The sequence below is a fragment of the Sapajus apella genome, unplaced genomic scaffold (assembly GCF_009761245.1).
Source record: "Sapajus apella isolate SASKATOON/1434 unplaced genomic scaffold, GSC_monkey_1.0 scaffold11, whole genome shotgun sequence".
Lineage (NCBI taxonomy): Eukaryota > Metazoa > Chordata > Mammalia > Primates > Cebidae > Sapajus > Sapajus apella.
Genome location: NW_022436951.1, coordinates 25,320,044 through 25,608,401, shown reverse-complemented (window position 1 = coordinate 25,608,401; position 288,358 = coordinate 25,320,044). Strand labels below are relative to the sequence as shown.

At 42.1% G+C, this 288,358-nt stretch overlaps 2 protein-coding genes and 2 pseudogenes across 5 annotated transcripts; 1 reads left to right on the top strand and 3 right to left on the bottom strand.

The window, feature by feature from the left end:
- Positions 1-45,095: 45,095 nt before the first annotated feature.
- On the bottom strand, positions 45,096-45,640 carry LOC116552348 (annotated as a pseudogene). Its single transcript, XR_004269341.1, has one exon. The product of XR_004269341.1 is annotated as a 40S ribosomal protein S13 pseudogene (transcript).
- A 50,898-nt stretch (positions 45,641-96,538) lies between these two features.
- LOC116552347 lies at positions 96,539-96,819 on the top strand (annotated as a pseudogene). Its single transcript, XR_004269340.1, has one exon. The product of XR_004269340.1 is annotated as a 40S ribosomal protein S29 pseudogene (transcript).
- A 2,791-nt stretch (positions 96,820-99,610) lies between these two features.
- On the bottom strand, positions 99,611-113,576 carry ZNF622 (zinc finger protein 622). The gene is made up of 6 exons (XM_032279070.1): positions 112,749-113,576; positions 111,171-111,431; positions 110,803-110,965; positions 106,267-106,379; positions 101,101-101,244; positions 99,611-99,874 (listed from the first exon to the last, which is right to left on the bottom strand). The coding sequence occupies exons 1-6, from the start codon at positions 113,368-113,370 to the stop codon at positions 99,747-99,749; spliced, it is 1,431 nt and encodes a 476-aa protein (XP_032134961.1). The 5' UTR covers positions 113,371-113,576; the 3' UTR covers positions 99,611-99,746.
- Positions 113,577-121,157: 7,581 nt separating this feature from the next.
- On the bottom strand, positions 121,158-262,175 carry RETREG1 (reticulophagy regulator 1). Of its 2 annotated transcripts, XM_032279068.1 has the most exons (9): positions 261,746-262,175; positions 216,937-217,043; positions 210,102-210,132; positions 131,131-131,257; positions 128,825-128,909; positions 126,791-126,928; positions 125,920-125,984; positions 125,543-125,669; positions 121,158-123,306 (listed from the first exon to the last, which is right to left on the bottom strand). In XM_032279068.1, the coding sequence occupies exons 1-9, from the start codon at positions 262,054-262,056 to the stop codon at positions 122,813-122,815; spliced, it is 1,485 nt and encodes a 494-aa protein (XP_032134959.1). In that variant the 5' UTR covers positions 262,057-262,175; the 3' UTR covers positions 121,158-122,812. The 2 variants fall into 2 exon arrangements, with proteins under 2 accessions (XP_032134959.1, XP_032134960.1); XM_032279069.1 differs by lacking the exons at positions 210,102-210,132; positions 216,937-217,043; positions 261,746-262,175 and adding an exon at positions 159,172-160,172.
- Positions 262,176-288,358: the final 26,183 nt, after the last annotated feature.

Sequence of the window (288,358 nt, the reverse complement as noted above, 5' to 3'; positions counted from 1 at the left end):
GTACCAGCTTATGATACAAATTCTCAAGGGGGAGTCCTTGTCTTCTCCTGCCAGTACTAACTTAAGAATAAAAGTTTCCTTCTGTTTCTTTCTGTATTGTGTGTGGATCTTCTGTGTCCCAGATTTATTGAGGGGGAGCTTCAGCTGGATTCCCCATAGTGATTGTTTTTATCTCTCTTAGTGGTATATCTTATAATCAATGACTTTTTAAATTAGATAAAATAAGATACATCAGAATGTCAACAGTGGTTACCTAAGTTGTTTGTTTTTCTTTTTGCTTATTTTGTTTCCAAAGTTTTCTGCACAAAGAGACACAAATTTGTATTTTTAAAGGTAAATTTTTTTAATGAATAAGCCAGTATATTGTAATTTTGAAATGACCAACTGATGTAGCTGGATTGTACCCTTGTAATAAAAGACATAAACAAGAGAAAAACATAGAAATTTATTTATATTTTTTGGATTTTTATAGAAATTTATCTAACACAAGTTTCACATGACATTGGAGCCTTCGTAAAGAAGTGAAGACCAGAAGAAACCGTTAACCCTGAATTGTTGTTTGTTTGTTTGTTTTTGAGACGGAGCCTTGCTCTGTTGCCCAGGCTGGAGTGCAGTGACACGATCTTGGCTCACTGCAACTTCGGCCTCGCAGGTTCAAGTGATTCTCCTGCCTCCGTATCATGAATAGAGGGGATTACAGGTGTGCTTCACCACACCCAGCTAATTTTTGTATTTGTAGTAGACACGGAGTTTCACCATGTTGTTCAGGCTGGTCTCGAACTCCTGACCTCATAATCCACCTGCCTCGACCTCCCAAAGTGCTGGGATTACAGACATGAGCCATAGTGCCTTGCCCAACCCTGAATGTTTTTTTGTTTTGGGTTTTTTGTTTGTTTGTTTGTTTTTGTTTTTTTGAGACGGAGTTTTGCTCCTGTTGCCCAGGCTGGAGTGCAATGGCGGGATCTTGGCTCACCACAACCTCTGCCTCCCAGGTTCAAGTGATCCTCCTGCCTCAGCCTCCGGAATAGCTGGGATTACGCACTATCACGCCTGGCTAATTTTGTATTTTTAGTAGAGATGGGGCTTCTCCATGTTGGTCAGGCTGGTCACGAGCTCCTGACCTCAGGTGATCCACCCACCTGGCTCTCCCAAAGTGCTGGGATTATAGGTGTGAGTCACTGCACCCAGCCAACCCTAAGTGTTTTCATACTAGGTTGGATAAAGAGCAGAAAGTTGTGGGATAATATGATAGGACAAACAGGGGTACAAACTAAGAGGGGTAAACTAGGGGAGACTGAGCAAGTCCTGTTTATTCAGATTCTTGCCAGCCTCCCTCCTTCTTCAGAGATTAGAATGCTTTGCTTCTCTGGGTATAGAGAGGGACACCTCTCACACGTGGTCTTCTCAACCTAAAATAAGTAACAACGACTAACTTTCCAAAGCAAAGAGTTTATTTGGGAATGGGGGGATTGCAATCTGGACTATGTGTGTCATGACAGATGATAGGCGCATCCATGTTGGGGAAAGGGGAAGCTTTTAAAGACAAAAAGAAGTCCGTGTAGGCTGTTTTGAAATAAAGACCATTGCTTATAGCGGCTGGTTGCAGAAATTAACATTAGCTCATGGGTGGAAACAACAATTGTTAGGCAAATATCTGTACCAAGTATCCTGAGATTTTACGGAATTTCTTGCATAGGTCCCATCACAGGCGTGGGTATGCGAGGGCTCTTCCTTCACAGCCTCCCAGCTCCCTTTAGTTAGGATTTGACATTAGTGACTCTGTCTCGATACTGATAACTTTCACAATCTTATGACCTGCTCAGGGTAAGATCAGAGAGTCCTTCCTACACCTGCTTTTTATCAGATTTCTTCAGCTTAAAATATGCAATATGCCAAAGCACCGTATTTGGGATAGCATGTCTTGAATTTCAGCAGAATCATAAACATAGTAATAACTAGTCTGTTCCCTGAAGAGGCTGTATATCCAAAGCAGCCCCCAGATGAGAAAGGAGCTGAGAAACCAAAGAATGAGGCAGACAAATTCAGTTTGTTGGTAAAGAGTGTCTTATTGGGGGAATTTACAGACAAAAATGTGGCCTTAGACAGCTGCAAGACAGATAGACCTCCACTCTTGTTACTCCCAGACCACAGGGAAAGGGAATACATGCTGTGTGGGAGACAATTAAGAGCAACTTTCCAAAATAGGCAAGAGTACTATATGAGTCATAGTCTATAATTTGTGCATACATCAGGGATGCTTTGATCTACAGGCAGTATTTATAGTGAGTACATGTTCTTACATTAAGGACAGTAAATAAAGTAGGAATTGGGAAGCATTCACAGATTAATCAGAAGTCATCACTGTAGATTAGCATCCAAGATGGAGTCACTTTTTTCTCTACACACACACACACACACACACACATACACACACACACACACACACACACACACATAGGTATTCATATCAAAAAAGAATTATTTGCTATGTGCATAAGTATTATAAATCAAGTAAGTATATGCACATAAAAAATTATATATGCTATATACCCATAACTTACACATTGTACTGGTATTTTATAGTTTTGTTAATATATGTTAATATATATGTAGACTTTTTAATTTTTCTTGGGAGTTATTCCATTAGATAAAAAGTAGTGGATGTGAAAATTAAAAGAAACTCCCAGGCTTCAAGAGGTACTGTTTTATTTGAGGAAGTAAGAAGAGACCATCGTTTGATTTCTTTATAGGCTTCATGAGCTCCTAAGTAATATTTACCTACCTAAGAATCTCAACAACATTCCAGAGTGGCAGAACTGCCTGAATTCCACAACCTCTACAGTCCCTTGTCCATTGCTGATCATACACACACACACACACACACACACACACACACACACACACATAGGTTTTTAATAGGCCATTATTGTTCAGTGTATTCCTCCTTCAGCACTCTGAATCCCAGAAGTTGTCACATGTACTTCTGAAGAACTCTTGATGTTTAGCAGCTGGTGGACATTTGAGCACCATCAGTGACTGGGGCAGGAAGACACTGAAGCGGTTTTTAACACACACATGTAAGGAAAATCATAAAGCAAAGGAGGGGGACAGGAGCACTGTGGTGTGGTGATAACAAGAAATGTATATTTCATCCTCATCCTCAGTTTCTGGCACAGAGTTCTAAATTCTTGAAATTTCCTGGGTAGATAGAGGTGATAGAAACATGTTTCATTATTCATAATAAGCCCCTTTCACTTGTACCTGTTTATGCTAATGAGATGACTCTTGACAGAGCCCCTAATAGCTTCAGAATGAGGGAAAAGAAAGAAAGTCCCAGACTTCAAGAGGTACTAGTTTATTTGAGGAAGTAAGAAGAGGTCGCCAGAGTAACAAATCATGTGATCAAAAATAATCACCGGAGCACCATTTGAACTAGAAGAACTTTCAGAGGCACCCCTGATCTCCAGGGAAAAGAAAAGATGCTCCATTTGAGTTAATCATCAGCAGTCAATTATTTAATAACTCATGCCTATATAATAGAACCTCCCTGAAAACCCTAAACAATGGGATTTGAGCAGCTTCCAGGCTGGTAAACACATAAACATGCCAGGAGGGTGGGGCACCCTAACTCCATGGGGACAGAAGCTTCTGTGCTTAGGACTCTTTTGGATATCACCCTATTACCACTTCATCTGATTATTTATTTTTATCCTTTATTTAAAAATCTCTATAATAAACCTATAGTAGTGATAAAGGGTTTTCTCATGAGCTGTTATGACAAATTATTGAAACTGAGGAGTGAGTTGTGGGAACCCCTGGTTTGTAGGCAAATCACAGAGAAGTGTGGGTAACCTAGAGACCCACTACTTGCAATTGGCATGTTGGGGCAGCCTCATGGGATTGCATCCTTAAACGTTGGCATTTGCACAAACTCCAAGTAGTCAGAATTGAATTAAATTGTAGAACACCTTATTAGTACACACAAAAAATTAGAAAATTACTTGTTGTAAAAAAACCTGTACATTTGGTGTCAGAAGTATGAGTATAGAAAAAAGTTTTATTTCAGTAACAAACTCCTATCTATAGGTTCAGGTAGGCAACATAACATCCATAAGGAATAAAGAGAAGTAGCTGTTCAGTTCCAGTCAGTGTTTGCAATTAATAATTAATAAACAATTCAGTCCATGTTTCCAGATTATTTTAACCTCCAAGATAATTTTTATGTAAAATTTCCTGATTCTGGCCAGGCGCAGTGGCTCATGCCTGTAATCCCAGCACTTTGGGAGGCCGAGGTAGGTGGATCAAGGCGTCAGGAGTTCAAGACCAGCCTAGCCAAGATGGTGAAATGCAATCTCTGCTAAAAGCACAAAAAATTAGCTGGGCATGGTGGCGGATGCCTGTAGTCCCAGCTACTCAGAAGGCTAGGCAAAGAATTGCTTGAATCAAGGAGGCAGAGGTTGCAGTGAGCCAAGATCGCACCACTGCACTCCAGCCTGGGCAACAGAGCAAGTCTCTGTCTCAAAAAAGAAAAAAATTTCCTAGTCTTAAGATATTATCTCAATTTCTGAAAAGGTAATGGTTGGAAGTTTGAACTAAGCATATTTGTCAATCAAATACAACATATCACGACTTCTGGATTTGCATGTTTGAAAGAAGGGAGAAGCCATCAGTGAAAAAAAAAGCTGCCTTCAATAAACTGAACTTTGAAGACAGTAAAGAGATAAATTTCAGGGTAGATGCAATAGCAAAATTCTGTGGGAACAATGGAATGGATAACTTATTTCTGAAGGAGTCAGAAAAATAATCACTTGAGCACCATTTGAACTAGATCTTGGAAAAGGAATAGGAATTTCTCATATGAGGAATGAGGAAAGGATGCCTCAGATAAAGCTAAGGTAAAAAGAATATATTAGTTTACTAGGGTCAGTATACAAAACTAAAAAAAAAACACACATAGACCAATGGAACAGAATAGAGAGCCTAGAAATAAAGCCACATGCCTACAACCATCTGATCTTCAACATAGTCAACAAAACCAAACAATAGGGAATGGACTCCATATTCAATAAATGATGCTGAGCTAATTCACTAGCCATATGCAGAAGATTGAAACTGGGTCTCCTCCTTATACCATATACAAGAATCAACTCAAGATGGATTAAAGACTTAAATGTAAAACCTAAAACTATAAAAACTCTGGAAGATAACCTAGGAAATACCATTCAGGACATAGGCCCTGGCAAAAATTTTATGACAAAGACTCCAATAGCAATTGCAACAAAAACGAAAACTGATAAATAGGACCTAATTAAACTAAAGAGCTTCTGAACAAAAAAGAATCTATCAACAGAGTAAACAGACAACATACAGAATGGGAGAAAATATATGCAACCTATGCATCCAACAAAGGTCTAATATTCAGAAGCCATAAGGAACTTAAACAAGTTTACAAGCAAATAACCCCATTAAAAAATGGGCAAATTACATAAACAACAATTTTCAAAAGAAAACATACATGCAGCCCACAGCATTTTAAAACATGCTCAACATCAATAATCATCAGAGAAATGCAAATTTAAACTGCATTGAAATGCTATCTCACACAAGTTAGAATAGCTAAACTGCTGTTTTTAAAACCATCAGATCTCATGATACCCATTTACTATCACAAGAACTCCAAGACAAATACCCACCCCCATGATCAATCATCTCCCACTGGGTCCCTCCCACAACATGTGGGAATTATGAGAGCTATGAGATGAGATTTGGGTGGGGACACAGAGCCAAACCATATCAGAGGGACTCCTCCCTAACTCATTCATCACATAAAAAGAACTAAAGACAAAAACCACATAATTATCTCAATAGATGCAGCAAAGGCCTTAAATAAAATTCAACATTCCTTTATGTTAAAAACTATCAATAAACAAGGTTTGAAGGAACATACCTTAAAATAATAAGAGCCATATATGACAAACCCACAGCTAATATAACACTGAATGAGCAAAAGTGGAAGCATTCCCACTGAAAACTGGCATAAGACAAGGATGTCCTCTCTCATCACTCCTATTTGACATAGTGTTGGAAGTTCTGACCAGGGCAATTAGGCAAGAGAAAAAAATAAAAGATATTCAAATAGAAAGAGAGTAAGTCAAATTATCTTTGCAGATGACATAATCCTATATCTAGAAAGCCCCATCATCTCAGCCCAAAAGCTTCTCAAGCTGATAAGCAACTTCAGCAAAGTCTCAGGATACAAAATCAATGTGCAAAAATTGCTAGCATTCCTATACTCCAACAAAAGGCAAGCAGAAAGCCAAATTATGAATGAACTTCCATTTGCAATTGCTACTAAAAGAATAAAATACGTAGGAATACAACTAACAAGGGAATTGAAGGACATCCTCAAGAAAATCAGAAGACATTTCTCAAGGAAATCAGAGAGAATACAAACAAATGGCAAAATATTTTATGCTCATGGTTAGAAAAAATCAATATCCTGAAAATGGCCATACTGCTGAAAGCAATTTATAGATTCAATGCTATTCCCATTAAACTACCATTGGCATTCTGCACAGAATTAGAAATAATGATTTTAAAATTTAAATGAAACAAAAAAAATAGCCCAAATATCTAAGAGAATCCTAACCCAAAAAAAAAAAAAAAAAAGCTGGAAGAATCATGCCACCCAACTTCAAACTATACTACAAGGCTAGAGTAACCAAAACAGCATGGTACTGGTACAAAAACAGACACATATACCCTTGGAACAGAATAGATAACTCAGATATAAGATCACACACCTACAACCATCTGATTTTAGACAAGCCTGACAAAAATAAGCAATGGGGAAATGATTCCCTATGTAATAAATGGTGCTGGGAGAACCAGCCATATGCATAAAATTACAACTGGACCCCTTCCTTACACCTTACACAAAAATTAACGCAAGACGCATTAAAGACTTAAATGTAAAAAACCCTAGAAGAAAATCCAAGCAATATCATTCAGGATATAGGAACAGGCAAAGCTTTCATGACAAAAACACCAAAAGCAATTGCAACAAAGGGAAATTTGACAAATGGGATCTAATTAAACAAACAAAAAAACTATCAACAGAGTAAGCAGACAAACTACAGAATGGAAGAAAATTTTTGCAATCTATTTATCTGACAAAGTTCTGATATCCAGAGGCTACAAGGAACTTAAACAAATTTATGAGAAAAAATAAATCTGGAGTTGGAGAGGGGAAGAAGGCCAAAAGGAAGCTTCTCCAGAGTGCAGCTACCACCGAGTGAGACAGAATCAGAGCAATATCCGCATCTCTGAGTGAGGTACCAGTTTTGTTTTAAAGGGACTGGTTGAACAGTGAGATTAACCCCAAAAAACAGGCAGTGAAAGCAGCCCAAAGGCGTCCAGCCAAGGCAAGGCAGGGCACTGACCCACCTGGAAAGTGTATCAGGCATGGAGGATGGGTGGGGCATCACTTCTTCGGTTCTCTGAATCAGATGAAGCAATTCACTCCAAGACTTCAGCAACACAGAGACCAGGAAAATGCCGCCTTGCTGAGAACCACCTGGGGTCGCAGCCCCAGGCGACAGCCCAGGCCAGCAGCTTCGGCCAGACCAGTGACTTGTTACCTCAGACCAGGGTGGAGATTTGGACTAATACTGAGAAAGCTTGTGAAAAGGAACTGCCTGTCCTACAGAAGGGAGAGTTGAAAACAGGGAGGGGGATACACCAGACAGGCCCCTCCCCACCAAGATCATGAAACTGGAGTCCCTCTCCCGTGAAGTTATCACATCATCCACCCAGGAACAGCGGGCTCAGCAGAGGGAAAAAGCCTGCCATTGGGAAGGCAGGGCTAACCCCACCAGTACGGAAATCAGGCCAAGAATAAACAGCTGTCTGGCTGAGACTGAGGCAGCCCAACAGCATCTCCACAGGCAGACAACGGACAGACTGTCTCAAGTGGCACACTGACACCTGTGTTTAAAAAAAAAAAAAAAAAAAAAAAAGCCTCATACAGGAGAAACTTTAACAGAAAGGACATCCACTCAGAGAAGATGGGAAGAAACCAGCACAAAAAGGATGAAAACATCAATATCCAGAATGCCTCCCCTCCCCAGAGAGATCACAACAACTCACCAGCATGGCAACAAAACAGGTCAGGAAATGATTTTGATGAGCTGACAGAAGCAGACTTCAGAAAATGGGTAATAACAAACTTCTCTGAGCTAAAAGAACATGTTTTAACCCAATGCAAAGAAACTAAGAACCTTGAAAAAGGGTTAAATGAAATGCTAACTAGAATAACCAGGCAAGAAAAGAACATAAACGACTAGATGGAGCTAAAAAACACAGCACAAGAACTTCATGAAGCATGCACAAGTATCAATAGCCAAGTCAATCAAGGAGAAGAAAGAATATCAAAGATCGAAGATCAACTCAATGAAATAAAAAGAGAAGGCAAGAAAATAGAAAAAAGAGTGAAAAGAAATAAACAAAGCCTCCAAGAAATATGGGATTATGTAAAAAGACCTAATTTATGCTTGATCGGTGTACCTGAAGAGGACAGGGAAAATGAATCCAAGCTGGAAAACATTCCTCAAAATATTATCCAGGAGAACTTCCCCAACATAGCAAAGCAAGCCAACATTCAAATACAGGAAACACAAAGAACACCACAGAGATACTCTTCAAGAATAGCAACCCCAAGGAACATAATCATCAGATTCACCAGGGTTGAAATGAAGGAAAAAATGTTAAGAGCAGCCAGAGAGAAAGTTCAGGTCCCCCGCAAAGGAAAGCCCATCAGACTCACAGGAGATCTCTTGGCAGAAACCCTACAAGCCAGAAGAGATTGAGGACCAATATTCAACATCCTTAAAGAAAAGAACTTTCAACCCAGAATCTCATATCCAGCCAAACTAAGCTTCATAAATGAAGGAGAAATAAAATCCTTTATGGACAAGCAATTACTGAGAGATTTCGTCACCACCAGGCCTGCCCTACAAGAGCTCCTGAAGGAAGCATTAAACACAGAAAAAAACATCCAGTATCAGCCACTGCAAACATGAACCAAATGGTAAAGACCAACAACACAATGAGGAAACTGCATTGACCAATGGGCAAAGCAAACAACCAGTAATAAAATCGCAGGATCAAATTCACACATAACAATATTAACATTAAATGTAAATGGCCTAAATGCCCCAATCAAAAGACACAGACTGGCAAACTGGGTAAAAAGTCAAAACCCATTGGAATGCTGTATTCAGGAAACCCATCTCACATGCAGAGACACACATAGACTCAAAATAAAGGGATGGAAGAAGATCCACCAAGCAAATGGAGAGCAAAAAAAAAAAAACAGGGGTTGCAATTTTAGTCTCTGATAAAATCTACTTTAAACCAACAAAGATCAGAAGAAACAAAGAAGGGCACCACATAATGGTGAAAGGATCAATACAACAGAAGAGCTAACTATCCTAAATATATATGCACCCAATACACGAGCACCCAGGTACATAAAGCAGGTTCTTAATGACCTACAAAGAGACTTAGACTCCCACGCAATAATAGTGGAAGACTTTAACACTCCACTGTCAACATTAGACAGATCAATGAGACTGAAAATCAACAAGGATATACAGGAATTGAATGCAGAATTGGAACAAGCAGATCTAATAGACATCTAGAGAACTCTCCACCCCACAGCCACAGAATATACATTCTTCTCAGCACCACATCACACTTACTCTAAAACTGACCACATAATTGGAAGTAAATCATTCCTCAGAAAATGAAAAAACCAGAAATCATAACAAACAGTCTCTCAGACCACAGTGCAATCAAGTTAGGCCTCAGGATTAAAAAACTAACTGAAAACCACTCAACTTCATGGAAACTGAACAAATGACTCCTGAATGTTGACTGAATAAACAATGAAATGAAGGTAGAAATAAAGATGTTCTTTGAAACCAATGAGAATGAGGACACAACATACCAGAATCTCTGGGACACATTTAAATTAGAGGCAAATGTACAGCAATAAATGCCCACATGAGAAATGATTAAAGATCTAAAATCGACATCCTATCATCAAAATTAAAAGAGCTAGAGGATCAAGATCAAAAAACTCAAAAGCTAGCAGAAGACAAGAAATAACTAAGATCAGAGCAGAAATGAAGGAGACAGAGACACAAAAAAAACCCTTCAAAAAAAGTAATAAATCCAGGAGCTGGTTTTTTTAAAAAGATCAACCAAATAGACCACTAGCCAGATTAATAAAAAAGAAAAGAGAGAAGAATCAAATAGATGCAATAAAAAACAATAAAGGGGATATCACCAGTAATCCCACAGAAATACAAACTACAATCAGAGATTACTACAAACAACTCTATGCACATAAACGAGTAAACCTGGAAGAAATGGATAAATTCATGGACACTTGCACCCTACCAAAACTAAACCAGGAAGAAGTTGAAACTGTGAATAGACCAATAACAAGGGTTGAAGTTGAGGCAGCAATTAACAACCTACCAACCAAAAAAAGTCCAAGTCCAGACGGGTTCACAGCCAAATTCTACCAGACCTACAAAGAGGAGCTGGTACCAATCATTCTGAAACTATTCCAAACAACACAAAAGGAGAGAATCCTGTCCAACTCATTTTATGAGAACAACATCATCCTGATACCTAAACCCAGCAGAGACTCAACAAGAAAAGAAAACTTCAGGCCAATATCCATGATGAACATAGATGCAAAAATCTTCAATAAAATTCTGGCAAACTGATTGCAACAGTACATCTAAAAGCTTATCCATCATGATCAAGTAGGCTTCATCCGAGGGATGCAAGTCAGGTTCAACATACGCAAGTCCGTAAACATAATCTACCACATAAATAGAACCAAAGAAAAAAACCACATGATTATCTCAATAGATGCAGAGAAGGCCTTTGACAAAATTCAGCAGCGCTTTATGCTAAAAACTATCTATAAAATAGGTATCAATGGAATGTATCACAAAATAATAAAAGCTATTTATGACAAACCCACTGCCAATATCATACTGAATGGGCAAAAACTGGAAGCATTCCCTTTGAAATCTGGCACTAGACAAGGATGCCCTCTCTCTCCACTCTTATTCAATATAGTATTGGAAGTTTTAGCCAGAGAAATCAGGCAAGAAAAAGAAATAAAGTCTATTCAGTTAGGAAAGGAGGCATTCAAATTGTCTCTATTTGCAGGCAACATGATTTATATTTACAAGACCCTATCGTCTCAGCCTAAACTCTCCTTAAGCTTATAAGCAAATTCAGCAAAGTCTCAGGATACAAAATCAATGTGCAGAAATCACAAGCATCCCTATACACCAATAACAGACAGAGAGCCAAATCAAGAGTGATCTCCCATTCACAATTGCTAGAAGAAGAATAAAACACCTAGGAATACAACTAACAAAGGAGGTAAAAGGCCATTTCAAGGAAAACTACAAACCACTGCTCAAGGAAATAAGAGAAGACAAAAACAGATGGAAAAACATTCCATGCTCATGGTTAAGAAGAATCAATATTGTGAAAATAGCCATACTGCCCAAAGTAATTTGTAGATTTAATACTATCCCCATCAAACTACCAATGACCTTCTTCACAGAACTGGAAAAAAACACTTTAAACTTCATATGGAACCAAAAAAGCCTACATAGCCAAGACAATCCTAAGCAAAAAGAACAAAGCTGGCGGCATCATGCTGCCGGACTTCAAGCTATACTACAAGGCAACAGTAATCAAAACAGCATGGTATTGGTATCAAAACGTAGATCAATGGAAGAGAATAGAGGCCTCTGGAGCAATACCACACACCTACAATCATCTAATCTTTGACAAACCTGACAAAAACAAGCAATGGGGAAAGGATCCCTTGTTTAATAAATAGTGTTTGGAAAATTGGCTAGCAATGTGCAGAAAGCAGAAACTGGATCTCTTCCTGACATCTTACACTAAATAACTCCAGATGAATTAAGGACTTAAAAATAAGACCTAACACCATAAAAACCCTAGAAGAAAACCTACGCAAAACCATTCAGGACATAGGCATAGGCAAGGACTGCATGTCTAAAACACCAACAGCAATGGCAACAAAAGCTGAAATAGACAAATGGGAGCTAATTAAACTTCAGAGCTTCTGTACAGCAAAAGAAATAATCATTAGAGCAAACTGGCAACCAACACAATGGGAAAAAAATTTTGCAATCTCCCCATCTGACAAAGGGCTAATATCCAGAATCTACAAAGAACTTAAACAGAGTTACAAGAAAAAAACAAACCCATCCAAAGTGAGCAAAGGATATGAACAGACACTTTTCAAAAGAAGACATATATGAAGCCAACAAACATGTGAAAAAATACTCATCATCACTGGTCATTAGAGAAATGCAAATCAGAACCACATTGAGATGCCATCTTACACCAGTTAGAATGGTGATCATTAAAAAATCTGGACACAACAGATGCTGAGGAGGATGTGTAGAAATAGGATCACTTTTACACTGTTGAAGGGAGTGTAAATTAGTTCAAACATCATAGAAGACAGTGTGGCAATTCCTCAAGGACCTAGAAATAGAAATTCCATTTGATCCAGCAATCCCATTACTGGGCATATACCCAAAAGACTATAAATCGTTCTATTATAAAGACACATGCACACGCATGTTCATCATGGCACTGTTTACAATATCAAAGACCTGGAACCAACTCAAATGCCCATCAATGATAGACTGGACAAAGAAAATGTAGCACACATACACCATGGAATACTATGCAGCCATAAAAAACGATGAGTTTGTGTCCTTTGTAGGGACATGGTTGAACCTGGAAACCATCATTCTCAGCAAGCTGACACAAGAACAGAAAATCAAACACCACATGCTCTCACTCATAGGAAGGTGTTAAACAATAAGAACACTTGGACACAAAGAGGGGAGCATCACACACTGGGGTCCATTGCGGGGGACTATGGGAGGGATAGTGGGAGGGAAGGTTGGGGCGGGATAGCATGGGGAGAAATGTCAGGTATAGGTGATGAGGGGATGGTGGCAACAAACCACCTTGCCATGAATGTACCTATGCAACAATCTTGCATGATCTGCACATGTACCCCAGAATCTAAAGTACAATTTTAAAAATCCAATTAAAAAGTCGGCAAAGGACATGAACAGACACTTCTCAAAAGCAGGCATTCATGTGGCCAACAAACATGAAAAAAAGCTTGCCACGGATCATTAGATAAATGCAAATCAAAACCACAGTGAGATACCATCTCACACCAGTCAGAATGGTGATAATTAAAAAGTTAAGAAAGCAACAGATGCTGACAATGTTGCAGAGAAAAAGGAACGCTTTGACACTGTTGGTGGGAGTGTAAATTAGTTCAAGCATTGTGGAAGACAGTGTGACAATTCCTCACAAATCTAGAGGTAGAAATGCCATTTGACACAGAAATCGCATTACCGGATATATACCCAAAGGAATATAATTATTCTATTATAAAGATACATGTTCATGTATGTTCACTGCAGCACTATTCACAACAGCAGACACAGAATCAACACAAATGTTCATCAATGATAGGCCAGGTAAATGAATTGTGGTACGTATATACACCATGGAATAAAAGGAGCAAGACCATATCCTTTTGTAAGGACCTTATTGGATCTGGAAGCCATTATCTTCAGCAAAATAATGCAGGTACAGAAAACCAAACACTGCATATTCTCACTTATAAGTGGAAGCAGAATGATGAGAACACATAGGCACATTGAGGGGAACAACACACACTGGGACTTGTGATTGTGGGGGTTGTGGGAAAGACAGCATCAGGAAGAATAGCTGATGGATGCTGGGCTTAATACCTAGTTGATGGGTTGATCTGTGTGGCAAACCACCATGGCACACATTTACCAATGCAACAAACCTGCTCATCCTGCACATGTACCCCAGAGCTTAAAAAGTGAAGGAAAAAAAAGATATGGGAGCAGCACACACACAAGCCTTATTTGGGTGCCACTTTGACAGATTTCCAGAAAGGACAAGTCCCTCATAGCATGTGACTATCCAGAGGCTATAGTGCAAGGGCCATTAGGAGTTGGGGTGATGAAACTCCCAGGGAAGAGGGCAATTGGAGAGAAGATTTACACATCTAGGTGACACCAGTCTAGCAGTCTAGCAGGGGGTCTCTGAGTCAGAGAGCTCCAGAGGGCAGCAAGCAACTGTGTGGGATCTTTATAACCCCAGGATTTATCTTGTGTATGACTAGTAGATGGTGGGCAGAGTTTCAAGGGGTGTGCAAAGCAAGCAGGTTTCAATTAACTAAAAATATGCATATTGGGGTTATGTGTAAAACTATTGGATGTAACAGTTTGCGTTTGCTATTGGTAGGCTTTTGAGCTAACAGGTCTCAGCCTTCTGTGAGCTGTGAACTGGTAGACAGCCCTGGGGTCCATATACAGAGGCCATCTTTGGTTCACTTATGTAACTTCCTTGCACAACCTCTTTTTGAGACAGTCTCTGTCACCTAGGCTGGAGTACAGTGGCGTGATCTCCACTCACTACAACTTCCATCTCCTGGGTTCAAGCAATTGTCCCTCCTCAGCCTCCCGGGTAGCTGGGACAACAAGCACGTGCCACCACACCTGGCTAATTTTTGTATTTTTAATAGAGACGGGTTTCACCATATTGTCCAGGCTGGTCTCAAACTCCTGACCTCGTGATCCACCCACCTCAGCCTCCCAAAGTGCTGGGGTTACAGGCGTGAGCCACCACACCCGGCCCTTTGTACATCCTCTTTCTGCATGGAGGTACTATGCCTGCTCGTCCACATCTCATCTCTGGCAGCTCTCAGGTTCTGGCCATCTCCATGTGGCAGGCCCAGCCCATTCACTTCTTGTCTTCATTCATTGTCTCTCCAAGGGTTTCAGACCAAACTAGGGTTGTGTTGCTCAGACTTTAATTTCATCTCCGATGGTCATGTCCTACCTGGGCTCCTTTCTTATCCTTGTGCTTTCTCTGTTCCCTGGCTGGTTTCTTACACTCTGGCTCTCTCCTGCTTCACTTCTTTTTTGTTGCCTTTGCAACAGTTATCTCAATTTTATTCATTATCTGCACTCTCCCCTTTTCTCCACTAGATTGCGAGCCAAAGGAAAACACACACCTCACCAGCTTTGCTCAGCTCTGGATATCCAATGCCTGGAACAGTGCCTGACTCATTATAGGTGAACACATGTTGAATGAATGAATGGATGAATGAATGATCTACCTCATGGCCATGTAGTGTAAACGTCTGAGGAATGAAGTATACAGTTTTTTCAAAGCCACTTATTTAAAGCAATAATAATCATGTGTAAGTTCCAGGAAGTTTGTTTTAAACCACAAATTGATTATTGAAGTCTTTTTGTCCCTACATTTAAATACCTAATTCTCCTGCAGGATCACTTTATGATTAGCTTTGGTTCGGAGAGGTCAAAGGAGTTGTTTATAGCAGTCACTATCCAAGAGCAATGGTCATATTATGAATGTTGATGAATGACCAATTTTTTGACATACGACTTTAAAGATGGGAAAACATTGCTCATATTTCATTTATCAAACAAATGCTTTTTAAATTGACAATTTTATTGAGGTATAATTGATATACAAAAAGTTGTACACATGTCTTAGTTCATTCGTGCTGCTATAACAAAACACCTGAGACTGGGCAACTTAGAAATAACAGAAATTTATTTCACACAGTTCTGGAGTCTGAAAAGTCCAAGATCAAAATGTCAACAGGTTTAGTGTGTGATGAGGCCTGCTTTCTGTTTCCAAGATAATTCCTTGAATGCTAATTTCTCTGGAGGGGGCTAACCATGTGTCCTTAAACGGCAGAACGGACTGAAGGGGTGAACTTGCCCCACTGAGTTCTTTTGTAAGGCACTAATCCCATCCATGAGGGCAGAGCCCTCGTGGTCTAACCACCTCCTAAAAGGCCCATGTCATAATCGCATTGCATTGGGGAATAAGTTTCTACATGCACTTTGGAGGTGATATGAGCATTCATACCATAGCAACATGTTTATTATATATAACTTGATGAGTTTAGACATATCTCGTACACCTGTGAAACCAATCACTCTTTGGCAAAATATTCTTTGGAAAATACTCTTCTCACTAGCTCTATTGTAAACAAGCATATACTAGAGCAAATGGACATGTGAGAAACTTGAGTTGCAATAGAGGGAACAGGAGTAAGGTTTCCAATGAATCGCCAGGTATTCAGTGGAACAATCTTTTATGGCATTCGTGTTTATACGTATTTGCATTGGGGCTTTTCAGTGTAATTTAGTATAATCACCTCCACTAGCTTCTTATCAGAAACAACATTCATCATTTCATTAATTCCAATAAAAAGTTTCTGTTGCTGAGCAGAAGCTCCTTAGTTTAATTAGATCCCATTTGTCAATTGTGGCTTTTGTTGCAATTTTGGTGTTTTAGTCATGAAGTCTTTGCCCATGCCTATGTCCTGGGTGGTATTGCCTAGGTTTTCTTCTAGAGTTTTTATGGTTTTAGGTTTTACACTTAAGTCTTTAATCCATCTTGAGCTAATTTTTATATAAGGTGTAAGGAAGGAGTCCAGTTTCTGTTTTCTGCATATAGCTAGCCAGTTTTCCCATGACCATTTATTAAATAGGGAGTCCTTTTCCTATTGGTTGTTTTTGTCAGGTTTGTCAAAGATTAGATGGTTGTAGATGTGTGGTGTTATTTCTGAGGCCTCTGTTCTGTTGCATTTGTCTATATATATATATCTGTTTTGTACCATTACCATGCTGTTTTGATTACAGTAGCCTTATAGTATAGCTCAAAGTCAGGTAACATGATGCCTTCAACTTTGTTTTTTTTTTTTTTTTTTTTTTGTTTAGGATTCTCTTGGCTATATGGGTTCTTTTTTGGTTCCATATGAAATTTAAAGTAGTTTTGTTCTAGTTTGTGAAGAAAGTCAATGGTAGCTTCAAAGAAATAGCATTGAATCTATAGATTACTTTGGGCAGTATGGTCATTTTCACAATATTGATTCTTCCTATCCATGAGTATGGATCGTTTTTCCATTTGTTTGTGTCCTTTCCGATTTCCTTGAACAGTGGTTTGTAGTTCTCCTTGAGGAGGTCTTTCACTTCCCTTGTAAGCTGTATTTCTAAGTATTTTATTTTCTTTGTAGCAATTGTGAATGGAGTTCACAATTATCTCTATGCTTGTCTTTTATTGGTGTATAGGAATGCTTGTGATTTTAGCACATTGATTTTGTATCCTGAGACTTTGCTGAAGTTGTTTTTATCAGCTTAAGGAGTTTTGGGGCTGAGATGATGGGGTTTTCTAAACATGCAATCATGTCATCTGCAAACAGAGACAATTTGACTTCCTCCCTTCCTATTTGAATATCTTTTATTTCTTTCTCTTGCCTGATTGCCCTGGCCAGAACTTCCAATACTATGTTGAATAGGAGTAGTGAGAGAGGACATCCTTGTTTTGTGCAAGTTTGCAAAGGGAATGCTTCCTGCTTTTGCCCATTCAGTATGATATTGGCTATGTGTTTGTCATAAATAGCTCTTATTTTGAGATATGTTGCATCAATACCATGTCTATTGAATGTTTTTAGCATGAAGCGCTGTTGAATTTTATTTAAGGCCTTTTCTGCATCTATTGAGATAATCATGTGGTTTTTCCATGGGTTCTGTTTATGTGATGGATTATGCTTATTAGTTTGTATATGTTGAACTGGCCTTGCATCCCAGGGATGAAGCTGACTTGGTCATGGTGGATAAGCTTTTGGATGTGCTGTGGGATTCAGTTTGCCAGTACATTATTGAGGATTTTTGCATCAATGTTCATCAGGAATATTGGCCTGAATTTTTCTTTTTTTGTTGTGTCCTGGCCAAGTTTTGGAATCAGGATTATGCTGGCCTAATAATATCAGTTAGGGAGGAATCTCTCTTTTTCTATTGTTAGGAATAGTTTCAGAAGGAATAGTGTCAGCTCCTCTTTGTACCTCTGGTAGAATTTGGCTGTGAATCTGTCTGATCCTGGGCTTTTTTTTGGTTGATAGGCTATTAATTACTGCCTCAATATCATCATAGTAAACAGGCAACCTATAGAATAGGAGAAAATTTTTGCAATCTATCCATCTAATGAAGGGTTAATATCTAGACTCTGCAAGAAACTTAAACAAATTTATAAGAAAAAATAAAAAACAACCTCATCAAAAAGCGGGCAAAGAATATAGACACTTCTCAAAAGAAGACATTTATCTGGCCAAAAAAACATGAAAAAAAGCTCATCATCACTGGTCATTACAGAAATCCATATCAAAACCACAATGAGATACCATCTCACCGCAGTTAAAATGGTGATCATTAAAAAGTCCAGAAACAACAGATGCTGGCAAGGATGTGGAGAAATAGGAACACTTTTACACTGTTGGTGGGATTTAAACGAGTTCAACTATTGTGGAAGACAGTGTGGCAATTCCTCAAAGATCTAGAACTAGAAATATCATTTCACCCAGCAATCCCCTTACTGGACATATGCTCAAAGGATTATAAATCATTCTACTATAAAGACATATGCACATGTATGTTTACTTCAGCACTATTTACAATAGCAAAGATCTGGAACCATCCCAAATGCCCATCAATGATAGGCTGGACAAAGAAAATGTGGCACATATATACCATGGAATACTATGCAATCATAAAAAAGAATGAGTTTATCTCCTTTGCAAGGACATGGATGAAGCTGGAAACGATCATTCTTAGCAAACTAACACAGGAACAGACAACCAAACACCACATGTTCTCACTCATAAGTGGGAGTTGAACAATGAGAGTACATGGACACAGGGAGGGGAACATCACACACTGGGGCCTGTTGGGAGGGTGGGGGATAAGAGAAACGAGAGCATTAGGACAAACACCTAATGCATGTGTGGCTTAAAACCTAGATGACAAGTTGATAGGTGCAGCAAACTACCATGGCACACGTATAGCTATGTAACAAACTTGTACATTCAGTACATGTATCCCAGATCTTAAAGTAAAATTTAAAAAAAAAAGACATACTAAATTAAAAAAAAAAGTTGGTATTGCAATTGTTTTATTATTCTAGCATAGAAGAGTAAGCAAAGTATGGTTTCCCAGCCTCACTTAAAGCCCCAAGGGTTTAATAGATTGAAAACTCACCATTTCAGCCATACTAATAATAGCTTATTCCTGTCGAGTTCTTACTATATGCTTGCCTCTTTACCTAAATTGTATCTTTTAATTCTAAAAACACTTCTATAAAGTAGCTACTAATATTACTTTCAAATGACTTGGAAAGAGTAAAATATCATGTGTGTGTGTGTGTGTGTGTGTGCGCGCGCACGCGCGCGCGTGCGTGCGTGCATGCATGTCTGTTGATCTAAATTCAAATCAGGCAATCCAACTCACAGCCTACTTAATCATGACACTAGTCATATAAATGATCACTCTAGATTTGCACTGTTCAAATTCAGTAGCTACTAACTTCATGTAGCTATGAAGCATTTCTGTGAATTAAAATGTGTCCAATACACACAGAATTATAAAGACATAATATGGCTAAGTTAAATAAAGTAGGCTATATTATTAAAGTCAATCTCATATGTATTCTTTTTATTTTTAATGTGGCCACTAGAAAATTTTAAATTACACATAGGGTTCACATTGTATTTCTATAAGACAGCACATCAATGGATTCATTCAACAAATATTTATCAAATGCTTACTAGGTGGTTGGTACACAATAGTGTATTAGTCTGTTTTCACATTCCAAAAATGAAATACCTGAGACTGGGCAATTTATTTATTTATTTATTTATTTATTTATTTATTTATTTATAAGTGCTTTAATTGGCTCACAGTTCTGCATGGTTTATAGGAAGCATGGAAGCATCTGCTTCTGGGGAGGCCTCAGGGAGCTTTTACTCATGACGGAAAACAATGCAGGAGCCAGAATCTTACATGGCAGAAACAGGACCAAAAGGGGGCTGGGGGGGTACCACACATTTTTAATCAACCAGATCTCATGATGTCTCACTCACCCTATGCGGTACTAAAGGTTATGGTACTCACCTATTCATGAGAAACCATCCCCATGATCCAGTCACCTCCCACCAGGCCTCACTTCCAACCTTGGGGATTACAATTCAATGAGATTTGGGCAGGGACACCGATCCAAACCACACCAAATAGTTAATGAAAAAAGCAAAATGTCTTCTGTGAAGAAGCCTGTATTTTATAGCGGAGATAAAAATAAGCAGGTTGAATGAGTAAAAGAAATAGTCTGGGAGATAATGATAGTGGTCAAGGAAAGAAAAGAAAGTAGGCAAAAGGAATATTTAGTTGATGATTAAGAAGGGTTTGTGGTAAGAGAATGCTGTTTGTGTACAACCTGAAGGAATCTAAAGAGCAAGCCATGTAAATATCAGAAGGAAAAGTAAATGGGGAAAAAAAGGAAAGAGTAAGTGCAAAGGCACTGAGGCAAAAGAATGCCCACTGACTTGAAAGAACAGAGCTAATACAACAAGAGGAGAAAAACTAGGGGAGAGAAGTAGGGGGAGATGTGATGAAGGGAGGTGACGAAGGGGTACTCTGTAGTCACAAGAAAGGGTTTTTATTTTTACTCTGAGTGAGACAAGAAGGCTTAGGATGACTTTTAACAATGAAGTGCCATGACATGACCTACATTTTAACAGGATACTTCTGGTTGCCAGGCTGAGAATAGACTCAAGTAGGCAACAGTTAGGAGGCTCTTACAACAATCCAAGGACAAGACGATAGTGACATTAGAGTGGTGATATGTGGCCAGATTCTCTGTATAATTTGAAGGTAGAGAGACCCACCAGGATTTACCCTGGATCAGATTCATGTCTTGAGACTGCAGGGTGTGTGATCTTAGCACCTGGGCTGGTGGAATGATACTAACTGAAAACAGAAAGACTGCAGCAGAACCGTTTGGATAAAGGGAACATTTCTGGAATGTTTAGTTCCCTCTGAATAGAGAGTAGGGTCTTGAAAAACTTTCATATAAATGAAATAAAAAATGAGAAAATTTCCCTATGACCAAGTTGGCACTGAATAGGGCCAGTAAGGCAATTTTCCCAAGTACAGAGAAGCAGTGTAGGAAAACCAGGAGTTTGGTTTGAGACAAGTTAAGTTGGAGATGGTTATCAGATATCCAGCTGAGGTGCTAAAATAGATGGCTGAACATAGAAGTTTACGATCCACCAGATACAAATTTAGGTGACATAAGCATACCAATAGATCATGAGTTATTGACATGGGTTAAATTTATGAACCCATGGGATATTTAAATGGTGTGGGAACTCAGATGGGGAAATAAATTACATCTTTATCTTTATTAAGCACTAACTGAAATTAAGCATACCCTTCCTTTGTGACACTAGGCACAATTCCCATAGCATTAGAAAAGTTGTGACTTTGGCACCGATAGAAATCACAGATTTTTTCATATTACATGATGGTTGCAATAATTTCTTGAAATATCATTTATGCTCATTATGAATTCAAAATTACCATGGCTATTTAGACCTCTACTAGATCTCGTTATTTAATGTGTTGATAAGCACATGTATTATTATTGAACTTTTTAAGAACTATTTGGATATAAATACTCAATGTAATTGGTTTCCTTTAAAATCCTATAAATTGTATTTTATTTTAAAATGTTACTCTGAGAAGGGAGTTCATAGGTTTTACCAGTCTGCCAAGGGAGTTCATAATATAGAAAAGGTCATGCACCCCTGAGAGAGGCGACATTTTAAACCACTGTTACCAAAACACCAAGGATTTTGTCTAGGTCCTGTTGCTCACCGCACAGAAAGCCAATCACTGAGGCAACAAGCATTGCCAGGAAAGAAGGCTTTATTTGGGTGCTGCAGCTGAGAAGATGAAAGATCAGTCTCAAATTTATCTCTGCAGCCAACTAAAATTAAAGATTTATAAAACAGGGAAGAAATGTAATTATGCATGTGAAAACAGGAATTAGGGAAGGATAAGGAAGAGGAACTGGTCAACAGAAAGCAGGTTTTTGGCTAGGCGATCATGATGGGTAAGGGTTCTGGCATCTTATTGTTATTCAGAAAAGTAAGGGAGAGTAGAAATGTGTAAATGGTGTTTATTTTTAAGGTAGTTCAGTTGAATCAATAATTAGAGTTGTTTTCAGATCTTTTCCTTTGGGTAATGAGGAAAACTGTGATATGGGTTCAAAGTTCTAATGTTCAAGACAGAGTGGCATTGTCCTTCAGGAAATTATATTGATTAGAATTGCTCCAAAATGTTCTAGTCATGTCTACTATTTTTAAAATTGAATGACCTTCACTTGGATTAAGTAGTAATTAAAGAGGTGAGACTCTCTAGCGGTTTTTTATTCTAACCCTTTTATCACTGTTGGGCCTTCATTGTGTGTATTTGAAAACAAAATGTGTACTGGTTTGACGATTCTAATGGTGGATGTTACCTCATCAGTTGTCAGTCAACAACTCTTTCTCCTTTCTCCTAATTCCTGTCTTCCTACACGTGCTTACATCATCTGATCTATAAACTTCTAGTTTTATAGTCAGTTGAGGAGTTGGATTTCAGACTCATCTCCTGTTCTCAGCTGCAGCACCCAGATAAAATATTCTTCACTGGCAATACTTGTTGTCTCAGTGAATGACTTCCTTTGTGGCAAGCAATGGGACCTAGACTGAACCCTGGTGTTTCGATAACACTATGAGACGTAGGAAATTGCCTAAATGGTGAGTATAAGTAGAAAAGCTGAATACCAGAACTGAGCCTGAGGGAACTTCAATATTCAGAGATAGAAGGTGAAGAGCTGAAAAGGAGGCCTGAAAAGGAGGGAACAAGGCAAATGGGGTATCCTAGAAACCAAGTGAAGAATGTGTTACAAGAGGAGAGAGAAATCAACTGTGCCAAATACTGAAGGTCAAGTTATATAACCCCCAGAAAGGACCACTGGACTTAACCAATGTTGATGTCATTGATATTCTTGGTAGGAGTTATCTGGGTGCTTTCCTAGGAGTGAAAATCTGGCTGAAGGCACTCAACTGGAGGAGTAAAATTGGAGATGGATAGTGTAGACAAAGCAGTCAAAAAGTTTTGTTGTAATGCAGAGTCAAGAAATGAGGAAATCACTGGAAGATGAAATAGGATCAAAGAGGTTTCTTCTTCTTATCCAATAATGGAAAAATAGAAGCAGCTTGTACTGATGGATATGATTGGCAGAAATTGCCCATGTATTAGAGAAGGATTAAAATTGTTCAGCATTGTTGTTGGATAGCAATGGCTAGGCTGTTCATGGAGAGTTTGTTCACCCTTGATAAGGGTGACAGAAGTAAGATCACATGGACACAGACATAGGTAAGTGGGTAGGTATAATGATGGGAGCTTATGGAAGTTCCTTTCTGGTTTTTCAAATTTTTTCCTAAAATCGGGAAAAGGAAATCAGCTGAGATTTGGAGGTCTGAGAAGGAAGGAAAAAGAATGAAACTGTCCTCTGGAGAGACAGAGGGTGATGATCTCAGAAAACAGAGTGATTGCCAAGCAGCAGGCATGGGCTGATTTGACGTTCATAAATGTGATGTCAGAGTGAGAACTATGCTCATCACTGAGTGTTTTCCAATCAGTTCAGGAAGCCCAGGAAATTCCACGAATCCAAACAAGGCAGGGGATTTGACTATATAAGCAAAGAAGAGATTTTAATGATTGACCCTGGAAGTTAAGGATCAAAGTCCTTACCTTTAAGAAGTGAGGACATGAGAGAAGTAAGGGACAGTGAAATGATGTTAGGACTCTTGTGGGTAGCAGAGCTGTTGAATTTTCAAAATCAGGATACTGGCTGGGGGTGGTGGCTCATGCCTATACTCGCAGCACTTTGGGAGACTGAGACGGGCAGATCATAGCCGGGTATGGTAGTGGGTGCCTGTAATCCCAGTTACTTAGGAGGCTGTGGCAGGCGAATGAACCCGGGAGGTGGAGGTTGCAGTCAGCTGAGATCACACCACTGCACTCCAGCCTGGACAACAGAGCAAGACTTGGTCTCAAAAGAAAAAAAAAAATTAAGAGACTAGAGGAAAGAGTTCTAAAGGTAGGAGGTGGGAGAGATGCAGAGTTTGTAGTGATCAAATGACAAAGAAGGAGTGAGGGTCTGAGATGGAGGAGGACAAGTTCGTTAGCAGGTGAAACTAAAGGAACTGCAAGGATACATAGGTATTGAAATCCCCAAGAATTAAGACAGTAGAATCAAAGAGAGTAAGCCAGGAGCTAAAATCTTTAAGAACGGAGAAAAAGTGATGGCTGTGATGAGGAGAGGGACATAGCTAACTGCCCCAAGAGGACAATGGTTGAGTTGGTTCAGTTGCTGCATATACAGTCAGAGATAGAGTGGATGACATGTGCCAAACTCAACCACATAATTTAGCCACACAGCAGCCAGCTGTTCCCTCTGCATAAACTTGGTCTCAGGATTGATACAACCTGAATCCATCCAGTTTTCTTTCCTGTGGCATATCTGCACAGAGAGCCGCCTGTAAAATTCTGACCACTAAAAGTGGATTATGATGTTGCCTTTTATTTGGTGGACAAACACACAAATTCACAGAGTAAAATGAACAGCTAGCTCATTTGTTAGTGGTTGGGAATGAGCATAGCCTTTCCCAAAACCCTGTGACATATTTCACAAGCCAAATCTTCAAATGCTTGATAATGGTTGGGAGAAAGTGTTATTTTAATTATTTTCATATGAAACATTTTCAAAGCCTCCTCATGAAACCATTTTTTTATATCCTTTAATTATTCATCTCTTTGTTCCAGTGATAAGCTTTGCCAGGGCAAGCCCATGCCAATGTTCTCATCTACCGCTTCTCCCTCCAAGTTTGGAATATCCGTTACTCATGCCCTGAAATGGCCACACTTACCAAAATTAATGGTCAATGGAACAGGAGTTCTATTCAAAATCAGGAAGCAATTAAATTTCATATGGCAAACAATTCAGAGTTATTTTTTAAACACATTCTCAAGAGATAAAGAGTAGATGTTTTATTTAGAAAAGTCCATCATGTTCTCTCTCCAAGGTCTTTGCACACATTGTTTGGTCTGCCTGGAGGCTTCTCTCCTCAGACATCTGCTCAGCTCATTTCTTACTTCATTTGGGTCACTAATCAAATGTTGTCAGCAGAGAGGCCTGTCCTGGCAAACCTGCAATGCCCCTCTTACTTAATGCTCCTACAGCCTATTTAACTGCTTTGTTGAATTTTTTTATCGTTCCTTTGTCTGCTTTGGTCACTAGTGAACACTCAATGCCTAGAGCCCTGGATCTGGCACAAAGTAGGCACTCAGTAAACATTTACTGAATGAGAGAACAGGTGAGCGCATGACGGAACAAATGAATACAAAACATCTCATTCTGGGGAGAGAACAAATTTTAAGGAATATTTTCAGTTCATAACAAGAAAACAATCATTTAAAAAATATTTTCTGCAAGCTTGTCATTAAAATGCAGTAATAGTCACAGAAGGGGCTGAAATAAAACTTTCTGTTTAAAAAAGAATCCCACTTAGCTAGGAAAACTAAAAGAAATGAGAGTCCAGAGGATAATTTTATTTGAAAGGTAAGTACTTGAAAACAAGTCTTGTGTTGGAAGTGTTTCATCAAGCACACGGCATGCTTGACAAAGCAGTTTCATTAGTGTGATTTATGTAATAACGGGTTTGAGCGTGTCAAGATACACACATCTTAAACATAACAACTACACAAAAACATACCCATGTATCCTTCTTGTCTGGTTCTGAGAAATAGGTAAGTCCCGCTTCTGGTTGATCATCACACTGATATTTATGGGAATTACTGTGTTAAGTTCCATGAGGCTTTCCCTGCCAAAGGATCAATTTAATGTTCTGCCCTAAGGAACATCAGTCGTCTGAATAGTTTCCTCCTTATAGATTCAGGTAATGTGAGACAGCATTTTCAGATATTCCTGGCAGAATTCCAACCCAATATTCACGAATTCATTGATTTGGTTGGGGGCATGAGGAAGGATGTTGAGGTGGAGTAGGGGGAGGGGTGGACACAGAGGCCAAAGTGAAAAAGCTGACTACTTCTTCCATTTGTTGTGCAGACCTAGAAATAAACTAGAACTCCAGCTCCATTTCAGAAATTGCACTACTTCCCTAATGCTTATTTTCCATTTTACCTTTCAGAGGACGGCACTCTGCTAGCTTTGTGATATTAATATGCATAGACATTTCTCTGTCTATTCATTTCTAAACATGCATTACATATAATTCACTCAATCCCAAGATATTGCTCCATTCTTTTATACCAGGTCTTTGGGCCTCTACTTGGGCAGAAATCAAAAAATGCTCTTTTGGAATTATTTCATTTAGCTTGGGCAACCTAAAAGGTACATTTCATAAAAGTCAAAAGGAAAATAATATTCACCTCTATTCAAGATATCATAACCAACCAGCTACCTGAGTTACCATTTGTACTCTTTCATTAAGATTTCTATTTATCAAAAGACTTACAACTTGTTTTCAGGATTTTAATCCATGTCTTTGACACACAGCCCTGTGGTGGACTCCTGGACCTTACCCAAGTAATGGAGGCGCTAAATGCACAATTTTAATCTAATAGAACTTGAAGTTGACTTTCTTCTCTCTCAAATACAGTCCACAATCTTCCAAGAATAAGAGCCTTAGAAGAAAAAGAAGGCAAAATATGTGTCCAGCATTTCAGATATCTTGCTCTACATGCTGGGAGACGCATCTTCTGTACTTTGAAAGTGGCCAGTAGCTTTCATTCATCAATTCATTCACTCATTCACACTTCATTCATTAAGCCTTTTTGTAAGTCCCTACAATGATATGGGAGTGTACTAGGTGCTGAAACAGTACAATCATCAGGAATGAGTCCCTGCCTTGTCTTCACCAATGCCCTCTCACCCTGGGAGGCTGTCTCTCTTCTTTATCATGTACAGAAACCGAGTGTTTCATATTCACCTAGTCAATGTGTCAAAAAGGAGTAATCAGCCAACTTTAAGAAGCAAACGTTTCTTCAGGCTTATTTTGCAAGTGAATGCGTAATAGCCACTTGAGGAGGATGCTGTCTTTATTTTCTAGGATATGTCAGGATGTCTACAGAAGATGATCACTGAATATATTCAAAGATCCTTGATGGACTAATTTCATTATACTACACTGGACCCAGGAAATGGTGCTTCTCAAAAGGATCAGATCAGATATACTATGGCATCTGATGTTTTCTTTACCTTCCTCCATGAATAATTTATCCAAAACCATTCTCAAACTCTGAACAACACAAATACAGAATGAATTATTAACACAAGCTTCCCCAACCTAATCATTTTCTCTTCCTTTTTGACTTTATCTCCCTCGCCCCTCTCATCATGACTCAGTAGAAAAGTCTCTATTCTGTCAAACAGCTGTGCACTCAAAATATTTATGTCTCGTTCCTTTATCTGTGAAGGGAAGGGTTGGATTAAATGATTTTATAGCCTGTCAGCTCTCACAGTTTATCTTTTTTTATATCAAGCTTTAGGAGTACAAGAGGATTTTCCCCCCAGTGAAATTCAGCTGCTTCTCTGAATGAGGATTTGAGAAATCTTCATCGAGCATTAGATCAATGAGGAGACCAATGCTTAGAACAGAAGAGTAAGTTTTCCACTGATTGGCAGCATAATAATGTACCCAAGTAATTGGTAGCATTTGCTCAAAACTGGAAGAAGACAAAGAGAAAAGCAGGTAGAATATGAAAATTACAGTTTTCTCATCAGTTAATTCTGAGAATTAACTGATGAGAAAGATCATGGAAAGAACTGGAAGAAGATTCTTCCAGTTCCTCCCTGTTTTCCCATGTCATCTCCCAGCACACTGCCAGCCTTCTCCTTTTATGTCACAAGTTCTAATCTAGTTGGTGTGCTTTGCCTTTATTTCCTTCTTGCCATTTTCCATCTTCATCATTGCTCTCTCCTCCCCACCCCATCCCCATTCTTCTTTTCCTTTGTGCTACCAACCAATAGCTATTTTTCCCATCTACTATGGATCTGAAAGACAGTGGAGAAAGAAAGACACAAAGAGGTGGGCATTGTCTTTTGGAAACAGAGAAATCACTCCCTGAGAGCAGGGAGTAATTCTCCTTATTCCTGGTACAAGAACATCTCATTGAGGTGACGTGCATTGTAGGGTCTTGTGGGCATAAAATGAAACCTGATATCAATGTGGATGGCCTTAGCACACCTGGTAACAGGTGAGCAGTCTAGCAGGGTGGGTGCCCTGAGGGAGCCAGGAGTCCAGGACTTGGCAGTGGCTGCTGTGAAGTCAGCAATCCATCAAAGCAACAGGAGGAGGAGGGACAGGGAAAGGTGGAGAGAGATGGAGAGAGCAAGAGAGGCATGCAAGGGGAAGAGAGAGAGGATATGTGTTGAGTTTCAATAGTATTTGCCTCTAACTCAGCACATCTCACCCAGAATTACTTGGCTGGGTCAGAGGGTAAATATCAGATTTCAAAGATCTTTCAGCACCATTAAAAAAAATCTATATCCACAAAAAGCATGCGGACAGCAGATGAATTCTGAACTCTCACTATGACTTTTGTCGGTATCCCGAGATTAAAAGCCCAAGTCCCACCTAGTTTGTTTCTGCCCCAACAGCTTCATCAGACATATACAGTAGGGCTTCCACCCCCAGCAGTAAGGGGCAATGGATGCTTCCAGTGAAAAAAAACTAAATATGGATGAACATAAAGGCATATAGACACTATAAATGGATTTGACTTTCCCTGTGGAAAGAAAAGAAAACAAGAAACAAAATATCCTGGAATGTGATGATGATTATGGTGTTTTGAGGGACAAGAACTCTTCGGTGAGAGGCAGAGAGAGGGTCACTGTAAGTGCAGGTGGCCCTCATCATTTCCTCTTAAGAATCCATCAAGGAGAGAAGCACTATTGGTCCCTGTATCCCAACCGTGGCTGCAGGATGGAAGATATGATTCTTCTTTGAATGCATATAGACACTGTAAACTAAAAATAAAATCCTAAGCTTCCTCCAACAACCGACTGGACAGATTCCCTTATAGCTAAGGGGACCCCAGAGAAACCTTAAAAACTGAGCTTCCAGCCACAACTCGACAGGTCAGACACACCTCACCACATTCCCTCCCTTTGGTGGTTTAGACTCAAGAACTGGCCAGCATTAATGTTAAAATACAGATCATAAGATGGACAGAACACACTCCGCGGCAATGAGATACCAAATGATAAACAGGACCTAAGACCATGCCAGGCAAGGGTTAAATCACACACCCCTACACTTAAACAAGCTGTATTCTAACTGCCATGGGTTTTTCTTCTTCCTTAGCAGCTAAACAAGCAATGGCCTGAGATAAGCAATATTAAAACAATTAGCAGCTCACTCACTGCCAGGCGCTAACTCCCTCCCCTCTATTCCTCCAGCCATAACTACAGCCTTGATCAGACAACACTCTGATTTCAGTCACTTTCTTCTGATAAGAAGGCCACTGGACATGGACTGAATGTGACAGGTTTTTAGAGGCTGAGCACCTGAATGCCTTTGTGTTCTGAAAAGGCCTTTTGACAAATACAGCCTAACTGTAATATGTTTAAATGTTAAGTCTCCACCCAAAAGTAAACATAGGTCATATGTTACATGCCTGTTTAGTACATACGCATCAGGAGATCCTACATGAATATTCATAACTCCCCCTGTAACCTGTTGCGTATGTATACTTAGCTAACCCGTTCAGCTTAAATTCCTGTCTTGCCCGTTTCCCTCAAAGTACCTGCTTTTAGACTTTGAACGGAGGCTATGCTTCCTAGCCGGTCAGAATGTCTACCTTGCAGGCTGTAACCCTTTATAAGAAATAAAGTCTCCTTTCCAAATGTACAGACTGTATGATTTTTAAGTTGACAACACATATATAGACTCGTGTAAAGTGCCTAGTACTGTAATGGCAAAGGACAGACACCTGGCCAAGTGGGTCAGGGAAAGCTTTGAAGGGGAAGCTGAGTTTAAATGATCAGGTGGAAGGAACGTGGGAAAAGACACAGAGACATAGAACAAAAGGGTAAACTTGAAAATCTGCAAGTTTTTAATGTTGCTAGGGCAGAGTTTTTGAACCTTGGCTTCGCATTACAAGTTGCTCAGGGGATGTTGCTGGGGAGTAGCTCAAGCAACCCCCAGATGAGTCATATCAGGGTCTCCAGTGGTGCTGCCCAGCCACCAAGTGCCACCATCTTATGGTCATAGCTGGGGCACGGGGACCAAGGGTTCTCTCCTGCACTTAGGGAGGGACTCCTGTCTGCATCTCATTGAAGACTTCTTGTCCCTCACCAACACCAGCATCATCAAGTTCCAAGATATTTTGTTTCTTGTTTATTTTCTCCCCACAGGGCAAGTCAAGCCAGATCCCACTGAAAGTGTAACTTTCTAAGTGAGCAAAAGGGAGAAAAATATTAATTGATTATGAAATAAATTCTGCTTTGGTATTGAAAAGGATTCTTAGGAGCCAAAAAAGAATATCAGCAACACTTTCTAATTGATGCCTATAAAGACCCTGTACATAAGCCCCAAACAATATCAACTGGTGAAAAAAAGTCTACAAATTAGTAGTTTAACAGTTGTATCAGCCATTTATGACTTTTATCAATCTTTTTAGAGTATTCTGTTAGATCCTTCATGGAAAGACAAAATATGCTTTCTTGTCATGAAGTTCCTCAAATCTAGGATTAAAAGGTCTAATTTCAAATTTGCCACTAGCAAACAACCCACGGCAAGGCCAGGCGTGGAAGGTCACACCTATAATCCCAGCACTTTGAGAGGCCAAGGCAGGCAGATCACGAGGTCAAGAGATTGAGATCGTCCTGGCCACCATGGTGAAATCCCATCTCCACTAAAAGTACAAAAAATTAGCTGGGCATGGTGGCGTGCACCTGTAGTCCCAGCTAGTCGGGAGGCAGAAGCAGGAGAATCACTTAAATCCAAGAGGCAGAGGTTGTAGTGAGCTGAGATCATGCCACTTCACTCCAGCCTGGCGACAGGAGTGAAACTCCATCTCAAAAAAAGAGAAGAAAAGAAAAGAAAACATCCCACTGCATTGTGAAGATATACTAACAATGAGTGTAACTCATCCAGTCAGGTATCCAAATACACATATTTAAGAGCAATCAATATACAGCCATTGATATCACATCTCTCAGCAACCAACTATCCAGTTTCCAAAAATCAGGACTTTCACCACCAAAATCAGGAAAGTCTGGACAAACGAAGATAGGCTGTCCCCTCCATTTCATGAGCTGTTCCTGCTCCATTCTTGGAAAAAGCGAAAAAAGAAAAAAAAAAAAAACTGGAATCTCACCTCCAGTTTGTTTCCTGGCTTTCTCCCCAGTTGATGTTAGGGGCAGTTGACTTGTGCAATTGCTGGCCACTGCTGATTGCTGATACACAGCACACTCCAACACATTTGGGATGTTTGTGAGGTGTGGCTGATGTCATGGTAAGGAGAACCGTGGGTTGGTGGTTCTTCAACATTAACTCAAAGATTTTAATACAAAGTCTCCAATGGGCAGTTTCAAATGGCCTCTCTGTAGGGCTGGGGTTTGTTCTTTGCTCTCTTGAATCCCTGAAGACAAGAAACCTGAAGCGGGGATGACTTTGATCATCCACTGGCCTGTACCACGGCCATGTGCTTTTCTGCAAGCAGCCTCTTCCCCTCTTACTTCAGGGTGATTGGCCTCTATGTCCCATGCTTTTAGGAAGGTATAACCCTTCTCAGTGCTTGTCCTCCCTTGACATTATCACCATTCATACCTATCATGATCTGTGTTACCTGGAGCTGGAGATGCTGAGAAAAATGCCTTTCACACAGTATGAAAAGGCTTGGAAGTATGGTCAGTGCCTAAGCCCTGCTGGAATCTTCCAAGAACCAAAAGTAGTCCATACATAGTCAGCCTCCATGATCCCCAAAACCTACAGGTGTGGAGATCTGTAAGGCATGCCTTTAATCCCGTGTCCGGCGAAGGAACACAAAGGGAAAAGGCTGCTTTATCAGCTCACATTGAAGCATTTCAGCAAGTTTTCACTTACTCCCATGATGTTGGCATTACTCAAAAATGTTTAGAATTAAGCACATGTTTTGGGGCAGTCATCAAAACCAATCATTCGGGACCCAGCAGGAAACAAATGGCATACTCAAACCAGTGCATTGGAAGAGCTTAGCAAAGGGTCTGTTCACAAGGATGTGGGTAGAGTTTACAGAAAGCAACAAGGGACAATGTTGTATCACTCTAAGACCTAAAATGGGCAAGGGGAGGAACCAGTTATGAGATTCCTGAAAGGAAGTGATGAGGGTCACCTGCCAGGAGCGGTGACGTAAGTAAGAGGATACAGCAGACCTGTGGCAACCTGGTAGACAGAGAGAGAGCTAAAGGAATAAATGCCTGCGCCTCCTTCACCTCCCACCCTTCAGTCTCCTAGCAACGCCTGCACTCCTGTTGGTCAAAGCAACCCAGAGGCCAGAGGACAAGAGACCCATTGATCAGCCCATGTAGATCACCTTTTGGAGTGCAGAGAAGGGTAGAGTGGTCTTGGAAGGCAAAGAGATCTGCACTGTTACTCTTATTCCTGTTATCACAATGTCTGGGCGCACTGGAAAATTTCTAGATGGAATATAAGAGTCAATCTAGTCCAATCCTTTTAACTAAAATGTAAGCTCAAGGAGGGCGAGCATTTTTGTCTAGTTTTGTTCATTATTGGGATAATGCCTTATACGTAACAGGTGCTCAATAAATGTTTGTGGAATGAATGGTTACAATCACATCACTAGTACCAACTGTGAGTAAAAGCCAAATTTCCCAGCTTTCAGTCCTGCACTTCTGCCTTTATGTTTTTTGTGACCATAGCATAGATTTTGAGCAGATTTCCCACCATTGCGGAAGGATTTGTGTGGACCTGTTTATGCTGTTTGCCCCAATTTCCTCTGAGACAGCAATAGGCCTCTCTTATTTTTTTATTTATGCTTTCTCAAACTTCTTGTCCAATGGCCTCTGTGCAACCAATTCCCAGATGTTTCTCCCTAGCTCTTAAGTTTCTTGAGAGCATCAGCGCCTGAACTTACTCTCCAGTGCAACTGTCCTCAGCCCTGGTGGCACATTGCACTCACTGTAGCTTTTACAAAATACCAGCACCCTGGCTGCACCCCAGAACTACTGATTTAATAGGTTAGAGTGGGGCCTGGGCATCCGCATTTTTTAACAATTTAGGAAATTCTAATGTTTCCCAGAGTTAAGAAACACTGTTTTAGTCTCCTCAACTCTACATGTTCAAAATGGAACTCCCACAATTCAGGGATTTTTTTCCCTAATTTTCCTGTTTCTGTTATAAATCCACTACTTCCCAGGAGCCCATAACCAAAACCTTGGAGTTGTCCTTGCCTTCTTCTCCCACCTTCCTGTAGGCAATTGTTTACCAAGTCATGAAACTTCAACCTCACATGATTTGTCCAATCATTTCCCCATCTTGCTTTTCCACTGCTGGCCCTGAATTTGGATCAGTGGCAGCACAGAGCGGACATTCTCTCATCCTCTAGAAGTGCCCAGCCTCCATCCTGTGCATATGGAGATTCTGAAGGGTTGTGGCCAGTGTCCACTCCACCCCCAATCATAGTTCAACAACATTTATTCCATCATCAGCAACCTTGCAAGCAGATATTATCATCCCCATTTTATTTAAAAGCTTTCAGCCTGAAATGTGGTAAAATCAAGACAGTTTTATTACCAAGGTGATAGAATCATAGGTAATTTTTTTCTTTTATCTTTTCTCCTTATTAAGGTTAAATGATTGTTCATAGAAAAAGAATAGACTCAGTAGGAAACTCAAGGACATATCCGGTCCATCACAGAATTGTAGATCAAATATCAAGACCATAGAGGAGAAATTTTGAATGACAACCCCCAGACTTCAAATAGAAAACCCCAGGAATATTGTCAGCCATAGACTCTAAGCTGTCACCTTTGCCAAGATAGCAATCAACTTATTGAGGTTAGGAGATCTTTCTAGATATCTACCTTCACAGTGACACCCAAGGTCCGACATGACTCATCTCCACCAATCCCTTCACCTTCACACCCTCCTGTCTCCCACCCCAGCCGCATCAGCTTCTTGCTGTTTTGCCTAATATTCCTCTCCTCCCCTGAGCAAGGGTATTTGTCCTAGGAGCTGCTTCTACCTGGTGGACTCTTCCTCCAAGCATCCTCAAATTTCTGACCTCCTCAGTCCTGGCTCCAATGAGACCCTCTCAATAATACCTTCCCTGATAGCTCTATCTGAAACTTAAACTATCCCCCACTCCTCCATCCTTTCCTTTCATTTCCCTCTAGAACACTTACCACCATCTAACATCAACAAAATCGCAGCAAACCCTTCTGGAAGGCTCACTACATGCTGGACCTGTTCTAAGATCTTTGCATGCACTATTTCATTTAACCTTCACAGCAGCGTCACAGAGTGGGTCACCTGTTGATCCCATTTAACAGATGAGGAAACTCAGCCACAGAGAAATTAAGTAACTTGCCCAAGATTACAAAATGGTCGAGTAGTGGAGCCAGGACTGAAGCACCAAGAGGTCGACGTGGAGAGTGCACAGTCCTACCCCCTATGCTTTCCTTACCTAACCTATCTGTTCTGTTTATTTTGGGTCTCCCCCTCTATACAGTAAGCTCTGTTAGGGCAGGAATTGGGGCTTTTTTTTTTTTTGAGACAGTCTCACTCTGTCACCCAGGCTGGAGTACAGTGGCACCATCTTGGCTCACTGCAACCTCTGCCTCCCGGGTTCTAGTGATTCTCCTGCCTCAGCCTCCTGAGTAGCTGGGATTCCAGGCACCCGCCAACACACCTGGCTAATTTTTTATATTTTAGTAGAGGCTGGGTTTCACCATGTTGCCCAGGCTGGTCTTGAACTCTTACCCTAGGTGATCCACCCACCTTGGCCTCCCAAAGTGCTGGGATTACAGGCATGAGCCATCGAGTCCAGCCATGGCTTTTTTTTTTAATTGCTATATCCCCAATGCTCAGCACTGTGCCTGACCCACAGTCAATGTCTAATACATTTATCTAGTTAATTAGTTTATTACTTAATTAATACATCCCTATCACCCACTTCAGCCGCTTGTAAATTTCTGTTAAGTGCCTAGTAAATATTTGTTAACGTGAAGTAAATCTCTAAGGAGCCTTTTTCTCCCCATACTCCCCCATCCCCTGCTGTGGGAGAAAGCATGGGAGTGGATGTTAGGGGGGAACTCTTTCCACCTGACTCTTGGCCAAGGCCCCGAAGGCCAAGAATACAACAGTAAGTGCCAAGGACCCCTCATTCCCAAACCAGGAGCTTGGCCATTGATGAAGGATATGCAAATGAGGCCGAGAGTCTTTCCCAAGCCAGACCAGCATGGGAAGCTCACCAAGACAGACAGCTTCTACCCTGAAGTCTCTCAGACTCCCGTCCGCTCCAGAAGCCAAACCTGACAGCAAGGGTGATTCTGACAGCTACGTGTCAGCTTTCATCTCTTTCTCAGGGCCAGGCCTGAAATACAGGAAAAATCACTTCTCAGCACTTAGTCTCAGAGGTGTGCAGCCATTACAGCCTGGGAACTGGGAAACCCGGGTGAATGGGAATTGTCTTCCCAGGCCATCAGCATGTGCGCGCACACGCGCGCGCGCACACACACACACACACACACACACCAGCTTCATACTCTGTCCCTCCAACTGTCCTTTTCTTTAACCTCATTGGCCAGAAAGCCATTTGAGAGCTCAATTTTGGGGACCCCACAGTATCTATGAAACCTTTGCTCTCCAATCATTGCCCCCAGGACAATACCTGACATAAAATGAACCTGATGCTCCATTTTAGTGAATCCACAAGGACATGCATGCAACCTGCTTTGAAATATGCTCTAATTCACATTCACCCTGTCCATCCGTGCCCTGTCTCAACAGAGTCTGCCACCCCAATCAAACCTCCCCAATGAAGACAAGAATCACTTTACTGCAATGCCTGCTTCCCCTTGGAATTAAGCAAGGCCAAAACACCAAATCAGAATGCCTCCAGCCTCCATACTAACGTGTTTGGTTAGCGACAAGCTGCTTCAACCATGTATCATCTAACCTTTGCAGAAGAGCTCAGGTTGAATAAGCAGTCAGCCTGCCCTTCCCCAGTGCAACTCTCTAGATACAGTTTCCATCCCCAGGCAGCTGTTGACCCACCTCACCATCTGTCAAGATGGCCCTCTGCCCATGGAGGCAAAAATGAGCCTGTGGTTTATTGTACCCAGCAAAGGCACCCAGGAAGATGGGGATTTGCTAGATCAGTGGCATTGCAGTTTCACATTCCACCCCTCTTGCCGGAAGCTCCCCCTGACGGCACCTGTTAACAACTGTACTTGTGGAAGAAGCTGGGCATCCCATAGCACAAGAAGGGAGTACCTGCCAGCAAGGGAGGTTCGTGTGACAATTAGTCCCGCCAACAGCCTGTACAGCTCCTCCTGAGCCTGACGAAGATTTGGAAAGCTGAGCTCCATTTGCGTAGTCCTTCCCTGCTGTTACGTCATCCACAATCACCTGGGGAGAACTTGCCGGTAAAGGAAAAATTAGAGCAAGCTAATCTGGTTGTCTCCTTGCAAGCTCTGCCAGCACATCTGAATAATGGAAATAATTAGAATACAGTGTCAGCTACAGGATTTTGTGGTTACTTTAATTGCCAATTTGCTTCCTGTATAACTGCTCAAGTGTGGGGAAAATCAGTGTATGGAAATGACGCTGCCCCAGACATCCAATTAGCCACATTTCTATCACCTTGCTTTCTGTCTTCAGGCAGAATGTTTGCCATTTGGTGGAGGGAGAGTGCTTCAAGGTAAGATGGGGAAATAGGGATAAAGAAAGAATAAATAATTCAACAGGCCAATTTGCAATCAAATAAGGATGATGATGAGCTTGTTCCTATGCACCATTTAATAAGAAAAGAGAGGAATGTACATTTTCTGGAATACTTTGGACTTCAATAAAACACCCGTAATGGTCACTACAACCCTATCAAACTAAGCAGATCACATTTAGAACACCGAATAGAAACGTACTCTCTCTCACAGTTTGAAAGGAGGCAAGGAGCCTCAATGTTAAGTACAGTGAGCTCCAAGTTTCTCTTCAAAGAATCAGTATCTGTCAGTATGCTCAGCTCTCTTCTTCTTTGTTCTCCATTTTAAAGTTTAACTTCCTGGTTCTCTTCACCCACCCCCTTGCCTCTAGTTTCAGTAAACAACTTTGCAGCCAGTTCTAATTAGTAGTTCACATCTGTTCCCCCGGTCAGTTGCTCTGACCTGAGTCACCTTTAGTTAACTGTTTCATAACCCTTCTTTCCGCCAAACTGCTCACCCCGTCACTCTTGCTGGTACCCCTGCTGCCTTTAAAACAGCCAATCAGAATTAGTTTAGACTGTGCAATCCAACCCTAGCCAACAGGGAAAAGACACAGCAGTAGGGGCTACCTGTCTCAGGGCCTTCCCCTCCCCTGTTCAGGTGTGCACTCACCATTGCTCCATCCGTAAGACCCACCCTTCTATAGACGTGAATTGCCTTGCTGAGAAAATTTATATTTGAGTGCTATTTCTTTTGTGGCACCAAAAATTAACACATAACACTCAATGTTATTTGTTGAAAAATACACAGCGCAAGTTGGTAGTGCTGGAAATGGAGCCTAGTAATGGAGCTACTCCAGGCATATATACTCCTTTGTGAGGGGAAAGTGCAGTGAACCTGGTTTAGCACATTTACCATCCCACCCAAGAGCCGATGAGAGCAGCCCTTCTGGAAGACCAGTAAGGTCAATAGTACAAGACCAGGACCCCCGTGGGTCCTTGGCATTGCTCTATCCTGAGGCCCCACTGGAGATAACCCACACCTGTCAATTCTCTGAGGATTTCTACCTCCATCACATAAGCAAATTATTTTTTTAAAAGAGTGGCAGAAATAACTCCCCATGACCTCCTTCCCAAATACTGGTGGGTCAGTGGAATTGGGATCTGTACAGAGGGCCCATATTATTATTAGGAAAACACCAGAGCAGGGAAGGATATGATTCAACACTTGCGTGATCCAGACTGTTGTGCTTTAGGGCAGTCTTGATCCTGCAGCTATTTTCTACATCCTTTTCCTGTTATGTACTTTCAAGATACTAATTTATTTATTCGTGCTTCAGTGAGACTTAAGTTTATGATGGTCAATAAGCTGACACTGCTGTTAAATGATGCAAGCTCTCTGCTGGGGAGCATTGCCAAGCTGGGAGGAGAGGGTTCTTCTCTCACAGTGTGAGAATTCTTTGCCCATTCCCTGATTGCGTCCCTAGTCACAAGCTTAATTGTGTATAGCACCAACCACTGTCCAGAGTTCACTCAGTCGAAACCATGCAATTTACTTTGAGTTTCTGAGAAATCTGATGAAACCCTAGATATTGAAGACACTAAACATATTCCCATTCATTCAGTAGGCAAGGAAATAATTTGTTCTTTTCACCGAACTTCTCTACACAGAATGAAATACTCAGAAAATATGCAAAAATGGGCCAGGCACAGTGGTTCACGTCTGTAATCTCAGCACTATGGGAGGCCGAGGCATGCGGATCACTTGAGGTCAGGAGTTCAAGACCAGCCTGGCCAGCATGGTGAAATCCCATGTCTAGTAAAAACATAAAAAATGACCCAGGCATGGTGGCAATGCCTGTAGTCCCAGCTACCTGGGAGGCTGAGGCAGGAGAATGGCTTGAACCTAGGAGATGGAGGTTGCAGTGAGCCGAGATTGCACCACTGCACTCCAGCCTGGGAAACAGACCAAGACTCTGTCTCAGAAAAACAAAAAAAAGAAAAGAAAAGAAGCATAAATGTAGATCATGAAATAACACTGGCTTTCAACTTTACCTGCTTGAAAACATGTTCATACTGTTCATACTCAAACATAAATGATGCATTATTGGAACATCATGTTGTGGTCTCTTTCTCGCCTTAAGAGAAATGTATGCTGTATCATTGGCAGGCTTTCTACATGAATACATTTGTGATAAGACTGTGATTTTGGGGTTGGGTTTTTTGTTTTTTTGTTTTTGTTTTTGTTTTGTTGAGACAGAGTCTCACTCTGTCACCCAGGCTGGAGTGCAGTGGCATAATCTTGGCTCACTGCAACCTCTGCCTCCTGGTCTTAAGCAAGTCTCCTGCCTCAGCCTCCCAAATAGCTGGGATTACAGGTGCCTGCCACCACACCTGGCTCATTTTTGTATTTTTAGTAGAGCTGGGGTTTCACCATGTTGGCCAGGCTGGTCTTAAACTCCTGACCTCAGGCGATCCGCCCTCCTCAGCTTCCCAAAGTGTTATTACAAGCATGAGCCACTGCATCCAGCACCTGTGATCTTAAAGATCTTAAATGCGAAAAGGAATATCGTGATGGGAAGGAAATGGCTCCACAGAGCTAGGAAATGGCTTGTTTCCAAACCACCTGCTCCCTTCTGCCGTTTCATTCACAGCCAAATTCTACAACCTAACTTTGGTGTCTCTGTGGGACCAAACTTCTCCAAAGGACCTCTTCCAATAGCCTTCTTTATTCTGACCACTTTTGTTGCATTACTTTCTTGCTGTAGGCCTTAAATAACCTTGCTTCCAAACATTTTTCCCATCCTCATCTTATTTTTTCTTATCATTTAGCTCCCAGCTTCTAGGAGAACATCTCAGATGAGCTCTTCTACACCGCCCCTCCAGCATTCTCCACCCGAACCTGGCACGTATGCTTTGCACCACTTTGCTTACAGACACAGTACTTTGGCTTATTCTTGTGTCTGTGCTGTGCACGCGCTTGGCGTGTGTGTGTGTGTGTGTGTGTGTGTGTGTGTGTGTGTCTTAATCACTTTGGGCTGCTGTAACAAATCTTTGTTAATTACAAATTAACAAAGACTGGGTGACTTATAGGCAACAGAAATTTACTTCTCACATTTCTGGAGTTTGGAAGGCCTAGATGAAGTCCCCAGCAGATTCTGGTGAAGACCTGCTTCCTGGTTCACGAATGGCATCTTCTCCCTGTGTCCTCACACAGTGGAAGGAGCAGGCAGCTCTCTGGGACCTCCTTAATACCAGCACTAAGCCTGCTCATGAAGGTTCTGCCCTTATGACCTAAGCACCTCCCCAAACCCCACCTCCTGGTATTCTCATATGGGGGGTTAGGATTTCAATATATAAATGGGGGACATAAATATCATACTAGAGCTATGTGTGTGTGTGCACATGTGTGTGTGTGTGTCTGTGTGATGTTTCTCCAACCAGCTCTACAGATTCTGGAATTCTGTTATTTATATTTTACATTTCTGCTTCCCCAGGTCCTCTGAGGCAGTAGATGATCAAAACGAAGGTGCTCATCAAATGAACTGAGAGACGGAAGAGCCCCTCATGAAATTTAAAAATTAAACTCCAGAGCCATCCTTCTCATGAAATCATCCGCAGTATCCCCACCCACCACCTAGCCCATGTTAGAATTAAATAGATGTTCCTTCATCTGAGCTCTTAGAGAGCTGGGCTTTTTCCTTTTAGCACTTGAGCACATACTCTGTCTTGTAATGTATATCTGCTTGCATATGTTTTTGTCCCCTCTGGGCTGACTGCATTGAGATCAGGAACTGTATTTACTAAGAACCTACTGGGTGCATGATAGCAGTTTGACATGTGTATCTCTAATCCATATAATGACCATTCTCTGTCGATATTAATAGCTCCAATTTTTTTTGAGACAGAGTCTTGCTCTGTTGCCCAGGCTGCGGGGCAGTGGTGCAATCTTGGCTCACTGCAACCTCCCCCTCCAGGGTTCAAGTGATTCTCCTGCCTCAGGCTTCAAGTAGCTGGGACTACAGGTGTGTGCCACCACACCTGGCTAATTTTTTGTATTTTTAGTAGAGATAGGTTTTCACTGTGTCAACCAGAATGGTCTCAATCTCCTGACCTCATGATCCACCTGCCTTGGCTCCCAAAGTGCTGGGACTACAGGCCTGAACCACTGCACCTGGCCAATATCTCCATTTTAAAGATGAGGAAACTGTAGCTTATAGAGATGGAAGGAATACACAGTGGGTAAGAGGCTGAGCTGTGATGTTGTTCGCAAGGTCATACTTCTGCTCCTCCCGTGTTTCCTGTAGAGAAGGGCACCGCATTCTTATTCCCTAAGGCTCCAGGCTTCCCCCGTCCCCTTACTCCCTCCTCCTCAGAACGCCGAAATGCTTAGTGTCATAGTTTTTTCTGGAAGGAGAACCTACAGCCACTTTCCTCTTCTCTTCCTTTCCCTTCTATTTTGCCTGTGCACAGAACACAAGTCTTCCTCTGCTTCTAATCACTGTTAAGTCTTTTGGGAGAAGCCTCAGTTCCTGTAGCCAAAGGCATAGGGGATTGCAGTTTGGGAGATCTAACCTCAAACTCACTAATTCCTTGAACAGTATGTCAGCAATCTTAGAAAAGAGGCCAGAAATAAAATTTTAGAGGAATAAAATGTATGTAGAGCATCTGAGCCAGCAAAGTGGATTTGAGCCTTGGGTCTTAGTGTATGAGGAGGTGTTTTAACCTTGGAAGGTCTAAAGGATCACACACAATAGTTAAGACAATTGTGAAATTGGATTTTAACCACTACAACCTGGGCAAATGCTTTAAGCCTTGAGCTACATAGTACTTGGTAAGCGGTTGTGGCTTATGCCTTTGTTCACAGGCCATTGACAGCTTCCAGGGAGGCAGGGTTGCTTGCACAGTGCAAAAGCTGATGAGGTGTCTAGGCCTCATCAAAAGGGCAATGCAGTTCGAGGATTAGCAATGGCATAGGGGACCACACAGCCACCAAAAAGCTAAACATAGTTCACACAGGTGTCCTCCATAGATTGGTGTCTCCTGGAGCTTGTGAGCCAATGCTGGCCCTACAGATGTCAGCACAGGTGTGGGCTGTTAGCATGTGACAGAGGCCTCTGCATACAGGTGCCCCAGGGTGCCCTTGACCTACACAGGTGCAGGATTTCCTAAGCAGGCACAGGTAAAGCAATGATTCATCCATAGAGAGCTATGCATTTGCACTGCAGAGCACTAAGGTTCTAGATTTAAACTGTTAATGCCAAGCATAAGAAGGCAAAGCAAATGGAAAATGCAAATTAAGAGGTGATGAATACGGTGGACGGCAAAAATAGAAAGATCGGTTGCTGGTCATAAGGGTGAGCATCATGGCAAATATCTAGTTTGCAACGAGGCAGCAATGCTTCAAATGCCACCCTATGAAGTGGAGATGCATGCACATGTGTGGATTTTCCTCCCAGACGGTGTCTGCCCTTGCTTGGAGAATGTTTCTCCCCATTACGTTTTTTTTTTTCTTTTTTTTTTTTTCCTGAAACAGAATCTCACTCTGTTGCCCAGGCTGGAGGGCAGTGGCACAATCTCAGCTCACTACAACCTCCACCTAGCAAGTTCAAGCAATTCTCCTGCCTCAGTCTCCCAAGTAGCTGGAACTACAGGCACGTGCCACCATGCCTGGCTAATTTTGTATTTTTGGTAGAGACGGGGTTTCACCGTGTTGTCCAGGATGGTCTTAATCTTTTGACCTTGTGATCCGCCTCGGCCTCCCAAAGTGCTGGGATTACAGGCGTGAGCCACCGCGACTGGCACTCATTACATTTTTCAAAGCTCGTGAATTTGGGACAAGTAGCATCACCTGGAGAAGACAGTAGCTGGGCTGTTTTCCCCAGCTATCTTATCTCTGATTCATCTGATTCTCTGCTGTTTTTTGTGACAAACTGCTTACCTGGGTTCTAGAAACCCAATTAGCTGGAAGTAACTGCCCCTGGAGTTAGGAATGGGCTCCTTTGCTCAATTTGGTGGATGTGGGGTCAGAGTTCTGATATATGTTCTAATAACTCTTAAAATCTTTTAAAAGAATTTTTTTTTAATCTTAAGGAAACCAGAAAATAACAAGTGTTGGTATGGATGTGGAAAAATTGGATGGTAGGTTGGGGGGAAGAAATGCATTTAAGAACTTTTGACTGAACTAATATCACTTTGATACCTAAAAAGAACAATGCCCATTCCAGACAGAACCAAACTAGGTACCTCCCTAGACTACCATCCTCAGAGCATGGCTCCATCAGCCATTATCGGTTCTACAGACATTTTCAGGAGCTCTGCCATGTCAAAACTATTTTCATAATAAAAGTGAGTTAGGATTTGTGTGTTTGTTGTTTTCATTTATTAACACTTGCACTGGTGGTGCAAAAGCATGGGTAGATAAAGAGCTTGCCCTTGGCATATATCAGGACAGAGCACTGGTGGGCTTCAGGACATGCTACCCCAAAATATGGTACCCCAACATTTGAGAAAACAGCAGAGGAAGTTCTCCCCTAAAGCAAGCCATAAAACCTAGAAAGAATTCTCTGACCTTCTTCTAAAACAGGTCGTAAGACCCTCATGTGAGAGTTGCCCACCCTCTACCCAGAGGAAAGAAACTTCTTGTCTCGGAAGACAGAAACACAAAGAACAATGTAGACAAACAGGCCTTGCTAAGTTTCCCCCAACTTATTACCACTGAATCATACCCCTTTTGTCCAACCATACTTTTCTACACGTATTCACTTCTTCACCAAACTTAGCACAAAAAGACACAGGTTTCCCTTTTCCTTTGTTTCTTTGTTTCTTTATGAAGGCTCCTGTGTCACGTAAAACTTATGAATAATGTCAATCTATCTTTTGTTCTAGGGACCAGCCATGAACTTTGCTATGGGGGAGGAAAAGACACTACCTCCTCTCTTCTATCTGCTACAACATCCAACTATACTAGTAGTCATTGAATTCTTCACCACCAAGCACTCACAGAAAAAAAAAAAAAAAAGGAAAAACTAAGCCACTTTCACTTAATAATGTCCTTAACGAAACTGTAAAAATTATTAATTTTATTAAATCTCATCGATTGAGGACTTGTCCCTTTAATAGTCTGTGTGATAGAATGGGAAGTTCCCATAGATTACGTTTGCAACATACCAAAGTCTGAAGGTTGTTTCAAGGGCAAGCACTGTGCAATTGTTTAAGAGCTGAACTAGCCTTTTTCTTTTCTTTTTTAAAATGAGCGTTTCTTTTCTTTTAATGCAACTACTACGATTTTTCAAAACTGAGTATTTGGCAACTATTTGCTCAAAAATAAACAAAGAAAGCCTGTCAGTTCAAGGAAAACAGCTGACAATAATTGTCACCAGTAATAAAATTCAAGTTTTCAAGTGAAAGTGAGGATTTTTAAAAACATACGTCCAGCACCGTGAACTTGACAGCTTCTTAATACTTAAAGGATTTTCTGATTAGGTGCATGGTAATATCAGCAAATATGATTTTTGGGGGGTATTGTATAATGAAATGTGTCAAGATTTGGGAGATCTGCCTAATTCAGTGAACCAGTGTTTTCCAAATGGCCAATGTATGATGTTAACAAAATTATGCATGGATAAAGGATTCTTTGAAAATGCAAGATACTATGATGGATTTTAATATAGCAAAGTGTGAAAAGTTCACTGAAGTGGTTTCAGACTCAACACATTGCACTAACCTTTCAGAAACTACTACTTGTCAATCATTAGCATAACATCAACTAAGAAAATCCACTATTATCTAAAACAGGTATAAAAATACGCCTGCCTTTTCCAACTGCACATTGGTTTAAGGCTGAATTTTCTTCAGAGCCTTCAACCAAAAGGACATATTGCAACAGACTGAATGCAGCAGCAGAATCCAGCTGCCTTCTATTAAACCAAACATGAGAAAGATTTGCCAACATGAAAATTAAAATGCAACACTTTTTCACTATATTTTTAAATTTATTTTTAATTGACAAATAATTTTTTTTAATTTTTTTTTTTAGTTAAACAATCATGTTTATTGCTTTAGCACACAGATAAATTTATGCGACCAGGGCAGAGGCTGTAGATGATTCATATTTCCAATTGGGAGGGAGGACTCGCTTAGTCTTATAATACCGAGCCAAACGATGAATCTGGCGCTCTATCAGAATCAGACGGAATTTAGCATCCTCATCCTTTCTGTTCCTCTCAAGATGCTTTCGAACAGCGACTGCTTTCTTAATTTAATGGTAAAGATCTTCAGGGAGATCAGGAGCAAGTCCCTTAGACTTAAGAATTCTTAAGATTTTATTGCCTGTCACAAAACGTACTTGTGCAGCACCATGTGAATCTCTCAGGATCACACCGATTTGTGAAGGAGTCAGGCCCTTCTTGGCCAGTTTGTAAATCTGCTCCTTCACGTCGTCAGATGTCAACTTCAGCCACGTGGGGACGCTACGGCGATAGGGCAAAGCCGACTGGGCCAGGCCCTTCCCGGGAGCATGCATACGACCCATCATGGCGGCGGTCAGGCAGCGAAAGGCGACAAATAGTTTTAAATATGAGATATAATGTGATGTGTTGCTATATATCAAATATTTTTTATATATACATAATCTATCATATATAGGTAGAATACTTAAATATAATTAACATATTTATCATCTCTCATACCTATTTTGTGGTATGAAAATGAAATCTCCTCTTTTAGCAATTTTGAAATGTACAGTTTTGAATTATTATTAACCACAGTCATCATGCTGTGCAATGATCCCTAAAGTATTTCTCATGCATGACTGAAATTTTGCGCCTTTGACCAGCATCTTGTCGTACCCCATTTCATAAATACATGCTATCTATGTTTGGTTGTCATGGATTTATTTTGTTATATTTCAATGAATATTTTTAAATACCTAGTTTTAATTTATAATATAATAAATATTAATAAGTACTTTGGTGTTCTCAACAATTACTCAGAGTTTCAAGAAACCCTGAGGTTAAAAAGTTTGAAAACTGCTGATACAGGCAATGAGAATCCTTTAGCTGAAACAGTGAGAATGATAAATTGAGGTATGAAGGTATGGCAATATCTTTGCATTTTTAACACATAGAGAAACAGAATTTACTTCCAGATGTTAATTGCTGTGCATGTTTGAACTTTAATCTGCATGGGAATTTTAATCATTAAAGTCTAATTTTTCGCTAGGAAATTTAAAGTTGAAGAGCGTTTGGAATCAAATTTTAGATATCTATGTTGTTATAATGTATTGTTGTACTTTGTTGTTATATATCATTTAATTTCATCTCTGAATCTCTGAATTAAAGACACTAGAATGAGCTGAATTGGACAGTGTAGCTGATATTAATTTGAAATGGAAATGGAAGAAGGATTGTTTTTTCAGCCTTGGCTTTGGTTTTACTGATTTCAGACTGGCCTTGGCTTTGATTTCACTAATTCACTTTTCTGGCTCATTCTAGAAACCTCTGGGAGCAAAATCTACTGCCCTGGAGATATCAGGGGGATGCCCAAAAGACAGTGGTTGGTATTGGGAGCAGCATCAGGAACATGAGAGTGGATCTCTCCTGAGAGCCAGCTGGTCTCCTCCTGGGTAGGGAATGGCCATACCTCTCATGGGCTCCAAGGCCAAATGCTCCTTTTCCAGTACTAGAGTTTCCCTTCCTGAAGATGGAGTGCGCTTGGCACACCCTCTGCCTTCCATCACCCTGCCACTCGCTGTGCCTCAGGGCAGCAATGTAATTATCTGTGGTGGTTTTGGAGTAAGGAACTGTTCTGTTGTTCCTCCTGTACCTTCTCCTGGGAGTGCCCAGAGAGCACGATCTCTCCTCTGTCCCAGCTCTCACTGAGTGATTGGTATAAAAGTCTGCCTAATTCTCAAGTTCAGAATTAAGAAGTCAGCTTACTTCAGATAAGTCACATTCACCAAAATAATCTCATTAGTAAAAGCAGTGATATACTGGCTTCCATATGTTATCTTACTTTTTATCATATCTCTCCGAGGATTGAAAAACCAGGTTGGAAAGCAGAAATTACTTACTGGGGTGCCTCAAATACCATAAGAGACTGAACTTAGGTCCATTTGATTCCTGAGGCCATGCTCTTTCCACTACATCACTCTGCTTCTACTTTGTTTTTCCCATAGCATTAAAACCAATACCTCACTAATAAGTATTTGTGAAATGCATGATGAATGAACACATGAATGAATGAATGAATGTTCATTCATGAACAATATCCCAGCACAGTATTGTCTCCCATTGTGTGGATTAATACTCAAAATTAGGCAGAATATTTCTTTCTTATTTCAAGTGCTGACTAGCTTGTAAAGTAAATGCTGTGATTTGTTAAATTTAGTGCTTTTTTTTTTTACAGTAAGGGGGTGTATAGTCTTGAGAGGTAGGATAGCATAGCGTACTAGACAAGACGAAAGTAGCTGTGAGAATTACATCGCTTCACCCCAAATTCATTAATTTCACTTAAATGAGAAATAGATCTGTGATGGAAAACTCTTAGGCATCCACAGACCAGCTGAATCCTACATCTGTTGCTTTTGTGGCAGTGTGTGTTTTTTCTTTAGCCACAGTCCAAGGAAAATAAAGGTTCACCCCAGCCATTTCACAGATAATTGGCTCACTGAATGCATATTTTTATACTAAAAATCATATTTAGCAATTATGTGCTATCTACAAAGATATGTTGGTAAGATGCACAGGAGAACCCCAAAGTTTAATGTATGGTTCCTACAGTAGTTATCTATTGTTGCTTAACAAATTACCCCAAAAATTAGTGGTTTAACGTAACAATAGCCATTTATTACCTTGCACAGTTTCTATGGAAGATAATAAGTGGCTATTGTTATGGGATGCTATTTGTAGCTTACCTGGGATGAGGGAGTCTAGTTTGGAATTTCTCATGCTGTTGTAGATGAGATGGCAGCTGGGACTGCAGTCATCCAAAGGATCAACCAGGCTGGAGGATCTGCTTCCAAGTTGGTTCACTCACATAATCAGTAGCAAGAGGCCTCAGTTCCTTCCACAAGAACTTCTTCCTGGGGCTGCTCAAATGTCTTCATGACATATCAGCTGGCTTTCCCCAGAGTGACTGATCCAAGACCAATGGAACCACAGTGTTTTTTATGAACATTCTGGCTTTGGAAGTCACATGGTTATTTTCACAATATCCTATTGGTTGCATAGATCATTCTATTTAACATAGAAGGGGACTACACAATGCATAAGTGACAGGAATGAGGATCATTGGGAAGCATTTGGATACTGGCTACCACAATTTCTATCACTTTCTCTAGTTTTATCATGAAGAAAAACTAAGCTCATGAAAAGTGAATGAATAATTATGTGGCTACAACACATGAGGTGTCCAATGACAAGGTCCTTCTTTTCTGTACTTGGTTGCTATATTACAGACATTGAGAACAGCCAAGGTTTGAAGTTAAACTAAATTCCCAGGAATGATTAATTCAAAAAGGTGCCATCTCAGAAAATTGAACCTTTGAGGAAGGATAATAATTTATTCATTAAACAAAATCCATTAGTAAATGCTGGCTACCAGACTGGCTTTTTAGACCCTTAGCTAAATATGGAGCTCATACTACAATGAGGAAATCAAACATGTGAATACAAAATCCTAGTGTAATGTTATAAGACACTGATATAGAAATATATGCTTCACACGTGGAAGTATTAAGGAGAGCTGCTAACTCAGCAAGACATGCAGGTCAGTATCAGAAAAGATTTACTGGAAGGAGTGGCATATAATCTCAATCTCAAATGGTAACTTAGAATTAGCCAAGCATTCAGGATGGCACAAAGAGCATGCGAAAAGTTATGAAGGTGAGAAACAGCACGGAATGTGTAAGAGAATAAAGGTAGAGTGGTGATGAAGATAGTAGGGATTTGGAGAACACAGAGCTGGAGAAGCAGGCCCACTCAGAGAGAACCAGGAGCTGGGTCTTTCAGATCACACACTATGGGAAATCTTTGACTTCTGTTGTCAAGAGGAGTGGTATGATCTCATTTGAGATGGATCATTCTAGCAGCTTTGTATAGAAAGAACTTGAGCAAAACAAGATTATGGACCGATGAATTAGAAAATATTTGCTGAAGAAACAAATGGGGTAATGAGGACCAGAATTAGGGCAGTAACAATAGGCAAGGAAATGAAAAGACGTATTTGTTAATTAATAATGAATTCATCATCCAGCAAAAAATAATGATAAGATTTTCCAGTAGTAAGGCAAAGTACAGTAAGTAAAGTATGATAAAGAGAGAAGAAATTATTCTGGTGGTCTGTTTTCCAAGCTTGGGAGATGGGATATTTCAAAGGTTGGTCTTTTTCACTAAAGAAGGTCCAGTTTGCCAGCCTATCAATCTTGGAAAAATGAGCCCAGTTGTGACCACCTAGATTCTCAAGGGGCCACACAATAACTAAAAGAGGAAAGAAAAACTGACTGACAGTAAAAACCAAACCACAGAACATCTGTGGACTGCCACTGAGTTCTGACTCTTGGTATAAATTAAGCATCAGGATTTTTCCTTTTACATCAGTGTCCCTAATTTTCCTGTTTCACCTGTAGGGAATGTACACAGGGAGACCCAGCATTCTTTCAACTAAAGAGACACCCTTACCACCCCCTCAGAGCATGGCATCTCTGCCTTCCAATTATTGTATTTTCCTGTCAGAAAGTTCTATTTGGTTCTTTTCCAAATCCACCTAGTAAGTGTTGATCTATTGTTTCTCATTATATTTTCAATACTTGGTTTTGTGGAAACATACCAAACACACTCTCTTTACATTCTGTTTCTTATCATTTTAATGTCTGCTGGCTTTGCAAGTCTACTTCTGTGCTTTGGTGTTTTGTTTTGTTTTGTTTTGTTTTGTTTTTTTGCTGCTAACTTTTGTTTATAATGACTTAGTTTTGCTTAATTTTTTCTAAGAAATTATGAACCCATATCCTTTAGCAGTTTTTGTATGAGAAATTTCTGAGGCCATAGTTGAAACTGTGTTCATCTAGGGAGTATTTGCATTTGCTTCTATCAAACTTCCAGAAGCACTACCAACACAATTAATTCTTAAATTAATTCTTCTACAACCAAACAGGCAGAGGGATTTTGGTCCCCAGCCTTGCAATTACAGGCCTATGATGAGAAGTAAGTGGAACATCTTTTTCTTCCAATTTATTAAAAGTCAAGATGAAGACAGACATGCATGTCTCCTGTGTGTCCAACCTCTTTAACAGCAGGGCAAATTTTTTTCTATTTGTCTACTTTAGGGGTGTTAGATTGATACAGGAACTCTGACGGGATGCCCCCCCTTTCCCTGTTTGCGGTTCAGGCACTGTCGCCTGTCCCTGTGCCTTTGTCTCGTTTAAACCCAGAAAGCCATCTCCAGGTTTCCTAAAGGGCAAACACTGGCTCCAGCTCTACTACCCTGCCCTTTTGGATTTGTATTTTCCTGGAGAAATTCCTTTACTTTCTCCTCACTTTACCTGCACTCTCCCTGTGAGAGGCTGATTTTTTATGTAGCATTTTTAGGTATGCTGTACTGGAAAAGGTCTTTCTGCACATCTAATCTGCTACTTTGCAGGCATTGGAAGTTAAAGGTAATCTCGTATCATGCCACAAGAAAGATCATTTACTTAGGACTTATTCTTGAAATTCAATCAATAAAAAAGACAGTTGGAATAAAGAAGGGAAGAAAGCCATGTTGTCATTTTTCCACATGTTCTACCAAAAAAGGACCTAAAGGAAAGCCAGATAGGCCTTAGACCAGTCAATATTTGAGTGCTACTAAGAAGTATTAAAGTGTCAAAGTATGAGACCACTGCTCAATGTCTTAAACAAACAAACAAGCCACAACAACAAAAACCCACAAAACTGAATTTGTGATTTCCTCAAGCGAGGAAGAGTTACGATGGATGGGCACCATCTCTTGAAGAAGAGTAAGTAACTGATGAGCTTTCAGAGGAGGAGTGGGGGATGGTGTTAGCTGTAGGAATGTAGTTACTCAGGTGACACTGCTGTGGACGGGTTCACTGCTAGAAGGCTGTTCATTGGAGGGAGTCCATTTCCTATTGGCTGTCTTTCCAAGGTAAAAGGCTGATGCTGATTAGTTGGCTTTCAGAAGCATACTCACTGAGGGGAGTTGTGGATGGATTAAATAGGTTTACAATGAGTTCTCATTCTTCGTTACTATGAAATTGTCTTATTACAAATAAACAGGTGTAAAATCCATTTTGGTGGTTACCTGTTACTATGGCTACGGAATAATTAGACTTTTCCTAGGATTACGGAAACTTTTTTGTTGGCAACAGAAAATGTCATCGAGAAAAATATGCAATAATTTGTAGAACTTAAACTCAACAAAATCTCTGTATTTTTAGATAATGCTAAAATCTTCAAATTAGCATTAACCTACCACAGCCTTATTAACCACAGATGTGTATTTATGCGCCTATTCCTTCTGTGAGAAAAAGGCAATGGCAAGAAAGCACTGTGTCCTTGGTCGACTCTGCCTCTCACACCTTCAGTGGCAACAGCACTGTACATTCAAAGTAATACTCAGAATATCCATCCCGTTCACAGGTCATAAAGTACTCAATCACAAAATAGGATTTCAGTCATTGTTACAAAGCCCACATAGTAAAGGGTGAAAGGAGACATGCAGCCTAGAAGAGTTTTAAACAAAGTATGAAATCAAGAATATTATGCTTAATGCTTCATGAATTAGAAAAAAATGAATTTAGACATTTAATTTCCTATTTTGATTAATATTGATTACATAAAAATTAAAACTGCATTGAGATAACTAGTAAGGGATGCCAAAAGTATATATGCTGGCATTACATTTTACTCACAATACAGTCGTGATTAAGAACACAGCCTCAAGCCTCGCTGTCTGGAATCACAGGCACATGCTTGGCTCTGCGCATCTCTCTGTATTCTCACCTGCTATTTGGACTAAATCATGTCCCCCAAGATTTATATGTTGAATCCCTAACCTCCAGTACCTTAGAATGTAACTATTTAGATAAAGGATATTAACAAAGGTAAATTAAGGTTAAATGAGGTTGTTAGGGTGGGCCCTCATTCAATATAATGATTGTCCTTGTATGAAAATGAGATTAGGACCTGGACACACACAGATGAATGGCCATGTGAGGACACAGCAAGAAGGTGGCCATCTGCAAGCCAAGGAGAGAGGCCTCAGAAGAAGTCAACCCTGCTGACACCTTGATTTTGGACTTGCCACCTTCAGAACCATGAGAAAATTAATTCCTATTGTTTAAGGCACCCCATCTATGACATCCTTACCAAACTAATACATTTGTTAAATGGGATGATATTAAATTCACATAGTAGTTGTGAGGTGTCTTAGTCAATTTTGTGTTGCAAAAAAGGAATACCTAAGTCTGGGTAATATATATATTTAAAGTTTATTTGACTTATGATTCTGATGGCTGAAAAGTTCAGAAAGATTGGGCATCTGCATTTGGTGAGGGCTGCTTCATGGCAGAAGGCAAAGAGGAGCAGGGAGGTGCAGAGATCACCTGATGGGAGAGGAACCAGCTCTTGCAATAATGAATAGATTGAGAGCTCACTAATTCCCAAGGGAGGGCATTAATCTATTCATAAGGTCTCTGTCAATGACCCAAACACCTCCCGTTAGGCCCCACCTCCAACACTGGGGATCAAATTTCAGCATGAGTTTGGAGGGGCCAAACACTCAAATAGTAACATAGACCAAAATAAATTAATAAATGCTAAGAAATAATAGCAGCTAACATTTACTCACCACTTACTATACACCCTAGCACTAAGATTGACGCCTGGGGCATGGCTACTGCTCAATGAAGCACTCACTGGGGATTTTTTTTTTTTTTAGTTAAAATTTGCCCGCTAAGAAAAGAATGCAACTCCAACCACAGTTTTGAATCTCATCTTAAATATTAACTATTAACAACTTGCCTTACTTCCAAACTTGGGGAAAAATACCATCCTCCATTGAGTGGAAGCCATGTACAGTTTTTCAACAGCACATGGATGAATTACAGCTTGAGGAGTGAAAATAATTTATTTCAACTCATCCATTATATCAAGTAAGAGTAGGGGAATATTTGCTACTTGGGGTGCTAGACTGTAATTCACTGCCTTAAATGAGAATATTGGTTTTGACCCATTCTTTTTCTCTTTAGAGGTCTTAACCTAACTCTGTAGTGCTATCAAAAGAGACTTACCATTTCAGAGAGAGGTGGAGACAGCTGGAATAAATGCATGGTTTAGAAAGAGTCAGAAAGGTAGAAGGAGAGCAGCACATAAATTTGCCTGGATGGGGCAGGGAAGGAAGACAAGAAGAGGAATACATTGAGCACCTGATGGTGACTTGAGAAATTTAATGTGGGTTATGGTATGATGACAGATAAGCCTGATTGGTGGAGTGTTTCTTTAGCATCAATATGTAAAAACAGCTGAGAGCCAAATAGCTTTTAAGGTGATTCTAGAAAATCTAAAATTTCTTCCAAAACAATGAAGGGGTCCCTTGGTAAGGTGGTGTTATAAGGAAATTCACAAGTAACTCTTCCTCTGGTTCTGTAGACAGAAAATGTGCAATGGAATCCAGAAATCCATGGAGGTCAACCTAAAACGAACGTGCTGAACTCTGCTCCATTCTCATCCTGAAGCAGAGAAGAATTATCATGGTACAGTCTAATAATATAGATTATTGGAGAGAAAGGCAAGTTAGGATTTCAGAAGACTTCAAAAGTCCAGTTTCTGTCTTTCAGGAACAGGCAGTAACTAGAAACAGATGAACAAAATATAGGCTAGTAGCAGTTCAGTTAACTTTGTTTTAATGACTATTTAAGACTCACATATAATTAGAATATATGAAGTGTTTATACTTAATGAATGATTTGAATTATTTTTAGTTTTAGGAACTGAAACGGTTTTCATATGTTCCTTATCTTAGTCAAATATTTAGTGATTAATATATGAGGATAAACCTCAGCCCGGCCTCTAGACCAGTTATCATAAATTCCATATTTATGGCATCGCGTAATTGAATTCTTGGGCATTCTTTGTCCCATTGTCCCTGCTCCTACCCTCCCCTAAGAGGATTGCCCCATAAATTTACAACAAATCATCTTCCACAAATTGGACCAACTCCTAGTTTGTGAGGTATTTGATGTATTCTCTTAATGTATAGGTTAGCTTAACTCAATATGTTAATTCAGTAAGTGTGTGCCAAACTTTGATGACTTTTTTCCACAAAGCCCTAAGCTCCACAAAATTAAAAGACAAAAGTAAAAACAAAAGCCTTTTCTCTCCTCCAAGTTAGTTAATGTGATACTAACTTGCCCTAAATAACATTTCCTATTATGAGCTATTTCAAGTATGTTGAGAGTCTAAAAAAAGAAAAAAAATTTTAAGACAGGGTCTCACTCTGTCGCCAGGCTGGAGTGCAGTGGTGCAAACTCAGCTCACTGCAGCCTCCGCTTCCCAGGTTCACGTGATTCTCCTGCCTCAGCCTCCAGAGTAGCCGGGACTACAGGCATGCGCCACTACACCCAGCTAATTTTTGTATTTTTAGTAGAAACAGGGTTCCACCATGTTGGCCAGGCTGGTCTCCCTCTCTTGACCTCATGATCTGCCCACCTTGGCCTCCCAAAGTGCTGGGATTACTGGCATGAGCCACGGTGCCCAACCAAAAAAAAAATTTAATATTCTTAACTTCATCCTTCATCACAGAGTCAAGAGGAACAGGAACCTGGAATTTAACCTCTTTATTAAAAATATTCTGGATAGTACAGTTTGGTTTTGTATACATACAATTACTAGCTGAATGCCAGTTGCAGATTTATGAATAGAATGACTAAAAGTAACAGGGCTTTTTTGCCAAGCCGTTAACTGAGTTTACAGTTGTCAAAGTAACTGTCAGTTTGACCTGTACATAAAACCAAAAGACATCACTGCAAACAAAAATTCCTGAGCTTATGGTCACACAAGGAACAAGTTCGATGATTTGCAGACTCCAATGATTACATTAGCTGATTCAAACTTGAAAATTCATCACATCCATTGTTTCACTGAATTGTTTGCTAACTCATTTTAAAACATGAGTAAGTTAGCCCCATATCCAGGACTTTAATTGCTTCTCTCTACACTGTCATTGCCTTCCAGGATAGGTAGGGATAGGCCTAGCATTCATTAGTGGTTACAATTTCTATTTGCATGCTCCCTGATCCATCTCTGACAATCCCACATAAACCACACGTAATCAATGAAGAATCATTATGTTGTGATCAGTAGTAATGTCATAAACTGCTATGAGACACTGCAACCAGCAATCTCAGGTTAGGAATGAAAGATGAAAATAGAGAGTAAAGGTGTCAGTTTCAAGACAGTGAGAGAGGCCTCCCTATAGTCTCTGCTCCATGATGGAAATTGTTCTTACCCAGATGGATATTTACGAACAGCAGGAAAGTTGACTTGCATCACTGCAATTAATGCATAAGGTGATTTCGAGTGTTAATTTGTTATCAATGTAACTGCATGAAAGTTATCAACATAATTTCCTCTGACAGGTGATTCAGTCTAGGGGAAAAACTATGAAGCCTCTGTGGTTAGTTATCAGGCAACTGTAAACTGTTTTTTCCTTTTCCCACCCAATCTGCAGGTATTCCAGTCTGGCTTGAAAACACTAAAGATATGCAAAGGAAAGACTGTGATTTACTGAGACATTACCCCCTTGTATAAACATGGCAAGGTTCATTATCACTTCCAGAAAGTGTCTTCAATAGGGGTGACAACTAATGTTATAAATAGTGTTTTCTAAATATCCAGAAATGAAATGAGCTGGGCTTGGGATTTGAAAACACACTGCAGACAGACCAGGGCGAATTAGTATGCACCTCGGAATTACCTCAGCTTCCCAATGATGCTAACATTTATTTTTACTTAATCGCAGAGAATGACAATGGGGAGAGGAAGACAATAAGTATAAAGAATGAAATTGGCCAGATAGCAAGAATCCAACATCCTGACCAATTTCAGCATCTCTTGGGAGACCTTTCTGTCAGCACTTAAAGGAAGGAAAAAGAGAGACACTATCTTTTCTCTGTGCTTTTGACAATTTCTTTGCTTGCTGTTTGGGTCTCAGACTAATCCATGAGTCATTCTGCATAGAGAAAGAGGATGGGGGTGGGAGGAGCGGAAATGGAAGCAGTTCTCTCTTATCTATTTGCAAGGGCTTTATTTGAAAAAGCCTAAATATAATTGAAGCTAATATTATTAGCCTGCATCAACTCTCAGATTTTTTTAAAGATCCATTTGTTTGATACATTCATTTTCATAAAAGCTCTTGCATGATGCTTTTAACTTTCACTCTATTAACTGAAAGTGGTCAGGAAGAAGATGAATATTCCAGAGCAGCAATGAGTTCTTGTTTAAAGATTTCTCCCCGGTCTCTGACATATACCACTATCCCATTGTTGTTCAGGCGGCAGCAGGTTGTAACTCCAACTAAATAGGACTGAATGCTTTATCTTTAGAATCATGCCCCTTCCCTAAATGCCCCACATTCAGAAATGCAGAATAAATGGCTGATTTTTAAAGTTTTTATTGCCAATCCTATAGCTGTTAAGCATTTGTCTTAATATTTCTGGAAGCTTCTTTACTTGAAGGCAGAAGGTTTCATGTCCCACCAGCAGAACAAATGGGTTTTATGCAAACAAATGTGTTCCGCCAATTTTAGTTTTTGATCAGAATAGAAAAGAGAGGAAGATGACCATCTATTCAAAGAAGGGGGAGAGGAAAGGATTTTAAGTGTTGAGGATGTGTTCTCAAACAAACCAAGCACCAAGGGCACAGAAGCAACATGATTTTGAGGTCAAATGAACTTAAGCTATTTACAACTGCTGCTTTTCGAGGCAAGGAGCAGATCTTTAAGGATAAAATTATGCCCTCTAAGTTTCTTGCTTAACTCACCTCTTCTTTGGCAACAGACAAGTAAAAACAAGATAATGGGCAGGGCGTGGTGGCTCATACCTGTAATCCCAGCACTTTGGGAGGCTGAGGCAGGTGAATCATTTGAAGTCAGACATTCCAGACCAGCCTGGCCAACATGGTGAAACCCTGTCTCTACTAAAAATAGAAAAATTAGTGGGGTGTGATGGCCCATGCCTGTAATACCAGCTACTCTTGAGGCTGAGGCAGGAGAATCACTTGAACCTGGGAAGCAGAGGTTGCAGTGAGCCGAGATTGCACCACTGCACTCCAGCTTGGGTGACAGAGCGAGACTGTCCGAAAAAAAAAAAAAAAAAGAAAAAGAAAAAAGAAAGAAAAGATGATGGAAACCTAAAATCCATGAGGAGACTGGTAGAACATAAATGCCATAAATGTATTTTCCAAATAGCTGGAAAAGCTTCAATATTTCTAACCCTGTTTCACAGCAGAATTGCATCACCACCAGACTGGTGATACAAGGGCATGTGACCTACTCTATAATCTAATACCAGTTTAGTCCCTGGGTCACTTGCACATAAGAAACAAACATCTCTTTCCTAATTCAGCAACATAACTTCCAAAACATCTTGAACATTTGAATTGCGTTGAGTCCAAATCTGAGCAGGGCTTCTGGCAGTGAGTGCAGTGTTAGCAAAGCAGCAATGTCCAGGCCCTCCTCAGACATACTGTAGGTGCAGTTCCAGACCATCACAGTAAAGTGAATATCTCAATCACAATAAAACAAGTCACACAAAGCTTTTGGTTTTCTGGAGCATATAAAATTGTATTTACTATTGTACTCTATTAAGTGGGCAATAGTATTATATCTAAAAATATATACATACCTGAAGTAAAAAATACCTGCTAAAGTGGCCGAGCACGGTGGCTCACGCCTGTAATCCGAGCATTTTGGGAGGCCGAGGTGGGTGTTCAAGAGGTCAGGAGTTCAAGACCATCCTGGCCAAGATGGTGAAACCCTGTCTCTACTAAAAAAAATACAAAAAATTGGCCCGGCGCAGTGGCAGCACCTGTAATCCCAGCTGCTCGGGAGGCTGAGGCAGCAGAATTGCTTAAACCCAGGTGATGGAGGTTTCATTGAGCTGAGATGGATGATAGATATCCAGCAATAAAACAAAGTATAATAAAACCAAGTATGCCATTAGATTAAATATGGTGTTTTGAAAACAATCATACATAAAGCAAAGTTATATATAGACCAGTTGACAGAAACATTATGTCTAGACGGTCACAGCAATCTAACCCTTTATTTTCCGTCAGAGCAATGGTATAATACATGCTAATTCAGTGTTTCCATTGATTTCTTGGACATAACTGTTGCAAATAATGAGAATCAACTCTATCTATGTATCCCTAAGTGTTACATCCAATTAGTTTTTTTTTATAATAGATATGAAATTATTTTTAAATAGGCACATGCATTCTGATATATATCTAAACTTAATTTTTTTCCACCATATGGCTGTAAAATTCATCTATATTGATGTATATAACTATAGATCACTTATGTTCACATACCTTGCTATATCCCAGTGTATGAATGTACTATAACTCTTCATCCAGATTTTTGTTGATGGTCATTTTCACAGTTTTTGCTTTAACCTGCAGATTGTATTAGGGCAATCTCCCACTGCTTTAAAGAAATAATGGAGACTGAGTAATTTATTGAGAAAAGAGGTCTCATTGACTCGGGATTCTGCAAGCAGTCCAAGAAGCCTAGCAGGAAGACCTCAAGAAGCTTCCAATCATATGGAAGGCAAAGGGGGAGTGAGGCAACTTACATGGTGGGAGTAGGACCGGGTGGTGGGGGGAAGTGCTACACACTTTTAAAACAACCGATCTTATGAGAACTCACTCTCACGAGAGCAGTACCAAAGGGGATGGTGATAAGCCATTCATGAGAAGCCCACCTCCATGAGCCGATCATCTCCCGCCAGGCCCCACATTCAACTCTGGGGACTATACAATTCAATGTGAGATTTGGTGAGGACACAGCTCCAAACCATGTCACAGACATTGCTTTAAATTGGAGACACATGTACTTATGTCCCCTTGTGCACATAAGCAAGTGGTTTCTTGAGAATATATAGCTAGTTGAATTATTAGGTCTTAAAAGTCGTGCAGCATCAAATTGAGTAAGTTATGCCACATTGTTTTCCAGTTTGTTTGGAGCAGCGTATGCCTCCATCAATGCATAAATAATGCCATTGATCATATTCTCACAATCCCTGATATTGTTAGTTTAGTTTTTGCAAGTTTGGTGGGTGAAAAAAAATGACACCTCATTGCATTTACACTTTTTTGATTGCTAGTGAGAATGAGCATCTTTTCATAAACCTATTGGTCATTTTGTTTCTTTTTCTATAAATTATCTTTTCATGTTTTCCTTTGCCCATTTTTCTACTGTGGAAATAAAAATTTTTACACAGACATTGCTGTCTATCTACATATTATCTAAAAATATTGAGACAGAAAAAGTATTTTTCTTTTGCGATATTTTTCTCTTTGGTGATATTTTTATTATTTGTTGGATATATTCCAGATACAAATTCTTTATTAGATTATGTGCATTTAAAATATCTTTCCTTATATAATTATAGCTTATTTTTTACTTCTCTTTTGATGAAAAGAAATTCAAGTAATTAATATAGCTTACTTACCAATCTCTTGTTTGAGGTGTGGCTTTTAAAAAATATCACTCCTATATCAAGTTCATAAAATTGTTCTTCAATTTTTTTCCTAGAGTTCTAATTTCAGTTCTACACTTTAATTCTTAACTCAAACAAAATTGATTTTTATATGATGTGAAACACTTTCCTATTTTCTTTTCTTTTTCACACAACAACCAATGTCTTAGCACCATTTATTGTATTGTTCCTCCTTTAATTCTATAGCCAACTTTTCAGATCTACCACAAATGCTATCAGGATTTTGATAAGAATTGCATTAAATTCATAGGCCAATTTATCAAGAAGCAGCAACCATGAATATGATATATCTCTTCATTTATGTATCTTCTTTAACGACGTGTAAGTCATTACATTTTTAAAATAAAGTTTAAAAAATTGATCCATAAATATCTTGCAATTCTTCTATTAATTTAGTTTTTTGTGCCTTTCATTTTTATTATTATTAAAAATGTTACTTTTCTAACTTATGACTGATATATAAACGTGCAATTAATTTTTTGTTTTAATATTCTATTTTATTCAAATAATTTGTCTTTTGTGATTTTGAAGTTTCCATCTGCAAATAATAATGGCTTTGTTTCTTCCTTTCTAATTTTTATATGTAATTTTTTCCCTAATCTTTTGTCCATTGGCTAGACCTCCAGGATAATGTTGCGTGAAAGCGATGATATAGACATCCTTGACTTGTTTCTGATTTCAACATAGAATATTTATCACAGTTAACAGCACGCCTTGTAATGCCACCCTGTATTTCACCACTATATACCTAAATCACTTAGGGAAAAGATAAAGGTATGACTGGGCTGTGGAACAATCTGAACGCTGTATGTGTTATTGAGTCTAATTGTTTTCTATACGTTCCCATATTCTCTTGCCAAGGAATAAGAGTGCATTCCCCAAATGTTAGTGCCCATCTAAGTACCCCCACTAAATCTCCAAGCTAATTATAATTAAAACATAAAATACCATCTTCTCCAGCAAAAGAACAAAGCAGTTTTTAAGGTCAACACAGCATTGCTTGAAACCTTGGTGTCATTTTAGACTCCTTCTTCTTCTTTACTCCAAAATCCTATTGGGCCCCGAATGTTGTATTTTTTTTCTTTTTTTTTTTTTTTTTTTGAGACAGAGTCTCACTCTGTTGCCAGGCTAAAGTGCAGTGGTGTGATTTCGGCTCACTGCAATCTCCGCCTCCCAGGTTTAAGCAATTCTCCTGCCTCAGCCTCCCAAATAGCTGGGACTATAGGCATGCGCTACCATGCCCAGCTAATTTTTTTACCTTTACTAAAGACAGGATTTCACCATGTTGGCCAGGCTGGTTTCAATCTCTTGACCTTGTAATCATCCCGCCTTGGCCTCCCAAAGTGCCGGAATTATAGGCGTGAGCCACCGTCCGACCTGGTCCCCAATCTTACCATGATGGTGAACATGTATCCCTTCCTGCAACAAACCCATTCATGTGTCTATTTTCATATCACACTCTCTCTCCTAGATTATTGCATTCACCCTCTTAACTGGTTAGGTTTTCTTATTCACATTTTGCTAATTAAATGAAGCTTCACTATGGTTTTATATGGAAAAGAACAGGCTGGACAGTAAGAAAACTTTTGTGTTTGTTTAAACACATTTCCAGGACATTGATGTCATAATAGCTTCACTCTCTTGGGTACATACAGCACACAAAGGAACTGCAACAATAGACATCACATTTCTTTCATTAATTTGTACAAATTAAAGCTGCCGGCGGTATGTCAACCACTGTTATTGATCATCTCTTTAGTACAGGGCGCCGGGTGAGGAGCCGAGGGGATATAAAGACGTGTAAACAAGAACCTTGTAGTGTAGACGCGACACAGTTAGTTGCATTGGTTGAAATTTGGTTGAAATTACAACTATTTGAAATCTTTGTTACATTTTTGGAGACTAAAAGAATTGTTAATCCTCTTTTGTCTCTCTTGCGTTCAGCCTTTTCATTAACTGGACCTACTAATGTATTACACACACCCAGTGCATACATCTTAGCCACAGATCCAGTTATTTTTGAATCCTAGTTCAAAAGATGTTTTGTTTCATCTCTTCTTTAACCTTGAGGATAACAAAACAGACAGCAAGGGCCATTGTCCTTGAAAGCCACTCTAACCTCCTTAAACATATCACACATCTCCAAGAATACATACCAATGCAAATAAATGTGAAAAATCTCTCACTTTTCCATGTTGGAGAATATAGTCTTTTTTGTAAGGCTAGAGGTATAATGTATGTATATATACATATATATACAGTGTGTGTGTATATATATGTATATAGTGTGTACATATATGTATATATATGTATATATGTATATATAGTGTGTGTGTATATATGTATATACGTATATATGTATATTGTGTATGTGTATATATATATATATAGTGTGTATATATACATATATATGTATATATATACACACACGCAATATATGCATATATATATACGTATATACATACATACCCACACTATATATACATATATATACACACTATATACATATATATACACACACACTATATACACACACACTGTATGTGTGTGTATATATATATACACTGTGTGTGTATATATATACGTATATACGTATATATGTATATTGAATGTGTGTATATATATACTATATATTGTGTGTGTGTATATATACATATATATGCTATATATATGTATATATATACACACACACAATATACGTATATATACATATATACATATGTACACACACACTATATACACACACACTATATACATACACACTATATATACAGATAGATAGATATACACTATATATATAGGGCTGCTATGCTGAGAATGATTGCATCATTTGATTCTCTTGCATTACCAGGGAACTGGATGAGATTCCTATTGTTTGGGGGGCAGTCCAGGAGGTGGAATAAATTATGCAAGTAGGCCTGGCTGTCAGGCCTGGGGCATCTGGAAGCAGGTCTTCACCACACGACCTGTGGTGAAGTCAGTGTTCACCAGAGAAATAGAACCAATTTGATGTGTATGGAGAGATATATTTTAAGAAATCGGCTCATGTGACTATAGAGGCTGGTCAATCCAAAATCTGCAGGGTAGGCAGGCAGGCTGGAGACTCAGGAAAGAATTGTAGCTTGAGTCTGAAGGCTGTCTGCTGACAGAATTCCCTCCTACCCTAGGGACATCAGTGTTTTTCTCTTAAGGCCTTTAACTGATTGGGTAGGGCTCACCCACACAGGTTATGAGGGGTCATAAGCTTATTCAAAGTCTACTGATTTAAATGTCAAGAATAACTTCAGAGAAACATCTAGAATGATATTTGGCCAATTATCTGGATACCATGGCCTCCAAATTGATTATGACACACATAATCACAGGGGTGCACCAAAATCTCACAAGTCATCAGTAAAGAACTTACTCATGTAACCAAATATCACTTGTTCCCCAAAACCTATGAAAATAAAATGTTTTTAAAATTAATCATCACAGGACCCACACGGCTTAACTTCTCAGTAAAAGACACTTATTCAAGGTTTCAGGGACTGTGGCTGAAAATGCGGCACCGTGCCAACTCTGTGGCTCATCCAGGTATCTGTCCTTGGTGATTGATTACCTTGATGTAGCTTGGCAAGCAGTGAAGACGCTGTCACCATTTTTATGGGGGCCTATGTTTCCAAAATTGTGTAAACCCAATCCAGAAGAAAACATTAAGTAGGGGCTATGAACATGATACTCAACATCAGCCCTTTCTAACTCAGTCTATTTTCCAGAAATTATACTCAACTCAATATTAACCAAAGATTTTTGCTCAGTTTCCTTTGTTATATTTTATCATATATACTTCTTTATATATTTTATCGTATATACTTCTTTATAATAATAATACATCTCTTTTCCTTTGCTTTTTTTTTTTTTTTTTTTTTGAGATGGAGTCTCACGCTGTCACCAGGCTGGAGTGCAGTGGCACAATCTCAGCTCACTGCAACCTCCACCTCCCAGGTTCAACCGATTCTCCTGTCTCAGCCTCCCAAGCAGCTTGGACTAAAGGCAAGCACCACCACGCCCAGCTAATTTTTTTTATATTTTTAGTAGAGACGGGGTTTCACCATGTTGGCCAGGATGGTCTTGATCTCTTGACCTTGTGATTCACCCACCTCAGCCTCCCAAAGTGCTGGGATTACATGTGTGAGCCACCGTGCCCAGCTTCCTTTGATTATTTTATTACCATATACCCCCTTAACAAAGGTGGGTGAGGAGCTGAGGAGATATAAAGAAGTGTAAGCAAGAAGCTTGTAGTCTAGATACGACACAATCAATTAGTTCCATTGGTTGAAATCAAGATTATTTGAAATCTTTGTTACATTTATGGAGACTAACAGCTAGAGACTAACCTCTTTAACAAAGAGGTATATTATGGCTTGCAATGCAAACTTACATGCATTTTTCAGATAAAAAAAGAGAATTCAGAAAAAAGTTTTTCTTTTCATAATTCCTTTTTTCTTTCTTTGAGATGACCTAGGCTGAGGTACAGTGGCACAATCTCGGCTCATTGCAACCTCTGCCTCCCAGGTTCATCCTATTCTCCTGCCTCAGCCTCCCAAGTAGCTGGGATTACAGTCTTGAGCCACCACGCCCAGCTAATTTTTGTATTTTTAGTAGAGATGAGGTGTCACCTTGTTGGCCAGGCTGGTCTTGAATTCCTGACCTCAGGTGATCCACTTGACTCGGTCTCCCAAAGTGCTGAGATTACAAGCATGAGCCACCATGTCTGGCCCATAATTCCTTTTGGACTAGTCTGTCTCAGAGACAATGCTTCCACTTACACTTCTTTGCCATTAGACACAAAAATTTAGAAGAATTTCTGAGACAGCTTCACCTTGGTCATCTTAGAGCTTTTAGCCACCTAGAATAGGAAATTTCCCACTGGCTATCTTATGAAGTTGGACCACAGCCTGACCATTTGGCATTGCCAGGACAAGACAGTTACAACCCCCTTCAGTGAAGAAGACAGCGGCACAGTTGGGCTAATTCATTCTTCACTTCTGCACCCTGCCTCCCGTCCTGGCTGCTGGAAGATGACAAAGAGAGACACGAGGAAGTATGAATGCTACGTAGCAATCCATCACTGACATACAAGCTTAGCAAAAGCATACTCTGCAGGAAGAAAAACAGCCTAAGACGTTATTCATCCAACAAACATTCATGGAGCACCTGTTATACATCAATAGCATTCTACCAGGCACCTTGGTCGCAGTATGCGTCTAGCTCGGTTCTTGCTGTCAGAAGGTTTGTTGGTATTCAAGCAGACATAAAAGTATGGGAGAGCAGCATAAGCTTCATCCTAAGCATGTTTGCTACATAATTGAATTTGATCATCCATTTTAAGGCTTAGTGAAAAACCAATTGTAGAAAGCCTTTAATTTAAGATGGAAAAACTCAATGATTTCCTCCTACTGAAAATTTAGAGGAAAAAAAACTTTTATTATCTAATAAATTATCTGCATTAAAAATGCATTAGTAATCAATCTTCATAACATCCAGTGACAGCTACATTGCTTATTTAAAAAAGCAACACAGTCTCCTTTCTCCGAGCATGCTTTTATGGTTCTTCTGAAAGAAACTTATTAAACTCAGCTATGGAAGAAAGTAAACTACTTTACAATAAATTAGTGTCTTATAAATAAGAAAATGGCTTAGCATAATATTTTAATTGCTATTTTAATTTAAGGCCTAATATATAGCTGCCCAAAATGTCTATTGCAGAACATAGTTCTTCCCTAGAATGAAGATGGCATGGAGTTTATTTTTTCTACTCTTCCAGCTGAACAACAGAATATCATAAAGTGTTTTGTGGACTATCCATAGTAAATGGCATTTTCCTCCTGCTTTGGAAAGCTCATGCACTCAGTTGTCCCGGAATCCCTGTTATTCATGGTTGGAAAGGCAGATTCTTCCAAAGGTGCATTGGCTCTCAAAAATATATTGATAGGTTGAATTTTCCTCTTTTAGAGACCTGAATGTTTCTATGGTTCTTAACACAAAGTATCAAAAGATCCAAAAAGGATCATAAAAACCAATTAGTCATGGATATTTTTTGCCTACTTTCAGACAAATAGGTCATTTCTATATTTGGTTGCTGATGAGGTATTATTCACAAAGTAGAAGAAGCCAATACCCCCACAAAGTGATTCATAACTCCTTTCAGAAACCAACAGTCCACTTTACTCTCTCAATGCTCCAAGGTTATCAAGTTGGTATGTACAAAGAAGGCTAGAGAGCTGCCATATTACATGACCTCCAGCCAAGTGACAAGAAAGGTGTGGTAAAAAGGGTTTGAGAATACGGGATCATTTAGGGCATTGGAGAAAGATGAGGTGGGAGGTTCACACAGTTAGGAAGCTGCTGGAACGCATAGGAAGGGCAAGCTGTATTATCGAAAATAATAATAAATACGTAATGAATGAATGAAGTCAAATGAAGAAAGTAAGAGCTCTGAATGTTTCTAGTAACATTCTGTCTTTCTGCCATGCCATAGTTTGAATATGTTCCTTCCAAAATTCATGTTGAAGCATAACCCCTATTGTGGTGGGGCCATTTGGGAAGTGATGAAATCACAAGGGCTCTGTTCTCATGAATGGGATAATGCCTTATAAAGGTCTGGAGAGAATAAGCTTAGGCCCCTTTGCCCTTTCTCCCTTCTGCCATCTGAAGATGCAGCAAGAAGGCCCTCAGCATACACCAAACGCCAACACTGTGATCTTGGACTTTCCAGCCTCCAGAACTGTGGGGAAATATGTTTCCATTGTTTATAAATGACTCAATCTGTGTTATTTTGTTACAGCAACACAAACAGATACCTGCCTTGCTTGCTCTCATTCTACTTAAGCCCAGTGTATTGTTCTTTTCTTTTCTTTTCTTCTCTCCAGTTTCCGTTTCTCTTGGGTGCACAAGATCAGTTCCTCACTGACTTTTGAGGTCACTCTCTCATACTCACTGGATGAATGAACACCTGATTCCACTTCCCAGTTTCACCATTTACTGGACTCATGATCTTCGGCAAAACTGTTACCCTCTCTGCACCTTAGTTTGATCATGTGTAAAATAGGAACACCAGCACACATCTCATATGATGAGTACATTTCATAATTTCCCCAGGATTGCTGATGTCAGCCTACAGTTGTGTATTTCTAGGGAAATTGCATTGGCCGGGAATGGAGTTTACATCTTTGACCCCTGATCCTTGAGGCCTGACTGCCTGTCAACTTCAGCTCATTTACCACCTGCTCCACACCCTTCTGTCAATACTGACCCTGCTTATTTCTGAAGTTCCTAAACCTAACTGCTCATCAGAATCACCTGGAGATCTTTGAAAAAATATAAATTTCAGGGACCACTTAATTAGAATTTCTCAAACAACTGCATCAGAATCTCAAGGGTGGAAGTAGGGTGGGAATTGGCGTGTCTGCATTCATTTTTTACAGACGTTTTCAATCCAAGAATTCTGATATGTTGCCAGGCTTGGGCCATGTTCAAGTTCTATTTTCCAGTGTGGAAAATTGGCCCAGACTAATGCCTGCTCCCTGCAGCCAGACCACTGGGTAACCAGTGATGTTCTAGAAGTCCACCTTGGTGGCCTTTCTCTCACTGCAGTTAGCTGAGTCCTCTTCCCCATTGCACGTGTCTCAAGCCTGCTCCCAGCCCTGCTCTTCCCAAGCTGTCTTATCCTGTGCATTTAACTCTCTCAAGCCCAGCTTTTCCATACGTCAGTACAACCTCAGCCTCTTACATATGCCCTCCTCTGGACTTCAGACATCTGATATCGTAACATCCAAGGTTCATCTCTGACTGCATCTAGAGGTCCCACGCTTAGCTCTTAACTCCAAGGTTAAATGGTTACTTCCAAGGCTTCTGTTCTTTGCAGGCATCAAGCAGTCCTTGTAATTAGTGAGGTAAATCTAGAATATTGGTTCACCTTTCCTGACCCCACTATAAATGCCTTCCATCTTTTTGCAGGAACCCCGTTTTCGGGCATCTTTCACCCTGAAAAGCAAATCCAGCCTTTTCTGGGTTTTCCTGCAAGTGCTGAGTCAATGGAATGCAAATGCTGTCTTGGCAAGTGCCTCAGGAAAAGCACGAGCAATCCCTGAATAGAGTCGACAGGCTGCGCCCACACAACAGCGGAGCACCTCATTCACTACCAGACCTCTCCACGTTCCAAGCCAGCCATCGCCACTGCCACTTTCAACTGTGATATTCTGTTCCTCTAATCGGTATTCCCTGTGTAGTTAAAAATACATGACACACACACACAGACACACACACACATGTACATACTGAACAGAAAGGAAACGCATGAAGGCATTGTGTGTGTGTATATGTGTATAGGTATGCGTGTGTACATGTGTGCAGCTTGTAAACCTGGTGCCCAAAGAAACGTGCACCAGAAACTATGTCAGTAGTTGTGAGGAGGGAGCTGCCTCGGGCACGTCTCCAAGGATAACGAGTGAGCAAGGGAGGTGGGGTAAGCGGGTCGAATGTTTTCAGTTGCAAGTTAGTAAATATCCAATTCAAATAGCTCAAGCAATAAAGAGATAAAATAAGAGCAGAGAAAGGATGATTGCTCAATTGCTGCATCATTTCCTTGATGGCATCCAGGTTCTGTCTGCTTTTTTGCTCTGCCGCTTTCTGGCGTGGTAATATCTACTCTCGGGGCTACGAGATGTCTGCTGCTGATCATGACATCATTTACAGTCCTGACTGCATCCAGTGAAAAATACTGGTGCTTCCTCCATGGCTTCCTTTTCCTTAGGAAGTCAACCTAAGACTCACACACAGCACCCCTTCCCCCTCGTGTTCCCTCTTCCAGGACTGGACCACAAACACAAGTCCTAGCTTGAAGAAAATCTGGGAATGTGAATATCCAGCAAGTGCATATCCCTAGCAGGAAACTGGATCCACCAGGAAAGAAGCAGCTGCAGGGAGGAGGTAGAGGCAGAATGGCTGGTGAGTAATAGCCCACATTGGATGACCCAGGGACTCAGGAATGAATGAAGAGAAGAATGGAGGCATTTTTCCTGCCTGAAACTTGGATGGTCTCTCTTCCTATTACTCCAGAAACCAACAAGCATTCCAGTAATCTCTACGTATTCAGACATATCTTAGAGGTGAAGGTCCAGATACTCAGGACTTACCATTTTTGGTCATTATGTAAGGACATCAAAAACATGTCACATCTTTCTAGGCGCCAAAAGAAACCTGGGAAGGCATTCTCTTTTTAAGTACGTACACCACACAGACACACAATTTCTATAAAGTTCTGCCTTCATTCAGCCGGCTACAGCAAAAATACCATTGGTTGGGGTCTTAAATGATAGATATTTCTCCCGGTTCTGGAGGCTGGAAAGTCTGAGTTCAGGGTGCCAGTATGGTTAGGTTCTGGTGAGAATCCTCTTCCTGGTTTCAACAGTCACCTTCTTGCTGTGTCCCCAGCTGGCAAAAAGAGGGAGAACTAACTCTCTGGCCTCTTCCCAAAGGGCACTAATTTCATTCATAAGGACTCCCCCCTCATGAACTAATCACCTCCCAAAGGCTCTATCTCCACACACCATTGCATTGGAGATTAGGGTTCCAACAGATAGATTTGGAGGGACACGTTCAGTCTATACCAAGGTCAAAGTGAAAAGAGGAAAGGAGGTGGTAGGCAGTGCCTGGACTCACAGCCCACACTCTGGTTAATAGTGAGAAGAGTGCCAAGTACACTGAGTCATGTCTGAGGCTCACCTGGGCTTCCAGTTAAACTGAAAGAAAATGAATGAGGGCACCAATTATTAAAGAAATTAATTTCAATCCAGGTCTTGTGAAGCCTGCAAATTTGTGGATAAGGAAAATTAACAAGGAATGTCAGCAAGTAATGGCTGAAGCAGGAGCTTGGGAGTCAGAATCTGGGCTTGAGTCCAAACCACAGCCCTGGATCATGGTGCAACCTTGGACAAGGCCCTCTGGATGGCATGGGGCTGCCGGAATGTCACATAAATGATGTGAGGCATGTTCTGAGTTTGCAGTGAGAGGAAACGCATTAGTCACATATAGAGGATGCTGACACGTGCCGGCAGCTCAAAAGTTAGGTCAAAAGTCTAATTAATTAGCTCAAAAGTCTAATGCTGCTTGACAACAGTGAAAATCGGGCAAAGCATTATGGTGTCAGGCGATTCTACAAACTTCCACAGCAATGCTACTTCTACGGAGCCTTCTGGACCCCACTGGCCTCCTCATATGCTCTGCTTAGTCCTTCTCTGCTATCACATACAACTCTCATGTATCCGATAATTTTATGGGGTCAGGATGCCCCTGGTCTTGCTCCCTCATCCCCTGAAGCACTTCAGCATCTTGGGACTGTTTCCAGTGCCCTGCCCTTCTCTAATGCTTGTGCTTCTTCAAACTTACCTCTCCTGCCTACCATTACTTCTGGGGCTGAGAGGTCACCTAAATGCTGTGAAGCAGGGGTGCTACTGCTTGATTCAGGGTCAAGAAGTGCCCCCAACATCCCGTCCTTCTCCAGTGACATATCTTCCATGAGGTATTTTCCCTTTATAGGGGCCTTCAGTCTACATATAGGAAATTCAATCATGCAAAGACATCTACTGTGTTCTGTCCGTAGCTAAGGCAAGATTTCTCTTGAGAAATTATCATTCTTTTGCTTTAGATGCAGTATAGCAAAGTGGATAAAAGTGCAGGCTCCAAAGTGGGAGTCACTGAGTTCAAATCTTGATTGTGTGAGTCTGTTTTGTGCTGCTGTAACAATACCGCAGACTGGGTAATTTATAAACTACAGCAGCTTATTGGGCTCATGATTTCCGGAGGATGGGAAGTCCAAGATCCAGGAACTGCATGTGCTGAGGGCCTCTGGCTGCATCTGCATCATAACATGGTGGAAGGCATGAGGTGGTGAAAAAACACAGGAGAGTGAGCAAGAGAGCTCAGTTTTATGACAAACCTGTTCCCATGATAATGATGTTAGTTCATTCATGAGAGCTCCTCCCTCACCTTTAATCACCTCTTAAAGATTCCACATCTTAGTACTGATGCATTGACATTTAAGTTTTCAACACATGGACTTTGGCAGACATATTCAAACCATAGGACTTGTTCTACCATCTGTGTAAAAGAGACAGACAGAGATAGAGGAAAAACGATTGATAGTAAATACTCATTGGATTGATTAAAATTTTAATGAGTGTTAATAAACTGAATGTTTGTATACTGAAGACCTAAATTTGTACATTGAGGTCTTAAGCCTCAATGTGATGGCATTTGAAGGTGGGGCCTTTGGGAGGTAATTAGGTTTCAATGAGGTTATAAGAGTGGGGCCCCCCATGATGCGATTAATGTCTTTATAAGAGGAAGAGACACCAGAAAGCAGAAAGAGAGTCCTCACCTGAACTCAACCACAATGGCATCCTAAACTTGGACTTTCAGCCTCCAGAACTGTGAGAAATGAATGTCTATTATTTAAGCCACCCAGTCTACAAGAGTTTGTTCTGGCATCCCAAACCAACTTAGACAATGAGTTAACACATAGAAATAGAATACAACAGAAGGCACTGATGTGTGGAAGCACTTGGAGGCACCAGTCAGAAGCTGAAGCCTTATTGGCAATAACACGAGGGACAGAGTTTGATGATTTTTTAAATATTGCATCTAAATATTGTTTATCTTGATTGCTGAGTTTGTTGGTGCCCCATTAAATGTCGTACCTAACACAAGTGCCTTCCTCATCTCACCTACTCCTAGCCCTGGTTACTCTCCCGAACACTTGGTAAGTGCTCAAGGCCAGTTATTTGTTATTTATGGGGCAGCTTAAGGATAAAAATGTGTATATTAATAATGTTTTTACACAAAAATTTATTGGTGTTTGTTTTCTAATTGGTCTGATGAGAAAATCTATTAACAGATCCCTTTCCTGCTGTTTCTGGGTCATTACTCTGCACTGTGGTTGATGAACAGGTCAGAATGTGATTTTTTTTTTTAAATAAAGAACTAGTCTGAGTTGTGCCGTTGCCTGACCCAGAAAGATGTATGACTTGTAATAATGGAACCAGCCTAAATTCATGTGGAAGAGGTCTGGCCAGATCGTCAGTCTCCATCTGGATCCTTGTCTTAGACACAGAACAAGCTCAGCATGGTCCTTTTTGTCTCTTAGTTCCACTTGCCTCATTAGGGCTGACTGCTTACCCTGGCTACTGAACGGGGCTGGCAAGAACATTTCTTTCTTCATATGACATTTCAGTCACCCACAATAGACATCCCTTCTGAATATGAGAAACATCATGAAAAACATCACAAAAAAATGTTTTTATATGTTCCCCCTGGATTTCTATGATCCCTTTCTTTCAGGGAGTGTAGATCACTTTCTAGTATCTGTATAGCATTCCTGTGCAGGAGGCAAGAAAGAGACATGATTTCTCCTTCTTGGTAAGTGCAAATGCTGCATAAAGCAGACTCACACCTCATCTCATTGCTGCAAAATGAGATTGTTCTCACTATTTTCTGAGGCCATGATTCTGGGTCTTCTTTTCCTGAATCTTCCAAGTTCATCTTCCTCTCCTCACTAGTGCTTTTATCTCAAGGATTCAAGTATTTAGAGTTGATTTAGAGTTGGCAAAAAGGACCAAATCTTTTTAACTGGGAATCCCATTTCCAAGCCTCATATTGATTCCACAGTTGGTAGAACACTTCCCCACAGGCATGCGTTAAAGGGAATCTTTATATGATAATCATGGCACCACCATGGTCATTATTGTGGCTATTGGTCAAGAACGTAGAAAAGGGAAAGTGCAGAAGTATTGGACATTGGAGGGGGCCAGAGTCCTGATGCAGTGGGCATCTTTGGGGAGAGAGTCAGACAACCACATCCACGTGAACAGCCCAGAACAGGTCACAGGAGCGGGTGAGCTGTCTCTGAACTACTATGAACCAAAAATGGACTCCTGCAGAATTCTGGCCCTGGCCTGGGAGTCAGAAAACCAGAATCTTCATCTAAGATATCCCCCTAACAAGCAGGGTGACTTTAAGGAACTCGCAAAGTTAGATCGTGGATGCTTAATCCAGATTATAAGGAATTTAGACTAGATCAGTGGTTTTCTACATGGGTTCCTCTAACAAACGGAAGTGCTTCAGGCCACAGTGGGAATAGGCATAGGGACCCAAGCTCATGGGGCCCAGGAGCTCCCATGTTTGTGCCAGAGCGGTTTCCCTCTCATCTGCTTCCTGTATTGGGATACTACTTAAGATTTTGTCTTAAAAAAAAAGCTCTGATGTTGGTAATAAGGCAAAGTAAAAGGAAATTTAAAAGGTAGGAATAAACGGTCTCAAATCTGCCTTTCATTGTCACTAGTCAGTGATTAAATGAAAAGAAAATGATATGGTTTGTAAATTTACCCTCTGTCAATACCCTTCAGCCAAAGCCGATCAGAAACACTCCATCATTGAAATTGGGTTTATTATCCACTGCAGCAAGGAAAGTGTGTTCTCCACGAGGACCACCAAGAGGGTGTTAGAAGGAGTCTATCATAGGATTGGGGCTTTGGTTAGATCATTGGCAGGGAGAAGCCCTAAGGAAGTGGGAGTTGGTCTAGATTGGATGCTGCCAGAATGTGGGGAGAATTGTATTATTTGGTATATTAATCTTTTCCGTGGATAGGGCAGACTAGAGCAAGGGTAAAACTATATCGATAAACAGCAGTCACTCACTTTAGCTGAGAGTGGGGATGTTTGGTATTTTATGGGTTGCACATGGCCTTGTTTTGTCTCACTTCATCATGGTCTGAGAGTGACCTTGCTTGGTGCTGGTTGCTCTGTGAGCTTGTTTATGTGAGCAGGAGAACCGGGCCCAGCTGTGAGCTCCAGGCCAGCTTGCAATAACACTGAGGTCCAGCTGGGAGTATAAGGCTCCCAGATGGCAGGGACTGCTTTTTTTTACTTCCCTAAAACAATGTGATTTAACTCTGGGCAGAACTTATAACAGCACCTCTCCACCTGAGAGTCCCTCAATACAATTTGATGCTTCTCTGAACAACCTGCACAGAATACTCTGTGAAACATTTACGTGAAAAATCATCCTCAAAGTGTCTTCTGCACCAGGCACTTTTCCCTTTTCTTACCCACCCCAACTCTCCCCAACCCAGAGATAACTGATGTGATGCTGAGATCTGCCTGCCTCATGCCTCTCATCCTTGGGAAATTCTGGGAGATTACAAATAAATGTGAACAAAGAACAAAAGAGGAGAAAAATGAAAATGAGATGGAAAAATTTATGGAATTTTTTTATAAATGTTGCTCATTACACCTACAAGCCAATCGAAACAAATTCTGCCTGGTTCTTTTCATCAGTTACTGACAGGTCAGTGGCCATATTACCATCAAGGTAGACTTCTTTATAAAAAGAAAATGTGGAGGGTATGTGTGTCCTCTGGAAGGAAGATGGAAATGTAATTAAAATATTTAATTAACAGTTTGTTTTGGGGGGGTGAATTGGAGAGGGGTTATGAAAGTAAATTGTATTTGAGCTTTTGACATATAGAAAATCAATCAATATCAATTAAAAGCCACTCTCACATACATACATAGACAAACATACATGTTTGGCTTATTTTTTAAAAAACATTATCTATGATTTCCTTGCAGGAAAAGAGTTACTTAGTGGACTAAATGATGAGTATGCAATAAGAACTTTTGTTTTCCTCATTTTTGAGCAGGACTACATTATTTATCTTGAGATGAGAATGGCAATGATCAGAAGAAGGAATCAAAAGATTCCCATTCAAACCCCACAATTGATGAGGAATATGGTCTTCGACATGTCACTTAGCCTCTGTGGGACTCCCGTTTCCTAAGTTCTCTAATGGAAGACCTGAACAAGCAGCTCTTTAAAGCTTCTTCCAGCTTAAATGTGCTAAAATTATGTGATCCACACCCTCTCTTCATCAGAAATAGGCTCCCTCTTCCACGGTCAGCTGATCCCTCAGACATGAGATTTATAGTTGAGCCTCCAAGGTAAATGTCATGCACATGTGCTGCTTTAGTCCTTTTGCATCCATGCACACTATGTCCTATCATTTTATTTAAAACTTTCCATTCTTGTTGATAATCCATCTTCCTCCCCATTCACAGTCCACGTGGTTTGGATGAGAGCGTCCTCCTCCTGCAAACCAATCAGAATTAGCCCATAGTTTAGCCGCCACATTTGATTTGTCAATATGAGTACCTAACAAGTTTATTCAATCCAAGTGAACTCTCCTACTTTTCAGGATAACTTTTCTGGAGGTTAAGAAGACTTGAACCTGGAGGATATGAGTCTGGTTGTTTCTAGATGTAATTACCAATTTATAAAAAATATGAGGGAAAAAACAACATATCAAGTACTTTAGGGATGCAATTAGCAACTGTTGAACTCCATAGAAAAAATGACCCAGTTTCCTCAAAAAAGAAAATGGTGAGGGGGAGATGGGGAAGTGAGCTAGATAGAAAGAAACCTAGAAAATCTGTTAACCAATCACAGTGTATAGAACTTATTTGGATACAGATTCAAATTCGGTCATGTGTTGCTTAACAGGAATACGTTCTGAGAAACACATTGTTAGGAGATTTTGTCATTGTGGAAACATCATAGAGTGTACTTACACAAGCCTAGATAGGATAGCCTACTACTCACCTAGGCTACATGGTATGGCCTATTGCTCCTCGGATGCAAATTTGCACAGCATATTACTGTACCGAATACTGTAGGAAATCGTAACATGATGGTGAGTCAAAATATGGTGTTATAATCTTCTAGTACCATCCATCATACATGCGATCCTTCATCAGCTGAAACATCATTATACGGCACATGAATGCTTATAATGCAATCAAAGAAATGGAAACTGACAAGTCACTTGGCAATATTAAAGAATTATTGTTATTTGTTTTAGATGTGACAATGATATTGTAGGTATTTTTTAAAAGAGTCTTAATCCTTTAGAAATACAAAATGGAAATGCTATAGATGAAATAGCATCTGGAATTCACTTCAAAATAACTGCTCTGAAGGGAGGGAATAGATGAAATAAGATTGGCTGGGTGTTGATAATTGCTGAAGCTGGTGATGAGAACATTGGATTCATTACATCATTCTCCTTACTTTTAGATATACTTGAAATTTGGGGCTAGGCATGGTGGTTCATGCCTATAATCCCAGCACTTTGGGAGGCTGAGGAAGGCAGGTCACCTGAGGTCAGGAGTTCAAAACCAGCCTAGCCAACATGGTGAAACCCTGTCTCTACTAAAAATACAAAAATTAGCCAGGTGTGGTGGCTGGAGCCTGTAATCCCTGCTACTTAGGAAGCTGAGGCAGGGGAATTGCCTGAACCTAGGAGGCAGAGGTTGCAGTGAGCCAAGATGACACCATTGCATGCCAGCCTGGGCTACAAGAGTGAGATTTTGTCTCAAAAAAAAAAAAAAGAAATTTGGACTGTAATTTTTAAAATTTAAAATAAATATATACACTTCTACATAATAATTCCACTTTTGAGAAATGATATGAATCATAGACAAATTTTCCTTTTAAAATTATTTATAACAGAAACTGTGTCTTTCTATTTCACTTATAGTAATTTCTTTCATTATAATATGTACCCTTTGATTATGTCAAGGAGCAATTTTTAAAGACATGCAAATGTGCTTATTCTTTATTAACTAAAATATATATCAAGATTATAATATCTCGAATAAGTGAAATCTATGTTACATAAAAGACTGGATTTATTTCTAAATAAGGCCATGATGATGATTAAAGGGCATGTATAATTACGGTTAAGACTGCAGGTTCTAGAGTGAATTGGAGCCTTAGCCCCGCCACGCAACGGCTATGATCTCAGGCAAATTACTTTGCATCCATTTTCTAAGCTCCCCAATGAGGATAATGATAGTACTTATAAAGCGTCTACCTAGTAAGTGCTTAATACATCTTGGCTATTATTGCCATTCCCAGTATCAAGCATATAATAAATGCTGAGTAGTGGTTGCCTGAAAATTGATTCTTTGTATGGATCATACTTTCAATTTGAAATAAAAATACACAGAGATGAGCCTCCAAGCAAAAAGGATTTATTTAGTAATAACCAAAGAAATAGGATTGCAATTTCAGACAGATACAGAGACTAGGGTGGTGTCTGGCATGTCCAGAAAACAAAGGAAAGTTAGAGTTTTACTGGAGAGAGAAGAGGGTACACAAGTTGTTTTGGAAGAAAGCTCATTGGTGTTGGCATCATCTAATAAGAGCTGGCAAATTCTGATTGACAAGTGTCGGTAACTGCTAGGTTGGACTTGTAATCTTGGAGTTATGGTTAAGTCCTTGTAGTTTTGGATTGGGCTTGTGGGACAGATTTTGAAACAAGCAGGTGTTCTTGTATAAGTGGCTAGCTGTCCTTGTGCTGCTAACTTTCCTTAAGTGACTCATGCAGTAAGCTGCAGTTTGAAAAAATTTCTTGTGATAGTTTCCATTATCAGGAAAACTGTGCATGAGAGCCCTCCATGGCCTTTCCCAGCTCCTTTTGCTAGGATTTGACACAAGAGACTCCACTTTTGTTACGACAACTTTCACAGCACAATTGACCCTTGAACAACGTGGGGGCTGAGGGGCTGACCCTCTGTGCACTCAAAAATCCATGGATAACTTTTAACTCACCAAAAACTTAACTAATCGCCTACTGTTGACCAAAGACTTATCAGTAACACAACCAGTCAATTACCCACATATTTTGTCCTTTATACGTATTATATACTGTATTCTTGACAATAAGCTAGAGAAAAGAAAACGTTATTAAGAAAATCACACAGAAAAGAAAATCTGTGTCCTGTTTATTAAGTGGAAGTGGATAGTCCTGAAGGGCTTCATCCTTGTTGTCTTCACCTTGAGAAGGCTGAGCAGGAAAAGGAGGGAGAGGAGGGGCTAGTCTTGCTGTCTCATGGATAACAGAGGTGGAAGAAAATTCACATATAAGTGGACCCTACTGTTCAAACTCATCTCAAGGGTATTTATAATTTTCCAAAGGGCTGTTGCCACCTTATTGCATTTTATTCTAATAACAGGAGTCAGATGATAACTGTTCACAAAATGAAGACGAAAACTTAGCTACAGAGAAGTCAACCAGACTTTCCTGAGTAACCTTGGTCATCTGCTGGTGATTCAGAATCTCCCTACCTCAGCCTCCTGACTGTGCTTGGCTAAGACTCCTTTTCTACCGGCAATAAACGCCACCATGTGGCTGGCTGTTCAGCACTGTCCATCAGGCCTAGACATTATTTTTAATACCTCCGCTCTAACAAATAATGGTTCCAAATTCCAGGACTGGAGTGATAAGAGCTCCCCTGCCAAGCGCTTGGAAGCCAGATGCCATTTAATGTGCCTGGGGCCTCCGATAACTGATAGCTCTCCACTACTCAGGCTAAATTTAATTTCTCCTGGTTCTGCTCGCCTTGTCTGGGCACCTTCGGAAGGGTGTTGTCCTGACAGCCCATCTTGATTCTGATGAGCTTTGTCCGCACCTGATTAGTATTCTATTTCTATGCAAATGAGCGCTTGCCTTTGTGGCTCCTGGATGAAAGGACGCTGTGAATTGGAGCCCTGGTCTTTAGAATCCAGAGAGCTGTGGAATATAAGGGGTGGAGGGGACTTCACAGAATCAGGAGCCAAATGTCTTCATTTTAAAGATGAGGAAAGTGGGGCTAAGAGCGACCGAGTGGGTTTCCCAGGTGCCTATTTCTAGTGAGTGCAGTCAGTCCCAAAATTTAGATCATTATAGCCCATATTTTTATCTCTATGCTCCAAACCCCAGTTCAGCTGAAAAAAAGTCACAGATTTCTGATTGCCATCAATTATTCCGTGTGTGTGTGTGTGTGTGTGTGTGTGTGTGTGAGAGAGAGAGAGAGAGAGAGATGTTGTTGTAGCCCCCATGTTGTTCAAGTGTCAATTGTGCTGTGAAACTGGAGTGGGTTTCTCCAAACTGCAGGACTCACTCCTTTTAAAGTAAAGGGAGTGCTCAGTTAATAAGTTAAAAAAAAAATCTCCTGTTTTTTTAAATAAAAGATATATTTTTGTAAATGTATATAAATTATTGACCCTTTTTATTTGGTGAACAGTTTCTTTCAACTGATACCAAGAGTACAAACACATACTATGAAATGAATGACCAATAAATATTTTAATGTAAAAGAAGAGGGAAGTTTGGGGGAGAAGCTATAAGTCAAAGGGAAAGATAAAGGAAGAGCATCTCATTTGAAGATGAAACAGAAGGGAACCACGATTGCTTAATAAAAAAGTAAATTATTATAACTGACATCCACCTCCCATAAATAATGGCAAAAAGCCGTAGCCCTCACCTCCACCTGCCAGAGCAGGACTAGAAAACGCCCAGAGACAAAATAGAGCACAGAGAAGACAAAAGTGCCCACGGTCCCCTAAAGAGAAGGAGATTCCAGAGCTCTGCTGCTGCAAGCACCATCGTGCACCAACACTGAGGGGGAAACCAGTGTTGCCCACACACAGGTCTTCTGGAAGGAAACAGCCATTTGAGGCATAGCTGATAAATATTGGACTGGCCCTGACACTGTCCTGCAGAAAACGGACTGTAGCACTGAGAATATCTGCAAATGCATGGGAGTCATTTTGGTGATCATGACACACACTTGGGAGAGAAATTCGAACGGGAGGTACTGGCTTTAGATTACAGGATGGATTTAGTGGGCGAGAAAACCCCAAAAGGCTGCAATGGATGCAAAATGGACCTGCAAGGACAGTTCAGAGGGGCCCAGCAAGACCCAGCTGGATTCATACATGCAGTTTGCAGAGAGGTGACCCTTGTGGGCACCCAGGTCTATACACTGATAGACTTGGGAACTGATCAATGGTTTTGGTGGCAGAATGAGGAGAGGGAAATGGAGCATACCAGGGGAAGAAAGGAGGCTGGGGGTGAGACCACCTGGCAGCTGTCCCAGCCCATCTCACCCAGGCCAGATTTGAGCCCTAGAAAGAAGTCAGATAAGAGCATGAGGTAAGGCTGGGTACAGTGGCTCCCAGCACTTTGGGAGGCTGAGGCGGGCAGATCATGGGTCAGGAGTCTGAGATCATCCTGGCCAACATGGTGAAACCCCATTTCTACTACAAATACAAAAATTAGCTGAGTGTGATGGCAGGCACCTGTAAATCCCAGCTACTCAGAAGGCTGAGGCAGGAGAATCATTTGAATCCGGGAGGTGGAGGTTGCAGTGAGCCTGGGCAATAAGAGCAAAACTCCGTCTCAAAGAAAAAGAAAAACAAAAGAGCATGGGCAATTATGGTGGCGGGAGATGGGAAGGCACTGAAGGCACCTTTCCAACCACTTTACATACATGCTACCACTGAATTTTCACAACATAATAGTAGGTACTATTATTACCCATATTTTACAGATATGGAAACCAAGGCACAGAGAGGTTAAGTAGGTCCCCCAAAGACACAGAGTAAGAGGTGGAGCCAAGATTCTAGGAGAGATGGTCAACTCAACCACTGAGCAATGCTGCATCACCACACAGGCGACCAAGCTCCCAGTGTCTGGGTAACACAGGAGCCCTTCACCTCTTTCCAACCCACTCTTCCCAGAAACCTCAGAGGATGCTTGGCACCATCAGGACCCTGAAGGTAAGAAGCTTTCAGGATGTGGAGCAGAGCAGGATCTCACAGATGCCTTGGGGCAGGGATGGCAGTGTCCCCTTGGCCAAGAGCATGGAATAGACACAGCAGGCAGGCTCGCTCCTGATGAGAAGGTGCCCCCCACGCAGACACACCCACACCACACACTCAGGGCCAAGCAGGTCGATGAGACTCACTCACCCTCCAAGCTCTCAAAGGAGATAGTCAGAAAAAGGAGAAGGAGAAGCCCCATAATATTCTGCCTTCATTCTTTCTCCATGCCCAGACATTACCCTAACCAGTTCTTTTCTGGGCTAATGTCAATATCATCAATACCTCAAATTACGAGCAGCTAAGGGAAGGAATTAACCAAGATAACTATACCATCTCAGAAGCCTATTCAAATAACCACCAACCTCACTGGGCCCCAGTGACTTAAGGATACTCTCTGGGCTACCAAGCCAGAGTAAAACAACGGGGCACTTGGTGGAGTGGAAGATGTAAAACAGGAAATGGTAGATTGCATGCACCATTAAAAACAAGGAAGCTGGGCAAGTGCCTGTAGTCCCAGCTCCTTGGGAGGCTGAGGAAGGAAAATCGCTTGGGCCTAGAAGTTTGAGGCCAGCCTAAGCAACATAGTGAGATGGCTTCTGTTTAAAAAAAAAAAAAAAAAAAGGAGAAGCCAGCCAGACCACCATCACTTCTGCTGGAGTCTGGGTTTCCCATCGGGTGTGTCCAAGGTCCTTCATTTTCACCATCAGCAGATTATGGAGTCTGTTTTGGCAGAGGGAGCTGGCCAGAGGTGCCACCCAGGGAGAGCTTAGCTCTGCCCATCCCTCAGGACCCAGGTGAGGATGGCTTCTGAATCTTCCTGCAATTAGAGAGAGGAGCTCCCCCAATGCAGTCTGCTTTGTGTCTGCAAATAAAACCAGCACATTATTATTCCTCTGGCATCCTACAAGTTGCTGAGCCTTGAAAGCTCCAACAGAGGTGGCTGCTGGAACATGGCTGCAGGGGAAGCACCACATCTAATTGCTTCACACACGGCTGCCAGTTTATGGACTGGGTCCTTCCCGCTGCATTTAATACCGTAGCTGCTGACGGACTTTCGCTGTTGGAAAGCCTGCACCGGTCCTCTGCACACTGTTTTATAACCGATGGGGGAAGATGCTCTCTCATTTGATAAACTGTATCTGGCCTTTCCAGCTCAGTGGTCATTAATGTTTGTTCTCATCCAATGGGCAGATTCAAAGAAATACAGCTCTCATTAGCTCCTGCTCAATTAAGAAAAATGCTCCTCTGCCCCCATGACTCAACCACAGCTTCCTAGTTGGAGCTGTTTGAGTTCCACAGCTGCTGAGACTGGGGAGGTCATCCAAGCTGTCTCTGATACTCAGCCCCCCGGCCCCAGCAACATCCAGACAGCGAATCCCCTCCAGCAACTCCTGCCTCACTCATTCCACACAGACCTCCTAATGAGTGAGGATGACCATAAGTGACGCTGCTGAGTTTATGCTGTGTGCCAGCTGCAGTAAACGAGGCACATGGCTTAGCTCATGCAGGCATGCTTACAAATCTATGACCTCCAGGGTCGCAAGCACACTCTGGAGCAGAGTTCAAGTTCTACTCCTGACACCTATGTATGAGCTGTGTGAACATGGGCAAGTCATCAAGAGGACACCCACAGTTTTGTACTTAAACCAGATCCAGGTAGTCATCATGTGAGTCTCTGGGGTCAGTGCCTCTATGGACAAGTTGCCTTCACTTTGTTCTCTTTCCTCAGACTATTCCCAGGCAGCTGACTTCCAGATCCTTGTGATCGGCCACCAGGGGCATGAGGGAAAAGGAGAGAATGAGTCAGCCAAAATCTTTGGGAAAAAATGCCATGTGATGTCGCATTTTTAAATTTGCAAGTTGGAGCTGAAAATAATCAGTGGTGTGTTAACTGGCATGGCCTCTAAGGAGGACAATTTGCCAATATGTAAAAATCTCAAATGTACATCCCCCTTGACCTAGCAATTCTACTTCTAGGAATGTATCCTAAAAAATGGGGTTGCTGGGAGAAACGTGTGTTCAAGGATATTTATGTCTGTATTGTCTTATTAGCAAAAGCCTGAAAAAATCCAGATGAGGACCAACTAAATAAATTGTGGTATATTTGCACAATGTAATATTATGTAGCCATAAAAAATAAGGCAGCTTTAACTAAATTCAAGTGAAACAATCTTCAAAATGTTTTAAGTGAAAAAAAAATCAAGGTATTATTGCACTTTTTTTTGAGTATTTATATTCAGTTGTTTATTTATCATAGAATGTCTCTAAAACAAAACCAACAATCTGGTCATAGTTGCTGCCTCTGGGGAAACACTTCAGGTGGCTTGAAGTCAGGAATGAGAGAGAGAATTACTTTCACTGTATACCTTTTTGAATCTTGAGTTTATGCCATAGGAATGGATTACATATTCAAGAAGCAAACAGTATGTAATTAAAATATTTAAAATATTTATGTTTAAATAGATAAAATGCTTATTATTTATTTTTATTTTGTTTATATTTTTAAAAGGGAAAAGGGTCCAGGTATAGTAGCTCACACCCATAATCCCAGCACATTGGGAGGCTGAGGCCAGAGGATTGCTTGAGCCCAGGAGTTCAAGACCAGCCTGGGCAACATAGTGAGACTCTCTCTCTTAAAAAAAAAAAAAAAAAAATTAGCCAGGCTTGGTGACACAGACCTGCAGTCCCAGCAACTGGGAGGCTGAGGCAACAGGATCACTTGAACCCGGGGGATTGACTCTGCAGTAAGCAGTGATGTCACCACTGTACTCTAGCCTGGGTGACAGAGCAAGACCTATCTCTTAAAAAATAAAAATAAAAAGGGAAAGAAAGGAAAGAACCAATTGGGCCAGGCGCAGTGGCTCACACCTGTAATCCCAACACTTTGGGAGGCCGAGGTGGGTGGATTACCTGAGGTCAGCAGTTTGAGACCAGCCTGACCAATACGGTGAAACCTCATCTCTACTAAAAATACAAAAAATTAGCTAGGTGTTGTAGTGCACACCTGTAATCCCAGCTACTCGGGAGGCTGAGGCAGGAGAATCACTTGAACTCAGCAGGCAGAGGTTGCATTGAGCTGAGATTACACCACTGCACTCCATCTGAAAAAAAAAAAAAAAGAACCAATAGAAAATCATAAACCTGCAGAGGATAATGAAAAAATAATAAGGTAAATATGCAGAGAAATAAGCTGGCATTTTGAAGGGAAATGGCGAGGCCAGGATAAAACCCATCACATTCCTTGGATCCTCTGGTGGGAGCTCGGTCTTCTGTTCATACACTGCACATACTCATATACATGTTGCTGGGGAAAAGATCTTTCCACTGGGCGGCTTCCTAATTTCTGATGGGCCATCAATTTGGATACTTTGGGAATAGCTAAAGACCTGTTTTAGGGCTTCCTTGAGTACTGTTATGTCCCCTAACCAGCTTTCCCCCATGAAGCCTCTCCCCATCTGTGATAATTCATTTTATGTACCAGCTTGGCTGGGCTACGGTGCCCAGATGCATGATCAAACATCAGCCTAGATGTTGCTGTGAAGGCAGTGTCTAGATGAGATAAATTTTTGTGTCAGTAGACTTTGAGGAAAGTAGACGTACCCTCCCTAATGTGGATGGCTTCATCAGTCAGTTGAAGGACTTAAGAGAAAAAATCTGAGATCCTCCGAGAAAGAGGGAAGTCTGCCTCTGCACTGCCTTCAGACTAGAGACCGCAGCATAGACTCTTCCCTGGGTCTCCAGCCTGCTGACCTGCCCTGCAGTTGTTAGACTTGCCAGCCCCACAGTTGTATAAGGTAACTTCTAAAAATAAATCTCAAGAGAGAAGGAGGAAGAGAGAGAGCAAGAAAGAGTAAAAGAGAGAAAGAGAAAAAGAGAGAAAGAGAAAGACAGTGTTGATTCTGTTTCTCTGGGAACCCTGACTAATACACCATCCATAGGAATGGCTTCCACATTCCACATCACACTTGGTGAAGCCTCTGCTATTCTTTTACCTACCAAAGTGCATATGTCCCATCCTGCTGCCCAGGCTGTAAGGTCCTTGTGAGCCAGTGCTATGTCTCCATCATCAGTGTATTTCTTGCATTAATATTATTGTACTTTAAGTTCTAAGATACATGTGCAGAACGTGCAGCTTTGTTACATAGGTATACACGTGCCATGGTGGGTTGCTGCACTCATCAACCCGTCATCTACATTAGGTATTTCTCCTAATGCTATCCCTCCCCCAGGCTCCCCACCACCACCCAACAGGTTCCAATGTGTGATGTTTCCCTTCCTGTGTCCACGTGTTCTCATTTTTCAACTCCCACTTGTGAGTGAGAACATGCAGTGTTTGGTTTTCTTTTCTTGTGTTAGTTTGCTAAGAATAAAGGTTTCCAGCTTCATCCATGTCCCTGCAAAGGACATGAACTCATCCTTTTTTATGGCTGCATAGTATTCCATGGTGTATATGTGCCACATTTTCTTTATCCAGTCTATCATTCATCAACAATGTATTTCTAACATTCAGCGGAATACCTGCGAGTGCTCAGTAAGGATGTGTTGTTGAATGAGCTGCACTTATAGTGACAGTGCTCTTGATGCTGAATGCTTCGGTTTGACTCATCTGTAGGTTCATATCCAAATTAGCACATCAATTAGGAAGAACATGAAGAAAAAGAAAACAGCACTTACCAGTTGTTTTCAATTACAAGGACCCTTTGTTTTCCTTGTTGCCTCTTACAAAGCTACCTGCAGACCTGTCAAAGACAATTTATTATTCATAATTAATCGAGCAGGCCACCATAGTCAAGATGCCACAATGATGGACTTAGCCTACATTGCATCCAAAATTAAAATCAAGAATTCTCTTTTGAAATAAGATATATTCAAATAGAAAAAAATTATAAAGAAAAACTTATCTGTGATCATCGCCCTCCCTGTACTCCAAATGTGTGTTGAATTTTAATGTCCATTTTAAAGAGGAAATTATGACCCTCAACCCCAAGATCAAAATATCATTTCTGAAAATCAGATTGAATCTTAGATTAGAAACTTCTGCAAACTTCTTCCACAAAAGTTTTTTTTAAAATCATTTGCCATATTTTTTAAAGATTATTAGATGAATTCATCTTTGATTAGTCAACCTGAATCCTCAGGTGAATAAAGAACCAATTGGCTTAGTTTTCTGATCAGTAAGACTATTTTCAATGAGCACCCAACACCAATGATCCTGTCCCCTAGGAAAACTGATTTATAAGCATGTCAAATGGAAATTTTATTTTATCCTGCCTTCAGCTGTCAACCAAGAACTTAGCGGCACTCCCCAGGGAGCAAGGAGGTGAAACAGTAGGAGGCCGTCAGAGGTCAGCCTTGAAAGCAGGAAACACTCAGCTTTGACCTGGTCTATTGAAATCAATACAGCCTGGCATAGAGAAAGGAAGCAGATGGCAGAGTATACTTACGTCAATATTTTTCTTTATTATAGAATTTGCATTAAATTTTGTTAAAAGACAAGTGGATTAAATTGACCCTGAGAGATACAAAAGATGTATGCCATGAATCATATTGTAAATGAATTTTAATCAACACTATAGGATTTGCAGTAGAGGCTTACTTTGAACAAACATACCTTTTTTTTTTTCTATTCTATGTTATGTAGAAAAATACAGTGTAAGTCATGAAAAAGAGAAACATAACCTGTAGCCCCACCATCAAATGATGCCGTCATTAACACTGGATCATATTTGATCACAATAGTTTCTGTATACATTTTTTATCATTGTGAATTCTGCTTTTTTCGCTTACACTGTAGTAAAATAATTTTCTGTTTTTACCTTTCTCTTACAAATAGGGATTCCTATTATCAACATGTTGAAAGGTTAAGCCTTTTCTAAACCCCAGGGCTCATAAGCAACGGAGCTGATCTACCTACATCCAAAGACCATACTCTTTCCACTACATCAAACTACCTTAAAAATAGTTATTCTTTTTGGCTCAGTAAGTCACCTTTTGGGAATCTATATGGAATCTGAAATGTACGAGATGAGCCTGGGACATCTTGAGATGCAAGAGGGCAAGAAGCTACTAAAGACTAAATAGGTCATGTCAAACGGAAGCCAACTTCAAAAAGATCCAAATGACAAAATGTGACTGCCTAAAAAAATAATAATCACTCTCAGTTCAATCATCAAACATAAAAATCAATGAGATCATAATAATTGTTAAAAAAAATATAAGAACACCAACTCATTACTCTGAAAACTGATAAATGTATAAAAAGAATCAAGAATTTATCCTGTCTTTCTTGTACAAACCATAATTCAGGGCAGCCAAATACTTGATGAGGATAAGTTTTTATAGAAGAATTAGGGGTAACTAATGCAGAAGGAAGGACAGATTAAGAAAATTGCCATTTCAATCCTTCATGAAACACTGGATGTGGCAATGGTTGTCAGTGAATGTTAAAAACACAGGTGAAACACTTGGGGGAGACTTAGAAAACGGAAACTTCTGACATCACCTGGACTGATTCCTGACATTACCAAAGTGGAGCAAACAGACGTCATGAGTCCATGGTGTGATTCCACAGGAAGTGCATAGCATCAGAAATATTATAACCCAAAAAGCATTTTAACCTTAATCATTTCAAGGCTCAGACCTAACTATCAGTTTATAGATAAAAATAGAAAAAAGCAGAGGAACAAGTTAAAAACATCACAGAGAAACAATTATGCAAATCTAGAATGTAGATCTAAAGGATAATGTGATTTTTCTAACAAATTCAATGGCATGAAAACAATTAAGGAGCGAAGAGGAGGGACAGTGTAGACTACAATAGCTAAGAGATATTAATATTAATATTATTCCAATAGGCCAACTGTAAAAGAACTATTTAAGATAATTAAAGACATTTGAATATGAATGGATATTAGAATACTTTTGATATTTTTGTTATTTGTTTGGTATGATGATATCTAGGTGGTTATTTTTTGTCTTAATGTTAAATGCATGTAAAGAATTTACAAAGAAAATAATATGATATCTAGTATTTGCTTCAAATATTCTAGGATAAAAAGTGTGTGTGTGTGTGTGTGTGTGTGTGTGCGCGCGTGTGTGTGTGTTTATGTATGCGGTGGGAGGGAGGAGGTAGAGATGAGTAGATGAAACAAGCGTTGCAAATTGTTGACAGCTGTTGAAGCCGAGAAATGAGTCCATGAAGGTTCATTATCCTATTCTCTCTATTTTCTGCATGTTTGGAACATTCCTAATTTAAAAAACCCTAAAAATTATGCCTATGAGTACATCAAAACCTGTAAAAAATGAAATTCCATATATGCCAGGACTAGAAAGATATGGAATAGATAACTGTATAAAAAAAAAAAATCTGTGAGGAAATCCTACTCCATATGCTATATGCTGATTTCTGATCTGTATTTGAAGTGGAATCACTCCAATATTATCTGATTAGTTTTGAAATTGATGATTAAAAGATTAATCACCTTCTACATTTTTTGACACTTTACACTATCACCAATTTAAAGTATTAATAGAAGGAGCATCAAAACTATCAATCTGAGAAATTCGGTGAATCAAGAGGTCTGTGATATGCTCAGTAAACATATCTTTGTTGTGACAATGAAATAATTTAAAGATGGAAAGAACGTAAATTCTGCAGAATAATTTTCTGTGCTCCTCTTTAAATAGGCTAAGGTGCTGATTTGGTTTTTTGAAAATCTGAAGCTGTGGATCACAAAACAAAGCAAAATTAATTGTGAATAAAGGGAAGAAAAGATCACTTGCAATGACACTTCTTTTCCAGGGATACAGTTAAGCAAGCTAATAGCCTTCAGAGGGTAAAAATAAGTCCATTCACTAATGCCCACACACATTCCATATAATGACAGATGGAGATCTAATTTTAAAAACATGCTACATTGTAAAAATACTTTGGAAACATCTAACTAAACAGTGGATTAGAACTTGATTAAAAGTAAGTGATTGAAATGCCAAAAGCTCATTAAACGGAAGATGCTATGTGGAGTTGACTCCCCAAAGAAACGAAGCCCTTCTGGGCAGGCGAAATATTTTGAGCTGAAAGAAACTACTGAATATTTTAATTTTCAGTTTGTGAGGGACAAATTATTATACTTAATCACTGGTTTGTTTTTATCCCTAGAATTATAACAATTAGGAAAATAAACGCATTTATAAGATGCTCAAAGCAGGGCACACTCTCAGGACAGGCTCCCAGGAACCAGAATCTCAGATGGAAGGTTCCATGTAGGAGCTTCATTGAGGAATGTTCTCAGAAGCATCACCTGGGAGGGGTGGGGAAGGCAGGATTGGGCACATGGAGTAGAACTGTGATGCGTTGCAAGACGCCTCAGCAGACACCATGAGAAGACCAGAGCAGAAAGGCCCTTCAGAGCTTTCTTAATCTAGGCAAGGGGGTCAGACCATGGTAGTCTCACATAAACCCAGTGCCAGTGGAAATAAATATTTGACAAAGTAGCTCCTTTTGGCCAAGAGTCAATCTCAAGAGGGACTCACAAATGAGTATCTTTGCAGGACTCGTTTGCAGGAGTCAGAAGCCAATTCTTCTGACTGCCTGAAAATGAATGCTTTGATCCTGAAGGAGACATGTTAGGAGTGTATCTCCCCTCACGTTGCAGTCCGCACCTTAGCCTCACTCCTTCATGTAGTAACTTCATCCCCTCTGAGATTAGCTCCACAGGATTCCCAATGATCTCTTTTTTCTTTGGAAACTGATAAGAGGAAGGTTATTGGGACACATCTCACCCCTTTCAGTAACTCCAGCTGGAGTCATGATCTCCCTTCTCTGCTATTACACTTTTCAACAGCACTGCTGTGGTCTGGGTGGCTTACCGGTGGCGTGATCATGATTTTCATCCCAGGGGGAGCCCTGGGTCACCATGAAAGCGTGGCTTGGTGGCATAGCCAAGTTCCAGCCATGGCTACCGCACTTGCCAATTTACCATCAAGATCTGGCAAGGGGGTACGAAGAGACAACCTAGTGAGTCATCTGGGTGGCTGTGGTCACAACTGGATAGCAGCTATGGCTTAAAGTGTAATGGAATTCTTGCTGTGTTCCCTGGTAGCAGCATTGTCCCCTTGGAGATAAGGACCCAGGAGGGACTAAATGTCTTTCTCCAAGAAAGCACAAATTCCTCAAGCAGGTCATTGGGAGTAACAGTAGTGGAGCCAGACCTACTTCCAATCATTCTTTTCTTTTCTTTTCTTTTTTTTGTTGAGGCAGAATCTCACTCTGTCAAACAGGCTAGAGAGCAATGGTGCAATCTTGGCTGACTGCAATCTCCGCCTCCCGGTTCAAACGATTCTCTGCCTCGGCCTCTGGAGTAGCTGGGACTACAGGCAGACTCCACCACACATGGCTAATTTTTGTATTTTTTGTAGAGATGGGGTTTCACCATGTTGGCCAGGTTGGTCTTAAACTCCTGGCCTCAAGTAATCCACTTGCCTTGGCCTCCACAAGTGCTGGGATTATAGGCATGAGCCACCACACCGGGCCCTAATCATTGTTTTCTGGGCCCATCAATCCCACCCATTGGGAATTTAGCACTATAGAATGGGCATTGGTTCCATGCCACCCTGTGCTTATAATGTATCATCACCAGGCTAGCATCTTAGCTGGGCTTTCAAAAAACTCTAGCAGACAGACAGTTTCTGGATGGTGTTATGTGATAAGACCCCCAGATCCTATCATCCTATGTCCATTGTTCTTCTTCCTTTGCTATAAAATGGGGACCAGTAGTCCACAGTCACATTTTGCAGGATTCCATGTCAGTTTATCAAATAATCATGTAAGCCTGCAGGTGGTCATGCTGCCTGAGTCCCTGTGGGTAGAAAAGGTAAAGTCATCTCTGGAATATGTGTCAGTTCCGGTCCAAATAAATTACTGCCATTTCCAGATTGAAAGGGATCCGATGTAATCAACCTGCTAACAAGTGGCTGGCTAGTCTCATCTAAAGGACTATGTTTGTTGAAGAGCTCGGTGTTGGCTTCTGTTGCTGGCTCGTTGGACATTTGGTAATGGTAATAGATATATTAAGTAATTAGTCAACTTCATGGAGACCCACTGTCAATTATCAGGACCTCTGATTTTGAAAGGGGACAGAATGATGATTAAATGGGGACATGATGGGGACCACTACCCTTGTAGTGTTGAGTATGTTTAGAGTGGCAGATTTCCTGGGCATTCCCCTGGATGTGCTATTGTTTTTTATTTATTCTCTAGGCCATGGTAAGAAAGTTTCAGAGGCTTCTGTGTAGCCCTCTTCACTACAGACCATACTGGTTGGCCCTACAAACCAAGGAGCTAATGAGAAGATTCTGCTGACTACAATGGATTTCAATTATACATCCAGGGGCTGAACAAATGACCTCTAGGCGGATCGGCAGAGCCAAAGAATCCCTTGTGAAATAGACTGGGTCTGGACTTCTCATTTCTTACTCCTCATAAACTCCCACTTCTGCAAGGGGCCTGGATGAAACAAAACTTCCCGAATATCAGTGGAGTTTGGACCATGCCCAAGAGTCCTCAAAATATACAGGATTGCCCTTTTTCCCACTGAACTGTTACCCAAGCAAATGGCCAGGGATCCCTTTGAGTAAAGACTGGGGGAATTGTTATTATATGCACTTGCCACAGTATAGCAGGCCCCTTCCTCAAACCAGCCTCTCCAGTCAACAGGTTCTGGGTCAAAGGACAGCCTCAGATCTGGAAATTGACCATGACTCTTCAGTGAAGTGCTGGCGTTATTCTTCTTACCTGCCCCTGCATCTTGCCCTTAATCACACTGTGGTCTAGTAACCATCTCCATAGCTCTCTGTGGGTGAGGCCCAACCAGGCTGCCACTCCAACCTTTCCATTCATGATAATAATGGCACCCGTCCTGCTCTGCTGCCTATGTTCTGCCCCCCAGCTTCTATCAGTCTGGGATCTTACCATCCCCATTGCTTTCAGAGATCCCAGTTCTATAACAGCATGGTCTACAGTATCAGCCCTCCCCTGGAGGGACAGCCACCATTGAGTTTCTCATTGACACACTGCCCCTCTCACCAGCTCATTCCTTACAGCTTTGATAAGTGGTCTGCCGTCTGGGCGCCCCCGTGAAACACTGTGAACTGGTGGATTTTTTGGTCTTACAAAGTACAGTAGGCCCCCATTACCTGTGGGGAACATGTTCCAAGACCACCCACAGGCGGAGACATGAAACTGTGAATAGTGCCAAACCCCATATACATGACGTTTTTTCCTAGACATGTACTGTGGTACTTTTGTAGTTTGAGGTACAACGGCAAAACTAGCACACATTTCTTTGTCCTTCTTCACAATTTCACAGGTAAAAAATTTGTTTTTACCATCTTAGCAACCTCAGCATACAATTTTTTTTTCCTTAAACACTTTTACCTTTTCACTTAAGGAAGCACTTTATGGCTTCCCTTTGCCATATTTGAATCGCCAGCATCACCCCTCTTGTGCTTTGGAGCCGTTATTAGGAAAAATGAGGGTGCCTTAAACACAAGCACTATGATACCTCGATGGTCAGTCTGATCACTGAGATGATGAAGAGGCTAACTGGAGGGAAGTGTAGATGGTAGAGGGAAGTGTAGACAGTGAAGAGGTGTAGACGGTGTATATCCACTGGACAAAGGGACGATTCACATCCTGGGGGAAACAGAGTGAAACAGTGCAAGACTTCATCACACTACTCAGAACAAGGCGCAATTTAAAACTTAGGAATTGTTTCTTTCTGGAATCTTCTATTTAACATTTTCAGCCCAAAGTTGATGGAGGATAACCAAACTGTGGAAAGCAAAACCATGGATGGGGAGAACCAGTGTACATTCGTTCCTCAGTATCCATAAAGGATTGGTTCCAGAACCTCCCTTGGATACCAAAATCTGTAGATACTCGTCTGTGATATAAAATGGCCTAGGATTTGCATATAACCTACACACAACCTCCCATATACTTTAAATCACCTCTAGATTACTTATACCTGATACCATGTGAATGCTATGTAAATAGTTACTATACTGTATTGACTAGGGAATCATGGCAAGGAAAAAATATCTGTACACATTCAGTATGGGATGCTACATTGTCCCCAAATACTGAATATTTTCAATCCCTGGTTGGTTGAACACACAGATACAGAGAGCTGACTGCATATCCACCATAGCATTCCTGCTTCTCTGAGCCTTTCAGTCTCTTCATCATCTGCTAAGGCATCTATCACATATCTCCTCCACATGGTTGATCATTGCATTTCTAAGAAAGACAAGAGTCAACCAAGAGCCTCAAGAGTCAACCAAGCAGAATGCTAAATTCTCTATCTCAGGGGTGCACCCATGTAGATAAAGTTTCCAGTGTCCAACTATATATCGTGTCCTTCTTAACTCAGACCCTTTAGGATTCATCCCATATATATTCTTTCACTCCTGCTAGTACTTGCCGGCTCAGTCTTGTATCTTCTTTAGTGTCTATTTTTTCCTTCCTTATCACAATCAGCATTTCTCCTGTTAAGTTTTATTGTACTTGACTTTAGTTCAGGGGTCAGCAAATTTTGCCTGTAAAGAGCCCAATAGTAAACTTTTTAGGTTTTGTGGGCCATATGGACTTGGTCAAGACTACTCAATTCTCCCATTATAGCATGAAGGCAGCCATAGGCAATGTGTTATTGAATGAATGTGGTTGTATTCCAATAAAACTTTACCAAAATAGACTGGAGGCTGAATTTGGCCAGGAGACTGCAGTTGCTGATCCCCATTCTACTTACGGACCTAGTGTCCAAGAAGGGAGTTAGGATCAACCCTGAGGTAAGAACATGCTGTCTAGCAAGAAAAAGCTCCCACACACTTCAAGCAAGGGTAGCACTAGCTTTAAATATGAGCAGTAGGCCCAGAGGGTTCAGGGGAATCTGAGACTTCGAGATTTTTGGTGCAGGGACACATATCCTTATCCCAAATCTCAGCATCTTGCTCCTTCCCAGTCAGGGTCCTGACCTTGGCATAGCACACTTGATGAGGTTGAACATTTTAACCTTCTCTGGCCTTATAATTAAGTCCTAGGCTTGATCCTGGCTTTTTTCTGCTTCTGGCTGCAGGAGATGAGAATCTCTTTATAAACTGCCACAGGCCCTCTGGCTTTCACACTTAGCCTTAAATTGGTGATTAATCATTGTATCCTTTCATCCCCTTTCTCAAATTCACTTTATAGCACTCAGAAACAGCCATCCAATTCCACTGCACTTACAATTACCACTTCCCCTGAACCTCTAGAAACCTCAGATACTAGACCTACCAATGCAGGGCCTTCCAACAGCTGCACCACAGTGAAAGTTGCAACCATTGTATAGTCACAGCCTGTCAGGGGCTGTAGGTAATCCACCCACCCACCCCTAGTGATGGTGCCTTCCCTGCTGGCGGGTCAGCTGGTGACCCAGCTCCAGATCCTATTTTAGAGTCTCCTTCCTTGGACCATTCATAGCACCAGTGGTTTTAACTATGCTTACCTGAGAAACAAGATCTGAGGTGGAGATTTACATGCAGAACTTTTACTTGGGGGTGCTTTTAGGATCAGTACCTATAAGGAAGTAAAAGAAAAAGGATTCCATAGGGGGAGAAATCGAATTATGATTCAGTTGCAATAAAGGCTTTGGCAATCCCATGGACTGCTGTCAGAGTTGTCTAGACAAGGCAAGGGGCCAGCCAGCCACAGGATGCACGCTGCCCTCCAAACCCCAACTGCAGATGGGGTATCGCCTTGGGCAGGGCAGCTTTCTTCTGCTAAGGGATGGATTCTCAAAAACAGACTCATCTGTGAGACAACAAAAGCCAGCACTCCTGCAACTGGGGGAATTAATGCCGGAGTCCTGGAGGGGAGATGGGGGCTGCACACCATGGCATCCACTATAAGCACGTGGAGCTGTTGAGTTCATGTCCACAGTAAGCACGTCAGATGGGCATCCTTGGTCCCAGTTTTACTGTTACAACCTAGTTACCAGGGATCCTGGGAGAAGCCCTGGGTTCAACTAATTGTTGCAATTGTAATTGTTGTTCCTAAGGAATTCTAGATGATAAAGGCAATAAAGTAGCAGTGATTTATTGTATATAAACTTTAAAATCCACTTTTGAAGGGTAAAGTAACAAGAAAGAGGAAGGAAAGAATGAAGAAAAGAAAGGAAGGTGAGGGAAGGGGAGGGGAGGGGAGGGGAGGAGGGAAAAGCGAAAAGAGAAAGGGGAAAGAGGGAAGGGGGAAGGGGAAAAAGCAAAAAAAGAAAAACCAAGTCCTCTCAACTCACTAGAGCAGCCATATCTACTTAACTGGATACAGGTGCTATAAAAAGTTATTTTTCTACTTCCCTGCCTTTTAACAAATAACATTTTCTGCTTTTTGGCTGGGGAGAGGATATTTAAAGTACCATGAAGTCAAGTTTGTGACAGTGACAAACTTAAGGAGGTTACAATTTTGAAATATATAAGTATTTAGATTGGAATCAACAAAATACCTATTAATGTATGTGACATGCATCGACGTCCAAATAAATGTAATTTATTTCCTATAAAGTCAGAATAATTGTGTTGGTAGAGTTAGAAAAAAAATCATTGTGGTTAAAGCTGCAAATTATTATAAAATCCCACGGAAACTGATAGTTGAAATGATTTTGAGATTCTCAAGTACTGTCATAATACTTGCATAATTTGAAATTCTGATGAATTCTTCAGAAGTTTATTTCCAAGTACCTGTAATCTTTTCATGTTGTTCAACATTAATTCATAGCCAGGACTTATCTGCAGGCAACTTTAGGCTTGTTTCTCTGTGAAATTCTGTAAGTTGGAGATTAGAAATATGAAAACAATCAGTTGGGGCACTTTTTGGCAGATTTCAAAATGTTGCCGTTTATTCAGTTTCTATCCCTATAAACGTAGTAGGTAATGGATCTTATTGGCATCCAAAACATATTATCTCACCTTACATTTATTCTTCAGGAAATTAGACTCATGGCTAAGTGGATTTTCAACAAGTTAAATACAAACTCTCTGTGCCTTCATTGAGATGTTTGTTGATGCTGTGGGGTTCATCTTGAAACACACACACATTCTGTACATCTAACACCTCCTCCATCCCTCTTCAAACAAAATGAACATTAGAACTTTAAATTATAGGCAACAGCCATAGTCAGAAAGCTAGAGGCCACTGCTCCAACCCTGGGGTCCTCTAAAGTTGATTGCAGGGCAAATGCTAAGCAAAGATGTTTCTAGATCTCTAGATGTCTGCTTCTTGCTCATAAAGTTGGAAGGATGAAATGAAAGCATGTGGGCACAATCCCTAGCTTGGTGCCGGCACAGAAGCTCAATAAGGTCCACAGTCCCTCACCTAGAGTCCCAAATCCCAGAGCTCTGAACACTGAAACATTTTTGGTAAATCCTTTGGCATCAAAACCTGTCCAGACAGGCTATTTCTAGGCCTTAGTATGAATGGAATATATCCCTCTCTAGAAATATAAATGTTTGATTATCAGATGGTCCTCCAGGTCTTACGACAGCCTGACATTATCTACGGTATATGCACGCCATAAAATTCCTAAAACTCCAAATATATGAGTCTCTGCGCTCTGGCTTGAAAGGCTTTCAGCTGAAGTTTGTGGATCTGTCCTTGGTGGCTCTCTTCTCCTTCCATTTTTGCTGGTCGTGGCCCCTTTCCTTCCTCCCTGGCCATTAGTCTAACTGAAATAAAAGCTACACTTCCTCAGACATCCTCTTGTGTCACCACCTGTTAGGCACCTTATCACATATTTTTTGGAAAGCCTGTGATGACCCTGGAAAGGATTGGCAACGAGCCTCGTTTTAAAGATGAGGAATCTGAGGCTGCACTCCAGCCTGGCCAACCGAGTGAGACTCTGTCTCAAAAAAAAAAAAACCTTTTACCTCGTTGCCTTTCTGAGAGCAAGATGGGTCACCAGCAGCTGTACTGGAGCCACCTGCGAAAATTCGGCCAGGGTTCTCGCTCTTGTCGAGTCTGTTCAAACCGGCACGGTTTGATCCGGAAATACGGTCTTAATATGTGCCGCCAGTGTTTCCGTCAGTACGCGAAGGATATAGGTTTCATTAAGTTGGACTAAAGGATCATCTAAGACATCTACCATGAAAAACCATGATAGTTCTTTGTACATAAAATAAACATTTTTAAAAACCAAAAAAAAAAAAAAAGAAAAAGAAAAAAGAATGCAAGAGAAGAAATCGTCATATCTGGCTTCCTTTTGGGTCTCCTTTAAAAAGTTGCTGAACTCCTCTGAGCATATTTCCTCATCTGCAAAATAGGAATACTATCTATACCCCACAGTGGAGAATCATAAAACAGCACGTTACGCTCAGCAAAACGCAAATGCATGCTACACAAAGCAGAAGTTTACACTGACACTGTCCAGTCCTTAGGCAGCAAAGCAGCTAGGGGCTTCTGTAACACGCGTGGAAAGGGACAAGATTATGTTCTCACTTTACGTTCTCTCACATTTGATCCCAGTCAAGCTAAAGACACAAACACTTCCCAGCACCATCTGGTCCTGTGATGCCTCCCAGGAGGAAAGACTCCACATGAATCGCTCTGCAGCAGCCAGCGCTGGCTTGGTACTGATGAAGACCTTTAACATGACGACTGTGGCATCCGTTTAGACAGCTGTTTTACGAACAATAGGTGCTGTGGCAGGATGAGGGGTGTATATTCATACAGATTGGATTAAATATGTTTATCGAAATGTGAAGAATAAAAATTTAGAAAAACAATGTCATGCCTATATCAAAACATCTCATGTACCCCACAAGCATATACACCTCCTATGCAGCCACAAAAGTGTTTTAAAAAATGGAGGAACAAAAGCATTATGTCAATACCACAGTGAGGGTAGGGAAATGTGAGAATGGAAGCATTCGCTAGGCTTTATACTTGTATCTTTGTTTGGCAGGTTTTGCCCACATGTGTTCATTTCTCCAGTGTGATAGGCATAAGATACCCGAAAAGGGACATGTCGTTGTGAAAACACCAAAACAGGGAGAACTGATAGTAAATGACTATGTGTCAATGGACCAGGAAGCCCAAGGAATCCTAATACAGAAAACAGGGAGTGGGGAACAGGGTGTACCCAGAGAAAGAAAGATAAACACACCCAAAGGAATGACAAGCAAATAAAATATCAAAGACATCTCCACACTTTCTTGTACCACCAAGAGGCTCCCGCAAAATAACAAGTGCATTTGTCATATTCCTTGTCTTGTCACTTCACTATCAGGAGATAAGGTTTTTTGTTTGCCACGCCCCCCCTCCCATCCTGCAAAGAGAATTCTACTCTAGAAAAACAAATAAATTGAATTTTCTAAAATTACAGTGTGGATAGAAGTGAGACAATGGATTGTTCCACAAACCCAAAATCAAAGCTAAGGTGTCTCTTGAAGCCTGAAAGAAGTAGCTAAATAAATGAAGAGGCTGGGTGTGGTAGCTCACACCTGTAAATCCTAGCACTTTGGGAGGCTGAGGCATGAGGATTGCTTCAGCCCAGGAGTTCAAGGACAGCCTGGGCAACATAGTGAGACTCTCTCTCTCCAAAAAAAAAAAAAATTACAGGTGCGTGGTGGCACAGACCTGTAATCCCAACTACTGGGGAGGCTGAGGAAGGAAGGTCACTTTAGCCCAGGGGGTCAAGGCTGTAGTAAGCAGTGATCGCTCCACTGCATCCAGCCTGGGCAACAGAGCAAGACCCTATCTCAAAAATGAAATAAATATAGTATTAGTATTTTACATCAGTAAACATGTTGTTTTCATTGCCTTCCATGCCCCCCACCAGGCAAAAGAGATGACAAATTAAAAGGTGACATAAATATAAATTAAAAACACACCACATGAAAAGCACTACACCATTTTCTCAGGATATAGATTGAAAGATGTGGCAAACACAGCAGATTAGGTCTTTCTGTGGGGAGAATGGCAGAAAACAGGATGATGGCGCAAAATCAAAACCAAGGAGCTCTCATTGTTGGACAATCGTGAACCTGGGCACTAATGAGATATAATTAATTCAACTCTGCATCCAAAGTTTAAAGAAAAAGACTTATGTCTAGCAAGTGAGATCTGGTTAACACATGGTGAGGGCAGCCACATTCTCCCGGCATGCTTGAACTCACTACTCAGAATACTGCACTCGCCATGCCTCACTCAGTGTGGCATGTTTCCTCGTAAAAGAGAACTTTAAGCACTAATTCTGTGCTGGGGGCTCAACGAGTGATGGGTCCTTTAGCAGATTTATTTAACCCCAACAACCTGTGACATAATAAACACCTCTACTTTACAGATTTAAAAAGCCAAGTCACTTTTCCAAGGTCACAAAGATAACTAAACGAATCTGAACTCCACGTTTAGCTTCATTTTCAACATATTAGTGCCTTCCCCTAAGCCACCTAAACTGAGAATTTCTCCAGATTTGACCCTGAGGTAGCCTTTCGAAAATGATACCTAAACATTTTACCTTTACTTTCCTCCTAAACTAACTGGGCCACTGGAAACTGCATCAGAGCACACAGCAATCACGTGATGCATTCATGTTTAGAAAGAGAAAGCCTTTGTGGCAAGCTTTCATGTGCTCTTTAACTCAGCCTGGATTTAATGCGAGTGCCCAGAGATATTCACCACCTCTTGTGCCACAATACACTCGGTGAGTGACATTAAACTTTGCCCCTACATGAGCCTTCAAGCCCCCTTACATAGGTCCCAGTGTCATGACATGGTGAGTTACTCTGAAAGTTAAACTAAGTTTGGGGCACACAAATCACTTCTGATTTCTCACATTATTCTGACAACCGTAAGTCATTTAAAGCTGGGGCATGAAGCAACTGTCAGGCAGCAGTGCACATCCCAGGGTCCAGTAGACACAAGACTTACCTTGTGAAAACATAACCTTTAAGCACTATTCAAAAATGACATCTGAAAACACATAAGATTCTAACTTTTATTATTAGGTTAGAACGAATGAAGTAGCAGCAAAATGGTCTCTCATATGATTTGGCTTTCACTGGTCCTCAGGGCAAAGAGGAAACCCCGGGCAGGAGACGATTGCTCAGTCCCAGCAGACCCTCAGAATCTCACTTGGACCCGAAAGTGCATCTGCTTGGTGGCATTGTTCTTCATTCCTGTCTTCAGCATCCATTTTGATTTCATCCTTTGCACATATTGCATGTCTCGCTCTCGCACAAGAGCCGCTCCTACGGTTAGAAGGGGATTAAGAAATTAGACAAAGGTCTGTTATTTGTGATCAGAGAAAATCCAACCTTGGCAGAGAATTCAAAAGGTTAGTTTGAAGTAACTGGGTTCTTGTATTTAAAACAGAGTTGCTAACTTGGGGTGTCTAAGCAATGGGCCTCAGGGGTCTCTGTGGGCCCCAGAATTGCATGCCAGAACTTTCGTATATATACATTTTTCTGGGATTAGCATCTTTAGTTTTCATCACCTGGAAGGGTCTATAAGCCCAAAAGGTGAAGCCCCATTAATCAGAAAGGCAGAAACTGTAAATCAAGTCAGAAAATACTTCCTGATAAGAGTAAGATGAAGTCAAATCTCTGCCAGATTCAAGTGGCCACACAGCTCACAGGCAGCCACAGTGACAGAAATCACATATAAACAGAGAGGCATTTAAAATGCATTTTAGTTGCCTAGAGCTTTCCAGGCCATCGGAAGGCAGCCCTCCTCTTATCTACTCCACAGTCCTCTGGTTGGAGAGATGTTTTCCCTGAAGATCTAAGGATAATCAGCTTCATCCAGCTGATTAGACACATCAGAAAAGATTTTAAAAGTAGCATATTGATGAGGTTTCAAAGCTCAGTAATTGCAGTGGCATTCTTGACTCTTCTGACTCTTACTAAATTTTCTATGGGAAACATTACAAAAAAGGGGACCGATAGCTAACCTTGACTATGGGCATGCATTACATCACACATGCATGGCATTCAACCCACTCAACCCTAAGAGGTAGGTCTTATTATTATCTGTTTTATAAATGAGGAAACAGAAGCTTATATTAATTAAATTACTCATGCTCATCATATAAGAACCTCTAAGTACATCACCTAAGTCACGTTTGACTCCACAGCTCAAGCTATTAACCACTAAGACACTATCTAATTCCTCTGCATAGCCTCCAGGATAATTTCAACCTTTGGTGATTACTAAATGATTATTTTTGTAACTATTACCTTCTGAAAAAGTTAATGGTATTTAAAATTACTGTGCCAGGAATATGAAATTTTTAAGTCATAGAGCTTTGGGCTTATTGCCTCAAACATATCAAGTGGTAACAGAAGTCCCTGGAGCCAAGAGGTTAAGTTTCCCCTACAGAGAATCCACAGGACAACGTAAATGGAAACACCTTTCCCCAGACCCCTTCTAGAAATACAAGTTCTTAGACTGTCTGCAGTTGTAAACATCAACGTACCTGTGCTGCCAGTCCATCCCAGGGCTCTGTACTGCTGAAGTACTCGGCCCACGGCCTTCTGATTTTTAGCAACTGCCACAGCTCTTGACAAGCCAAATCGCTGTTTGTAGTATCTCATCAAGGAGCGATGACCTACTCTGGCACCTGTATTTCAAAAGAGCAATACTGAAACACTGAGTTGGATAGGTTTTTCAAGGCAGAGCTATAAAGCAAGGGCTTTTCAAATCAGGTCTTTTAGTATATCTAGATGGAAAATTGATATACCAGAAGAAACAGTTGTTCTACCTTCTAAAGAAAGATGAAGCAGCACGTAAAATAAAAATGAAAAAGTGAAAGAAAGAAAGCATCCAAGAAAAAGAAAACCAAACAACAGATTTTTAAAAAAGAAAATGGCAAGTCATTGTTAAGTAAAAAACTTAGCATTGTGTACTTACTTACACACAATATGCCTCCCCAAAAATTCACATAGAAACCCCTACTAATGCAGATAACAGGGCCCTAGAAGATAAGAGATTTTTAGTGTTTTATATATATAAATAAAAATTATAGATATATGTATGGGAAGAAGATTATGCACAGAGAGGAGTTCTGATGTGTAGGTCTATAAGCCAGGGCCAGGACCTAAAACAGAAATCAATCCATCTTTCCTTTGCTTAAATTCTCTATTGCAGTGATTCTCCAACAAGGATTTCACCCAGCAGGGGACATTTGGCACTGATTGAAGACATTTTTGGTTGTTATAGCTAGAGGGGTACTACTGGCACCTAGTGGGTAGAGGCCAGAGATGCTATTAAACTTCTTTAAATGCACAGGACAGCCTCCCATAACAAAGAATTACCTCATCCAAAATGTCAGCAGTGCCAAGGCTGAGAAACCCTGCCTACTGCTTCCAAATGATGGACACCACTTGGTGAACTCAAATTTTAAAAGATGATTAAGCTGAATTCTGTCTATAGCTTTTGCTTATTTAGTAGGATCTAGTAAAACTATGTGAGTTAATCATGCTTTCAGAAATGAATTTCTAAATTTAATTTTCAAAGTATGCTGATGTCATTACAACATATGATTGTATATCTCATTATCTTATAGACCCATTAACTTGTAACAGAGTGAGAAAAAGGAAAACAGACTCTGCATATTTAAAATAAAAAGCTATGAGAAAAAGGTATTGGCCACCGATTGGAAATTCTGTAGCTGGGCTAATAAAAACCAGAGGCAAGCAAAGATATCTACTAAAGGAACAATTCAAGGTTCCTATTTAAGGGTGAGGCACATCTGATATATTCATCTAGTGGGTGGCAAACTACAGCTAGAAAACCAAATCTGGCCAATCGCCTGTTTTGGGTAATATGACTGCAACATGGCCATGCTCATCTGTGTGGGTATCATCTCTAGCTGCTTTGGTGCTTGCTACAACGGCAGAGGCGGGAAGCTGCTGCAGAGACAGAATGGTACACAAAGCCTAAACGATCACCTCTGGCTCTTTATAGGGAAAATGTCCCAACCCCTGTGTCATAGGCTCACGGGAGATGACCTGAAGGGGGCTGGCTTTAGAAATGACTCATTCCAGGCTTCATCAGAGCAGTGGCTCTCCAAAGGTGGTCCCCAGGCCAGTGTCATCAACATTACCTAAAAGCTTACTAAAGGCAAGCTATCCTTTCACAAGAATATTAATTAGGACAAAACCAATCAAATACCTTCCCAGGGGGACATAACCAAGCAGATACTTAACAATAGCATATACAGAAGACACGAAATAGCCATTTCCACTGAAAATGAATAAAACATATGTGGCTAGGGTAGAACCCTGTATACAGTTTCCAGGAAAGGTTTCTATTTACATATGTCAAACCATTTCTTTCAGAACCTTTTGTGTAAAAAGACCATGAACAAGATAGTATAAATATTGTGGAAGTCTGTATTTGCTTTTAGGATCCAGACTTTTAATTTGCATGAGAAAATTGTTTTGGTTAATTTAAGTCCCTATACCTGGCAAAACAACTGGAAAATAATTTGCTCGCTACACAGATGTGGAAAAGTCATTACTTTCAGTTGCTTGTTTTGTTATCACACTCAAGAGATGGCAAAAAGAGCCTTTCAATTCAAAGACACAGTCTTTGGATACCAGTGTGGATAAAAACATTTCCCCTGAACCTGACTGTTTTGGCAGCATAAGAGTTAACAAAGCTCTCCGACCACAAGAAATAAGTGAAATGTACTTGACAGATAAAAACACAAGCTTAAATGGAGGGTCTACAGCAAACTCCAGCACTGCTTACTGTGATGTTCTATTCACAACGTTAGGTCTGGACGCTCTAGGTTTGCAAGGTTTATCCCAACCCATTAAATGACACTGCTGGTCATTAATACATAAGAAATCAATATATTTATATTCTTAAGCAACATGTGGAACTACATCTTCAGAAGGTTGGCCTTTTAAAGCGTCCTTGAAATGGCTTCATTACTCAATGCCAAAGTTTCCAACGGCTGGTAAAAAAAGAACTGAAAATAGCGTTTAGAGCTATTCCTGTCCTGTGCCAACGACAGTGACCACCTGATATTAGCACCAAGTATGATGGGCTAAGGACAGCTCAACTTGAAGGACCTCATCAAGGAAAAGTATTTTCTAGAATACAGTGCAACTGCCCAATAAATAAGGGATAGGTTATATCTAAGTCATGGTGAAGCACACGACCTATCCATCCAGGTTTTGACACAGCAGTAACTGCTTACAAACTGTCCACGCCCTTTTTATTTTTATTTTTATTTTTGGAGACAGGGTCTTATTCTATCACCCAGGCTGGAGTGCAGTGGCCCAATCGTGACTCACTGCAGCCTTGACTCTTGACTTCCTGGGCTCAAGTGATCCACCTGCCTTAACTGGAACTACAGGAACACACCATCACAGCAGGCTAATGTCTGCTCCTTCTTAACAAATGGCCTTACAATTTATGGTACCCAATTGAATGGGCCTTTCATGCTAACTTACTCCATATGAGTTGAAGAGTAATGAAGGACACCCAAACCACCACACTGGACCATAATCTTCAAAATAAATGCTCATGGTGCCCTCTAGTGGATACTTTTTGTCATTGGCTTTAAGATTGCCTACTTGATGCTACTTAAGTCCAATCTGAGTAACTAGATTCAGTGTCCCAGCAGCAGGGGAGACTTATTACCCAGTAAATGAACAGGAGCTGAGTTCAGGAAGGCTTCCCAGAGAGTTGAATCTAAGGAAGTTGAGTCTTACAAGAAAAGTAGGAATAATAGAGGCACCCCATATGCAAACACCCAGAGGAAGAAAACTCCATGTGGGTGGGCAGAGGAATAGCACTATATACCTGAGGGACCAGGTGTAAGAGAAACTCAGCGTTCCTCAAGGCAATGGCTCCAGTGGAGGAAATACAGACGGTTAAGAAAATATACTGGTGTTTTAGAAAGAATGTTTTGGTGGTCATGTGGAAACCAGATTAGAGATGATCAGACAGGAAGCTGTAATGGTGACACAGACATATGAATATAAAAAATTTTTCAAAAGACATTTAGGAGTTACTAAGTCATCTGGATGTGGGAGAGGAAGATTGCTCTAAGATCTTTCTAAGGCTGGCCAAAGACAAAAATGGGTTTGGCTCTGGCAGTCAAAAATGGGTATCTTTTTAGATACCCATTTTTGGCTGTGGCTAACCTTAAAAAACTCAATCACCCAGGACAAAGCTGAGTATTCTTTATTTTTTATAAGTTTCAAAAATTTAAAGTCCAGATGAAAACTTCTCTTAAACACTCTAGATTTCTTAAATAGATATGTTCATTGTTGTGCTAAGTTCTGTAATACATTGTGCTAAAGTAGATGCAAAATGAAGCCAACACTATGGTGAGCCTACTACACATAGGCAGATACCGCTGCACTAGGATTATCTTCTTCAATTTCCTTAAGGTCTGATATTATCTGATTCTACCATTTCAGAAGCAGAAGCTAGGCAGACAACAAGTTAAACATACAGTCCTAGAAAATAAGTTATTAAACATATTTCTGATGTTCTATATGGTTACCATCATCAGAGAAAGACCAAAAAAGGTTTTCTGGGATTTAGGTTTTACCACTGGGTATTAGGCCATAATAATATATTGCATCATAACTTTCTTATCACTGTAGGAAGAACTGTCATCTTCAAAACTGGTTCTGCCTGACCTTTCCTTCTGCTGCCACACTCTAACACTGCTCTGGGCCTTACAAGGTTATCATTCTGAGCTAAAGATTGCCATCTGTACCTAAGAAGTTACACTCTATGTGGAAAGCCCTAAGACAAGGTTGTTTCACTGCAGTATCTCCACCAGCAGGCTGCATTGTTCCTGCCTGCACCATTACTGCAAATCTCCCGAGGCAGTGTAGGGATATTGGAAAAAGGCTTTACTGATTGTGTGTGTGAGATCTTGGTAAGTTACTCAACCTTTCCAAGCTTCATATGTAAAATGAAGAGGTTGGAATCTAACTCACGTTGGCCTGTAAAGATAAATACATTTTCCTGAATGCGCTAACTGCTCAGCAAATACCAGGTATTAAGATCTCATTCTCATCTCTACTTTACCGTCCCCTTTCACTTCTCAAACATGTCCTCTGTAGTTTCTCCTATTCTTATCAGTTAATCACGATTCTTTCTTCCTACACAATAAACAACCATGTATGCTGCTCACATTCATGGTTATTCTTCATCTTTTCATACCTCGTGGTGGATAAATTTCCACCATGAGTCATATACACCCACACCAAACTACCATTTGGAAGTCTGAGCAACAAAAGGAAACAGGAATCAGTTCAAAGAATAACAGTAAGGTTACAATTAACATGAGAAATCTAGACAGAACCAAAAAAAAAAAGATAAAGAACAGAACAGAAAAAGTCTATAGCTTTAAAAAAAAAAAAAAAATGCCCGATCAAACATTCTGAGTCATAACCCAGAAGTGAACAGAAACACTAATCAAATTTAAACAAACAGCCAACTTAGAGCTGAGCAGCAACCTTCAGGATTTACACCATACATGAGAACCCAAACATAAACTTTAAGTTTTATGATCTATTTCCCTTGGTATGGAAAGTAATTGATGGAGATATGCTGCTCCCTCTACCCCATTGGCATTAAGCTATTTATTTTTGACAAATGCACTTACCAGAAGGCAGAATCAATTCCATGGTTTCATCATCATATTCCAAGTTCTTTTCTGAAGGCAACTCCTCAGCCTCATTAGGGTCCTCCCCTTCCTTATGATCTGGGTAGCTACTCCTATAACAGAGAAATCACACTAATAAAGAGACTAACATCTCAACTTGAACTAAAAGACATAAACTTTATTTGCAAATGTGGCAAACTTCCTAAGCTACCTAAAAGGGAGAGAAAAGAAGCAGCTATAGGGACTATCAGCTAAAAGGTTTGGGAAGAAAACAACTTGTTAGCATTTTATCTTAGAAGAAGTGAGCAAATGACCTATAACAGAATTCTATTTGTTTTTCCCTAGAAAGGCTGCCTGACGAGAGGAAGAGAAGGAGAACGTACAGCTGGACATGCAGCGATACTCAATTTAACCTTATAAAAACAAGTTCTAGAACAGTGCTGTCCAACAGAACTCTGTGATGACAGAAAACGTTCTATCAGTAGATTGATAAAACTATCAATACTGTGTCTGATTTCTATCAATACTGTGTCTGATACAGTAACTCCAGTCACATGAGCTTTCAAGCACTGAACTTTGAAATGCAGGTAGTCTGACTGAAGTACTGAATTTTTATATTTTTAATTAAACTTTTAATTTATTTAAATAGCTATATGAGTATACCTAGTAATTACTATATTGGACAGTGCAGTTCCAGAAAAATCTCTATATTCCTAAAAATGCTAATAAATTCTATTCATAGATACACATGAAAAATAATTGGAAAAGTGCACATTAAATTATTAACAGTAAACCAGACAATCTAATAAGAAAATAGACAAAATACTTGATCAGATACCTCACAAAAAGATATCCAGATGGCCTATGAATACACAAAAAGGCTCTTGATTGCATTAATCATCATCAGGGAGATGCAAATTAAAGCCACTATACACCCACCAAAGTTGCTAAAATGAAAAACTCTCCCTCACTGCAAGTGGGAGTATAGAGAACCACTTTGGAAAACAATTTGACAGTATTTTCTAAAATTGAACATATGTATATCCTCTGGCCCAACTCCTACATAAGCACACAACAGATAACATATAAACATTTGCCAAAAGACACACATCAGAATGATGTGGCAGCATTGTTTGTAATAGCCCTAGATTAGAAACCACGAAAATGTATATCAACAATAGGCTAGATGTTGTGGAGCAATGAACAGAATACTCTATAACAATAAGAATCAACTATCTACAGTTACATAAAATAGTATGAATGGGTCTTCCAAACACAAAATTGAACAAAAGAAGCCAGACCCAAGAGTACCTTCCATTTATATAAAGTACAAAAACAGGCAAAACCGATCTATGCAGTTATAAGTCAGAATAGTGGTTACTCTTGGTGAAAGGAGGGGTAGTTCCTGGAAGGACGCGCAAGGGGAATGTCAGGGTATTATTAAGATGCTGTTTCTTGATCTATGTGCTAGTAACATTTAAAATTTTACTAAACTGAATCATGATATTACAGTACGGTCATCCCTTGGTATCCACAGGGAATTGGTTCCAGGACCTCCCTAGGATATTAAAATTTGCAGACGTTCGAGTCCCTGATATAAAATGGTGTAATATTTGCATATAATCTAAGCACATTCTCCTATATGCTTTAAATCATCTCTATATTACTTATAATACCTAATACAATGTAAATGCTATGTAGATAGTTGTTACACATCACTGTTTAGGGAATAATGACAAGAAAAATAAGTCTGTGCATGTTCAGTAAACACAAAATTTTTTTCTAATACTATAGTTTGGATCCACGGATGGAGAATTTGTAACTACAGCTGTATACATATAGGCACTTTTCTGTAAGTTTATTCTTCAATAAAAAGTTTCAGGTCCAAAATAAGTAAATAAGTTACCTTGTGAAGGAGAGTGAAATTATAGGTAATTTGTCATTTTTTAGCTGAGTGAATCCACATAAGCTGCTTATTAGAACAGTGCCTGGCAAGTAAGCAATCCATAAAAGCTAGCTTTGTAAGTGAGGCCTTTCTGTTTTCCAAGTTTTCTTTATTAAACATTGTCAACTTATTATTATGTTTCTCCTACAGACAGGGTCTCACTATGTCACCTATGCTGGCCTGAAACTCCTGGTCTCTAGTGATCCTCTTACCTCAGCCTCCTGAGCAGATGGGACTACAGTCTCACACCACCACACTTGGCTTTTATTTTTTTAAGGAAAACAAATCATTTTAATATTCATTTTTAGGAAGAAAAGCTCACATGATTTCTCATTTCTAGGCACCAATAGAATAAAACTGTACATGAAATGAAAAATGCATCATTTGGACTCAGGGAGAACCATTTCCATCAGTTACACATTTTAATTCAAACTAACAGAGCAACACCCAATAAACAACAACAGTAACAACAAAAGGCTAGGGCTTGAAGCTTAGATTCTAGACGGAGGAGACAATAAACAAATAATATATAATACATATAATGACAGTACGGGCTATAAGGAAAAATAAAACAGGATAAAAAGGATTGGGCAGGTGTTATTTTATAGAAGGTGGTCAAAAAAGGCCACACTAAGAAGGTGAAATTTGTGTCAATGCCTTCAAGAAGTGAGGGACAAGTCACGTGAATATCTGAGTGAATACTACAGACAAATACATTAGCAAATGCAAAGGTCCTGAGAAACACACTTGATGCATTAGAGGAAGAGTTAGGAATCCAGAGAGCAAGTCATACAAAACAAAAGAACCACAGATGCTCCAGATCACGTGCAGGGCCCTGCAGGCCGGTATACTTTGGCTTTTTCTTTGAATAAGACAGGTAGTCTTTGAAAGAATCTGAGCAGAGTTTGACCTGACTTAATGTTTTAAAAGGATCTCCCTACAGTTTCAGTTTTGAGAACAGAATGTAGTGGGTAGGAAGAATGTAAGTATGGAGAGCAGGCAGCAGGAGACTACTGTAGGAAGTCAGGTGAAAGGTGATGGCGCCCTGCACTTGGGTAGCAGCAGTACAATTAGTGAGAAGCAGCAGATCTGAAAATAGATAGTGCAAAGGTAGATAAAGCAGGATATGGTGATAGATTCTAGTGTAAGCATGAAAGAAAACAGAATAAAGGAAGACTGCATGGCATTTGGCTTAAGTAACTAGAGGGAGAGCAGATTAGGATGCTTGGCAGGAGTTGATTTCAGACAGGTGAAGTTAATGATCCCTTTTGAACACAAGCAGAAATATCAAGGAGGCAGCTGGATATTTTCAGTCTGTAGCTAAGGGTAAGGCTACACTAGAGATATAAGTGTGGGGGGGTCATGGGCCTACAGAAGATATTGAAATCTACGAGACTGGGCAGGATCCTGAATATCGCCGCAGGATGAGAGACTGAATGCTGGGCATTCCAAGCCTGCTGCTGATGGCAGCCGCTTGACTCTATCCGTGGTATTTGCCTTGACCACTCTGATTACAACATCAGTCAAAAGGTCATAAACACTGCTGTCTAAAAGGAAACTTGAGAGGGATGAATACTGTCCTTCGCCTGAAAGAGGATGCTTCCCACCACCAGCAGACAGTCATTGTCTTCTCCACTGCCACAACCTCTGACCCTCCCCTCTACCTCCACCCCGTCATGTCCACCAACTGCAAGTCTCCAGCTGCGAAAACTCAGAAAGAAAATGCAAAAGAAGACTTACAAGACTGAGACTTTACTGAACATTTTATCACTTGGACTATGCATGCCTAGCATGGTAATTAAATACATCTGCTTATCTCCTGTGCTAGGTAACAGGAATTTTGACAACTAGTTGTTCACAAGTACTTAACATACATTTGTTAAATGACATATAAATTATTCAAGATCCTAGTTAGGGCAGGGCAAGGTATCTCACACCTGTAATCCCAGCACTTTGGGAGGCTGAGGTGGGTGGATCACTTGAGCCCAGGAGTTCAAGACCAGCCTGGGTAACATGGCAAAACACCATCTCTACAAAAAATACAAAAATTAGCCAGGCATCATGGTGAACACTAGCTGCTGGGGAGGCTGTGGTGGGAGGATCGCCTGAGCCCAGGGAAGTTGAGGCTGCAGTCGGCCATGATCGTGTCACTGCCCTCCAGCCTGGGTGACAGCAAGAACCACCAATGGGATAATCTCACCATCAGATGCCTGGTTTTGGCCAGGTTTAGCAACTCCCTCAGAAGACAGCTGGTGATTCAAGGACTCTCCGGGAACCCAACATGTGAAACCTAATTTCTGTACCTCTATTTAAGGGGTAACTGGCAAAACTGAATTCTTGATGATTTAACCAGAACAAAAACAAGTCAAACTTCAGTTTGGGTCTAAGATCTTCTCTTTACTATATGTGTTAAACTCTGTTAAACTGAGTTTCTCAACTACAAGGAAAGAACTACCTAATACAGAGGTGTTATAAGGGTTATTATAAGAATATGTTGTACAGTGCCAAACACATATCCAGCCCTGGCACACCTAATATCACTTCAAAGTAAATACGACCTCACTTCACTTCATATTACAAACTGTGCTTACCTAAAATCATAGAAGTCTGCAAATTCCAAAGCAGCATCACCATCTGTGAAGAGCTTACAGTGGCTTTTGTCATTCATGTGCGCCTGTACAGCTTCTGTGGAGTAGAAGGACTTCCCTTTCTCATTGCACCACAAGCAAATCTTTCCAACACCAACTTTCTCTCCTAAAAAATAATGTAAGGAAAAAATATGAGAAAAGCTTTTAGCAACCAGATTAAATCTCATTATTTGTCACAATTCAAAAATCATTCATAAAATAAGCAAGTAATTATATCAAAGATTGATGAAAAACACAAAACTAACTTTCCCTTGAGACCAGTCCCCCAATAATGTGATATTTCCTCATTAAAAGGAAAACATTGTACTTACCCAAGTATGTAATCAGTCCCTTAATATCTGAAAGATATTCTATGTCAGGAATAAAGAAACTGTGGACTTTGGTCATATGAGCCACATTCTTCATGAGCGAGCTGGAATGATGCAAACAAAATAAGCAGTCTGTAATAGGGATGGCACCAAGGGGTGGTTTTTCCCCAGCCTCTTCCTCCTCTGCATCCTGCTCCGCCGCATCGTCCATTGCTTCGGTATCCTCACATTGCAATTCTTCATCAGAATCAATATCTTCCCAATCTGCAAACGAGAATTTTGAAAAACAAAGTTTAAGAAAAGTGTTAGCAAGCAAAGATATCACAAAAATTCATGAGGTGATACAGTCCTATATTTGGGTAAGCAGCCCCATCCCCAACTCTCAGGGACAACTCCTCTTTCAAGATTTCAATTTTAGCTATTCGTCTACCACAGACTCATCTGTATGGCTATGAAATTCCTTAGTCTTTCTTTTCCAGGTAACAGGAGTCTTTTGCTTCTTTCCTATGCCTTACAGCACCTAGCCCAGTGCTGAACATATAGTTAGCAAGTCTCTTATCTGGCTATTTGTATAAACTGCTAAAACAACGCCTCTATCTGCTATTTCACAAAAGTACTATGGGGTGTGTGTAAGTGCTGGTGGGGTGCTCTATGAACAGCTATGGTTTGAATGCATGTCTCCCTCCAAAATTCAAATGTTGAAACTTAATCATCAATGAAATAGCATTAAGAGGTGGGGCCTTTAGGAGGTGATTAGGTTAGGTGAGCACTAATCCCCAATGAATGGATTAGTGCGGAGGAAACTGGCTAGCCCCTTTTTTGCCTTCTGCTTCTTCCACCACATGATACCATGAGAAAACTTCATCTCTGGAACAAGCCCTCGCAAGACACTGACTCTGCCAGCACCTTGATTTTGGGCTTCCCAACTTCCAGAACTATGGGAAAATACATTGATGTTCATAAATTACCCAGTCTCTGGTACTTCATTAGAGCAGAATGAACAGACTGACTAAGACATAAACACATGCACCAGCACTGTTAATAGGATGTGGGATTAGGGAAGGAAGGAATAAATAGCTCATAAAGTCAAAGAGGCGAGGCTGCTGGCTCCAGCTCCACATTTCTGGCTGAGTTGATTTTGATCCCTTCATTCTGTTTTACTCAACTAAGTTAAGCGCAAAACCATCATGACTGGAAACCCACTACAATCGCAAATTACACGGCAGCTTACTGACGATAACATGTCCTCCTGTGCATATGTTAAAAGCCTCCCCGTCCAAAACAGAGAAGGCATCAATTCATTCTCTAAATATGTATTAGGCACTTCTTTTTCCAGACAAGGTTTTAGGCCCTGATTCTACAACAGTGAACTCAACAGCCAAAACTGCTGGCCAGATAAAGCACTTCAGAAAGCGTCTGAACAAGCGGCGCTCATCATTTTACTTAAAAGCGCGCTCTCGCTCTCTCTCTCCCTCACACTCACACACACATACCCCCATCTCGAGTATAAATCTGGAAACTTAAGGGAGCCAAGTTCCTCTCCCTTCCTCTCCCCCCTCCCCGCCCAGCCAGAGCCATCACCGTTTTCATCCAGGTCCCCTTCTTCCTCCTCACTGTCCTCCTCCTGCTGCTTTGCCAACTTCTTCGCCTGCTGTTCAAACCACTGGAGCCGGGGCGGTTTCTCGCTCGGGTCTCGGTTGCGGGTCCTACGGCCACCAGTATCCACGGCCACGTCACTCGTGGCCTTTGCAGGCGCTGGGGGCGCCTTCTTGGGAGACAGGGACGGCTGCGCCTTGATGGCCTGCTGGATGGCCGCGTTCATGGCATCCTTGTCCACACCGTCCACGCCCAGTCCTTTCTCCAAGTTCTTTTCATTCATCATCTCCACTTTCCGATTCACGGCCTGCACGGCCTTTTTCTCCAGCTCAACGTGCCGCCGGGACTTGAGGTGGTTCCCGTAGGCGTTGAAAGAGGCAAACTTCTTACTGCAAACGGTGCAGTAGGTGGCCGAGCCCTTGCTCTCCTCCTCGGCGACGGCCCGCTGCGCCCGCACTCGCTCCTGGAAGCCTTCGGCGGTCACCGGGGCCATGCTGGCCACCTTCCGCCGCAGGTTGTAGCGGTGCCAATCTGTCTTATAGTGGGCCCGCTGCATGTCCGCGTCGCAGAACGCCACCCGGCAAGTTATGCAGGTGTACGTCGCCATTGCCAGGCGAGAACTAAGAGCAGACCGAGCCAAACACCTAGTGATCAGCGCCCTGGCCCCACAAGACCCTCAGACCTTAACCCGCCTCAGCGGCCACGAAGAGCTACTGAACTAGCCGACTCCCTGATTGTCACTGAGGAAACTTCCGGCACACGTCGGAAGTTATTTTCAGCGGCACAGGAAACCCGCCTCTCAGGCTGTGGCCACGCCCCCGCCGCGGTGAGGCCCGGGAAGGCGAGAGAACCCGTTGGCTGAACTAGACTTGGTCCCGCCCAGTCAGCCAAGGTGGGTGTTGATTGAGGGAGGTCGTGCCCTCCCAGTTGCCTTCTCTGGAGGCTGCGCCGCAGGGCATGGAGACTGCTACGCGAGAATGGGTGAGTGGGTCGCCCGAGGCTGCTCCCGGGCTCTAGGAAGCCCGCGATTATGAATGGTCCGGTCGGAAACGCGATGGGTGCGGTTTCTCCGAGGAGAACGCGCTTCGCCCGCGCAGCCTGAGGAATGGATGTCGCGATGGCGAGGGCTGCTCCTCACCCCGGGCTGCTCCTCACCCCTCGGGGCGGACCTCGGAACCCTCGCCGCTGGTTGGACCGCTTCCCCAGGAAACCCGAGAGGCCAGGCCGGAGCTCCGCCTTTCTGAGGCGGCCCCTTTGGCGGAGGACACGGGCGGAACTTGAGTGCCCAGAGTGCCGAGAGGGGCTCTCTGTAGACAAACAGCCCAAGCCACGTAGGTAGTTCTAAGAGTAGCCACATTTTTTAAAGAGTAAAGAGAAGCCGGGCGCGGTGGCTCACGCCTGTAATCCCAGCACTTTGGGAGGCCGAGGCGGGTGGATCACAAGGTCAAGAGATCGAGACCATCCTGGTCAACATGGTGAAACCCCGTCTCTACTAAAAAAAAATACAAAAAATTAGCTGGGATTACAGGCACGCACCACCATGCCCAGCTAATCAGGAGGTTGAGGCAGGAGAATTGCCTGAACCCAGGAGGCGGAGGTTGCGGTGAGCCGAGATCGCGCCATTGCACTCCAGCCTGGGTAACAAGAGCGAAACTCCGTCTCAAAAAAAAAAAAAAAAAAGAGTAAAGAGAAATCGGTGAAACTGCTTTCGATGATATATTTAATTTATCCCATCCTATCATTTCAGCCTGTAATCAGTCTAAAACAATTAATGAGATCGTTTACGCTCTGTCGTTGGTTCTAAGTCTTGGAAATCCCGTGTGTGTTTTAGAGTTAATAACCCATCTCAATTTGGATTAGCCCCGTGTCAGGCGCCCAGTGGTTGTGTAGCCTCATGTACATCGGACAGCAAAGTTCTGTAGAATACTTGAACTTCATGTCGAGAGCGGTGGTTCACGCCTATAATCCCAGCACTTTCGGAGGCCAAGGCGGGCGGATCACCTGAGGTCAGGAGTTCAAGACCAGCCTGGCCAACACGGCGAAACCCGTCTCCACTTAAAAAAAAAAAAATTTAGTCCGGCGCAGTGGCGCGCCCCGGTAAGCCCAGCTACTCTTCCAGCTAAGGCAGGAGAATTGTTTGAACCCAGGAAGCGAGGTTGTGGTGTGCCGCGATCGCACCACTGCACTCCAGCCTGGGCAACACAGCAAGACTCCATCTAAAGAGAAAAAGAGAGAAGAAAAGGAAAGGAAAGAGGAGAGGAGAAAGGAAAAGGAAATGAACTTCAAATGATTGGGGAGGTCATAGATTTCATCCAATCAGCCTTGTTACAGAATCGAATGTTGCATGCTCAGAATCCAAGCCGCCAATTGCACACCAAAAGAAGATGGCGTTTCAAAAAATATGGGTCAAGTCGTGCTGGTCTTTTTGCTCAAAACCTTCCAGTGGCTTCCCTTGACTCAACAAAATTTAAACACCTTACTTTTTATTCTGTGGGGCTCTACCTCTACCTCTGATGTCCTGTCACATCCCCTTCTCTACCCTGCTCGGCCTGCTTTAGTCGCAATGACACGTTTGATGTTCTAACAAGCATCTTTGGTTGGTAGTAAGTCAGAAACCCTTTACTCTTCTCCTGGAAACATGTTTTTACTAGCTTGCTCCCTTACTTTTTGGATCTCTGCCCAAATGCCTTTGTAAGAGAGGCTTATCCAAACCCTCTTATCCAAAATAGTGCCTACCTTCCTAATTTCCTTACCAGGCATAACTTTTCTCTAGCAGTGTGTTGTTATCTACTACTCTGAATTAAATCACCCCCAAATTTAGCATCCAGCTTTATTTCAGTTTCTGTATGTCAGGCATTTGAGTAGCTTAGCTGTGTGGTTCTAAGATCTCATAAGAGGTTGCAGTGAACATGCTGTCCAAGGCTAAAGTCATCTGAAAGTCTGACTGTATTTGACTGTGAATGGGAAATCTCCCTTAAAGATGGTTCATTTACATAAACTGATAGCAAGAGGTTTTGGTTCCTTGAGATGTGGGCCTCTCCATAGGGCTGCTTGAGTGCAGCAGAGAGCCACATGAAATTCATGGTCATGAATTTATTTCATGAGCTAGCCTTGGAAGTCACACACAGTCGTTTCCACAATGTGTTGTTACTTATACAGGTCAGCCCTATTTAATGTGAGAAGGGTTTACATAAGGGTATGAATGCCAGGAAGTGAGGGGCAGGGTGGTTTGAGGAGATCATTGGGAGATCGACTACCACTAGCATTTGTTGTTTGCCGCTGGTTTCCCAGGCCTAGCACTGGAAGTCCTGCATCCCAGGAAACCCCTCAATCCTGGACAAACCAGGATGTCTAGTCTCACTGCATGTGTTATCATCTACATCTAGATAGAGCACAAGCTGCATGAGAACAAGCACTCCTTTGTTGTATACCCTAATGCTAGAACAGTACCAGCAGATCAACTGTTCAGTATTTGTTAAATGAATTTTTGCAGTGCAAAAGTTAAGTCAGATGATTTTTATTTCTAGAAAACTTATTTTGACATTATCAGTATCTTAAAATACCTGAGCCGTCTGGATGCTCACTTTGAGAAACGTAGCTAGTATTAGTCGTTAACTGGAATAAGCAAAGCAGAGTATATTTTCAAGCTTCCCTAAAAAGTAAAGCAGAAGATGGCTATAAAAGTAAAGAACTTCTGGTTACTTTTGCCTATTATCATTCCAGCATCTGTTCTTCAGGTCATTATTTCCTCCCTGCTTCCTTTAATCTGTTTTCATGATCCTCCTATTTCAGCATCATTGAACTCTCCAGTTTCTTTACTTTTCTTTTTTAAAGGGGTGTTGTGTCCTCTGCCACACTAATTTTCCAATGTACTGTTCTGCAGCCTCCAAGACAACCTGTTTCCCTGTAGCGTCCCCCTACAGTAAATACGGTAATCAGTAATTTTCCTGTAGCATTTTTTTCATATGTCACTTTTTCTGTTCAAGAATTATTGTCTGTTGCCCGTAAGATAGTTTAAATTCCTTCACCTGGCTTTCATATCTCCCATAATCTTTCCCACATGCTACATATTTTTTGTAACATTCTACTGGTTCTAAATTGATTAAGCCATTCCTACCCTCAAGAAGTTTTTTTCTTTTATGCTTTCTTAGAGATGATAAATATTTACAGTTAACTGTAATAGAATGAAGTTGAATCTAGTACAATGAAATATAAAGAAAGGGGTAATGAGTATTTAGGATAGAGAAATCTCATCCCATTTGAGAGATCAGAAAAGTTTTCATTAAGGATTAAGCATTTCTGATGGGTCCTAAAGAAGTTGACTGTGGACTTTGCAAGCGAAAAGGGAAGTGGAACAGGTAGAAGAAAAACTGTAGAGGGAGGAAAATGAAGGACGTTTTTAAGAAGAGTCTGTCTAGGTTGGATGAAGCATAGAATACAGACAAACAAGGGAAAATGGGACTAGAGAGAGCCAGGATATCATTGGCTAGACTTGGATTCTTATGTTTACTCTTCATTTTTCATTCGGTAAACAATAGTCACAAAATGTTTCCGCTTATATGGCATCAGGAATAGAAGTGGGCCTTGAGCAGATCCAGCGGCAATCTCTAAAACTAATTGGAAAAAAACAAAACAAAAAAACAGTACTTCTACAGCCAATAGCTCCTTGGTAAATGCAAGCTGACTGTGAGGGACTGTTGAGTAAAATCTCTCTGCAGTACATCCTCTGCATTCTAAATGTGTCTAACCTCTGCTGATGTTACTGCTATCAAAAAAAATTACCAAATTGCTCACTCTCTGAAGAATTTAGATCTTCAGATCACCGCATCAAAAAAAATTACCAAATTGCTCACTCTCTGAAGAATTTAGATCTTCAGATCACCGATATAGTTTGTTGTTGTTCCCACCCAAATCTCATGTCATAATGTAATCCCAATGTTGGAAGCAGGCCCTGGTGGGAGTGATTGGATCATGGGTGTGGCTTTCTCTTGAATGGTTTAGCGTCACCGCCTTGGTGCTATTCTTGCAACAGTGACTTCTCTCAAGGTGTGGTTGTTTAAAAGTGTGTATCATCTACCCACTCGCTGTCTCTTGCTTCTGATTTTGGCATATGAACTGCCTGCTCCCACTTTGCCTTCTGCCTTGAGTCTGCTCCTTGAGGTCTTTCCAGAAGCAGAGGCCACCATGCTTCCTGTACAGCCTGCGGTACCCTGAAACAACTAACCCTCTTATAAATTGCCCAGTCTCAGGTATTTCTTTATAGCTATGTGAGAATAAAACCACCTATGACAAAGAAAATTAATTTGAAAGTACTGAAAATTAGAATTCCTTCTGGATACCATGACATAGCCCTTAAAATAGTTCACGTAATTCTCAAACTACTAGAGTTATGGTGCACACTGTAAAGGTGACAGTACACACAGTAACATGGTTCTCGTTTCAGTCTTGGAAGACTTTGGGATATTCATCTTTGATCATTACATAATTTAAAAGCTAATAAAGTTGCCTTCAAGTCAATTTGATTACTGGTCACGATACTCTCTTATGACAGGTTTATTGCTTTTCACATTCCTTTATTGCAGTGGCCCCTTGGTTTTTAACAAGGCAGACTATAAAGGCGATTGGGTTGGTTGAGGGTAACCTTTGGTAGGGATAACAAATATCAAAATATAAAAACGAATGTACACTTATCACATGGTTTACAGTTTCTGTGAATTCTGTGTTCATAAAAATGTTAAATGCTGTGAGAGATTTTCTATCCCCAATTCTTCTGGCTATCTACAAATGCAAAGTCTTCTTTTAATTTATTAAGAAATTGAAAATTACAGCAAAGCATATTTATCATAGCATTTAAAACAGTATAGATCAACTGGTTTCTACAGCCTTTGGGAAAAAAATCTAAAATAAAATCAGTATTTAATACTTAGTGAAATTCTGTTAAACCACTTAAAATTATGATCATTGTTAATGTATCAAAAAAAATAAAATAAATATACTAGTGTGATACATAAAAAAGAGAATAGGCTTTGGGGTCAGGCTGGCTTTTTCCCTGACTAGCTATGTGACCTTGGACAACTTATTTACCCTTTCCTTTGGCAAAAAGTTTTTAATACCACTTAACTGTAGCGTCATGAGGATTAAACAGGATCCTGTTTTCTATGTCTTAGACCAAGAGTTAGCTTACTTTTCCCATAAATGGCCAGAGAGTAAATATGCTTTGTAGGCCTGGGGTCTCTGTCACGACTAATCAGCTTCATTGTTATAGCATAAAAGCTACTACAGACGATACATAAATGAGCATAGCCGTGTTCTAATTAAACATTATTTACAGATGCTGAAAATTGATTTTCATTTATTCTCATAAAGTAGTCTTCTGATTTTTTTTAACTACTTCAAGATATGAAAATCATTCTTAGCTTGCAGCCCTTACAAAAACAGGTGGCAGGCCGGATTTGGCCCATGGACCACAGTCTGCCAACCCCAGCCTTGAGACACTTAATCCTTGCAACACTCTATGAGGTAAATGGTACTACAGCTTTATTTTGTAGATGAGGTAAATAGGTTTGGAGTTATTAGGTGACTTTCTCAGAGTTCTGTAGCCAGTAGGTGTTACAACCATAAAAATTACTATTCAAGAACTTTACGCTTGGTCCACAGAATCAATTGAAATAGTGACATTTTTGTAACACTTCTATCCATTAATTCCACAAGGATTTATTGCACTATGAGGCTGATACAGTGCTAGACCCATTAAAAGAACCTTATGGTTTTTGTAAGCCAGTTGCTTGTTGATTACCTTTGTTTTAATGTTTAAAAGAATGACTCAGTTGAAACACAGGCAGGAAAGAAATCAGTATCTGGGTTTTATGCAGCATTTCCACCCCCACCAAACATGCTTCAGATACTTTTTTTCATTCATTCTTAAAACATCCCTGTGTGAGAAGGTAAGAATTAACTTCCCCATTTAATGTTTGGGGAAACAGGCTGAGGCTTGGGGACGTTATGTGACTTTGACACTTTGTCTTGGGGCCATCAGTTAACATTAGAACCAGAACTCATATTTTCAACATCTTAGTATAAATGCTACAATGGAAATGAAGGAATGATACACAAAAATATAGTTCTGAGGCTAATTTCATCATAATACAAATGATCTAAGACAACAGTAGTTCAGTAAAGGTTTTCAGAATAATTTCCTGTCTTGCAATGAACACAGCTGAAGCAGTATACAGGAGTATACCCATCTACATTATAAACAGATAATATAAATGTTAAAATCACTTTTTTTCTTAAATGTGGATTTCCTTCTTAACTAAAATTAGTAAAATGCTGCCATTTGCCACTTTTTTAAATGGAAGAAAGTAACATTTATTTCAAATATAATGAGATGCCTAAATATGTTGAATATATTTGCCAATTACAAAACCTTGTAAAAGTTTCTTTTCCTATTATTTTATTAAACTGAGGAACAGGCAGTTTAAAAAAAAAAAACATTTTAAAGCTACTATGTAGGGTAAGAAAAAAAAAGGTATTTCAGAATGAGAATATTCAAGCCTGGATTGATCTTCCAAAGCAAGCTTCAACTTCTTGAGCACTGCTTATTGCTTCAGATTGAAATACATGCTCAATGTATGGCTATTGCCATTGTGTGATTTTGCTTAGTACTTTCTGTAGGAAGTAAGCAAAACTTTTCTACAGCTTTCAATTTAAAAAATATATATCCATGGTTCACATTTTAAATACTTCAGTCCACTTAGATTTTACAAACCACTCATTATCAGTTCTTTCAGATGTTGGGAAAATATTGCTATTGATACTAATTCTCATGTTAAAGGATATGTAGTCCTCTATTATATTGGATCAATCACATGGTTTATCTGCTACTTCATCTTTTAAAATCAGAAACAATGACCCCCCCACCATCAAAGCATACACATAGGCACCAACAAAAACCTTCAACATCCTTGTGTTTGTTTGAATTAATAGCTGTGAGAAAGTACCATTAATGTATTGTGTAAATTTGTGGTCACACAGCCATATACAATTCATATATAATTATAATACTGCTGTCCCTAGAGAGCTGGCATGTCTCCTCTATAGTGGTGATAGCACATTTTTCTACTTTACCAACTTCCTCCCATCTCTACACTTTTTAATTTGTAGTTATTAACATTTTATTCTAGATTGATTGTTCATACCATCACAGATTATCAGCCCTTGAGTTAATCTTCTTGTAAGGACATCTAGTGACTTATATTCTTTGATCACTTGGATTATTTAACTTGTCTTCCCCTCAGTGAAGAAACAGAAATGACCTTTAAACTTTTCAACTTTATAACCAAGAATATGGTTTGAAAGAAAGAAACATATATACAAAAAAAGAATACTGGTAACGACTATTTTATAAATATGTAACTGTATTTTTCTTTCTCTCCAGAAACTATTATTGAATAAAATTCAGGTATATTCCTCCAAAACCCACACAGTTCAGAGATTTTCAAACACCAGGTTTCCATTTGTATTAAAATGGGCAAGATAATGAAGGCACAGGCTCACTTTGTATCAATAAAGGACATCAAACACAGTCATGGGGCATTAATGACATAAGCAATCACAAAAAGCAAGTGTTCAAAGTCTTCAGTAACTCTTCTCCCTTTAACATTTGGCAAAATTCAGTATAGATATTTTAATACCTCAGAAAGAAAAAATAAATATTAAAATGTCAGATTACCTATAATTAGTCTTTAGAAATAAAAGGGATAAAATGAAAGGAAGAGAACACAGATTTCCTATATTCTTGGATTATCCTTCCTTTCTGAGGGTCTCAGATGTCTCTACGCATCTGCCAAAATGCCAGCTATACCTGAAGATTTAAGAGATTTTTGGTAGCTGCTGGCATGGTCCCTCAACACTTAAAAGTTTATATCACAAAAAACAAAACTAGCTTGGTTTCAGCTTTTTAGTCCTTCGTTAAAAACCGTGAACCAAATTTGGTTATTTAAAAATGATCTTTAAAAGTTTAAAATAAAGGAAAATATATATATTTCACCCAGTAAGAAACAGATTTCATATTTATATTTAAATGGCAAATAAATATATTTTAAAGCCAAGCAAGTTCTTCTCCTCTATACAGACTAAGAAAACAGAGTTATTATGTCTTTATTGCTGATGATCACATCACTCATATCAAGAAATAGTTTCACAATTTTAGGAGACTTTTTTCATGACATAATATAAAAGATAAGGGTCTAACTTAAGTCTGAGCAGGCAGAATAGAGCTGTGCTCCCAACATCCCTATCACAAACATATGACAAATGAACCACAAAACAACTGAACCTGTTTACATCATAACCATTGTCTACGTGATATACAACTGCTTGCTTTCTATGGGTTAATACTACCCATTGCAAGACTAGAGATGGCAGTCAATGAAGCATGCTGCTTTACAAATAAACTTAAATCTACAACTGCAGAAATAACATGGAAATGTTTCAGACTATCCAGAGTACTTAAATATACTTTTAATTTTTTTCTAAGAAATTAATTTTGATAGTATTTCCCAAGTCCTTCAACTGAGATACCTTGATAATTTCTTTTTACATCAGAATCTATCAGTTTAAAAAAAATTTCCAGGTATTAGGAATAAGTAGGCTGATAACAGCATGTATTCACAATTAATTATTAATATTTTTCAATGAGTTACAATAAACTTTTGCATGCTCAAAAAACTGTAAAAAGAAAAATATATAGGATTTTAATAATTTGGTTTTTGTTTCTTTTTGCATTAAAAACAACCCTAATATTTATCTCTGACAACACAGTGGTGTGTATAAAGTTCATTTCCATGCTTACTACACAAAAATAACGATCAGAAAGATCAATCTATCAGTGTCAGCTGATATATATCCAATTAATTCACTGCAGGAGGGAAAATAAAACAAATCTAAAGAAATCATTAAAGCTTACAGTTCAAAATTTTTTTCTTTTTTTTTTTCTTGTTTAAAATTTTTTTGTTTTTTTTGTGCTGTGTTGCAAGCTGATTCCTATATTAGTGGCCTCCAAGTAGATTTGAAAGGAACCCTGAAGACTTCTTATTTTGCTGTGCTTCTGCTTCCTGGTCTTGTGTAAGTCCCAATTCACTCTCTATTTGATCCAGCTCTGACTGGTCAAGTAGTTCAAAGTCATCACCTTCTTCAGTGTCTGTGTCCTCTTCTGGGCTGGGGGCAGCCTGAGAAAGTGCTTGCTGCACACCCTCTAACTGGTCTTTGATAGCTGCAGTCACTGCAGCTGTGATGACATCCCCAGCCAGGTTGCTCATCAAGTGAAAGGTTTGGTCACTGTTCAGAGGAAGGGTGAGACCAGCTGCTGATTGCATCTCTTTGCTTGGTCTGTGACCGCTATCCAACTGTTCCTTCTTTCTCTTGAGCTCAGTGGGCAAGCCAAGGCTTAATTCATCTTCATCATTTGTTCCCATGCCATTTTCTAGAGATGGAAAATCTGAAAGATCTCTAGAGAAAACTTCCTCACTAGGTCGGTCAAGATCTGTGAAATGCATAACAGAAGTTCAGACTTAGGCACCATGACAAATTTGAAATAAAAGTGCTGTCTAAATGATAGCACTTTTATCTGAACCCTCTGGGCAAGCTTGGCGTTCACTTGCCTCCTGAGTCAACTTGAATCCATTTAACCACATACTGAATTCCTCCTAATTCTGCAACACTCTTCTCCACAGGGACACAAATACTACACATCCGTCTCCATATTTAGTTTCCTCTTAAGCACAAGACAATTTATGTACTGACCTAAAACTCACCTTTGTCTGATATTAGCTTGAGGTTTTGACTAAAGTTTAAGCATTTAGTATAAAAATTCCCCATCCTGCTCCTATAGTGGGAATTATCTTAAGCCAATGGGTTATGTGTACATGAAATTTAAAATACTATAATTGGAAGTTTCCTTGGGTTTTGGTTATCCAGCCTCAGCATTTTCATATATAGAGATCTATTTCAGTATCTGTAACTTGTGTTTGTTTTAAGCAATGAAAAGAAAATACTGCTCTTTATATTCTACATAACCAAGAGTTTATGGAAATGTCGACTCTCTGTAAGTATAGCTGAAACTGACCAGACCAAGATTTAGGACATTTGAAAGCAATGTCAGATTAGAAGGCTGATAGATTTTATTGTTTTTACTTTTCAAATAAAACCTTATAACAGTTAACTCCGTGCAATAGTTATTTGAAATCTTCAAGTAATGAAAAGCCTTATATGTGGCTTGGATTATTATTGCGTCTTTTGCTGAATAAATCTGAGATGGGATGCTTAACAACAAGGTACTTGTTATTGTTGTTCTTTAAAATATGACCACAAATTGTAGATACTGAAAGTTTGTAGAGCCTGAATGACCTTCAACAATGCCCTGATGTACTTTAAAGGTAAGGAAATTGAGATCCACAAAAATTATGTCACCTATTCAAGGTCATAGAGTTAGGTGGTGACAAAGTCAAGACTCTACTTGGGTCTTCCACCTTCCAAACCCATCTTTTTTCAAACACTGCACAGCCTCCCTCCCTCTTTCCTTTAGAAACAGAAACATGTGTGTTTGAAATATAAGTATAAAATAGTTCATTCACCTCCTCCTTTATAATCTGCTCATATGTTCAGTATGTGGCGAAAACAAGGTAATCCAGTGAGATTAGCAAATTTAAGTTGCTGCACAAGCACTGACTCTCAATTTGAGTTATGGATGTAATTTGCATTATAAAGAATATTGTGCTCTCCTGTTTTCAATTGTACTTATTATAAACAAAGAATATACTGGATAAAGAAAATGTGGCACAAATACACCATGGAATACTATACAGCCATAACAAAGGAACGAGATCATGTCCTTTGCAGGGACATGGATGGAGCTGGAAATCATTATCCTTAGCAAACTAACACAGGAATAGAAAACCAAACACTGCATGTTCTCACTTATAAGTGGGAGCTGAATACTGAGAACACATAGACACAATGGTGGGGAACAGCACACACTGGGGCCTGTCAGAGTTAGGGGTGGGAGGAGGGAGAGCATCAGAAAGAGCAGCTAATAGATGCTGGGCTTAATACCTAGGTGATGGGATGACCTGTGCAGCAAACCACCATGGGACATGTTTACCTATGTAACAGACCTGCACATCCTGCACATGTAGCCCTGAACTCAAAAGTTGGCAATAAAAAAAATAAAAATAAAAAAGCTTTTTTAACTTTGAAGACAAATGTGAGAAACTCTGGAGTCAGCTTTGGACTCAGGGAATTTGCCCTCCACACTTCAGCCCCTTTTCATGAGGACTAGGCCTAAATGTATAGGATTAGCTTCTCTCTTTCTCTCCCACCATTGTCACTTAGGACATTTCAAAGACATTTTAGGAGGTAATTTTTCTAATTTACTATTATTTTTTTTAATAAAGGCAGATTCGGACATTGGCTAATTTAGATATTTTTCCCTCATACTTTTTTATAAACAGCTTTTGGTAATTCATATGCCCCAAACAATCACCCTTCTAAAGTGTACAATTCAGTGTTTTTTAGTATATTCACAAAGCTGTACAAGCAGCATTACTATTGAATCCTAGAACACTTTAAAAAGGAACTTTTCTACTTCCCGCAGTAGCCAAGTAATATTTCACTTGTATAGATATGGTGGTAACATTTTATTTACCCATTAGTATTTTGACAGAAGTTAAATAGTTTTGTATGCATTTATAAAAAATAAACATCCAGAAATATTAGCATACCATCAGAAGTGTCTGTCTGTGGAGTATATCCTTCTGAAAGGTTGAAGGTCCCATTATCAGTCCAGGAAACCTCTGAGACATCTGTGTCAGACACGGATAACTCTTTGGCAGCAACCGTGAGGCTAATCTGTATTAATACAAATAAATACCAGCAGCACATTTTAAACTGCTGAAGGGAATATTTTGAAAAATCTATACAAACCCCAAAATTTCAGAGTAATAAAAACCAGATGGATATTTTTCCTTTGAAATCATTCAATCATCTTACAGAAATATAAGGAGTCTATTAGGAAGCTCATTCAGCTTTGGCTTTTTAATAGTAAATACCTTTACAATCAAACCACATAGGAACAAATTGAAAACTAAACAACAAATACCTTAGGACAAAGAGCTGAAAAGTCTAATTCACTGTCATCTTTGTGACTTTTTTCTTTATCTGCTTCTGTTGAGAAAAAATTTGGAAGCTTTCAGTTTCCTAGCCAACTTAGACATAGTACATTTATTTTATTATGTATTCTTACCCCACATTTCTCATAGTCTAAAATGCCTCCATAAAATTAAACGTTTGCACATAACACGCTTCACATATTTGCAAAAGAAACGATACACGTTAGTGGTTCTTTTAATATTGTCCATGAAACAACAAAAGCATCCTCCCTGGGAACTTTTTAGAAATGCAAATTCTCAGGCCCTACCCTAGACCTGCTGAATCAGAAACTCTGGGCTGGGGCCAAGCAGTTTATCTTTTAATAAGCCCTCCAGGTGACTCTAATACATTCTACTTTGAGAACCTAGACGGTCATAAGCCAAGTTAAAATGTAAAAGGTGATTATACTGGCTTTTCCTGTGTTTTCTTTTCCTTCCCCCGTACTTTCAATCACTTCTTACACAGCTTCCATGCTGTTAGCACTGCTTGTGTAATTTTATATTTGCAATAGTCCAGCCCAAAATAAAACAAAGTTAAGTAAATCATAAATAGCAAAATGAAGAGTGCTGAAGCCTTTTCTTACTACCCTGACAGTCTGGATTAAAAAGTCAGTTTATTTAATTGTATATTTGAGAAAAGAATCAAAGCCTAAATAGGAAAAGACTATATATATGTACATATTACCTTGAGGGAGATTCACTTCTATAATAACATTTAGTAAAAAGCTAAAAGTATCCTCAAATGTATTAAAGGAATTTCCTAAAAATAGCCCACTAATGTCTCATTTCATGCATAGAATCTAAAATATAAACTTTACCTACCAGATCTCTCACGTTTCTTCTGATTAATATATTCTCTGATTCCAAAATCTAGTTTCAGCAGAACTGACTTAATTTTGCTGTATATTTTTTGTCCAATATCATTACATTTAAACAGTGGACACAAAAATGCACACAGTACTGGAAGAAGAAAGAGAGTATAGGTAAAATGGCTTTCCTTTCAAAAGGCTACATACATTCCAAAATACTGCTTCTTTACTGAAAAATTTAAGCTTTTTTTAAAGGGAAATGCCTCTGTGAAATAAGTTTATAATTTCCATTCTTTTTCTATAAGGTAAACATTTTCTACCACCACCCACAAACACACATGCATACCCACACACACACAATGCTCACAGTCACTATTTTCAGATGCACTTAGATCAGCTCCCTCCTTTTACTCTCAAAATGTATAGAAAAACTACATGCCTTCCAGACAACAGACCTGGTTTAACTATGTATTCAATGCCATTTCACCATGGGAAAGTTATTAGCCTCTCAATAATATTAGGATAATAACTATTTCTTGGGGTTGTTGTAAAGTAGAAATGAGATCAAAGCAAACCATCTGAATAATGCCTTGCCCAAATTGTTCTCTCATTCCCTAGTCCTCTTCTTCACCTCCTAAGCAATGTAATCAAGAGGCTGATGTTATATATGAGTTCTTTTGGGGAGAATGGATTTGAGCTCTGACCATTTGCCATTTGCATTATGCATTAAGAATACAAAAAAACATTGCCATACTCTAGGTCTTGCATTCCTAATCTTTATTTATTTGTTCTTTTTAGGAAATGTCCCCTACTATATTTTGAAATGGGAGTTACAAATTCAAGTATCTGTAGAGGCCAAGAAATTGTATGTAAATTTTGTAAGAAAAATTGGAAAATATGGGATATGTTAAGCGGAGAGTGCCTGCCCCATAGAAATGTAGCAGTGCCGGATCATAGTATCATAGTTTTCAGGTGAAGCAGAAAATCCACACTCTTTAATAACACTTTTGAGTGACTGCTGATGTATAATAAAATACATGTATTTAAAGTGTACAATTTGATAAATTTTGACATATGCATACAACTAAGAGGCCATTACCGTAATCAAGATAGTGAACATGTCTACCACCCCCAGAAGTTTTCTCATGTTCGTATTCATCCTTCCTTCCAGTCTCCTGCCTCTTCTCCCTGCCCCCCTCCCACCTCATCCCCAGGCAACCGCTAATCTGCTTTGTCACTAAAGATTAGTTTGACTTTTCTATTAATTTGAATAATATATAAATGGAATCATATTCTTTCATCTGGCTTCTTCTACTCAGTCTAATTATTTTGAGATTTCTCTTTAGTGTTGTATGTATCCATTTTTAGTGCTAAGTAGTAACCCATTGTATGGATATACCACAGTTTGCTTACCCATTCATCCTATTAATGGATGTATGGATTATATTCTGCTTTTGGCTACTACAAATATGTTGTGAACATCTGTGTCTTTGTACTTTTCATTTATCTTGGGTAAGTACCTGGTTGTGAGATGGATTTGTCATGTAGTAGTTTTTAAGAAACTGCCAAACTGTTATCCAAAGTGATTTTAACATTCTACCTACCCTCCAACAGTATGTGAGAATTCCACTTGCTCTGTATCCTTCCTAATACTTCATATCAGTAATTAATTTTAACCATTCAGTAGGGATGCAATGGTATTTCATCATGGTTGTAATTATTTTTTTTTTGAGCCAGAGAACATGCATGAAGGCAAAGGTGTTGGTGTGTTTTTGGGAGGTGGGGCATACAGCTTTATGGATAGTTTACTGACAAAATTTAACATTAAATTATTCACTTATAATTCTGCCTTTTGCAGCTATTCTTCCAATTTTAAAATATAGACATGTCTCTAAGAAAATGGAGAAATTTTGTACAGCAGGAGATTAAAGAATAATCAACTTATAGTTAAGAACTCATCCCTCCTCCTCAAACTACAGAAGGTCTGTTGACCATAAATGACACCATATGCATCACAAAAATTAGCCACATGTTCTAGTATACTTACACAGTAGATAGCTGAGTATAACCCCAGGAATGTAACTTCCCAAGATTGTAAAAAATGTGCACACACTACAGACCAGGAGACAAAACTAGAAATAATAGAAATAACATGGGATAGTTATGTATAACACCAAGATATTTTAGAGCACAGGATATACACACAATTGTAAATCTATATGTGACCTCTCAGGTTATTACAGATTTTTTCCAAAAAGCATTATTTTGTACTAAGGGCTGACTAATGACTGCTGCATTCAACCAGCTTTAGTCCATTTCAACACTCGATAATAATCATTTTGAAGACACAGCAACTAATTTCTGGCATAGTGACAACTTCCATTACTCGTGCCTGTGGCTATATTACTGCCAGGCGTAACAGAACAGAAAGCTATTATGTCCCCAGAAACTTCTTTTACTTCGCTCATTTAAGGAAATTATTGTGGCCTGGTAACTACATCTGAAAGTTCAAACCACCACTGTAAGCCCACTGAAATTCATAAAAACACGGCAAAACCCATGTTACAGAAATTAGAGGTATCTATACAAATCTAATGGAGTTTACAGAAATCTAACATAATTTATAGCTGCTAAGCGGACAGGATAAATTTATGGCCATCACTAGCCTCTTTCCTAACCATATGTACCCCTCAAATTGGCCCCACTTCTAAGTCACCTAGAAACAAACTGCCATTGAAATGAAACTCCTACAGTGACATCTGTTTATTTTCCTTCTCTCTGTCATTTATGGTTAAAAAAAAAATCTTGGTTGTTTTAAAACAATTAAAAACAATCAGAAAATGTCCTTAATTCCCTTTAGTAGTACCCAGGTAGAAAAATTTTCCCATAAAGTCATCACCTAATTTTTCACACTCCAGTCTTAAACTGTCTTACATTTTTGCATCATCTTTAAATGGTGATAGTAAATTAAACTGATAAGTAAGCAAAGGAAATTCATTAAGGGAGTTTCTTAAAGACACAGGAGGAAGGAATATATACCTCTGACTAATAACTGATTATTATAAAGAGCAAAGGGGTCTAAATGTAAGTTTAATTTTGATTTTTCATTCTTTAGTACAGTTAATAAATTAGTTAAAAGTAGAATAGAGGAACTGTGGAACAAAATTAAGAGCTGTTTGTAAAACAGCAAGGGCCCTTGAAAGAATTTGGAATTCTATAAATGAAATGGAAAGGCCATAAAAGTCAAAGGAACAAATAAGCCAATAAAATCATTACTATATCCAGAATTTAGTTTTACAAAGGGATTTCATATTATGCCCTACATTTGTAGCATCATCATTTTAAGCTCATTGACTTGGGCACATTAATGCAAACCAATGCAGAAGTTTTAAGTTTAGAATTTTCCAAAAATATATTTAACCACTTCAGTAAAATCAACATCAACAGAACATCATGCCCTAAATATAGAAGCCTATGCTAAAAAATGCCTTCAGTGATTTAAAAAAAATGCATCCAAATGCCATACAGCCACTTTAATACACTCAAAATTTCCCCAAGCATAGTTCTATTATTTAATACTATTTAAGTTATGAGATTGCCCATACAAGGTACAAAGACAGAGATTTTCAATGCTGACATTCCTAGCTCTTCATTCTATCCACAGGTGGATATTCAAGAAATTGAAAGCAACACTGGAAGAGACAAGGTCTGTTGATGGCTCTGCACCTCACCCAAGCTATCAAGACAGTCAATCAGAATTAAAACTGCCTCTACACATAAAATAATAGAAGTATGTGCGGCACTCCATGTAATCCCTTTCCGACCACGTAAGACACTTCCCCTCATGGGTTTTATCTTAATTGGAAAAATACTCATTTTGTTTATATAATCACTATGAATGTTTTTGCCAAAGGTTTTCTTTCTTAAATAAATCATACAAGAATCTCCACTTTTTAGCTTGAAAATAAGATTCCGTTATCTCCAAAAGCACAAAGAACTACGTATTCATTTCATATCCCTTTGGCTTCAGCACCAGGCTAAATACAATAACTGAAGACTTTTTTTCTCCCTAGTCTGGTTGATAAGGCCAATCACTATTCATTCTAGCTAATGAGCTGGATAAATATGTATAAAATATAAAACCAATCCAGTTTCAAAATGTGAGGCTGAGGATTTTCTAGTGTTCGCACATTCATAGTTCTGAACCTTGCTGATACCAGCTTTTATGGTATATGTTCTTAGTATATTATCTTTAAAATTTGAGAAATTTCATAAGCTGATAAAAATAGGTTAGTTCATTTGTTTGCAAGTAACTGAACATTTTAAAACATACTCCTTTACTGGAAAACTTGCCTTGCCAGGGCTCTGCTGTTTAAAAACAGACATTTCTTGAAGAAATATGCTGAAATTCATCCATGATTCTGCAATACAGTGGCTGAGCCTGGGTCTTTCATCTGGTTGGGAATTGATAACTTCCCAGCTAAAGAGACAAAAAGAAAAAAATATTACCAAACATTAGATTATTCGTTCAACATTTATGGCTTTGGAAAATACTTATTGAGCATCTATTGCTGCCACACCCTCTGAAAAAGCCCTGAATTCAAAAGTGAAACATCATACACCTGCTTCAGGAAACTCACATGCCAAAAGAAACAATTAGCTGTCTAATTAATTATCTATTTACAACCAGGGAAACATTAAGGGAGAACAGGGCGAGGCTTAGGGACATCTTTAATGAAGAGCCATTTTTAAACTCGGATATGGGATAGATCAGCAGTTTAATCATAGGGTTCCAGATAGAACAATATGCAATATATGTAGAGGCCCTGGCGTGGGAAGAAGCTTAAATGTGCTGTCCTGTTGAGTCCCAACATGGCTCCAGCAAAGTCAACCAGAAGAACAGGTGAATCTGGAGAGGTAGGAGGAGACTGGGTCATGGAAGGCCTTGTAGGAATTTGTTAAAAACTTCTTAAACCTCAAAGATTGGGAAACCATAGTACTCTTAGAGAAACCTTGGAATTAAGCATATAATATTAATAATAAACACCAACAGTGTATTTTCAATATATACCATGGTTGGACAACTCTATAGAAAACTGTTAAAAGGGTCTTACAATACCCTCTATTTTTCTAGAGTACATTTTCCTAATCATCACCTAGAATGTGTTGAGTGTGACGCATAGGCCAGCAATGAGCTTTCTCTCTGCCCTCATTTTCCACAGGAACCTCAGTGAGCTAAAAACTAGAAACAGTCACTGCAGGAGGAAGATACATGCAAATACACGTCATTCCCTAACATTACAATGACATAAAGCTTCATTCCCACTCTTGGCAATCCTAACTCATAAAAACATACCAGTTCAAACAAGCCTGTTAAGGATCCTCAAATTCATTCATTTAAGAGATAATTAAGAGATAAGTGCCTACCATGTTGAAATGTTGATGGCACTGCCACAGAGCTATGGTTATGGCAATAACATAAGCCGCAAAGTTTCTAGCAGAAGACACAAATTGTTAGTGAACTATCATCAGAGCTATGGTAGGGTACCAGGGTGAGGCTGATCTCTGGATTCAACTCCAGCAGCCCTAAGACCAAACTACCTTCACCCTTAGATGCTCAACTATACAGAAATTTGTGTACATACAGATTCTGTGACTTTTAACATATTTTGCAAAGTAAGACAATCTGTAAATTAAAATTCCTTTTTTAAATATAAATTTTAATCCAAGTTTAAATGAGCACAATAGCATTTAAAAAGGGGGGAAGTATACCATTTTCCTTCCTCTTTGTTCTTTCAGCCCCAACTAATGCTATAGAGAGTCACTGAGCTACCAGTCGTCCAAGCTGATGTTATTCCTACAGGTAGATTTCCTGTCTGTTATAAGAAATGAACTTTTGGGGATGTCAAGCTATCAGGTAGTGGTTTATGTATCCATTAACTCTATCCATTCTTGAATCACCGAGCAAATCTGTTTCCATTCATGACCATACCTGGCACCAGGTTTGCATACCCCATGATTCCACATCTATTAAACACTAAGTGCATAGCGAAGACGCAGACATCTGTAGCAAAATCTTACCAATGTATCTGCTTAGTGGGAAAAGATTTTTCACAGCAGAGCAAAGGCTACATGGCAAAGGAAATATAAGATTATTAAAATGCAGTCTGTTTTCTCAGAACAACATAGATTTGCTGCAAATTGGCACAGACAGGCTAGGCCACTGTTTAATGGGACCATGAAGATGACAGAAAACATCTTAATTTCTGCTCCCTATGCATATTTAATAATTATTTAAGGATTCATTTGAACTGTTTGCCAAATATAATTCTAACAAAAATCAATGAAAGGCTATAATGGAAGGATCTGTCATTTTCTTTTAAAGATTAAGGTAGAATAAATGAACAGTTCATAACTCCTGGCCTCAAACAGTCCTCCCCCTTTGGCCTTCCCAAGGGCTGGGATTACAGGCATGAACCACTGTACAAGGACAAAAAATAATTTTTGAATGAATGGTACTTTGTACAGCTGGAACTTTGTTCTAATATGTCATCTTTAGGATTCATGTCTTGGAAGTGACACCATATTTGTATATATATATTTTTTATCACTGCTTAAGTATATGTCCCCAAACTGAAAAGAGCCTAGTATAATACTAAATAGTCACTATAGAGATAATGTTAGAGCAAAGACTTCATATAACTTAAGGTGTTTCACAGAGATGACAATGAAATAACTAAAAACTCTCTTTTGCATGTAAGGGTTTTCCACAGTAAACTTCAAGTAGACGCCATCTATCCATTAATTTATCCATTTACTCAACAAAAAGTTATTATGTTCCCCCTTTGTGTCTTGTATTACACCAAATTTAGAAAATATTGTTATTTCAAAAACTTGAATGCTGGTAGCACTATTCCTCTCTTTTGTGTCTATACACATTATTTGCTGGAAAGAAAAAAATACTCAAACTTTGACTATTTTCCATAGTCACAAGAAAATACTCTTAATTACATTTTTCCCCTTTTAAAAAGCCTCATGTAACAGTTTTTGAGACAATAAATTTCATCATTACTTATATTTTTATTAACACAATAAATTATAATTGATATTTTAATTGTTATAATCACAAACAGAAATGGAAAATTCATTGTGTACAATTTGAAAATAATATCTAACCAAATGGGTTTATAAAGAGTAACAAGTGTTTGAGATAAAAATAAATGTTCAGACTGTGCTGAATAATATTTAATGGCAATATATATGATTTAAAAAGAAAATGTGAGTTCCATGATAAAGAAAAAATGTCACTCCACACTTCTTTAAATGAGAAATGGACCAAAAAACAGGTGCTCTCTGGGAGTTTAATAACAGTTTTAAATTGCCCGGTGATTAATTCTGAGTACCATAGGAACTCACATTTCTATATAGTCTTCTAGTGAATTTACCATTAACTTATGTCACCACAGTTCAATTTAGGTTATATAGAATTAGATAATTTGGCATGAGTCGGGACATCTGATGTCAGCTTTTCAAATTCCTTTATTTTATAGGTGAAGAATGTGAAATTCAAGTTTTTGCAGCCAGTGTGAGGCAGAGCCAAGACCCAAGGCCAGGACTCTGAGTTTCCAATACAGTTCTAATCCTTTAAAATGTGTGCCCTCTTTAAAGGGTGAATAAATTCAATGGCATCCTTTGAAGAGACCATGTGGCAATTCAGAACGAGAAGGAACAGGTCTTGTTCCTCCCCCCTCCTTCCTAGAATCAAAAGAGATGAGGTGTGATTGACCAATACCAACGTGTCACCATGTAGGACCAACCCTTTCCAAGAAAACAGAGCACTTCACGTGCAGGATCCAAATACTCAGTGGAAACCAAGATCCATGGTTGGTTGACATTTAACACAGGTGTCATCTGCACACACACACACACACACTGAGTTGCTCCATAATGAAACTCTAGGTTTTCCTAGAGAGCCTTATTTGGAAAACACATAACAAGAAAAAAGATCCCCTGTGACTGCTGGGCAAGGCTTGGGGAACAGATCCTTTCCACGGTGTGTGGCTGTCTTCCCACCATCCTTGGCACTGATCACCATGTAATGTAAGGCCCAACTAACATAAAAAGAAATGAAAATACCTAAGGCTTCAAAACATTTTGAGTTTGTACTAAGTTCCTAACCAAAGTTCCTGACCAAACAATACAAGTCTTCTGTGACTGACATTCAACTAAGGGAGAAAATTTATTATCAGTGGCTGTATTAATATTTCCTCCTTAGTTTCTGAGAGAACATGCACTTTCCAAGTTCAAAGGGAAATAGGTTTTTTGGTTCCTCTTTCTTTCCATCTTCCCTCCCTCTCTCTCCCCAGCCTCCCAGCTTTCCTCACTCTTGCCTTCACTAAGGAGTGAACTCAACACACACTCCAGCCACAAGATAAAGACCATTTAAGAGTCACCCTCGATGACCATCATCCCCATCTTCCCACACTCGTAGCCAGGCCAGTCCGAGTGGTTCCCAGGGAGAAGTCACAACAAGTCCCAGCCTCTGCATGGCCATGCCATCTTTCAAATGGGCTTTGCTCAAGGATCTGTAGCTGTAAATGATTCCCTAAAAAGCCCCAGCAGATGCCATCTGGTTAAGTTTTCCTCCTTACAGGAAAACTAGTCAGGTGTTTTGACGAAGGCCACTCTGTAATCAAGCAATTATTTATCAAAGAACCATAAGCCAGGGCAAAGTGATTTTTCAGCAGCTGAAGAATTTATGGTTTCACCTGCCAGTGAAACTCTAAGGGAACAAATTATGGAAGATGGCTCCTTGGACAAGCAGCCTCACTTTGTCCACAGAAAGGAGCTTTGGCTTCTCAGTAGAATTTCAAGCCAACATCCCTTCTTTCTTCCTCCCTGTCCCTATTAGATTACAGTTTGTCATATACATTGGGTGGTTTGGCCAAATAAGCCCTTCGTGCAGTTTCTAAAGATGTAGTTGTGAGACATCCAGGACACTGTTTAAGCAGCAGCTGTCTGGGCCTTACTGAAGAGATGGAGATGGAGCAGATCTGGGTGAAGCTCAGAAAGCTGCATTTTAACAGGTATCCTAGATGATGCTGAGGCAGATGCTTCTTACCCTAAGAGTCACTGTGAGAAATACCCTTGAAAAAGTAAAATTTGAATTCCCGTCCTACAAATAAGAGAGAGACTTCTGCTTCTGGGTAGGATGGTGTGAGAGGGAGCTGATATACCCAACCCACCTGAAACAATCAAACGGAAATAAAGACAAAATTTATGTAACAATGATTTTCAAAACTGGGCATTAGGCAAGGAAGGACAGTGACTCCTAAAGGATGAGAAACCAATAAGGGAGTTATGTGATCACTCAGCTCACTGCCTTGATTGTTTGCTGGACTGGGAGCAAGAGCAGCAACTCCGGTGCCCCCTGGCAACTCTCTGAGTTGGGGAGACAGAGCTGGGGTTCCAAAAAGGAGATCCAAGGGGCCAGAGTTTGCAGGAGTGCTGGAGAGTAGAGCACAGTGCAGAGGGAGACAAAGGGAGAGGACTGCCGTGGGAGATTCCTAGAATCTTCAGCTGAGGCTTGGCTGGCACAGGCATGTGAGGAGCCCAGAGGCCAGGAAGGAGCCATCAGAAAGAACTAGAAGGAAAAATGTCTTTTGCCAGGAATGACATCTGGTCCCAGCAACTAGACTAAAAAACCTCAAAATTCACAGACACAGGTAGAACACTCAGAAGGGTCTTGCCTCAGTAGCAGACAATAATCAGTCCTCAACTAAACGCAGCTCTGGTCCTAACAAGTCTTAAAAGCAGACCTTAAAAGGATCAAACTGATTTCAAGTAATTCAACCATCATCCGCAGAAATACGAAGTGGTGAATTTTGTTATGAACCAAATAACTCAGTCAAACTGGGATCTGTAGCAGTTTTACTTATTTCACTTTCATGTATATCCTTTAAATTATTGTATACCTTTGTTCCCTTAAAATATACTTATCAAAAACAATGTTTAAATATTTTAAGATTTGTCTTTGTGTAGTTTAAAGCCTATGTAAATGGATTCTAATACACTTTGCCGATAGTTTCAGAATGCAGCACACAGTATTCTCCAGTAGGGGGTTCTGTAAGACTAAGAAATATGACACTCTGTGCTCCTTAAAAATAGATTGTAATTCTGTAGGAGAGAACATGTGCGGGCAGCCTATTTCATCTCTTTCACCAATAGTGTCTTTGAGCACCAGAAAAAATAATCCTGAAATAAAATGAATCTTGGCATAGAAGAAATCGTTATCTCATTATCATTTAACCTCTGTTCATTTTAATAAATACGCAGTGAATGTAATTAACTGTCACCGTTCCTGGCTCCAGGACTGAGAGGTGGCTAAGGTACAGTCCCTAACCAATAAGTTAAAGTGTACATATACAGGCCGGGCACGGTGGCTCAAGCCTGTAATCCCAGCACTTTGGGAGGCCGAGGCGGGTGGATCACGAGGTCAAGAGATCGAGACCATCCTGGTCAACATGGTGAAACCCCGTCTCTACTAAAAATACAAAAATTAGCTGGGCATGGTGGCGCATGCCTATAATCCCAGCTACTCAGGAGGCTGAGGCAGGAGAATTGCCTGAACCCAGGAGGCGGAGGTTGCGGTGAGCTGAGATCGCGCCATTGCACTCCAGCCTGGGTAACAAGAGCGAAACTCTGTCTCAAAAAAAAAAAAAAAAAAGTATACATATGACCCAAGAATGACTCAAAGCATACACACACTCATGATACATGAAACTCACCTTTGTAAAATGGCATTTAACTGTATCTAGAGCTATGGGAGATACATGAATTTGAAAACTAAGTTGGGGATTGGATACATGAAAAGAACTTGTTAAAGTAAGATATTTTCATGATTGTACATTTCACAGGACAATAAAATGTTTTAGCATATACCTATAAACTTAAAAGTGTTTTTACAACACAGTTATTTTTGAAAGCAAAAAATATATATTTTTTAATATATCAAAGCTCATATCTTTTCACATATTTCTTGAGCTTTAGATTTGATAAGATAACTACCAACCAGAGATAGGAAACCTGAAGTAGACAGAACAAGAGCAGGAAGGGAAAAGAGTATATGGGAGGCTGGGAGAGAATGAGTGAATCCTGATAGTCTGGTTTGCGTTCTTGGGTTCTGTTGGGCCAAGAGGCAAGGTGCAAAGCAAATCTACCCATGGGCATCCCCCATGAAGGAACCAATTCCCTTGTGCCTTAAGCTGGTTTCTGGCATTTGTAACACAAAATAAAGTGCCACATGTTTCAGTGGAAGCAATGGAAAATTGTCAAAAACATTTTAAATTATAAGTAAACGTAACCATAAAAAAGAGTTATAAGATTACACAGATTAGTATGACAGTTTTATTTAGGTGGCAATTTTTAGTAGAAAGAAAAGATGCAATTATGTTGTATAATAAATCAAGCAAAGGCAGTTTCTTAACAATTCAAATAAAGGGTGTTACAGGCAGCATGAAATAAGAATAGCTGACACTCAGCAGGGGATCAGGTACTGAACAGCATCCTTGTAAACTTTCTAGCTTGTTCAATCCTTAGAACCAACCTGTGAGTGAACTATTGTGTATTATTCCTGTTCAACAGATTGAGGAAGTTGAGGCCCAGATACATTAGCTGTCTTGCTCAAGGTCAGAGAACTAATACATGATGGAATGGGGAGGTAATACATGGAACTGGGAATGCTCCTAATGTGAGGTGAGGTACAGAAAAAACACTCTCTGGATTGGAACACGGGCACCATTGCAAAGATGTGTAGGAAAGCACATTCGGGCAGTGCCACAGGCAGGATCATGGATGCCTAAATGCCAAACTACACAAATAGAAATCAAAATAGCTAAAAAGCGGCTTTGGTTCCCAGGTGAAATTCCTTGGTCCTAAGGAGTCTAGATTCCTATTTTCTGTCTGAACCCCTTCAGCTGTTCCTAAATTAGTACCCACAAAGTGATTCCATAATCATGATTCCAACTTCTCAAACCTAAATTACGACACGTGCCCTTAATAATCATGGCCATGGCAACTATCTGTCGAGCTCTCCCTGTGTGCCAGGCACCCTGCCTGCCTTGTCCCAATGTCCTCCACGCAATCCCCACATGACCCCCAGCCCATTACAATACCCTGCAAGGTAGGGTTATTTCCATTTTAAAAGACAACGGAGACTGAAAAGGGCTTGAAGCACAGCAGATCTCCTGGTTACTGACCACAACCATCGCATCTGATTATGTTCTTTCATGGTAATTATCAATTGCAATTAATTTATGACATTTGTAATGCTGACTCCCTATTAGACTTTAAATTCCATGAAGGAATTCTTGGGCAGTGCTCTGTCTTCAGTAACTAACAGACCTTGACATCTATGAGGCATATAAAAATATTGAATAAATAAATGAATATAAACAGTAAACATCCAAAGAAGAAAATATCAAAAATAATTAATGGTAGTTATTTAGTGGCAACATATTTTTAATTCACTTATCTGAATGTTTCTATATATTATATGTTGGTAATAATTAGCATGCAGTTCTTTACATGTATAAAAATATACAAAATAACATACAAAAAGTCCTGTTAAAAATCTGGAAAACAACTGTCACCTATATGGAAGAGTTTTGGTTTGTTCTTTTTTTGCAAATGGACAGTTAAACTGCCTTCAAAATTAGGTAATTAAGAAATAGGGGCCAGGTGCGGCAGCTCACAGCTGTAATCCCAGCACTTTGGGAGACCAAGGTGGGAAAATCCCCTTGAGCCCCAGAGTTCACCACAAGCCTGGGCAGCATGGCAAGACCCTGTCTCTACTTTAAAAAAAAAAAAAAAAGAAAGAAAGAGATATGCTTCATATATTTCAAGACTTTTTGGAACTGAAAGTCAGTATTTCATATGGGATTTCTGCTGGCAAAACTTGAGCCTTAGTGTGTGACTTGGGGATCCCTGGATTATGAGTATCTCTTCCAGGCACTCTTCCCGCAGGGCCCCCCCAGCATTGGTGATACCCGTAGAGAACAGGACTGGGCCCTGATAACTTGAGTAGGGCGGAATGGAAAGATCAACGAATATCCAACCTTTGGATGGAATGTCAGAGAAAAATGACTCCCTTTTTTGTTTTGCTTTTCAAGTTTTTGTGGGGCAACTGCACCCCACTGGAGAACATTTTCAGATAGTGGTGTCTTCTCTCAAACACAGACACACCATTCTACTTAGGTTTAAACTTTTTCACATCCGTCTGAATTTATAGTGCAATAATCATTTCCACAGATGTTCTGCTCTCTGCTGTAAAACCTCCAGAAAGTATACATTATTTCACTACTCACTTTATTTTTAATTTATAAGAAATGGAAGTTGAAGCCAAATTATTTTTCAGAAAGCTTGCTAGGTCACCATTCCATATTGACAAACTATTTTAAAAAAAAAAGATTTGTTAAACCTAACTTGTCACCTGGCAACCATGACAAACAGTTGCTGCAACCATCACACCTATAAATACGCTTTGGCTTGGAGACTTTCATTCTCAGCTAGTGACTAAAGGTCTCATGCTCTCTACTGGTAGTGGACATCTGTTGATGCTAATTCCTGTCGAATCTTTCTTAGAAAGGTCAGTCAGTATCTGGTTACAGATTTTAACATTTCTTAGGGTAATGTGTTAGAATTTTTTTTTAATCCTGTGGACACTTATTATGTTCCTCGGTGTGTGGGTACTTGCATCTGAATGTATGTAGGCAGAGAAACAAAATAAAAACAGGGCTACATTTCTCTGCATGAGCACTCACAGAATTAGAACCATGACAAAGCAAATAAGATTTGTCAACTGGAGGATTAAATAAGCAAACACAAGACTAAGAAACTACATAGCACTCAACGAAGCATTCACTTTCTCAGGCCAATTTGTCACGTGAACAACTCCTCCCAAAGCCAAGGACCAGAAGGCGCCAGTGAGTGCCGGCGTTTTCTGCCTGGAGAGCCCCACCTTCCTCAGGGCAACTTAGTGTTCTATTTGGGGCTCTCTCTTTTTTTATGCCAAGTTTAAAATGACTCAGAGATCAGCCACTTACTTGTTCAGATTGACCCTTTCCACCTCTCATCTCAAACTGGGCACTGCTACCTCTCCAGGTGATCGTCAATTATCCAGTCCACCTAGATCATTTGGAAGGCTGACACTCAACTACCCATTGTATTATTTATGTTATTACAGATCCAAGTTTCTTTGAACAACATGCCAAGTGTAGGTCATTTTTCAGCATTTTTAATTTTAATATTTTAAGAACGCGACTTTCATAAGCCCAGGGTATGAGTAATGCAAATTCCATTACGAGCACAGGACAAGCACCTACTTGAGACCTGCAGGAGATTAAACACCCTTTCATTTGTGAAGGCCAAGATTTGCTTCGATCACTGTCCCTGAGGGCAGAAAAGATTTCTACTTTATCCCTGAAGGACAGATAATATCAGATAGTCAATAAACACTCCTCAAGGAAAACAAAACTGTTTCTGAGAAGCAGGTTTGCTAATTTAGATATAAGCCTTTTCTTGTATTCCACTTAGGACTCACAATTTCCAATGAATTTCAACCCAGGGTTTACTATAGTTGGAATTAAAAGTAAATGTCCCTTCCCTGTGTTGTAACATTTGACCTGCTTATATGAAACCTGTGACAACACTAAAATATATGTTTCCTATAGCACAAAAAAAGTCATTAACAATATTCTTCCTAATTTTGCTTTTTAGAGATGGTACCCATCACACTGGGCCTGAGCACTAGGTATATACAGCTTGAACACTGAATTCTCAAGTTTCTCCAAAGTGCTTTTATTATAAAGGCCAATTCAAATTACTTTTGTTTGGAGAATCAGCCTTTGTAATAAAAAGCAACAACCTGGAAGATGGCAAACCTGGGGTGATTATCACACACTAAAATATTCAGTCAAGATGCTGGGCTATTTAATTAGGTCATCTTCCCAACGCAGTCCTGTAAAGAGTGTATCTCCCATTTATCTTCACATAAATAATCAGAGGCTTTTAAAGGAATATATGCCTACCAAGAGAATCAGACCCTTATCAGTCACAGACAAAAATGACAAACTATCATGTCTCAATGCTTGCTAAACTTGCCCTCAGCCTCCCTCAACAGCAGATTTTGAGAATAAGCTATTATGTAAATAGTACATGTATTAATGGTAAATTAATATAATGCAATATTCAACAACGGCATGCAGGGAAGATGGGTATGGGTATGCATTTGGGGTTATAGATGACAGAAACAGGAAATGGTGGAAAGTTACTGATACAGTTTGAATCTGTGTCCTCACCAAACCTCATGTCGAATTGTAGTCCCAAGTGTTGGAGGTGGGGCCTGGTGGGAGGTGGTTGAATCTGGGCAGTTTCTCATGAATGGTTTAGCGCCATCTCCTTGGTGCTGTGCGCATGATGATGAGTTCTCAGGAGACCTGGTTGTTTAAAAGCACGTGGCACCTCCCTCCTCTCTCTCTTACTCCTGCTCTGGCTATGTAAGACATGCCTGCTTCCCCTTTGCCTTCTGCCACAATTGGAAGCTTCCTGAGGCCTCCCCAGAAGCAGAAGCCACTATGCTTCCTGTACAGCCTGCAGAACCATGAGCCAATTAAACCTCTTATCCTTATAGATTACCCAATCTCTAATATTTCTTTATAGCAGTCCAAGAACGGACTAATACAGAAAATTGGTACAGAGGAGTGGCAGCATTGCTATAAAGAAACCTGAAAATGTGGAAGCGGCTTTGAGACTGGGTAACAGGCAGAAGTTGGAAGAGTCTGGAGAGCTCAAAAGAAGACAGAGAGATGAAGGAAAATTTGGAATGTCCAAGAGACTTGGATGGTTATGACCAAAATGCTGGTAGTGATATGGAAGGTGAAGGCCAGGCTGATGAGGTTTCAGATGGAAATGAGGATCTTATTGGGAACTGGAGCAAAGGTCACTTTTACTATGCCTTAAGCAAGGCATCTGGCTGCACTGTGCCCCTGCCCTGTGAAACTCTGAACTTGAGAGTGATGATTTAGGGTATCCGATGGAAGAAATTTCTTTTCTTCTTTTTTTTGAGATGGAGTCTTGCTCTGTCACCAGGGTGGAATGCAGTGGCACCATTTCGGCTCACTGCGACCTCCAACTCCCTAGTTCAAGTGATTCTCCTAACTCAGCTTCCCGAGTAGCTGCAATTACAGGCACGCACCACCACACCCAGCTAATTTTTGTATTTTTAGTAGAGATGGGGTTTCACCATGTTGGCCAGGATGGTCTCAATCTCCTGACCTCGTGATCTGCCCCCCTCAGCCTCCCAAAGTGCTGGGCTTACAGGCATAAGCCACTGTGCCAGGTGGTGGAAGAAATTTCTAAGTAGGAAAGCATTCAAGATGTAGCCTAGCTGCTTCTAACAACCTGTGCTCATATGTGTGAGCAAAGAAATGATGTGAAACTGGAACTTACATTTAAAAGGAAAACAGACCATAAGTTTGAAAAATTTACAACCTGGTCCTGTGGTAGAAAAGAAAAGCCCATTTTTAGGGGAGGAATTCAACCACACTGCAGATATTTGCATAAGTAAAAAGGAGACAAGTCCAAATGGCCAAGTCAATGCGGGAAAGCCCCACTGTCAAAGGCATTTCAGAGACCATCTAGCAACCTCTCCCATCACAGGCCCAGAGCCCTAGGAAGACAGAATGGTTTCGTGGGGCAGGCCCAGACCGCCTCTGCCCTGAACAGCCTGGGGACACTGCTGCCTACATCCCAGTCGCTCCAGCTCCATCTATGGCTCAAAGAGGCCCAGGTATAGCTCGGGCTGCTGCTACAAAGGGTGCAAGCCATAAGCCTTGGCAGCTTCCACGTGGTGTTAAGCCTGTAGGTGCACAGAGTGCAAAAGCTGAGGCTTGGCAGCTTCTGCCTAGATTTCAGAGGATGTAAGGAAAAGCCTGCATGTTCAGGCAGAAGCCTGCTGCAAGGGCAGCACCATCCAATCTTTACTAGGGCAGTGCAGAGGGGAAACATATCGTTGGAGCCCCCACATGGAGTCCTCACTGGGCCACTGCCTAGTGCACCTGCGAGAAGAGGGCCACCATATCCAGACTCCAGAATGGTAGATCCACCAGCAGCTCGCACCCTCAGCCTGGAAAGCCACAGACACTCAGCACCAGCCCATGAGAATGGCTGCAGGGGCTGAACCCTGGAAAGCCACGCGGCAGAGATGCCTAAGGCCCTGGAAACATACCCTTCACACACGTGTGCCTGGAATATGGGACACAGAGTCAAAGGAGATTGTTTTGGAGCTTTAAGATTTAATGACTGACCAGCCACATTTCAAACTTGCAGGGGGCCTTTTGCCCCTTTGTTTTGACCAATTTCTCCCATTTATAATGGGAAAATTTACCCAATGCCTATACCCCATTGTACCTTGGAAGTAACTAACTTGTGCTTTATTTTACAGGCTCATGGGTGGAAGAGACTAACCTTCTCTCAGGTGGAACTCTGAACTTTTGACTGTTGAGTTAATGCTGGAATAAGTTAAGACTTTGGGGAGACTGGAAGCATGATTGTATTTTGAAATGTGAGACAGGCATGAGATTTGGGGAGCCAGGGGCCAAATGATACGGTTTGGATCTGCCCAAATCTCATGTTAAATTGTAATCTCCAGTGTATGATGCGGGGCCTAGTGGGAAGTGATTGGATGAAACCCCTGAGGCTGGATAATTTATAAAGAAAATAGGTTTACTTGGTTTATACAGTTCTGCAGGCTATATAAGAAGCACAGCAGCTGCTGTCTTGCTATGTATTAAAAATATCTTCTATATAATGCAATGGATCAACTCTGAATTCTGTTACTAATCAACTCATTGGAATCATAAGAGCAAATGAAATGAATATTCTTGTAATCAAGAATGTAGAGATATAGTGATACAGTAATACACAGTAGCATGGCCACCACAGATGCTATGGGGAGGCCATTCGAGGGTCTTACTAGTCCACATGAGGAATCTGTGTTTCTCTGCTTGTGAAATAAGAAGCTAAATGTTAACTCTTTCTGGATCATGGCCCCCTTTAAAATATCTGTGGATTTTTATGGCTGCAATCTTCACTGATGTTATCTTTGTTTAGCAAAGCCAGTAAAATATAGAACTAGAAATTCTGTGTTTAATCAAAGCAAGGATTTCTGATTTCACTGGAAACAAAAATGGGGGTTAAAATGCAAAGGCTAATTTATGAGAAACAATGGGTTCTACTAGATGTCAGGGCCTAATTACCGGAAGTAATTAAATCTTCCTTTCTCATTTTTATCATTGGGCATAACAAGGCTATTATAACCTTTCCTTATATATTGCAAATAATGGACACTTTCAAGCTACTTTTTTAGTATCAGTTAATATCCTCCTTCCCTTATCTAGAATGATATAGACTAGTTATTAATTCCAAAGCATATTTTAAAAGAAACTGGTATTTGAGTCAGGTGTGACAAGACAAAAATTTTTAAGAAAAGAGACAGGTATGAATATTTTTAGACTCAGGGTATAACTTGTATGCTGACTGGGGACGAACAAACCTAGCAGTACAACCCTGTAGTATTCGATTCAATTCACTTAGCTGTAGGTACTTAGGGGGTTATGAAACTGCCAATTGATTTAGGGCTTCAAACAAATTGATGTATCAGGCACGATTTCTAGTTTTACCTACTTAAAAAAGGAGCAAGAATTTAATGACAGAAGTCAAACCCAAGTAAAAGATCATTCTAAACTTTTCTACTCATCCCCCACAAACCTTTTTAGTTTTGTCCACACTTAAAAAAAAAAAAAAGTAGTATTAGCAACTTGCTCTTACTCTCTCCAATGCATTTGACTTAATTTTCATAAACAGCTGTATGTATTACAATATAGGTTTACCCATCATATCAAATGTCAAAGGAACAGTGGTCTAAACAAGAGAGCAGTTCATTTCTCCCTCATGTGACAGCAGAGCATAGAGGTCCCAGGCTGATATGAGACATCCATATGTTGGAGACCTAGGCCCCTTCCATCTCATTGCTCAGCCACTGTCGAATCACACTGCCACCCCATGGACTTTGCCCCATCCACACTGCTACCAGCAGGAAGTGGGTATAGGGACGCCGAGAGAATTCCCCTCTCTTTAAAGTCATGACCTGCAAGTTGCCTGTACAACTTCCATTCACCTCCCACTGGCTGGAGCATGGAAACATGGCCATGCTTACCTGCAAGAGAGCCTAGGAAACATAGTTCAATTGCTGGTGACCACCTAGCTGAAACTCAGAATTCTGTTAACCAAAAAAAGAAAGGGAAGCTGAGTAGTTGAGAACAACCAACAGAATCTGCCCCAACAATTCTCTTTTTCATCCCTTATTTCATCAGTTTACATAAATTATAATTAAATTATGCAATTACAGTGAAAACAACCAGCACAAAGAGATTTGAGAATAAACACAACTGACTTGGTATGCACACAACTCAAATGGTAGAGGCAGTAGAGCAGGAGCAGGCAAACACTTTCTGTGAAGAGCCAGATAGTAAATACTGTTGGCTTTGTTGGCTATACAGCTCTGCCTCTGTAGCAAGAAGGCAGCCATAGACAATATGAAAATGAAAGAATATGGTTGTGATCCAATAAAACTTCATTTACAAAATCAGGCTGCAGGGTGGATTTGGGCCCAGGCATAGGAGCCTGCTAGTTCAGGGTGTCATAGGTTCAGACACATGGCTATACAAAGGTGATGAAAATCATGAATTCTGGCCGGGCGTGGTGGCTCACGCCTGTAATCCCAGCACTTTGGGAGGCCGAGGTGGGTGGATCACGAGGTCAAGAGATAGAGACCATCCTGGTCAACACGGTGAAACCCCGTCTCTACTAAAACTACAAAAAATTAGCTGGGCATGGTGGTGCGTGCCTGTAGTCCCAGCTACTCAGGAGGCTGAGGCAGGAGAATTGCCTGAACCCAGGAGGCGGAGGTTGCGGTGAGCCGAGATTGCGCCATTGCACTCCAGCCTGGGTAACAAGAGCGAAACTCCGTCCCAAAAAAAAAAAAAAAAAAAAAAAAAAAGAAGAAGAAAATCATGAATTCAGCAAGCTGCTAGGAACTATTAGAGGGCTTCTCTCTCTAATAGCACCTCCTATTTTCTAAGCACACACCAAGTGCTAGGCAGGACATTAGGAGCTTTGTTATTACCTCTAATCCTCACAACAATCTGACGAGGTGGGTAAATGCCTCTATTTTCCAGATGAGAAAGCAGACACAGCCAAGAAGAGGCAACCAGGATCAGAACCCAGTCTGTCCAGCCTCACCCCACCAGCTTCCAAAGCTGGTTCTCTGCCAGGTGAAAGAAGCTCTTCCCAGAAGTTGGATGAGAAATTGTCCTTTAGCTAACAATAAGTGAAATAAATGCACACAATTTCCTGTCACAATACCGGCAAAGCTGCTACGTCACATTGGACGTGTAAGGTATTACAATGACAAAAGCTTTCCTCTGATCTTAAAATAGCCCCGGCCTAGCAGTTTACCCGGGCTTTAGCAAGGAAGCACCTAACCTTCAGATTTTCCCGGGTAAAGTTGCCAAGGTCATAAGCTTCACAACATTGGTAACTAATAGGGGGTAGGGGGGATCAAAGTCGAGGTGCCATCACATCACTGACCACTTATAAGGTCTTTGAAAGTTTATCTAAATAAAGAGAAAGATTATCACCCTCCGTCCTCGTCTTGGGACAGGCATGTACCATTTCACCCTTGCCACGCATGGCAGACCACACTAATGTGTCGTACGTAGCACTCTTTCCAGAAATTTCCCAACAAGCCTTCATGAACCTAATAAGAGCTTCAGGCACTATTTCCAGTTTATAGGAGTTAGCACGAGAGAATGAAGTCATCAAACTCTCAACGCTTGCCTTATGGGACACAACAACTTCCAATTTCCCCCCCTACTGTGCCCCTAAAGAAAGGATTATCAGTTATCTCCTTTATCATCAGTGCCAATGTTCATTGTACCTTAGTTTATTGAGCAAATCTCTTCTTGTTTCAGCAAGCAAGTCAATTCATTCTAGGTTTATCATTTCGGCATTCATTTTATAATGTTTATCTCAAAGCCTTCCTGAACACAAACAAATATGCTTCCAAAAGGAAGTTTTCACAATATTTCAGAATGGAGAAACTATGACTGAAGTCATGCATCATTTACCAATGGGGATATGTTGTAAGAAATGCATCATTAGGCTATTCTGTCATTGTGTGGACACCACAGAGTGTACTTACACAAACCCGGATGGGATAGCCTACCACACACCAAGGCTGTAGGGTACAGCCTATTGTTTGTACCTGTGCACACCTGTACAGCACACTAGTGTACTGATACTGCAGGCAACTGTAACACAATGGTAAGTGTTTGTGCATCTAAACAGAGAAAAGGTAAAATAAAAATACAGAATAAAGGATACAAAATGGGGCCAGGTGCAGTGACTCACGCCGTAATCCCAATACTTTGGGAAGTCAAGACGGATGGACTGCTTGAGCTCAGGAGTTCAAGACCAGCCTGGGCAACATGGCGAAACCCCATCTCTACAAAAAATACAAAGATTAGCCAGGCATGGTGGTGCATGCCTGTTGTTGCAGCTACTCAGGAGGCTGAAGCAGGAGGATCACTTGAGACCACGAGGTCAAGGTTGCAGTGAGCCAAGACTGGGCCACTGCCCTCCGGCCTGGGCAACACAGCGAGACCCTGTCTCAAAAAAAAAAAAAAATGGTGTAGGATTGGAACTTTCTCTGAGTAAGTCAGTGGTAAGTGAATGTGAAGGCCTAGGACATTACTGTTCACTACTGTAGACTTTATAAACACTACACTTGCTGAGTTAAATTCTTCAAAAGTTTCTTTAATAGTTCCCTAGCTTACTTTATTTACTTTATAAACTTTTTTAAAACTGTTTGACTTGTAATAATGCTTAGCCTAAAATACACATTGTATAGCTGTACAAAAATATTTTCTTTCTTTTATATCTTTATTTTACAAGCTTTTTACTATTTTTAATTTTTGATTTTTTTTTTTTTTTTTTTTTTTTACTTTTTAAACTTTTTTGTTAAAAGCTAGGACACAAACACACACATTAGCCTAGGCCTACCCAGGGACAGGATAATGAAGACATCACCAGGTGACAGGGGTTTCTCCACTCCAGTGTAATCTACGGAACCACTGTCATAAATGCAGCCATGTCCTAATGCAGCGTGTGACCATATTTAGAATTAATGTTCCATTTACTTCAATCGTGGAGTCTACTCCAGTCACTTTGGAGGGAAAATTATCCACCACTAATGTCTTAAGCTACTCCAGAAACATATATGTGCCACATAATTTGTGATTCCTGAAGAGAATGTTCTAAGCAGTAGAAACTAGTTTGTTTGTTTGTTTGTTTAGACGGAGTCTCCCACTGTCACCTAGGCTGGAGTGCAATGATATGATCTCGGCTTACTGCAACTTCCACCTTCCAGGTTCAAGCAGCTCTCTTGCCTCAGCATCCTGAGTGGCTGGGATTACAAGCATGCGCCACCATGCCCGGCTAATTTTTTAATATATACTTTTAGTAGAGATGGGGTTTCACCATATTGACCAGGCTGGTCTCGAACTCCTGACATTGTGATCCGCCCTCAGCCTCCCAAAGTGCTGGGATTACAGGCATGAGCCACCATGCCCAGCCCAGAAACTAGTAATTTCTAAGAAACATAAACACATTCATAACCCCGTTACCTTATCTAAAATTAAAGTGTATAGTTTTTAGAGGAATAATTTTAAGATTCTGCACTGATAGATGGGTTCGTTTTCTTTTCAAAATGAAGCACTTGCTTGCAATTCAACCAAACTATCGCCATACAAAGTCGCTTCTTGAGTCAGAGTAATATTTGTGCCCAGGTACTTCTGTTTTGCTTATGGCTAGCAAGGAGGCCATTCCTGATGGTAATTACTATGTGACACTCATTCACCACCACCACCATCATGTGTGGGTGTCTGCCCACCTCTGGGAGTGCCAATCTTTACCCATAAAATACTTACATGTTGAGGACATAGGAATCCTTCATAAATCACTGCTATCAGTGAGAGAGAACATTATGGGCTTTGATCCCTTCCATGATCTGTTCCCATATCAAGCATTTAACAACTGCAATTCTCCCTTCCAAAGCAAAGAATCTGCAGTCTGGTAAAGTCCCCACCCCCACCCCCACTGACACAACTAAGGGCCACAGAGCAACATCTTTAATACCCTCCATGGTAGTTACCCAGTGAGTAACAATTACACCTAGGGCAGGCCAACTCTGCAAAAGTGAGGCTGACGCAGGACAGAGGTTGTGGCCTGGCCTGAAAGACCAAGGGGGCCTCCCTTTAAGACGATCGTTTCATCCGTCTCCCTAATGAGAGGGTGAGTTTGTCCATATAAAGTGGAGCAACACAACTGTCCTCTTGACATCTACACAGAGCCCATGGCCTCTCTCAGGGACCTCGGGACATTCCCTACATCACCGTTGCCCAACTTCTGCCTCAGGATGCTTTGTGACCTAGATGAACTGCAACGCATTGCTACATCCAGGTTTTGCCTCGTGCCTTTATCAATTTGGGATTCAGAGACAGCTGGTGCCATGGTTTTAAGAGGGCAGTTCACTAGTGAGACAGTGCAAGGAGAGGAAAGAGAGAGATGAGAGAATGGGTGAATGAGAGAGTGAGGATGAACAAGAGTATGAAAGAGAAATTAGAAAAAAAATACAGAAAAGGGCCTATTAGGGTAGAATTGTCTGGCCTAATTTCATCTCCTTCACAAGAAGACATTGGATGAGGTCATTCCCACTCAGGCCTAAGATAATGAAGCCAATATTCCCGCAGGAGGTCATGTTTGTTTTCCCATTCAGAGTTCACTAGTGGTTTCACAAGAACAGCTGACAAAATGTAAACAGTTTTAAAACTTTCAGACTGGGGCCTGAAGGTCTGTGTTCTGAGTCTTGGCAGCTCTTTCTGTACATTAAGAATATTGGTTGCAAGAGGACCAACCAGGCACAGAAACACACCAAACTCCCTGGATTTTAGTAGAAAGAGACATTTGATTGCTGAAGAAAATACTGATTGTCAAAGCAACAGAGAAGCATTGCAGGTGGCTTCCCTGCATTCTCAAATGCAAAACTGAGGCAGTGTAGTTTTCTCTGTATCTCCAACCCTTAACTGACCTTCTCTGGAACAGAATTACTTTTGGTGCCCCAGTCTTAAGTTAAAAACTAGGCAAATGGGACATTTACTTTTCTCTGTTTCTTCAAAGGTGTGTGTGTGTGTGTGTGTGTGTGTGTGTGTGTCTAATTTGTGTGTGGCAAAGGCTATTGTGTCAGCCACGGGATGCATTTGTGCAATATACAAAATGGTACCCCTTCATCCAGGAGATATGCCCCAATGCAGGGCACTCTGCTCCAAGGTCAGAGCCTGGGATGGATGGCAGCTCCAGCTGGCTTTCTCAGCTGGGTGTCTGAGTACACAACCTATACAACCACAGAGAAAGGGAATATGAGGGTCTGACACTAAAGAACCTGAAGGGAAGAAGAATAACCTCATGTAGAAGACGACCATACAGGAGTGCATTCCAGAGAGTCCAACTCACTTGCCAGAGGAGAGCTGAAATTTTAGCTCCAAACCTCCAAATGGCTCAATCAGAAATGGAAATAGGACCAGTCAGAAGATTCAGTGTTCAAAAGACTAAACCAAACCAACCACACAAAAGACATACGCATGTCCTGAGCCTGAAATTCACCGTGTGGGTACTCATTTCTCTGTAAGATGCATTGGGAAGACATCCTTGCTTTCCCCCTAAAGAGTAAATACTCTCACTCAGCACAGTCCGTGGCATGATATCAATGTTCACCTGGGCTAAACCAATCCTAGGAAGGGTCAAAACAAGATGAACCAACCACAAAGAGCCCACAGACCCTCTAGAGCAGACTAACCAGAAAGGTACTCCAGAGCTGTTCAGGGAGTTGGGGCTTCTCCTGAAAAGGGACCCCAGGTAACTGTGCACACCCACTAGAGGAGACCACCTCCTAGAGAGAGTGGGTAGACAGCATGTTAAGGACCTGCCCTATATATTATGTCTGGCAATCGGGATTTTCTCAAAAGGTAAACCACAGGTGGTTTGAGGTGTTTTCACTCCACGTGACCTATTTTGTATTGCTTAAGGAAATGTATAATTTAGGTATTATTATTATTGTTAAAAACTACTTTTGAGGACTTAACAATGAGCTATTCACTAAAGTGAATATTTAATGTGGCTTACCATATTTAATCTATAAAACCTATAAAGTAGGGCAGATGACAAAATGAAATTCCGAGAAGGTAAGTAGCTTACCCCAGGTCACCTAGCTAGTACCTGGTGAGGCTGAGATTTGCAGCCAGGAGTAAAAACAGCATTGCATCATTCTAAAATTCATGCTCACAGTCAACCAAGAGAATGGTTAAAATGGTTCAAATGTTCAGTGTTTATGCTTTAAAATGCAACCTTCAATTAACTGGAAAGTTATTCATGTAGAAGAGCTTATTCATTAAGCAACTACGCATCATTCTGTTACAGAGAGAGGTCATTGGCCTGCAATTTTTTTTTTTTTTTTTTTTTTTTTTTTTTTTTTTCTGAGACGGAGTCTCTCTCTGTTGCCCAGGTTGGAGTGCAGTGGCACGATCTTGGCTCACTGCAGCCTCTACCTCCCAGGTTTAAGCAATTCTCCTACCGCAGCCTCCTGAGTATCTGGGACTACAGGCATGTGCCACCACACCTGGCTAATTTTTTTGTATTTTTTGGAGAGACAGGGTTTCACTATGTTAGTCAGGCTGGTTTTGAACTCCTAACCTCAAATGATCCACTGCCGCAGCCTCCCAAAGTCCTGGGATTACAGGTGTGAGCCACCACGCCCAGTCTGGCCTGCACTTTTTTTAAGAGCATGAGAGAGCACCAGATGGCAAGTACTACCAGAGATATCCTTTCCACTAACAACTGACAAAACTTTATAGCCATAAATATTAAGTAAAAATTTTTTCTCTTTCAGTTAGTTGTAAATTAAAGCCTAATTTCTTCAACATTCTTCCCAAGGGAAGAGTGGGCTGTATGTCCCCTCCCCTCTAATCAGCGCCCCTGGGCTGCCAGACCAATCGAATATGGTGGGAGTCGTGCTGTCCCAGCTTCTGGGCCCAGGCCTTAAGAAACAGGTGATCATAAAGGTGGGTCAACTCAAAGGACAGGATATGTTTGCAGGCATTTAAAAAATGCTTCCGAAGTGTCTAGATGCTACTGAAAAATGCTGGTGAGAGAGAAAAGCAGCAAGCAAAATTGTACATATGAGATGCTTATTATAACTTCGCCAAGAAAATACTTCCAGGAAGAACCAGAAGACGGCGTAACAGTATTTTTTCAGGGCATTTAGATCACAGTCGATCTCTTTGCCTTTATATTTTTTCCCAGTACTATTTTTATCTTCCCAAATGAACAGCTATAACATCCTTTAGTGGGAAAATTGTTTAAAGAGACACTGTTTTCAAAATATACAAACAGTAGCGGATCAGACTTGCCCCTTACGCAAGACTTCATGCCCACATAGCTTCTGCAGGACTCAGGTTAGCCCAGTGTAGAGAAGCAGCAAGACACTCTGATGGATTTAGACAGACTTGCCATAAAGAGATGAAAGGCTGGGAATAAGGGGAAGCCCATACAGTTCGGCTTCTGTCCTGTCAGTCACCAGGCACAGACCCTCCCCATGGCCACCCATAGCAGCTGCAGCCCTCCTTGGGTATGGTACACAGAGAGACCTTCAGCACATTTTAGGAACAGCAGCAGGGCATTAGTCACTCTGTGTTTATAAAACAGCAATCAGCTTTCACAGAGGTGTGATTCCAGGAAACTCACTGGGACACTGCAAGGGTTTAGGAAGCACACTACTTATTAACCGGTGATTCAGATATCTCACACAAAACAAACTCAAAAAACTCTCTTGCATCAAAAACAGACTGCATTGTTCTACATGTTCTTAATCAATTTTAAATATTAGCCCAGCTGGGTCAAAGTAGGATTTTAAAAGTGGTAAACGTTTTCCATATCTAAGAGATATTTTCCATGACTATGGTAGAAGAGTGGAAGAAAAATAAATAATTCCGTAGGTCAGGCACAGTGGCTCACGCCTGTAATCCCAGCACTTTGGGAGGCTGAGGCAGGTGGATCACGAGGTCAGGAGTTCAAGACCAGCCTGGCCAAGATGGTGAAACCCGGTCTCTAGTAAAAATACAAAAAAAAAATAGCCAGGCATGGTAGCGGACGCCTGTAATCCCAGCCACTCAGGAGGCTGAGGTAGAGAATCGCTTCAGCCTGGGAGGTGGAGGTTGCAGTGAGCCAAAGTCATGCCACTGCACTCCAGCCTGGGTGACAGAGTGAGACTCTGTCTCAAAAAAAAGAAAAGAAAAATAAATAATTCCTTCCACAACTATTTACTGAATATCTATGATGCCTTAGAGATATATAAATGAAGGAGCTATAGCACAGTTAGAATTAAATGCTCACTCTTATCTTGGCCCACAATCAGTCTCTCATGAGACTGATCTCTGCAGGCTCATGAGAGCCAATATTTTGATTCTCTTTCCAGCTCCACTTTTTTTTTATTTTAATTTTAATTTTTAGTTCTGGAGTACACGTGCAGGATGTGCAGGTTTGTTATATAGGTAAATGTGTGCCGTGGTGGTTTGCTAAAACTATCAACCCATCCCCTAGGTATTAAGCCCAGCATGCATTAGCTACTTTTCCTAATGCTCTTCCTCTCCCCAACCTATCCCCAACAGGCCCCAGTGTGTCTTGTTCCCCTCCCTGTGTCCACATGTTCTCACTATTCAGTTCCCACTCATAAGTGAAAACATGTGGTGTTTGATTTTCTGTTCCCGCATTAGTTTGCTGAGGATAATGGCTTCCAGCTCCATCCATGCCCCTGCAAAGGACACAATCTCATTCCTTTTTATGGCTGCATAGTATTCCATGGTGTATACATACCACATTTTCTTTATCCAGTCTATTGTTGATGGGCATTTGGGTTGATTCCATGTCTTTGCTACTGTGAATAGTTCCAGTTCCACTTTTAGTGACCTCACATGGTGATGCAGAATCAACCACAGTGGGAGTATTTACACCATAGGAATCCGCAAATGGTAAAGATTAGGGCTTCCCTACCACAGAGAGCAGACTGCATGCCATTCACACACACCGCTTCCTACAAGGCCCAGTGAAGGACTCCTGTGTACTTCTCCTACTTCAGCCACTCCCTCCTTTCTGCTTGGGTGCCAATCCTACTGGCCTTTCTGCGCCCACACTGCTCTTCCTTAAGTGCTACACACCCATGTCACCACATGACAGCTATATACGTGTCTAACTGCACAGGCTCCTCAGTAGTCAGACACTTGCCTTGGAATCACAGCTCCCTCACTTCACGGCTGTGTGAACTTTGTTTACTTCACCTCTCTGTACCTGTTTCAAAACCAAAGGCCACTTACGACCTTTTCAAACATGCAAAAGCTGAAAGACACTGGCTCACAGGGATCCCAGCTGCACCCTGGTCAGACTCCTGCGCAAGGCTTTTCTCCTCGTCACCCCATTTTTTAAAGAAATAGTATTGACAATAGGCTTTGCCAACAATGTAAAATGAAACCTAAAATCTGGCTAATCTGAATTATTAAAACAACTGGATATATTTAAGTCAGTTTCTTTTAAACCTTCCAATAATAAAATTTAGTGCAATTACGAATCACGTTTCGGCTTTAAAAGTGCTTTGGGGGTCTTATAGACAATAACTCTTCGTATATCCGGAACACGAATGTATGGCAGCCCAACCACTCCAGAGTCAAACGATCACAAAAAGCCTGTGAGTAGCCAAAACTCGTATTACTAAGTTCCAGTTGTATGGGCTCAGTGGCCTTTGCAGACAAACTTTTCAGCCCTTACTGTGTGATAGTCCAGCAGGATGTTTCCCAGGGTCCTGAACTCACAGGTGACATTCTGCTGTGAGTCCTCCCCCAGCCCCAGCCTGCACGACAGGTACTCTCCCACGTGACCATTTTAACTTTCATTTCCTCAGCCCCTATTATCTGAAATACTCTTGCTTGCTTATTTTTCACACTGGGGTCTGTCTCTGCACCCAGGCTGGTACTCCGTGAGAGCAGGGGCCTGACATCACCCTAGCTCCTGGCACAGCAGCAGGCTGACACTGGAGGCGCCATAAAGCCCTACCAAGTGAAGCAATGAATGTGTGAATACGATGATCTGGGAAGCGCTTCCACAAGAAGATGCATGAAGAGTTTCGTCTTGGTGCCCAGGGTCCCTCTCCCTTTAGGACAGCTGGAACAGGGACCATCCCCCTTTCCATACCCCTCAGTTCAGGCTGTTGAAGACATTAGAGTTCCTCCCAGGCCCCGGCTCCAAGGTGGGCCAAGGAACCATTGCACAGCCAGCTGGTACACGCTGGCCAGGGTACAGGCTTCCTCCTATTTCTTGACCTTGGCTGCTGCCCTAGTCGCTGTCCCATTGTTCTTTCCTTCTTCTTGGGAACCTGAGGCTCCCTGTTTGGGCTTCTGTCTTCCTCGCCTGCTTCGAAGTGGCATTCAGGCTCACCCTTTCCCCTCAGCTCTCAACCTTGGAAAAGGGCATGGTGTCTCCAGAGGCTCTTATTAAGACCATGTATTGCTGACAAAAGATAAACCACAAAAAGCAGGGGTTTCTCCTGGACCTGCCCCCTCTCTGGCCATTGGTTCACCAAGTCCATTTGGTGAATATCAAATGGTGCCTTGGGGCCACCAGACCAGGGCACACAGAGCAGTCTGCCCTGGATGCCTGCGCCCTACACCCGGATACACTTATGAAGCTGCTGAGATCCAGCTTCCACTGATTTTGTAAAACCCAAACTCAGATTTAGCTCACTGGTGGTTGCAGAGCAATCCACATCACCAAGTGCCACAATGGGACTAAAGTAACGTGAAAAAGTCTCAGTGTGAGACTCAACTAGAACCTGCTGCAATCCAGCTCTAAGAACATACTTTGTCAGTAAACAACTTCTAACAGCTGTTTCTCTTTCAGACAAGGCACCAAAAGACTTGTCCAATGGCATTTCATCTCACACTGAGCAAGAGTAAAATTCCTTTTCCATTGCAATCTTTTTTTTTTTTTTTTTTTTTGAGACAGAGTCTCACTCTGTCACCCAGGTTGGAGTGCAGCGGTCTGACTATGGCTCACTGCAATCTCCACTTCCTGGGCTCAGGTGATCCACCTCAGCCTCCCTGGTGCATACACCCAGCTAATTTTTTGTAGTTTTTGGAGGGACAGAGTCTCCCTATGTTGCCCAGGCTGGTCTCAAACCCTTGGACACAGGGGATTCTCCGGCCGTGGCCTTCCAAAGTGCTGGGATTACAGGCATGTGCCATGGCACCTGGCCAGTTGTAATCTTTTATTTCTAGCCTACGTCTAAACTTGCCCCTTGTCTGGGATGCACCTTCTTTCTGCTAAGATAGAAGAAAAAACAAATACATGAAGTATGGCAAAGTATATTGTATAGAAAACCACCAACTGGTAAGAGCTTAAGTTATCTCATCAAAATAAAAACTACAGGTAGCAGGGAAAGGTGGCATAGGAATATCCTACCTCAAAGGACAGGGAGTCTCCCACTTTCAGTCCACTATATTACTAATCCTTGGTAATAATCATCATTGTATGTGTGTATAATATAGAGTTATGTTTGTATATATAGCTATATAATATCTACAGACTCTTATCTGTTTACCCTTTTTAACCAGCAAAGCATTCTTAGAAATTCTTTTTAGTATATATCACAAGCTGTTAGTTCAAAATATTTATCAGTAATTAATTACTACTTAATTGTGATAATATTGCATTTCATTAAAGCAACCTTAATCACATTTCTGCCAAATCTCTCCCTCCTTTCAACCTCTAAAATGAGTAGGCCGCATAAATATTTATTGCACATATCAAATAACTTATCAATACATTCCATCCTACAAGTATGTATTCAAAATGCCTATTCTGTGCAAAATTCTATGCAGAGAGCTGGTGGGAACGCCTAGGTGCCAAGAGGAAAATAAAGGTCCTGCTTCCAGAAACGTCTAAATGTCATGGAGGGGATACATGCCATACAATACAAGTAAATCCACCATTTACATTTTTCTGGAAATGTTTTCTTAACCAGTTAACCCATATCCTACTCTTGGCACTTCTATAAATGTCACCTTTAAGTACTTGATTTACTGTGTCATTTATGTAGAAAGCTGTTTCACTGTTCAATTAAATGTCAATATAATGTTGATGTATTAGGAAGGAATCTGTAAGAAAACAGAAACTAGGAAACTAGAGAAAAGTAGCTTTAACGGACTTTATTACAATTGATTATAATCACTGCACACACCAACATGCCCCATATACCCGTGGCTGAAAGGGGATGCTTGTCTTTAATACAATGACAAAAAATATATTTTGGTGCCCTTGTTCCTAGAGAGTTACAGTTTCCACTTTCTTTGGCAAGAAATTTGTCTGACTCCTTTTCTTATTTAATAATTTTCTGTCTACTTCATATCCAAATTTCAATGACCCCAATTTAAATTCCAGTGAAGGCATCTAACTGACTCATACAAATGTTCACAGCAACGTGGCTAAAATGTAGACTTTCACTTTGGGCACACAGTTATGCTCATATAACTAGGAATTAATGGCCTGCTTCCTTTCCCTTCTCCTGATCTCCCTCTTCTTAAAGTTAGATATTAATATAAGCAGTGATACAATTAATGTTCTGTAAAGGGAGCCCAAGTAATCACATTTTCAATAATAAGAACTATGGCTTTAACAAGTTTTATAATATCAAAATGGTATATTGGTCCAATGTTTAACCTTTAGAAATGCTTAACAGATCTTTCAAATGCAAAAGGTTTTAAAAAATGTTCAATAGCTTAGATTTCCAAAAACCATCATCTAATGTTAAAAATTCACATCAAAACATTCAAGTAGATTCTACATTATGTACCGGGAAACATTTTTTTTTAAAAATTTCAGGCCATTACTTTCTGATTCAAGAAAAGCACTTACTGGTGTTAAGTTTTTAAGAGCACACTAAGTTATTTGTCTCTGGGGTTAGTTCATGCCAAAGAAAATTGTTTTCTAGAATTAAAGGATTACATCCTTAATATTTTTACATGTTCAACTACTTTTTAAATTAGTCATAATATTTTTTAAAAGATAACTAGCCAATGAAACAGACTGAAGAACAAGTAAGTATGCATATATCACAATTACCTTTTGCCTGGTCCAAAGTCTTCACCTTCAGGCATTTCTGCCCTTTAAAAATAACAGTGGTGAGGGCTGCAGCACCTGCCCACCGCAGGTAATGTGGCCAAACAATAGTTTCTTTTCTACTCTAATGCTGAATACCAGGAGGGAGAGAAACCCAGTAGAGACGTCCTTCCCTTTTCGGAAAAAAAGTGCTCCTCCCTTACTCAGAAAGTTGGTATTTACAAACTTCCAAAGCGCCTGCCTGCCTTGAATGAAGCAAGGAGCTGGGTTATTATCACTGTCCCCTTCTAAAAATAAATAGGTCACCTCTTACTCCCAGTACCGTGACAGGTGGCTGGAAGGGAGCTCTGCCCAGCTGCCCCACATTCTCCCTCCAGTCGTGTGAGAAGGTGTCCCTGCTCAGCCAGTAACCTTCATTGGATGACTTCACCTAGGCCCGCCTGCCCTTTCTCTTCCCTCAGCGTTTTTTTTTTTTTTCCTGGCATGACCAGGCACCCACCTAAGGGTGGAGCAGCCACAGGAGGTTGAAACTTCACCCTGGGCGATCAAATCTCCTCCTTCGAGTCACAGGAGGGACTTGCAGAGCAGAGAGCAAAACAGGCTGTACCTGTGAGGGTTGGCGGTTTGTTTGGGGAACATCTAGTCACTCAGCAAAAAGATTTCTCACTCAAAAAAGTTCAAAACAAAAGCCTTTAGGCAATGGGGTTTTGAGGGATATTGTTTTGTAAGAAAATCTTTCTTCGGGTCATGCAGGTTTCTCAGCTCACCAGAAGCATGCACGCGAATGTTCATGTGTTCATCCGGGCAAAATGCTTTTCCCCAGGACTTCCCTGTCCTCAAGGGCAGCCTGACACTGGCATAGGGAGGACTGTGGGTCTGGATGTTTTCATAGCTTGGTTGTCACTGAAGAGGGGCGATCCTTCATTTGCTTTTTTAAAAGAGTATGACAAAAATCACTTCAAGTCTTGCTCTCGGAAAGGCCAGAAGAAATATTATTGAGATTCCTTTAGGAATATATCCTGAAAGCTTTGGACAAAAAGTTGAAGCTATTTTTTTTTTTCTTGACTAGGAATATTAGGGATGGCAGAAAGCAAGATCTAATTATTAAGAAACAATATTCTTTTCAAAATGTGTTGCCAGGTGCTCTGGCTCAGGTCTGTTGTTCCAGCACTGTGGGAAGCTGAGCTAGGAGGATCATTTGAGCCCAAGAGTTCAAGATCAGCCTGGGCAACACAGTGAGACCCTATCTCTACAAAAAATAAAATTAGTTGGACCTGATGGCATGTTCCTGTGATCCCAGAAACTTGGGACGCTGAGGTAAGCCAATTGCTTGAACTCCACAGGTGGAGGCTGCAGTGAGCCAAGGTTGTACCACTGCACTCCAGCCTGGGTGACACAGCAAGACCCTGTTTCTTTAAAAAACTAAAATAAAATAAATTTTAAAAATTAAAAAATAAAAATCTGTGTATTGCATTGTTATATTATAGCTAATCCTAGCATGTTATCTGTATCTAATGTATGTTTTACTTTTTTTTAGTTTTTGTTTTCGAGACAGAGTTTCCCTCTTGTTGCCAAGGCTGGAGTGCAATGGCATGATCTCAGCTCACTGCAACCTCCGCCTCCCGGGTTCTAGTGATTCTTCTGCTTCAGACTCCCTAGTAGTTGGGGTTACAGGTGCCCACCACCATGCCCAGCTAATTTTTTGTATTTTTAGTAGAGACACGGTTTCACTATGGTGGCCAGGCTGGTCTCAAACTCCTGACCTCAGGTGATCCACCTGCCTCAGCCACCCAAAGTGCTGGGATTACGGGGGTGAGCCACCATGCCCAGCTTATTTTACCATTTATATTTGTCAGAGACTTTCTACTACATTAAAGAAATGAAACATCAAAACAAATAATATACTTATCTGCTTTCTTTTGGATAGTGTTAAGTTATTCTGTGATGTATGCATCTCACAATTAATAATTCCTTAAAACATTTAATATTTTACACAAGATACTTCAAAGTCTAAGGTGAAGGAGGTGTGGTTACAACAGACACACACCTGAAATACCAGGAACTTGAAAGAAAACAGTCATAGACTGAGCTCTGAAGATCGGGGTGTGCGAGAGCCTCTCAGAGGCAGAGCAGTGTGCTACGCTATTAGAAATTCTATGTTTTTAAGTAACTGAAAAGTTGAAATGCTGAAAATATAATATTTTGGCACTTGAATAAAACCTTATCAGCTGGGTGCAGTGGCTCACACTGGTAATCCCAGAACTTTGGGAGGCTGTGGCAGGTGGATGGCCTGAGGTCAGGAGATCAAGACCAGCCTGGCCAACATGGTGAAATCTGAGTCTATTAAAAATACAAAAATTAGCCAGGCATGGCGGTTAATGCCTGTAAGTCCAGCTACTCAGGAGGCTGAAGCAGGAGAATCGCTTGAGCCTGGGAGGCAGAGGTTGCAATGAGCCAAGATTCCACCGCTGTACTCCAGTCTGGGCAACAGAGCAAGACCCTGTCTCAAAAACGAAAACAAAAGCAAAAAAAAAAAAAAACCTTATCAACACAAAAAGCTAATTCTCTTATCTAACTTTCAGTTCTGATCATTCTGTCCCATGAATTTTACTTTTTCTTTCTCCTAAGCTTCTAGTTTGCTATTTCTTGAATACCTGAACATAACTGTCATTGATCTTAGCTACTGGTTACCACAGAACTGAATATATCCCTGAGACCTGCCTCTCAGTTGTAAAAGTTGATGACCTGACTCAGTGCTGTAACAGATGAATTAGCTATTACCAACAGGAAATATTTACTATTACAGACAGTTCTCAACTTAGGATGGCTCACCTTATCATTGTTTGACTTTACGGTGGTGCAAAAACAATACACTTTCAGCAGAAACTGAGGAAGAAATTTTGAATTTGGATCTTTTTCTGGGCTAGTGACATGTGCTGGGGTACTCTCTTGTGAAGCTGGGCTGTAGCCATGAGCCACAGCTCCTGGTCAGCCCCACCATCACAAGGGTGAGCAGCCGGCACTCTGCAGTGAGCTGTGTTGCTGGCTGCTGCTGCCCAACCACAGACTGATGTAAGTGTCCTGAGCATGTTCAAGGTAGGCTGGGTTATGCTATGATGTTCAGTAGGCTAGGTGGATTAAATGTACTTTCAACCTTAGTATTTTCAACTTAGGATGGGTTTCTCAGGCCGTAACCCCATGGTAGTTCAAGGAGCACCAATACTTTGTTTTAGTGCTCCTTCATGCATGTTAAAATTGCTTGTTCCAACCATGGAGTCCCCTTCACATATATTTGTGGTAATCTGTATTAGTCCAGCCTCATATTACTATAAAGAAATACCTGAGATGGGTAATTTATAAAGAAAAGAGGTTTAATTGGCTCATGGATCTGCAGGCTGTACAGGAAGTATGGCTGGCATCTGCTCAGCTTTTGGGGAGGCCTCAGGAAACTTACAATCATGGCAGAAGGGGAAGAGAGAGCAGGTACCTCACATGGCCAAAGCTGGAGCAAGAGAGAGAGTGACAGGGAAGGGGCCACACACCATTAAACAACCAGATTCTGTGAGGACTCACTCACTAGGACAGTATGAAGGGGGTATGGTGCTAAATCATTCATGAGAACTCCAGCCCCATGATCCCCTCACCTCCCAGCAGGCCCCAGCTCCAACACTGGGGATCACAATTCAGTATGAGATTCAGTAGGGACACAGATCCAAACCACACCAGAGGGAAAACAAGGACAGCGTAGATAACAGACCTTGAGTGTAGCTACACAAATGACAAGTGTCCCCCCACTGAGGGCCTAAAATGGCTTCTTCACCCAGATGGCACCTTTCACCCTGCTAGAGACTAAGGTGCTAAGGGTTTGCTCATTGTTGCTGACCTGAAATCTACTAGACGTCCAGAACTTAAGGACTCACGGAATTCAGATGCGGGAGAGATCCTGAGTGCCACTGAAGTGATCACCAAGATTTTTAGTGCCAAAACTGTGGCACAGCAAAGCCAGGTGACTTGTGGGTGACAGAGTCAGGAGTCACCTCCAGGTCGCTGTACCTTGGCTGGGCATCCTTCCACTCCAGCAGAGCCCACACATGCTGCAGAAGCCCAAAGGGGCAAACACCTCCACATTTTAAATTTTCCTATATATACTCTCTTTCCAAATGTATGTCCATTTAATATTAGTAATATACTTTAAATGAGCATTTTTATTCTCCTTTGCAATTTCATCATATAGTATGCCCTGGAAAAATCACTGCCACTTCAAACCCAAATGTTCACCTTTCTTGACACCTTTTTCCCCTTCACATAACCATCAGTCTTTGAGAAGCTGTGTTTGGTAAGAAAAAAAAAAAAAAGTGTTGGCTGAAGGAATACAAGAAAGAAAATTGAAGCAAACCCTCCACCCACTGACTCAAGAGTCTAAGAATTCCCCATCTCCACCTTCCACAGCCCAGCAAGGACTCCCAATGTCACCAATACAGAATCTGTTTCCCAGGAAAACTCACAGTATGTATTATGCACTTTGCAAAAGTGAAAAAAGGTATGAAACTAGTATCAAACCCAAGATATTTCTGGAACAAAGTGGAAGAAGACATTTTTCTTCTTAGATCAGACCAAAAAAAACACGCACACACACACTCAAACAAAAATCAAAAGATCAAATGAGCACCTATGCACGTGGTGTAAATGACACCATCGATAATGGCAATCTGATGAATAATGAATATGTGTAGCACACTGCTGAGGGAGAGGTGGTACCCACTCTCTCACCACCTGGTTGGTGGAACCACACTTAGACTTGTCCTAGATCAGTAGCTTTCAAAGCAATATAAACTTTTTTTCCCCAAAATACTATGTTATAGCAAATCTTAATATATAAAAGATACAACCAGCAACCCAAGAGTTCCCCAGGTTTAAATGGGGGCAGGGCACTGACACATGTTCTCAATCCCTGCAAAGAGAGCCCCGACTCAGGTCCTTGGAAACCCAGAGTTCCTCAGGCTGCAGTGGCAGGCAGTGTCCCGCCTCATCTGGACAGCCAGCAGGAGAAAGCAGAACCTTTTTCTCAGTCTCTTCTTAGAATAATTAGATCAGACTTAACCCAGTTGCCCATTTTATCTTTTTAACTCTTTTTAAGCTTAGCACGTGGAGTGTTTTCCTCAAAGCTCCTTTTAGCCCAAAACAGCCAGGACACTCACACCAACACCCTGAGCCTCTGAAGCTTCCCTGCCCCTGAGCTCTTCTGTGGGCCGCCTCCATTCTCAGTCTAGAAATATCACTGTAGTCACCCTATTTCCCAGTCGGCCGGGGACAGTCCCCAGGTGCACCTCTTGTCCTGGTACAACTATTAACAGACCCCTCTCCGTGTCTCTAGATAGGCCATAAAATTGTAGGGTCATGCAACATATCACTATTTGCTTACCCTGCATAGTCAGAACTTTGATTTCGCTCAGTGTGTTATGGTCTCAGTTAGGACCAACAACTGGAACCATGTCTTTGCCACAGACCATCACTTTGGCCAGCATGAGCTTCTCATCCGTTTCCTGTCCAGCCTGTGCCTGCTGTCTGACCCTGTTGTGGGTTAGCCTGTACCTCCCAAAAAGCTATGCTGAGGCCGAGCTATCTGGAAAGCATGGCCTGGACACAGCAGACTGCAGCCATCCAGGGGATGCTGGAAGATAGGCCAGCACCACTGGGAGAGAAGGCCAGGAGAGCAGGACATGGACTTCCAAAGGTAATGCTGGGGAGGAGTGAGGAAAGACAGAAAGACAGGTGAAGAGTCACAGCCTGCAAGGGCGGTGTCCTGCCCCAGCCTACTTTGTCATGCTGATCTCTATGGTGGTGTGCTTAATGTCCTTTCTAATCAATAGTTGTTTTAAGAAAAGTTCACTAACTGCTGCTATGAGGATGGTGCAAAAGTAACTGTGGTTTTTGCTGTTAGAAGTAATTTAAATTAATTTAAAATAACTTTTAAGTTGCTAGATTTAGCGGTTAATGACCATTTGCAAACGTGATGCAAAGTGTGAAGTCTGTGAGAACCCATCTGCCCCTCATTTGTGGCTTCATTCCAGGAAGGGTGGGGTGATGGCAGGTGGAGAAGAAGAGCAGGAAGTGGCAGGGAATTCAGAGGACAGGAGTAGCCTCGGGAAACACTGGGGGCGGGGCGGCGGGGGCGGGGGAGCTTGGTGACAGCTTAGGAATGCCAGAGAAATAACTGCAGGAAACAGGGCAGGGCTCAAACCCCAGGCCTCGCCAGGGCCACTGAGTTGTTCTGCATCAAGTCCTGCGTTTACTGAGACTCCTTCCATTGCACGGAACGCGGTCTTTATAAATTCTGGTTTGTGACTCCCTCTCAGAAGTCTTGTGGGTCACCTGGAACCGGTTTTATTCCTACTTATTTCCTCATGCCTCTTCTCCTTAAAACTTCATTGCTATGCCTCTGATATGAAGCCACTTTCCTTCTCTATCTGTCCTACTTCCCATCCTTCTCCCCTCCCATCCTACCTTCCAAATCCCTCAAAACTTCTCTAAAACATTCAGCCCCACAGTTTAAACACTTGTAAAATCCAAATTCCCTAGGGGGTCAGCATTGCCAGCTGGTTCAAGCTGCCCTTCGCAGAATTCCCCTGTTCCTGAAATGATCTTCCTGTGGCTTTCTTATTTAAAGCTGTCTTCTAAGGTGATGTGGCATGTGCATTTCAGGGGTGAAGCTCCTTGACAGAGAATCTTTGGTTCCGAGGCACTGAGAACAAATCGTCATAGCAAAAGAGCTCTGGCTCAAGTCTTGCTGCTCTTAGCCAACATCAGGAAGTGGAATTTTTCAAAGTCCACATAGCACAGAGACAGAGCGCTTTGTGGACAGTAGGGACAGGAGTGAATCAACAAGGGTGGCCCACAGCTCAAGACAAACCTTATCTCCTGAGTATAAAAGCACAATGCAACATGGGGGCAATTACATATAACCTTCTGTTTAACTATGGGTTCTGTTACACGTTAATCTTCCTTATTGCACTGTGCTGATGTCAACTTTAAATGATTTCAGTCCTTAAATAGCAACTGATAAGATGCTTCTTTGTTATACATTTACCTGGTAATTTTTGGATAAGTCGAATTGAACGGGAGCCTTTGCAGCTTCACAGCTCTGGAAGTGAATCAGCATTTCCATATTCACTTCGTGGGTGTGGGCCAGTGGACCAGAACACCACCACTGGGCACCCTTTGCCATGTGCCATCTGACGGCCTTGTGGCCTTGGCTATATGAGCTTCATCTGCTAAGCCAGCCTTGAAGGGGGATGAGAGATTTCAGACACTGAAAGGACTTCTCCTCCAAGCAATGGGGCTTGGGAAATTGGGGGATGGTTTCTGGGCCACCATCCTGTGGTGTCTAGGCATTTTCCAAGAGGAAGCAGCTCCTGGATAAGCATTTGCTACCAGAATAAGCTGAGCACCACGCTGATCTTGGTACATGGAAAAAAGAAGGCCTTGACTTATGAGCTCTCAGAACTGCTTCTTAGGAAGGGCGGACGCCTCCAGTAGCCTACTGAGCTTTCGTTTCCTCATTGCCTCAAGCACTGTCTGGAGATAAACCACATGTTGGAGAGGCACAGTTTATCATCTGTCCTCTGGGAAACAGGGGGTTATCTCCTTCAGGCCCCCTCAGGGCTCTCTATGATGTAGCAACTTGAAGGTATCCAGTAAGTGATTTCATGTTTGTTGGGGTATGAGCAAAACACATTCAATAACTAGAAAAAGTCATGAGCTTTAAAAACAGAGTAAAACAAACCCAAAACTTGAATCTTAAAGACTCTCAGAAGAGAAACTGGATCCAATAAGACTCTGACGGTGTTACTCCCCAATCTCCTGTCTCCACGCTAATTCCTCATGAGGAGTTTCCTCCAGCATCCAGCAGCCCTCTCCTATGGGCAGACACAAAGTTGCTTTATGTTAATAATTTTTTTTGAAATAATATTGGGGACAGGTGCAGTGGCTCATGTCTGTAATCCCAATACTTGGAGAGGCTAAGGTGGGAGGATCGCTTGAGCCCTGAAGTTCGAAACCAGCCTGGGAAACATAGTGGGACCCTGTCTCTACAAAAATTTAAAAGAGTTAGCTAAGTATGGCAGCACAAGCCTGTAGTCCCAGGTCTTCAGGAGGCTGATATAGGAGGATCACTTGTGCTGAGGAAGTCGAGGCTGCAGTAAGTTGTGATTGCACCACTATACTCCAGCCTGGGAGGAAGGGAGGAAAGGAAGAAGGGAGGGAGGGAGGGAGGGAGGGAAGGAAGAAGGGGGGGAGGGAGGGAGGGAGGGAGGGAGGGAGGGAAGCTGGATTTACATAAGAGTTGCAAAGACAGCTCCTAATCTCTCTCACCCAGTTTTGCCCATGTTAACATTTTACATTACCATGGCACATTTGTAGAAACTGAAAACCATTGGTATACTATGAACTAAATTCCGGACTTTGTACTTCGCTAGTTTTTTGGTTGGCTTTTTTCACTTTATCCCTGCCAGGATACCTGGATACCTGGATACTGAACCACGCCGCATTCCATCTTGGTATCAGCTTGGTCTCTTGTGGTCTATGAGAATGACCTGGCCTTTCCTCAGTTATCATGGCCTTCACAGCTCTGAGGAGTGCCAGGAGTGTTCTGCAGAGATTCACCACTTTGGAGTTGTCTGATGTTTTTCTCATCATTAGGCTGAGATTGTGGGTTTGGGGTAGAAACCACGAGGTGAAGTACCCCTCTCATCACATCACATGGGGGTCTCATGATGTCCAAATGGCATCTCACAGGTGTTGTTAACTTGATCACTTGGATAAAGTAGTTTGCCAAGTTTGCAACTGTAAAGTTATTATTTTTCCCTTTCCATCCTCCATTCTTTGAAAGCAAGTCACTAAATCCAATCCAGGCTCAAAGAGGGAGGGAGTGTGGCGCAAGGGACAGGACTCTCACTCCTGAGCAGGGGCGTATCAATGTACAGCATCTGGACACTTACAAGGAAGACCTGCCTCTCCCCTCCCCCCAGCTTACTAATACTTGTGTGTGCAATCATTTATTTCCATCAGTGAGGACTCGCGTTTACCGGATAATTTGGGCACTAATCCAGTGCTCTGTGATTTTCATGCTCACACTGTTCCAGCCACAAACTTGTTCTTGCCTCCCCTTTCTGTTGACTCCTCCTCCAACCCCAGGCGATCTGAAGGGGCCACCTCTCTGCCCTCTCAGCAGGTTTCCCCTCAACTTGTCCAACCCTATCCTGCCTTCCAGCTGAGCTCAGCCTTAACCACAGAGCAACCAGTCCCCTCCAAGATGATCACACTTCCTTCCCAGCCAGCATCAGCCCAGCCAACAGGCAACACCAGCAATGAACGCAGAGTCTGAGTCTGAGCTGAGCTGACCAACAGGGCAACATCTGTGCCCCAGTGTCCACCTCCACCAACACATGTAAGAAGGGGCGACACGTGTGCTCCTGATGCTGTGAGCGTCTCCACTGCAGTGAGCCGTGTGAATCATTTCCAGCGTGCTCCTGTGAAAGCCGTGAGCAACAGCCTGCCATCTCCCCCTCACTTTGATAAAATCTCCAAAACTTAAACCACATCCAGATTTCCTTTCCATGTGTGCCACTAGTCCTTACCTTTCATGTTTCTTTCCTATTTTGAGTACTAGAGGAAGTCCAAGTTTCAAAAATAGAAAGGAGGCTTGGCTTCTTCACATTCAGCTACTTTTAGCATCAAACCATGGCAACGCCATACACACAATCCATCATACATTTTCATGGTGGATTCACACTGCCAGACACTGCTTTCGGCCTCCTGATTTATAACCAATGAGAATTTGCTTCCATCAAATGTGGTTTTGTATTATTTTTAACAAGACAATGAAATCACAAGTTGTGTTGAACGCTGCAGAGGGCAGGGGCCTGTTTAACACTCCTGGTACTCCAGCTTCTGTGTCTTTCCCAAGCAGTTAAAATCTCAACATCATCCCAGGCCTAAATGTAAGTGAAGAGGAAGGGATGTGCGTGTCAGAGCTGTACAAGAGGCCAGGAAACAACATGGGCTTGCCCACACCTGCAGGCGGCTGTGCACGGGGGCACACTGTGCCAACCTGAGTCCTCCGGAATGCTCAGGTCCCCTTCTCCCCTCCCTCCCAGGGAAGTGCAGCTGGCCTCATGTGAGGAGATGGACAGGGAGGCCCTACCAACAACGGGAAATCACTGTTCCTAGGTTCTTCACAACGCACCAGTTACAAACCCTAAAGGCACAAGCAACGCTTCTCTTGAGCAAGTCAGCTGGGAAACACCTTCATTGGATGAGTTGGAGTCTTCCTCTGCCCTGCCTGAAAGTCACGGGCCCACAGCTATAGGTCCCCAGACAAACACTGCAGCAATTTAAGCAAAACTGGGGGATGGAGACTCAGCAGACACTGGGTTCCTAGGGGTATTAGGGTTCTTCGGGAAAGGAGAATGAATAGGATGTATATACAGAGAGACAGGGGTTTATTTTAAAGAAACGGCTTATGTGCCTGTGAAAGCCTGCAATCTGCAGGGTAGGTCAACAGGCTGAAAATTCCAGAAGTTGCCGTTTTGAGTCTGAGGGCAGTCTGCAGACAGAATTCCATTCAAGGGACCTGAGTCTTTGCTCTTAGGGCCTTCATGTAATTGGATGAGGCCCATTCACATTGTGGAAGGTAATCTGCCCTACTCAAAGTGCTCTGACTTAACCACGTTGATCACATCTAAAAAACACCTTTACATCTACACTGTGTGTGACCAAACAATGAGGTGCCATGGCCTGGGCAAGCTGACATGAATCTAACCATCACACTAGGGCGATCTCCCGATGACCATGGAGGGCCATTGCTGTGGGTATCAAATTGCTCAGGGAGATTCTGTAGAAAAACATTTCATTTCCAAGAAAAATCAATCAGTCTTGATCCACAGGCATGCCTCTGAGCAAATAAGAAAATATCCAGTCTCATTGGTTCATTCATCACATACTTACTGGGGGTGTATTCTGTGCAATCTCATGTGACTTAACAAGTCACAGGACCAGTGTCAACTGCCTTAGTCACCAGGCAAGGCTAAAGCAGGAAGGAGGCTTTGAGACCCTATTCTCAGAGGCTTCCCCCACCCATGCATTACATGGGAAAATGTAGATTCAAAAAGAGATGTTCCAGGAATAACTATAAAGGCCCTGAGTCTATAATCCCAGCACCTTGGGAGGCCAAGGCGGGTCACAGGGTCAAGAGATTGAGACCATCCTGGCCAAACATGGTGAAACCCTGTCTCTACTAAAAATACTAAAATTAGCTGGGCGTGGTGGTGCACACCTGTAGTCCCAGCTACTCAGGAGGCTGAGGCAGGAGAATCACTTGAACCTGGTAGAAGTTGCAGTGAGCCGAGATCACACCACTGCACTCCAGCCTGGCAAGATAGTGAGACTTCGTCAAAAAACAAAAAAACACCCTAAGTCAGGAGTCAAACTGGCATATTCCAAAAGTAGGGTCTGGAACTTAATAAGGCAGCAGCATAATTAAGAAGACAGTGACAGGAAGAGATGAGTCAGGCCCAAGGTTTTAATTTTGTTTAATAAATACACCTCAGTTACTGTGAGTCCGATGCTGTTCTAACATTTCTACAGATCTTAATCCATTATGATCATCAATATCAGCATATTAGAAACATATTTCTAATTCTATTTCTAATTGAATATTCAGAATATTAGAATATTAGAAAGGGACTTTTATGACCCCGTGGTGGGTTCTGTGATGCACACCACCAGTTCCCCCTTACGCAATGAAGGACTTTCTCCTCCAGCTGCAGGAATGCTGTAGAGGATGCCACACAGCTGTTAGTCCTTTGTGGGTACCGTCTTTGCTGCAGACAACTAACACCCCAATGTCTCACTTCCTCCTAGGGTTAGCCAGTGACTGGTCAGCACAGGGGTATGGAAGACTGGCTTCCTTGTGGCAATTTAGGACAACTCTGAGACATGTTGGCTGAGGCATTTGTTGGGACTGCAACACAGCTCAGCTTCTCCCTTGTCCATGGCTGCTTCCTTTTCCTTCCCTCCTTGGTGCTGATGCCAAGAGCATCCCTTGTTAGATTTGTTGACCTCCAACTCAGAATTTGCTTCCTGGAAAACCTTAGAAATGGGGTCAAAGCATTTAAGTCACTTGGCCGAAATCACAGAGCTGGTAAATTGGGGAACTGGGATTTGAACCTAGGCCCTCTGGCTCTAGGGTGGAGCTCCAAACCACCAAGTCAGCCTGCTCCCCCAGGCCAGCCGGGCCACACTGCTCAGGGTTTTACAAGGCTGTGTGCAATTGAAATGCCACCTCATACATCTGAACACAAAGCAAAGTTTTCCTTTGCTTTTCTTAAAATTATCTCTCAAAAAAAGTAGGTACCCATGTGTTTGTGATCTAACAACAGCTGACATATACCAGGGCCATACACTCTATTTATTTTGAATTTAAAAGTTCTGGGGAAGGAAGAATGGCTGAAATGGCATCAGTGCTAGTTTGGAGCCTTTTAGATGTCATAGAAGTTGCCTTACAGAATTGATAAAAATCATAATAATAATGAGAAGAAAGTTTATTACACATCTCATAATTCTTTCTGGGGGTGTGACCTTACAACTGAAAAGGCTAAGTGTCATTGTAAATAGCCTTGCAAAAGTTTCTTCAAAAAGTATTAATAACATAGTAAGTGGTTGTGTGATAAAGACTGATCAAAATAGCTATTCATAGCTTAGTACAATTTCTAGGGACTCTAATTTTTAAACATGCTCTATCACAGCTTAGTAGTGAAGACAACTTGTTCTGGAAAATGTGTTAGATTCAAAAAGTGGCCTTAGTTTCAATAAACCTAGCATAAAGAGAAAGTAGGAAAAGCAGCATTTAAAAATTAACATATTATGTAAAGATGTGATTTTTTATCTGTCTTAACTAAATTAACAGACATTGGTTTCACAGAGATTACAATTCATATGAGTAAAAAATATGACTCCTTAAATTTATATTCCTGGAAGCCTATATAGGCAAAGTGTCCACAAGCTTTACCTGGACCTTGGCACTGAAAAGGGGACAGTCACCCCAGGTTCAACATCACCTCGTGTTGGGCATATATTCCACCTGCCTAGTACAAGAGTCAGCTCTGGATGGCGTGGGAACCAGACTCTTCAGGGACAAGAGAAAGATTAGGGGGCCGGGGGGGTGAGATCTGGCCCAGGTCCCAGGTGAGAGCTGGGGGATCTAGGACGCATCTGGAGACAGAGCCAAGAGGGTTTCCCAACGGACAGGATGTGTGCAATATGGGACAAGGTAAAGTCCATTGTGACTTTGATCCACTCACATGAACACTATGCAGTCCTTCAAAGCACATTTCTGAAGACCATCTGATGCCATGGAATGTCTAACATATTAAAACCAGGATGGAAGAACTTTTCTGTAAGGGGCACGACAGGAGCTGCGTTCAGCTTTGCGGGCCATGCAGTCCCTATCACAAATACTCAATCCTACTATTGTGGCATCAAAGCAGCCATAGACAGTAAGCAGACAGATGAGTGTGGGCCATAATGTGCCAACTGCCGTATTTTGCACACCCACATGTACACACATACAAGTTATAAAAGAATAAGTTACATATTTTGAAACTGAGGAAAACAAACAAAACCTGGAAGGAACTATATACCCCAAGAGTAACAGTGATTATCTCTATGATTCTTAAGTATTTTCAAAAATTCCCCCACCTATTTGTTCCCTTTTATAATCAAATAAGCCTATAAATAAAAAATAAAAAAGTATAAGACTCTCTCTTCTAAATCAACAAACGCAAATAGTCTAGGATTCTGTATTTGGGTGCCTATTATTGACCACACATTTTTACTTGAGACTATTTAATATAAAAATTATTATTACAAAAGACCATCAGTAAATCATTTCTAAATCAGAAATTGACCAAAAAATAAGTTATAGTTTATTTCCTAAACCTGGAGAGTGTCTGTGTGAGGAACGGGAAACGTTGTTTTTTATCACATTGGCTAAGTCTCTGGAAAAGATTGCATCTTGAATTCGCAGCTTGGCTGTTTGCTGTCCAGATAAATATTGTGTTGCTAGGACTGAAATTGCCCTGCCACGTGGGTTGCCCTGTCATATAATTAGCTTCTTATCATATCAGGTGCAAATCAAACCAGCAGCACTTGCTGTTAATGTGGTAATTTAACAAATCAGAAACACTGTTTTCATATGTCAACATCTGATTTCATAGGATCACCAGCCCACCAAGGACCCGCCGGGGTGATTTTGCATCACTGTTCAACAGCAAGTTCAGCCTCAGTTGAGTTCTTAGCTACATCAGCGGGTTTGGTTAATTTTTTTACATCCTTAATTGCACCTGTGTGTGTTTTGTCAGTCCAACCCAACATGGAATGGGGGGTAGAAAGTGACATTCAACTGTAGGTGCCCTTTTGATACATAAGTACCATGCTCAGGCTCTCCCATTTGGGTTCATCCTGCATGGTGGTCATCAGATTCATTTTCTTCTCTGTTTCAATGAGCAGCAATTGAAGTCTAAGCAGAGCCTGAAGTAGCTTGACCTGCTTCCAAAGAGCTGCACCCTTTCCTCTCCACGTCACTGAAGAATGGTTCTCCCAAACCCAGGAGGCCAGGACCATGTCGCAGCTCCATTTCCCCCCTCTTCCCTCTTCCGCTTACTCCTTCCTTCCCGGACATTTATCCCAATAAACACCTTGCAGGCTCATCTCCATCTCACAGTCCACTTTCGAGGAACCTAACCTAACTATAAGGCCTCTTGTCTGTTTCCAGGTTGTATTCACTTCCCTATGTGATTGTAACTTTTTGCCTGAACAGCCAACTACTACAGGGCAGTGTTTCTGGAGTCAAGTCCTCTCACTATGCTGGGCACGTACTTGTGCTCCCAGGGGCATTTCTGCCAAGCGACCCCTGGTGCCAATCTGCCTGGGTGCTCATGCTGGCTCTACCACCTACTGGCTGTTTAATCTCAGGCAAGTTACTTAACCTCTCTGTGCTTGTTTCCCGATAAGTAAAAGGGAGATAATAATTATATATCATATAATGGTTGTGGAGATTTAATATACCTGTTAATGTGTGTCAAGTGGCTTAAATGGATGATCTGATGAGAATGTAATCATATGTAAAACACAGACCAGTGCCTGGCATGCTAACTGTCTTACTCAAGTATCTGCTTTTAAAAAACGCCTGAGGGCCAGGTGTGGTGGCTCACGTGTGTAATCTCAGCACTTTGGGAGGCCAAGATGGGTGGATCACCTGAGGTTAAGTGGTGGACACCAGCCTCGCCAACATGGCAAAACCCCATTCTACTAAAAATACAAAAATTAGCTGGCTGTGGTGGCGTGCACCTGTAATCCCAGCTACTTGGGAGGCTGAGGTAGAAGAATTGCTTGAACCTGGGAGGCAGAGGTTGCAGTGAGCCACTGCACTCCAACCTGGAAGACAGAGCGAGATCATCTCAAAAAAAAAAAAAAGAAAGAAAGAAAGAAAAGAAACAGAGGAGATTTAATCACACATTTTCCTGTTGCTTTCTGCAGTTACATGATCTTTCCTTTATCTGAATTTCATCAGAATTTCAACATAAGGAAGAAATGGATGAGTGAAAAAGTGGAGAAGCGGGAAGGAGGAGGGGACGTAGGCAGGAAACATTTCTTAGATCTCCTGTTCTTTCATTTTAATCCCTCACTTCTGCTGGCCAGTTCATCCCTTGATGAAAGATAATAGCAGTAGCTAAGGTATACTTACTGTTCACCCAGCCATTTGTGTTATTGTTTCATATAATCTTTATGATGTCTTAAAGAAAGTTTTTTTATTTATTTATTATACTTTAAGTCCTGGGGTACATGTGCAGATCGTGCAGGTTTGTTACATAGGTGTACACGTGCCATGGTGATTTGCCGCATCCACCGCCCTGTCACCTACATTAGGTATTTTCCCTAATGCTATCCCTCCCTAATCTCCCCACCGCCTGCTATTCCTCCCCTAGTCCCCCACCTGCCAGGCCCCGGTGGGTGATGTTCCCCTCCCTGTGTCCATGTGTTCTCATTGTTCAACACCCACTTATGAGTGAGAACATGTGGTGTTTGGTTTCCTGTTCTTGTGTCAGTTTGCCGGGAATGATGGATAAAAGACAGAGAGCCAAATCATGAGTAAACTCCCATTCATAACTGCTACAAAGAGAATAAAATACCTAGGAATACAACTAGCAAGCGATGTGAAGGACCTCTTCAAGGAGAATTACAAACCACAGCTCAAGGAAGTAAGAGAGAACACAAACAGATGGAAAAACATTCCATGCTCATGGATAGGAAGAATCAACATCATAAAAACGGCCATAATTGCCACGGTAGTTTATAGATTCAATGCTATCCTCATCAAGCTACCAATGACTTGAAGAAAGTATTCTTATCCCACATCGCAGATAAAAAGACTGGGGTTGACAGAGGCAAAGTATGTACCTTGCCCAGGGTTACAGAGCTCATAAATGGCTGAGTCAGGGCTATGTTTTCCTTCTCTGGAATCACTCCTTGCTCAAAGCACAGTTCTAGACTCATCACAGCTGCTTCTTAATGTCATAGTTTGGTGAAATGACTGATGTATTTAACAACTGTTTACTGTTGCCAATTGCAGGCCAAGTGTCAGGAGGGCAAAGATTAGGAATGGTCCCTGTCATCACCAAGCTTAAGTCTGGTGGAGAACACAGACAAATCAACGAGCAATTACAGAGCAATGTGATGCAGGCTATTACAAGGGGGAAAGTACAGAGTGATGAGCACAGGAGACAGCCTTGGAGGTCTGGGGGATGGCAGAAAAGGTCTCCCAGGGAAGGGGTGCCTCCATTATGATAAAGGATACACTGGGCTTGGAGTGGGGGAGAATTCCAGGCAGAAGCAAGACACGCATGGCACATCTGAGGACTTGAGATGGGGATGGCTAGCCAGAGCAGAGGGGAGCAGGAGGTTCCCATCACCAAGCATCAAACAGGAGATTCCTTTAACAAATTAGGCAGTGGCCGTCATTGAGTTTGGCTGCTCTTTCCCAACACATGTAGTGAGCAAACTAATTCTGCTCCATGTACCCTGACTGTAATTGCAAGGTTCCTTTACACCAGTATGAGTTGGGAGAGCTTCCCTGATGGGTCAGGCCATACATGGCTGTGTCCACCCTGTTAAGATGCATAGATTGCTGGGAGAGAGAAAATGAAAATGAACCCGTTTATCTCCTTGGTCTTGGAAACGTTCCTTAACTGACAGACACAGGAAGGCACGTCTGAGATTAAACAATAGTTCCTGATATCCAGTGTGGACCCAGTGACATCACATCTTAGTAGCTTGTCACTGAAGTCTTTAAAGGATGAGGGTATGATGTGCAGTTTTTTAGAACATTAGAAGTCTCATCGTAACTTAGCTGCTAGTGTTCAGAGTAATCCCGGCATTTGGGGAGGCCAAGCCGATGGATCATGAGGTCAGGAGTTCAAGACCAGGCTGACCAACATGGTAAAACCCTGTCTCTACTAAAAGTACAAAAATTAGCCGGGCACGGTGGTGCATGCCTGTAATCCTAGCTACTCAGAAGGCTGAGGCAGGAGAATCACTTGAACCCAGGAGGCGGAGGTTGCAGTGAGCCAAGATCACACCACTGCACTTCAGCCTCAGTGACAGAATGAGACTCTGTCTCAAAACAAAAACGAAAAACCATTTACCTGTTTATTTTTGCCCTTTTTGTTAACATTTTGTTGGCTTTCCATGCAGACAATGAAAAGAAAAATTAAAGCAATTACCTAGATGTCACTTTTTATTTTGACAAAGTGTGCCTCTATTATCTGCATATTTGTGAAGAAATTTTCACAATTTATCTGTACCTGTCAGATAATTGCACGAATTCTTCACAGGAAGTTAAAGTCTAAGGGACACAATGTAAGTCCATCTTGGGAAAGCAAGCCAGGTTCCTTCATTGTTTATAAACTATTCCAACTCACGTAACGTAGCTCATGTAAAAGACTGTGGTGAAATGTCAAAGAATAACAACAACTTTGAAGACAGATAATTCACAAGAGTTACTTCATCCCACAAAATAAGCTGCAAATCTCAACACAGATACAAACATGAACTTATATAATACACTACCCGAGTTCATGACATGTGACACTTTAGAAAGATCTGAGGAAACACCTTTTTAGGTAAATGCTTTTCTTGGGTTCTAAATTTTAGAGTTGAATGGGATTTGCAAAGGACTAAAATGTGTACTTTAGTAGTTGATAATATGAACTTAAAAGTCTTAATGATTTAAAATTCTCTTAACTGCTTAGACCAAGAGCCTAATGACCACCACCATCCTTCCCTATCTCCCAGGAGAAATGCCCTATTTTGAGTGGGAAGGAGCTATGTCCAAAAGCAGACAAACCTAGCAGTCTCCTGGCCTAAGCCTTTCTCAAGTGATGCTCAGGAATGAAGAAGAACTTTCTATGGTAACCAGCAGAGGTCCCAAAGGGAGCCCCAGGGTGACTATGGTGATAATTCACATCTCCATGGGTTCTAGAAGTTGAATGACCCACAGTACCTACCATGGTTCCTGGTGGCAAATAAGACTGACTGTGGCTGGCTCAAGTAGAAAAGAAATTAACAAAAGTGTAGGCCACGTTGTTTCCAGAACACAAATGGGTCATAAATGTTACCCAAATCACACCACAGAACTTCTCCACCAGAAAGGCTAATAATAGAACTGCCTGGTACAGCCCCAGATGGCGGGGCAGCCTAGAGCCTTCACCACTGCCAGTTTGGAAAGTGGATGTGTCGATCACCATCCGCGCCAGAATGGACCCCTTTAAGCCGGCTTCTTCCATTGCAGAGTCTAGCGAGAATGCATCTGGTTGGTGGAGTGTGAGGTCACGAGCCTACACCCCAGCTTCCAGGGAGGCGAGGGACTGAGCTCAGCTTCTACTTTGGAAAGGCAAACTTGTAAGTCAGAAAGTTCTCCTTCATCAGAAAGTCCTTCAAGAAGTCTGAGAAACCAAAAAAATAACACATTTTCCCCACATCCACAATTTACAATAATGAACATTTCACCACCAACAACAACAAAAAAACTTGGCCAGGCATGGCAGCTCACACTTGTAAGCCAAGCATTTGGGAGGCCAAGTTGGGAGCTACTGTCATGCCACTGCACTCCAGCCTGGGTGACAGGGCGAGACCTTGTCACTAAAAAACAACCAACCAACCAACCTAACATCAGACTATGTCCAGAGTAGCTAAGGCTTTGACTGTGTGAACCTTATTGTTTGCATGTACTATGAGAACTGAGATGCAAGTTACCCATCCCACTGCCTGGAGCAGCGTGCACTGGCCAGACGGGGTGTTCCCAAGGTTATCATCCTGAAGTGCAGAGGGCTCTACACTCATCCAGCCTTGCCGGAGCACAGGGACGTATAGCGCAGGTGGAGAGGAGAGATTACCATGCTTATTTCAGCTGACATTATCAAGGCCAAGACCATCATGTGATAATGTGTGAATGAATCAGAAGGGGTAGCCCAGATATTTCTGTACTCATATCAACATTCACACTTCAATCCCAGCCAGCTGCCATGTTCTTTTTCTGAGTTTTCACTAGCCACTTTCCACGTGAGACTCATCACCTTTATCTTATTAATCTGCTAAGAGTAGAAGCCCCCTCAGAATTATACTTAGTGCCTGAGATTGCTTCATTGACAACATATCCCTGCCAAACTTCTGAAAGGAAACATCTCTACTGCCATTTTCCTTCTTCTGTAAATAATGGTCTCTTTAATGGAAACCAAATCACTCATTCATCCATCAAGCATTTTTACTGAGCATTTATTAAGTCTCAGGCACAGAGGTAGGTCCTGGAGGTCCAGGGATGGATAAGAGAAACAAGCCATCTGCATCATGGAGCTTGCAGGGTGGTGGAGAAGCTGGACATTAAACAAGTGAAGACACAAATCAATACATAAAGACCCATTTTGCTAAGAGTGATGAGAAGCTGCTATGAGAAGCCGGAATTCGAATAAAGTGGATTTCAAACCAGAATGCTTATATCACTGTTTTTCTCACTCTCTCTCAAAGATATTTATATTTTATATTGTATATTTTATAAACATACAGATTTTCAGTCGGCTTACTCCCAGGCTGTTCAGTTGGGGTCAATCCTTGCAAGCTCTGAGTGCTCTCACTGATCTCCAGGATGCCAAGTACGAAGAGGGCCCTTCCCCAGCAGGAGCTGGAGCTACTGCACGCCACCTTCACAAAGTGGGAGCTGGAGCTACTGCACGCACGCCGCCTTCACAAAGTGGGAGCTGAGCTACTGTATGCAGACTGCCTTGGGCTGGCAGAGGAGACACTTGCTATGTACACCTGCCTGATCTAATCACTCACAGTAACACACAAAGCAAGAGTCTGATCAGTCCTTTCATCTCCTTGGGGAAATACCTCCACTCCCACCCCAAGAAGGAAGGAGATAAACTCCCACCTACTTCACTTCTCTGGCTTGGCATGGACCATCCAAATGCTAGGATTGACCAGGATTTCCAGGCCACCTTTTACAGAGAAAGAACCCTGCCTCTTCCCAGAGCTGTCCTTGAAAGCAGGAAGCCCACAGTGATTCATTCCCAGAGAGAAGCTCTCACAAAAATGCTCTGAAGCTGGGCAGTGTCGATAAAAACCCAAACTTTAAGTCTGCGAATATGAGGAATCTGATCAGTCACAGCGGCAAGGAGAGGGAGAGGACCATTAGTCAGCAAAAGCGGATAACCTCACCAAGCAGGAATCGCCAGCCTGATTCACTCCTGGACCCCAACATGCCAACATGTCAACACACTCTAACTCCTCTCCCAAAGAGCCACCAAGAGACACCAGGATGCAGGACAAACATGCATCTCCCATTTCATTTGCTCAGCATGCTGACATTTATTCCCTCATCCCATTCAACAGGAAACACTAACTCCACAGATGTGTCAGATTGCGTCAAATGGAAAAATCACAAATTCTCATGGAGTGGGACCATTTTTGCCAAAAGACTGAAAATCAGTGCAACATTATCAATGGCACCAAAGTCAACAGATGCCTGAGATCTCAGACTCTTGTCTTGCAGAAACATTCTGGCAGATTAAAATGATGTTTTTCCAACATGAATTTGCTTGGGAGCTGTCAGAGATGAGCTCTCTGAGTGGGGAAGATATACTCCAAGGCCAAGGGCAGCTGTTCACCATGCCTCACGCCAACATAGTCCCAGAATGTCAAGATCTCCCAGTGGCAGAGAGGTCACATAAAAGATCCAGTGCGACTTCCCTTCTCTACTCTTCCCGGCCTGCCCAAGCGGATCCCACCTGGCCTGCCTCCTCCCTGACCAGGACAAGGGTCTGTGTGCATCTGCTGTGCAATCAAAGAGCTGCTCTGTTCTCGAAGCGCTGACCAAGGGCCAGGCCCCGTGCCAAACACGATAGGTTTTTCTACGCTTTCAAAACCTCCCAATTAAATTACATTTTTCACGTATTAAAAGTGGAGAAATGAGGCTTTGAGGGTAACTTGCCCCAGGCCAGGTGCCTGTTTAGAAAGAGAACTGGGTTGAAACTGCAGGTGTGAGGCTGACAGCTGACCCTGGGAATAATTCCTCTCTGTTGCCTGGAGATGCCGCTGAGGCTCAGCACAGCTGCCAGCTGCAAACATCTGCAGCAGCTAAAAGCCAGGGCACCAGAAGTGTGTGGTATGTGGTGTTTGGATTTGGCCACTATTCCAACAAAGGTGTTAGTTCTTTAAAAGAAAGAATGCCAGCCTGGCCAACATAGCAAAACCCTGTCTCTACTAAAAACAGAAAAATTATCTGGGTGTGACGGTGCACCACTGTAATCCCAGCTACTCGGGAGACTGAGGCCTGAGAATCGCTTGAATCCAGGAGGCCAAGGTTGCAGTATGCCAAGTTCACACCAGTGCACTCCAGCCTGGGGACACAGCAAGACTGCCCCCAACCAAAAAGAGGAAAGGATGAGGTAAGGCATGGACGTTGGGGTGGCAGGAGAAAGAGGCTCTGGCCATGCAGCACAGTGCCATTCGCAGACGCAGTGGCCTTCATCTACAGGTGAACAGTGTCGTCCCTGCCTGCATGCAGGGTCCATGGCTTTAGGAGCAAATATCAGGCAGACAAAGCCCACTTGGTACCAGAATTCTCAGCTCTCCAGTATAGCCACAGAATCACAGAATTTTAGAGGCAGAAGGAACTTAGAATCAGCTGAGCTCGGTCCCTTCATTTGACTGTGGCCTGAAGAAGAGAGATGAGGTCTGCAAGGTCAGACGCTAAGTCAAGCAGGGTTCCCAATCAGACCATGATTTCCAGAGCTGCAGTGCAGCCCTCAGTCTTGGAAGAGACTCAGAAATCTAACTCCCCACCGCACCCCACCTGTCACAGCTAAATCGGGGAGCAGATGGCGCCTGGCTCCGACTCTGAAGACCAAGCCAGTCAAACTCAGGGGGAAAAATGAAGAGATGGCTTTGGACAAAAGACGCCTGTGATGTGACTGCTCTGGGCAGCTGCAGGATTAGTCCTCGCTCCTGGCTCCCCTTGGAGTCTTGTTCTTAGTATGGAAGTAGCTTCAAATCAGGGGCTCTTTGACTTCTCAACCAGAATGAAGATAACAGATAATAATGATGATCGCTAAAGTGAACGGAATGCATCCCATGTGTCAGAGACTGTATTAAATGCTACATATTCACGATCTCATTTAATCCTCCCCAAAGCTCTGTGAGGATGCCTCTATTACTACACCCATTTTAAAGATGAGTGCAGAAGGGCACAGAGATCTGAACTCAAGGCTGCCTTAACCACGAAGTCCCTGCTTCTCAATGCAACCACAGACCTACCGAGATACCATGTACCTTGCCAGCTGAGTCACAGACATAACCGTGACATCAAGGAGAACAAAAGCGCTCATTCAAAGCAAAACTGGGGATGGGCTGTCAGAATCTCTTACAGACTCACTCTGTATTCCAAGATTTTTCAGGTGACTCAAGTCATCTCTTCAGACATAAAGCTCAAACATCAGTATAAGGAGCCTCTAAGAGCTCTGCTTAGAGACCATTTCCCTATGAAGGGCCAGAGTGTACTATTTCCAGATGGTAAGGTACATCCATGAAGGGGGGCACCAGAGGGAGGAAGGAGGGCCTGCCTTTATGGCCTGTTCAGATGAGCCTGGGGGAAATAAACAAGTTATTTTGCTTCTTCACTCATGTGCTCTGACCCGAAGCCAGCAGGGAAAGTCCTTAGAATTCAGTGACTAATCAGATGATGGGCCACGGAACACACCCCTGAATGTCATCAGAGTCCAGGCATCTGCACCAGGAATCCAGAAATAAGCTGTCACCAGAGGGACGTGTGCCCTCTGGAAATAATTTCCAGAACATGTTTCGCAATCTGGGGCCTGGTCGGTCCGAGCGAGCCAGGAGACAAGGAAAGGTCAAAACGCAGCCCCTGATCCCACCCTGCCCAGCCTCATCACCTCCTGCTCAGCACTCTCCTCCAGCCCGGCTGCCCGCATAAGCTGTCCCATGCTTGCCGCTGCATCTGAGCCTCCCAGTCCTTTCCAATCAATCACCAGGGAAGCCAGCTGTCCTGGTACCAGGGTCCTGATGTGACTTCACTATTGCTAAGGGCAGATCTCATGCGTCTGTCAGGAGACACTGTCATCACTTCCGTGACTTGCCTTGAACATGTTTTGAGAAACTGTCAAAAATTAATGAGTAGCTTATTCACCAGATGTTTAGATGTCAAATAATGCCAGGACCCAATTCTGTACTTATCAAATGTAACTGAATTGAATGACATGTTTTAAAATAACTTTTCTTTTTAAATATTGCCTCAGTGTAGAAAATGGAAATGACATTTTTAAGTGAATAGATAAGAATTCCTCCTGAAAGAAGTGCATGTTCAAATAATCTTCTAAAATGTAAAGCTTGCCACGATCTTATTTATATGCTTGAGTGCTTTCTGGTTAGGACCAAGAGCTTGGCTACTGATAGGAATACACAAACATTCAGTGAGTAGATTTGTCAAAATCAGTTCTTTTGGAACCCGTTTTAATGGAGATCTAGGAATCCAAAATGAATTTCTTTTTTTTTTTTTTTTCCTTGAGATGGAGTTTCACTCTTGTTGCCCAAGCTGGAGTGCAATGGCGCAATCTCGGCTCACTACAACTTCTGCCTCCCAGGTTCAAGTGATTCTCCTGCCTCAGCCTCCCATGTAGCTGGGATTATAGGCATCAGCCATCATGTCCAGCTAATTTTTATAGTTTTAGTAGAGATGGGGTTTCATCATGTTGGTCAGGCTAGTGTCAAACTGCTGACCTTAGGTGATCTGCCTGCCTTGGTCTCCGAAAGTGCTGGGATTACAGGTGTGAGCCACCGTGCTCAGCCTAAAGTGAATTTCTTAATCCAAGCCTGGATCCTCCAACTAAAAACTACCAATAAAACAGGCTTTTACACAGCAGTTGTATTTCCAATGGCAATGATCTCTCTCCTATTGATGCAGTTGAAGGACTTGTAAATTGTTTAACAGCAAATCAATTCTCCTTATTAGCCTTGTTTATTAAGCAGAATCATTGATAAAGTCAATAACTGATAGTGATGAGTTGGCTAATGTCACACAGGAATACTCACCTTCTGCAAATACAGGGCAGGGCTAAGTAATGGATTCCTTTCCACCGTGAATTCAATTATTACAGAAAGGATCTTAAAAACTGAGAATCTCAAGCTCTCTGATTCTGAAAATTCATGCACATACCAGTGAATTTCACTTCACCACTGTAAGAAAATCAAATCTGGGAAAGATGTAAACTTGTTAATGAGTAATTTGGAATGAACAGATGATTACATAAAAGGGACAGGAAGGAGCGAGAGAACACTGTGCCTATTCCATCTCAACACGGTGCTGGCGCTCCGCATGCATTAGCTCACCTATCCCCAGAAGAACTAAACAGGAAACATCAGGTCTTCCTCCCGCCAGCCACAGGCCTCCTAAGGGCCTGAGCATCAAAGGCAACAAAAAGAGGAGATGGTGAGACATATCATGAAGCCATGTTCAATGACTGGCCAATTTCTACCACGCATCTTTTCCACTGTGTCTAAACCATGGGGATTGGAGAGTAGAATCGTTGTCTAATGGGTTATTCAGGCCAGCTAGAGCAGAGAAAAGCATGGATTCGGTCAACTGACAAGTAAACAAGTACTTATTATGCACCAGCACCATCACTATGCTTGAGAGATTCCAGAAGGATCCCATCTTGGTCACCACACTGCCCCAGAGCTTACTCATTTCAGGAGACACACAAATAATCACATTTTCTGTCATATGTAATTAGTGCTATGGTCTAAATGTTTGTGTCCCTCCAAAATTCATATGCTATAACTGAATATCCAATGTGATAGCATCAAAAGACAGGGTTCTTTGAGGAGGTGATTCAATCATGAGGGCAGAACCCACAAGTGTGGGATCAGTGCCCTTCTAAAAAGAGGTCGAAGGGACTGCCTAGTCCCTTCCTCCATGTGAGGACACAGCAAGAAGGCACCATCTGTGAGAAAGGAGCCCCCACCAGACACTAACTCCATCAGTGCCTTGATCTTGGATTTCCCAGCCTCCAGCGCCATGAGCAATAAATTTCCATTGTTCATAAATTACCGAGTCTAAGGTATTTTGTTACTGCAGCCCAAATGGACTAAGATGATCCACTAAAACAAACTGCCTCAATTTCACTTTTTTTTCTTTTTTTTTTTTTTTTTTGCTCTTAGAAATACAAATAGAAAGAAACAACATACAGGTTTAAAAACAAAAATGAATCTCAGGCTGGGCATGGTGGCTTACACCTGTAATCCCAGCACTTTGGGAGGCCGAGACGGATGGATCACCTGAGGTCAGGAGTTGGAGATCAGCCTGGACAACATGGCAAAGCGCTGTCTCTACTAACAGTACAAAAAGTAGCTGGGTGTGGTGGTGGGCACCTGTAATCCCAGCTATTCGGGAGGCTGAGGGCAGGAGAATCACTCGAACCCAGGAGGTGGAGGTTGCAGTGAGTCAAGATCGTGCCATTGCACTCCAGCCTGCACAGTAAGAGCAAGACTCCATTACAAAAATAAAAATAAAAAATCTAATCTCTACGTCTATGGTTGAAACAACTAAATGAGAGGTTTTAATCTTGTTTCCGAAGAGAAATTACACAGGGAGGCAATGATGTGATTATTTTATTAACGCTTGTGTTCAGGGGCTACTACATTCTAAGGCTGAGGGCAGAAAGGCACAAAGTATGGAAAATAACTTTATTTTGCCAGATGTGATAGAGAAGAATCTGTCTAAATTTAAAGCAGGGAAGTTGGTGAGTTTTGAAAGATGTTTACACCCTTAAAGCCACCACCACAAGTAAGATATAGAACATTTCCAACAGCCACTGTAAAAACACCCATTCGCCCTCCTCCTCTCAGGCCCCTCAGCAGCCCCAGGCCACCATTGCTCTCTGTCACCACAGATTAGTAAAGGCAGGAGCTTTAATGGTGGGGTTTTCTAGGGAAACACAAACAAAAACAAAACCCCCACCTCATTTCTGCCTGAAGTTTCTCAGCTGAGGGGAGGTTACAGCATGTATATGTGTCATTTGCTCAGCTGTATACAGCAGTAGCAGGTGACAGGGCTTTTGAAAAACACAAGATAGCCATAGACCTGTTCTCCTCCAGCCAACCACACCCCCGCGGTCTCTGTTTTTATGACATACAAACAATGTAGCCCGGAGCCATCTCCTAAGTAAACACACCTCATAATCCGGGTCTATACTTGTCCATCCGTGTACTAGGAATCTATAAGGATCCTTAAGGAAAAAAAAATAAATGTAATGCATTACTCTCAAAAGTCAAAGGGCTCTTCAACCGGTTTCACTAAAAGAAATACATGCCACACAGCTCATGTGAAAGGGATGTCTCAGCAATATGAAATGGTGTCAGAACGAGCTCTGGAATTAGCTGCAGACCGTTCCATGAAACACCTGTTGACTTCTTAACAGAAGGGCCCCTACCTCTGTGGGGCTTTCCTTCATGTATTAGTGCTTATTGCTGGACCTGCTCTTATTTTAAACTGCTTTATTGATGTATAACTGATCTACAATAAACTGTGCATAAGGTTTAACATTTGATAACTTTTGACATAGGCATACAGCCATGAATCCAGCACCAAAATCAATAGAATCAACACCACCATCACCTGCCATCATTTTCTGGTACCCCTTTTAATGCTTCCCTGTACCACTCCTCCCCTTCCAAGACAAAAACTGGTCTGCTTTGTCACTGTAGATTAGTTTGCGCTTTTAGAATTTCATATAAATGGAATCATACAGGATGTACTTTTTTTTTTGTCTGACTTCTTTTATCCAGCATGATTATCTCGAGATACTTTCACGTTATTTGATTTCTGTCAGTAATTCATTCACTTTTATTGTTGAGCTGTATTCTACCATATGGATATACCACAGTTTATGCATTCACACCTGCTGACAGATAGTTTTGGATATTACAGATAAAGCTGCTGTGAACATTTACATGCGGACATATGTTTTCGTTTCTCTTAGCTAAATATCTAAGAAAGGAAGCTGTTGAATCACATGGTAGTTGTGTATTTATCTTCTTTAAAAAACTGCCAAACTGGACCAGGCAAGATGGCTCACGCCTGTAATCCCAGCACTTTGGGAGGCCGAGGCAGGCTGATCACTTGAGGTCAGGAGCTCGAGGCCAGCCTGGCCAACATCGTGAAACCTCATCTCTGCTAAAAATACAAAAATTATCTGGGTGTGATGGTGCATGCCTATAATCCCAGCTACTCGGGAGGCTGAGGCAGGAGAATCACTTGAACCCAGGAGGTAGAGGTTGCAGTAAGCTGAGATCGTGCCACTGCACTCCAGCCTGGGTGACAGAGTAAGACAGCATCTCAAAACAAAAACAACACTGCCAAACTGTTTGGGAAAATGGTTGTAACATTTGATATTCATTCTCTCCAGCAATATAAAAGAAGATTTCCAATGACTCCACAGCCTCAGCAACACTTGGTATGGCCAGTCTTTTTTCCATTTTGTCCATTCAAATAGGCGAAGTGGTATCTCATTGTGGTTACAATTTGCTACTTTACTGACTAATGATGTTGAGCATCTTTTCATGTGTTTTGTTTGTTGATGTGTCTGTTTAAATCTGGACATTTTACGGGTTTGTTTATTGCCAAGTTTTGTTTTTGAGACAAAGTCTCGCTCTTGTCGCCCAGACTGGAGTGCCATTGCGTGATCTCAGCTCACTGCAACCTTTGCCTCCCGGGTTCAAGCAATTCTCCTGCTTCAGTCTCCTGAGTAGCTGGAATTACAGGCACCTGCCACCACACCTGGCTAATTTTTGTACTTTTGGTAGAGACGGGGTTTCCCCATGTTGGCCAGGCTGGTCTTGAACTGTTGACCTCAGGTGGTCCACACCCCTTGGCCTCCCAAAGTGCTGGGATTACAGGCATGAGCCACCGCGCCCAGCCTATTGCCAAGTTTTAATAGTTCTTTATACATATGGGAAAAAAGTCTTTTATCAGATATATGATTCATAAATATTTTCTCCCAGTCTGTGCCTTGACTTTTCATTCCTTTAGCTATGTCGGTTAAAGAGCAAAGGTTTTTCATCTTGATCAAGTCCAATCTGGCAAATTTTTCTTCTGTGGATCATCCCACTAATACTGTATGTATCTAAGAAATCTTTCCCTCACCTGGGGTTATGAAGACTTTGTGCTGTGTTTTCTTCTAGGAGTTTATGATTTAGATTTACATTTAGGCCCATGTTCCTTTTTGAGTTAATTTCTGTATGCAGTACAAGGGACAGATCAAAGTTCATATTTTTGCATCAAAAATATTTAATCTTCCCAGCACTATTACTTAGAAAGGTAACCCATCCTCTTACCAATGAGCTGCCTTTGAACCTTTGTTGGAAATTAGTTGTCAAGTATGCGTGTGTCTATTTCTGGACTCTCTACTTTGTTCCACTGATCTATTTACTGCACTGTCTTGATGACCACAGCTTTATAATAAGCCTGCTCACTTTGTTTTAGCCAATAAGCAAAATGAGGCCTAGAATGCTGAACTGGTTTGCTCAGACCCCAAAGTTTCTTCCACGGGGGCCGCATTATCTCTAAAGGTTTCACTCTTTTATAAGTAGTAAGAAAATATATGCCAAGAAAACAATTATCTTACATGACAACATATGAAAACATATTTTACTAAAAACACAGCCTTATTTTTTGTGAGGAAAGTATATTTCAAATCAATTAAAAATAAGCTTTTAACAACAGCAAAGCAACACATTTCAGTTGCAAAAGCACAGCTTGCCTCTCCAGTATGTGGAGAGTCCTGGGAATGGGGGTTACTTCCAGCTCAGGTCCCCTGACGAGCTCTGCCAGACCCAGTCCTCAAACACTGAGGATACCAATATTCTGCTTGCTCCCCATTCTTGCAATGTGATGAAAACATTTTAAAATTCTTGTTTTAAACTCCTAACCATACCTTTATTTTCCTAAATACTGTTTAAGAAGCTATGTACTGGGGGTAAGACATGTACCGTTTGATATGGGATACGGTAGGATGCCGTGGTGAAGCCCATTGGTGTCAGAAGGAGACAGGCAGGAGTGAAACCCATCAGTCTGGCCAAGTCCCTTAAGGAAACTTTGGTGTCCTTGTCTTTGAAAGGGGGCTGCTAATTCCTGCCTCATGGAATTGTCTTGGAGATAAATTAGGTAATACACAGAAAGCATTCAGCACAGTGCCTGGAAAATATTAAGCACTGAGAGGACAGTTAATTCACAGTTTATCAGCAGCAGCAGCGTCGTCCACTATCCTCCCTTCCCTGAGTGCCCCTCACTTGACTCCAGGCTCCCTGTCAGCTTCTTTTGATTCCTGGGAGGCTTTAAGTTGCTTCTGTTCCTAGGAATGTCTTGGTTCCTATTCCTAGCATTTCTTTCTCTCAGCTTCCATAAGATGCCCAAGTCCAAATAATAATTCCTCCTTTATTTATGCTAGACCGAGGAGGTTTCTGTCCGTTGTTAGCACAGAAGCGTCCCCAGAAAAAAAGGGTAAATTAGCTCCACAGAGCCACAGCTCCACCTGTCCAGGAGGCTCCTCCGCTGGGGCACTGAGCACAGTCACTCCAGGCAGCCAGGGCTGGAGAAGGCAGGCTGGACAGGAGGCGGTGCTGGGTTACAAGAGGCAGCATGCCATGCAGATGTGAGCTAAACCCTTTTGCCTTCCGTGAGAGAATCCCAATTTTATACCTGCACAGGTCATAAAAAGCAAAGCAGTGAGATACAATGATTGAAATTCCAAGAAAGAAAGAAATATGAAAAAGTAAACAATTTCCTTTGGTATATCCATGTTTACACTGCACAAATCTTGAAATTTTATATTCTCTTTTTTTTTTTTCCTTACGCAGGGTCTCTCTCTCTCTCTCTCTTGCTCCGACGGGAGTACACTGACATGAACACAGCTCACTGCAGCCTCTAACCCCTGGGCTCGAGTCATCCTCCCACCTCAGCCTCCCAAGCAGCTGGAACCACAGGCGTGCACCACCAAGGCTGGCTAATTTTTCATTTTTTGTAGAGACATGGCCTGGCTATGTTGCTCAGGCTGGTCTCAGACTCCTGGCCTCAAGCCATCCTCCTGCCTTGGCCTCCCAAAGTACTGAGATTACAGGCATGAGCCAATGCACTTGACCAAAATTTTATATCCTTGAGATATAATTTTAGAAAAGAATAAGTTATTAGAAGCAACATGTTGCCCCAAAGATGCTTTGATAGTGTAAACAGGAGACACTATACTTATAACAGGTGGTTAGAAAACAGGAATAAAATAGGGTGCTGATTCAATACAAATGAAAATTAGTGCCAGATTCCAATTTTGAAATATTAATCAGTGTGTGCTAAATAAAGGTGGTGGCCTTCGTCAGTCATCCCTCCCTTCCTACCTTTTTTCTTGCTTTGTCTTAAAATCATCATTTCAATGAGCAAAACAGAAATCGATCTAAATATAACCATGGACTTGTTCCCTTCACGGCCTGATGTACCAATGAAAACTTTTTCTGATGATGTAATACTTACAGCTATTTTTATTCTGGTGGGGCAGACTCGATCTCTTTATGTAGAGCAAATAGCAACAGAATCTCTTTGAATTACTTTAAAGGTGAATTCAACAGCTTCAAAGCCAACTATGTACAACTCTCTTGTTATTTCTACCACCTCTCTGATATCAGAGACTTTTTCCCCATGTTCAGACATGAAGGGAACTACAACAAAATCTTGACACAATGTGAGGAAGCATGCTACAGGTCCGGTGGGGTTCTGCCTTATGGAGAGCAGGTGTTGAATAAATGGTAGAAGTCTACAGCTCAAGACACCTACAGGGAAGGTGGCCCCAAAGTTTAAGCAGGAATCTAAAACAGCTCTGTCAGAGACCAACAGGGTGACTGTGCAAAGTGTCACCTCCTTTCTCTATTCACAACCAAGTGTTTCATACCATTACAAATATCACAAGAAATTCAAGGGGAGAATTTCAGAGTCAGGCCCAAGTAAGAGATATTTTATCCAGGGAAAACATAGATGACTAATCAACTCTTGAACAGAAAACAGGAGTATTTGGTTTCTTCCAAATACAAATAACACATTTAGCACATTCCACACTCCCTTTCAACCATCTTCCCGCAGAGCCTACAACTGTTGGCTCTCTTAACTTTTTGTTGGAAACCATGAGTGTTAGCAACAATGGGAATTTAATTTATGACCCAAAAATAAGTAACTTATGTTTCAGTAGCATTAATTTAGGCTGCAGAAATAAGTGTGAGATTTTGCCAAAGAATATATCTGATTCTTCCAAGTTCCCTTTTCAATGTGTACAATGAGGTCCTTCTATAAATATAAAGGTACACGATGTGTTCACAGTCATATAATAGCAGGTTTCACAAAGCCCTTTAGCTCTGTATGTGAGCACACACACATATACCATTTTAATGTCACATTTGCCAATAATTTTATAATCTGACATTATTAGTGGGTAAAATTGTTCTGGTTTTGAAAGAGGGAGAAATAATCAGCTATCGAGTAAATTCCTTGAAATTAATGCTGGATAAAACTAACATTATGGTTAAAAAAATTCAAGCAACACCTACAAAACACTAAGGGTTAAAAAAGGGTATTTAAAGTAGCCATCTTTAAAAATAAATGGAGAAATTGGACTTATAAGCTTATATCCTATAAGTACATAAATATGTATATCTATTTACACATCAAAAACTATTCTGAAGAGTTTTGAAAGACGCTAAATACAGAAAAACCCATAACTCTATGAAAAGAATTCCTATCTAATAATGTAAAAAAAATTAATATCAGATTAAATTATAAGACTCAATTCTTTACTCTCTTATAGTACTGTTATACATCCATACCTCGCCATGGCCTTGTGTGGCCAAAGGTATTTTTTCCTTCTTGGCGTCGGACCTGATGATGTAACTTGTTCGGGCGTCCTGGATACCAGCAGGCAGAGGTGTGAAATGTGCCTGAGTTACTGGGTGTGTGCTCTTGTGCCCCCACATCGTTGTCCATGAGAGTAACACACTTTAAGTAGCCCCTGGTCCAACGAGGCTACAAGACTGTGGAGTAAGCTTGGATGCAACCCAAATCTTTTTTTTTTTTTTTTAACCTTAATTTCTAGGGTACATGTGCAGATCTTGCAGGATTGTTACACAGGTATAAACATACCATGGTGGTTTGCTGCCTACATTCCCCCATCACCTACATTAGGTATTTCTCCTAATATTATCCCTCCCCAATCTCCCCGCCTCCTGCTATCCCTCTCCTAGTCCCCCACCCCTCAATAGGCCCCAGTGTGTGATGTTCCCCTCCCTGTGTCCATGTGATCTCATTGTTCAACACCCACTTATGAGTGAGAACATGTGGTGTTTGGTTTTCTGTTCCTGTGTCAGTTTGCTGAGAATGATGGTTTCCAGATTCATCCATGTCCATGTGAAGGACATGAACTCATCCTTTTTTATGGCTGCATAGTATTCCATGGCACATATATGTGTCACATTTTTTTAATCCAGTCTATCATTGATGGACATTTGGTTGTTATTGTAAACAGTGCCACAATGAACGTACATGTACATGTGTCTTTATAATAGAACGCTTTACAATCCTTTGGCAACCGAAATCTTAACGCCAAGTCCGGGCTAAACCCGGTTGCTTCACAGAAACATAAGCAAGAAATAAATGTGCATTGTATGACACTGAGATTTTATGCTTGTCTATTATAACCCAGCCACACCCAGCCATATTCAGTCCTTATGCAATAAAAAGAAAAGGACAACAAATGAGGCAGTCATAATGTATTCATTATTAATCCGGTTTTAGTCCTCTATGGTCTAAACCAAAAGTTCTACAACATCCCTTGCATTGAAGGGCCCCAGCACTCAATGGTAATAAGCAGTGGGTGGCGGGGTGGGGTGTCTAGATTAGAACTTTTATTTTTTTATTTAAGGAAGTCATGTGACTCTCGAATTACTTAACCAAAAAAATTTTGGGGATAATCCCTTCTCCAGGAACCTGAATACAGGTGGATTCTCTTCATAGTTTTATTTCATCATGACCCTTCCTGCAGCTTGGATTGTGTGCAGCTTCCCCCAGCTCTCTAATTCTGCATTCGTATGAATTGCAGCAACCCAATTAAATCTCTCTACTTACCCTTATGATTAAATTCAAAAGGATGAAATGGGGCAGGCAGGGAAGAAGAGTGCTATGGTATAAATGTTTGTGTCCTCCCAAAAAATTCATACGGTAAACATATCTTAACCCAGTTTCTGCTGCTGTAACAGAGTATCACAGACTGGGTGATTTATAAAGAAAAGAGATTTATTTGGCTCATGGTTTTAGAGGCTGGGAAGTCCAAAACTCAGGGGCCACGTCTAGTGAGGGTCTTCTTGTGGCACCGTTTCATGACAGAAAGGCATCAAATGGCACGCAAGTACATGAAGCAGAGGAAATGGGGCCAACTTCTCCTTCTATCAGAAGTCCCCTCCTGCAATAACAGCATTAATGCACTCATGAGGGCAGAGCCCTCAGGACCTAACTGCCTCATAAGGGCTCCATCTCCCAATACCGTTACATTGGCGGTGAAATTTCAACATGAGTTTGGGCGGAGATATTCAAACCACAGAAAAGTCCCAACTCCGGATGTGATGGTATTTAGAGGTGGGGCCTTTGAGAAGTAACTGGGTTTGGAGAGATCATAGAGATGGGACCCCTCATGATCAGATCGCTGCCCTTATAAAGGGATGAAGGGACCCGCGCACTCTCTGTAAACCAGGAAGAAGGAAAAGTCCTTACCAAGAACCCAGCCATGCTGGCACCCTGATCTCAGCCTCTCGGCCTCCAGAGCTGTGAGAAATAAATACCTGTTATTTAAGCCACCCAATCTATGGTATTCTGTTATGGTTGCCTGAGCAAACTAAAATAAAGAGAATCCCAGGCCAAGAGGTCATGCAAAATCTAGGTGCTGGGTACCAACGGTGTTACTGACATAGGAGCTGAGCTGAAAACCTTGCAAACAGCCTCATCATCTTTTCTCTGGCCTCCCCCTATTTCTCAAAATGACTTGCTTACCAGAGGCGGCCTTTTTTCCTATTCCAGAAATCAGCTGGCAGTACTTAGAGGAAAAGCTTTCTCTTGAATTTACCTACCTTCCTGATATTGATTAAATTATCAATCCCATATTCTAACCCGGTTGAGGAAATTCACTTACTACAAGCTCTGTATTCCTTCACTATCGAAAGACTGTCATGCCTTGATCAAAGAACAAGACAAATTTATAAGCAATGTCTAACTAACTTTCCAAGTGCCCTCCACAAACAGCACAAACTAACCCCTCAAACCAGCGTCACTTCCCCTCCTCTTCCATTAGGGAAGTAGAAATGGTCCATCTCAGTCACCTATGTATTCACTGAACCGCTCATATATTAATATAAGTAAAACTGTGGAGAAGGGCAGGCTTTTCCACTCCTGCTTAATGAAAACTTGGGATAGTCCTACTTTGACCCCCGAGATCAGTTTCAGACCCATTTCTCAATTTAAAAATACAAGTTTCTGTTCCATTTAGACATTCTCTCAATTACTGGGCCTTCATTATATATTCCAAGCATGACACATCCATTAAAAGCCCTTGGAAGCAAGATGATTTCATCCAAACTTAGCCTCAGGGGGAAAAAGTATTTAAATGTGCAATTTATTCCACATAAACAGCAGTTCTGACTTGAGGATGTTCAGCTTAATAAGCTATGGAATTTAGTTTTTATTCCACAGCAGATGACTCCTGAGTCATGATTGAAAATATCACTCATTTTACTAAAGACTGTAATAACTGACCCCCTAAAAATAAGAAAAACATCAAAAACAATCTAGAAAATGTATTTTCTGTGTTAGTGAAAATATTATTCAAAATAAGTCTGTAGTCCAGGAGAAGTAAATAGTGAAAGTACTTCTTGGTCTTTAAAGTGACATGAGATGGCTCTGAATGTTATAGTTTAAAAATACTCTCCAAGAATACAAGCCAAATGACTGCAGGATTATAAGTTCTCTCTCCCAGTTGTTCAGGTATTAAAAACAGGCACAAGTAAGAATAGCCTTCAGAAGAACTAATAAACAGCACGTGAGTAATAATGCAATATACCCAGTGAGGATACTACACCACGTACCTTTTCCTCTTTTGACCAAATACCACTAAATAATAATGTCGACTTTCTTCCTTCCCACATATTCCCTCCTCTTTAAAATTTAAAAAAAAAGGTGTTAAAGGAAATATGACTTGAATGTCAAATAAAGGGCACATTCTTGGGTTCCTCCCTTAGAAGCAATGCTCTCACTGCTGGAGGTACTGATGGTGCCTAGAATTCAACTTCCCCAGCTGCTACTCCAGCATTTGCAGTTACTTAATGCTACCTTCAATTTTCCAATAGAGATTTACGGATAATGAGCCACACCCATCATCTTCCCAGTCCACCTGTCCCCCAGACATAACTCTGCCCCCTTGTGGCAGATCAGACCCTCCTGCCTTCTACGTTTCCAAATCAAAGGTGGTTCTTTCACATCATGAGAAATGCTAGATTAGTTTCCTATTCCTGTTGTAACCAATTACAAATTTAGTGTCCGAAAACCACAAAAATTCATCATCTTACAGTTCTGGTGGCCAGACTCTAATCTGGGTCTGCTGGTATGCATTCCTTCCAGAGGCTCTGGGGGAGATGGAGTCTCTTGGCTTCTTCCAGCTTCTAGGGGCTACCTGTTTTCTTTGACTCGTGGTCCCGTGCTCCATAATCATAGTCCGCAGGCTCACACTGTCTCTCTTTGACCTGCCTCCTTCTTAAAAGAACCTTTGTGATGACATGGGGCCACCTGGATACTCCAGGATCATCCACCCATCTCAAGATCCTCGATCCCATCTGCGAAGTCCATCTTGCCATCCAAGGTCTCATATTCAGTTTCTAAGTTACGGGATGGACTTCTTTGGTGGGGATGGGATTATTCAGCCTGCCCAAACACACAATGGTATGGAAGACATACTTTGGCAGCCACCGCTCTTGTAAACTCTTCCAACAAGCAGGAACCTTTGCCCTCAATATTTAACAGGTCAATTTATGCCTGGGAGCCAACAACTCACTAATACCCCCTCTTTCTACATAATCACTTGCAAATTAAGTTATTTTCTAGGATTCACAATTCAAGGTGATTTAGAGTACTCAAGAAAAGGAAAATACTAAGTCGAAGGACTAAGTCAAAGAGCAAGGAGGGAAGAAGGAGAGACTTTCAGATTTTATGTAAGACAGTGGATAGAAACAAGCAGTAAAAGTGTCATGACCTCAAAGTACCATTTAATTCTGAAACCTCACAGATCCTTACCTTGTTTGTCAACTAAAAAGCACAACCATTTGTCATTGATTGGTGTCATTTATTCATGAATTTCCTGCCCACCCACACTTTCTCTTTCATATTCTCCATCGATCCAACCTTCAATCACTTCTCTTATTAGTCCCTGTTCATTTTTTTCATTCCCCCTACTGCTCATAAGCATGAGTATCCACGCACACCTGTGCACACAGGCACAGGTACAGAAGTAACATTTCATTGGACTTTCTTCTTGTAACGAGAACAATACTAATGTTTTTGCCCTCCTGAAATGTGTAGGTTCTAATCACACTTTGGACCAGGCGTCTGGGTTTCTGCAGTAGCCAGACTATTCTTAGCGTCCCTGAAACATGTCCCATCGCTCACACCCCCTCTAGTGGCAGCCAGCCCTAGAACACACTGAGCGTGCACAGAATAAAGACTCAGAAAAACCTCCCAAGAACTCCCAAGAATATTTCCATGCTAGGTGTCACAACCCATGGACTGGTATAGATTTTACACAATCTTTCAAACAGACAATATCCTGGCTTTGGAAACTGGTCACTTTACGCATTAGGCATTTACCTTTTTCCTTTAAATGACCATTTGTACTGCCATATAGTAAACTCAGAAACAAAAACAGTGGGCACCATGGGAAAAAAAAATCCACGTTCAGTGAAAAAACAGCAGACAAATAAGTTGTGAAATAGTCACATGATGGAATATTGTACAACCACAAAAAGTGAATGAACTATAGCTATATACAGCAACACAACTGATCTTTTTAAAAACTGTTTTTAAAATGTTAAGATGCTAGTCCTAGAAGAGTACATAAATATGGTACCATTTTTATACGCCTCAAAAACAAAAACTTTAGGGATACATACACATGCAATTTAAATATATAAATATTCATATTTTGTTTAAATATATAACTATATTTTGTTGGAACAGATAAACATTTATACCTTGTTTAGATAGAAATATTTAGATTTTATTTAAATATAAATATTTAGAGTTTGTTTAAATGTATGGATACTCATATTTCATTTAAATATAAGTGGGGTTTTTCTGAAAAGCAAATGAATGAGGGGCACAAAATTCAGGACCATGCCTGCTTCTGGCAGGCAGCAGGATGGGGTAGGGGAAGAGTGACTATCGGTCCTGATTGGATGACAGGTTCATGTATATTCATTTATTACAATGTTTTACAACTTATGTGTATATTACAAATATCCTTCAATATATTCAATATGATCACTAACATGTACCTAAGGAACACACATAGGTAGGCCGACAGACAGACAGAAGACAGCCCTGCCACTGACAGAACCCAGGGATAGGTTGTTGAAAGAAAACACGATAACCTCTTGAACTCCTTCTTGTTCACATTGTCCAAAGACTACAGTTCGGAGCACAAAGATAGAATTCCAATCTTATTCTAGATGGAAAGAGTTTCCAAATCTTGAAACATTTTGGGATTTGTACCTAAGTCACTGGAATATTCATTCAACCCTGTCACTTGTATCTGGAGGCTCAACTTTGAGCTTGCCTCTGAGCCTCAGAAAGCAAGAATGTAAGAACTTTGATCCCACCTGGCCTTGGAAATTAATCATTTTTCTTCACCCAATCCTGTGAGACTTTCTGTTAAAAGACACTCGGCCTGGCTGGGCCCCACCTGGAATGATGCTGACATTTCTGAGGCTGGAACCTCTCCGTTGAGCCCCACTTGTTTCTCTGGACTTTGTCCCTGACCTTTAATTCCCATGACTGGGCCCTGCCAGTCTCTCTCCTTGTAACTAGAGCCTGCCTTTGCACAGCAGCTCAGGAGCCAGAGCCCCGGGCACTCCGGTGAACTAAATGCTGGGCGCTGCTGCCTGTGAGTGCTGGGTGTCACCTCCCCATATTCACTCTGCCTGCTGGGACATGATCCTTTTCATTGAATGTCTTTTGTTTCCCCTTTTGATAAAAGAATGTTCATTATAGAAAAAAATGTAATAAGGGTGAACAAAATCAAGAAAATAAAAAACACTAATATTCCCCTCACCCTGAGATAACTACGTTTTATGTGCCAGCATACAATTGTGATGTACTGCGCTTATACCTCACTGCTCTTACATTCATGTTGAGATGCACTCGGGGTGGCTGGCAAAATATTAGAAAAATGTCAGGGAAAGTTATAGATTATAGTCTCTTTTGGAAGGCCAAAAGGTTTTATTGGGACAGGCTGAAGGCAGCCGGCTCAATTATATTCGCATAGGGAAAGACAGAGACAATAAGCAGCTTTCCCAGTGAAGTCTGTTTACCCCACATCCCTTTGTCTCACTCGGTTTGCTCATGGAAACTTTGCGCTGGATGTGCCTCGCAGAGGGAGACCAAAGGGGAATTACCCATTAATAGTGTTTACTCTGGGCCCCAGAAACTAACGCTTTTATCATTCATAAAACCACTCTTTTAATCATGTTAATTATGTGCTGACTTAGAGCCTCTGTTATAAAATCTTTACTGAACAAAATGTGAGGATGCGATGGGGGTCTTGGTCAATTGGCTACAGTTGCCCTCTGAAAGCAGCCAACGACCATCCCTAGCCCACCTGAACCACTGAAATGGGTGTGAGAGTGCATTCATTCATCCATCGTTGAGTCAGGGTCTGCAGGACAGACCTCCACAGGTGGTGATCAACGTCTCAGGAGGCAACCCCGATGTGACGGAGGTCACAGCTGGTGCCCCGTGTGAGATCACACTTTAAATCTACAATTTTTGAAAAAAAAATTAACAATAAAGGATGACCTTTCATGTCCCTATATATTCTTCTACATTATGATCTTTATTGGCTACATAATATTCTACTGATCCCATTCACTAGGGATACATACCACCAATAACAAATAAAACAAAACTCACTAGTATAACACAACAGTCACCCGCACACAAGCCCCGGCCTCGGGGCCTTTGCACACCCAGTTCCTGCTGCCTAGAAGCTCCTCATACAGACACGATCTGCAACCTCACCTCCTTCAAGTTCTTGCTCAAAAATCTGCAGTAATATCTTTCCTGAGCACCAGATCACAGACCGGACTCTCCCCGGCCCCTCTCCACTCCCTACCCACCTCTCCTGCTTTTGTTGCCACTAAGCCCAGTTCAACATCTAACATTATATATTGCAGTAATTATTTTCTGACTCACTCCCTAGAACATAAACTGTAGAAGGACAAAGTTGTTTGTCTGTTATTTGTTGATTTATTGATTTATTTTTATTTTTTGAGACAGAGTCTCGCTCTGTCACCCAGGTTGGAGTGCAGTGGTGCAATCTTGGCTCCCTGCAACCTCCATCTCCCGGGCTCAAGTGATTTTCCTGCCTCAGCCTTTCAAGTACCTGGGACTACAGGCATGCACCACCACACCTGGCTATGTTTTTGTATTTTAACAGAGACGGGGTTTCACCATGTTGGCCAGGCTGGTCTCGAACTCCTAAGCTCAGGCAATCTGCCCACCTCAGCCTCCCAAAGTGCTGGGATTACAAGCATGAACCACCACACCTGGCCTGTTTTTACATTTTTTTCCTCTCGCAAATGCTGAGAAGATGATCTGGCAATAAAGGTATTCAGTAAACATCTGTTGAAAGGATGGACAAATGAACAAACACATACGTAATTCTACAAAAAGACTGCAAGAAAATAAACTAAAAATTGGAAAGTGGGTTTAATTTCTAGTTGATGGGTCTCTAAGTGATTTGGGCATTCTTCTTTGTAGTTTCCTTTATTTTTGATTTCCTAAATTAGCATTGTATTACCTTTACAATTAGGGGAAAAATTAAAGTTATTTTATAAATGCTACTAGGCAAATATGACAAGTAACAATGTTTGGGGACTATAAATAAATAAATAATAGGGAAATAGATTTCTAACCACCTGCAAAATCTTAATTTACATTCATATAACTTCAATACAGGACAGGGTGAGTTGTGAGAAATGTTAACTACTAATCATTCTTTTATAATTTAAATGTATTGAAGCAAATATGTTATTAGGTAACAATTATTCTAGCCTAGTTATTTTACATATTTATAAATGAACTTCACTCATCAAACCTAATAAGCTTGGGGTTATGAGAATCTGAAAACATTGATAAAGCCATCAGAGTTTTTCCTTTCATTTGTTATCAAGCAGCTGTGCAGAGCCAAGGCACTGCCACAGGAAACACTGTTGATTAAGCAAGGATGAAGTAGCCCCAAAATAATGAAAAATGGGTGATTGAACTCACGTTCAATCAGATTGTCGTAAAATTACATTAACTTAAAGGAATGTCAAAAACAATCCTGAACAACAAAAATTATAAATTATAAGAAAAAATAGGGTGGGGAGCTGGAGAGAGACAGCAAGGGGAGAAATGCCAGATGTAGGTGATGGGGAGGAAGGCAGCAAATCACACTGCCATGTGTGTACCTATGCAACAATTTTGCATGTTCTTCACATGTACCCCCAAACCTAAAATGCAATAAAATAAATAAATGGGGGGGAAAAATAAAAGAAAATATAACATTGAGTGCCTTTTGCTTCGGGAGTCCTGAGTATTACGTATTATGTCATTTATGAGCTACCTAATGTCCACTGCTGCCAGACCCACAAAATCCTGGATCCCCTCGTTTTCTATGTTTTGACTTGACAAATCTGAATTTAAGGAGAACATGTTACCTGTGGAAGGAACATGCAATCAGGAACAGGTCTGAAAATGTATCACCATTGTCAATGGAGCAACTAGAATATTACATGCACTGTTTGTTTCATTTTATTTTTTTTTTAGATGGAGTCTTGCTCTGTCACCCAGGCTGCAGTACAGTGGCACCATCTTGACTCACTGCAACCTCCACCTCCCAGGCTCAAGTGATTCTCCTGCCTCCCAAGTAGCTAGGAATACAAGTGCCCACCACCATGCCTGGCTAATTTTTATATTTTTAGTAGAGACAGGGTTTCACCATGTTGTCCAGGCTGGTCTTGAACTCCTAACCTCAAGTGATCTGCCCACCTCAGCCTCCCATAGTGCTAGGATTACAGGTGTGAACCACTGCACCTGGCCATCATTTTATTTTTAATGCCTCAAGAAATATATCCATTGCTGTCCTGAAGATCCACATCAATTTCCTAGCAGGCTCTTCCCTTGAACTTACATTCTAGGCATGTACTTAATTGAGTTAGACAGACTCTTCAGAGAAAAGCGTGGCCCTTAAGTGTTCAGCATGAGACTTTCTTAAAAACTCATAATTTTTTATGTAGGTACATCACTGATGGTGAGAAATAATAAATACAGTTCTCCATATCCTTTTTTTCCAAAACAGCTTGAAAACCTATTTCCATCCCCTTGTTTCACACTTGTCTTCAATGGAACTAATTTTCAATGCACAACTTTAAAAAAGTAACCACAGATTGGAAACTGCATGTAGAACTTGCAGAAACTTTCAGACCAGATCCCAGCAGCGCTGGTTAAGGCATGCTATTTCAATGAATAGATCCGTTCTTTCTTCTGAGAGGGGAAGAAAAGGGCTTTGACTCTCCATTGTGCAATATATGACTGCAGAATTGTGCTCAATTATTATTTTTGAAAAGAGGAATAAAAGGCCTATTCGGGTTTTGATTTTGGCAGGGTACAGACTGTAAGACTGGCACTTAGTTCCCAGGCTGGCCTAGGCCTCTTCAGCCAAAGACTGACCCAAGCACAGATATGCTTACACATAATGCATATGTTTCCTCATATTCTGAATTTAAGTGATCCTTTTGAGGGATGAGTTTTCATTTAATCTAATTGCTATGGTTTGAACGTCCCCCGCAAAACTCATGTTGAAATTTAATTGCCATCATGATGATATCAAGATGTGATTAAGACATGGGGGTTCTGCCTTCACGAATGGATTAATGTTTTTATAGCAGGAGTCGGTTAGTTATCATGACAGTGGCTTGTTATCAAAGTGAGTTTGAGAAAAAAAAGAAAGAAAAAGCAAAAATTTAAAAAAAGAAATTGAAAATAAATAAGAAAAAAAGTAATGAAAAAAATAAAAGTGAGTTTGAGCTGAGCGTGATGGTGCATGGCTGTAGTCGTAGCTACTCAGGGAGCTGAGGCAGGAAGACCGCTTGAGCCCAGGAGTTTGACACTAGAGTAAACTATGATTGCACCACTGCACTCCAGCCTGGGTGACAGAGCAAGACTCTGTCTCTTAAAAAAATAAAACAAACAACAACAAAGAGAGTTTGGCCCTTTTTTGCTCTCTCGGGTTCTCCTGCCCTTCCATCTTCACCATGAGATGATACAGCAAGAAAGTTCTCAACAGATGCCCGCCCCCGACCTTGGATTTCTCAGCCTTCAGAAATATAAGCAATAAATGTATTTCCTTTATACATTGCCCAGTCTCAGATAATCTGTTATAGTAACACAAAACAGACTAAGACACCAATGTATCTGTCACAGCAAGATTTTCTTTTAAAACTCATAGAGATGTAGCTCTCCGTCTATAGTTGTGACTGAACACAAAACCAAAAAATATAGCTTTCAAATACGATATCTTATTAACAAGGTTCAAGTTTTACTGTACAAGTTACAGGGTACAGACATAAGATTATGAAGTGCAAGTTAGGTGACTTTAAGACACATTAGAACAAATTCAAAGTGGGAAGTCCAGTAGTTTCAACACATGAATGTCAGAATTACTGTTACACTTAACATGCTGAGAGATTAGACCTCTTAAGCTATCAGGTAAATATTTAATGCTTTTTATTTGGGAATTCCAGGCAAGTTTGATATAAATGAATATATGAGTCATATATATAAAAAATGCATTTTTCTCACTAAGTTCCATTCATCAGAGGAGACAATTTGGCAAACACTAGATGACTTTTTACTTTTAAAAGTGACATAATGTTGTGCTCAAGAAATTAATGTGTTAGACATCTCTAATTTAAGTGCTCCAGTTTGTTCTGGGCCAATAAGCTGGGTGAATATCAAGGACTTGGGTTTTATAACCAAAGATTCTTGACTCCTTTCACCTTCCGCGCCCCCGCCCCGCCCCCCCCGCCCCGTCCCCTGCCGCTTCTTGAAAGCATACAACCAGCTAGAGCATTTTCACTGCCAGTTATCTGGAAGGCCACAAAACAAAAGAGCATTTCACTGCAAGAATCAGGAACACACAACTGCTTCCCCCTGAGAGTCTGAGAGGGAGAAGGGCTGAGGACTCCCACGATCTGACCAAGCTGGAGGCAAAAAAAACTCACGACTCCCTTGCTAATCCCTGCTGGCTCTAGAAAGACTGACCCTGTGAAATCTGTGCTCTGCCTCTGAAGAATCAGCTCAAGGTGAGGCCAGCAGATGCAATGGCCCAGCTGCAAGCTTGGGAAGCCCCATCCACTTTCTGTAGACAGCACACTGCTAGGGGCATCTGGATTCCTGAAATATCTGTCAGGAAATCCCTAGCTCTCAGCCATAATTTTCAAGTTTCATGCTTTAGATGCCAAGGAAAAAATTGTTTTCTTTAAATTGGCAACAAACAATAAAACAAGATTTATGTTGAGAATAACTTCTTAATCTGAGTTATAATGTACCAACTATTAAAGAAATTTTGAATGATTTGTTGTATATAAAGTTGCTTCTTTCTAATTTATTCATACTTAGAAAAACCTGGCCAAAATGAAAACAATTTTATGTTTTTAAAGGGTGCCGTGCACACAGAAAAGGCCACATACATACTTTCTCATTTGTTAAGAGGATTTGATTTAATCAAATGCTACAGTTTCATGCAGAGAGGAAAAGCTATTGTAATACTACCAATCAGATTTCAATTCAGTACTAGAAATGAACCAAAGGATGTCAATTTGGTTCCATTGACAGACAGCTCCGCCTAAATCCTATTCACAGATTGTAGAGTTAGTGTTTATTAAAGAAATAGGTCAAGTATGGACCCTTCTCAGAACACCCCCACTGAGAACCACATTTTCACAAATGAATTTTCCAGGTACAAACACTGACATGTGAATGGCATATGATTAAAGTTATCTAATTTTGATTGTTGATGAGGCCATCAAAAATCAGACTCTGGGTTTAATATTATGCTCAGTATAACATTTGTGAACTTTATGAATACTCTCTAAACATCCAGAAAAACCACACCTGCATAAGTGTACATACACATCTACTGCCATCTTCATGCTAAATTTTGAAGGAAATATTTTAAGCTTAGTGTAGTTGACAAAAGCAGTTTTTCCAAAAGAATAAATAATAGTTTGTGAAATATATAACAAGTCATTAGGATTGTAGGGAAGGAAAGACGAAGTTATTTCTCAATATAAAAGCTTAACAAAGTCACCATGAGGCCAGGCACGGTGGCTCACATCTGTAATCCCAGCACTTTGGGAGTCCGAGGCAGGTGGATCACCTGAGGTCGGGAGTTCAAGACCAGCCTGACCAACATGGAGAAACCCCATCTCTACTAAAAATACAAAATTAGTCAGGTGTGGTGGTGCCATGCCTGTAATCCCAGCTACTTGGGAGGCTGAAGCAAGAGAATCGCTTGAACTCGGGAGGCAGAGGTTGCAATGAGCTGAGATCACGCCACTGCACTCCAGCCTGGGCAACAAGAGTGAAACCCAGTCTGAAAAAAAAAAAAATGGCACCATTAGTGATGAATGATTCACTATTTGATCCACTTTTTTAACAGTGAAATTAATACTAGGAATGCTTCTTAAAGGTCCTGAACCCCCACCGAAAGAAGGCTTGGCTTATTCTGAGATCTAGCCCAATGCCAGAAAGAGGAAAAACTAAGCCTTGCTGGCTAGCCTGAGAATCTCAGTTGTGCAGCCAAAGGGCAGTTGGAGGTGATTTCTAGCTCCTGCCATGTGAAGGGAGGTTTCTGAGCACAGCACCTATGAACATGGAGGTGAAAAAACCCTAATCCCCCATGGCTCACATGAGCAAAAGAACACCTCTCTCTGCCTCCAAAGATCTACTTCTCAGTCACTGTATTTTATCCTGGAAATAAAGTGTTTTATAATTTTTCAGTGTTAAAAATATAAGCACTACCTAGAGCCAGATGCTAAGAATCACTGCAGACAACATACGACATCATCAAAGAAATTCAAGGAATCAGTATTTAATTTCACATCTCCAATGTGGTGAATAGCGTTACACATTAGAAACCGCAGTGGACACACAGAGGAAAGTATCCCTTTGGTGTAAGTTAGCATAAAAAGACAACAATATGAGAGGGACAATAAATCCCTCAAATTGCACCATCATACACATCACATACCTACATCGTACATCATACAGGCTGTGTGGGATACTTGCAACTGTTCACTTGTACCTCCCACTACGCAGAGGAAAAACTGAGGCCCAAAGAGAAGTGAAGTCGGGAGGACCACGAGCTGTAGGGCTGGGACCAGGATGAAAGTCAGTTGTACCTGGATATTCACCTAGGCAATTCTAGAATGAATGAAACCCTTCCTATAAATGGTATTTCCATAGCCTGCCTTCTCTGGGGCATGTGAGCACTTCCCCAAAGGAGAGGAAGCTTTTGTTAGGACTTTTTTTCCCAACAAAAGCCCTAAAATAGATAGCTACTCAGTCTCTGACCAAACCTAACAGTTAGCCAAGTATGTCCTTTGGTTCTGCTGTGCTAATATTTTTTCCAAATAATTATTAGACACTCAAACAGCTTCTGAATTAAGAGAAAGCACACAGCAGAACTTCTCACATGCAAATTTTGGATGCATTAGAAGGGTTGTGGGTGCAGGAAAGAAGGGGAGATAATACCTTGACCAGTCAAACTGATTATCAGTAAATCTGAAAAAACTCTGAGTCAAAGAGCATGAAATCCTTTTTTAAATCCTCTGAAACTGCACTAGCTCCACTTGTCTCATCTTCCCCCAACCGCCATTAGAGAGAAAGCATCAATTTCCTTGCCTCACAAATGAGGTAACCCAGGCATAGAAAGCTTAAGACACTTACCCAAGGCAGCCCAGAAGATCTGTGGCGGGCAGGACTAGAACGTGGGTCCCAAACAGCCAGCCCCAAGGCTAGACCCAGCACACAGGCCTAGACCCTGTGTGCCTTAAGGGTGCCATTTTCAGCAAACTTCCAAATCACTGGCTCTGTTCTCATCAACAGCCTTCAAATCTTAACTCAGTCTTCCCAACAGCCTTCAGATCTTAATTCAGTTTCCCCAATAGATTCTCCTGCTTAAGAAAACCAACTTGGAGATGCCTGACACACTACTTCAGCCATAACACATGTTGATGGCTTGTACCCTTGATAGGATGATGGAAATGACACTTTGCCACTGAGGTTTATCTCCCAAAAACACATACCCACAATCTAATCATTAGAAAAACATCAGACAAATTTTCAAGAGGGGGCATCAATGACTAGTATTCCCCAAAACGGCCCCTATCAACCAAAACAAGGGAAGTCTCAAAAACTGGCACAGCTAAGAGGAGTTTAAAGGGACATGACAAATAAATGCAGTGTGGGATGCTAGACAGGATCCTGGAACACAAAAGTGACATCAGCTAAGAACTAAGGAAATCAGAATAAAGCACGGACTTTAGTTATTAAGAATGAATTCGCTATTGCTTTGTTAATTGTAACAGATGTACCACACCAATGTAGGATGCTATTAATGGGGGAAACTGTTTCCAGGGGTAGGGGAGTGTATGGAAAGTCTGTACTACCTTCTCAATTTTCTGTAAATCTAAAGCTGTTTTTAAAAATGTGCTGTGCCTGGTTCAAGTACAGTAGAACCCATCAGTAGTAACGTGTAGTAGTTACGACTTGTTGACATTTCCATTATAAACTTTAATTTTGAATCGTTTATGCATTATAACTGTGGATTTGTATTGTATTGGGCTGAAAGTTGACAGGATTTCAGCCACCATTGGTGAATTTTTACAAAGATTCATTATGTATATCAGAATCTTGCTTTTAAAATAAAAGCATGGAAAAAAAAATAATCATGCCTGTGTGAGAGAACCAATTAATGCAGGATTCAAGCCCACTGAACAGTTTAATTCCTTAGCGGAGCTCGATTCGTTTCACTCATATTTAAAATCTTTGTCTTAGAGGTTTAGTTAGCAGGAATTACTCCTCAGAGCCTACACACTTCCGTAGAAACAAGGTAAATGTCTTTATTTTATGTTATTTTTAAGACAAGGCCTCACTCTGTTGCCCAGGCTGGAGTGCAGTGGTGTGATCTCTGCTCACTGCAACCTCTGCTTCCTGGGTTCAAGTGATTCTCCCACCTCAGCCTCCAAAGTAGCTCGAATTACTGGCATGCAACACCATGCCCAGCTAATTTTTGTGTTTACTGTAGAGTCAGGGTCTCCCTACATTACCCAGGCTGGTCTCAAACTCCTGGGCTCAAGCGATCTGCCCACCTTGGCCTCCCAAATTTCTGGGATTACAGATGTAAGCCACCACACCTGGCCCATAAATGTTTTTAACATACATGGATCTGGCAAACAAAAATGAGAGCCATGCTCACCCTATCCCAGTTCCTATCTCTTATCAAATTATTTCCTAAATTAACCAATTAATTTATGAAGATGATCTGTGTGGGTAAAATGTATTTATATTACTAGATAGAAATGTTTTTCTATTGAAAAGTTTTTTTTAATTAATCTTTATTTCTATCCATAAAGACTAAAAATAGAAATCTTTTTTTCATGTATTTCAAATCTTACTTGTTGGGTGAATTAAAATACTGGAAAAGAAAAGAGGAAGCTTTTGTTAAATGAGTCACTGTACATATTTTATCATGATTGTAGAAATTATGTCATCATACCCATTAGACAACATGCCCTAAATTTCTGTTTTCAATTACACAAATTATTTTCTTACATGAATACAAACTTTTACGTTATTCATTTTTAAAAGAAATCTAAACATAAGCAGTATTTCTTATCTGCTCTAGACTGCTGGGTCAGAAATGTATTTTCTGCTTAGGAATCAGATTTTAAATTCTCAGTTCATTCTCTTCTTTACCCTCCTCCTTACTACTGATAAAACTCTATCAGTAAAGAAAATTATTGCCTGTGCACAGCTGCAATTTAAAATAATTCTAGAAACTCATACTTAACAAACTATGTATGAAATCCCTTGTCTTCATACATGTCTTTTACTGATTTCCAACATTATAATGCATAATGCAGATCCAATTTCCAGCTGAGACATTCTCTTACAGTTTTTGACTTAAATGCTTTCCCTAAAAGATGACAATGTAGAAAAAGCAGGGGAAGCATGGAAGCAGAGAGACAGCAAAACCCAAAACACATTTTAATCAATTCCAAACACTTGGCTGTTTCCCTATCTCATAAGAGTAATCTAGAATTCTATCTTGACATTCCCACAAGCAAGTTTCTATAAAATAGAAAGAGAACCTTAACCTGCTTGTGCACAGCACACAGATCAGAGCATGGGGCAAGACCGATGCCTGCCAGAACCTGCGCCAGCTCCTCCCTGGGGCCAGCCCACCCCTCCCAGGCCACCCCCCACCTCCGCGAGAAGCACCAAGGATCACGTTTCTCTCCATATATCCAGTGTCACCCTCTCTCCTGAGTCTCTTGGCAAGTCTGCATTCTGCCCATGAATATTTGGGATTTGAAATGAAGAAACAAGAAAGCCGTTGTAAATTGATCATGAAATGAACCTTACAGCTGAAATAAGCCTTATTTCCATAAGCACAGCTTCCAAAGGCGCATTATATAAAATACCGGGTGATTCTTTTTTTTTAGAAAGAATTTTGTTCTAGTCACCCAGGCTGGAGTGCAATGGTGTGATCTTGGCTCACTGCAACCTCTGCCTCCTGAGTTTAAGTGATTCTCCTGCCTCAGCCTCCCCAAGTAGCTGGAATTAAAGGCATGTGCCACCACACTCGGCTAATTTTGTATGTTTAATAGAGACAGGGTTTCTCCATGTTGGTGAGGCTGGTCTCAAGCTCCCGACCTCAGGTGATCCACCCACCTCAGCCTCCCAAAGTGCTGAGATTTCAGACATGAGCCACCACGCCCAGCCTGGGTGATTTTTTTATAAGATTTTTTCATGGCATTATTTTGTCCCCCTTTCACACAATTCATTTCGTCATGTCCACTTGTATACATGTCAGGCTCCTCAGCCATCCTTTTTAAGGAATACAAATATATTTTAAGGCAGAAATTTAAAAAATCAATTCCTACAAAAATTCATTTTACTGCAATATTCCCCCATACTCCACTCATTTTTCTGCCTCTCACACACCCCGCTGGTGGAGTGCACTGTGGTCCCCTCAATCAACTGCCCCAGCCCTTTCCTTATCCATTTGGAATCAGCCTCTTTACCATAGAATGAATGAATGGTGGACGTTACATAAAAAGAGGTGACGTTTGCCTCGGGCTGGGCAAGGATCCCAGCAGTGGTGAGCATCTCTTGCACCTCACAGCCTCTCACACCATCCCTGTGTTCCCCCCACCCTACAGTCCTCTGAACTGGCAGCATGAACTGAACTGACCCTCAAGAACATTCCAGGAGCCTTCTCCAACTGTGTGCAGCCCTGTGATCCCAACACAGCAGTTTTGTTCACATCCAAAAAATGAAGTCTGAACGGAAATCCCAAAAGAAAATGCCTTCCTCCCTCCCCTCCCTTCTACATCCTCACACATTACAATTCTCATAAATTCATGTTTCCCGTATCACAGCAAGATACACACCACTTTCTAGAGTGAGCCCCAACTTTATCCTTGGCCTCCATGTAACTTCTTTATTTTCCCACTCTGGTAAATTATTCCTGGATTTAGATTCCTGTCACTAAAATTCTATTTCGGAGCTACATCTTGGTGGCTCAGTCCCCTCCCTCACCCTCCCTCCGTGAAGCCCAAACGGAAGGAAAGTTCCCTACCTTTCACTGAGGCTTCTCCACAACTGTGCACCTGCAACAGAGAAGCAGAACGTGAAACTTAACAGAGGCATTTTCTCCTGAAAGATGCCTCAACTGAGAACTCGCCCAAGCTATTTAAAGTGGAATGCTCAGATCTTTAACACACAGGACACCATCAAGTCAAACAGTGTATACTTCTGGCACCACGTTGCCACAAATTCAGGTAATTCGTCTACATATATTTATTAAGACCCTTCTACATGTAAAACACTTGGGTAGGTACCATGGGAGACAGGATACTCTATAATACATGGAACCTGCCTCGGGGACTTCATTGTCCTCTGGGGCAGATGAAATATGCACAAGTAAATATGAACCAAGATAGGCGGTATAGGAGCTAACCACACAAGAGGGAGGCACACGCCATTTGAGTTCAGGAAAGACAGAAAATGCAGCTGCTCAAAAAGTGCCAGTAATAGAAGTGACATCTAAGGTGAGTCTTGACATGGTACTGACAAAAGGAGAACTGTTATCTGAAAACAGGAGATTTTTATCCATTCATTCTTTAGATGTTTTGACTTTTATATAGGTGCAAATGAAATGAACAGAAAACACACACACACACACACACACACACACACACACACACACACATACATATTAATATACATATTTGCTTTCTTAATTTTCCAATGAACACCTTTATTTGACTATATCTTGATATTATACTCCCAGCTACCAGCTTTAATGCAGTTCACTGTTAGAAATGACCATGAGGAAGCTTCTGCATTTTCCATCTAACAAAAAGCCAAAGGTGGCGGGCACGGTGGCTCACGCCTATAATTCTAGCACTTTGGGAGGCCAAGGCAGGCAGATCACCTGAAGTCAGGAGTTCAAGAATAGCCTGACCAACATGGAGAAACCCCATCTCTACTAAAAATACAAAAAAAATTAGCCAAGTGTGGTGGTGTGCGCCTGTAATCCCAGCTACTCAGGAAGGCCGAGGCAGGAAAATCGCTTGAACCTGGGAGACGGAGGTTGCAGTGAGCTGAGATCGTGTCATTGCACTCCAGCCTGGGCAACAAGAGGGAAACTCCATCTCAAAAAAAAAGAGCCAAAAGTGTTGTCTGTTATGTTTTTCAATATTCCCTATCAAAGATCTATGGGATAAATCCTTCTTAACCTTTACTTCCAGCAATAAGTTTCTCGAAACTGCTTGCTTCATTTTTTTTTTCAGATAATTAAATTTGTGTCATTGATCTGGTTTCCCTTTTTGCCTTGGCTGCCAGTAAGCATGAGGATAAATCTATTGCTCCATCAATGGTTACCATGGTTACCATGTCAGACTCTTGCTCCTCTTCTAGACCTCTTTTGAACAGTTTTGTGCTTATGTTTCAAATAAGCTTCTTCAAACTTGTTGGAGGAAGGTGGCACATGAAAACAAATTGAAAACTCGAACCCAGAGGACTGAGCAATAGTGAGGTCTCAACTAAAGTCGGAAAGTTGGAGAGCATCAACTCAACTTGTCATCTGACACTTCTCTAACAACCCTGGAGCCAAGAGTGGAGAAAGTAGACCATGGTAAAGGATGGGCATTTGCTTGTTTGTTTCATTATGTAAAAAGTAAAGAAATGAGCATGGCTGATGGATAAGGAAACAAGAACCTTTAGAATGGTAAGGACAGCATCTCTGCAATCATTGAGCATGGACCAGGAGCGCGCTAAGTAGAGGGAGGAAATCAGTCTAAAGACAGGGCTGAGGAATTGTACAAGTGGCAAGAGGCTTAGCAGGGAAGGAGTCCATCCAAGAGTCAAAGAGCTAGTTCATCAGGCACAAGAGGCCAGTGAGGAATGAAGAGAGGGTGCGCTGAGAACTCACTCTCAGACTCTGCAGGTCTTGAAGACACGGTGCTTCCAAAGGCCAAGGTCAAAGATGAGGCTACCTGATGGCTAACCAAATCCAGGCCATCCGACAAGCTATCAGAGTACGAGTTGGAATGACAGAGAATGGGGAGTGCAGGAAGGACTACAGTTCACAGGCCACAATCCTTACCGAGACCACAGTTGACAGCAACCAAGGTGCTGAGGCCAGGCATCAATGGACAGTGTAGATTTCACAGGAAGGAAAGTATAAAGCAGCAGTGGTTGCAGATGCTCCACAGGTGGTTGTGGGGAGCCACAGGGCCACCCACTAAGCCCTCCTCCCACAGCACAGGGCAGTAGCTAGAGATCTTCAAGAGAGCTGGGGGCCAGGCACACTGGCTCACACCTGTAATCCCAGTGCTTTGGGAGGCCAAAGCGGGAGGATAGATTGAGGCCAGGAGTTGATATCAGCCTGGGCAACAAAGCAAGACTCCATCTCTACAAAAACTTAAAAAAGAAAATTAGTCAAGTGTGATGGCATGCACCTGTAGTCCTAGCTACTCGGGAGTCTGAGGTGGGAGGATCACTTGACCCAGCAGCTCGAGGCTGTAATAAGCTACGATCACACCACTGTACTCCAGCCTGAACAGCAGAGTGAGACCCCAATTCTAAAAAAAGAAAGAAAGAAAGGAGAGAGAGAGAGAGAAAAGAAAAGAAAGCTGGGGGCAGAAATGACCGGTTCTACCTCAGTGAGAGAAAGAAGCCAGTCAAGGAAATGTTTCAGGATGCAGAAGGAGTTTTCCAGGCCACAGAAGAGTTCCCCAGAGCACGCAGGGAAGCACACACTCAAGGTACACAGCAAGGAGAGAGAAAGAGGGAGAGAGAGAAATCCATCACAGCGAGAGATGTTCACAGGCAATACAAAATAGGCACGGGCTCCCACAGTTTTCACAAAGATTCACTCACAAGAAGGTATCACTGTTTTTTTTTTTTTTTTTTGAGACAGAGTCTTGCTCTGTCATCCAGGCTGGAGCACAGTGGTATGATCTCTGTTTACTGCAACCTCCGCCTCCCAGGTTCAAGTGATTCTCCTGTCTCAGCCTCCTGAGTAACTGGGATTACAGGTACCCACCACCACACCTGGTTAATTTTTGTATTTTTAGTAGAGATGAAGTTTTACCATGTTGGCCAGGCTGGTTTCAAACTCCTGACCTCAAGTGATCTGCCTCCTTGGCCTCCCAAAGTGCTGGGATTACAGGCATGAGCCACCGCACCCGGCCTGGTCCATCTATTTCGTATTAAGCACCTAAGATGGTTTCAAAGATAACAACTAGGAGTTGTCAAAGTCATGGACACAGAAAGTAGAATGGTGGCTGCCAGGGGCTGGAGGAAGGGGGAACAGGGGACAGGGGGACTTGGCTGTTCACTAGGAACAGAGTTACAGTCATCAAAGATGAAAACGTGCTAGGCATCTGCCATACAACAACATGCACAGATAACAATACTGTACACTTAAAATTTTATGAGAGAATCAAACAAATATAATAACTGGGGGAAGGATACAATTAAACTCAAACTCTCAACAATAAAATTTCATACTTTTAGTGAGAAAACATGGGACGCAGAGAAGTTGGAAGAGAGGGAGGGGAGAGCACTGCTGACTTGGTTGTCCTTTCGTTGCCACTGCTGTTGCTGTAAGCCGGGGCATCTAACAAGAGCAGCCGGCAGCTCTGATTGAAGCCACAGAGTTACCGTAACTGCATCTGGATCTAATGTGAAGCCAAACTGTCCCCTGCAGAGACTGATTCATCGCAGCAGTGCCCTGCACTAGGAGGCCTGTGGGATGGGGCTGCTGCCAACTATTCACAGGGCTCCCCAATGGGCCTTTGTCCTAAGAGACTCTACTGAAGGAGGATGAAGCTGGCACCAGGGCTTCTTCAGCACAGACTACAGAGCTCTAGGAAGACAGAGGAATCTTTCCTATTTTTTTTTTTTAAATTCTTCATGCAGTAGAAATGCTACACTTAGGGCAATGTCATCCGGTGAAGACTCAAAGCCTGGCCTTGGGCAAAGGCCTGATGTACAGGACTGAGGGGAGGCTCTACCTGGACAGAGGCCAGCTGGGACTGCTTCCCCAAGGGGAGCCCAGCACCCAGAATGGGCATCAGCACAGAAAAGAGCTCAACACGGACTGACCCAGGAAGGCATAAACCCCATGTGACCCTGATGATATGTCAGCTGGGCAAAGTAGACGGCTACTGTGCCGAAGGCACTTCTATTTGATGCTTTGATTGCCCTCTTATAAAGCCCTGTGGAATGAGGATGGTTTCTGCCATTTTACACGTCAGAGAGGTTCAGATGGTATAGGAGGCTGACTCATAGCTCACAAAGATATCAAGCTGCAATCCCTGGAATCCGTGATTGTCACTTCATATGGACAAAGGGTCTCTGCTGATAGGATTAGGTTAACAAATGTGAGATGAGAAAATCATACTGAATTATCTAGGTAGGCCTCAAATGCAATCACAAGTGTACTTACAAAAGGAAGACAGAAAGATTTGACATAGACAGAAGAGAAGGTCAGGTGACCGTGAAAGCAGAGACTGCAGTGATGTGGCTGCCAGCCATGGAATGCTGCAACCCCCAGGAGCTGCAAGAAGCAAGGAACGGATCCTTCTCCAGGGACTCCAGAGGGAGGGCAGCCCTACCAACACTTTGATTTGGGCCTGGTGACACTGACTTTGGACTACCATCCTTCAGAACTTTAAGAGAAGACGTTTCTACTGTTATGACACGCCAAGTCTGTGGTGATTTATTACAACAGCCACAGAAACAAATGCAGTCTATCATGGGGCGTCTCCACAGGCAGGAAATGGAATCAGCTAGCTCAAAGATGAGACTCTAGGCTGGCGCTCTTTCAACTCTGCCACCTTAATTGTTTTCCAAGGACTGAATCCTTGCAAGGTAAAGGTTTCCTGCAATTTGTGAGTAAGAAATTTCCACATCTGCATGAATATCAAGCCCATGAATTGACAGTGGAAACGATCTGTGTGTAAAGGGCCTGGAGAGAGGAAAGAACAGCTGTCAAGTCTTTCAGCTTTATCTTTGGCCTTCTACACACGTCTATTCCTTATAACTTGTGCACAGACTAGGGCCAAATCTGATGCACGCTGAAACACTAAGTTGCTCAGTTTGCTTCCTGAGTCCACGTTTGGCTTACTCTACCAAGCCAAAATGGTTGCAGATAAAATTTATGATCGGCTTTATCTCCTGAGATTTCCCTGAGGGAGTTCCTGAAGGGTGAAAATATTACAAAGTCTAGTCAGGAAAAACAGGCTCTCCTCTATCAGATATGAATCAAGGCAGATAAATAAGGATTGCCACGGACTGATCCACTGACCAACTCTGGCATGAAGCCCTAATGCAAGGAGATGCCCCACCTCCAGGTGGCCTTGATACATGTGTAAGTATCAGAACAAGCGCCTGTTTGAGCTGAAATTGGGGGGTTAGGTGTCTGTTCCCTGAAACACAAAAAAGGAAAGAGACGATGGAGAGAGGGAAAAAGGTCAGAGAAGGAAGAATGCGCTGAAGAAGACAGCTAAAATCCACAGATTCGTGAAAAGAACAAAGTGAACAAAACTAAATTTGTTTGCCTTCCCAGAATGCTGAAAATGAAGTATCTTCAAACCTGAAAACACAGAAAGTCAAACAATCTAGAGATGGCTTACTTGATGACTTGCTTTAAAAACTGTAGAGACTTAAAACATAACTGGATTTTAAGCAGATCCCTTGTACACCATGATAGCAAACCCGTACCAGCTTACATCCCTGCTTTCTAGCTGCCATCAGGGAGGACATGGGTGCCTCCCACAGGGCGGGCCTCAATAACCCTCCCAGGAATAGAATCCAGGCAGTTCTCTGAGCATCAGTCCACTCAGATCTCCACCAAAAGCGTCCCTCCACATGGAGTGCATTTAGTGAAATTAAATCCATCTTTTGTAACCTCCTCGTGACTATTTCTGATAAAATCTATCTTATTATTACATTTAGGTTTATGGGGCTTAATTATTCCCAGGAGGACTTTTTCCAAGTTTACAAAAACTAGCTCAAACATTGGTAAAAGAGGCCCCTCCAAATATGTAAAAGGCTTGAGTCAGATTTGTAATGCAGTTAAATTACTCAAAAAGCACCCCAAACAAAAATTTTTTTTTAAAACCAAGCTCTTGCTCTTAAAATGTTAAAATTAATTCATTTTTCATTATCAACTCATTTTTTTAAATTTATTTAACCATCACTTGTTTTTAAACTCTGAATTAGTTGTTTTTCTTCACTGAGGCAGAGAAATTTTTTACATAAACTAGTCCATTTTCCAGTGGCCCAGTTTCATCACATGAGATGTAATAAATATTTAACTGTTATCCTCACTGCAGCCTACTTAAATACCAAAGTGGTATTTTAAATAGCTCTTAAGGCCAAGAGAAAAACCAGCACACACAAACCTTTTGCCCAGAAGCAGTAGCTATAAAGACAACATCAGGGCCGGGCGCAGTGGCTCAAGCCTGTAATCCCAGCACTTTGGGAGGCCGAGGCAGGTGGATCACAAGGTCAAGAGATCGAGACCAGCCTGGTCAACATGGTGAAACCCCGTCTCTACTAAAAATACAAAAACTCAGCTGGGCATGGTGGCACGTGCCTGTAATCCCAGCTACTCAGGAGGCTGAGGCAGGAGAATTGCCTGAACCCAGGAGGCGGAGGCTGCGGTGAGCTGAGATCGTGCCATTGCACTCCAGCCTGGCTAATGAGAGCGAAACTCCGTCTCAAAAAAAAAAAAAAAAAAAGACAACATCAACTCAATAAATTATCATATTGAAAACAGCTAAGTCAAAGCCTTATTTGCTCCTGTTCAAAGGATGAATTAGTTAACATGCCTACACAAATATCAGAAATGGTCTAGAAAATTAAATACCATATAAATAAAATGTGAGTTTCCTTACCTCTGGTTCTAGACAACACCATATCCTTTATTATTTGCATAATAACACGCCCAAGTAACATGACTGAAATCAGGTGATACACTCTCCATGGAGTCAATGCAAGGAACCTGCAACAGCGAAACACAAATCAGTATTTCAGCTTGAGGACTTTTAACCTATTTAATATTAGGTTCACCTCCTGCCACAGAAACAAAAAGTGCATTCAATAATGATTTCACTTTTTTGTTTTTCTCGAGACACAGTCTCACGCTGTTGCTCAGGCTGGAGTGCGGTGGCACGACCTTGGCTCACTGCAACCTCCGCCTCCAAAGTCCAAGTGATTCTCCTGCCTTGGCTTTGCAAGTAGCTGGGATTATAGGCGTGTGCCACCATACCTGGCTCATTTTTGTATTTTTAGTGGAGACGGTATTTTTGTATTTTTAGTGGAGACGGTGCTTCGCCATGTTGGCCAGACTGATCATGAACTCCTGGCCTCTAGTGATCCACCTACCTCGGCCTCCCAAAGTGCTGTGATTACAGGCGTGAGCCACAGCACGCGGCATGATTTCATTTTTTGAAATCACCCCATGTGACTGCATGAAAGTTATTTAATAGGGATCAAAGTCAGAAAATAAAAGTGTCTGAGCCTGTGCACTTTTGTGCTAAGCTTTCTGCTCTACCCTCTAATTTTGGGCAGAGGATTTGCTATCTCAGGGATGGACCAAAATATTGTTCCCAAAATGCAAGACAGGACGGTGAGTAAAGGCTGCTGTAAGAAACAGGAAGGGGCTGCACTGCTGAGGCCTTTACTCCCCGTCCTGTCTAGTATTTTCATTTACGTAATCGAACACTTTGGGAGGCTGAGGCGGGCAGATCACCAGGTCAAGAGATTGAGACCATCCTGGCCAACATCGTGAAACCCTGTCTGTACTAAAAATACAAAAATTAGCTGGGCGTGGTGGTACATGCCTGTAGTCCCAGCTCCTTGGGAGGCTGGGCAGAAGAATCGCTTGAACCTGGGAGGTGGAGGTTGCAGTGAGCTGAGATCACGCCACTGCACTGCAGCCTGGCGACAGAGCAAGACTCCATCTCAAAAAAAAAAAAAAAATCAGCGGTTATTAAAGATCCAGTTTGCTAACTCTTTAAGATCATGCTCCCCTTTTGCTATCTGTCTACCTCCTCTCTGGAGGGAAACTAAAAATCCTTGACCATGAGCAGCGTACAAACGCTGCAGTGCTTTTTTGGGGTTGTGTTTATAAAGAAGTGAAATGGGCCGGGCGCGGTGGCTCAAGCCTGTAATCCCAGCACTTTGGGAGGCCGAGGCGGGCAGATCACGAGGTCAAGAGATCGAGACCATCCTGGTCAACACGGTGAAACCCCGTCTCTACTAAAAATACAAAAAATTAGCTGGGCATGGTGACGCGTGCCTGTAGTCCCAGCTACTCAGGAGGCTGAGGCAGGAGAATTGCCTGAACCCAGGAGGCGGAGGTGGTGGTGAGCCGAGATCGGGCCATTGCAATCCAGCCTGGGTAACAAGAGCGAAACTCCGTCCCAAAAAAAAAAAAAGAAGTGAAATGGCAAAGAAGTCACAAGGAGCACTGACCCTTCACATGAGTACACAAATTAATTGGCCAAGCTGCCAATAAATATTAACTTTGATGGAATCAGAATTCATAGAAAAATTAATAAATGTTTCAGATTGTTTGCAAGGCTACAAAGAGAAGAAAAGAACACATGAACACTGCCTTCTATGAGCTTGCTTTCTCATCAGACAAACACAGGCTAAGCTGACAAAGTCCAGTGCAGCCGAGGCTTAGGTGCTGTCACAGAGAGGTGCAGGGAACAAGGAGAGGCACAGAGAGAGGGAGGATGGATTAGCTCCCAAGCAGGGAAGGGTCTTTTTGTGGGTTTTTGTTGTTGTTGGTTTTTGGTTTTTTTTGAGATGGAGTTTTATTCTTGTTACCCAGGCTAGAGTGCAGTGGCACAATCTCGGCTCACTGCAACCTCTGTCTCATGGGTTCAAGCGATTCTCCTGCTTCAGCCTCCCGAGTAGCTGGGAATACAGGCGTCTACCACCACATCCAGCTAATTTTTTTCTATTTTTAGTAGAGACTGGGTTTCACCATTTTGGCCAGGCTGGTCTTGAACTCCTGACTTCAGATGATCCACCTGCCTCAGCCTCCCAAAGTGCTGGGATTACAGGCACACAGCACAGTGCCTGGCTGGGAAGGTTTTATAGAAGAAGCACTTGAACTTGGTCTGGGGAGATGGATGCAATTCAGAATGAAAACAGAGGCTCCTCCAATTAGAGAATACAACATGAACAGAAGATCACACTCAGTGAAGGGTGAGGTACGTTTGGCATGTCAAGCAGTCTGCGGTGGCCTCAGCAGGAAGGGAAAGCAAAAGGAGAGGGTGGAAGGCTGGCAGAGAGACAAGATTGGGGAGACAGGCTCAGAGAAGACGTGGCAGGCAGAGTGTGGCATTAAGTCCTATGCTGCAAGCAACAGAGAGAGAGCTAAAGTTAGAGCACAAAAGTGAAATGACAGGTGATTTGGGGAAACGTCTGAGGGCAACAGAAAGAATGTGATAGCGTAGGGAGGAAGCATGGAATCCAGACCACCTACTAGACAGTCATGCAGTATGTTTGCTGAAAAGCAGATCAACATGAGATGCTAGGTGGCGTGGTGGGTAAAGCCCTCCGCCAGAAGGTGGGCTACCCAAGCTCGCACTGGTTCGAATGCTGTGTGTATGGCCTGGGCCAGCAAAATGAGCAGGCGAACTAGGTCAGTGTTTCTTAAATAACAGTCTGCAACTGCTGCCAGGTTGGCTGCCTGGAAAACTTGTCAAAATGCAGATTCCCAGGTCCCGGGCTCCTCCTCTCAGTCCCCCTGAAACAGGTGGTCTAATTACTAGTATTTGCATCTAATAAATATTTATTGATTGCCTACATGGCACCAAGCACTATACTACCAAAAGGGAATGGCGAATTAGGAGCATTGAAAGATGGAACAGACATAAAAGACGTAAGTGACAGAATTAATAAAATGCTGCAGTCCATGTCTTCGGCAACAAGAATTTTCTCCTCCACTAAATTTGTCCCTCCACTAAGGAGCCACCGCTTGCTCTGTTTTTGTAGCTCGTTTGTTTTAAGCAAGGTTGTGTTCCAGTGTTTGTTTTGTTTGGATCCCGTCTCCTCACTCTCAGTTCAGGATTCATTCCTGCTCTTATTCATGTGCTCTGCGCTCCCAGTTTTCCCCCACCTCACATTGAAGTGGCAGATTTCATAGCAACCCACAGTAAGAAACTCACTTATAACTACGTACATATAAATGAAAAACAAGTCTCAAAAATAATATTTTCCTTACAACTCATAACGCAGTCCAGTATTTTCCATTTAATTCTATTATGTGTTTAAATGCTGACTGTGAATCACTCGCCTGACTCAGGGCCCACTAATGAGCTGTAATGTGCAGTCTGGCTCACATGGCATGAAAAGAAACCTGCCAATGTTCAATCCACATGCTTCCTTAGAATGGCTTTCTTTGCAGGGTCAGGCAAAGCCCTAGCAGAGACAGAAAGCTCCCTCAAGTTTAAAAGTCTTTGGAGCTAGCAAGGAAGCCATTTAAGCATCTTTTCAAAACCAATGAAATGTAAAACCGACTGAAGCAGTGAAGCCATTAGTTATTCTCTTAGTGGAAGTTACAAACTTCCAAGAATAATATAAAAGAAAATTAGGTAATGCCAGAACTTCGACCCACAGGCCTGGCTGCCAGACTTTATTTGGAAGGCATTGCCGTAGCAACTCCAAAGAGTGCTTGGGACGTCTGTCTATTCTGTGTCCTGGGCAAGGACCCAGTTGGTACCTTGGCCAAGGTCTTGCTGGTCATTGAGAATCATCAGTCAGCTGAGAAGACAAGCCCCCCGATTGCTTTGGAAGGTAATGCCAGGCTGTATGGGGCTACGTATTTGCTTCTTTGGTGGGTTCACATCATACAAAAATGTGTGAGAAACGAAACCCTAAGAGAATAATCTGTATTTAGAAAAATCTGAGCGTTTTTAAGATGATTTGTGTCATGGCCTCACTTCAAAATATGAGTAGCTGAGTCATTTAGACTTGTGATTGGAAATTAAAATCTTACAAACACTTATGATTTATTCTTTATTCATCTTTCAAGTAGTATCTAATATTTGGGAGGGCTTGGGTTGTTTGGCAAAGTAGTTTTTAAAAAGTTTTTGTTTTGGTAAACTTCAAACATCTACAAAAAGAGAGGCCAGAGTGTAATAAACCCAGTTTCAATAATTCTCCATTCCTGGGCAAACTTGCTTCTTCCATACTCCCACCCACTAAGCTCTTCCTTCCCTCAAAATTATTAGAAGCAAATCCCAAACATCATGTAATTTCATCTGCAAATTCTACCATTTATCTTCAAAACCAAGATTTTTTTTTTTTTTTTTTTGAGACAGAGTCCCACTCCATCGCCAGGCTGGAGTGCAGTGGCACTATCTCGGCTCACTGAGATCCCCGCCTCCCTGCGATCTCTGCCTCCCTGCGATCTCCGCCTCCCTGCGATCTCCACCTCCTGGGTTCAAGCGATTCTTCTGCCTCAGCCTCCCAAGTAGCTGAGGCACATGCCCAGCTAATTTTTGTATTTTTAGTAAAGATGGGGTTTAACCATGTTGACCAGGATGGTCTCCATCTCTTGACCTCATGATCAGCCCTCCTCGGCCTTCCAAAGTGCTGGGATTACAGGCGTGAGCCACCGCGCCCAGCCAAATACAAAATATTTTTAACGAAACAACAAAACCACTATCACACTAAAAAATTTTAATTCTTAATGTCATTGGATATACTGTCAAAGTGCATATTTCCCCACTCATTTTTGTGTGCACACGCACACACACAGACTGAAACAGGATCTGAAAAAGTCATCCGCTGAAATTGGCAGATGTGGATTTTAAGTGCCCTGTACTCTTATAGGTCCCCTGCTGTCTTTTTTTTTTTCTTTTTTAATTCTTGAATTTTTTTGTGGAAGAAACACGACTCATTTGTCCAATAACATTTTCCAGATTCTGGGAATCGTTTGTTGTATCCTTGTGATTTTAACATTTTCCTTGATCTTCTGTGTAGCCCGTAAGTTGGCAGGTGGATCTAGAGCCTTGATCAGACTCAGGTTCTTTTTTTCCTATAAAACCCCAAGACAGGTGGTAGTGTCCTTTTCCGTCAAGAGGCGTGCAGAAAGTCTGGGTGTCTGCTGGCCACACCTGCACTACTGGCAGCCATAGACAATACCTGCCTAGTGTGATTCCTCAGAGGCTACATGGGGGTGACGGCCCTTCATTCCTGCTTCAGGTATTAGCTGGATCATAGCTGTAAAGAGAAGTTTCCCCTCTTCAATGTCCAATTACACTGAGAGGTGGAGCTCATTAGAAAGGCAGCAACAGTTCTTGATTTCTTCCCTTTATTTTACCAGTTTTTTTCAAGATAATGAAGCAGTTTCCTAGTGTCCTCTAAAGGCAACTGATATGGTTTGGCTGTGTACCCACCCAGATCTCATCTTCAGTTGTAGCTGCCATAATTCCCACGTGTTGTGGGAGAGCCCCAGTGGGGGATAATTGAATCACAGAGGCAGTTTCTCCCATACTGTTCTTGTAGGAGTGAATGAGTCTCGAGAGATCTGATGGTTTTATAAGGGGAAATCCCTTTCACCTGGCTCTCACTCCCTCTTGCCTGCCGCCATGTAAGATGTGCCTTTCACTTTCCGCCATGATTGTGAGGCTTCCCCAGCCATGTAGAACTGTGAGTCCATGAAACCTCTTTTTCTTTATCAATTACCCAGTCCCAAGAATGTCTTTATCAGCATCATGAAAACGGACTAATGCAGTAAGTTCATTTTCGTATTCCTTTTTTTCCGGTTATTATGAACTCAGGAGTTTGAACATGTTTGATGTGTTTCAGTCACTGCAGGGTTGTACTTATTGATACTCCAGCTGCCCCGTCTTATTCAGGTCACCTCTCAGGTTTTTGGCATAACCTTAGTCATTCTGATAATAAAGTACTTTAAAGGGCTATAGAAAATATAACATTGACAAATGCAGTTTAAAATGTTCAAAGGAATATAACTCAAACTTAATAAAACTAATCACTTAATAAAGCAATCATTTATTATTTAATGAAATAGACTCTCTTGAACATGGTTACAATTTGCTAGATTTATAAACAAAATAAGGTTTTGTTAGCTAAAATGGAACGCTCAAAGAAAAATGAGAATTTTAAATTTGCAATTTTATGAAATCGAAATTTATTCTTTACAAAGTAATTGAACAAAGTTGTTTCTAATTGATGGTTACACGGAAACTGTCCTAGAAGGACATCAGAAAACAATCCCCATCTGCTGGGCATGGGCAATCCTGACACTAGCATGCTGTGGCATCACTCAGAGAAGGGCTGTCACAGAATCACAGAGCTGGAAGGAGCTCAGAGGTCATCTGATTGACTTTCATATGATCCATGAATCCCCTCAACTGCAGTCAACCACCTGCACTTAAATAGATCTCATGCCAGGAAGCTCAACATTTCTTGCAGCATTCAATCTCCAGCAGCATCCTGTTATTACTTGGGGAGGCAGGGAATTCTGTTTTCAGTCCATTCACCAGCCTCCGTCACACACTGGGCTAGCTGCTGGGAAAACACTGGTGACTAAATCCTAGCCTGCTCCTGCAAATCCGGGAAAGCAGACAGGTGAAGAACTGCATTTACCAGCGCACCATTCAGGACGCTGTGGAGGCAGAAAACAGAGCTGATACCTATATAAAGAAGCAGAGAAAGATCTAGAGAAGGTGGCATCTAAACTCTGACTTCCCAAAGACATCCGATTTGGCCAGGTGGAGAAGAGACCAATGCATTGCAGGCTGGGTAACAGCATATGCAAAGGAAACTGCAAGACAGCCCCAAGACTAGAGCCTGAATTAGAAAGGTTACCCTTAACCTTTGTCTCCTCCACTCTGAGGTGCTAGTTCTGAACCCCAGAACCAAATGCAGGATGAATAGCACAGCTGATGTTCAGTGAGCACAGGACTGTTCTAAGAGCTTTATATGGAGTCACTCATTTAATTCTTTATCCCTTCAGGAGGAGACCACCATTATCCCTATTTTACAGATGAGCAAAGAGGCTCAGAAACTTGCTCAGGGCTCCAACACAAGGGAGAGCCAGGACCAGGAAATGAATCCAGGCAGCCTGGCTCTAAGCCAGCTCTTGCCGTTCTGCTAAATCACTGCTAGACACGAGTGTCTGCCTCTTCATCTGCCTGCTCACATATGAAAAGAGCTGGAAGGACTGGCACCAATTTATAGCCTTTTCTTTTTTTATATATTTTAGAGCAGTTTTTAGAGCATTCCATGGGTTTTGACAAATGCATAATGACATATATCCACCATTATAGTACCATACAGAATACTCTTCTTGCCCTAAAAGTCCCCTGTCCTCCATCTGTTCATCCCTCCCTCTCCCAAACCCTTGGCAACTACTGATCTTTTGACTGTCTCCATAGTTTTGCCTTTTCCAGAATGTTCTATAGTTGTGATCACACAGTATGTAGCTTTTTCCTACTGGTTTCTTTCATTTGACAAAATGCATTGAAGCTTCCTCTGAGTGTTTTTGTGGCATGATAGCACATTATTTTGATCACTGAATAAATAGTCCATTATGTGATATACTAAAATTTATCCATTCACTTTTCAAGGGACACCTTGGTTGCTTCCAATTTTTGGCAATTATGAATAAAGCTGCTATAAATATCCATGTACAGGATTTTGTATGGACATAACTTTTCAACTTTTTTTTTTTTTGAGATGGAGTCTTGCTCTGTCGCCCAGGCTGGAGTGCTGCCCGGGCTGGAGTGCAGCGGCACAATCTCGGCTCACTAAAACCTCCGCCTCCTGGGTTCAAGCAATTCCCTGCCTCAGCCTCCTCAGTAGCTGGAATTACAGGCTCCCACCACCATGCCCAGCTAATTTTTGTATTTTTAGTAGAGATGAGGTTTCACCATCTTGGCCAGGCTGGTCTTGAACTCCTAACCTTGTGATCCACCCACCTCAGCCTCCCAAAGAGCTGGGATTATAGGCATGAGCCACCACTCCAGGCCGGCATGGCCTTTTTAAAAATTTTTAACAGTTCCATCAGCATGCTGGCTGAAGTTGAATTCACAGACAGTAAAACCCCCAAGAGTTCTATTTTTCAGATACCATCTTTGAATCTATGTCCAGTGAAATTTGTTCTTGTTTGACATGTCCCATCATTCAAATCTATGAGCCTTAGTGGTGACATCAATCATATCTGTTCTCTTGTCCAGCTTCAGAACACCATGCATTTGCTATCTGGATGTCATCAGTCCTCATCCACACTACCGATCAAAGATATTGATCGGTACTGGAGTCCTGTCACTCCCCATTAGCAGAGTGACCTAGAATACCAGTCAGCAGACAATCCCGTCTGCCACTCTGTGCTTGTCCATATCATTCCATCTTATCCCCAACGACAGAATTCGCTTTCCTTAAACACCTTGCTGAAGCCTCCAGCATTCTGAAAGGCTAAATGTAAGTGCAGATTTGCTTAACTGCTGCTGAAGATTACTTTGAAGTACGTGATAGCTCTCTGTAGAAGAACTAAACACCACCAGACTCTGCCAAAGATATCATGGGATGCAGCCTGAGCCAAAGCCCCAGGGTCACCTTGCTGATCTGCCCATTCACAGAATCCACAGAAACGTGTGGTAACCAGGAAGAATTCTGAAGTGAAAATAGTCACACGCAGGCTGTCAGAGGGTTCCTGAAAGTTGCAGGGTAATTATCATGAGGGGGAGTGTGGTCAAAATACAGGCTGCCCAGAAGACGACGAGAGCACGGCGACAGAGTACAGACTGGGAAGAGGGAGGTCTGTGGATGTGCGCCATCCTCACGAGGGGGGTGCCTTAATTTTCAAAGCCCAGAATAAGTGAAAATGCAGAGACCCACCTGGGCTGAGGAAGTCAGTAACTCAAATGGGAGATCCCAAGATCTTGCAACTTCCACTCCAGGACATGTTCAGGACCTGGACCCAGGACAGATGAGAGGCCCCTGCCTAGTCACCTGCTGAATGCACCACATCACTGCCAGCCTGGGAGATGACAGCCTGGCAGCTGCAGGGCCTACAGCCCCTCATGTGCAGGCCTCCTCAAGGGGCAGATGGCCACAGCAGAACACAAGCCTCCCCTGTGGATGCAATCGACAGCCACCCTGGGCAGTGAAAGGGAGAGACTGGGCAGGGCCAGGGCACCAACTGGCAAGAAGTGGGTGGCCAAGAACCCATCCTGGAGAATGAGGAGATGGGGAGGGAGGCCAATGGGAGGCAGGACTGCACACAAGCTGAGGCTCCAATCCCCCATGTATGCTCCACTGCCCCCTCACACTTCACTTACAAAACACAGATTCAAAGAACTCAGTGTTAACAATCGCAAGACGATAATCACAGAACATTCATCCCCAGGTGAGGGGCCTTCCCCAGGCCCTGTGCGGCTGTCTAGGCGACTCTCCCTTTTAGCCAGCCCCACCTTCACTGGATCTTCCAAGTAAGATCCCCATCACAGTGACCAATAAAGGCTTTTTTCTCCTTAAAATACTTTTTAAGTTCAGAAAAAAAAAAGAAAACTACTGGCCCTCATCTTTATCTGAATTAGCCCCGGGACTTGTGACTACATCAATGGATCCTAGAAACCAAGAGGACAGAGGTAATATTTCCAGTAATAGTCCCTAAGTCTACAGCCATCAGAAACATCTCTCTACAGATTGATGCCTTTTTATAACCTATTAAAAGAGAAAAAAACTACTATATGTTTTTAAATTAAAATATCATTTATTTACTGAGAGTTACATGTTCTTTTAGCTGAATAGAATACAATCTTCTTAAATATTTTATTTTATTAAGTACTAGGGTACATGTGCAGGATGTGCAGGTTTGTTACATAGGTAAACGTGTGCCATGGTGGTTTGCTGCACCTATCAACCCCTCACCTAGGTAGTAAGCCCAGCATGTATTAGCTATTTTTTGAATAGGATAAAACTTTTATCTGAAAAGGATATTCCAGACTTCGGAAACTAAAGCAAACATTATAATTGACCATCATAATATACATATATATATCATGATAGGTAAACATTACATATGACAATTCTATGCTATACATAAACATACAAAAATCTATGTGTATAATAAATACCCCATTTATTATAGAAAGATATACTGTGTGGTTTAGCTGCTATTGGAAAGGTACAGTTCTCTAAATCACTACATGGATGTTCTTTTAGCAAGTTAGGGCCTATTTCTACATAGTAATGTCATGTTTGCTCTAAAAGAGAAACTACATCATCCAGATGACTCATGTTTAGCTTGTGATAACCACAGCCCATACTGGATAAATGTCTCTATTTGCTTTTTTTCTTACTGTTTTTCATTTCTTCTGTATTTTTTCCTATTCCATTCCCAGATTCAGTAACATTATTTTGATTTGAATCTGGTTTTCAAGTAACCAACTGCCTTCTCCCATTTGGTACTGCTGGGATGGCTTACAGGACTGGTCTCTATTCAGATATCTGGGTCAGGAAAGAATTAAGGTCCCATCCTGATGCTCAGAGACAAAGGAGAGTGTTGGGGGAGCAGGGGAAGATGCAGAGAAAGCTTCCAAACTGTCAGAGGTAACCCTGACTCTCGGTAAAAAAACTGGTCTGGGTAATCCCAGCTTATTTCCATATTAGAACGCACAGTGATTTTAAGAGGAAAGTTTTCCTATCAAATTTCAGGCATTGACAAATATCAAAAGTAGTCTGCACTGGCCACTCAGAAGCCCCCTGAGAGTGAGGGCACTCGTTCCACGAACAGCCCAGCAGGGAAAATGATGGGCTGTAGAAATAATTTACTCTCAGTTAAGCCAGCATCTTCCCTCTCTGCCTGGATCACTCGGACCCCTGCCATTCAGCCCTTCCTTGTCCCCTTACTGATTCTCGACCATTCCATACCCACGTGGAGCTCTGTATGCAGCTGCTCCAGGCAGACACCTGTGCCAGCTCAGGCTCGGCAATGCAGGAGGTCACAGCAAAGCAGCCAGGCCAGCCAGAAGGCAGGGAGAGGTGCTGGGCTATGTGGAAAATTTACACGACGAAAAAGAAAGTGAAGGTACGTGAATGACCTTCTGTGGAGCTTCACTCAGTGGCTAACTATAAAAAATAATTTTTGGTCGACCACAGTGGCTTATACCTGTAATCCCAGTAACACTTTGGGAGGCTGAGGCGGGTGGATCACTTGAGCCCAGGAGTTCGAGACCAGCCTGGGCAACAACGGTAAAACCCCATCTCTACCAAAAATACAAAAAAAAAAAAAAAAAAAGATCTGGGTGTGGTGGCATGCACCTATAGTCCCAGATACTAGGGAGGCAGAGGTGGGAGAATCGCTTGAACCTGGGAGGCGGAGGTTGCAGTGAGAAAATCATGCCAGTGCACTCCAGCCTGGGTGACAAGAGTGAGACTCTCTCTCACACTTGCTCTCTCTTGCTTTCTCTCTCTACATATATATATAATGTATTTCATATATATATATATATATATATATATATATATATAATGTATTTCATATATATATATATATATATATAGACTAGTTGTGTATCCATTTGACAAGGATAATTTTCCACTACTCTATGATGAGTTTTGCAAGGCCAAATTAAATGGCTTAATAGGATAAATTTCCTATAAAGCAAAGAAAAATGGTTAACACACACACACACAAACCTTGTATAGTAATGGATAAAAAAGACAAGACTTAGTTCTTCCCATGTGTAAAAACCCAACCTTCATTTCTGAGTAAAGCACAACCCACTTTGTACTATGAAATAAATGCTGTCAACAGCTAAAACATATATTTATTTTTGGCTTCAAAGAAAGAACATCTATGGATATGGAAATTAACCTGCATTATTTGCTTTGTAACTCTTAAAATGGAGATCCAAAAGCAGGGCTTCACTTCCCTTTACTGAAATATATATAACTGCAGCCATAAAAAGGAATGAAATAATGGCATTCACAGCAACCTGGATGGAACTGGAGAACATTAATCTAAGTGAAGTAACTCAGGAATGGAAAACCAAACATTGTATGTTCTCACTCATAAGTGGGAGCGAAGCTATGAGGACACGAAGGCCTAATAATGACACAGTGGGCCTTGGAGACTCGGGAGAAAGGATGGGAGGGGTGAGGGATAAAAGATTATACATTGAGTACAGTGTACACTGCTCCAGTGATGGGTGCACCAAAATCTCATGAATCACCACTGAAGAATTTATTCATGTAATCAAATGCCACCTGTTCCCCAAAAACCTACTGAAATTTTAAAAATTAAGATTTTAAACAGAAAATCAGAATCATTGAATATGAAAGCCAGAAAGGATCTTAACAGTCAAGCAGCAATCCCTCCATTCAATTTAAATGTTCACTAAATTCTGATTGAATAAATGATTTTAAAAAATGAAATATATGTAACTGTAGACTTAGCCTGAGTTTTTAATGTCTCCTGGCTTTATTTAATATTATGGTGGCTCTAATTGTGAAAAAAAAATCATTATGCCTTCTCATAAGGCATAATGATTTACCAAACATTATTCAAAGTCCAGATCATCACACTTCAGTGGAAGATAATTATCTTCTCAAGAGTTAGACATACCTGCAGCCATCTACTGTAATATCACAAAATTCAGAGTTTCAACTAAAGTTGGCTTAATTTCTCCTGGCCTTTTATGCAGATCCTGCAAAATTAGTAACTGAAGATGTTGTGTGAAATTAAATGATGCACTATTAAGGGGGAAAAAGCTGCCAAATAAAGACACTCTCAATTGTAATATGTATCCCATTTTCAGAGCTGTTTAAAATATGTATGTGTGTTAATTGGAGGGTATATTTCTTAAACATGAACAAACATGTAATTTTAAATAATTTGGAAAAAAAGATTATCAGAAAATGTTGTGAGATAAAGCAATAACAATTGCAAATCAGAGATTCAATGAAACCCAGAGGCTTTTTTTCTACAGCAGTACTTCTTTAGTTGTGATAGCCAAGAAAATGAATGAAAAGCATCAGAAGAGAGGAAAAGAGGGTGGTAGTTAATAGACTTCTTTCTCTAGAGAGATGAGAAATTCTGGAAGATGTCAATCAGCAGGGAAATGCTGGGTAGCAGCAATCAGTCTGCTGCAGCGGAGGAGTGAAACAAACAACCTTGTCTAGGAGAAGCACATCATGATTATCCAGTGAATTCAGGGAATGTGCCCAGGTCAGCAAGGCGTGGTGGACAAACAGACGAGACAGTGGGGAAGAGCAGTAGGAAGTCTGCATTCTGTTTGTGTTCTTGTGCCCAAAGAGTGGGAGAAACCAAGAGAATGGCTAGGATGGAACCAAGGCCATCTGAGGTCAAGGCAAAGAGAAATTGGACATGCTGTACTGTGCAGCCTTGCACTGGAATGATGAGAAAGCCATGAGTAAATCAAGTCAGGGGCACCCTGGGGCAGGGTAATGTGCTCCTTAGCTCCACCTAGCGTATAAATTGAACATCTGTCCACTTGTATTACTTGCACCTTCTACCTGACCTGGTCGGTCACAGCAGGAAAGGGGACTTCAAGGCAGGGTGGGTGAGTCAAGTTCTGCAGCCCACTCCAGCTGAGGTAGTGTACTTACTAGGCCATTCTTGCATTGCTTCAAAGAAATACCTGAGAATGGGTAATTTATAAAGAAAAGAGATTTAACTGGCTTGTAGTTCTTCTGGCTGTACAGGAAGCACAGGGCCAGCATCTGCTTGGCTTCTGGTGAGGCCTCAGAAGGCTTACAATCAAGGTGAAAGGTGAAGGGGCAGCAGGCATCTCACATGGTGGGAGTAGTAGCAAGAGGAAGTGTGGGGAGGAGGTGCTCCACATTTAAACTACCAAATCTTGAGAGAACTTACTATCTTGAGAACAGCACCAAGCCATGAGGGAAATCCAGCCCCATCACCCGAACACCTCCCACCAGACCCCACACCTCCAACCCTGGGGATCACATTTCAACCTAAGATTTGAGCAGCAATAAATATCCAAACCATATCAGCTAGCCATAAGTTAAATACTAACTACCAGATTCAGTCATAGAAAGGACCTGTAAGAAGAAAAAAGCAGAACGGATCAAATTCATACACTGCAATGTCATGCAGGATGGTAACAGAGAAGAAAGGAAGAAACAGGTTAGCAAGAGGTACAGAGAAGAAAGAAGAAATAAACTCATGAGGGTCAGGAAGCCATGGTAATGGGGAGCTGGGTTCGTTTCATTGGGTGTTTATGCAAATGGCAAGAAGGTCATCTTTGCGTCTGCCCAGTGGGAACTTACGACATGAATGTGGGACCCTAATCACAGCTGGGTGGAGAGTCTAGCATGGCTAGTGAGAAACACCTCCACATCCTCTACCTCAGTATCTTCATCTTTAAATTAAGGCGCTGGCTAGATAAGCCCTTCCTAAAACTGCCTCATGATCATCAGAATTACTTGGGGCACTTTTCTTACTTTGACCAGTCACAAGCATTTTTAGGAATTGCAGATTCCTGGGCCCCACTCCGGACCTGGTAGGTCAGAACTCCAAGGAGAGTTACAGGAACCTACATGCTAACAGTCAGGTTTACAAACCACTGGACTGCGAAGGTGTCTCAGGGCACTTCCCATTCAAATATTCTCTGATTCTATAAACTCTAGATCTAGAGAATGCTGTGTAACAGATCCAAATATCAAACTGAGCCTTGGGGCCTCTTCCTTCACACGAAACACACACACACATACTGGTGTCTTAGTCCATTCCAGCTTCTGTAACAAAATACCACAGGCAGGGTGGCTTATAAACAACAGAAATCTATTTCTCATAGTTCTGGTGGCTGGGAAGTCCACGAAGGCTCTAGCAGATTCGGTGTCTGGTGAGGACTTGCTTTTTGGTTCAGAGATGGCAACTTCTCACTGTGTTCTCAAGTGGTAGAAGGGGCAAAAGGTCTCTCTGGGGTCTGTTTTATAAAGGCACTAATCCCTTTCATGAGGACTCCACCCTCCAGACCTAATCACCTCCCAAAGGCTTCACCTCATCATATTGGTGATAGGTTTTCAACATAAGAATGCAGGGGCAAAAGGAGACACGCAGTCCCTTGCAACTGGGAGTGAGGCATCGTGACCAGTTCCAAAAAGGCTTCTGAGAAGAGCTCTTGGGTGAGTAATGAGGAGAGGAGCACGACACACAGTGATGAACTCAAGGAACCTCGTGGGCATGCCCACTGCAGACAAATGTTGATGCGTAATCAAAGCCCACCCTACGCTGGGTATTTTCACATCTCCATCACATTTAATGTTCCTAAACAACATGATGAATTTAGATACATGAAAATTATATATGCATAAACAGGTTAGGTTGGAGCAATTTGCCTAAAATCATGGAGTCTATAATGGAAAGAGTCAGAATATAAATTTGGGTCTTCTTAACTCAGAGTCTGCTGCTCTATGTAAACATCATTTGTGGAGTTCCCTGGCATCCTGCTTTAATCAACCAATCTCACTGTACCAGACTGTTCCAGAGAGCAGAGTTGAAAGGCAATTGTCATGTGGACTCTACCTTTTTTAAATCCCCATTCAGTTGTAGTCACCACTCATCAGTTCACGTCTACAGTCTGTTCAAGAACCCATTCCGATATATCTGACCCTGTCCAGGGTCCCCCCCAGAAATTCAAACACTCTACAGTTCTGAGATTGACAGCATTGCCACAGCTGTTGAAGATGCTTTTGCTTCCCCAACTCCTTGACCCCAAAAACCAAGGATGCCAAGAGCTAGACTCTGGCCATGTGCGTCTATGTGGCACCCACCCTCACCTTGGCTGTGCTCGATTGTTCTGCCTGGCTCTCCTGTGGCAAGCCTGATCCTTCTCATTCCCCTCTTCGTCAGTAGCCCCACCAGGGGTCTGCTTACCCAGCTCCAGCCAATCTCTTTCTCGGTGAATGAATCTTGATCACACCCTAATAACCCACTGTTCAAGACCACAGACACATACGGGGGACCATTTCTTGCCAAGTTCCTGGACTCCACAATAAGATTTCATGTGTCCCTTCCTGCCACTCCCAGTCTGAGACCAGAGTGATCACTTCCAGAGCTGGGAGTGAGGCTTTTACATCTCTTGGGCCAACTGTATTGGTTTGTAGTAACAAAACATCATGGGCAGGGTGGCTTAAGCAACAGAAGTTTATTTTCTCATAGTTTGTGTGAAGGCCGGAAGTCTAAAGTCAAGTTGTCTGGGCCAGGCGTGGTGGCTCAAGTGTGTAATCCCAGCACTTTGGGAAGCCAAGGCAGGTGTATCACGAGGTCAAGAGAGCAAGACCATCCTGCCCAACTTGGTGAAACCTCATTTCTACTAAAAATACAAAAATTAGCTGGGCATGGTGGCACGTGCCTGTAGTCCCACCTACTTGGGAGGCTGAGGAAGGAGAATCGCTTGAACCCAGGAGGCGGAGGTTGCAGTGAGCAGAGATCACACCACTGTAGTCCAGCCTGGGCAACAGAGTGAGACTTCGCCTCAAAAAAAAAAAAAAAAAAAAAAAAGATCAAGCTGTGTGCAGGTTTGGTTTCTCCTGAGGCCTCTCTTCTTGGCTTGCAGACAGCCACTTTCTCACTGTGTTCTCACAAGGTCTCTCCTCTTTCCATACTTATATCTGGTGTCTCCCTCTCTACTTATAAGGACATCAGCCATATTGAATGAGGGCCCACCCATATGACCTCATTTAACCTTGATTACCTTTAAAGGTCCTATCCCCAAATAGAATCACCTTTTAAAGTGTACTGAGGGTTGGGACTTCAGCATTTGAATTTAGGGGACAGCATGATTCAGTCCATAACACCAAGCATCTGGACCACTCACCTGCCAGCCCCAAGGTCACTCCTATGTCAAAGTTAAGTAGCCCTGTGATGTGCCCTGTCAGCCCCACCGTGCTGAGGACATATCCATGTCCTCCCAAACTCCCTGCCAGAAAGGCAAACGTTCACTCATGCTGCTACACTCAGTAAACAAAGTAAGATCAAGGCTGAAATATCTGAACAAGCTATAAGAAACCGTGCAGATTAGAGCCAACAGGCTATTTAAGATCAGAGAGACCACAGCATCCTGGTATATACGGCGTCCTGGCCTACTTAGGTTAGGGCAATACATTATATGCTCACCCTACATAAGCTCTAAAGAAACACAGGACAGAAAGAAGCAACTGTCTAATTTGTTTCAAAATCCGCAAACACAAAATATACTGAGCAGTGAATTAGTAATATTGTCATCCTCTGGGGACCACTTATCTGAAGGTCAAGATCAAGTGTCTTTTATCAGTAGAGTGAAGCCACTCTGCTCAGCAAAGCTAACCTGGGTCACTCCACGTACGCACACAGTACCCCTGTGCTAAGTGAGCTGCCTCCTTTCACATACACTTCTTTAGTATCTAGGGCCCAATATCCAATAGTTGTTCCAAGAAAACATCACTCCCTTTGGTTATTCAATACCAGAACATTCAACAAACCATAGAAAACCCAGAACTCCCAGAACCTAAAGTACAATAAAAAATAAATAAATAGTCTGGGCGCGGTGGCTCACGCCTGTAATCCCAGCACTTTGGGAGGCCGAGGCGGGCAGATCACGAGGTCAAAAGACTGAGACCATCCTGGCCAACATGGTGAAACCCCGTCTCTACTAAAAATACAAAAATTAGCTGGGCATGGTGGTGCGTGCCTGTAGTCCCAGCTACTCGGGAGGCTGAGGCAGGAGAATTGCCTGAATCCGGGATGCGGAGGTTGCAGTGAGCCGAGATCGTGCCACTGCACTCTAGCCTGGCGCCTGGTGACAGAACAAGACTCTGTCTCAAAATAAATAAACAAATAAACAAACAAACAAAGAAAAAAAAAACAGGAAAAAAAAAAAAGAAAACCCAGAACCGGATGTGGACCGTTGTCCCGTTTATTTAATACATTCAGGGGTGAGAACAGTGATGAGCCTCTTGGGGATTATAATCCCATGGGTGCAGCAGCCCTGACCAACACAGGTGAAAGGATACTTTCAAAACTTGAGTGTTTTTTGCTGTTGTTGGTTGTTGTTGTTGTTGTTGTTGTTTTTCAAAAAGGAGTTTGTACTGTATCCAATGCATGTCTTTCTTTTGGTTGGTTGATTTGTTTTGAGACAAAGTCTCGTTCTGTTGCTCAGGCTGGACTGCAGTGGTGTGATCTCAGCTCACTGCAACCTCCACCTCCCGGGTTCAAGTGATTCTTCTGCCTCAGTCTCCTGAGTAGCTGGGATTACAAGCACCCACCACACCCAGCTAACTTCTGTATTTTTAGTAGAGACGAGGTTTCACCATGTTGGCCAAGGCAGTCTCAAGCTGCTGACCTCAAGTGATCCACCCTCCTCAGCGTCCCAAAGTGCTGGGATTACAGGTGTGAGCCACCATGCCCAGCTCTGCTGCATGTCTTTCTAGCTGCCAGCATGGAAGGGAAGAACCATGGCCGTCAATTATGGTGCATGGGGAACTGCTACAACTCCCTGCTACTCTGTTACCAAGCCTGAGACAGTAAAAAGCAGCGACAAATATTTGGGCACCAATACTACGTATCAGGAAAGTCCACCCTGGGCCTGAAGCCAATGGCCACATTCCAGCTGAACTTCAATGGGCAAGACCACCTCAAGGCCAGAGACTGTGTTGTATCATCCCAGGTAGGAAAACCCTTCCTGATTCTTTCCTGTGGGTCAAATTAAAAGAGAAGACAAACAACTAAGAGTGAGAGGATGTCCAAGCTCACGTCCAAGTGCACAAGCATGAGAGGGAACTGGCAGCTGCTTCATGGACCCCATTCTTCTAAGTTCCCTACGAACATTCTAAACTGAGAGTGAACCTCAGATGAGAATGAATGTTTTCTTGATGGCTGTCAATTCTTCAGGTTCCCCTACCCTCAGCGGCTGATCCTGGCACCTCCAGGATCCCTCAGGAGTATTTGAGAGTCAGGGCAAGACAAACCCCTCACACACAAAGGTAATGGTGCCCACACCGATGGAGACCGTGCGCCTCGACACGTGACAGCAACGCCCGTGGTAACAAAGAGGCCCGCAGACTATACATCTGTCCAGTCAGGTTTCATGGGATTCACGGAGCCCGCACCTCGACGGACAAGCTGTAGGCCAGGCTTCCTGCAAGGTTCTTTCTTGTGAAGTAATATTTTAATGTCCTGTTTTACACTTCGATGTTTAAAAGAATCTTCAGTAAATAGCACAAACAAGTAGTAATACAAAGCTTAATATCTTAGAAGGGAAAAAGTATGATTCTGAAAAAGAATGCCTCGACTGAGTGAACTCAGGGCCTGTGTGCCACAGAATCAATGTGGGCCACGGACTCAAGGTGGACTGTCTCCCAGAGCCTCTGTTGTTTTGTGAAGTGATGGCATTACCCAATTTTTACACATAAGAAAGCTGAAGCTAAGAAGATTAAGTCATTGGACTGGGTTTGCCCAGCTAGAAGCTCACCTTTTCCCAGAAACCCTTACTCCCTGGAGCACACACACACACACACACAGACACACACACATACATGCAAACACACACATACAAGCATGCATGCACAAACATGCAAACACAAACATACATGCACACATGCAAACACATAAATGCATGCAAACACACACATTTGCACATGCAAACACATGCATGCAAACATACATGCACACATGCAAACACACACACACCCACAAACACTCACACATGCAAGCACACATGCAAACATGCATGCACATGCAAGTATGCACATGCAAACACACATACATACATGCAAACACACACTCACGCATGCAAACACACACGCACACACATGCAAACACATACACATGCAAACACACACATGCAAACACACACATCCACATGTAAACACACACACATGCAAACACATGCGCACACACATGCAAATATACACACGCCTATGTACACATATGCACACACACACATATTTGCCTGCCTCCATAGCATTTATTTCTATTACACCTCAGTCCAAAAACCAATTGAGAGAACTTAAATATCTATCATAGCACAAAATAAATATAAAAAACTAAGGAATTTGGGCAAAGGGAAAATAAACCGAGGAAAAGAAGATGACTTAGGCTGAGGGTTAGCCCACAAGAATTCAAGCCATGAGCTGAGATGCAGGAACACAGTCACAAATCTGGTTCTGGGATGATGTCTTTCGGGTTAAGAACTTGATACTCCATCATTAGTGAAACCCTTGTGTAACTCAATAGGAGAAGAATACAAACTAACACAGTGAAACGTTCCATAATTTCTTAATACGGAAGAATCAATCACTAAAACATAGCAAGCCTATAAAATAGGTGAATGTCACAGGCGACCACCACATACAGACTCTGAGAGCCCAAGGACCAGAATGAAGACTTGAACAGCAGTACCACCCTGATTTGTTAAAAGTGAGTCTCTGCCAGGCACTGTGGCTCATGCCTGTAATCCCAGCACTTTCAGAGGCCAAGCTGGGTGGATCACAAGGTCAGGAGTTCAAGACCAGACTGGCCAAAATGGTGAAACCCCATCTCTACTAAAAAAAAAAAAAAATACAAAAATTTGGGCATGGTGGCTCATGCCTGTAATCCCAACTACTTGGGAGAAAGAGGTAGGAGAATTGCTTGAACCAGGACCCAGGAGGCAGAGGTTGCAGTGAGCCAAGATCGAGCCACTGCACTCCAGCCTGAGCTACAGAACAACAGTCCATCCCAAAAAAAATAAAAGTGAGTCTCTGGGGATGTTTGTTTTTAATGCTTTTCCCTGTTTGCCAAATAGGAGCAACGAGAGGAAGAACGAGAGAAGCGGTTATGAGAAGTGTTAACCATCCTCTCCCACACTATTTTGTTTGTTTATTTGTTTTTGTTTTTTGTAGAGATGGGGTTTCGCCATGTTGGTCAGGCTGGTCTCAAACTCCTGACCTCAGGTGATCCACCCGTCTCAGCCTCCCAAAGTGCTGGGATTACAGGCGTGAGGTACCATGCCCGGCCTCTCCCACACTATTTACCAACTCACCTGGCTTTGCTGGAAGGTGCTCCCTTTACCCGGCAGGTCCACAGTTCCCTGCTCCCTTTGTGTGCACACATGAGCAGTACGCAGGGGTGCAAACAACCCTAACAACTTTCTCTAATTAAACAAGGGGGACGAAGCCCTCCCTTAGCAGAGGCCCTAACCACGTCCAACGGAAAACATCTGTCTCTCCTGATAATTCCACCTGCGACTTCCAGCACCATATTTACTCTCTAACCAAAAAGACAAAGCCCATGAAAAACAATACAGGGAACAAGAATAAAAGAATACATAATAAGGAAAGCTGGCAGCTCCTCAGAAGCTCTTTTGCAACATTTGACATTAAACACCAACAATAAAAGAAAATGCCTCAGTTCGACCACGTGATACCAGTTCATCATCAGCACTGTGAGTCTGGACTAGAACAGGGTCTGCAACACAATCGTAAGCTTATATTTCAATCAGATGAGAAGTGAATACAGAGGTAAAAATGACAAAGAAATGCCCTCGGTCGAGCAAGTCTTTTAAAAATAATCCCAATCAATTCAACCACCTCAGAACTTCAAATCCACTGTACCAAAAAAGAATGAACCACTTTGATAAATAAAAATGTGGGTTCTTCCCGTTAAAAAGTGGGCAAAGGACAAGAACGGACACTGTTCAAAAGAAGACACACATGCGGCCAAGAGGCATATGAAAAAAAGCTCTGTATGACTGATGAGAAAAGTAAATCGAAACCACAATGAGATGCCATCTTACACCAGTCAGAACAGCTCTTATAAAAAAATCAAAAGTAGTAGATGCTGACAAGGTTGAAGAGAAAGGGGAACACTTCCATGCTGTTGGTGTGAGTGTAAATTAGTTCAACCACTGTGGAACGCAGTATGGCAATTCCTCAAAGAGCTAAATACCATTCAAGCCAGCCATCCCATTACTGAATATATACCAAACGGAATATAAATCATTCTACCATAAGAGTGCGTGCACGAGTATGTCCATTACAGCAGTACTCAAAATAGCAAAGACACAGAATCAACCTAAACGCTCACTGATAGACTGGATAAAGAAAATGTAATACATATATGCCCTAGGATATTATGCAGCCATAAAAAAAAAAAAAAAAAAAAAAAAAAATAAAAAAACATCATGTCCTTTGTGGGAACATGGATGGAGCTAGAGACCATCATCCTTGGCAAACTAACCAAATACCACACGTTCTCGCTTATGAGTGGGAGCTAAACAATGAAAACACATGGACACAAAGGGGAACAACAGACACTGGGGCCTATTGGAGGGTGGAGGGTGGGAAGAAAGAGAAGACAGGAAAAAATAACTATTGGGTACTAGGCTCAGTACCCGGGTGATGAAATAATCTGTACAACAAAGCCCAAACTTTGACATGAGTTTGCCTATATAACAAAGCTGAACTTATTTTAAGTTTTTCAAAAAAAAAAAAAAAAAGAAACAGAAAATGTGGATTATTTGACAAAAGGCGTTTGCTTCCTAAAGCTTGGCAAACGCACAACAGTGAACCCCTGAGTCATTATCCCACGCCCAGCGGTCACTCTTAGCAAGGAAAACTCCACCCAGTCTCCCTAGCAGTCTGCAGTCAAATTAGGTCACCCCACTGCTCCCCCATTTTCCTTTCATAGCATGCCTTCTAATTCCCACTTGTATGTTTGTTTGCCTGGCCATTTGTTTCTCATCTGTCTGTTCTTCCCTATCCCAAACTATAAGCTTTGTGAGACAAGGGCCCATCTCTCCTGTTTGCCAATGTCACCCCAGCACTAGGTCACTGCATGGCCAATCACATGCACCCAATAAATACTTTTTTGTTTGCTGCTGCTCATTCAATATTTGTTGTATGATTCAATTAATGTAATTAATCAACCATGCATGTAATCAATGTAATCATTAATCATGAATTCCTTGAAGTACAGTACCACAATAATGACAGCTTGCCAAATTGGGGGAAAAAAACAAACTATGGGGAACATTAAAATGTCCATAAGACCACACTGAGATACCATCTCACATCAGTTAGAATGGCGATCATTAAAAAGTCAGGAAACAACAGATGCTGGAGAGGATGTGGAGAAACAGGAATGCTTTTACACTGTTGGTGGGAGTGTAAATTAGTTCAACCATTGTGCAACACAGTATTGTGATTCCTCAAAGATCTAGAACTAGAAATACCATTTGACCCAGCAATCCCATTACTGGGTATATACCCAAAGAACTATAAATCATTCTACTATAAACACACTTGCACACGTATGTTTATTGTGGTACTGTTCACAATAGCAAAGACTTGGAACCAACCCAAATGCCCATCAATGATAGACTGCATAAAGAAAATGTGGCACATATACACCATGGAATACTATGCAGCCACAAAAAAGGATGAGTTCATGTCCTTTGCAGGGACATGGATGAAGCTGGAAACCATCATTCTTAGCAAACTAACACAAGAACAGAAAACCAAACACCACATGTTCTCACTCATAAGTGGGAGTTGAACAATGAGAACACATGGATACAGGGAGGGGAACATCACATCCTGGGGCTTGTTGGGGAATGGTGGGCTAGAGGAATGATAGCATTAGGAGAAATACCTAATGTAGATGACGGGTTGATAGGTGAAGTAAACCACCATGGCATGTGTATACCTATGCAACAAACCTGCACATTCTGCACATGTACCCCAGAACTTAAAGTATAATAATATATATATATTTATATATCATATAAAATATATATAAATATACAATATAAAATATATATTATATATATATATAAATATACACACACACCATTTTATTAAAGACCCTGTGGGAAGCATCAGATAACACAAATGGCTCTTGGATATCGACTTAGACAAATCTCATTTCTTCCTATTCAGAAGACCTGGCCTCTGATAACCAATAGAAGTAACTCTGGCTCACCTAATTTGCCCCATACTAAAGTCATGTTGCAGTGGCGTGGCTCAGGTCAAAGAGAATGGTGCCCTGCTCAGTCATACGTCCCCACCACCAGCAGAGCTGCAGCAGACGCACCACCCTCAAATCAAAGCAGCCGTGTTTACTGTGAAAGCCACAAGAAATCAGAATACAACAAACATCTGGGCTTCTTTCTAGACAATTGGTAGTTACAGGAAAAGGCCAAAGACCATCACTGGCATTCTGGGGATGGTAGGTCATGACTGTTTCTTTTGCCAACAGCTATTGTTTTTCAACATCACAGGCCCACAGCAAACATGTGTTGGACCCTGGTTTCACAATCTTAAGATACAACCTGTCTGTACCAGGCAAAACCCACACACAACAGAGATTTGATGGACACAGTCAGAGCTGAAAGCTGGCATGTACACAGAATTAAATGTCTTAGTCATAGGGTGCACGAATGTACAAGTGTGCTGAACCTTTTGGCTATATTCAGTGACATGATTAAGAATCAAAATTTCTCCTGATACCCAACTTTCATTTTGATAAATGAAAGCTACTGTACACTAATATTTGTGAATTTAAAAGAATAGAAAACCAATTTTTAAGCCATATTTTTATTTTCATTCAGTCACATTTTAAAATCTATTCTAATACACTCAGAACTTGAGCTAACCATGAAATGTCATTGTTAAATGTCTTTAAACATGTAGATAGGTTTATAAGAAAAAAAGTTAAATGCTTAACATAGCATTTTTCAGCTGGGCGCAGTGGCTTATGCCTATAATCCCAACACTTTAAGAGGCTGAGGAGGTTGGATCACCTGAAGTCAGGAGTTCGTGACCAGCCTGGCCAACATGGCAAAACCCTGTCTCTACCAAAAACACAGAAATTAGCTGGACGAGGTGGCACATTTCTGTAGCCCCAGGTACTTGGGAGGCTGAGGCAGGAAAATCACTTAAACCCAGAAGATGGAGATTGTGGTGAGCCAAAATCATGCCACTGCACTCCAGCCTGGATGACAGAACAAGACTCCATCTCAAAAAAATAAATAAAAACAAAACCGCACAGCATTTTTCATAGACTACATCACAAACCAGCTAAAAGTCTCTCACTAAAAGTTTCTGATGTTATAGATGACATAATGATGCGAGCTGGCATTTTCAATTTACCCAGAAGGTATCTGGAAGTTAAATTCAGAAGGTATGCCAGGAAGACATACATTCACTCCCAAAACAATGAAGAAAGAGATGAAGTAAGGTTTCCAGACTACAGTCAACACTCCAAGATATACCTATCCAGGTCACAGGAGCTCATCTGCAGTACAGTTTCATGTAATATCCTTCCTTCAGCTTATAAGCCATTTTCTCCATGTGCAAAGACGGTATTTGGATTTTATGCAACTCATGAGCAACTGAGCCCCAGACCAGAAACCACGAAGCCATCTCCTGACTCATGGTGACATTCCCGTCAGGGTGGCAATCATGTGCAGCGCTGTACACAGGCCTCCTAACGCTTGCTGTCCTAATAAACTCATTTAATGGTTCCTTGTTTTTATATTTTGTTTTTTATTTCACATGAAAGATCACTTTTTTAGGCTCTGAGTGCATGTATGCTTTGCTTGTAGACACCCTGCACCATGCTTAATAGCTACAGGAGAGCTTAATTAAAAGAGGTCAACAGCTCTTTTAGAGAAATTTTATTAACCAAAAAAAGTCCCTAAGTTGTGTTATGATAACTAATATAACTACCGTATTAAAGTGAGCACGTCCATTTTAACAGGTCTTGGTGTTGTTTTGGCAGACACAAGTAACTTGCTGGTTACAAGCATACAAAAAAATGTTTCCTTTGAATAGTAAATGCATTTATTTTCAACGGCCAAAATCTCCTTCTGTGAAAAGGTTTCTGGATGGAGTTACTCTCATCATTTCAAAGATGTACCACCACTGAAGATGTGGTCAAACAGAAGCTATTTCTACTAAGAGCAAGAGGCTGCTCTTGACCGCCTCTTTATATCCAAGTGACTTTTAGCAAACTCTGGCTCATTTGTCGGGGGCGGTGGGGGCGGGTAGCAGAAAGGGATGTGAAATCTGAGACGAAGGCCTCAATCTCACAGATAAGAGCTTTTTAGGGTCCTGGAAGATCACGGGGAGACCTGTCAATACTCCAGACCCTCAAAAGACCTGCAAAGACATGGTTGGGTCAACACAGTAAAGTTCCTACACTGACCTGCAAAACATAATTAGTGATTCTGACACTTGAGAACATTATTATTTTGCCTTCCTAAGTTTCATCATGTTCACTGTCTCAACACTTATCACGTGCAGTTTAAAAAAGGGGTCAGGAGACTCTGATATGGGTCATGATGTGACCAGCTGAGGGACCTTGGAACTCAGTTTCTTCATCTGCAACACAAGGTGGTTAAACTGGAGCAAAGATTTCCCCTCCTTTCATTTCATCATAAGGATGTCTTCTTTTGAAAGGTTTTAGCTGCTAAAAAAATAAATAACATGGTTTACTAGGTCAGAACTGGTGCAACTTGATCACAGAAATAATTACCTTCCATGAGATGTTTGAAATACTGAAAACAGCCGGGCGCAGTGGCTCACGCCTGTAATCCCAGCACTTTGGGAGGCCAAGGCGGGTGGATCACGAGGTCAAGAGATCGAGACCATCCTGGTCAACATGGTGAAACCCCGTCTCTACTAAAACTACAAAAAATTAGCTGGGCATGGTGGCGCGTGCCTGTAATCCCAGCTACTCAAGAGGCTGAGGCAGGAGAATTGCCTGAACCCAGGAGGCGGAGGTTGCGGTGAGCCGAGATCGCGCCATTGCACTCCAGCCTGGGTAACAAGAGCGAAACTCCGACTCAAAAAAAAAAAAAAAAAAAAAAAAAAAAAAAAAAAGAAATACTGAAAACAGATTACTGCCTTCAAAGAACTGGGCAGCCCTGGGTTCTATATGATTTCTATATGATTCTTTTGCTGAAATCTGCTACTCCAGAGGCACATTTCTTTCAGGGCAACACAGACTGACAAAAAAACACATGCAAAACTGCCAGAGTGGCTTTTTGGACACTGGCAGGAAGAAATAGGTACCCGTGTAGCATTAAGCATTACGCTCCAAGACAAACCTAAAATGTAAGCAGTAGTGACACTCTCAACTCCATGCATCTTGGTCAATCACAGACTAGAATATTTGTTTTGAAAGTTGTGCTTTGAAACATCAAGGTATGAATTCTCTATTCATTCAGTTCAGCACAGTCTATTCCGGCAGTTCCCATGAAGCCAGGCCACTTACCTGGCCTGACAGGCACCCTCCAGGGCAGAACTCAGCAAAGCCCACAACATCCAGCCAGGCAACCTCACTGCAACTCAAGGGGACGCCGCTCACGCTTTTTTCTGTATGAGTGCCCGGAGATGCACAACACAGAAGCCCTGTGTCACACTTAGAGAATGGACCACAAAAATCATGTGCAGCTTCTATACAGCAAGCAGATGATGGGCCTTGGCAGTACCAAAGGCAGAAAGAAATGCTTTAAGCTTGCCCTGAAGATCAAAAGCATGAGAAATAATGGCACAGGAGTCTGGCTGCTTCTCTGCTTACCTATGTACTAGAGGTGATCGGTCAATAGTTAGACTACTGACATTTGTCAGACAACAGAGAAATGCATCTACACCAAAGGACATGGAAAGAATCCTGAACGAGTAGGCTGGCAAATGCATTTAATGGGTAAAATAACCCAGCAAGTAGAGCACAAACTACAATCAGGCCACCCAGGTGTAAAACAGCTGCAACCACACGAGTGTGGCTGTGTGCCCTGGCAAGTCACTTGACTTCTCTGTGCCTCACAATGCCTTTATCATTGCGAATCTTAGCAATGACACCTACCTCCTCAAACAGTTGTTATGTGTAAAGAGTGAGAGATACTACAGGTGAACTGCCTAAAATATCTGGCACAGGATAAGTGCTTCACACTCATTAGTTCTGAACTGTAACATTATCCTCATTCACCGATTTGTCACTGTACCTTTGTCATTAAAGCCAAAGCATCATAAATCTTACTAACCCCTAAACTTGGTGCCCAAAAAGCACACTGCCTTTCTCTGCTGGGCGCTAAGTACCCGCAGGGAGCCTAGGATTGTCTCTCAGGGTGGCAGTCTGGGCTGGACCAGGCCCTACACTCAGCCTGAAGTCAGCCACCCTTCCAGAACCCCTCCCAGGGAGAAGGGCACTTCCAACCTGCACTGCCCTCAGGCCTCCTCCACCCACAAGGGTGACCCCACCAGTGTGTTCCTACAGAAAACTAAGGTCTGAAGTTCTAACCGTTCATCATACAGATTTGTAGGCTGGGTGTGGTGGCTCACGCCTGTAATCCCAGCACTATGGGAGGCCAAGGCAGATGGATCACCTGAGGTCAGGAGTTCAAGACCAGCCTGGCCAACAGGCGAAACCCCATCTTCCCCTTGATGCCCCACTCTCCAGCCTCCAACATGCCTCTCACATGCCCCTCCTCACTGCCCTTCAAATGCTTTCTACAAAATCCATCACATCGGTGCCAGGGGATGTTTATAATGGTCCAGCAGTTCTCCAGGCCTGAAAGAGGTCCCAGTCCTGGAACTGGTGCCCAAGCCCTTCAGGGTCTGGACCTGCCTCCCTTCCACCCTCATCTCCTGTGACCACTGGTACAACTTCCTTGCCCCAGGGGTAAGGCACTACACTGGAGGGGCCTGGACAGCCCTTGCTTCTGACTGCACTCTGGATGAAGCCCAACCCCCCACTCCGGTGCCAGGCTCTTCACCGTGTCCCATCTCCTGCCCCACCTCGCCCCTCCCCTTCTATCTCCCCACCTCCCAACCACGCAGAAGTCCTTGCACTCCTTCAGCAGCCCACACTCCTCCCTCTGGACGTTCACACACGCTGCTCCCTTGTTTTGGAACAACTCCTTCACCTGCACACCCCAGCAACCTGGCCAATGGCTACTGACTCTTTAGGTCCAGCTAAAATGTCACTTCTAGGTCTTTCATGACGACCAACCACCATGGCTGCCCCTCCTACATACCGCTAGCATGGCACTGATGAGAACATGTGGGAAAGGACCCCTGACCTGAGTTTCTTCCCCAGACAGTGAGCTCCGCGAGGGAAGAAGACACCCTGTTCCCAGCGTCCAGCACAGTGATTCTACCTGCCATGTTCTCAGTGAGTATGTGCTAATGAAATGAACCGGGGCCATGTTGCTCACTGTCACCCTTGTAGCTTTCATGATTCCTTCAGCCTGGAAGGCTCTGTTTATGTGGACTCACCCAAACCACGTCTATTTATCATGCTCAATTCATAGAAGTGTGACCTCCCTGGAGTCAGCAGATTCGGAGGACTTCCGCTCCTTCCCGCAGCAGCAGCATGGATACCTGTTACTCAAGTTTGTCATACAGACTAGTTGCTGATTTCCATGTCATCTCTCCCAAGAGATTTTAGACACTAAGAACCACCTTTAACCTTCCTTTATAACCATTCTTTATAAGTGACAGACCCCACCAAGTCCTTCGAGGCCCACTACTGTTAAAGTTCAATGTCAGATCAAGGTAGGAAGACACCTAGGATTTAGAGTTTGATACTAATGGCACCCTTCATTCACCAAATCACGCTCTATTTGTTTTTTAAATTTTATAGGCTGGGCCAGGTGCAGTGGCTCAGGCCTATAATCCCAGCACTTTGGGAGGCTGAAGTGGGCAGATCACGAGGTCAAGAGATCGAGACCATCCTGGCCAATACGGTGAAACCCCATCTCTACTAAAAATACAAAAACTAGCCGGGTGTGGTAGCACGCACCTGTAGTCCCAGCTACTCTGGAGGCTGAGGCGGAAGAATCGCTTGAACCCAGAAGGCAGAGGTTGCAGTCAGCCAAGATTGTGCCACTATGCTCCAGCCTGGTGACAGAGCAAGACTCCGTCTCAACAACAACAACAACAAAAATGTACAGGCTGGGTACAGTGGCTCATGCCCGCAATTCCAGCACTTTGGGAAGCCAAGGTAGGAGGGATCACTTGAGAGGTGGAGGATCACTGTGTTTCCTAGGCTGGTCTCAATCAGGAGGTGGGTGAGACCCTGTAGTGCTCCCCCAACTCTACAAAAAATTTTAAAAATTAGCTGAGTGTGGTGGCACAGACCTGTAGTCCCAGCTACTTGGGAGGCTGAGGTGGGAGGACTGCTTGGGCCCAGAAGTGGAGGTTGCAGTGAGCCAAGATCACACCACTGCACTCCAGCCTGGCCAACAGAGAAGCACCCTGTCTCAAAAAGAAAGAAAAAATAAATAAATTTTTACAAATAAAAGGAAATGCTGTAATAAAATGACATTCTCATGCTTTAATGAAACTAGCCAGAACCAAATATACTCCATTCACTAATATTTTACTCGGTAAACTTTCCAAAATCTAGACATGTATTACCACTCAGCAATAAATTATTATCATGCCAATTTTTAATTTAAAATTGACAAAGTACTGCACTTGAATTGGATAGGAATTATCACAACCACATAGTATTTTGGAAAAGAAATGGTAAAAGAGTAGAAATTCTTCTTCTCAAAGGAGGTGAGCAGAGAACTTGGGTACCTTTCCACAAGCATGGGAATTGCGAAGAAGTGGTTGAAAAAGCAGAAGGTTTCACTGCCGTTTTACCCATTCAGTTACCATATGCTACGGTGCTGGGATACAGGGCTGAGGCAACAGACTGCTCTCTGCCCTCCTGGAGGCAGCGTTCAGGTGGGGAGGCCAGCCCTGTGGTCAGGCATGGCACACTGAACACACATCTTTCTCCCCTCCCTCCCTAAATCACACCAGAATAAAAGGTAAGAGTACAACAAAGATATGCAGGCATGAAGCTAAAAGAAAGCAGGAAAGAAGACAACAGGGTGGATATCAACAAACGTCTAGAAGATGGAAAGCAAGCGCCAGGGTGGTCAATGGGCAAGCAACAGAAAGAGCACTGGGAATTTCAAGAGCGCAAGGAGAAGGTCCCCAAAAGCATGTCCCCCTCAGCTGCAGGTCCCAGGAAAGCTGGGAGGTGGGGGGGTGGAAGGTACTGGGAGAAGGCAGAGGCCAGGACAGGTGTGAAGATGTCATCCAGGCTTCAGTGCAGTGGTGCAACCTTGGCTCACTGCAACCTTCGCCTGCCTGGGCTCAAGCGATTCTCCTGCCTCAGCCTCCTAAGTAGCTGGGATTACAAGTGCACACCAACACGCCCAGCTAATTTTTGTGTTTTTTGTAGACACGGGGTTTCGCCATGTTGGCCAGGCTGGTTTTGAACTCCTGACCTTAGGTGATCCACCCGCCTCAGCCTCAAAAGGGCTAGGATTACAGGCGTGAGCTACCACACCCAGCCTACAAATCTCTATGATGAACAGTTAGAACTTCAGATCTTACTGCCCACCCTTGCTGGGTCAGGAGAGAGGACCTCTCCTCCACCCCAATAGAAGTAGGAGGTTGTTCTCTGAAAAAATTAAAGTGGAAGGGCTTCAGACCCTGGGGGTAACAGCACAGAAGAGAGCAGGGCAGAGGAAGCACGCTGAGAACAGGGAGCTGATGCCAGGCAGCATTCTGACAGGGACTCCCACGTGTTCACCATCTCCCTGGCACAGCTCCCGGACCACTTGGAGTCAGGTGTCCCCTCCCTGCCCCACCCTCCCAGGAGGGGTCACCATGCTGATGACCCTCAGTGAACACCATGAAGTGGACACTCCTCAGCCCTGCACATTGTGCTCAGTCTTAAAGTCCTTTACTGTGAAACAGGAATGGGAATCTGAGGGCCCCTTAGATATTTCAGGAAACCCTTCAACACCGAAGAGAGACAAAACACAGAAATAAAAACACGCATGAGAAAACCGCCAATAAACTATCTTCTTCTTTTTATTAAGGAGGAGAAAAATCTAAGAATCAAAAACCTAAGACTCAAAACAAGTGCATTCTAAAAAGAAAAAATCAAAAATGAGGAAAATGTCTTAGAACTAAAAATGAGACTAGAAATTTTGAATCAGTAGAATGCAAAAGATACAGGAAGCTTTCTGAAAGCAGAACAGAAGACAAAGATGAAAACAGAAAAACTGAGAAAATCAGGAGCAATCCGAGAAGTCCAACATTTGACCAGTAAGATTTCCAGAAAGAAAAAATAGGCTGGGTGTGGCAGCTCACATTTGTAATCCCAGTGACTCAGGAGGCGAAGGCCAGAGGACTGCTTGAGGCCAGGAGTTACAGACCAGCCTGGTCAACACAGCAAGATCCCACCTCAACAAAAATTTTAAAAACCTAGCCAGGCAAGGTAGTGTATACCTGCAGTCCCAGCTACTCGGGAGGCTGAGGTGGGAGGATCGCTTAAGCTATGATCTCCTCACTGCACTACGGCCTGGGTGTCACAGAGAGACCCTGTCTCTAGGAACAAAATTTAAAAAGAAAGAAGAGAAAAGCAAACAAAACAAAGAGGAGGAATTTTGTTTTGTTTTCTTTTTTTTTTTTTTTTTTTTTTTTTTTTTTTTTTGAGATGGAGTCGTGCTCTGTCACCCAGGCTGGAGTGCAATGGCACAATCTCGGCTCACCACAACCTCCACCTCCCAGGTTCAAGTGATTTTCCTGCCTCAGCTTCACAAGTAGCTGGGATGACAGGCATGCACTGGCATGCCCAGTTAATTTTTATATTTTTAGTAGAAGCAGGGTTTCACCATGTTGACCAGGCTGGTCTTGAACTCCTGACCTCAAGTGATCTACCCGCCTCGGCCTCCCAAAGTGCTGAGATTACAGGCGTGAGCTACTGCACCTGGCCAGGAAAGAATTTTTTAAAAACTTAAAGAAAATTGTTTTTTCAGAGAAATAATTTTAAAATTTAAAAGACCTGAAGAATCTTTTTTTTCAAACACAAAAGTTTCCAGCTGAGACTATTCATAAAACCTAGAACAATAAATGAAAAAAGGATCAACAGAGACCTATCAATTTGAAATTTCAATAATCAAGAGAAAACCCCAGAATCTTCCAGGGAGAAAAACCAGGTCATCTATAAGAGATCAGGCACCGGCAGGTCTTTCGCCAGCTCAAGTGCAATGGTAGAAGCAAGAGAGGAGACGAGGAGGTAATGCCTCCAATTCCTAAGGGCAATTCTTTCCAACCCAGAACTCTAAATCAAGCCAGACGAGAAATCCACAGCAAGGGTGGGATAAAGATGTTTTCCGCATACAAGTTCTCAAAACACGTATTTCCTGGGTACTCTCTCCAAGTGAGAGAATGTGCTCTCCCCACACAGAGGAGTGCACCAAGGAAGGCTTCAGGAACAGAGAAGAAACAAATAGAAATCAAGAACTTGGGACAAGGGTGAAGAAAACCTTACACTCTCATGAATATTCTCAAGAGGAAGAAAGCTGTTGACTTTGTCCTAAGCCCCTGTTTTAAGCAAGGGTCTAGCATCAGGGGCTCCAACGGAGGAGAAAAGGAAAACGATGATGACAGAGTGTCCTGGGTGGACAGCAAGCCCAGTGGGGCATCAGAGAAGACCGGAACAGAGTGATGGGAACTGGGAGAAGGCTGAGAACTCTGAGAGTAACAGCAAAATAACAATGAACAGGAAAGGAAAGGTAACATGATACTCAGTTCATATAGGAACAATACTGACATAGTCATAATGCTTTCACCAAAACTTGTGATATCATTACAGTGGAAGGGGGATGAGAAGAGTTTATGTGAGTTGGGGTGCCAGGAGAAAATTAATGTCTTAGATTGCTGAATCAAAAACCAGCATTTTAAGAATTTTACTTAGAAAAGTCTATATAGAGCCAAGAGCATAACAAATAACAGTTGCTCCTAGAAACAGGACTGGGAAGAAACTGTTGCATTTTCATTAAAAACTCAGTGGAATTGATTGATATTAAAGATGTATGTGTGTGGAAGGGAGAGACTGATTTTCATACATGGTATTCTCTACATCATTTCCTACATATTCTATAAGTGCCATTTTAATCTTCTTCTTTGACCCAAGGGATACTTAACAGACTTTTAACAAGGTTTTAAGAATTAGAAAAACAAACACAGAGAAAAATTAACAAAATACCTTCCAGTTGCACCACATTCTCTGAAGAATATCTGCAGATCTGAAACTGAAATTAACAAGCAAGATCTAGATGGAGTCTAGGCTGGGGACAACCTCACTGAAGAGGTGGCACGTGGGGCTGATGACAGGGAAGGGACAGAGCAGGGAACAGAGATGCGGGAGTCAGTCCTGGTGGGAGAGGCACTGCCCACAGAGCACGCAGCTTTGCAGAGTGGGCGAGAAGAGGCACAGGTGGGTGTGAGCTACCCTGTGCTCCCTCCTTAATGGCGCCATGCCCACCCCCCCCCCCCCCCCCCCCCCCCCCCCCCCCCCCCTTAAGGCCCCCTGCCCCCCCCCCCCCCCCCCCAGCCCAACACCATCCTCGGAGTGGCAGCCGCACTCCTTCAGCCCAACATGTCAGTCCCCAAACTCTAGATTCACCTGGACTCACATCCCACGTCGCCTATCTCACGCAACTCTCTACACCACAAAGTGGTACAATCAGCTAAGAACAGGCCAGAGCCCACATGACATCTTACCTGCTAGAGAAAGTGCCACCCGCCTGGGTCAAAAGAGCACACACAAAAGGGAACTGAAATATGATAAAATTGGGCCACATGACAATGCAGAGAAATACACACCCTGCTTTGGTAATCAATGCCGAAAATGGAAAACAAAGGTGGTGGGGTGGAATCCTCTATGGGGTGAAGCCAGAGTTGGTGCCGAAATTTTACTTGGAAAAATAAATTAACCTTTTTATGTAAAGCAAATGGAGATAGCAAACTCTGCGCGTGAAAGCTGATGTTTTGATCTAAGAAACTAAGTCTGTCTTCGAGAAGCAGAGGGAAGAAGTCAAATTGAATTACGCTCTGATTGTATCCTGAGACCTCCCCTTGCAGTCCAGCTTATTGGTGGGGAAAGCAGAAACCTGGTTGGAATCCCCATTCTGCCAAATACCATTACCTTGGGAAAAGTGACTTAAATGCCTTGAGCCCCAATATCCCCCCTGCCAAATGGAGCAATGATACCTGCTGTATGGTGTGAGAATTAAATAAGGAAACTCCACTAAGTGCCCAGCAAAGCAGGAGCCCCATAAATGGTGACTGCCATTATCAAGGATCACTGCAGAAATGCAGGAATTTATGCAAGGCCACAGAAAGTGTGCCACAAAATCATCAAAAGAAGAATGGCTCATTACACGATAGCCACAACGGTTTATCTAGAAACCCAGAGAGTCCATGTGGCCGCAACTCAGGAGAGCTCCCTCTAGTATCTGAGTTCACCTTTCAGGTGACAGGTCCGGTGAGTGTCTAGGAAGAGACGGGAGGCCAGCCTCCCACGGGTGGCTCATGCTCTTTCTCCCAGTTCTAGGTTTACTCAGGAGCGTGGAGGTGGCCACACCTCACTCAATGTGTCTTCACCTAGGTATTGCCTTTTTCATCCCTGAGACAAAAATGAGTCTTTCCAAAAACTGGAATCAGCAGCAAACAAAGAACATTACACTAAATCATTTGGCAAAATCTGAAAACACTTCACAGCTGCATGCTTCTAAAAGCACATTTGAAATGTCACGTGGATATCTTGGACTCATTTTATCTTTAGCAAATGGGAAATTTCCCATAACATATTTATTGTTAAACGAATATAGTATGGGGTGACTACAAGAATAAAACTAGTACTACTCCATTAAAAATGCACCTTGGGAAAAAAATGGTCAATGCGGACAAAGATGAAGATACAGGAGCCTGATACAAAATGTCTGCACTGAAGAAATAGCCAAGCGTAAATAAAACAAACAAAAAAAAATCTAGCATTTTCCCCCAGACATTTGTGCTCCCCCACTAAAGCTTATAGCCGGCCTCTGCAGGTGCCTCGTCCTGCCTTAACCTCCTCAGCTGCAGTAGATTACCATTCTCAACGAGAAATCAGACAACACATGTGACTCCTTGCCGCTTTGGCTACAGGTGCACTGGGTCCCCAGGATCTTCCCCTAGGTCCCCAGGAACCAGAAGAAAAGGTGCTCTTCTCACCCAGCCCCTTTGGTCCTCCTCAGAGGACCCCACCATATCATCAACCTTGCCTCTCCATTACCCTTTCCCCACAAATTCCAGTGTCCTTTGGAATACCCACCCAAGCATCTCCAGGCATCTAGAGGATGGATCGAGAATGGGAGGGAGCAGGGTGTTAAGATTCTACAGAGGGAATGAAAATAGAAACACTGGTGAAATGCAGCTTCTGACATTCAAAATAAGGTATCTCATGGAGGTGAAGGCCAAGCATTAGACAGAGAGTACTTAGTCCACTTGGATTGCTGTAGCAAAAATACCATTAACTAGGTGGCTTATACATAACAGAAATTCATGCCTTACAATTGTAGGGGCTGGGAAGTTCAAGATCAAGGCACCAGTCGGCTTGGCATCTCGTAAGGGCTCACTCTCTGCTTTGCAGATGGCATCTTCTTGCTGTGTCCTCACATGTTGGAATGAGTGAACAAGCTACCTCTGGCCCCTTTTATAAGGGCACTAATGCCACTCATGAGGACTCCCCCTTCATGACCTAACAGCCTCCTAAAGGCTCCACCTCTTAAAATTAATGCACTGGGGAGAAGGTCTCAACATATGAAATTTAAGGGGACACAAATATTCAGACCATGGCAGAGAGTAAAGATTTCCTAAACTACTGAATTCTGTCGGCCAAGCTGGGAGCCAGCCTGAGAACCAAATCACAAAGGGGCCCAGAAATAGAGAGATGATAGCTGGGTCCTCCACTGAGCCACAATGCTGCAGCAAGGAGGTGGTGCCACGGAGAAAGGAGGAGAGTCTCCTCCCCTTGGGGTGTGATTTGAGTCCACCAGGACCCTGTAGAAACCGCTTCAGCTAAGGCCAGCAAGGAGCAATTGTAAGTCAAGTACTGGATGGCATTTGTGATCGCCACACTGGCTGCTCCAGAATCACCCTCTCCTGGGACTCACCCATGCTGCTGTTCTCTCTCTCTCAAGGTGCTCTTTCTGGTCACCCACCTCGGTAATTCAATCTCCCCAACACTCTCCCCCAGCTCTCTCCAAGAAATTTCACACGCTCCCAAGGCTGCAACATCTAAACTCTAACACATTCAACTCCATACTTCAAACTCAACAGTTAGACACAGCATCAGTCTGTGTCTAACACTGTAGTGACATGTGGATAATTCACCTGGTGAGCTACAGGTACGTCCAATGCAACATCCCCAAACCTGGCCTGCTGCAACCTCAGCCACGCTTACATTGGTTAAGATCACTACCAGGCACTCCTCATCTAGCCCATGGCCTAAGTCATTTCCCTGCCTTTCTCTACCCCTACCCACCAAATCATTCCCTCCTCCCGATTTTATCTACAGAGTCACCCCAAATCCACCTCCTCTTCCCCACCCCCACTACCTTGGCTCAGCCTCTCAGCACCACCATTGCCATCTGCAATGGTGTCCTAGCTGGTGCCCAGCCCCGGGCTCTTGCTCCCCTAATTCATCCAGAGGGGCTGGCAGAAAGCTGATGGGCAGCCTCTGGCACAGTTGTAGCATGAAGTTCCGAGCTGAACAAACACCGCTTCCCCCCTGCCCACCCAGCCCCAGTCACAATGGCCTCCCTGCTGCCCTGCAAACACCCCAAGCCCACTCCCACCCAGGACTTTAGGACGTGCCATTCCCTCTGCCTGGAACACTCCACTCCAGAGTTACCTGCTTGCATCATTCCCTGACTTGCTCTTCAGGTGTCTGCTAAGGCCACTTCCTGAGAGGCCACTGATGACCACTCAACAAAGTAGTAACTTCTGTCACTCTCCCTTGTCCTTGCTTTAGTTTTCTTCATAACATCCAGCTCCTTCTAGCATTTTGTACATTTGTTGATTGTCTTTTTTCCACCACTTTCACTACTAGAATATATGCTCTGGGAGAATAGGGACCTTATCTGTTTGTCCACTGTTAATCCCTTGCACCTAGAACAATATCCGCATATAGTACACACTCAATAAATATTTGTTGCATATTTTGGTCAGGTGTGTTGGTTCAGCTGGCCGAGGCAGGTGGATCACCTGAGGTCAGGAGTTCAAGATAAGCCTGGCCAACATGGTAAAACCCTGTCCCTACTAAAAATACAAAAATTAGCTGGGCATGGTGGCACATGCCTATAATCCCAGCTACTCCGGAGGCTGAGGCAGGAGAATCACTTGAACCCAGGAGACAGAAGTTGCAGTGAGCCAAGATAGTGCCATTGCACTGCAGCGTGGAAGACAGAGTGAGACCCTGTCTCAATTTAAAAAAAAAGAAAGAAAGAAAGAAAGAAAGACTTGTTGCATATTTAAATGGAGGTCCTGAAAGCAAGGGAGGAATATGATGCTATTAATACTGGGGTAATAGAAAGGGACGCTTATTTGATGTCATAAAAATTCCTTAGCATAGTCCAATAGTAACCTCTTCAAAACCTGGCCCCACCCTTTGAATTGCAGCCTCACCTCTGGGTATTCCCCCAGCAAGCGCATAAATCTCCCCTCCGCGCCACTCTCACTGTCTTTATTTTCTTTTCTTTTCACTTTCCTACAGTTTTACTATTTATACCAATGGAAGGTAAGGCGAGGAACTTAGTGCAATGCCACAGGCACTAAAGCAAAAGACCTATGCATGGACTTTTCTAAATGGCTATAGTCTCCAACCATGGGTTCAAAACCAAATCTCACTGTCGCCCAGGCTGGAGTGCAATGGCGTGGTCTCAACTCACTGCAACCTCCGCCTCCCAGATTCAAGCGATTCTCCTGCCTCAGCCTCCCAAGTAACTGGGATTACGGGTACATGCCACCATGCCTAGCAAATTTTTGTGTTTTTAGTAGAGACGGGGTTTCACCATGTTGGCCAGGCTGGTCTTGAACTCCTGACCTCAAGTGATCTGCCTGCCTCAGCCTCCCAAAGTGCTGGGATTACAATTGTGAGCTACTGCACCCAGCCCACTCTCACTGTCTTTAAATAGGCCCACCTTATTCATCACAGGGGAATATCCTCTAGTCCAGCTCATTTCACCAAACTTTTTTTAACATCTACAATGTTTCAGATCTCATGTGGATCCAGCAACTCAAGATTAATTCTCCATTCCCAAAACAGACCCTCAGTGTGAGGGTCTTATTTGCAAGAATCTAACAACCAACAATAGTAGCATCTGTAAAAGGGAGTTACTGTCAACTGGAGTAAAGAAATTCTATTTCAGGCTGTGGGACTAGAAGGACGCTGTCCGGGAGGAAGGGAGAGAGTTCGCACTGGTCAGACCACCTCAGGAATCCTGCATTCCAGGCAGAATACGGATGAACTGAATCCCGGCCAGAAGCATCTGCAAACCAGACAGCACAACGGTGAGTGGAGGAGGCCAGGATTTCTCAGGCAGGGAAAGAAGACAGCTTGGCAAGAACCAAGAAGAGAATGGATTTTGAAACAGACAAAAGGATGGTCCTGGGGAGGCACCTACCTCCTGGGCAGCTGTGGAGACAATCAAGAGATGGCCTTAATGTAAGGAAAACGTTGACTAGTGAGTGTTGCCCAGCAATGGAAATGCTGTCTCATAGAGAAGACGGCTCACAATTTCAGAAAGTGCTCAAACATAGAGGTTTCCAAACTGGAACATGTATTGAATCACCTGCAGAACTGGAGAAAGCCCAGATGTTTTGGACCCACCCGCAGAGATTCCTGTTCAGTGCGTGTGAAGGAGGCCCATGATTTTTCATCTCCAGGTGATGCTGGCGATGTGGATGCTGCTGACCCAGGACCTCACTTTGCGAGGTATGCCTCTAATGCCAACTGGAACACCGCATTCATGCTGGCGGAGAAGGAACACCTGACATCAAGTGGGAGGTTGAACCCTGCAACCTTCTAAAACAACTTGACAGTGCTCCGAAGACTATCGGTGGGTCCTGCTGGCATTCGGGACCACCAGGTGCCCAGCCTGAAAAGTCATAGTGCCCCACGTGTCCTGCCAGGTATGCCCGTGTGTGGTCACTCAGGCAAATAACTTTCTTACAGTTTTGCTATTTATACCAATAGAAGGGAATGCTGTCATCATTCATCGCCACGGGCACTAAGGAAAAAGGGCTATGCATGGACTTTTCTAAATGCCATGGTCTCCAACCAGGAGTTCAAAACCAAATCACATCAGAGAGGCTTTACAGGCTGCAGCGGTAACATGCCCAAAAGAAGAGCTGCATTGTAAGCCATTAAATTTCAATATGGCAACCAGCAAGACTGAGGAGATGGAGCTTTTACTCCATTCGGTGCCAAACCAAGGCAACCATCAGGGCTTACAGCTTCCCTCACCAAAAACAGACACTTCACACAAAGATTTCTACCTGATGTTTTCCAATAGCTTTATTCATAATAGTCAAACGTGAAAATTACCTGAAGGAACATCAACTAGCGAATGGATAAACAAATTGTGGTACGGCCTCAAGGCGGTACACTACCCAGCAATACAAAGCAGCAAATCACTGACACACGCAGCAGCGATGAATCACAAAACTACACTGAGTAAGCAAAGCCAGATACAAAAGACATCACGCACTTTGGGAGGCCAAGGCGGGCAGATCACTTGAGGTCAGGAGTTTGCAACCAGCCTGGCCAACATGGTGAAACCCCGTCTCCACTAAAAATGCAAAAATTAGCCAGGTATAGTGGTGTGTGCCTGTAATCCCAGCTACTCAGGAGGCTGGGGCAGGAGAATCGCTAGAACCCGGAAGGTAGAGGTTGCAGTGAGCCGAGATCACAACACTGCACTCCAGCCTGGGTGACAGAGCAAGACTCCATCTCAAAAAAACAAAAGACATCACCCTAAATGACATAGTTTATATGAAACTTTAGGGGAGTCCAACCTAGGCAACAGTGACAGAAGCAGATCAGTCCCCAGGGACTGGGATGCAAAGAAGTCTTTACGGGTGATGAAATATTCTAGCTCTCCACTGCCACTGTGGTTACACAGGCACACAGAATACATTTGACTGTATACTTACAGTATGTGCATTTTATTGGTGTTAACCACAAAAAGTTAATCCTTCAAAAACAAAAATAAACCCGACATTTCCTATTACATTGGGCTCATTCTATTTCAGGATGTGCTTACAAGTATAACATCAGTTGCTTCTGAGAGGAAACTGTGTAGACAGGGACAGGCGTGGGAAGACGATTTCAAAATGTTTACCCTTTTGTACATTTAAACGTCTGAACTATAAGCCTATGTTAATTAATTTTTAAGTGAATAAATTTTTAAATGAAGGAAAAACTCTAAAAACATGTTCTTCATTGGTGACATGACTGAGATAACATCATCTGAGGCCCCTCATCAGCACAAAACTATTGGACTGTTGCCCAATCTATTTCAGTTGTAGAAACCCTGCTTTTTGAGACAGGTGCTCTATGTGGCCTATATTTTACCAAGCTCTGCTCAGTTCTCAGTGAATATCATTTTTTAGCATTTTTTCATGTTAGTGTTTTTCGTAAAATATACCATAGATAAGAATGCATATGTATGTGTGCCTGCATGTATCTGATTCAAGAATGTCTTTTATTTTCTTTGTAGTTTTTAATCTCCTATGTGTGTATCCCTAATCAACCTGTTCTCTTTCTGCACCATTTAAAGCTTCTCAACTGAATCATTCAGCATATATTATTTTGTTCATCTTTTAACCAAAATTACATTTGTAAAATTCATCCATGATTTTGCCAAAGCTGTATTTTCATCATTATATGGTATCACAATCCACAATAAATAAATGAACCGCAATGTACTTATCCATTAAAATATTTGTGGACACTGCTACAAGGTATTTTTTTGGTCCCTGTTGCGTACAGAAAAAAACAAAGTCAAACACACAACATAGCATCTGAGGCAACAACTGTCCCCACAAACCACTTAGCCAACCTTATCTCCCACTACCTTTTCTACCAACCCAGGCTGCTGCTGCATCTGTGTACTGCGTTGTGGTTGAAATATTAGGTGCACCTTCAAGATGCTGTTGTGTTCATTATATTCCTCAGGGTTGGGTTGCTGTGGGTCATGAACCAGATTAGCTCTCCCAAATCATTCCCATCCACTGAGGTCTGGTTCAAGCATGATCTCCTTATGAAGAACCCGCACTCTCTTCCATCCACAATACCACTGTTCCCCAAAACCATGTCAAAATGAATTCTCCTTTCCTGAACTTTCCACCACACTTAATTCATGCAACTTTGAGTTATACCCATTGGTTATGGCTGTGTCACAATTTTTGCCCCAAATCTTACAGATAATGGGCAAGTGTTGATGCTTTTGAGTCAAATTCAAAATCCTAAAACCCTCTGCTAATGCCAGGTGCTAAATCGTTCAAAAATATAGGCTTAAAAGTTTATTTCCACAAAAATGAAATGATATCAATTAAAGTGAAAACAACATCCCATTGCTTAAGACAGATTTGGCTGGGTTCCCCATAATTTATAACTGAATTTTTTTGTTTTTTTCATAGAAAATACAGTGCTTTAGAATTCATAAGACACGTAATTTAAGATCATAATATAAGAGAATCACATAATTTAAGATCATTTAAGAAGAAATACATTATTTAAAGAAAATGCAATGTCCTTGAAAATTATTTTAACCCCAGAGTAACAAATAAAAGGGGGAAAAAAACTAAATTTTAATGATATTAATAAATGGGTCATAAATTCAATGGATTATAATGGAAAAGCAACAAGTATTTCTGAATTTAAAGAACAGGACAGTCATTTTTTTCAAAGAAAATACATGCATGGAATGCAGATGCCTCAAACAGGATATGACATAAAACAGGAAAGGAGAAGGCTCTAACTAGGTTGAATGCCTGGCCAATGTGTCCTCTCCAACAGTCATAAATAAAATAGATGGAAGACAACACCCCTGAATAATACCAAATATGCCTTCCAATTATTTTATGCAAAAACAAGATTTTCAATAGGTGTCATTAAAGAAAACATCATAGAAAAAATTTTTTCAACTCATGTTACAGAAATTAGGCTAAAGACTTTACTATAAAAATGGCTCCTCTAAATCAATAAAGAAAAGAACAATGGCCTACTTGAACAAATAGACAAAGGTTATTTATAAGCAATGCAGATAAAAGGTAACTGTAGTGGCTCTTAAACATAAGATAAAATGCTCAATCACAGAGAATTGCAGAATAAAATCATTTGGGGATAGTCTTTTTCACCCATCAGATTTGCAGGATCAAAAACTTTCATAAAATATTCTTGGCAAGGGTGTACCAAAGCAGGCAGGCAGTCACACACATTGCTGATGGAAGTATAAATTGTTAGAACCCTAAGGAAGTGCAATATGGTGATATCCACCAAATTACAAGTGCACACAACCTCTGACCCAGCAATTCCACTTCTGGGAAGTTATCCAAAATACTTACATGTATGCAAAATTATGCATGTACATTAGCTATAACACTGAAATGGCAAAAGCTTGGAAACATCAGTGCCTCAGTAGGAGACAAGTAATTTGAGACATCCTTACAACAGAATTCTGAAGCAGCTGAAGAAGAACAAGGAAGCAATCATCAAGAAATACTAAGAAAAGGAAGAGCTCATATGGTACTCCACAATTTGTGTAGACTATGGTATATTTGCTGAAACATGCACTATCTGGAAAGAGACACAGGAAACTAGCAACACTAAGAAAAGGCCTAGCACAGATCTGCAGGACAATGTTCGCCTTGCTCAAGTTAACCTAGAAAATGACGGGCTACGTATTTTGTGCAATTTATTTATTTCTCAACTTTAAGGTTAAGAAATCTCTGCCCTGTAACAAGGCACCTGTTATGGGAGCTCTGCTTATTCTGCCCTGGGTGGGTCATGTTTGTTACGAAGACACTTAGCAAACAAAGAAGGCTTTTCTCCGCCCTCAGTAGCGTGGTAACGGATGACAGGACACCACTCTCAACGAAGGAGCCAGACACTCTCCTGGCCTTCCTGGTGACGAGCGCTTTTTGGAGATACGAACCTGTTGCTCAGAGGCTGAGCATCCCCGTGTGTTCTCCCTGTACTTCGCCTAAAAATATGCCTGCGTTCCACACTGTGCACACCCAGGGGTGGGTGCTGGGCGTACCCCACCTGCTTGTTTGCCTCCCGTTTTCTCATCAGGGAGTAAAGACAGTAAACCTAACCCTCCAGGGGAAGGAGAAACAAATCATTCAGGGCCCATCTCAGGTGACTGATGAGCGCGGCACCGTTCTGAACGTGTACCTAATCTGGTCCAGATATGCCTGCTGGGGCCGCCAGAACCAAGGCACGCTCAAGCACGTTCGCTCCGGCAGGCTTGGGCGAGCAGGTCAAGGCCTGAGAGTTCTAGGAAGCGGGGCGAAGTTTTCAAGCACGATGGGAACACCTGCAGGTGCAGGTGCCCGCGGGCCGGCCGACCACCTGGCTCTGAGGCTGGATCTGCACACGGAGGACGACAACCACGCACAGGGACGTGCGTCCGGAGGAAAGTTGCAGCGAGTGTCTGTCTACCTGTTTGAGATAGGAGGCCGAGAAAGTGCGGCAGCGCTGACAAGCGTTTTGTCCCGCGGGCTCCCCCTGCACTGGGTCCCCGGGGGCCCCAAGGTCACCTGCCCTCCTGAGCGCCTCCACCCATTCCAAGCTCTCACCAGAACAGCAGGTTAGCAGCGACGAAGCCGAGCAGGCTCCGCAGCGGCCTCTTCCAGCTCAGCAACTCGTCCGCGCGGCAGCCCAGCCACAGCACTGGCTCCCCGAGCAGCCAGGTCACCGCGGCGGCCGCCCGGCCCGCGGCCTCCTCCACCTGCAGCCCCGCGCCCTCCGCCGCCCCAGCCTCCTGCGCTTCCTCCTCCTGCTGCGGCCGCTCTGCTGGGGGCGCCTGGGGCGGCGGCGGCGCCTGCTCCTCCGCGGCAGGAGCTGGGCATCCCTCCTCGGCGTGCTCCGAGGGCGCCGGGCTCGCCATCTTCGGCGGCGCTTCCAGGCGGGGACCGGGCAGGGCGCGCGCGGGGGCGCGCGTGGGTGTGGGCGCCGAGGGCGGGGCGGCGGCCGCAGGTCCCGGAGCCGGGCGCGCACGACGGGGAGCAGGCGGCCGGGTGCCTTGTGACGTCACCGGCCGCAGAGGGGGCGCAGCCGGGGGAAGTGGGTGCGGCCGAGTTCGCGCAGGGGCGGGGCCCGGAGCTGGGCGGCGTCCACTGGGGGCTCCGGGCTCCTCCAGGGCCTCGCCGGGGACCCGAGGAAAACGACCTTCTTTTCTCTTGTAGCGGCGGGGGAGGGCGGAGTGGAGGACCGCAGCTGGGTTCCGTATCCAAAAGGAAGCCAAGGCTAAGGGCAAAATAGATTGGACATTTTCACTTTCTCAAGCCAGGGTCACCGGTCGCCCAACCAGTAGCCACTGAGGGTGGCATCGGGGCGCCCCTTCCCCTGGCAGCGGATTTCAGCCCCCAGGGGCACTCCCCATCCCGGCCATCCCCAGCACCTTTGCAAGGACAGCAGCACAGCCATAGCAGAGGTCTTGGGCACCCTGGAAATAACTTGCTGGTATAAATGTTGGATTGAGAAAGGAAGAAAAAACATCTGGGGTCAATTTGGGGCCCTCTCGTTTGACAGGGGAGGAAACGCCAAGCAGCAGCGGTGGAAGAAGGTGCTTCCTCTCTCTCTTCTCTGTCTCTGGCTCTTTCTCTCTCTCTCTCTCCGCCTCTCCCCCTCTCCCCTCCCTGTGTGGCCAGGTGATCTGACTCAGAATCGTGAGTGCGGGGAGCTGACAAGCAAGAGACTGAACATTTGCACATGTCAAGCAAGGTTTGGCCTGCTTTGAAGCCAGTGATTGCAGAGCCACTTGGTCTCCGCGTCACGAGCAGGCATCAGGGCAGTGGTGGGATGGCAGGGCATCCATTCTGAGACCTCCCATGCCCCATCTCTTTGGCCCCAGTGCTTCTGCGTGAGTGCGGAGAGAGAGGAACACAGTTCATTGGTTAAGCTTACTTTTCACTATTTGCATTTTTAAATTTTTGTCTTCTTTAATCTTCCTGGTCTTGTTTTTACTCTATGACATGCCCTTATCCCATCCAAAGGATTCTATCTGCAGATGAATCAGGGCATCTCATATCCCTTTACTGGCAACCAACCTTCCTGCACAGGATGGAAGGGAGGGCAATGAAATTGCCTTGTGTCAAGGGAACCTCTGGGGGAAAGTTCTGTAACGCCTCTGGATGGCCATTGTAAACCTCTGTGTAGACACATGTAGAATCCATTGATCGGTACATTCACTGCAGGTGTCTGCACTTTACTGTGTGTATGTTGTACTTCAAAGGGGGTATATTCCCAGAGTCCATGCAAAGGCTTACTAAACACCTACCGGGTACACAAAGCATTGCTAAGCCCTGTGGATACAACTTCCACCCACAGGAAGCTCACAGTCTGATGAGGGGCCAATTAAGAGCATCTGGCATTTCCAACTTCCCTTCTTAGGAGTATCCTGACAACACAATGGAAAGTGGCCTGGGTGGCAAGGAAAAAGCAACATGTAAACAACTCAGGTTTCATCCATATAAGAAAGACAATCTTGGTCGGGAGCTGTGGCTCACACCTGTAATCCTAGCACTTTGGAGACCGAGGCAGGCAGATCACAAGATCAGGAGTTCGAGACCAGCCTGGCCAATGTGAGGAAACCCTGTCTTTACTAAAAATACAAAAATTAGCCAGGCGTGGTGGTGGGCACCTGTAGTCCCATCTACTCAAGAGGCTGAGGCAGGAGAATCGCCTGAACCCAGAGGGGAGAAGTTGCAGTTATCACGCCATTGCACTCCAGCCTGGGCAACAGAGCAAGACTCCATCTCAAAAAAAAATAATACGATCTTTTTCCAGGTGTGTGTCCTCCCTCTTGGCACTAGCAGAGAAGTTTTTGAAAGATAAATGCTTTTATCGTGTCCTTTGACCTTTGTTTGGCACTTGATACAGCCCCAGGTTCGCTATTCTAAAATCTGTTCTAGACAGATGTGTGCCAAAGCCAGTGTGGAGAACATGGGGCAGGGGAGAGGAAGAACCAGGCGTCCCCATTGCCCAGAGCAATGTTGATGATGTACCAGAAACAGGTTTGCAAGATTCATCACCTTCCTCCTGGCTTCCCCTGAATTCTAATTATTGTTGTCGGGATCTATTGAAGTAGTAAAAACTGCTGGCAACCAAGACACATAAAAGCTAAGCTGCAGTTACTGTGTGTGGTTTCCAACACTTATTTATCATCTCTGTTTAATAACAAACCTCTTTACCCACAGCCATGTGTTGGAAAGTCAATTCTCCCTCTCTCTTTGGCTCTCTCAAAATTACTATGGAGAAAATGCTACGGAAACTGTTTTGCATAAAAGCCTGGGCTAATCTGTCCTTTTCATCTCTGACCTGTAATACTTACTGACAACTTATGTGACAAAAGTGGGCACTGGCATAGACATGCAAATGGTGCTGCTGGGTGGGTTTTTGTTGCTGTTGCCTGTTTGTTGTTTGTCTAATGATCTTTGTGATGCTTGAGTATTTTATTCAGGGCTTAGACGACGGAAGCATAATGCTAACAGTGGCTGAAATCAATCTTGTCCCCTGGTTTTAAGAACATGCCATATTCTTGAACTCCTGCAGGTAAGCTTACTGTTTAAGATTCTCTCCTGAATTTTTTATTGCTGTATATTAGGAACAGAGTGATTGACAGTAATGAGCTAGATGATTTGACAATCTATATCTGAGAAAAGGAAACTAGAAATTCGTCTGATATTAAAAAAAAAAATAAGAACAGTCATAGCCACTGAATCTTAGTTTAGAAAATGAGACAGCTCTGGTAAAGAAAGTCCAAATACACATAAGAACTCTAACAGAGGCCACTCACTCACCTTTCTCATCTTAAAGCATACGGAAAGCTTGTAATAAGAGAGAAAAACAATGAATAATTAATTCCCACTGCAGGAAGTCTCCTCAGGCAACATCAAGCTAAGACTTAGAATGATGGGGAAATGCCCCAGTCATAATATTTTGGGGAAATTTCTTTTCCCCAAAATATTATATGTTAGAATCCTACAGTAGGTCCATGGTTCCTTAAACAAAAGGAAGCTCGTTGATACGGTTTGGCTGTGTCTCCACCCAGGTCTTACCTTGAATTGTGATCATCCCCAGGTGTCAAGGGTGGGACCAGGTAGAGATAATTAAATCATGGGCGTGGGGGTTTCCCCCATACTATTCTCGTGATAGCGAGTTCTCACGAGACCTGATGGTTTTATGTGGGGCTTCTCCCTTCACTCAGTACTCATCCTCTCTCCTGCCACTCTGCAAAGGCGTGCTTTCCGCCATGATTGTAAGTTTCCTGAGCCTTCTCTAGCCATGCAGAACTGTGAGTCAGTTAAACCTCTTTTCTTTATAAATTACCTGTTCTCAAGTATTTCTTCATAATAGAATGTGAATGAACTAATACACTTGTGTACGTGTTGTATTGTTGACTAGCCTGCAGATAGAATTTTTTGTGTGTTGATAATTTTATTAAAGCAATTCTACCCTCCTCTCCTTGCTATATCCTCTGTTCCTTATTTCTAAATTTCTCTAATTTTCTTTTTTTGGTGGGGAGGGACATAGTCTCACTCTGTTGCCCAGGCTGGAGTGCAGCAGCACCATCTCGGCTCAATACAACCTCCGCCTTCCAGGTTCCAGCAATTCTCCTGCCTCAGCCTCCGGAGTAGCTGGGACTACAGGCGCCCACCACTACGCCTGGCTAATTTTTGTTGTTGTTGTTGTTGTTTAGTAGAGTCGGAGTTTCACCATATCTGCCAGGCTGGTCTTGAACTCCTGACCTTGTTATCCGCCCACCTTAGCCTCCCAAGGTGCTGGGATTACAGGTGTGAGCCACTGCACTCAGCCAAATTTCCCTAATTTTCTTGTCACTGAGAAAACCTGGATAGTTCACTCTAAGCACAGATAAGTAGGAGTATCACACAGCATCAGCAGCCACAGAGCAATTGGAAAGGAAGAAAGGTCATTTCCTGGGTCTCTAACCCAGCTTCCAAGGCACAGCCCAGTGCCTGGTTCACAGAAGGAATTCACTATTTCTGCTTACGTTGAATGTCTATTGTGCATATACAAACTGAAATATTCAAACTAGGATAGTCTGTGTTTGACAAGCATTCCGTAAGGGATGTGCTTACCAGAAAGATGTTGGCCACCCAGATAACAGTTGGGGTATTGCTCCCTAATACCTAAAAGAAGTATTTTTTTTTTTTTTTTTTTTGGCCAAGCATCATGGCTCACACCTGTAATCCTCATACTTTGGGAGGCCAAGGCAGGTGGATCACCTGAGGTTAGGAGTTTGAGACCAGCCTGTCCAACATGGTAAAACCCCGCCTCTACCTGCCCAACATGGTGAAACCCTGCCTCTACTTAAAATACCAAAAAAAAAAAAAAGCCGGGTGTGGTGGCGGGCACCTGTAATCCCAGCTGCTCAGGAGGAGACTGAAGCAGGGGAATCGCTTGAACCCAGGAGGCGGAGGTTGCAGTGAGCTGAGAACGGCACCACTGCACTCCAGCCTGGGAGATGACAGGGAAACTCTGTCTCAAAAAAAAAATTTTTTAAGGCTTCAATATGGTTAATTGAAAAGAACGGAGGTCGCATGACAACATGAGTATATCCCCCAAGGAGGCCTACCTGTCTGTCCACAGGTACACGCATAAACACACGCACACCTGTGATCCACAGGGTGGCTGCAGGGCACTAACTTCCAACCCCTTCCCAACAGGAATCTGAACCAGCAGACAAAGCACTGCTGTGTCCTGGTCTGCAGCCTCTTACTGCACCCCCTTTGATGGTCCTGGTTCTGCATCGTTGTACCTGTGTATTCATTCATTATTTCTTCATTTCTTCACTCACTGGTCATCAGACATTCATGAAAGGCTGATGGTGGGCTTCTGGTGAGATGAACAGGACTGCTTATTTCTCTCATGGTGCTTATGGCATAGACAATGACCCTGAAGAAGGTGCTAGGCAAAGGGAATGGGGAAGCATGAGGTGCACAGTCTGGAAGTGGGAGAGGAGCCAGCGTGGCCCTCAGAGGAAACGTAAACTGGAGGATGGGGTGGAAGGAGCAGGAGACCGGTCACAGTGAGCCTCCTCCTGTATGATGCTAGAAGCTTCTGCTTTGTGCTGAGAGCAACAGGGAGCCATGGGTAGGCTTGCAGCAGGAGACAGAAGGAGCTAGCCTGTGTTTCAGAAAGATATCTCCGGATCATGGATGGCATAAAGCCTGACAGGGGGAAGGCACTCTGAGAGACTTTTCCCTTGTCATTCTCTAGGATGAGGGAGGAGGAGAAGCCAGTTTGAAAGGGAGACTGGCAGGTTTCATTTTTGAAAATGGATCTGCATTTGGATATCTCTGGAGATGTCAGTGAGGTTTTTGGGTACAGGGCTCTGCACCTCAGAGACCAGCAGACATCCTGAATGAGACAGATCCTGGCAGACGGAATGGCCTGTAGGAGAACTTGGCAGAGGGCATGACCAAGAAGTGTTCAGAGGCGCTGGCCAGGTCCGTGCCGCTGCATGGGGCACAGTACTTTTGATAAGACTTTTGGATAGGGGAGTGGGGAGCTGGGGAGAGATAGCAAGGGGAGAGATGCCAGATGTAGGTGATGGGGAGGAAGGCAGCAAATCACACTGCCATGTGTGTACCTATGCAACAATCTTGCATGTTCTTCACATGTACCCCAAAACCGAAAATGCAATAAAATAAATAAATGGGAAAAAATAAAAGTGATTATCAAAAGCCAAAAAAAAAAAAAAAAAGACTTTTAGATAAACAGATCAAATAAAAGAAACTTGTAAGTATCAGTAACAGAATTTTAGACAAAATCCTTTGAGCAGTAGAGAGTTCCTGGAGTTGTGGGTTTCTTTGTTGTTATTTCTTTTTACCAAGGAAGTGATAGAATCAAAGCAGCAGTGTCCTGAGGTACCGGGAACTCCAGCCTGACTTCCATCCTTGAAGCAAAACTGTGTTGTGATTCTCTCTAAATCCAGGTCTCCAAATCAGGCCTCCAGTCTCAAGGGGGTGTCTTCCAATGCTAAAATTAGATTAGTGGAGTGCAATGAAATAGCTATGAAGGTAACATCCCACAAACAACCCTTCCAAGATATAGTTGACTTGTCACCTGTTACTAATTTTAGTTCATTAGAAATCATGCACAAAATCTGGCAACCCTCCAGGCTGTGAAAATGCCTGCAGGCCCTGCAGTCAGACCATGATGCACGTGCCCACTTCAGTTATACATACGTGGTGCAGTCGGGTGCTTGCTGCACAGCCAGGGGTGTTCCTGGGGACCCATAAGTTGTGAAACCCAAATGTCTTCTGAACCATCCAAGAAATATGGCTCTACTTAATATGGTTCACGGCTCAGTATATTTGCTCATACGTTAATTCACTGAAAAGGGATGCTCTCTCTACTTCTCCCTAAATAAAAATTAGAGGAGGATGGCCAGGTGCAGTGGCTCACACCTGTAATCCCAACACATCAGGAGGTGGGCAGATCACTTGGGCCCAGGAGTTGGAGACAAACCTGTGCAACGTGGTGAAACCCCATCTCTACAAAAAATATGTGCCTATAGTTTCAGCTACTTGGGAGGCTGAGGTAGGAGGATCACTTGAGGCAGGGAGGTCAAGGCTTCAGTGAGCTATGATCATACCACAGCACTCCAGTCTGGGCAACAGAGTGAGACTCTGTCTCAAAAAAAAAAAAAAAAAAAAAAATTATAGGAGGCCGTTGTTATTGTCATCGTGAGTGCAGCAGTGAGAAGGACGAAAAGAAAACGAGGACTTTGATCTGTAACTGACTGCAAACAATCAATTGAGGTAACTCACTACCTTCAGACCAGCCAGGAGGCTGTTTTGGACTAAGCTCCTCACTAGGCCCCAACAGACTAGACCAAAAATCAGAATGAAGTCACTCATGCTGAGGTTCCACATTGCCAAACCTGAGTTGTCAACCGACCTCCAGAGCAGTCAGAGAAAGTCAAATTGCCCAAAAAGGCCAGTTTCAATCTGCATGGTAATGGAGTTTCCTCTATTCTCTCCCTTCCGAGAGAAAGTGACCTGATATTAACCGATCAGTTATTTCTCTCCTGTTCTGTTCCCCATTTCCACCTTGCAAGGAAAGTAACTTTGAAATGACCAATCTGCTTTTTTGGGTTTTGTCCCTGCTTTCTTCAGCCCTTCTCCTTATGAAACTACCTCCTCTACTCAGCCCATTGAACACTTGTTCGATTTCATCAAATGAAGTTTGCTGGATTCTGGAATTACAAATAAAGTCAATTCACATCTTTTTTTTTTTTTTTTGAGACGGAGTTTCACTCACGTTACCCAGGCTGGAATGCAATGGCGCGATCTCAGCTCACCGCAACCTCCACCTCCTGGGTTCAGGCAATTCTCCTGCCTCAGCCTCCTGAGTAGCTGGGATTACAGGCACGCACCACCATACCCAGCTAATTTTTTGTATTTTTTTAGTAGAGACGGGGTTTCACCATGTTGACCAGGATGGTCTCGATCTCTTGACCTTGTGATCCACCCACCTCGGCCTCCCAAAGTGCTGGGATTACAGGCTTGAGCCACCGCACCCGGCCCAATTCACATCTTAAAACTAAACCTGTGATAAGGTTTTCCTTTGACAATCTGAACTGTTTTTACTCCCAATACTTCTGGCACTGGGTATGCGGATTTTCCCACGCCAATGACCAATTCTCTCATTGTCTCCACACCAGCTGGGTGTCAGTTCAATTCTGACATTAACTACCTGGTCTAACCCAGCAGATCATGGGTTAAGGGCTCAGCCCCACAAGAATACACCCACTTCAAATGCCAATCACAAGTCCTGGACCTCCTGTACTTCTGACTGACTGGCTATAAATCGGAGGTTTCCATGACTCCCCCTTCAAGTTTATATTTATATATATACATTTATATACACACACACACACACAGAGGGTGTCTCACTCTGTCACCAAGGCAGGAGTCATGGCTCACTGCAGCCACCACCTCCCAGGCTCAAGTGATCCTCCCATCTCAGCCTCCAGAGTAGCTGGGATCACACCCAGCTGGAGCACAGAGTAGCTGTGTTCCACCACACCTGGCTAAATTTTTATTTCTTCTAGAGACAGTGCCTCCCTATGCTGTCCAGGCTGGTCGTGGATTTCTGGGCTCCAGCAATCCTCTCACTTCAGCCTCCCAAAGTGCTGAGGTTATAGGCATGAGCTACGGCTCTTGGTTCAAGTTCAATAATTTGCTAGAACAGCTCACAGAACTCAGGGAAAACAGTTTACTTACTGTTGCTAGTTTATTATAAAGGAAATTATAAAGAATACGAATGCGCATGCAGATGAAGAGGTACATAGGGCCAAGTTCAGAAGGGTCCTGAACATGGGCACATCAGCCCCACTGGGGAGCTGGAGCATGCCAGCCTCCGGACACGTGGATGCATTTGCTCACTCTCCCACAGGTTCCTTGCATCTCATCATTTAGGGGTTCTTATGGAGATTTCATTATATAGGCACAATTGACTAAATCATTGGCTGTGGGTGACTCTTAAAACCTCCAGCCCCTCTCCTCTCCCCAGGAGGCCTGGGGGTGGGACTGAATGTTCCAACCCTGTAATCACATGGTCAGTTCCTCTGGCCAGCAGCCCCCATCATGAAACATCTAGGGACCAAGGAAGAATCATCTCGTGAGTGTAAACTCAAGTATGGTTGAAAGGGGCTTATTAAGAAGAATAAACTATGCTGGTCTCATAATAAACCCTCCAAGAGTTTTCAAAGCTCTGTGCTAGAAACCAGGGAGGATGACCAAATACATATTATTATATCACAGTATCACACTTCCCTGTTTTTACCCTCACTCCTGCCCCTTCCCTGCCCTAAACGAAGTACTTTGGTGTCACAAGCCGAACTATCCCAAAAAAGGCCCATGGGAGCTCACTCTGGGTTGCCTGGACAAGGTCCTGGATGGGACTGAAGGCCTTTCTTCTTTCTCTAGGGAGAAGAGATACACTTAAAACCAGGGTCCTACAGGCCTGATGGGTCTCCTTCCAAAACCAGCTTCCAATGAGCCCTCAGATTCTCCAAATAGTGGACAGCTGGATTTCCCCATACCTTCTGCAATCTACTAGGATCAAATGTACCTGTAGGCTGTTCTCCCACCGAAAAGGTGGTTCTTGCTCTTGTCCTATAAAGAAGAGAGGTGGCAGAGTTGGCGAGGGGCTCCAAGAACATCCTGGCTGTGGCACATACTTCTCTGTATGTGTAGGCTAAATTTTAGATTTAGGAAAGCACCATTTGGTAACTGACTCAAGCAGGTGGGGCACAGCAGCTCACGCTGCCGTGCTCATCCCAGCACTTTTGGAGGCCGAGATGGGTGGATCACGAGGTCAGGAGTTTGAGACCATCCTGGCCAACATGGTGAAACCCCATCTCCACTAAAAATACAAAAATTAGCTGGGCGTGGTGGCGGTTGCCTACAATCCCAGCTACTCGGGAGGCTGAGACAGAAGAATTGTTTGAACCTGGGAGGCAGAGGTTGCAGTGAGCCGAGATCCCACCATTGCACTCCAGCCTGGGCGACAGGGTGAGAGTCTCAAAAACAATTGATTCAAGCAATGATTATCAATGAATAATGTGACCCACTTGGAGAAAAGACTGTAGGGGAAAGGCTGTTTATACAACCTTGCAGGTTACTGATTAGTTACAAAGGCAAAAGCGTGCCTTTGCATTGCCATCTGTCAGCCTTTACCTCATCTAAGGTGAAGAGAGATTTGGAGGAGAGGGGCTCCTTCCCAGGCATGTCCACCCAGAGGTCTCTGAGACCATCCTGGCTGTGGCACACACCTCTGTGTGGTTAAGAGGAGTATCAGATGCCTTCTCCTTCCAATCTTGGCTTCTAAGTTTCCCCCACTAAAGCCTGTTCCTTCACCCATACCACGTGGGCTGTTTGATTCTGCACAGCTGCTTTTGGGGAGGAGGGGGGAAAATCACAGAGACTCTCCCTGCACAAGAGGTGGCATTTGCAACTGCTCTGTGAACTACAGTAACCCAAAGTCCCCCAAACAAGAAATACTGGAGCTGTTTTGATTCTGGTCTCTCCTTCATTCTCTTATTTGCAGTAACTGTATGTCAAGTTTGTCCAAGACAATGCTGGCTGATGCCTGCCTTCTGGCATGGTTATTAATAGTGCTTCACTTTCTTTCTCAGAGGTGTCTGGGTTTGGATGAGAAATCATATGGGCTCCCCATTCATTGCCAACTGGTCAACAGTTGCTGAGAACTCCTCCTCTGAAGCATTGTCACGTCGCCTAGCCCTTTTTCTGTAGTCGCAGGTCCGCCATCCCTGTTCAAACTTCAGTGCCTGTTGCCCATCTGACGACAGCAGCCTCATAGCTCTTCTTCCAATCCTCCCTGTACACCTCTCCTTTAAAACAGGGCTTTCAACCTATAGCATCCACCCCCAAGTGCTTACAACAATGCCGAATTTCCTAGAACTGCTATGCCTAAGGAAATCACCAGCTGCCTTCTAGAGCTGATGCATCCAGCCAAGCTCTTTCTAAAAGCCACATTTCTCACCGCTCCCAAATGCGAACACTCGGCTATCATCAGACTAGCTCATCTCTGAGGTCATACTCGAAGCAAACTTTCATGTCCACGCTGTTGTTCACGCTATGCTATTTTTCCTTGTCTTTTCAACCTCCTGGAAGCCCAGGTCTCCTATCTGCAGCTCAGCTTGCTCTTCTTGCATGAACCCCTGATCAAGTGGGAAAAGCTGGGGTTTCTTAGGAGGATCTGAATTTGACCTAGACCTATCACTAGCCACTGTATTTCACTGATTCTAAGACATATACATATTTTTTTCACTTTTAACATACCTGGAAATGGAATGTACTTTAAAATCTTAGCATCTTAGATTTGACAAAGCATAGTAGCCTGTGACATTGTGTCATGTGACACAGTTTTTCTGAGTCTTGGTTTCCTCATCTTTAAAACAACACAACACTTAAGACTGCTGTAGGAATTACTTGGAATAACTGCAGTTGAGACCCAGGGGGAGAATATCTCCGTAAGAATCTAGATCCTGAACACAGATATTTTATGACTTTTTCTTGAGAAGACCTGGGCTACATGGAAAAACTGCTGCAACTGATACCAAAGTTTGTATCATCAAATTTCAGAACAATTCTCTGCAGTGTACAAAGCCAGAAAGAGAAACCAGTCTCATTCATGGGTGGCTTAACCACAGCTCCCTACAAAGAGCTCTGTTCAGAGGAAATAGCTAAAGGGGCCAGTTCTCCAGGGGTCATGAACCAAGTAGCTTTCTGTGGGAAGCTCGTCGTTTGATGGACAAAGCTACAAAAGCAGTTTTGTCCTTAATTCTTCAGTAGAAAATCTTCAAACGCTGATTTTATGTAAAATGTCCACAGGTAGGCTTCTGAAGAATTGGGTCACAGGTGCATGTTTTAATAACATCCAAGTGGACAGTTTCCATCTTTCTGTATAAAAGTCTGCCCACTCCAAGAAGGTGCTAGCAGCCAGATGCCTGGGGTCAATCAAGCTGACTAGCAAGGGAATCTTTCCTTCTGCCTCCCCTGCCACTCCAATGGGTGAGAGTCCCAGCCTCCACAGTGAAGTCCCGAACTCAGACCATTGAGGATCGTGTTCACCTCTTGCTTTTTTTTTTTTTTTTTTTTTTTTTTAATGGAGTCTCACTTTGTCACCCAGTGGCATGATCTCGGCTCACTGCAACCTCCGACTCCCAAGTTCAAGCAATTCTCCCTCCTCAGCCACTGAGTAGCTCCCTGAGTAGCTGGGATTACAGGCACCTACCACCATGCTTGGCTAATTTTTGTAGTTTTAGTAGAGACTGGATTTCACTGTGTTGGTCAGGCCGGTCTTGAACTCCTGACCTTGTGATCCGCCCTCCTCAGCCTCCCAAAGTGCTGAGATTCCAGGTGTGAGCCACCGTACCCAGCCTGCCTCTTGCTCTTAATGAGGCTTTTCAGTATGGGGATCTAGAACATAGGATCGGGGAGGAGGGCAGGTGGAGAATCCTGTAGTGTAGGATTTGAATTGGAGCTATCAGTAAGTGGGAGATCATGATACGATATTCTAGCTCTGCCCCTGAAAAAGCCTAGAATCAATAATACCCGATAGCAATAAGTTCATGTAGGAACCAGGTTTTGGTTTAGGAATACTATTGCCTGCCAAAAAGAACCAGAGGTCCTTAGAGAACTGGCAAATACTAGGTCAGAGTTAGGAACATCTTATGTATCAGAAAGCAAAGATGTAGTCACAGACCATTTAAAATTCCATGTCAAAAAGATACAGAAGTCAGCTTGAAAAGGATCCCAGTGACCAAATCTGAGAAACTTTGAGGATCAAAAAAAATAATCCTTGGAAATGACAGTAATGCATTGCATTTTTAAATTTTCGTGACTCCATAGTGATTCTTAAAGGAGCAGCCTGGGCAATGGCAAAACCCTATCTCTACCAAAAAAAAAAAAAATGCAAAAATTAGCTGGGCATAATGGCATGTGCCTATAGTCCCAGTTACTCAGGAGGCTGAGGTGGGAAGATCACTTCAGCCTGGGAGGTTGAGGCTGCAAAGAGCCATGATCTCACCACTGCACTCCAGCCTGGGTGACAGAGCGAAACCCTGTCTTAAAAAAAAAAAAAAAAAAAAAGAAAAAAAATTCTGGGAGACAGAGCGAAACCCTGTCAAAAAAAAAAAAAAAAAAAAAAAAAGAACAATAATTAAAAGACTCTAATCTAGTATGTGTAGGCTAAATTTTAGATTTAGGAAAGCACCATTTTGTAACTCTCAATGTAATAATTGATTCAAGCAATCATCATCAATGAATAATATGACCCACTGGGAGAAAAGGCTGTAGGGGGAAAGGCTGTTTACGCAATCTCTTGGTTACTGATTAATTAAAAAGGCAAAAGTGTGCCTTTGCATTGCAATCTGTCAGCCTTCACCTTATCTGCCTCCCATCATGCATGTCATGACAATTAGCGGAGCAACCTGGCCCTGTGAGCCCCTGGTCTGATGCCATGGGAGGGACACCCATAACAAAACTTGCTAGAAGCATCTGACCTAAATCAAATCCTGGCTAGATGGTCAGAACACCCTGGAATACGGGATTTTTTTTTTTTTTTTTTTTTTTTTTGAGACAGAGCTTTGCTCTGTCCCCCAGGCTGGAGTGCAGTGGCATGAACTTGGCTCACTGCAACCTGTGCCTCCTGGGTTCAAGTAATTCTCATGTCTCAACCTCCTGAGTAGCTGGAACTCCAGGCCTATGCTACCACGCCCAGCTAATTTTTGTATTTTTAGTAGAGACGGTGTTTCAACATGTTGCCCAGCCTGGTCTTGAACTTCTGACCTCAAGTGGTCCTCCCATCTCAGCCTCCCAAAGTGCTTTCATTATAGGTGTGAGCCACCATGCCCAGCAGGGATGTTCTACAGGTCTTCAAAGAGTTCGATATCAAGAACAGAAGCAGAGTATGGGGAATATAAAGAACAGCCAAATCTAGGTGTCAACCTTGATTGTATTCTGGGTCAAAAAATAGCTACCAAGGACATTTTGGAGGACAATTAGGAAACTTTAAGTCCAGACTGCATGTTAGATCATTCTGTCGAATTAATATTGATTGTCTCCTTTGGTGTGAAGATGGCATTATGGTGATGAAGGGGATGGCTCTGTTCTGAGCAATGCAAGATGCAACATTTGGGCATGAAATGCCATGATGACAGCTGCCTACTTGAGCAAAAGGGAAGAGTGTGTGTGTGTGTGCACGCACGCCTGCACATAAATAGAGAAAGGAAGAGGAAGTAGGTGCAGCTAAATGGTGAATCTACATGAGAGGTATCCGGGTGTTCATTGTATTGTTCTTTCAACTTTTCTGTGGGTTTGAAAATTTTCAAGACAAAAATGTTTTTCAAAGACTCTTTGAGAAAATAGGAAATGGAAATAGTTCTTATAAAAAATTGTTAAAGACTGTTTTCTTCTATTTCCTTTTCTCCACGACTATGACCCTCAGTGCCAGCAATTTCTCTTTTCCATAAACTTTTATTTGACTTAAAAATCACTGTGACACCACTGAGCAGGGAATCTCAAAGATGGTTGACATATCTAAATTCAAATTTATTTATTTATTTATTTATTTATTATTTTTTGAGACCGAGTCTTGCTCTGTTGCCCAGACTGGAATGATGTGATGTGATCTTGGCTCACTGCAGCCTCTGCCTCCCGGGTTCAAGTAATTCTCCTGCCTCAGACTCCTCATTAGCTGGGATTATAGGTGCAGGCCACTACCCCTGGCTAATTTTTGTATTTTTCATAGAGACAGGGTTTCCCGATTTTGGCCAGGCTGGTCTCAAATTTCTGACCTCAAGTGATCCACCCACTTGACCTCCCAAAGCGCTGGGATTATAGGCGCAAGCCACCATGCTCAGCCTCAAATTTCTTATATTAAGCTTCAACTATGCAAGATTCCATGAGAGGAATGATAACAAGATGAACAGCAGTATGTTCTCTGCCTTCAAGGGGTATAAAATCTAACTTATACCAATGGACTCCACAAGCATTTTTTGAGTGGCCATTATGAGCTAAACAAAACACTAGGACTAGGGATCCAATCATGAACAAGATACAGGGGCCATCAAAGAGTCTCTTATCTTTTGAGAAATACAAGTATATTAATTTCAATGTATTACATAGGGTTTATGATAAGACCTTTATCATGTTCTAAAAATTAGAACCAAGAATCTAGCAATAGCTTCTGAACAAAGAGTACCTCTGAGTCATGGCTTGGATTGAAGTTCAGAGGACTTTTCAGACAAAGCAGTAGGCATTCCAAACAGATGGAACAGAACATGCAAAAGCATGAGGGCATGAAATGAGCACCAGGTCTTTGGGAATCAACAACTAGTTAAATATGGCTGGATCATAGATACTCGGGGCAGTAAGGGAGCTCAGAACTCCAGCTGAATTTGAGCTAGTACATAAAGGGTTTCCATCCTATCCTGAAGAGTTTGAACTGTGTCCTAAAGACAGTGGGAAGCCAGGAGGAGAGTTTGGAGATAAATAACATGATCATCAGGTGCTTATCTTAGAAAGGTACGTCTAGTCATGGAGTGGCAGGGGATTTGGAAGGAGATGAGCCAGCAAGACTGGTTAATAGACTTTTGTAATAGTGTTGGTGAGAGATGCTGAGCACCTAAACCAAGACAGAGGAAGTAGAGACAGAGAAAGGATGGATGCAAGAGACAGTTTGTGGATTGCAAAAATAGGGCATGGTCACTAAGTGAATGCTAGGAAGTGACAGAGAGGGGTCATAGAGATAACCTTTGTATGAGGATTCTCCACAGAAACAGAACCAATAGGATGTGTGAGTGTGGATTGAGACAGAGAGACAGAAAGGAGCTATCTATTATAAGGAAACTCCATCGTGGGTGTGTGGAAGTCCGAAACCTGCAAGGTAGCTAACAGGCTAGAAATTCTATCAGAAGATGATCTTTCAGTCTTGAGTTTGAAGGCAGTCTGGAGACAGAATTCCTTTTTCCTCGGTGGAGTTCAGTGTTTTCTCTTAACATCCTCAATTGATTGGCTGAAGCCCACGTATCTTATGGAGGGTAACCTGCTTTCCTCAAAGCTCACCAATTTGAATGTTAATCATACCTAAAAAATACCTTCACAGCGACATCCAAACAACTAGACACCACAGCCTAGCTAAGGTGATACATAAAATTAACCATCACCTTTAAAACATTGGTTATATTGGGGTGCCATTAATAATATATGGAATAAAGAATAAAAGACAAGTTTGGGGGAGAAGAGCATGAGTTTAGATGTTGAATTTCAGCTGGCGATGTCCAGTGGTTACTTGGGACAGACACTTGGAGGATGGATTTTTCTAATGAGCTAAATTTAGACATCTTATTCATCTTAGTGGATCTACATGGGTTGGTTGATGCATTTGCCACCAATTGCCAGATGCTGGATGGCTTCACTCACACACCTGGCAGCTGGCTGGAACTGCTGGCTGATGTGCCTCAGTTGCTCCCCAGCTGGCCTCTCCCAGCTCAGCCTTCCTCATTTGGAAGCTGGGGTTCCATGAGGGCAAGCCAGCTGTGCATGCCTGGAACAGGCCTCTGCTTGGGCCATATTTTCTAATGATCCAATAGACAAAGAAAATCATATGACTAAGCCTAGCATTGATGTTGAAGGGAGCAACACAAGATCCTAGAATTCATTGAGATCCATTAACATAACAATGGAGCACATGTTAAATGCAATGAAGAAAAAGAATAGAGTAAAAAAACAGACAATTACATTGGAGGAGAAGGCCTTAGTAGGCAGGGTGGTGAGGGAAGTGACTTTTTTTTTTTTTTTTTTTTTTTGAGATGGAGTTTTGCTCTGTTGCCCAGGCTGGAGTGCAGTGGTGCAATCTCGGCTCACTGCAGCCTCCACCACTGGGTTCAAGAGATCTCCTGCCTCAGCCTTCTGGGTAGCTAGGATTGCAGGTACATGCCACCATGCCCAGCTAATTTTTGGATTTTTAGTAGAAATGGGGTTTCACCATGTTAGTCCGGCTGGTCTCAAATGGAAATAACTTTTGAGCAGACATTTAAATGAAGTAAGGCAGGCAGTCATGTGATATTCTGCAGGCAAGCCCATGCTGGACAGAGTAAACAGCAGGAGTGAGGATTGTGAAGTCAGAACCAGCTTGAAATGCTCAAGAAACAACAAAAAGGAGAAAGCAAGAAGAGCAGAGGACAGCAGGGCTGAGGGTGTGGAAGAGCGATGGGGATGAGGCTGCAGAGGCTGCAGAGTGGGCTGCAGTGCAGGGCTTTGTAGACCATGTGGAAGGAGACTCAATTTTATTCTAGTGATGAGAAACCAGTGAAGGATTTTGTGCAAGAAGGGACTTGATCCAATTTTCATCTTTATTTATCTTTTTGAGACAGAGTCTTACTCTGTCACCCAGGCTGGGGTGCAGTGGCGTGATCTTGGCTCACTGCAACCTCCACCACCCATCCCAGACTCAAGCAATTCTCCTTTTTCAGCCTCCTAACTGGGATTACAGGCCACCTGCCACCACACCTGGATAATTTTTGTATTTTTAACAGAGAAGGGGTTTCATCTTGTTTGCCAGGATGGTCTTGAACTCCTGGCCTCAAGTGATGCACCCTCCAGAGCCTCCCAAAGTGCTGGGATTACAGGCATGAGCCACTGTGCCTGACCACGTTTCATCTCTAAAAGATGGCTCTGATTACAGATGACGCAACATGCGTGGGGGCTAGGACATCAGGTAGGGACTGCTGCAGTAGTCACAGAAAGAGAATGGTCATGGTAGAGGTGCTGAGAAATGGTTGAATTTGGAAAACCAGGGGAGGTAGAAACAGATGTTCAGGGGCTGGATGTAGAATGTCAGGGACATAGAGGAGTCAAGAATGATGCTTGAAACTGAACAAGATAGGAAATATTTGGGAGAGGAAATCAGGCACTCTTCTTTTGGGCATGCTCTACTTCACCTGCCTAATACACATGCAAGTGGAGACACCAAGTAGGAGATCAGATAGGAAGTCCTTAAGTTCAAGGGAGAGAAAGTCAGCATCTAAATGGCATGAAAGCCATGAGAGTATGTGGGATAAATTGGAAGATATGGTAGAAGATGCAAGTGTTCTCTGTTTACCATTGGGTTTTCACAATGAAATAAGAAGTGAAGAATAGAAGGAATGGCTGCAGGGAGCTTAGAAAGAGAGAAGTTTGGGCCAGGCACGGTGGTTCATGGCTGTAATCCCAGCACTTTGGGAGGCGGAGGCAGGCAGATCACAAGGTCAAGAGATGGAGACCATCCTGGCCAACATGGTGAAACCCTGTCTCTACTAAAAAAAACAAATATTAGCTGGGTGTGATGGCGCGTGCCTGTAGTCCCAGGTACTGGGGAGGCTGAGGCAGGAAAATTGCTTGAATCTGGAAGGTGGATGTTGCAGTGAGCTGAGATTGCGCCACTGCACTCCAGCCTGGTGCCTGGTGACAGAGCGAGACTGTCTCCAAAAAAAAAAGAGGCGTTTTGAGAAAGTGGTCTTGGCCACAGGATACAAGAGACTGAATTCATTAGGGAAGGGTGGCAGGATGCATGTGAAGTGGCTGCCAGCTTCTGAAGATTGTAATACAGTGAGAGTTACCATGATCTCTCCAGCAATATTCAGCTGCTCAAATACAGGGCGTTAGAGGTCCTCAGAGAAACGGATCCAATAGGATATCTATATCTCTCTCCAGAAAGAAATGGATTATAAGGTGTTGGCTCACATGATTATGGAGATTGATTATCGATACTTAAGTCCCACAAGCTGCTGTCTGCAAGCTGGAGACCCAAGAAAGTTCGTGGTATAATTACAATGCCTGAAAGCCAAAGAGCCAATGGTGTCGATTCCAGTCCAGGTCAGAGGGCCTGTGAACAAGGTGCTCTAAGGACGGGGAAGATCAATAAGCCAGCTCCAGGCCAGGCATGCTGGCTCACGCCTGTCATCCCAGCACTTTGGGAGGCTGGGCTCAACAGATCGAGACCATCCTGGCCAACATGGCAAAACCCCATCTCTACTAAAAAAACACAAAAATTAACTGGGCATGGTGACGCACACCTGTAGTCCCAGCTACTCGGGAGGCTGAGGCAGGAAAATCGCTTGAACCCAGGAGGCAGAAGTTGCAGTGAACTGAAATCAGCCACTACACTCTAGCCTGGTGACACAGCGAGACTCTGTCTCAAAAAAAAAAAAAAAAAAAAAAGCCAGCTCCAGCAGTCAGGCAAAGAGTGTACTCAACTTTCCTCTGCTTTTTGACCTATTCATGCCCTTAATAGATTGGGTAATGCACACCCACATGGCTTTACTCAGTTCACCAATTCAAATACGAATCTCTTCTGGACACACCCTAAGAGACCACCCAGAAATAATGTTTGAGCAGTTATCTGGGCACCCCATTGCTCAGTCATGTTGACACATAAAAATCACCATCAAATACAGACTTAGAGTTCGGTTTAGCTGTGGGTGGGATTTTTGAAGATAAATGTAGGGAGGGAAGGGATGAGGAGGGAATTGAGGGTATATACAAATGAAATTATACTAATGGACCAGAGATCCTAGACTGTGGAAGGAGGGAGCAGTGGACATGGAAGAAAGTGATGGCCTCACTGGTTTGGGAGTCTTCATGGGGTAGCATTGTTGGAGAAGTGTCACTAGAAGGAACTATGCTGAGAAAAAGTAGAAATGAAATAGTTTGGGAGCAGCAGGCCAGAGTTTGGTGGGAAGATTGCTAGAAGTAAGGAGGTCAAAGGACCAAGAAGCCAGGAGGTTGGATGGACTGTCTATGAGAGGGAAGTCTCCAGAACAGTGGTGCAGAGAAAGACAGCCAAATACTTGTATGAGGAAGGGGTGTGGACAGTCTGTTCCAACGACATTGCTTGAAACAATTTCAGGGTTTTCAGAAAAGAAGGAAGAGCAAAGGTCTGGAGGAGCTAAGAGAACAACCACCTCACCCAGGCCCAGTGGTGCAGGGCTGGGATGCAAACAACCCTTCCTTGAGAAGGCTGCTGGAAACATGTCAGTTCTCAGTTCAGGGTAGAAGGTCAGAGGAACTTAAAGAAGAGGTGGTGATGACGGGGTGTGCAGGTGACAAATCATTGGCTGCAGAGGGCACAGGCCAGTGAGGAGAGAGGACACCTGCTGAGTGGGATGAAAGGGAGGATCATCTTTTCTGACACTTTTCTGGGACAAATGGAATTTGTGTCAGCAAAGCTCACACAGACAGTTATGAGTTACTCATGTGAAGCGAAGTTTAGCTTCCTCCCAGATTCTTGCCATGTTTTGAATTACTGACTTTGCCAAGTAAGAACCATATGAAAATGAGTTATTATAGGTAATATCATTTATTATGCTTGAAATTATATAATATTCTTTGAAGAAATATAACCTACCTGTTTCATCTATAGACATCAAAGTTATACATTCTAATTTAAATTTACTAGAAATCAGTTCAAAAAAACAGGATCCAAGCAGGAATGTATATTAAATCGCACGTAACATGCACTCAGGCCAAGCAATTGTGACCTAGCAGTGATATCGCAGCTGACACAGCAGCTGCAATGGTAACTACTGGTTGGTTGAGTTGGCCATGGACCATTGTCATCCTCCAGGATCCGCCTGTTTTTTGCAGCGTCCGTGCTTGTGAATTAAATGGTGACATGATGGGATCCATTACCCTGCATCCTCTAGTTCTTTAGGGATAACACTAATTTCTGCCATTCACTTTGGAATGCTGTATCGCTTTCGAGTCACCATCTATAGTCATTGAGGGGATTCATTTCAGTGGATTCCCCTTGGTTCTCTCTACGATGATAGTCTTAAGCCTAGGAACCAATAAATGAAGCATGCCTATTTCCATTATACATTTGGGGTCCAAAGAAATGACCACTGGATGAATCTGCAGACCCCGTGGACAAACCATAAATAAGTAGGATCTGGGCCAGTCTCCATGTTTTACCTACTCCAATATTACCCACCCTAACAGAGGCCCAAGCTGCTGGTTTGTGTCTCTAGGTATTAATGTCTACTAAGACCTCATGCAACAATCTCTCAAATGTTTGGGTAATCCTCAGTATTTAGTCACCCAAGTAGATCCCTTTTGGTAAAGGCCTGGGAGACCCAGGACCTCACCCTCTCGCTGTGTGGTTTTGCAGGGCTCTGCCTCCTAGGGACACAGTCTTTTCTTTAGTCAATGCACCTGGGGCCAAACAGTGTCTCAGGCCTGGCGACTGAACAAGGGATTGTGGTTTTATTGGTGGCTCTTGGGTTCTTAATCATCCATCCTTGATTTCTTTTGGTTTTACAGACTGAACAATCTCTTGTTGGCTGCCCATCTGTTTTGTTCCTAGGGATGCAATAGCTCAGTAGAAGTCTGAGTTAACTTTCTTGAGTGTTCTTTTTTGGCCAGGGGAAGAATTTTCTGAATTTGGAGATAGCGTCTTTGTGAATATTTCTTGGCCAGAGAGGCAGATTGCGACAGTGACAGCTAACTGTCTACCAAAGCGTCGTTCTCCACTTATGTCCGGTACGGTTGCTACTGAAAGGGCAGTCGTGCAGCCTGGAGCTGCATTTCCAGCATCTGCTGCATCCGTTCTTCAGCATCCCGTGCATATAAGTAATGCCATGTGATTAGGTCTTGCTAGTGGATTGGGAGCAGAAGTGAAGTCACTTCCAGGCTGAAAAGGTTAAGAAGTGAATTTCCTTATTCAATGGACTCTTTGCTTCCTTTCTGCCAGCTCTGTCCAGCTCCACCAAAGACGACCTCGGAAGCTAAATGTAGAAGAAGGCAGAGCCCCCGTCAACCTGGGCCCCTGAATAGCCACAGGGAGTAACCACCACTCTCCATATAAGCAAAAAATCATCTTTCATTATATTAAGTGATTGAAGCAGAGCAGTTTGTTGGCTAAAGCAACTAGAGTTGCCCTAACACGTATTTTATAAATTCTACATCAAATATTAAAAATTGTTTCTTGGCCGGGCGCGGTGGCTCAAGCCTGTAATCCCAGCACTTTGGGAGGCCGAGGCGGGCGGATCACGAGGTCAAGAGATCGAGACCATCCTGGTCAACACGGTGAAACCCCGTCTCTACTAAAAATACAAAAAATTAGCTGGGCATGGTGGTGCGTGCCTGTAATCCCAGCTACTCGGGAAGCTGAGGCAGGAGAATTGCCTGAACCCAGGAGGCGGAGGTTGCGGTGAGCCGAGATCGCGCCATTGCACTCCAGCCTGGGTAACAAGAGCAAAACTCCGTCCCAAAAAAAAAGAAAAAAAAAAAAAAAAAAATTGTTTCTTTCCAAATAGATTTTCACCTTTTTTTTTTTTTGAGATGGAGCCTCTCTCTTTCGCCAGGCTGGAGTGCAGTGGCACAATCTCGGCTCACTGCAACCTCTGCCTCCCTGGTTCAAGTGATTCTTCTGCCTCAACCTCCCAAGTAGCTGGGATTACAGGCATGTACCACCATGCCCAGCTAATTTTTGTGTTTTTTAGTAGAGATGGGGTTTCACTGTGTTGGCCAGGATGGTCTCAATCTCCTGACCTTGTGATCCCACCCACCTAGGCCTCCCAAAGAGGCCTCACAAGATTCCCGGCGTGAGCCACCACACCCAGATTTTTTTTACCGCATTTTAAAGGTGTGTTTGTGATGGTCTGACATAAGAGTAGAGATGATGTGACATAAAATTGACTCCAAGGGGCCAAGGGGATGTCTCATGAGGCTCAGCAGTTATTCCTTACAACAGCTGAAAATGATGTGCAGCCAACCCTCTGTACTGTGGGTTCCACATCTGTAGATTCAACCAAGCAAGGATTGAAAATATTTGAAAAAAACGTTGCGTCCACATTTAACATGTACAGACTTTTTTCCTTATTAGTCTCTAAACAATATAGTACAACAACTATTTACATAGCATTTACACTGTACTAGGTATTATAAGTAACCTATAGAATACACAGGAGGATGTGCCATTGTACATCTGGGACTTGAGCATCCTTGGACTTTGGTACCCACGGCGGGTCCTGCAGCCAGTCCCCCATGGATACCAAAGTATGACTATATCATAAAAGGCAATGATAATACAATCAACATGTACACATTTTCTCTGCCCACACCTTGTTAATATAAGTGGTTGTTTTCAACGTGGGTCGCTGGATGCTACGTCCCTTACCTGCCGCCTCGGATTCCTTGGCCTCATCCGTCCCCCAAGCTCTTGAAAGCTTGGTCCACTCAGGACCAAGACAGTCGACTGATTCCACGCAGGCCTTTGATTTTCCACCCCTTAAGGCTGACCCTCTGGATACCTGGAGTCTCAGGAGCTTCCTGCCAGAGATTTCGATGAAATGCTACCTTCAGGTCATGTGAATTCGTGTCCTGTTGCTGCTGTCGCAAGTTACCACAAAAGTAGTGGGTGGTTTCAAGCAACAAGTTAGTTTTCTTCCGTTTCTGGAGGTCACAGTCTGCAATGAGCTTCATGCTTCTGAAATCAAGGAGCCGGCAGGGCTGCCTTTTCCTGAGGGCCGCTGCCTCCCCAGGCTCGCGGAGGTTGCTGGCATTCCCCGGCCGGTGGCCCCTTTCTCACGTCACTCTTACTCTTGCTTTCACTGTCACATCTCCCAACGCTGCCTCGGATTTTCTGCCTCCCTCTTCAGAGACCCCTTGGGATTATAATGGGCCCACCTGGATAACCTAGAATAATTGCTCCATCTCAAGACCGTTTTTTTTTTTTTTTTTTTTTTTTTTTTGAGACGGAGTCTTGCCCCCTCACCTAGGCTGGAGAGCGGTGGCACAATCTTGGCTCACTGCAACCTCCGCCTCCCAGGTTCAAGCGATTCTCCTGCCTCAGCCTCCCAAGAAGCTGGGACTACAGGTGCCTACCACCACTCTTGGCTAATTTTTGTATTTTTAGTAGAGACAAGATTTCACCATGTTGGGCAAGATGGTCTCAATCGCTTGACCTGGTGATCTGCCCATCTCAGCCTCCCAAAGTGCTGGGTTTACAGGTGTGAGCCATCATGCCCAGCCTACTTTGACCTGTTTTAAAGGAGTACAGGAGGAGAAGTAGGTTTGGAGGATAATAGGTTGTCTATAGCCAGACCACCTTGAACACGTCTGATCTTGGAAGCTAAGCAGAGTCTGTGTTTGACAAGCATTCCGTAAGGGATGTGCTTACCAGAAAGATGCTGGCCACCCAGATAACAGTTGGGGTATTGCTCCCTAATACCTAAAAGAAGTATTTTTTTTGGGAGGCCAAGTGTCATGGCCTCAAGATTCTTAATCACATCTGCTGAGTCCCTTTTGTCATTAAGTTAACATGTACAGATTCTGGGGATTAGGATGTGGTTATCTGTGGGGGGCCATTTTTCAGCCCTCCTCTGGGTAGGACATGACTTCTTAAGTGGCTTTAAAAAGCATCAAATAGTCCAGGCATAGTGGCTCACATCTGTAATCCCACCACTTTGGGAGGCTGAGGCGGGAGAATTGCTTGAGGCCAGGAGCTTGAGACCAGTCTGGACAACAGACCCCATCTCTACAAAAAAAATTTTAAAACTTAACTGGGTGTGGTGGCATGCACTGGTCGCTCTAGTTACTTGGGAGGCAGAGGCAGGAGGATCTCTTGAGCCTAGGAGCTGCAGTGAGCTCTGATCATGCCACTGCACTATAGCCTGAGCAAAAGAGCAAGACCCTGTTTCTAAAAATATAAAAAATAAATAAAGATACCAGATGGCATGGACATGTGTGGGAGCTGACTCCCCAGGTAGTGAAATTCAACCAGTGGGAAACGGGAGACAGGACCAAGCTGGGAAGATGTATTTCTTCCCTCTGGAGGACTGCTCTGAGGCAGGACTTTTCTGTACAGCCTGTGCAGAGACGTCCCACAGAGCCAAGCAGAGGGTCCACCAAGCAACGGGCTGGATCTCTTTCTGGCTCGTGGTGACGAGGGGTTGCCCCAATAAAGCCTTGCCTGGCAATGATTCCTATCCATTTCTGCTTCGCTCCCGTATCCTTTCTGCCCTGGGATTGCATTTCTCAACGCATCAGCAGTTCATCTCTGCCTTCATTTCACCTGGGGTAACCCCAAGTTGAAAGTCATACTTCATTTCTTCATTTATTGAAGAAATAATTACTAAGAACCTACTATATTCAGATACAGTTCTCATTAACAAAGTGACAGCTATAAATGTAAAAAAAATTTCTGCTCCCATGGAGCTTCCATTCTAACTGGAAAAGACATACAATAAACAAAAAGACACCATTTAATGACAAGTGCTATTTCAAAGATTGTGATGCAACAAAGACTCGTTATTTTATTTTTTTTTTCTTTTTGCAATTTTTTTATTATACTTTAAGTTTTGGGGTACATGTGCGGAACATGTAGGTTTGTTACACAGGTGTACACGTGGCCTTGGTTTGCTGCATCCATCACCCTATCATCTACATAGGTATTTCTCCTAATGCTATCCCTCCCCTATTTCCCCACCCTCTGGTATCCCTCCCCTAGCCATCCCCCACCACAGGCCCCAGTCTGTGATGTTCCCCTCCCTGTGTCCATGTGTTCTCTTTTTCAACTCCCACTTATGAGTGAGAACATGTGGTGTTTGGTTTTCTGTTCTTGTGTCAGTTTGCTGAGACTGATGGTTTCCAACTTCACGTACCCGCAAAGGACATGAACTCATTCTTTTTTATAGCCGCATGGTATTCCATGGTGTATATGTGCCACATTTTCTTTGTCCGGTCTATCACTGATGGGCATTTGGGCTGGTTCCAAGTTTTTGCTGTTGTGAACAGTGCCACAATAAACATACGTGTGCATGTGTCTTTATAATAGAATGATTTATAATTTTCTGGGTATATACCCAGTAATGGGATTGCCGGATCAAATGGTATTTCCAATTCTACATCCTTGAGATATCACCACACTGTCTTCCATAATGGTTGAACTAATTTACACTCCCACCAACAGTGTAAAAGATTTTCTACTTCTCCACATCCTCTCCAGCATCTGCTGTCTCCTGACTTTTTAATGATCGCCATTCTAACTGGTGTGAGATGGTATCTCAATGTAGTTTTGATTTGCATTTCTCTAATAACCAGTGATGATTAGCTTTTTTTCATATGTTTGTTGGCTGCATAAATGTCTTCTTTTGAGAAGTATCTGTTCTTATCCTTTGCCCGCTTTTTGATGGGTTTTTTTTTTTTTTCCTTGTAAATTTGTTTAAGCTCTTTGTAGATTCTGGATGTTAGCCCTTTATCAGATGGGTAGATTGCAAAAATTTTTCCCATTCTGTTGGTTACTGGTTCACTCTAATGATAGTTTCTTTTGCTGTACAGAAGCTCTTAAGTTTAATTATATCTCGTTTGTCTATTTTGGCTTCTGTTGCCATTGCTTTTGGTGTTTTAGTCATGAAATCCTTGCCCATGCCTATGTCCTGAATGATATTGCCTAGTTTTTTTCTGGAGTTTTTATGGTGTTAGGTCTTATGTTTAAATCTTTAATCCATCTGTAGTTAATTTTTGTATATGGTGTAAGGAAGGGATTCAGTTTCAGCTTTCTATATATGGCTAGCCAGTTTTCACAACACCATTTATTAAATAGGGAATCCTTTCCCCATTGCTTGTTTTTGTCAGGTTTGTCAAAAA

Excerpts from the sequence above, each read along its gene's own strand:
- RETREG1 (XM_032279068.1), bottom strand. The coding sequence starts at position 262,056 with ATGGCGAGCCCGGCGCCCTCGGAGCACGCCGAGGAGGGATGCCCAGCT. Across the intron at positions 210,133-216,936 it reads GGTGTTGTCTAGAACCAGAG|GTGCACAGTTGTGGAGAAGC; the intron begins GTAAGGAAACTC and ends TCTCTGTTGCAG. Across the intron at positions 123,307-125,542 it reads ACAGACAGACACTTCTGATG|ATCTTGACCGACCTAGTGAG; the intron begins GTATGCTAATAT and ends TGCATTTCACAG.
- ZNF622 (XM_032279070.1), bottom strand. The coding sequence starts at position 113,370 with ATGGCGACGTACACCTGCATAACTTGCCGGGTGGCGTTCTGCGACGCG. Across the intron at positions 101,245-106,266 it reads GGAATTGATTCTGCCTTCTG|GTGCCAGAGTAGGTCATCGC; the intron begins GTAAGTGCATTT and ends TTTGAAATACAG. Across the intron at positions 99,875-101,100 it reads GGGATGGACTGGCAGCACAG|GAGCGGCTCTTGTGCGAGAG; the intron begins GTACGTTGATGT and ends TTCTAACCGTAG.